The sequence below is a fragment of the Rhipicephalus sanguineus genome, chromosome 3 (assembly GCF_013339695.2).
Source record: "Rhipicephalus sanguineus isolate Rsan-2018 chromosome 3, BIME_Rsan_1.4, whole genome shotgun sequence".
NCBI lineage: Eukaryota > Metazoa > Arthropoda > Arachnida > Ixodida > Ixodidae > Rhipicephalus > Rhipicephalus sanguineus.
In genome coordinates, this window is record NC_051178.1 from 66862262 (window position 1) to 67093812 (window position 231551).

The 231551-nt window shown below is 46.8% G+C and overlaps 5 protein-coding genes and 1 long non-coding RNA gene across 6 annotated transcripts; 2 read left to right on the forward strand and 4 right to left on the reverse strand.

The window, feature by feature from the left end:
• Nucleotides 1–48966: 48966 nt before the first annotated feature.
• Nucleotides 48967–64148, reverse strand: LOC119385531 (putative nuclease HARBI1). The gene is made up of 3 exons (XM_037652949.2): nucleotides 63503–64148; nucleotides 62797–62938; nucleotides 48967–53650 (listed from the first exon to the last, which is right to left on the reverse strand). Exons 1-3 carry the CDS (start codon nucleotides 64052–64054, stop codon nucleotides 53157–53159), a joined length of 1188 nt encoding a protein of 395 aa, XP_037508877.2. The 5' UTR covers nucleotides 64055–64148; the 3' UTR covers nucleotides 48967–53156.
• Nucleotides 64149–76516: 12368 nt separating this feature from the next.
• LOC119386706 (progranulin) lies at nucleotides 76517–89950 on the forward strand. Its single transcript, XM_037653998.2, has 5 exons — nucleotides 76517–76574; nucleotides 78902–79207; nucleotides 80542–80844; nucleotides 81435–81725; nucleotides 89746–89950. The coding sequence occupies exons 1-5, from the start codon at nucleotides 76517–76519 to the stop codon at nucleotides 89898–89900; spliced, it is 1113 nt and encodes a 370-aa protein (XP_037509926.1). The 3' UTR covers nucleotides 89901–89950.
• Nucleotides 89951–102503: 12553 nt separating this feature from the next.
• Nucleotides 102504–110296, forward strand: LOC119386707 (putative nuclease HARBI1). Its single transcript, XM_037653999.2, has 3 exons — nucleotides 102504–103111; nucleotides 104201–104342; nucleotides 107131–110296. Exons 1-3 carry the CDS (start codon nucleotides 102587–102589, stop codon nucleotides 107595–107597), a joined length of 1134 nt encoding a protein of 377 aa, XP_037509927.1. The 5' UTR covers nucleotides 102504–102586; the 3' UTR covers nucleotides 107598–110296.
• An 8262-nt stretch (nucleotides 110297–118558) lies between these two features.
• LOC125757610 (MIF4G domain-containing protein-like) lies at nucleotides 118559–130379 on the reverse strand. The gene is made up of 2 exons (XM_049413222.1): nucleotides 129859–130379; nucleotides 118559–119972 (listed from the first exon to the last, which is right to left on the reverse strand). The coding sequence occupies exons 1-2, from the start codon at nucleotides 130165–130167 to the stop codon at nucleotides 119736–119738; spliced, it is 546 nt and encodes a 181-aa protein (XP_049269179.1). The 5' UTR covers nucleotides 130168–130379; the 3' UTR covers nucleotides 118559–119735.
• Nucleotides 130380–141443: 11064 nt separating this feature from the next.
• On the reverse strand, nucleotides 141444–154823 carry LOC119386708 (uncharacterized). Its single transcript, XM_037654000.2, has 3 exons — nucleotides 154695–154823; nucleotides 149580–149730; nucleotides 141444–141574 (listed from the first exon to the last, which is right to left on the reverse strand). Exons 1-3 carry the CDS (start codon nucleotides 154821–154823, stop codon nucleotides 141444–141446), a joined length of 411 nt encoding a protein of 136 aa, XP_037509928.2.
• A 9477-nt stretch (nucleotides 154824–164300) lies between these two features.
• Nucleotides 164301–182318, reverse strand: LOC125757947 (uncharacterized). Its single transcript, XR_007415586.1, has 3 exons — nucleotides 182238–182318; nucleotides 169193–169381; nucleotides 164301–164400 (listed from the first exon to the last, which is right to left on the reverse strand). It is a non-coding gene; the product is annotated as an uncharacterized LOC125757947 (long non-coding RNA).
• Between the last annotated feature and the right edge of the window lie 49233 nt (nucleotides 182319–231551).

Consider the following 231551-nt stretch of genomic DNA (forward strand, 5'->3'; position numbering starts at 1 on the left):
GCATTTGTCATTGAGCGTTATAATTTTCCTATCGAAAACCTTGCGACTACTCTCCTGGCTCATGCAAGTGAGGGCTGGTCGTGGAACTCATGCCTGGTGATATGAACGTTATCCTTCCGGACCTCCTCGTTTGTTTCGTCGCATAACTTCAAGCCCGGCCGTGCTTCAAGTTAGTGGGATGACTAGGCAGGCGTACATGTGCATGGAATGAGTAGCGATGTGCTTTTTTATGCCTTCTGCAATCAAAACAGTAAGCATGCAGACGATCCGGCTCGCTGTTCTTCGATATTAATTGTGCAAGCTCAGGCGACGCAGAAGCAGCTTTATTTATTGCAATAATGCATCCAAATGTGTTGAAGTGTTTTAGTCTTCCCAATATCTTTAGCTTCAATGTTGTTATGTGACCACCTTACTCAAAAACTGCAGGAAGTTTCGTACTGCAGATTTAAATTTCGCGCACAGGGCATGCCGTTCGATCGTCACGCCCTTCTGGAGGCGTCATCGCAAAAGTGACCACCGTTCTCCCATTGGTTTGCCTCATAGAGTTTCATTGTAAGAAACCCTATGGTTTGCCTCGAAATGGCCTCGAAGACGGCACACTACCCCGTTCTAGTACAAATAGCGCACCTTCCGCGCCAATCGGACATCGCAACTGCAACTACGGTACTGCAACTGTCGACAGCGCCACAGCACCGCTGCAGCCGATGGCACTGACTACGGTGACGGGGCCCGTCAGCGCAGTACCGTCGTAAAAGTGACGGGGCCCGTCACCTTAGTGTAAATTGTAATAGTGACGGGGCCCGTCATAATAGCGACGTATTTATAGCGACGGGCCCCGTCATCGTAAAGCAGTGACTACGGTGACGGGGCCCGTCAGCACAGTACCATCGTAAAAGGGACGGGGCCCCTTTACCGTCCTCATCGTGTGGCGTTCGGGGCGTAGTAGTTACTTGTGTGAGGCAATAAAGAAAAAAAAAAAAGCGTTCATGGCGTAGTTGGTGGGCGCGCTCTCCATGAAGTGTTAGGGCTGCAGGTCGTCAGTTCGATTCCTCCCGTTTTTTCTTCCTTTTTTTTTCAGGTTATGCGTCAACATCAACGTTACTGCTCTCACGGAGTCGTAACTTTTTCGTTCATGTCTGCGGCGGTTAGACAGCCCTAGCGTTCGGATGATGCGTTGTTCCTATTTGTGCGAATATTCGAGCAATTCGAATATTCGAACGAATATTACAGTATTCGAATTCGCTTCGAAACGAATTTAAATTCTAGGAAATTTCAAAGTATTCGAAATGAACGAATAGACATATATAAACCGCATGTAAATCCCTGTAAAGGTGGTTTTACTGCACTAAAGGTGTGCTATACCGTGAACACACCTTTCCATGAGAAATCCGCACTGCCGCGAAGCCCTGTAAGTAAAATGGTTTTAATTCAGAGCCAGGACTAACAGGTGGCGGTGCTATACCGTGAAAACCTTTCCAAAGAAAAAAGCAAACATGCAGTAAAACCTTGTTAATTCAGAGCCACTGGGGACTGCTGACAAATTTAATTAGGCGGGTTTTCGAATAACAAACATACAAAAGGCGGGATGCACCTGTCTGGAAGTAAGCAGAGGTGGTCGTTTGCTGTGCCTGCTAGCGTCAGTGCGTCATGATGCGGCCATTCGCCCATTCTTTCTGGTAAAATAAAGAATGTAACAATGACCAGTGTGACGGAATTCGCGATGTGTTCTGGGGGCAAAAAGAGGATCATTGAAGCTTTCGACTGAGAAAAAAAAAGAAAGAGGAAAAAAACGGTTTTCTCGTGGTCAAGTAGGCGTTGCGGGCAAGTACTCCGCCTGTGAGCAAAAGTGCGTGCTTCGCTGCAAGTGTGCACAGTTGCCGGAACAACCGCCAATCACCTGCTCCTCGTTCACAGTGCGTCACATCACGATGCGGCCATTCCGTCATTCTTTCTGACCGCCCTTTATTAATAAAGAATGTAACAATTGACCAGACGGAATGGGTAAATCATGCCGCACTGAGGTTGAGAGAATTCGTCATGAAGCTGCCCGCGTGTCACCGCTGTGAGTTTTCAGTAGGCGTTGCAGGCGCTCCGCCAGCAGTTGTGCAAATTGCCGGAACAGCGAGGCTGGGATGCTTCACTTGTCACATCACGAATTCCGTCAGACCGCCCTTTATTAATTGCTCTATTTTCCTGAAAAATGGGTAAATCATGCTCGCACTTTGGAGAAGCATTCGTCATGTGGCTGTCACCGCTGTGTTGCAGGGAGCACGTACTCATCAATTTACATTGCAAAATACAGGGCATATTTCAAATCCTTCTAATTATGTTGACCACGAGACCGCCTTTTGTTTTGTTTTTTCGAAATAAAGTTCGAATTAATGAGTTTTAACGAGGCTGTATTACCCTCACATCGGATTCGTTCATTGTCACTTTAAGTTTATCGCTAAAGCATTGTTATGCCGGCTAATGCTCTAATTATAGTAATTTTAATTAACATTTTTATATGTTATCGGATTTGCGGCAAATCCGGGAAAGGCACATCACCCAAAGTTTTTAATTAACCGGGCTGTATGGTACCACCGCCGCTTCGCAAAATACAGGGCCATAGAAATCCTTCTAATTATGCGGGATTTCGAAATAAAAGTTCGAATTAATGAGGTTTAACTGTATTACCCTCACATCGATTCATAAGTTTAAAAGCTTGTTATGCCGGCTTATATGCTCTAATTATAGTTACTCATTCGTGGTAGCACTTGCATTCAACCGAAAGTCAACTCCTGCGTACTACTCAAAGGGAGAGCGAATTCGAGCCCGTTAATCCTAAAATTTACTATTCGCACAAACCTATCGCTGCGCCGCTGACCTATGGACCTCGGTTCTGCGCAGCCAGTCGCGCTGAAGGACGATGGGCGCAGCGAGGACAGCCAGTCAAATATATGTTTCCATTTTTTTTTCTTTTTTCAGTATTGTTTCATACCGTTCCCTCTTCCGGTAGTACATGGACTCATTCGTGGTAGCCAGCGTGGGAAGACTTCAGCCCGTTAATCAGCCTGCGCTGCGCCGCTGACGGTCATGCGCTGCGCAGCCAGTTACAGGGACGATGGGCGCAGCGAGGACAGCCAGTCAAATCAGCAATAGGTGGGGGGGGGGGGGGGGGGGGGAGCCCTCCGAGATCTATTTCGCGACCATGGACTCTAGAAAAAATCCAGGAAGACTGATATGCAGGCGCAGGTGGCTGTTTTGGTCGGTGGTGCACGTCAGTACGAAAACATTTCGGAGGTGGGGGGGGGGGGGGGGGGGGGGGGGGAGGGGGAGCAGCGACGCATTGGCGGCATGCTGATATGCAGCGTCAGCGGCGCAGCGACATATGCTGATTAACGGGCTCCGCTCTCCCACACTGAGCCGTGCCACCACGAATGAGTAACTATTGTTGACTAGCCGGAAGCTCGGGACGGTATTGTGAAACAATAATGAAAAAAGTAAAAAAAAACGGAAAATTTTTTTATTTAGCGCGATTAGAACCGAGGTCGCATAGGAAAAAACACACAACCGCCGCAGACATGAACGAAAAAGTTACGACTCCGCCAGAGCAGGAACGTTGACGTTGACGCATAACCTGACAAAAAAAAAAAAACGGGAGGAATCGAACTGACGACCTGCATGCTGATGAACTACGCCACGAACACCACACGACGTGGGCTAAAACTACGCAAAACGACCAAAAATCTGCGGTAAGGGGGCCCCGTCACCGTAGTCACCGCTTTACGACGACGGGGCCCGTCACTATAAAGACGTCGCTATTATGACGGGCCCCGTCACTATTACAATTTGCACTACGGTGACGGGCCCCGTCACTTTTACGAGGGTACTGCGCTGACGGGCCCCGTCACCGTAGTCAGTGCCGCAGCCGATACATCTTCAGATTGTCAACAACACCTCTCTCACAGAAACGCGAATAAACTTATGTGTACGCAAGTACTTCTTCATTAATGTATACATATAATCACAACTAAAAGAAATAGCGAAAAAGAAACGCTTACGCAAAAAACATCGCTAAAACATTTAGCGCTACCTGGCGGCAGTCTTAGACCGCCACACTTGAAATTACTTTTGTGGTTCAACGTCCCACTGTTTCATATCCAGACCTTAACTTTTGTTTTTGTTTGACGCGCCGGTGTTGGTTGCACGCGGTGTCGGTGTGCCGGTGTGCCGGACTGTGCCGGGCCTGCGCCGAAACCCTTTCTTGTCTGTGGTTGTGCGCGGTGACGGGCGCACGTTGTTGCTGTTGTGTCCGTGCGGTTTTCCATTCGCCGGCAGCCGGGACGCCGTTCGTACTTTTACTCGTGCCGAATGAAATCTGCAAGCTGACGCCACAGCGACGTGAGGGTACCGTCTACTAGCCACACACACCTCAGACTAGCGTTAGTAGTAGTGCCTGGTAGTAGTGCAAGCCCATCTCTGCCTCGCTTTGTCGAACATTTGTTACGCTAAACGGGTCGTCCGATGGAGTGGCAGTACAACGGAAAAATGTTTGCCGTCCATGCGCTCTTGGTCGCCCTGGCAACGACGGCCGCAATCGCCAGTCCAGTGTCGCCGAGAATGCGAATATTCCCGGAGAGGCTGTGTTCGGACCGGCGCCGATCAGCGACGAAGATCATCACGCATGGAGAAGTGACTCGCCGAGCCTTACGGTACGTTTAACGCGAGTGGCCCGTGGGCTGACCTCGTGCCTCGCGTGGCGCCCGACGTGAACGTGACATTTCGGTGGTGGCTTCCCGGTAGTAGTGACGACCGCTCGCCGCTCGTTCTACCTGTCCATTACGACTCGCCGGGAAGGCGTCTCGGCGACCGCTAACCTCACGGTCCTGTGCCACGGTCTCCGCGGAGGTTTGCGGCCGGCGCCGACGCTCTGGTGTCCTCGCTTCGCCGGCACCGACCGTCCGCACGCCCGTTCTCGAAGTCGTATGGAACCGTCGGTTGTGATGACGGTGTTTCTACCAGCCGTGCAGCCGACGTCTACTACTGTCCGTCGCATGCAACACCGTCCGCCAGTGCCGTTACCAGCGAGCCGCCGGCGACAGTCGCCTGGTCGCGCGTGCCGTGTGCGCGCACTCTCGTCGGTCTCGTCAGCGACCACGGCTACGAGCTCGCCCGGTCCACCTGGTGGGGTTCGGCGTGGGCGCCCACTTCGTCGGGTTCGTCGCGGACGAGCTGAAATTACTTCGACGACTACGACAAGTTGGGGCGGCTCACGCTGCTGGATCCCGCGGCGCCGCTGTTCGTCGCCAAGCTGGGCCTGTCTCACCTCAGCGGTCGCGGCAGGGGCCCGCCTTTACCGACGCCGTCCACACGAGCAGCGTCCGATAGCGCGGTTACGGCATCGCCGACAGGTTGGCCGACCTCGACATTTATGTGAACGGAGGGGAGCGGCAGCCCAAGTGCCGTTCTAGCGCCATGTGCTCGCACGTCGCCGCCCTTGTGTACTACGCGCACAGCGTGGAGCGATGCGCGACCCGCGCGCATCCGCTGCCGGGCTGTTGGACGCTCGAAAGACGAGGCATTGTCCAAGTCGCAGACGTAAGCAAAGTAAGCTCGGTAAGCAAAGCATCGGCGCCCTCGGAAGGCCCCGAGCAGAGCTCGAGTGCTTCGAATGTGCGTAAGCCATCTGCCTCTGTATGGTGCTTAGCTGTTGTAGTAATGTTCCTGGTGGCTAACAGACCACTGGCAGTCCGGCACTGACCGCAAGGCGACGTGCTTTTTTCTTTCTTGTTTTATGTGACTGAGCTGTGCGGGCTTTGTGCCTGCTATCCACATGTGATAGTAAAAGCGAGAACAGCTTACGCCTAGCTGTTGGTAGGCGTGAATGATGTAAACTTTGCTGGTCACTATTTCATGCGTTTTTCGCCCCATAGCCGCTTCTCCCATCATTAACTTTGCAGTTGTTTTTTACATGCGACAGATTTCGGTGTTACTCGTACTTGGGCACTTTGTGGTTCCTGTGTTTAAAGCAGTCAGCGTCACTGTCAGGTGAGCTCAGTTGCCCACTAGAATTTCCCATTTTTCTTGCTTGTCTAGTATTGTACGTTTATTTCTCCATTAGTGTATTTTTGCACAACAGTGAGCAGCTGATTCTTTTTGGGTCCTTCAACGTGTTGCGCAGAGTTAGTAAATAATAACCTGCAGCTTTATGTTTTAAAGTATTTACTAGAATGTTGACGTTAATGTGGTATGCCATCAACAAATTCGCTCGTGAACTTAGCGTAAATGTCAGTGAAACAATAGCTCGCAGGAGGCAGCTGCCTGCTTGTGCAAGAGAGATAACCAAGAGGGGGGGGGGGGGTTGCGATTAGCTCCCAACTTATCACTCTGCAGTATAGACAATTTTATGTAAGACACATGGGCACCACCACCTTGGGCCGTTAAACGAATGTTTTCTTATTTTGCATGTTGCGACTTGAATTAATAAGGTTATGAAACACTGAATGCACCAACCCAACCATTTTCATGCATATGCATTTACAATATCACTGTTCGTTTAGTAGTTAACGTTACAAAATGTCAAGGCTACAGCCCAATATGGCGACATCGGAACCCATCCATAAAATCGTCTGTATTGTAGCACAACTTGTCTTTATATCATTTTGTGTATACATGAGTCAGTATCTGCTTTTATGCTGTTATGCGTATTATAGGCTGGGTTCATGTGCAGTGCTTACAGCAGCAAACAAGTCCCCATGTCATTGCACTGCAGAATTCCACATCCAAAGGTTTCTGGCCAACAGCAACCTCGTTTTGGTGCGGGGCAAAATGCCACGACACCTGTGTTCACTGATACCTATGGGGGTACATTTCATTGTGTATTATATAATCTTGTGTAGCGAAAAAACTAATACAAAATACACCACTCTTGATTGTAATCACACCTGATACTTATGTATGGCTTTGGCGTGCTAAAGTCATAATTTATCTGCTAAACCGGGCCTTAAGGCTATTTACTATTTTCAAAATTAGCACTGCTATCACCCTCCAAACCCCACCTGAAAGTAATTCCTTGGTACAGCCCTGGTTAGCACAACGGCTTTATTTTCACACCTCGTGCACCGCTGTTGCAATGTTTGCTTGGCAGATACGCTTGCTTTGTCGTTATTGTATTTGGAAACAGTGTTACCAAGCAATGGTTCTTTGATACTGATGAGCAAACTACATGACCGCATCAGCGGTCATGTAGGTAGGCATTCCTAGATACTTCCTCAAAAGCGAGTCCCCGTGAAAAACATTGCTTTGTTTATGCTTTTCAGAGGACCAGCAAATTATCAGGTGAAGCTTGTCACACTTCCCTTACTTGACCAGTGTGTATCTAAACGTGGTGCCACCTATCGCAGTGGCTGTAGGGAATACACTTGTGCTTGGACACCTGCATTTAAGGTGTTAAAGTGAGGCCAGGTAGTGGCCAGGGCCACTATACTCTCTTACAACCTTAGAAAAAAAAAGTTTTAGCTCCGCCCACAGCCAGCGCTGTCCCTCCCGCAGAGATTGAGTGCTCCGTTCAATAGCACAATAGCACTCGTGACGTCAAGCGCTCTTTGAGCAGTTCAAATAGTGGACTTTCCCATACAGACCCACATTTGTGTTACTAGCTTTATATCGTAAACTTGAACTTCCTGGTAAATTTTGTCAGTGATTCTGGCATCACTGCTCAGCCAAATGTAATGTATTATGTAGTAACGATGAACTTTTAATTCTCAATATGCTTAATACTTACATTAGCCAAGAAAAAGTACTTGCAGTTCGAGCAGAAACCAGCTAGCATGACTGTCTTTCAAGGCCGCAGTTTTGTGGGTGAAGCTGCCATTTTTTCTTAGGTTGTAGCCGAGTATAGTTATGGTTTGCTTATAGCTCTGTATTGTTTTAGTTTCGGTAACACTGTTGTCGATCTTAATTCTTACTGAACAATTAAGCACCTCAGAGGGAAAAGTTTACATCCACAGGCTCGTAGCATGATGCTACAGGCTAAACCCCTGTGGGTTTCCCTGGAAGAAAGCTTCCTAGTTGGTGAAAAATTTTATCCTAGGTAGGGATTCTAACGGAACACCAGTGCCTTTCCAGTTCAGTTGCTCCTCCATCCAAGCTAACCAGGAGGCCAGCAGGTCACGTTGCTAAGACAACTTAACATTTCAAAGCACATGGGCCTGAAACATGGCTAATTGATTCTGTGGAAGCCCACTAGGTCAACAAAAACTTCGTGGAATTCAACTAGGGAGCGTTGTTCCAGAAAAACATACATGGGTTTCTTTCTTTAACTTCATGCTACGAATGGCCGAATGACATTTTTGCTATTTTGAAAGCGTGTCAGCTTACACAAGAGAGATTCTCCACAAATAAGCATTTGAATGGAAACCTCATCAATACGTTCCTATTTCATATGATTTCCTGTTGCCAATGTTCACAATGTCATGATAAAGTTAAACTGCATAATGTTTTAGTTAATATGGATTTTACGTTCTCCTAAACAGTATGTTTTTTTTTACACTTCTTTTTTTTCCAGAAATGTATCAAGGAGGTTTTAATGTGTATGTAAAGCAAGTGTGGAGGTTACCGTAAAACAGATCAGTGAAGTCAAAACTGAAGTTACTTTAGTGCATGCAACTAAGTCGCATCAGCGGCTTTAGTGTGTGCAGATTTGGTACTAGACATTCAAACAACGTGCATAAAGTTTTGTTCTTCATGTCAGAAGCTGTACTGTGCTTCGTGCTCGTTTTAGTTGGTTTGCATAAAAAGTGATGTGCTTGTTTCCTGCATACTCGAAGAATTCTGGCAATATCTCGCAACTGTTAGAAAATCGCTTGACAGCGGTTGCGGTTGAAAGCCGGCACTCCTCCATCTCTTATTTGTGTACAGACTGTTTGTTTTTGCACTGTAAGTTCACTTGCCCAGGATTAGTATTGCTCGCACAACAGTCTCTCATTCTGCCAATATTTTGGAAATGTGCACCCATGGGAAACTATTTTTGTCAACCGTATACTTTCCTGTCCATAGCCAAGCTAAACTGCCCTGCGTATGCCTTTTTTATATCAATTCATTTGCATATCAGGTCACAGGTGTAATTACAGCCAGATGCATTTATGACGAAGCACATAGGGATTCCAAATATCCATCATTATACAGATCATCTCATCGTTATCATGCACCACACCATTTGCAGTAGAGGATCTTAAGCAAGTTCAACATGAGAGAAGCTATGATTAACATCGATTACGGAGGTAATTTGTGAAATGTCACTACCTTTTTTCTGTGCACTTCATATAAACATGTGCAACTGCAGCCAACTTCATGGCACTGGGGCTCAGGTGTGCATTGTAGGAGCTGTGCAAGGTGCAGCTGCACATCATGGCTGGAAGGTGTTACTATCCATCTTGCCAGAATTCGCAATTCGACTGCAGCCTAAGTAAGCTCTATGTTGCAAATGCTGGATTCAGGGCCCATTCCTAATGACGCTCATCTCGATCTGGGCTTGCACACCTGCTTTCTCATTGTGCAGACATTAGAGCAGACCCGTGGCAAATCCTCCATTTGCAGCACTGCTTTATTTCTAAATGCACACGTCAAGACTAACTGTGAGTGACAGAACTCTAGTGTCCCTACTTTCTGTACTCTTCGTAAATGTGCTTTTGAAAAATTTTATTCCAAAAAATCAGATTTCTCTGCAACTCACCACTCTGAGTCTGAGTGACTCCTAGTCACAGATGGGTTTACAAGCTTGCTACTATAATATGAACCATTGTTAAAAGCAGTGCTGTTTTTGTTTTTTTTTTTACTTATTAACTTCAAGAGGACATTCACGAATTGAGGCATTTGTCCATTCCCCGAGATGCCACGATATAACAGTCAGTGTTAGAGCAGGGCTACGTAGTGTCTTGCGGGAAACTTACAGTTGCCTCTGTGAGGGCTAACTAACTAAATACGATGGCTGGGGGACCATCAAACAACAGGTGACATTTTGTTGGCCTTTTCTTCTGCAGAAAAGTTAAGGCAGTGTGCAAAAGTTGTGCTGTACCAGATATCGTGATTTTTGCGCACCGGGGGCCATGGGTGTCAGCAGGATATTGTCTTGAGGGGGGGCAAACTTGTGTTGCATTGTGGTGGAGGAAGGGCAGGAGCGCTGGTGTTGCTTGGGTGGGGGGGAGAGGGGTGCAAGTAAGTGCCCCTTCTGCACTCACGCTGCCAACGCCTATGCAAGGGGCTGACTGCAATTGCCGCAACAATGACTTTGAGTGGCACTATCATCTCACCTGAGGGCATGCATACTTTCTCAGCCTGTTAGCTTATGAAAACATTTCTCTGAAGGATAAGCAGAGAGGTGTAGGGTGGAGTGTGCGATCGATTACTAATAAGAATACGAGAGCACTGTTATGGGCCTTGGAATGTAAATAATATTCTCCAGATTAAGATGATGTGGCCTTGTCAAAGTGCCTGTCCTTGTTGATGACTTTGACCTATTAGTTCCTCAGTTAGTGTTATCAGAATAACATGACTGTGATATGGGGTCGAATCTGATGGCATTACAACTTTCTCAGTGGTATTGAAAGTTGCTGTTTTTATAGCAACATTTTTCTTCTTTTTTCATTGTGTTCGGAACAGGGTCAGCGTAATGTAAGGATGCCTTTCACTATATCCCCTGCCCCTATATTCATTTATCTATCTATATCCAATCCAGCTTGTAAGATTGCCTCTTAGACCAAGGACGAAGCACTATCAGAAAAAACATTAGTGCTGAATCATTGCATCATCCTGGCCCTGAGCTCTTCTATTTATTTATGTTGCCTGTCTGCATGTTATGTGTAAGAATTCAGTTCTTGATAAGTTTAGTGTATATCCAATACTTTCTCCATGGCATGCTTTTTTTATTTTGCAAACCATGTGACCTAGTTTCGTGTGTGCCTTTTCTGTTGTAATGTAGCCCCGTTGATATTTTACAGTGTGGTTATAGCATAGTGCTGCGTCAAATATGACAATATCTATCCGCTAGGTTTAGTCTTCTGCTTTGCATATGTATCTAGTAAGTGAACTAGTCTTCCTCCGTTGCCTATTAATGACCAAACTGAACTCATTGTTCCATTCTTTGTAGTACACAGCCTTTGTTGTGCTCTTTTTAGAAGTGCACGTGTTTTAGCTTTGTGTTGTTAAGACAACGGAGGGGTAACTCTACCAAAGCTCCACTGCAAAACCTGTTTGTTTGTGCATAATTGTTGCTCATTATGTGTCTTGCCCCTCTCCCCATAGGCTAGACGAGCACAACTCAAAACGCTTTGCCATCCAACAGAAGAGGGTTCTTTTTGCTACCCCACAGCGAAAATCAGGTCGCATAAAAATTGTTTCTTGACCAGAAATATGTACTATCCGTGTCAAATGAAACCCGAACAGAGGCAAGCCTTCGCATGGTATAGTGCGCGCCGTCCTGTGATCACCATTGACAGGCGCGCACATCCGGTTTAACCGCACTGCGCGCCTGTCCATGGTGATAACTGGACGGCGCGCACTATACCACTGCGAATGCTTGCCTCTGTTCGGGTTTCATTTGACACGGATAGTACATCCATCCTTCTAGCTTCCTTTCCACCACCTGTTACTTAGAAATTTACAAGCATTCACCTTACAGCAAAGCCTACATTTTTCTTTTTGTTACTCTTGCCTACTTTCACAAAGAAGGCTAGGTGTAATGCTTGAATTTTTTACATTAATGTGCGTCACTCGAAGACAGTTGAAAAGTTAGAAATGTTGGAAAAGTCCTTTGATACTCAGCAAAGTTGAGTGCTGCAGTCACAATCGCGTTGCCACTCAGGGAATATTTTTTGGCAAATATCGCAACTGCTATTGCCGCACCCTGCATTGTATGAGCTGTTGTGTTTCACTGCTCGACAGGTTGTACAACGCAACTGTGATATGTGAAGCCTAATTTCTAAGTCCACAGCTCTGCTAAATATTGATTGTTGATTGCTGTGCTTAATGCACCGTCTATGGTCTCATATGAGAACGTTGAATATTCCCCTCAAGTGTTTTCAACAGATGCGCTTTCGTTTTGTTTTGTAAGTGTCACACAGGGTTATTTGAAAAGATGTAACGTCGCTTAAGGCGCTTGCGTCATCTCTGTTCGTCTGCTGCAAGAACACATCGTCACTGATTTGCCTTCTGTTGTGAGCATGCTTTTGATGCATTCTGCAATTAATGGTGTCCATTCATTCACCTTTCCATCTGTGTACATGAGCCTGCAGCATACGGCTAAATGGACAATGTTAAGAGACGCCAAGTCGAATGCCAATGATTGTGCTTGTTGTGTCCTTTAGGGCGCTATTCTTGGGACACTGAAAAGGAAAAGCATTACATTCAGCTGTGCTACTTGGAAGACAGACATAGAAAGACAGATGCTGGTAGCCCACAACAAAAACACCATTCTACTTCTGTCCACGTTATTGTGCATTTCTTCTATGCTCTGACTTCATGCTTCATCACTCTTCTTATCATTACGCTTCGTGTAAACCAACTGGCCCAATTTTTCGTTCTGTTTTGTTTCCACGCCTGGTAAGTTATACATCTAGGAAACCAGTATTGATAGTCATACCACACAAGGAAACTGATTCAGCCCATAGGGATGCAGAAATAAAACAAAATGTGTGGTGTTAAAACACACTGTATATTTAGTGCCAGTCGCCCGTAAAGTTGTGGATTTCGGTTCCTTCGTCAACACACATTGCATGAATTTTGCTACTATACAGTGCATCCAAGTTTTCATCGCAATTTCTGAAGGCTGATTCCTGCATCTTCTGCAGTCTCTGCGGAAGTCGAACAGGAATATCAGGCAACTGAACTATGAATTGACGCAAGCATTGCCTGTTGTTGTGGGATCCTCTTCAGGTTGTCAAATATCCTCATCAATTTATTCCTATTTTCAAAGCACTGTATTACTCAAGGAACTCAGGTCATCAGCTCATACATTCCTGCTGTAAGGCTTGTTGAAGCATTTCCCATGTTTCATTCGCAATTTTTCTGAGATCGAAGCACGCACAGTTGTTTTTTTTTTTCATTTTGAGTGCATTGAGAAACTGCAAGCCAGTCGCTGTAGATATAGATTTCTGTAGCTGTGGCTCTCTTTGAGGCATTAACAGAGTGATACGAAAAGCATTGCGTTACCAAAGACTGATGTTAATCATAGCTTGCATTGTTTTCTGGTTTCAGTGCTTGGCACTCTTTATGATCTGTCTTTGATCACACACCTCATAGGTTCAAGACAAGTGCACTAGTGGTAAAATCCCATGATGCTGCGTTCAGCCACATGAGCTCAGAAAATAGCTGTGTCTTGTGACTCTTATAATAGCTATGTTTGAGGTGATTTGTTTGCATCATCATGAAACTAAGGCCCAAGTTTCATAAGGAATTCTGCATCGTTTGGTTTCGTATTTCCAGCACTGCTCCCATCTTATGTTTCCCAGTGTGTGTGCATGCCACACAAATAAAACACTGGTAAATTTGTCTGCACTGAAGATGCCTTTCCGACTAAAGTAAGCAAGCACCAATTTAAAATTGAGTGTTTTCAGTGGCACAATGCGGTCATGTTATCAACAACTGTAACTGGCATCGACATGTTAATTTGAAGGGCTGCTGCATTGCTGATTCACTGCAGCAGAATGCGTTCTTGAATGTGAGAATAAAATGCCACCTTCTACTCTTTCGGTACTTGTGCACATGAGCGACTATTAAAATTCATGGGCCTTCTTCGCACTAAATTCAACTGCTGTCACTAATACGTTTTTCCACTTGACATTCTACTTGCAGTAGGACTGAAAGCTGAGCAACTATTTATGTTACTATCTTAGTATCCACAAAAGATTAAAGTTTCAGCACTTGTTTGTCCCCTTTGCTGTGGTTGTGTTCCTCACACTAAGTTATTAACGTAACATCCTTATTGTTGCAACACACTATTTCAAATCTCTATTGTGCGGTATTTTCTAGAATTCACTCGGATGCATAGCATTTATAACAAACATTCTGTAGGTTTTTGTTTTCTTTTCTTCATTGGCACTCATTCACCTGCCAAACAAAACTTTGGAATGAACTGACTTGCATAGAGCTCTCTTTAGTATGAATTATTTGCTTAGCGAATGCACCAAGTGGTGTACTGCTACATTTTGTCAGCTATGTCAACAATTGTGGGCAGGTGTGGATGATTGCCAAGTGCATCCTGAGACTGTTTTCTGCATTTACAAAATATATTTAGTGTTAAGTTTGCATAAATAGCCACATTCTTAAGCATTTATTTATCTTCATTGATATAATAATCCTGTTTCTTTTGTTATTGAACTGTGACGTCTCCTTTTCATTCAGCGTCATTCTCAGCTACTACTGCATTCATTCTCAAAACAAGGTGACTTTATTTACTGAACAGAAAGGTGGAGTTTTCGTGAATCTGTTAAACAGTGAAAGTATGTTGCCAAACATTAAGAGCTGTACCAAACCATGTGTTTGGTTGTCTGACCATGTGTTTGTTTTACTTGCACACGCAGATTATTGTGAAACACATTACAATTGTAATCTCACTTTTTGCACTCTTTGAGCAAAGCACGTGCTTTTATGTTGTGTGGTTGTGACCTTTATCTTCTACAATGTGAACACGCATGTTATTTTATAAATGAGTCACAGGTTTGGGTTACATGCATAGACGTCCCTACAATGGACATTTTTAGACTAACAGGGAAAACATGAAGTTGGACATCAGAGTAAAGAAGGGAGAGACAACTGAACATTCAACTGCTTTATCGCTGTCAAAACAGATGCACTGCCACAGTGCTACAGTGGTTGCGGCGCTTGGCTGCTCATCCGAAGTTGCAGGTCCGATCCCAGCTGCAGCAATGACATTTCAATGGAGGCAAAATGCTATACTTCGATTTAAGTGCATGTTAAAAAACCCCGGGTGGTCGAAATTTCCTAAGCCCTCCGCTACAGCATGCCTCATAATCATATTGTGGTATTGGCACGTAAAACCCCGGATATTATTATTTCTTATTCAAAACAGATGCTCTACTATGATTCGTTAGGAAACACTAAGTATGGCAATAGAACAGAAAATGAAGAATTAGAAAAGTAAAGTGATGCGAACGCTAAACATGCTGAGACAGTTCTTTGTTCTAGGTTTAAAATTTTCATTTCTTTCTGAGAGTAATAGACGGAATTCTGAAACATCTGGGGTCACTCTCTGTCATCAATGATGCTTCAGTTGGTTTCCTTTATTGTTCTGTTTCTATTCTTGCGCACAAATGTGCATTCCTCAAATTAGCATATGTGCCCACATTTCTGATAGTGTATAGGCAAATGCCCTCCTTGGCCACACTCTATGCATTATCGTGACCATGCAGATGTTTGATGACACATACTTGAAATCATCATGTTGATGATTTCTCAACTCTCAATTGTTAGAGGTGAATAGCACAGGCAGGTACAATTAATTTAGGTTCTTTTTTTTAAGCCTCAGCATAACTTTTTTAGAGGGGTGTGGTCCATTATCAAGTATTTAGTGTAGGCAGTTCCCAACAGTGCCTGAATGCTCTGTCAATGAGCCATTACATGAGTAAGTTTGTTGAACTAAGTATTCAACTTATCAGCAACTAGGTATGTTGTAAATTCGAACCATGGGAAAATAAGGCAATCTTGTGGCTCCTTTGCATTTGGCAAAGCGGAGATTACTAAAATTGCTCCTTGGAAACCCACTCCCCCACATGAAAAACAAGTGTGTCAGAGAACAGGCCCTTCACGTGATTTCATATGAATGCACGCAGCAGGGTATACATTGACAGCTATGGCTGAAGGTATCTTGAGAAACTGTGAACTGCTAGATTGAAGCAGTGCAGTCTAGCCAGCAAACAAGCTCCAAAGCAGAAGGCAACACTTGTTCCATACATTCACTGTGTTGCATAACCTAAGGAAGACTGGCCAGCAAATAAATTTGTGTGTAGTGTTGTCTGCCCTCATAGAGATACTAAGCTTATGCACAACGAAAAAACAGCTGGTGCCTAGCAACCAAACAGCTGCGAAACCAAACATTGTAAGCTGTTCGTTACATGGATGTGGAACACTGTATAAATTCCCACTTGTGCGGGTGCTGCTAGGTTGACAAGAGGCGACAACTTGTCATTAATTTACTGCTTGGGCATAATAATAATGGAAAGTGTGGCTTCGAATGGCATTTGGCTATGCTAATGTGAAGAATGAGGGTGCACACACAAGTTTGGAGAATGTGTACTTGTAAAGAAAAACCAGAAATAGAAGAACAAGGCAAATCATTGAAGCATCGGAGATGCACATTCTGGTGGCAGATGTGTTATGTCCGTTGCTCTAGCTGAGAAAGAGTTGGAATGTTTAAACTTAGAATGGAGGTATGCTAAACACAGCATGCATGTCGCGTTTTGTTTGGCAAACTTTAATGCAGATGACGTTAATACTGCTTTCATTTTTTCAAGTTTACTTTTCTGTTCATTAGTTACATGTTGTCAGTTTTCCATGAATCGTGTGGAAGCGTGTCTCAAAAATAATCAGCCAGTAAGAAGTGCCACCCTGTTTGTCCTTTCTTTTCTCTGGTGCCCATGTTTGTTGTCTTAAATACGTCCACAAAGAACATGCCTGATAGCTCACAGTTGTCTGATTGCATTTGAAAATTTAATGTGCAGATGGACACACTCACTCACTTCTCCACCTGTGTCCAGCTTAATCCTTGAGAGTGCTGATAACTAGTATCACGTACAGTTGTCTCAACTTGGTTCTAATAATGTCATATCACTGCATCCTTCATAGTATATCTTACACAAAACAATTTTTCTTACTGGCACATGGGAAATACAAAAATAGCAGAGTGTAAAAGCAAAACTGCGCATATAAAGTTAACCTCCAGCATGATGTAACATTCCACAATGACTTCTTGTTCCAAGTGTGATCTGAAATTCTTTCGGTTATTAGTCAGCAAAGTGCCTTGGTTTTATGCATACAATGGCAATGGCCAGTAAGGATATTAACTGTTTTAGAAATACCACATGTTGATGTGCAAACGAGTTTTCAAACTTTTATTAATGTGACCACTTGTATAAAGTTAAATCTTCGTGCATTACACTGTGAAACACTTTTTGTGTAGTAGCTAGGTAATGCATTTTGTTGTGAGTGCATCGCTGATCGGCATTTGTGGATATTTTATGTGTATCGTTCTAATTCGTAGCTTTTTTGCACTGAGCACAATGTGATGTGGTGTGTTTGTGAGCTCCATGGAACAGAAATGTGTGCGCTCAGATATATTGTGTTCTTGAGAGTCTACCAATACATTTTGTCCATTTCTTACAGTTTGAATTTAAAAATTGATGTACTCACATGCCACTTCTTTTTCTTCATCTTTTTAGTAATATTGGAAAATGTATCTAGTAGATGACTTTGGTCTGGAAGAATGTATGGCTGGAGGAAACATGCTGGCAATAACTTAGATTAGGGCAGCATAGTGACACAAATGCTCACCAATCATCTGATTGAATTCTCACTTGCATCATCCTGTGCGAGCAAATGCATTTCTTTGCAACGCAGGTACCAGCTAGCTCGCATCAATTCGCTCATAAGTTAACTTGCAACACAGGTTTGTACTGGCTACATGCGATAATGGCAGCACCCAGCAAGAGCTAGCGACATTGCATCTAATGATTATGAATTGTGTATGGAGTTGGGAAAGTTGTGCTATGTTAATATTGATAGCACATGAAGAAGCAGAAATGCTATTATCACAGGACACAAGCGACTAGCTTTGTCTCTTAATATACTGAAGTTGCTGTTTTAAAAGTTGTAGTATACAAGTAGTGCTTTTTCTTTAATAATAATAAATGCGTAGTTCGCACAGGCTGCTGAACTACTTTTCACACCTTGATGCATGAAAATTCACTGCTTTATGCTGAGCCAGGATAGGCACCAGCAGAAGGAAGCATCAAGGCTCGTAGGCAGCTTTAAGGCACAATGCAGGTTCCTAGACCTATCATTTTCACTATTTATTGCAATGGAGCATTATTAGGGAGACTATTATGTGTTGTCATTCTGGCGTTCCATGTTTGAAAAAATATCCTGCATTAATTTTTTTGTCATTCCCATAAATGTTCCTAATAAAATGTGCGTATTTGAGCCTGTTGGTCGTCTGTGCTGTTGACAATACTTGCAATGTCTTTTTTGTTGTTTAGAGAAGCTATTCAGAACAACCGTTGGTTCATCCAGGTCAAAAAGAGAGACAGGGAAAGGTAAAGGAAAGACAGGCAAGAAATCTCCGGTTGGCTACCCTGTACTTTGGAAGGGGAAAGGGGTTGAGAAAGAATGAAGGAGGTGAAGAGTCTGTGAGAACACTACAAATTTGTGACATCCAAAAGCAGTACACCAGCACAATCAGTGAACTGTCACAACATACTGTTCAATCCGGTTTCTCTAAGGAACTGCAGCAACATACTCGTAGCTTGCTAGAGTTAATGCTTAATTAAGGGTGCACTCGCAGAATATTACATCAACACTTGGCAGTAAAAGCTCATTAATTCAAACTCGAAGGGGACTATAAAATTGTTTGAAATAAACGGAGTTCCAGTTAGCGGGCGGGCGCTAGAATGAACAGACATTGCGCCACACTGCGCAGGCAGAACCCAAAGAAGCCACCTCTTGAATCGTTATCGAGAATTAGGTGATACTACATGTTTGTGGCAGGTGATTTCGTAAATTAAGCTTATGAAGCTGTAACAGCAAGCAGAATTGGTCAGTGATGCTGCCAGAAACAAGCAGCGACATGCATTTATGTGAGAAGTGAGCCTTAATGTCGAAATATATGGCGCTAATTATGCTCCAAAACACGTTCATTTGCGTGGCAGAGCTAACGCAATCAAAATGAAAAGTAATCAGTAATTTTAATTTGCTTGCGCTTCTGTCCCAACTCTATGAGCATCGTTTGCAGCTTGCCCAAGATCTCGTCAGTTCGAATTCACCGAGTTCAAATTAACGAGATTTTACTGTGTGTTGAAAGTGTAACAGCCTACACACATAGAGGTACGTATGCAATTCTGCGGTTGCCTTCACAAGACGTTTTGTTCCGTTAGCAGCCTGTCGTCAGGCAACCTTGGATGGCTCATAGAAAAGCTCTCTCTGCATGTCATCAAGGGAACGGTGGCAAAAAAAGAGTACCATGATTTCTCTGAAACACCTAGTATTAATTGTGCACAACATTGTTGGTTCTTCTTAAGGAAGAAATAAGCATAGGTGAAAAAGGGCAGCCTATAGCTACGACCCATGCATTATAATTGTTTTACATCATTGACAGAAAGCACATTTTTGAGCTGTAAGAAGATGAAGCGTGTGCCATCATAAATAAGTGAAGTGCGTTGAATTTTGCTATCATTGTCATGTATCTCCATGGCAGCTCCTGAGGCCATTTAATGGAAATGCCTTTTACGGGGTAATTTCAATAAAATGTGTGGTTGAGACCGGATATCGAGCATTGTGAAGGGAATAAAGGAAATCACTTCGTTGAAGTGGACAATAAAAGGCCAGATACCATTATTGTGCGAAATAAGAGAATCATCCAGTGGATGGACAAGGAAGTAAGCCAGGGGCATCTGGTGCAATTGACTGCAACCAAAAGGGACAGAGCTTGTGATTAGCTTTTAAGAAGGATGGAGGTAGAAACAAACAGAAGTTGGAAATAACAGGTCACAAATACTAAACTAAAGCGCGTCTAAGATATGTGTTGTGCTCTGAGCTCGTTGACATTGGTTCGCCACAGCGGCCACATTTCAATTAGATGCTTAGCCAAATTTATTAAAGGGGTACCGACACAAATTTCGCCGCCGAGATAGCCTGCGGGATCGATCCCCGTGAACATGCGTATATCATCTGCAAAATATTAACAGCGAATGTAGCTTGCAAGGTACTTTATATGAATTTTGAAGTTCGCGTGCGCAATCCAGCGCTATACGCCGGACCCTACGACATTGACACCTTTGAAAGTGACTCGATGGTGCACCCCCTACTTCCTCGACGTCACCGCGCTGCAGCCGTTACAAGTTATGATGACGTCATAGTCGCCATTTCTCTTTTGCCGCGCTTGCGCCAGCAAACTACTTTTCGGCGGCTGCTCGTGAGTCCGTGGTCACGGCGCACGCGTTGAAAGTTTTGTGTTTGACGACTCTCCCGTATATTGTTCGAAAGGACTTCTTGATTTCCTTGTGCTGTTTGGGTTGTGAACCGCACGGAAGTGCACCAAGTTCTGTGTGTTGACGCGGTCGAACGTTGCACACGCTGGATGGTGATAGTCGTTGCACCCGGCGGCTTGTCATTTTTGGAGTTCTCTCAAACCGAAACTGAGACTGGTCGGGAGACTGGTCAGTAATGTGGAGCGTGTAATTAATTATCTGTCGCGCGCTGCAGCAAACGATGTGCCGTCTTATGACTAACAGGCCCCCAGCAACACATTGCAGCAAAAAAACGCGAGGCCAAAATTTTTGTGTCAGTACCCCTTTAAGGCCTTGGATGCCTCATCAAATGCGAGAACGGGCCATCGGCGTCCCACATCGGCGACGTACGTCAACACAAGTGATGCAAAAAATTATGACGACACACACCGCCAAATTGTGACGTCATCATGTTATCACATCATGACTCGTCACATGCCATTGACGCTTGGTCAAAGGTGGGCTGATCACGGAGGCAGTGCAAAACCACCTAAGTGAGGTGCACAAAGCTTGCAATGTCTCTGATCCTGGAGGCAGTGCAAAACCACGTTAGGTGCACAACTAGGTTTCGGAAGGGGGGAGGGGAAGGACCAATACATCGACTGAGAAGAAAAAGAAGATGGCTTTCGCCTTCGAGTTGTCTTAGACGAGTTCATAAGGGACCCTGTGAGTTTTTTGGGAGGAGAGGGGGAGAGTGTGCCCCTTTTGTGTATGTGTCCTCGCGTAGGCCTATATACAGGTTGTCCCAGCTATCTTTAGCCAAGGGTTAAGAAATACAATATGAGAGGCAGGCGAGCGAAATCAGTTGCAAATTGCTGACAGCCGCCTTGCGCACTACAGACAATCTTTTGTATTGTATTAACTAGTTTGCTCATTAGGATTATTAAACCAAATTGCTAAATATTGACTTTAGGCAAGAAATGCGGCTTGCAAAGTTCGAGATCGTCTTCAGAAACCCGAATTGCATTATTTGCGATGAAGAAGTCTCACGTATACCATTTTTTCCAAGCTGCAAGAGCCCGCGAAATACAAAAAGAACCACGTGACTAGCTCATTCGCGCGCAGCGAGAATGCTGCCCTCAGCCGTGGTTTGAGCAAACGAAATCAGCTGCGGCCGCGACTCGCCAACTCCGTTGCAGCTGTAGGCCGATAAAATACGGTGGTTTCTTGGCCCTGCGCTCGCTGCAACTTGCACCGTCACGCGCGCCAACTGGCAGACACGGGCCAAGAAACCACCGCCCACTTATCAGCCTACCGCTGCAATGGAGCCGGCAAGTCCCGGCCGCAGCTGATTTCGTTCGTTCAAACCACGGCTGAGGGTAGCATTTTCGCTGCGCGCGAATGAGCTAGTCACGTGGTTCTTTTTGTATTTCGCTGGTTTACTTTGCAGCTTGGAACAAATGGCGTACGTGAGACTTTCTTTATCGCAAATAATGGAATGGGGTTTCTGAAGACGCTCTCGAACTTTGCAAGCCGCATTTCTGCCTAAAGTCAGTGTTTAGCAATTCAGGTCCATCATCATCATCAGCCTGTCTACGCCCACTGCAGGGCAAAGGCCTCTCCATGTTCCGCCAATGAACCCGGTCCTGTGCTTTCTGCTGCCAAGTTATACCTACAAACTTCTTAATCTCAATCTACCCACCTAATTTTCTGTCTCCCCCTCACGCGTTTGCCATCTCTTGGAATCCAGTCAGAGTTGCAGCGATGGCGTAGCGTAGAGCATCAGCTTCGCATGCAAGAGGTCCGTAGTTCGAATCCCGGTACCGGATAATTTCCAACCGGATTTAAAAAAAAATCCGCGTGATGATGGAATTGTGTAAAAAGGCCTGGGGTACAGCCTCACTGGCGACCACAGCCAGCAATGCACTCCCTCACCAGAGCAGGATTCGCCACCCTGGTGTAGTACTTGGCCACTACATCCCACATGAATACACCAATTAAGCATCAGGTGAATAATCCTAATTAACAAATTAGTTATTGTCTGTAGTGCGTAAGGGGACTGTCGTAACTTGCAACTGATGCACTCGCCGCCTCCAATATTGTATTTTTTAACCCTTGGCTAAAAATAACTGGGCACCCGGTATATAGTATATATTATATATAGTGATAAATTTGTACTACAATATAGGAAACAAAACAATATTTAATTTCTCCTCACAGTTTCGGCTGACGGTCCAGCCTTCTTCGTATATACAGTTTTGGTTGTGTGTGTGTGTGTGTGGGTTTGTGTGTGTGTGGTTGTATAGATAGACACAAAATTTTAACAAATTCTTTTTGGACGGAGGGTGTTAAACACCCAAGGCCCCCCCCCCCCCCCCCCCTCTGGCTGCGGCACTGATTTTATGGGGGCCAAATTGCAAAAATGTCGGTGCATGTCAACTAAACCCAGGTGGTCCAGAAGTAATCTAACTCATGATCCTATCGTAGTTTTCGTCAGCCACAGCCCCAGAATTTAATATTTCAGTAAGAAATATACAGTGGAGCAGTATAATCTACAGAACAAAGACAAACACACAGCTAGAAGTTCTGCAACTATGAATATATGTTTGTTGGTTTAATTTACCCACAGCGCTGTTTTGCAACACATAGAACCGGGAAAGACGCAGGCAGGCATATCACGCGCCTCCTTGTCTGATTTCCTCTATGTTTTTTTTTTCTTCTTTTTGCAAGCGAGCGAGATGGAGATAAATGTAATGCGGAAAGGTAGGGATGTTCACCGGAAAATAAATATCCGGTTTGCTACCCTGCACTGGGGAAGGGGTAAGGGAAACAGAAAATTGGTGGACAACTCAATCAATGGATTGAGTCTGAATGAAGATAATGATGTTATACGAATGGGTAGCAAATATCGCCATCATTCAGCCACCATTGACCCGCGCTTGTAACATAGCCTCCGCGATCGGTTGCCGTTGCGCGCGCTGGTGGAGCTGACCATGGAGGCCACGCTTGTAATGCATGCGAGTACATATACAGGGTGTTTTTTTTTTTTTTTTTTTGACATACAGGTTTTTTTATAAAAATCCTATGACAGTAAGAGTCCAGTCGTTTTCGCACACGAACTCCACTTCGAGGCGGAAATACTTTTGCCATAATTAAATAGACACTGTTGCGACTAATTAAACAAAACTCGTTAATTAACTTTCTAATTAACTTTTTAAGGACATTGAGGGCAGGTGCTTATATTACAAAATTGTAGTGCGTGTCAATTTATGGCATACCTATTTTTTAGAAATCCCAAAGTTACACGTATTTCGAGATATTCGTCATCAAATTTGAAGGGTGAAATCGAAACTATTCGCGCAATAAACAGCTTCACAGGAAACAGAATGAACAGAGCGCGTGCCGGTTGATGACGATGAGAGGTTGCACCAACTGGCCCAACTTGCCATCTTGCTGCATGAGATGCGGCGCCTCTGATAGCGCCCGCTTTCCCGTCACAGCGGACCATCGGCTGCGAGCTCCACCATCTTGCGATAGCGATAATTTGTGCGCGAAATCCACGCCCTAAGCAACCGCGGTGCTCAATGTTGTATGTCTGCCGCGTAAGACGATAGCAATTCGCCACTTCCAGGAAACGCGAGAACGTTGTGACCCGCGCACGAGAAAATTCTTGCTGCGCATTGCACAACGATATCGCCAAAATCTTTGGAGGGAAGAACCGGAAAACACATACACGATGATCCAAAGGGTTAATCATTCCCAAAATGCACAGTGAGTTTCGAGGGATGCTTAGTAAACCCTGCTGTCCTTCCCTTTTATATAGGCGCTAAATATTAATAATATCTGGGGTCTAACGTCCCAAAACCACGATATGATTATAAGAGACGCCGTAGTGGAGGGCTGCAGAAATTTCGACCACCTGGGGCTCTTTAACGTGCACCTAAACTCTAAGTACACGGCCTCAAACATTTTCGCCTCCAACGAAAATGCAGCCACCGTGGCCGGGATACGATCCCGCGACCTTCGGGTCAGCAGTCGAGCGCCATAATCATTAAACCACCGTGGCGGGGCGCGCTAAATATTGTGTTCGCGTAAACTAAAAAAATTACACCATTCCCGCTAAAGGGGACGCGCCGTCGTGTAACGCGAAGAGGAACGCTACGCGCGTCTTGTCTTTTCTGGCAGGGTGAGCGGGTGAATGTGGTCGACAGGCGCGCGAGGAGGGGAAGCGTAGGAGAGGAGAGAGAGGGGGAGGGGACGCGCATGCGCTGGTGCTCATCACGGATTTGCGCAGAATAGAATTTCGGCTTGTCTATCCCGCGTTTCAGAGGAGGAGAGGGGGAGGGGGAGCGGGAAAGCGGAGACGGGGACGTGTAGAGAGGATGTGGAAGAGGGGAGGTGAGTAGAGAGGGAAAGAGATCAGGAGGAATGGTGAGGGGAGTGGAGAGGAGGTGTGTGGAGAGGGTAATGCGCATGAGCAGTAAGGGTGGTCACGCCGCACACCACCACCACCGCATTGAACTCCGCCATAAGATACTTCGCATCTAATATTGTATTCGCGGCCTGCTAGATGTGAATGTATTGAGCATTCTTTTCATGCTGCTGCTTGCGCATCACGGAGAGGTGGGACTAGTCGAGCTGCCATTATGCAGCTTCTATCCTACCATCCTCTTTGTATGTATACTGTGTACTTGTGGTGATAATAAATAAATTCAAATAAATTCATTTGTTTCTCAGGTGTTTTAGGCGACCTTGACATTGCATGTATATATCTGTGGGAGACACCTTATGTCTGACTAAATACGTTCAATGTTCACAGAATCCGCAGCTTAATAACAAGCTTTACAAAAGTTGCATTATACTGTGTGCATGCCTGCAAGTATTCGACAGTGCTTTAGAAATGTGCAGTTGAAGGTAAACTGAAGTTTAAAAGTTTACAGAGTGTCTTGAAAGAGCTAGAGCCTAGATAAGGCTGAATTTGGTTTGTTATGTGCGGGAAACAAATTATAGTAATGCTCATACGCCAAGTGCTCAAAGGCGTCATGTACAGTTATCATATGCTTGTCAGCATATTGCCACGTGCGTTTCTTTATACTTTTGCTGATATTCGGTTTTTCGGGGCACAAAGACTGTCAGCAACGCTCAGCGCGAACCGCGCCCTCATTGGTTCGGAGACCTTCGCGATCATTGCAGATCGTTTGTAAGATTGCGCGCAAGAGCGCACACTCGAGCTTATTCTAGAACTGCACGACAGCCAGCGATAACGCTGGAATATTCGACGGCACACGTTTAAATGCCGACGCGCTTCAGCGCTGGTCAGTTGATCGACGGTCGACGATCTGTACGCCGCTATCAGTGCATACCGTGTGTATTGCTGTAAATTAACTTTCCGTTGTACCGGCCACAAGTTCGGCCAAATAAACAGTTTCATCTTGACAACGCCGACTGCTGTCTTCGTCGACGTCACGACCACGTGACCACGAACAGAATGTGGCACCGACTTGTATTATTGAGTAAAAATGAGGGGTATATATACATCGTGGGGATGTGCACTCCGAAATTTACAGTCTTGAATGTGAATAGCATGCCTTGACTGGAAATTATGTACTTCATCGCTCGAAAAACGTTGTGAAAGTTCTATACGGGTGTTCCCCCACGGTGTCCGTCGATGATGAAATCTGACATGTTAAATTTATAGGAGATAGGGAGACATCATGGAGCACGTACGGCCAATGTTGAAGTGCGTAGTTTATGTCCTTAAATTAATTCCCGTTGAACTTAAGGAAAGGAGCGGCTTAGCCGGAACTGAGCTGTAATTCTGCACTTTCGGGAAGGTCTGTTGGCTTTTCGTTGTTACGCGTGGATGCCAGAGCGTGAAAGGAGCGTATCTCCTCGAAAGCTTATTCTGCAAGATGGACGCAACGTTGGTCCTTCTGAGTCCTCTTATCATGCGCTTCCTCTCCCAACGCTGACAAGTATGTGGAGGCAGATACTGATATAGTGCACGCGGTCATAGGCGGTAAGTAATCGGATATCGCCTGATATGGTTTTTCTCTTCTTCGGTCTTCTTTCTGTGTTGTGTTCGTGTCTCATCAAAAGCATTGTGTCGGTGATGCCAGGGGCTTAGCCGTAAATATTTGGAGGTTCAACCATACTTTATGTACGTTCGTGGGTGCGTTAATGTGTGCGTGTGTATATACACATGCAAAAATGAAAAATGGGGGGGGGGGGGTTGAAACCCTCCAACCCCCCAACCACCCCACTCTTGGCCACACCCCCGGTAGAGGCACAGAAAGAATTCTCCTCGGCGCGAGTTCGGCAGGCCGCTTCTCCTTTCACCCGTATTGCGTTGCACTTGTACGATAGATCACACGCGTCGGTTTCACACATGTGCTCCCTCCAAGTGCGCGCTTCCGGTGCTTGAAAACATCCTGTCGGTTGTATTGCTCGCACGGGATGTCGAGGAGGTGCAATCCTGTACGAAACCATCTAACACGTGGAAGGAAAAAAAACTCAGTTCAATAAAAAAAAAAAATTATGGCAGCTTCGCATTGGTGGTGCCAAGCCTGAAGGAAGAGCGAAGCTAGCTGGCCTTCCTTGTTACTATTTATTTTTCTCTCTCTCTCTTTCTTTCTTTCTTTCTGTTTCATTTATCTCTTTTTTGTTTATCTTTCTCTCTTTATTTCTTTCTCTTTCTGTGTTTCTTGCTCTTTCTTCCCTTTATCTCTCTCTCTCTCTATTTATCGCTTCCTCTTTCTTTCTACCTCTTTCTCTTTCTGCTTCTTGCTCTCTCTTTCTTTCTCTTTCTTGCCCTTTGTTTTTTCTATCTCTTTTTCGTGCCTGTTTCTATCTCTTTCTCTCTCCTTGTTTGTCTTTCTCTGTCTTTCTATCTTTTTATGTGTTCATTCCCTTCATTTCTTGCTAGTTTTCCCTTTCTCTCCTTATTTCTCTCTCTCTCTCTCTTTTTTTCTCTTTCTTTCTCTCTTTCTCTCTCTTTCCACGTGTTTCACGTGCTCCATTTCGCCGAGCAGAGTTTTCGTTTAACGCTCGAGCCTGTTGTACTCGGTAGTGGGCTGTCCTAGTGCGGGAAGACACAAGGGCAAAGAAGAAGTACGAGACGAACACAAGCGTTTGTGTACTTCTTCTTTGTCCTTGTGTCTTCCCGCGCATGCTACTCGCCAGTTTACGATGAACCAACAAGCCCATATTGGTACCCTTGTCGGTAGTGGGGCTTGCCCAATTACTGTGGCGCATACCTACCACTATGGTCCCTTGAGTACTGGCTAGTCTACCGTCCGCATGGCGCACCGTATGGGGAGGGGTTGACGCTTTCAACTAAATGACCCCGCGAGAGAGGGCGCTGCGCGCTTTCGGAATGTCACCCGCTGCATTGCTCATCTCTCGCCTGCTTGTTCGTTGTGTTGTGTTGTGGTGCTGCGGATTGTCCGTTGTGTCACTACGACCACAACTGCAACGGCGTGTTTGCTGGACTACGTGGACCTCACCTGATCAATCTGGGGCCGGGAACGAATGACAATCCAACTGCAGCAGAATTTTTAGTGATAGTTCGCTAGCATTTTATAACATTGCAAAGCCACATAAATCAGGAAATTGTGCCTCAGAAGTTATCACTGCTCCGGCTTCTCTTCCTGAGGTACAAACGGAAAGCAAGATGCTGTACTGGATAATTTGATTGATGGAGGAATGTTTGGTGATGCTCAACATGCACTGCAAGCGCTTTGCGCAATATCAGTTCGTCGGACCACGCGTCTTCTGTGACGGCAAAAAGCCATGAAATGCTTATTTATGGTGAGGCAGGGTACACTGCAGTAAGAAAGATCCTGAGGAAGGCTTCCTGTAATGAGTGTACGTTGCTGCTCTCTGTGGAAAAGCGCGGTGCTGTGGATCATTCTTCTGAATCCACACCAAATTTCTACAATTGAGGTTTAGATGTACCCTTCGGGCTCTCTCTAAGGATATTAGTAACCGTCCTTGAGAACAGCTCACGACATTTTTCAGCGTAAATAAGCTACACGAGCAAAGAAGATGACTCGCATCTTAAGGGCTCGTTTTTTGTGTGTGAAACACACTATTTAATGAGAATTCTAACAAGACATAATGCCATGGCAAGTGTACGGGATGTTGTTTGTAGTAATTAGGATATAAATGTGAAAGAAAGTAAAGTGGACGAAAAGATAACTTGCCGCCGGCAGGGCTTTTCTTCACATTTATATCCTAATTACTACAATAACATCCCGTATAGTTTCCCCGGCATTATTGTCTGTAGTTCTCATTAAATAGTGTGCTACACGAGCCAAAGCATTATCGACTTTGCCGATTTCATTACGCGGGTACAGCTGCCTGCACTAACATGCACAGAGCATGGCACAGCAAATTACTTGCCAAATAGTGAAGTTTTACATTATTCTACGGCTGCGCTTTTTTGGAAGGCCCACGAACAATGAGAGAACAACAAAAAAAGAGCAGCTGAAGCATTTGAAAAATGAGAGGATGTAAATAATTTCCCTACCTGTGCAACTCCTCATATTTATTTGCTTTCATAACCACTTTCGTTCCCTGTTTTAATTTTTTTTTGATGCTCATGCCAATAAAATATTTGGGGAAAAAAGTAAACTGGTTCATTCAATGTCAGTTGGTGCCGTTCCACCTGAGAAACAACCTACACACGTACTACCATGCATTCTATTGATACATGTGCCTCGGCAAAGAAGCCTTTGCGCACGAAAGCACGTGAGAACTTTTAATCGAACCGGTTAGTATTTGCCATGGGCACAATTACGCTGCAGCAACAAAAAAAATATTGCAAGAAATGGTCTAGCTGAACTATGCTGAACGTGTGCCCGCGCTTCGGCGATACGCAGCTGGTCGGCGGAGCGCCGCTCCCCAGCATGAGGACTGCTCGAAGCGCCACCACCCGCATCATTCGGTAAGCGTGCTCGCTCTCCTCCGCGGACGGCAGACTAAGCCAATATTCTAGGGAACCCTACTACCACGAGGAGTTTTGCACGCGGAGACACAAGTTTTAACGATAGCTTAACAGCTTGACTGTAAAGAGACTGAAGAGAGCGCGTGCCCGTTGGTGATGATGATAGTTTTTTTTTACGACAGAGCACAATTACCGACATCTGAAACTAGCCCATTCGCTGTTTCGCAAAAATATCTGCATATAGTGTCTATTGTGCGGTGCAATATATATAGCCTGTTTCATGCATGTAGGCTAAATTACACATTTCAATCATAATAAAAAACAACACGCAATTAGGCTACAGGCGGCTTAGTTTGTGCGTTTTCAAGTGTATTGTACGAATTATGATAGACATGTGAAAGAACTGACCGCGGACGAAAAGACTACTTTGCTGTCTGGCAGTGGACCGGCAACCCTACCAACCTTCGGATAAGGCGTGCTGATGTTCCTACCAATTCAGGCCGACCCAGGAATTTGTTTTTCGAGGGGGGGTTTGCGTGTAGAACGGCTGCTCAGTGTTCATAAATATTTATACTGGGCTTATTTTCGTGAATAAATACCCAAGTACATCGCCTTACTTGTATAATTCGATGGTACCTTTGTCAAGTATTTGTACCCAATAAAGAACACTTGGTATGTCTAAACCCACCCCAAATCTGGTTGCAAAGCTATGAAATAAGTGTTGACAATAGCACCACCAAAGCTGGGGGACACAGCGGACCAACGGCTCATGATGAAAGTATACACAATGTAAACCGCGTTACAAAACGGTATGTATGTGTTACAAGCTGCCACTCTAAGCGGCGCCAGCGCAAAAGTCGGCGACGGGAATGGCAGCAGGTAGGTCAGTCCCGTAACGTAAGGCAGAGACACGTAAGAGATCAGAGAACGTGTGAGGGGAGGGGACCCAGAATGTGTAGGTGCACCCCATGCATCAGCCTCTCCTCTACTTTGGGCATTGCCCAGTGGTAAAGGCGGTCGTCACTGTGCCCAGCGTTTGAAGTAGAACAAGGTCACTTGGAGTTGCACTGCGGCCACCATCATTTCCCGGCGGCGCATGGGTGTCCTGCTTGTGTTCGTTCTCAGGTGATTCATATAAACCGGTGCATTCTCCTGAGTCGCTACAGAAGTTCGGACGCGCTTGGCTTTCCACCAGTGCTGAGGAGGGCGAAGTTTTATCCTTCGAAGGAGGCGGTTCTTCTCCGTCCGCTTCATCGGTTCGAACTTTCTTGAAGTAAGACGCAAGACTCCTTTGCTTCGTTGTTGCAGAGTGTCCTTTTCATTTTGCTGCCGCAATCCTGTGCACGCACACAGAAGTGGCCAGTGGCTCCAAAAAGACGTTGCGACTGCTTCGACTGCCTGGCGTGAACGGCGGGCGATGTTTTCTTCCTCTCTTATCCACTTTGCAGTGGCTAGAATGTAGAAGTGTGATGAACGCGCCGGCTCCCGCGTGGCGCATGTGTTTTCTGAACGCCGCTACAGCTGGTGTGCATGCAGGCCCATTATTGTACTCCAGCTGCAGCAAACTGGTGTTAACGCTACTTAAAGACCTTTTCACAGAAGACTCCACGGGCACTGCATACTCCCCTTAATATACGTGAACCCCCAAGAATGCACTGCCGAAACATTTGCACTCCCCTGGTACAGTCCAGAAAGGAGGTGTTGCTCCGTTCCTGTGAAAAGTCACCTTTTCACAGACGGCTCCTGGGGCGCCTGCATAATTCTCTCTGGGCTGCGCTAATTAAATAGCCGTGACCCCCCAAAAAATGCACTTTGTAGGCTGTGACGTCAGCCTCTGTACTCCCGCGCGCAGCCCAGCTTGGCGGCGTTTTTTCCTCTCCTGTGAAAGTTGACCGCTGGTGCCGGATTGTGTGCCGGCTGTATCCTCGCTTTGTGCGCTTTGTAGGGAGGCGCATATACCTTCTGTGTACAGAAGAGGTAGATGTCCTTGCGTGTGGTTAAAGTTGTTCGAAGTTGCTCGGATATGCCAGTCTTTCAGTAGATGTCATCTTCGATGATTCGTTTCGGTGGCGAGGACTACAGTTTGAGAAAAGTTTACCCTGTAGCCTGCGTCCTCGGAATGCGCCGCTGAGTTTTTCCGCTTAGGGGTTTCGTTCCCTGGCAAATTTGCGCACGTCGTGTTGGTGTTGCCGTTGCTGTCGAACTGTTTACCTTCACAGAAGGAGACGCGCTTTTCGTAGGAACCCAAAGCCGACACGTGCGGTCCACACAGACGGATAACTTCTCCAGCGGCAATGCACAAGGAAAGCATCTGGAATCAATAAAGGAGCTGCTACGGGGTGAAAGACGAAAAAAAAAAAAAAAAGACTCGAAGGAACGCGAGGGCGAAGTGCAAAGCTGTACAAATAGGGCAGGTGCGCGTGCGGGGGAGGGAGCGCTGAGGTGTTCTGGTAAAAGGGTAGGTTTGAAGAAAGGAAGAAGAGGGAAGCAATGCCAGGAAAGTTGCAGTGTAACTTTGGCAGCTGGTGGTCGCTGTGAAGGCGTGTAAATATTTTAGTATCACCCGAAAAGTTAAAGCATCAAAAAAATTTCGGGGGGGGTCAGAACCCCCTCAACCCCCCCCCTAGTTACGGGCCTGTACCAATTGAACTACGGCGGCGGTCGTCCTTCTGCCCAATTTATTGGGTGTTTCTCTGCACGCAAACCAGGGTGTGTTATAACAAGATTGAAACTTGGGCTAGTTGGTTGTACTTCATGATGGACCGGCAGTGCAAAAGGCGTACACGGCGATTCAGATCGATCTCGATCTGCACCTCCCGTACGACTACTGCATGGTCTCAGTGCTCCCTCAGCGGAGGGGGCAACCATCGATCCATATTCTGAACGTGTACTGCCCCCCTCATCTCTCGAGGGTGTCTTTCACGCAACTCTTCCATCAGGCCCTGTGTACGGCGGCCCGTCAACCCCTTGTGATAGTTGGAGACTTCAATGCACCCAGCCCTCACTGGGGCTACCACTATGAAAAGACCCGGGGCCGACAGCTTAAAGAGCTCATCTCCTCGCTCAGTCTCACGTTGCTCACTGATCCGGCACATCCCACACGTTCCGGTAATTCAGTGTCGCGTGACACTTGTCCCGACCTTTCCCTCACCCGTAACATACGCGATGCTACGTGGAGAATCTCGATGAAACTCTAGGTAGCGATCATTTTCTGCTCCGTATTGCCTTCACACCGCGTCAGAAAATGCGTCACCACTGGGGCCAGGCCCGTCTTACCGACTGGACTAAATTCAGATCGCAACCCTTCCCCCTGAACCCTAATTCAGGCGAATACGCGGCGTGGGCATCTCATGCCCTTCATACGCAACGAGCGCATACTCAGACACTTGCTACCACTAATGTGACTCCCGCTATCGACCCACACCTCCGGCATCTCTGGGATGCCCGCCGCGGAATAATACGCCGTTGGCGGCGAAACAAGCTGAACCGTAAACTCCGCTCCCGCATCGAGGCCCTCACCGCAGAAGCGGCTGCATATTCTGTGCAGCTTGCTGACTCAAATTGGATCGACACCTGCACGAAGGCAGCAGGCCAGATGAGCTCCAAGAGCACGTGGCGACTTTTCCGGAGCCTTCTGGATCCATCCACCACTCGTGGAGAAACACAGCGTCAACTCCGTCGTGCTTGGCATGCCTATCAGGGCACGACGGACCAACTCGCGCGGGACCTTTGCGACCGATACCTTTGTCGCACGGTCGACCCCGTGGGCCCAGAATACAGGTATTCTGGTTCCCCCAACTCCAAGCTTGACGCTCCATACACGCTCCCCGACCTGCGGGCAGCGCTGGCGAAAATGCGACGGGGCACGGCTCCTGGCCGGGATGGCATCACAGTATCGCTCCTGGCGAATCTCCCCGACCAGGCCCTCTTATCACTGCTCCACCTCATCAACTCCATATGGGATGGCTCGCCGCTTCCATCAGATGGATCACTTCACATTCATCCCCAAATCGGGCAAGCCAGTTAGCACTGAGTCCCTGAGACCCATTTCTCTCACCTCTTGCGCCGGCAAACTCATGGAAACTATCGTCCGCGAACGCCTTTCCGCTTACCTGGAGGCTAGGGGGACCTTTGCCGACACGATGTTTGGCTTTCGCCCGCATCTGTCGGCACAGGACGTCCTGCTCCAGCTCCACCACGATATCATAGAGCCGACTACCATGTGCCACAATGACAAAGCCGTACTAGCTCTCGATCTTCGAGGCGCGTTCGACAATGTCAAACATAGTAGCATTCTTGCCAATCTTTCCACTACAGATTGCGGACAGAAGACCTTCGAATACATTCGCGCCTTTCTTTCCGATCGTGTGGTCTTCCTCCGCATCGACACTGCTGAACACGACCCGTTCCCACTAGGCACACGGGGTACGCCTCAAGGAGCGGTCTTGTCACCCCTCCTGTTTAACTTGGCCATGATGAACCTCCCTTCTCTTTTGCACGAGGTCGAGGGGGTACACCATGCGCTCTATGCCGATGATATAACAATTTGGACCAACACCGGCTCTCCGGCTCAAATCGAGGAACGCCTACAACAGGCTGCCCTTCTGGTGGACACTTACGCCGCCTCTTGCGGCCTGGAGTGTTCCCCAACAAAATCGGCTCTTCTCTCGGTTTCCCGCCTACCATCACCCCAGATATTCCTCCCTTCCGGACCTGTTCCTGTAGTCCAAGACCTTCGTATTCTCGGGCTGTACCTCTCGTCCTCACTGGACCCTCAGGGCACCATATCCTCTCTCCGACGCACCAGCGAACAAGTGACTCGTATGATCCGGCGGGTCTCTACCAAGCGTGGCGGCCTCCGAGGGAGCCAGTCCCTCCGGTTGGCCCAAGCGTTTGTGACAAGTCGGGTCCTCTATGCCCCACCCTACCTTCGCCTGCGTCGTCACCACGAACACCAACTAGATACTCTTCTCCGCTCCGTGTATAAGCGCGCGCTGGACCTTCCCATTGCCACTTCCAATAGCCGCTTTGCGGCCTTGGGGTGCACAACTCCTTCGCGGAGCTGCGGGAAGCCCACCGCGTCAACCAACTTAATCGTCTTTCGCAGACGCCTTGCGGGCGCCGCCTGCTACACAGACCTGGCCTCAACACAATCTCCGACCCGGTACCTCCATCCCCAGTACCGGAAATGTGGCGCCAGAAGTTATGGGTGGAGCCACTCCCCCGCAGCATGGACCCCGAACAACACTCCGGTCGAAGGCACGCGCGCACTGCTGCCCTTGAGGCGCGTCACTCCGATCGCCCCGGCGTATTTTATGTAGACATTTCGGGCCCTTCCCCCTCGGGTCACTACACGGCCCCTGTGATCACAGAAGGTCACCACGTCGACGGCCTCTCATTTAGAGCCGATAGTGCAACTCATGCAGAGGAGGTTGCCATCGCTTTGGCCGCCTCCCACCCCACCACTCACACTATCTTGACAGACTCGCGCTCAGCCTGTTCCCGATATATCCAGGGTTCCATCACCCCATTGGCTGCTCGTCTCCTTCAAGCCGCCTCCTGGCGCTTTAGCCCTCACTCCGTAAGAATAGTCTGGACTCCAGGCCACACAGGACTTCCCGGCAACGAGGCGGCGAATGCCGCTGCCCGCGCTTCTCTCTTCCGGGCCGCTGCCCTTCCATGTCCTGAGTCGGATCCTGGAAACTCGAGACTCACACGCTACCGTGACATTCTGGATTATTATCGCACTTCGCGTCGACTTTACCCTGGCCCTGCTCGCGGTCTGGCGAAAGCAGACGAACGAATACTACGCCGCCTTCAGACTAATACTTTCCTTAGTCCGGCGGTCGCCCGGCACTTCATCCCGGAAATCTCTGGCACGTGCCCGACTTGTCAGGTCCTCGCCGACACCTTTCACGTTGTGGCTTCGTGTCCTGCAACTCCACTTTCTTTCTCATCCCCCTTCCCCATCCCAACTAGAGAGGCTTGGGAGGAGTACCTGCTCGGCTGCTCCACCTTGGATGCGCAACGCTCCTTGGTGTCACGCGCCCGGGCAGCGGCCATCTCCAATGGCGTCCCGGACTAGGGACTGCCACTCAGGCACACAGCAGTTCTCTTGTGAATTTCTTGAATAAAATGTTTACCACCACCACCACCGCACACAGACAGAGAACAGAAGGACCACGAAAACACAGCGCTGACTCAGAAATAAATTTTTATTTCAGAAACAACAATTATATAAAGAAACAAACCCTCTATGTTCCCCGCACGCGCAAACTGAAGGAAAGCTAAAAGCATTGCGTACCAGCGAAAAAACAAAGGGACGCAGAAAAACAAAAACAAAATGTAGATCAAAGTCACATGTACTGATCTAAAATTTCGTACTCGCAATCACGCAACGTCAGCGATGGTTCACTGACCCATGAGCCAGATTTTTTCCTGTTGTAGTACGCCTCGCTTAACTGTCTAACAAACTGGTGTTTCTTCAAAACAATTACCCCATTGAATATCGGTGCGCACCCACAACTGTTAACATGCGAAGCCAAGTACCCTCTAGTGTTCAATGAGTGCTCGTGTTATTTCCACCTAATGTTCAGACACCTACCCGTTTGTTCGACAAGTAAAACGTATTCCCGAACCACATTCCCGGAACAATTTCAAGACGACAGTCACTTGGCGGCACAACTCACCTGTTTTCATAATAACCAAGAAATCATCAACCTACCGAAATATTGTTGTAATCCAAAAGAAATCATACTAAGGTGCAAGTTACGGTCGAGTTTCGAAAGGATAAGGTCGGGAATCGTGCAAAGGTCGGTAATCTGCATTGGTTCCAGAGTGGCGCCTATTCTAAGCAGCATTTTTCTTTCGAAACTCGACCGTGTTATCAAAGCTTCGATTACAATTAGAACAAGAAGTTTATTTTACAGAATTTACAACAACAACTGTCTTGAGACGTGATTCCTGGTTCGTGGCTCGAAAGTCTCTGCTCCTGCTGGTCTCCGAATTTTCCCCGCGGTGGCCACTCTGTCCCCTTGTGGTATATTTCTGTTTTATTTCCGTTTGTACTTGTTGAACGTCACGTGCGCAGTCCAGATGCCTTTCCAGGAAAGCCCCCCAACCCCATCGCGCCGTTTGTGCCGCGCCTGTGAGGGTGGCGTGGTGTACGGTTACGTCGACAGGAGGGGAGGACCGCGTGCCTGCGTGGGGGTTGGGGAGAGACGCCTAGACCCTGTAGAAAGCAGACGTGCGTCCCAACGCTGAGACGTTTCGTGTTTGTGGTTGGGACCTCTTAACAGACCGTAACTTGCACCTTAGTTTGATTTATTTGGGGATTACAAAAATATTTCGGTATGTTGATAATTTCTTGGTTGTTATGAAAAGAGGTGATTTGTGCCGCCAAATTACCGATGTCTTGAAATTGTTCCGGGAATGGCTTTCGGGATTACATTTTACTTGCGAAGCGCCAGAAAAAGGTGAACTTCTGTTTTTGGATATCAAGTCGAGGCTTATGAAACAGCATGTTTGTTGGATATATTCACCAAGATCCTCTAAACCGCTTCTGGATACTCGTTCAGGTCACTCAAAGATTGTAAAAAACGGCATCATCACGTTATGTTTGAAATTAGCCATTTCTAGGTCTTGCCTCCATGCACTACAAGAAAGTTTTAACAAACAGATTGAAACGCAAATATCTGCTGGTTATGACACTCTCCATCATATGCGTAGCCATGATGGAGAGTATGGAACACTCTTTTTTTTTTTTTGCCAGATATAGCGTCACGTAGCAAGTAATCTCCTAACGACATGACAGCTAACCAATAAGCCCTCGCATACTACCTGACGGCATCAGGTCATCCGGAAAGAGACCCTCGCTTTGAATGAACGAAAGAAGGGGAATTAAATAACGTCCCTTATACCTTCCTAGGTCTCATGGTCTGTTGGTTTTCACTAAGGTTGTGTCTAACAAAGGAAGACGAGCCCTTAAATTCCGCTTCGTTAGATTTCAATCACGCATCACGTATACGAGGGGTTCCCCAAGATAACCGGAATAGCGCTTCACTGTAGCTGGGCCGAGCGAGCGTAATGCGATTCTCCCGTTAAAGCGAGAGTCGTGCAACTCCTTTCGAGTAAACTGCATCCGGTGCCTTCTCCCAGGACCGCTTTCCCTGCGTACAGCGATTTTTTTTGGTGAAATCAGTTTCGCACGCTCGTCATTTTCTTTCTTTTTTTTTCCGTGATCGCCGATTGGAACAGTAGGCGGCTGCGGAATTTTGTTTCTTGCTCCGACAAAATACCTCAGAAACTATTGCGATATTGAACACCCACAAGGACGCTGCGATGGGAAGAACTTAAGGATGTTAGTGAATATTCTATCTTTTCAAGAAATGAGAAGATGTTGATTCACGACAAACATCGTTCCGGACGTCCGTCAACTTCACGAACGGACGAAAATATAAAAAAAAAATTGTGCACTTGTGCTTGATGACCGACGACGGACCACCGAAGATGTTGGAGAAGCTATCTGGAATAGCTTAGAACTCGGCTCAGCACATTTTAACAGATGGTTTGGGGGCGAGAAGGGTCGTTGAGACATTTCTGCCTCGAATTTCGACAAGCGAGCAAAGAGATGATCGAGTGAAAACAGGCCGTGTTTTGAAAGCACACCTCCAAAGCGACCTAGACGTTCGCTCCAAGGTCATGACCAGTCGTAGTGCTATTCTTACTACCCCGAAACAAAATTTCACTTCTGCAGCCCCTAAAATCTGCCATCACGCACAAAAAAAAACGGATACAAATTACTTGCATTTCGTTGTATTAAGACACACGTTATGAATGACACAGGCGAGGTCGGGGCAAAATGAGACGCGGGGCAAAACGCGACATTTTGACTTTGCCACCTTCTATAGCTAATACAAAAAGTACCTTTTCTTTGTTTCTCTATTTCAGCGATAGGTGCCGGTAGTTTTCGGCATTTTATGTGTAAAAGTTGATGATTGCTCACGGCGTTCGCGCGGGAAAAATTGCGCGGCTGATGCCAGTGTGTTCGTGACCCGCCAAAAAGGGGCGAAATTCTGCTCGGCCAAATTTTCGGATCCGTGCATGCAGCTACTCCGGCATCAGTACAACAATGTAATAATTTATGTTGTTACTTTATACTACTAGCTACATGCCACCAAAAGTTTAGCTCATTTGGTGCCGTGGGCCAAAGGGGAAACTTTTTTTGAATTCGGGCATATGAGAGGGGCAAAATGCGATAAAAAGCCATTGAATTGCCTTAGAGAGTGTCTTATTAAGTGAACCATTTATTTACGCTCATTATATATGATATGGTTTTGTTGAGGATGGTGCGGACGTACAAGAGAATATCATCTAGAATTTTCTGAGAGGAAAACGACATGAAAAAAGCACTGAATGCTTTTCAGGAGTTTCGCAGCAGCACAGCGCCGGGTTCTGTGTGGATTCAATGCGTGGAGTGCAAAGACTGGGCGCATGAAGACTGCGTGGCGGCCCACGGAGTCAATTTGAAGTGCTTCTACTCCAAGAACTGAAAGGATAAATTTTTTTCACGCTGTGACGTGTTGCCTGACGCAGCGTCTCGTTTTGCCCCGCAGGTTGGGGCAAAATGAGACATGTGGCGCATTTTTTTGTTTCTTTTTAAAATAATATTTTGAACCGTCACAGCATGGCCATGTTTACGTAGCACATGCCTTGTACGCAATAGAAAGTTCCTGCGTTGATATTTTATGGTAACGAGTGAAATAAAACAAGATATTCACTATTTTCAAATGTTCGTCGAATTTTGCCCCGCCTTACCCTAATCTGTGCGGAAAAATTGCAGCCTTTGTGGCATTCACTTCTCCGACCGTTCCAGAACGTTTCGTCATGCACAGTGTTTCCCGCAGTTGTAAAACACATGTACAAGACACGAGGTGCACGCGCGTATCCGGTTTGTACATGGTGTATTGAATTTAAATATCGGGTGACAGCCCTTAAGGTTAGTGCGTTAATTAGAGGAGTTACATAGTACTGTTCCATCAATTATTTATACATTTATAGCTGTCATGCACGATTCCTAGCTAACACCAAACAAGTCCCCTTATTTACAGATATACTACAAGGACCGCATTGCGAGTATAGTGTGGAAGCAGTGTTCAAAGTTCATGGGATAACTATAGTAATTACAACCCTTTCCACTAAATTTCATATAAGGGATGAGGTAAACATGCAAATGTCTTGAAACCCATCCCAACAGAACTCTACGAGACATATGCAGGGTCTATCCTTTTTACTGGCGGCACCTCTCCTTTCCTCGCCTATTGTTGGAAAATTGAGGGAGGGAGGGAGGGAGGGAGGGCCGCGGGTGGTCCGCTTATTATAATCTGAAATTGCGTAGGTGACGGGTGAAGGCTGCTCAGTGCAATACGTCGGCTTGCTTTCCGGTGTCGCACTTCAAAAAGTAGTTTGCAGGTGTCTCTGGTCCGGACACGTCTGCAAACCCACCAGTTTAGAAAAGACTGCCAGTCTCGCAGGTGTAAGGGCCGCGCCTTATGCTCTTAAATTGTTCTTTTTAACTGCGGAGCAGTTTAACGGACCGCCCTGTCGTCGTCTCATGTCTCGCGTTGGGGTCACGCAGTTCCCCCCACGTTTAATACACATCAGCTGAGCAGGCTGCACGTTTGGAATTCCAGCGTCGCCGAAAGGCTGATTCGTCTGTGCAAGCCAGCGAAGCGACATCGAAACGCCAGCGTCGGAAGTTAGGCACAGATTTACGGAAGAGAGAAGCGGAGTGGAAACGCCAACGTCGGGAGTTAGACGCATCGCGCTCAGAGCTGCAAATACAGATTGATACCATAGAACAGAAAATACATAATCCCAAAACAAATCAGATAATCGCAAGAAAAGAACATAAAAGGATAGAAAATATCACACAATCACACGAAAAGAACATAAGAGAGAATAAAAGAGTGCATAAACACAAGAAAAGAACAGAAAATAGCAGATAAACACAACATAAACATAAAGGAAACACCGGCGAATCAATGCTCCGCAGTTCCTACAGCTCTTACTTGGCGTGGAAGTGGCTTAGATTTTTTTTTCTTTTTGCTCATTCGTAAGCATTTTTGTGGAATATCATCTGGGTTTTCTAGGAGTAAGTTCTTTAGTGCGGCCTTTCAGGGTTGCCGTTGGTGGCTAGATTGCGCCAAATTGGCTACTTTGCGACCCCGTTTGGCGACAAAAAATTTCAGGTTGGCTACATGAATATTTTCTGGCTACTTTCCAACTTCAGTCTTGGCGCATTTAGTAGACATTTTTCTTGTTATTTTCATACAAAATACACTGTTTCCAAGATTTTCTCTCGTGATAGCCTATGAGCGCGCGCGTCGTCTCTTCACCAGCAGGCTGCATGGTGCACATCGAGGCACCCCAGAGCAAGGCGCGGTGCGCATGCAAATACGGAGTGGCGAAGTTGCGTGCTGCGTGCATGTTGGCTGACGCGTGACTAGCACGCTGCTCACGGTGCCCGCCATCCATGATGATTCTGCGCGCAAGTTTCAATTTCTGATGCGCAGCGCGCGTTCTAGAGTGAACTTGCCAAAAACGGAGATCATAAACAAAATAAAGGTGGGCTGTTAATTCATCTTCAATCACATCTTACTATGCAAAACTGGACTGGTGTTATGTAAACTCTACTGATCAAATTCGGTCTGTGGCTTCAAGGAAAAACTACTTCAACGTTTAATGTTCCCACTGACTTGTTGAGGGCAATGTTTCAAGGTTACTGTGTATCTAGCGCGAACTCTCTTTTCCACATAAACTACACGTAGGCGCACTGAATTTATTGTAATTCATTTATTTGAAACTTATCTTTGGCCTGTATGACCAGGCAAGAGGGGAGAAAAATTGTACTCTTATTTCTATTCTTTATTCATCAATGACCCCTCAACATCAAAAGCGTTAAGATTGGAGGAGGGGGCGGTTACAACATGAAATAAAATATATAAAATACATTGGTATTCAGCCAGCGTATTCCACAGGTGAATTGTTCGTACAAAAAATGAGTTGGCATGTATACATATTTGTCTTGGCAGGATACTTGAGGATTTTGCAATCATATTACGCTTTGAGATGTAATGAGGTTTCTTTAGATAACGTTCCTTGTTAATTCCAGTTTTAGCATAGTAAATTGAATATAAAAAATTTAATGTTTATTACGACGCGTAGAAAGGAATTTCCGCCCAAGTTCAGCCATCATTGCAGAGCGGCTCTCTCTCCTTTCATACCGTCCCAAGACGAAGCTGGCAGCTCGGTTTGGTATTCGCTCTGGAGCGTCAATGAAGCTTACTTCGATTCACTAGAGCCATATATTCCAAAATTGTGTGAACACAGGTAACATATATGCCACAAGTTTTAAATTTGCATGCGAACATGCCAGATCTCTTTGAATGACCTTGCTTATTCAAAATGGTATTGTGCATTGTTCAATAATAACAACTCTGCTTATAATACAGCTTCCATTATATTTAGCTAAAAATTAGGCGATAAAGTTAAATGGGATGGCTACTTTGGCTACATTTAGCTTGAGTTCTGGCTCCTTTTCAAATCCAGCCAACGGCAACCCTGCTGCCTTTCTACGACGTTTTTCACGACCTGCACTGGCCACGAGGACTTGCTAAGAGCTCCGGCATAGCACTTTCGAAGCGAAGCGCTGTCTGTCGGTCGACGGTTGCAGATCTTCACTATTTTTAATGCCCCTCAGTTGTGAAATAATTTTTAAGCGGCTTACGTACTGTTAAGTTCAGCGTCATCGCAGCGTGATAGACGTTTCATGCTGCTTCATGAAAACTCCTCCATCACGTGCTCGCTCTTGAAGGCTGAGGCGTGCTCGTTCCGCATCCATTAAACCTTATGATGGCAAGTACACCAGCTATAGTCGGCGACTACCGCAACCTACAGACGCGTTCGTACCGCTGCTGCACAACCAAAAGTGAACATTCTGCATTGATGCGGCAGCAGCCGATTGCGTTCGCTAATTTTTGTAACAAACATTTATTTTTCCAGCGAACCTAGCATTTACATCAGCCGAGACAAAGAAAGTAAAAAAAAAAAAAAGCTCGGAGTGGACTCACCACGGCTTCCTGTGTGCAGATGGGAAACCTTGTGCGCAAAAACCAGACAATTCACATCTCGTCTTGTGAATGTGCACAAAGTTTCTCATCAGCTATACAGCATCTCGCCGAATTTCAAGTTTTGTTATTCCTGTGTGCAGTTTGCCCTGAATAAGCACTTTGGCCCCGAGTGCATGAATAGGGTGGAACGTGTGCATAGACACGGCTCATATACAGGAATATTGAATGCAGATTTCTTCCCCATTTATGATCTTAGTTCACAAATCAAGTCATATTCATTATTCATCCAGGCCCGTAGCCAGGGGGGGGGGGGGAGGGGGGCTAGGGCCCCTGTCACGACTCGGGGCCGAAGCACAAGCTTCTCCCAAGATGTGGCATGGGGGTTGGGCCTCTGGTGTATGGCTTGCGCCAATCGCCGGTATGAAAGAGTCAAGTGCCTTCTCCAATCAAAGAACAACAAGCTTTAATAATGCGTTTAAACAAAGATAAAGATATTTCCACAATAACCTAACATTTATCTTGAACACAAAGGTGAATTAGTTATACATTCCACAATTACTCCGAATACGTGCCGCAAGCATGAAAGTTGAAATATGTAGCGACAATGAGCAATATCGGATAGATGACCACACAGCAAGAGTTGAACCAACAATTAGAATTCGCAGTCCACTAAGTCAAGCGATTGACATACGTAACCGGGCGCAGCAGAGTCCTTCAACACCGGCGCCGTTCATGAGCGACCGTCGAAGCTGGCGAGATGGGTCAGCGGCGGCTCGACGATGACCGGGGGTGCTGGGTGGCTGCGTGGTGTCCCGGGAGTTGCCCAGCGTCGATCTCTTCTCCGGCGCAGAGCAGACTGATGAAGCATAGGATGGGGCCGTATTTTATACGTTTCTCCGGCCGCCGGTCCCAGCTTTTAGTGTAGTGTCGATGCATCCTTGAAACGGTGACGTAGGCACTGGTTGCTACCGGGCATGGTTCACACTTCACTTTCGGTGTCCTTCACGGGCGAACCAGTAGCTCACAGACAAAACGCGGTCGCGTAGGCACACGGTCTAAGACGTAGCTCGGATACAACGTCCCGTGATTCAGATTCCGCTGTCGGTGACTTGTACGGCAAGCCGTTTAACAATAGACAAAACAAAAGCACATGATCTGCAACGTGGCTCCGACACAACGTCCGGTGGTTCAGACACAACACAAACAAAGCACATGATCTTACACCGTAATTCGGATGCACGTCTTACGGCCCACGCTAACACACACTAAGCGGTGCGCGTACGCTTATACGGCACACCATTCTTAGAGCAGAATTACAGCGCTTTTCGCCTTGGGCGCGTAAGAAAAAAAAAAAACCCTTTTTATGGCGTACCTTAGGACATTATGCGCAGGCCATGTTAAGCATATGCGACTTTTGTGACAGCCCCCCTTCCCGAAATTTTGGTGAAGTACGTGTTTTTACCAAAAATAAATAATAAAAATAAGGTTTTTTCTCAAATAGTCAAGGTTTTAAGCAAGTGCCCTCTTCCGTCCCCCCCCTACCCCCCCCCCCCCCCAACCCTTGAAAAAAATTCCTGGCTACGGGCGTGCATTCATCGTATCCTTCCCTACCGCGTGCGCCATATTGCGTCCCGGTTGAAATTCAGCATCTTCATTCTGCTTCATCTGTTGCGAAGGGTTGCAGTCTTTATACCGCCCCTGACAAACGCTTTTGCGAGTCTGTCTTCACCTGCCGCCTGCAGCTTCCTAATAACCGTTCCCTCCCCTCATCCTACTTCATTTCTCCTTGTGACAGACTAGGAAAGTCATTTGTCAGGTGCCGTAAAAACTGAAACCCGTCACAATAAATGAAGAGAAGAAAAATGACGAGGTTGGATTTTAACAAGGACACAGTAGGGTAGACGACGTAGCGAAATACCTTCGCGTAAGAGAGGTGCCGTAGACAGCTGTATTCTTACGCGCCATTTTTTTCTGACCCATACCTCGTGACTCTTTTTTCTCTATCATTTTCCTCTCGGTAAAAAGCAGCAGGCCAGAGTATGAAAACTCAGGCCGACGTGCCTTTCTGCCTGCCTCAATTAAATACATATCGCTTTCTTTCTTGCCTGTAGTGTCTGTTATCGTATATTCCAATTCCGAACATGTCCGTTTTGATAAGGAAAGGTCTTATCAGTGCGCGAGCAGTTTTGGAAGGATGCCTCTATTTCGCTCATATAGAACAAAGCGATGCGTTTACACCATTATCGCACCAATGAGAGCTTGTAGTTGATAGCAGATTTGCCGGCCGTTACCGACACCGCTCTGTGTCCTCCGTCTCGAATGCTCACTTGGGGCATTTGCCACGCTGTTCAGAAAGCGGCACTCGTGCTATATAGTCAAGGTTTCCTACTTCACGCGACGACTGCGGAATGGTAAGTCCGCGCATTCAATACAACTCATTTAAGGGAAAAAGAAAGCCAATGAGAAAATGTTGTTTGAGCCGTTATGGGGAGCACAAGTAACTCTTCTGCTGTACCAGCAAGGCCGACAGTGGCGTACCAACTTGTGTGCGCGTGTGTGTGCGGGGTGGGGTGGGGGGGGGGGGCAAGCCTCTTTCAGATCATCGGCCGTATCGAAATAGTAAGTAGTGTAAAAATACTGGGCGTTACCTTCACACAAAATATGATTTGGGATGTACACATCGAATCGGTTTTAGGGAAGTTATCTCGTGTGGTCGGTATGATGGCGCGTCACAGATTTATATTACCTTTTAAAATAAAGCTTCTTGTTTACAATGCACTCTTTTTTTCCTCCTTATATTATTGTTTTTTGGTATGGGGTACGACGACACATACCAATCTTGAAAGACTTCATATACTGCAGAAAAAGTTTCTACGAGCACTTTTCAATGTACCCTATAATTCCCATACCTCAGATTTATTTTTGAAAGGAAATATCATCCCTGTGTTTAACCTTTACAATTATAAGTTAAGTCTAGCGTTTAAGCGAGAAATAAAGGAAAACTTAAAGATTTTCCATGAGTTATCTAATCTTGCTGAAAACACTCATTCATACGGCACTCGTCACATGCTGCGACTTTTTTTTTACACCCGCCAAACAAGCTCGCTAATCCGTACAGTAGACCGCGGCGATCACGTTTTCCGAATATTACAGCGCTGCGCGCCGCGCAGACCCTTCATTTCGAAAAACAATTCCCGCGCTTCTTTCCTACGCCTGACCAATCCTCCTCGTACGCGCAGTGACGTCAACTCGGCGATCGCCGAGTTGACGTAGCACTGAGCTCGTCGATTGGTCTAAACCAGGTCTCAACAAACAATTGTCAAGTTAACGTCAGTTCCTGTTCCCACCCACCGCTACGAAACTGCGCCTTGTTTTTTGGCACTGCGGTGATGTGGTTTCGGCCACGCAGTTGTAGCGCGTATATTCCTCGCACTGCATAGCACCTGCACGCGCTTCTTCGACGTGAGGCGAAGCGTTGTTCAGTTGCCGGCTGCAAATCGAGCGGGGAGAGGGGAATCTCCAGTAGCTCGGACGGGGCAAGCGGGGTTCTCCAGGCTTTTCTCTCGCGCCCCTTCGACGTCTCGGAAAGCAAGCACGCATTCCTGCTTCATTGTGAACTGTCACAAAGGTTTAAAAATAGCGAAGAGCCGAAAACTGCCCGTCCAGTTACGGAGCACGTGCGACAATATAAACAATAAACAACCAGGAGCCGCAGCAAGCGGAAGTGCATCGCGACTGATCGAGCTCGCCCATGACGTCAATTGTTGACGTCGTGTCACGTTGCCGAAGTGGGCGGAGTCACGACGACGGGCTACGCCTTTTCCTCCATGTGGTGGAGAAGGGTAGTGAGGCCGCGCGAAAATTTGAAACCAGCTGAGACGGATGTTCTAACCCCTGTAACTTCGTTATTATAGCACGTACTCGCAAAATTCTTGCGGCAGCATGTTCACATAGCAAAAGTGCGCATATTTCTTTTAGTTACAATTTTTGGACATCGGTGTTGTTTACGGGCCCTTTAAGTGGCATTTATTCTTTTCATAACAAAACCGAAGACGCGAGAGTCGCCGCGATATCGTCTGTAGCGAAAAAAGTATTTGGTTCGTGCGAGGCTCAAAACTAGAATGGTAGCATAGTAAAACAAATAAATTTTTGAAACACAATTAACAACCACAATTTTTAAAAATGTGGTTGTGACATTTAAAATACGGTTAAAAACTTAGCTGCACAAATTTTGGTCATCCAGCACAAAAAAAGCCCACGTGATTGGTTGCGCCCCCTAAAACGTACGAACAAAGCGGAAAAACATTGGAAGCTCATGCGATGACGAAGGGTACGTGGCGCCGCTTGTCCAGCGTTGAAGAAAAGCAAGCACAGCAACAGACCGATTTCGGTTACTTCTCTGTTTTCTGGCAGCGTTCGAAATGGCAGAGTGCTGATTTGTTAGAGCCAATATTTATCTCTACTGTTACAATTCGATTATAGGATGCAGCAACACACGTTTGTACTCCCGACGCTACTTCGTTATAACGAGGTTCACCGTATGTGATCTTTTATATTGCGCAACATTACCACGGATGTGCTAAGCACACATGCACTGCCACTACATTTCTATAGCATTCTGTCATAACATGAAAAAGATTCCATGGAATAACTATCAAGACTATTCTTATGCGATGATTTTTTGCATCATGACATCGTTAATGGCCTCGGTAGTGACAAGTGTATATACATGCAAGAATGTTTTCTAACAGGCACACCACATGAGCACAAAAAATGACAGTCGGTCACAAATGGCCCAAGTTCCTTAATTACATTTTTTTACCGCAAATCAAAACATAAAGACATTCTAAACAATGATGTCGATATCAGTGTCTTCCGTAGTGAACAATTTTAGTGTAATAACAAAAAGTAAACATTTACAGATTTAATCCCAAGACTACACTGAAACGTAGAACTAAACTCATTGGCTTCAGTTCGTTGCTGCCTTTTACAGTGTTGCCACCAACCATATCAACATTTCCCGTTGCATGATTAATCCAAAGCCCAGAGGCAACAGGGTGCCTCTAATGTCACAGCCATTGGAATGCCAATGTGAAAAAATTTGTAAAGTACAGCTCTTGACATGATAGTTGTTCCAAGCCACACAAAATGTTTTCGTATTTATTAGATACTACTTCAAAATTTTCAAATATGCACCACTGCACAAGCTATGGAATTAGCACGCATTTCTTAATCGAATGAGTTGTGGTGAATAGATTAACAAGCGAAAAACGTTAAGGCAAACAATCTGCTCGTGTGGGCACGAGTAAAAATCAGCAAGCATTTGTTACTAGCGATATCTGACATCTGTTTGCATAATTGCAGCTAATATTAGCAGTGACAGCAATGTGCTTGCGAGATTTATGACACCATGATTTATGACATGCCTCACTAAGCCAATACATGTGGGCAAACTTAAGACATTCGCTGTCATAATGCTGTTATTACAGGCACTGCGGCACGAAAGGTCATCAAAGTCCTAAGGTTTTTAAATAAACTGACAACCGATTTTTCTCGACCCGTTTTTTTGGGTGCAGCGAAGAGCTCCCCCTCAGTAGTGGTTAAATCTGTAGCGGTTCATTCCAAAAGCGCTGGAATATTTTGTAAGAAGAATTTTTCGGTCTGAGAAGCCACTAAAAAGTACGACTGCTTCCTCCAGCAACGCTGAGAATCGATAGCGGTGCCTATAGCCCTCCTCGCGAACTGTTCATTACGCTCAACGTTCAGATTTCACAGGAGTGAGTGCAACTGTGGTTAACCACCTTCATTTTGCTATTTTCAACCGTTCTTTAATATAAAAAGCTAGTGAAATCAGTTATCCGAACGCTCGTAGTCACGTGAAATCCCTTTACCCCTCGCGGGCCAGGCGCTCGCGAGGTACTTGTCTACAAGTGCCGCTAGTCCCCCAGCTAACTTTCATGCTGCCCGTGGCCTCCGCGATTAGCGCCGTTGCCGGAATCAACCGCAGAGGCCACGTGCTGCCGTTCATGAGCATCAGATCATACATCAAGCGAAGGCGGCGTTCTGCTCACTACAAACTAAGGTGTAACAGCACCATTTTACCTTAGAAAAGATTATAAGAAAGAAAGTGTGCTGTATTTCCAGACTGATATAGAGATCATTAACCGCGTGCACCAGTAAAAGGTCACGGGATCACAATCATATGTTCCTTCGCTTTTCTGCCACGTTAGGCGCCAAATGTGACATTAATGAAGAAACAAAAATATAAATCCGCGCCTAATGAGAAAAACAGGGCTCGTTTTAGCCGATACGATATACAATCTTTCCATTAGTGGGGTTATCTAAATTAGGGTTCTGAGCGGTTGTCTGTCCCCCTTTAACGGTTGCATAGTTCACTAAAACAATGCGCCTATAATTTTATGCTACTCGAATTAACATGACACAAGTTACTGAAAAACAAGATTGTACTTTACACAACAAACGTGTTGAATACATAATGGTTCTATCGTATTGGTTCCATCGTAAAAGATAAATAAATAAAAATGTACCCAGCACTACTATAATACATCAAAATCCACGTATTGTGATAGATAGTGCATTGCGATTTTGTCAGCATGAATTCGGTCTGTGCAAGCCACGTGTACTTGCAGCTGTTCATCAGAACAAGCAGCAGTTATGTTTTGAAAAAATACTGCTTCTGTTGGTTTATATGCTTTTATTAACAACAAAAAGCATATGCCATCGTTGCACTGCTGTGAACAAGACCGAATGAACATTTTCAATGTCACTTGAACTCGAAATGACTAGTATTCACAAGTGAATCGTTCACTACTTACAAATAATAAATATCTGAGCCTGCAAAAACTTGAAATCACAACTTGCAAGTGCAATCCTTCACTATTTACAAACAATTCTGAGGCAGCCAAAATTTGAAACAACTATTCACAAGTGAATCCTTCACTACTTACAAATAATACACCTCTGAAATGGCAAAAACTTGACATGAGTATTTACAAGTGAATCCTTCGCTATTTACATATCAATACCCTTCTGAAGAAATCAAATGTGTTTGGCATGCCACACAGTATCTTTCAGCATTATTCACCTTTTAAAAAACTGCGCAGTGGCTGCAGACAAAACGATGCAGAGCTCAGAAGGTGAGTGATTAACAGTAATAAATGTGGTGGAGCAAGAGATGGTGTGCATTGCCAAGGCAGGAAAAGAAGCACGGAGACGAATAATACCCAGCATGTTGAGCAAATTGCCACAAGTGTGAAAAGTGAAACCACTTTGCCAAGTTCTGCAGACAAACGCCTGATGTACCAACCATTGATGTTATAGGCATGCCTGCAAGCATGCACGAAGCAAAAAATAAGCATGGAGGAATGTCATCGGTGAGACATCATGGCGAAATCACCTACAGAAAATGCAGCTAGAGCACAGAACCACAATGCTGGTACCATATGGAGTAAGTCAATAAATTCCTTTCCTGGGAAAGTTCTTTCCAACATTCTGTGCTCAAGGCCAGGTCATTGAAGCCACAGTACACATCCTAAAAGGAACACACCAATAGTTTCTGAGCTATAAAACAGCATCGAACCTAAAGCTTATCATGATACTTCAGCTGCTTATTGAACACAGTAGTCTCAATGCAACGAAAAAGTTCCCAGAACTTTTTGGCAAGGTCGCTAAGCACAAGAACTTTTCATTCAAGCAGAACACCTTGAAAGACGTCAAACTAGTTGCCTGACAGCCCCACTGAATCCATTTAAAACTAAAAAGAGCACTGGAGACAGCTCACACGCCTGGAGAAGCTAGACATTACAAAAGTAACCGGACCCACGTCTTAGTGTGACCGATCGCCATTGTCATGAAGCCAATGGAGTCAGAGAGTGTGCCAACATCCGAGACGCCAACATCGCCATTGCTCGAGAAAGACACGTCATGCCCACTGTAGAAGATGTCATTGGCATTCTCAATAATGCTGCTTACTTTTCAAAGTTCGTTCTGAAAGAGAGCCACCATCAAGTCGAACTGGCTGAAGAATCCTGTAATATCACCTTGTTCTCTACCCATTGTGGTTTGGAGAGATATAAGAGGCTGTTGTTTGGTGTCAACGCAGTCACAGAAATTTTTGGACACCACAAGACACGCATTTCGAGATGAGGATAAAATGATCAATGTCATGATGACAGCCTCACCTGTTGACATAACAGGACATGACCAAAGACTTCACCTGGTGTTAGAACACCTAAATGATGCCAGGCTGACTGAACAAAAAAAAGTGTGTCCTAAGTGGTAGCAAGCTGAAATCCTTTGGGCATGCATTTTCCTCAGTGGGAGTCTACGTAGATGCAGAAAAGGACAAAGCAGTAGCCACACTGACACCACCCAAAAACCCAACGAAGGTAAGAAGGCTCCCCGGCATGCTATACAACAGCAGCTAATCCATTCCTTGCCCAACCGAGATAGTGGTTTCATTTGGAAAGCTAACACACGCGAGTGCAGAATTTTGTTGGAACAAAGAGCACCAGAAGGCCCTGGATGACATAAATAAAGAAATATCTCAAATGCATACCCTAGCAACCCCAATGACACTAAAGAAACCCACATCATCACTGATGCTGGAACAGAAAAATTAGCAAGAGTTCTGAGTCAAGAAGATTCAAGAGACCAAAGCTACAGCATTCTTGCATAATTCAGCAGAGCGTTTACACTAACAGAGGGAAGATACGCCCCACAGGCCGTGAAATGTTGAGCACTTTTGGATGTACCTTGTAGGAGGCATTTTCACAAGGAAGAGACACCACCTGCCTTTGGTGTCTATCATCTGAAAGCCAAGCAGCAAGCTCTCAGCAGGGCTTGAACATTTGAGCCTCAAACTGCAGCACTATTTCAATAGTGAACACATTGCAGACCAGGCCAACCCTGCCACCTATTTGTCAAGGCAAGCACTGCCCACCAACATTATTGGTCCCAGTCCTGAAACAAGTGTGACAGAAGAGTATGTCTCCTTCATCGAGGAATCTGCTATTCCAAAGGCACTGACTGTGCAAGAAATCGAAAGAATGCACGCTGAAGATGTTCCTATGAACCTTCTGATCAAAGCACTGCAGACAAACAACCCCAAATACTTGCCAAGACGTGAAATAGTAACAAGCTGGAACAATTTGTGCAAATCAAGGACGACCTCGCAGTTCCTGAAAATGACATTGTGCTTAGAGGAATGAGACTGATAATTCCCGAAGGAGCACAAGCCCAAATCGCTTGTAGCACACACAGAGGTAACCAATGCAGACTAAACAACTCATAAGAGAGAAAGAGTGGTTTCCAGGGCGTGTCAGACAGAAAGTGGAAGAGGGAATACAGGAATTTCAAGCGCACCAGAGAACTATGATCGAGAAGACATCACCGTTAGTCATGACACAACTTCCACATGGATCGTGGCAGTCCCAAGTGCGACCTAGTGGTCATTCATAAATGGGTACTCACATTCTCCGGTGACAGAAACACTCCCCTTGCTAAGTTCAAAAGCTGTGATGGATAGACTAAGTGACATGTTCACAGTGCAAGGAATGCCACAGGCACTAAAGACAGACAGTGGACCTCCACTGCTTTGGAAGGACTTCGCAGAGTTCATCAAATCTTGTGAAACTCAACATCACTGCGTCACTCCTCCGTGGCCTCAAGACAACGGACAGGTCGAAATGCCCATGAGAAACATGAAAAAGCCAGTGAAGAGTGCCAGTGTTAAGCAGAGAGACTGGCAAGTGAAGCTAAACGAAATGCTCTTAAATTACAGGGTGAAATTTCACTCAACTAAAAATCTGACACCTGCAGAACTTCTATTTGGATGGAAAATCGTAACAAAACTTCCTGACGCTCCTGAGAGGTGCATGCATGCACAGCAGGCAGAAATAGACCTAAAAAAAACGAGCAACAAATAGGAAAACACTGAAGAGAGAAGACATGCTGCACCACACACAATTAAAAAAGGAGTGCAGCAAAGCGACAGTCAGCTCACTTCTATAAGTCAGCCTATGGGGCAGTTCCCTCTATAGTTACAATAGTACAAGGGACGGCAGTGACTGCAGATCGAGATGGCAGGTGGGTTCTGAGAAATGCATCATTCTTCAAGCACATCAAAGAAGGTCGGCAACGCAGCCCAGTCCCTGAAGACTGGGATGATCGGATCACCCTAACGAGTACAACACAGAGTGGCAACATCCAAGCCAGCTTCCCCCCTCCCCAAGATCATCATCACCTGCAAAACATGACACTGCAGCGAAATACAGAGAACAACAGTGAAGACTGAATGAAAGTTTAGGGGGATGTAACATAGCTATACAACAAGAACCCCCTATGCGTAGTACAGAAGAAGCCCGGCACAGCTAGCAGGCCTGGACGGAGAGAATCACAGCGGGCATGGTGTCCGGCAGATACGAATAAACAGTCCTTTAAGTATCTTTTGCAATCCAGTCTCCTCTATTCAGAAAAGACATAACTCCTCTGTAGGGTGGAGACACTGCTGTGGAGCAGTGTTGGTGTTGACCACAGCAATAGAAATGCTCCCACTCTTGCTTGCCAGGGAAATCGCTATGCGTTCTGATGCTGCACATGTGTTCTATCCACAGCTTGTAAATGAGAGACTCTCATGTAACATCACAGTGAAATGGTGTAGTCATGTATCAACAATAACGACAGCCCACAGTCAAAGGCTATGCAAAAAATCTTGGGGATATTATAGTGCCACGTGATGAAATGCAGCAGTCGTGCATCAGTTGCTCAAATTTCTTCATTATGCTTCCTCGCTTCTAATACGCATGTGTGTTCCAAGGCTGATGCTGCACAGGCATGTACCTAGCTTTACTGTTGATGCTGCTGCCGATGATGCTGCTGGCGCAGTCGCTTCCGCACCCTTCTTAGATACGACTGGTGCTGCCGCCGTGTCGTGCCGAACAGGCCAACAACACCATCACGGACGGCTAGTCCGCGATAGTAGAATGAACGTGGTGACCACCGACGTGGCACTCCCTGTGAGTAGGGGTCACCACGGTCGTCATCATCAATGGTGCTGTTGCTGCTCTCATCAATGTACAGGCTCTCATCTTCGTCATCAAGAGACAGATTGTGCAACGCTGCACACGCTGCAACGATGTCGGCTGCAGGTTCTGGTTCATACTGGAGTGCATGGCATCGCTGAAGACAGTGAAAGCGGCTCTTCAGGAGCTTGATGCAATATCGCACAACATTCCACACGCCAGCGTGAGCAGCATTGTACCTGCCTTCTGCAGTGTGTGCGGGAGGATGGCCTGGGATTGGCGTAAGAAGCCAGGGTTCCAGGGGGTAGCTGCTGTCTCCTGCACAAAATTAGTCGTACATTTATTTTTACTTAAAAAAAGAAGAAAGAAACAGCATTGTCAGAGATCTCTGTGAACAAAGCTAAGTAAGTTCCCAAATTGTAGCTGCACTTCAGTGGTTTGTCCCAGACTTTCAGCCTTCTTTTATAGCATGAGCAAGCTTTTTCTTATGTTAATGAAAACATAATATTACGCACAGGTGTCTCCAACGTGAATGTGGCCTGGCAAGCGCCCCACTTGAACTGAAAGCTTAACATTCTGGAAAGTGAGAATAACTTATTTACGCAAATGTAATATCTACCCGATTCTGTAGAGTTCTAGTGAAAGTGTAATGTAACTAGATTTACAAAATCCTGAGGGTGCTTGAGCTTCGCCTTCAAGAGTAAAACGCGATAGCGTTACCGGACCCTGTTAGCATCGTCTTCTCATTAGCTTGACAAGCTTTGCTTCTCAGTGGACACCTCAGCCATGCCTTGAGCAATGGTACATCTGTGCATGTAACATTGGCCATCTGAAACTCCTAACATGTGTGCCTACTGCAAGTGCAGTTGTAAACTGCCCGCTATGCCATAATTCATCATATTATAAATCAGCGAAGCACGCAATATGTGCACCTGCACACTTTGTCGATGTCGTTGCTGCTGATTATGATTAATTATGCTTGAGCACTTTGTAATGGGTCGGCCTTTAAACCACCCACTTGTTGCATGATTCTCATGGCATGACACCTGGTGAAATTCAACCATTCTGCCATGCAATATCACATGTGTGAATGGGACTCCTCGACCAACATGACGCCCTGTATACGGTTCTTTTCTGAAGCACATTGAAGTACCGTCTTGGCTCTTTGGTAAAACACTCGACTTCTAGGCAGAAGGCCTGGTTTATTGCCACTCAAACCCAACATTTTTGCTTTTTATTTATTTGCATCCGTCCCGATTTTCCGCTCACAACCAACACCGCTGGCCCCAGAATTTCTGCAACACATGCTCTTTAACATTACCTCGTTAAACTATCACATGCCCCCATGTTGACTATCAGCAAAATGGTCAAGCGCAATGTGCCTCCACAAAAAGGAAAATTAATTCTCCTGGCAGTTCCGTTTGTTCTGTGATACAGTATTTCAGGTTCTAAGATATTTCTGGATACACCTTAATCACAGGCCAGTTCAAAGGCTGTTACTGGGCAAGCTCAGTCTACATGGAATTGCTTAAGAAAGCCTGCAAGCTTCAAGGCCAGATAAGTTCCTGCTTTTGAACTGTAGAAACATTTCCTGGTCGGCATGCGTCTCAAGATCTCCTCAGTTTGCTTGCACCACTCATGGACACAGGTCTCAGGCACACAAAAAACAAAAAATGCAAGTATCTTCATGTGCCAAATGTCTTTCTTTTGACATAAGCTTTCATAATGAAAGTGGCATTTCCCAGTATGCACTTCATGGGAACAGGTACGACACATGCAAGACGCATTCAAGCATGAAATGAATACATGCAAGCTTTCAAAAAGAAGGTATTCTGTCGCTAAGTGTAGACAGCTGGGTTTTGGTTATGGCTAAGTAACATCATACTGGAGAACACCACACGGAGGAGTTGAGACCAGCAACAACAACGGCGTTGTTTCCGCCTCTCTACTCGTACGTGTCCAGTTCACCAGTATCACGCTACACATCCTGTCGCCCTTTTCTCTTGTCATGGCGATTACACTGCTTCTGCACCTCTTACAGTAGGCAGTTGCCAAGGCTAGGAATGTGGGTTCATTTTGTACTTGACTAACTCGCATGCTATTTTCGGGCTTGTTTTATCAGAACAGTGATGGCTGCTAAATATCAAACTGCTGTACAAGTTCACTAAACATATTTATAAATATTAAAATTTTTACAATGGCAACTGAGGTGAAGTATGGACAGAAGATAGTTTATCAAAAGATAAAACTGGAATATGTAAGCAACACCAATGACTCATCCGGGGTAACGTTAGAAAAGATCCATTGCCTGCAGGCACCTAGCTGTTAAATATTTCATACGAACAATAAAAGTATGTATCAAGTTAGAATGGTACTGTTAAATCTGTGTTCTATGAAAACATATGGTGTTCTCCCCGATATCTCAGCGGTAGCCTTTGGCACACTAAATCTATTCTTGTAAAGGCAGGTTGTTTTCTGCAGGCTCAATCTAAAACCATTTTCATCAGCCCATTTAGCCACTGCGTTTAAGCTAAGCTGCACGTGTCATTCACAGATAGCTAGGTTACATGACTCGAAACCGATGTGAACATTGTCTATTCATACTCATTAAAACATATTGCAGGGAATGACACTATGTATAGAAGTCATATTAACAATAAAAAGTGTACAACTAGGCATGCCGTCTTGCACAACGCCTGCCTCTTGAATGAAAGGTTTGGAGAGTGTCTGACCAACTTTGACACTGAAGGTGCAGTTGGAGAGGTAAATATTTAGCGTATTGCCACACACACCAACAGCTAAAAAGTCAAAGAGGATTCTGGAACACCATGTCGTGTCACATGCATTCTCCAAGCCGAAAAACACAGATAGTAAGAAGCGTTTGTGTACGAAAGCATCCTCAATACATGTCTCAATTCAAGCTAGGTGGTCTTTTGTAGACCTGCTTTTCCCAAATACATCTTGAAGTGGGTCTAGTAGCTGGTTAGATTTGAGAATGTAGATCAGGCACCGGTTTATATTTTTTTAAAGAAAACATGCAAAGGCAGCTTATTCACACAATTCGCCTGTAGGTGCTCACTAAGGATACGTCCTTACCTTGCTTAAAGACACACTAAAGCGAAGCTATGAATTGTTTTTATCTGATATAATGTTGTTTGAAAACTATACTGTCGTTAATTTCCCCATCACTGGTTAATTAATGGATGACAAAATGAAGGCCACTATCTCTTTTTTAGGTTTCGTGCCAAAGTCTTCGCACATGAGTCAGAGTCGTGTCAGGCCCCGGAAACTTTGCAACAGTTTCGGTTTCAAAAAAAGATGCGTGCGCGTAGCGGTTGCCGGGCATCCTAAGATCTGGTTGAACGTGGTGAGGTTGATGTGGATGTTCGCATTTATTCTCTTTCACGAGTTGTTACAAATAAAGAACTTTCATTGAACTGTAGAGGACTCTTCTTTGTTTATTTGTCTATTTTTATTTCTTATTTTGTGAATTTTAAATCAAGCGAAGCGCGGGAACTGGTTGACATGTTCGTAGCGCTTGCCTCCTCTCACCCTTGCCACTCGCTCAGCGATATCACAAGTTGGATTGCGCTCGGTTATCTCGCTCGGTTGACGTACCAAGCATGTACCAAGTATGAATACAGGAAAGATAAGACATTTGATGGGGCGTGCAGCGAACGGAAGCTGCAGGGAGCCACGTCGAGGAGGCCAACCGAGCATTAGACGAAGATGGCTAAATCGGGGATCACATGTTTTGCGCGACTCTGTAGTGTGTTAACCCAGGGATTTCCAGTTACGCGAAGGTTTTTAACGTTTCCTAGAGACAATGGGTGAGCACAAGTATTTGAGTTCATTATTTGAGCAGGTATTCATTTTGCATGAGTACATGAGTAAATCCAGTTCTTTGCAAGCCTGACTGGTCTGACACAAGCGCTGTCATCATCAGCCTGTCTACGCCCATTGCAAGGCAAAGGCCTCTCCCGTGTTCTGCCAATCAACCCGGTCCTGTGCTTTCTGCTGCCACGTTATACCTACAAACTTCTTAATCTCATCTACCCACCCAATTTTCTGTCTCCTCCTCACGCGTTTGCCATCTCTTGGAATCCAGTCAATTACCCTTAATGACCACCTGTTATCCTGCTGACATGCTACGTGCCCGGCCCATATCCATTTCTTCTTCTTGATTTCAACTATGATATCCTTAACCCCCGTTTGTTCCCTGACCCACTCTGCTCTCTTCCTGTCTCTTAAGGTTACACCTATCATTTTCCTTTCCATCGATCGCTGCGTCGTCCTCAATTTAAGTTGAACCCGCTTTGTAAGTCTCCAGGTTTTTGCTCCGTAGGTAAGTACCGGTAAGATGCAGCTGTTATATACCTTCCTCTTGAGGGATAGTGGTAGACTACCATTCATGATTTGATAATGCTTGCCGGATGAGCCCCATCCCATCCTTATTGTTCTAGTTATTTCACTCTCATGGTTCGGCTCCGCGGTTACTACCTGTCCTAAGTTGACGTGCTCCTTTACATCTTCCAGTGTCTCGCCACCTATCACAAAGCGCTGTTCTCTGCCAAGATTGTTCCACATTACTTTAGTTTTATGCATATTAATTTTCAGACCTACTCTTCTTCTTTCCGTATCCAGTTCAGTAATCATGAGCTGTAATTCGTCCCCCGCGTTACTCATCAATGCAATGTCATCAGCGAATCGCAGGTTACTGAGATACTCTCCATGAACTCTTATTCCTAATTCTTCCCAAACTAGGGCCCTGAAAACCTCCTGTAAACACGCGGTGAATAACATTGGAGAGATCGTGTCTCCCTGCCGTACGCCCTTCTTTATTGGGATTCTGTCGCTGTCTTTATGGAGGACTATAGTGGCTCTGGATCCGCTGTAGATTTCTTCCATTATGCTTATATAGGCTTCGTGGATGCCCTGATTCCGCAGTTCCTGCATGACTGCTGATGTCTCCACCGAATCAAATGCCTTCTCGTAATCTATGAAGACTGTGTACAGGGGTTGGTTGTATTCCGCTCATTTCTCTATCACCTGATTGATAGTATGAATATGGTCTATTGTCGAGAAGCCTGTACGAAATCCTACGTGGTCCTTTGGTTGATTGAACTCTAATGTCGTATTAATTCTGTTAGCAATTACTTTTGTAAATAGCTTGTAGACAACGGACAGTAAGCTGATGGGCCTGTAATTTTTCAGGTCCTTGACGTCCCCTTTCTTATAGATCAAGATGATGTTGGCATTCTTCCAAGGTTCTGGTAACCTGTGTCGCTAGATTAATTCGTCATGACGACAGCTTACCTGTTGCCGGCAAAATACGGTTAATGAAAGGCTTGAGTGCGTGTTGGCTCGGCGACAAAGTACGTTCATCGTTTACTTTTGCCATGTAGTTCAAATGATGTGAAGCAATTATACGCACCTTCCTGTTCATGGAAATGCATGTAGCCAGTGTGAAACATTGTGGGCCTTCACTTCTAATACTGTCACTGAAATACATGTAATGAACTCACAGATGCTTCGAGAAATCGTTTAACAGGGAATGTCGTTGGAGCCAACGTTTCGACACGTGGTCTTTTCTTCATCAAGGCAACGCTGCTGCCCTAACGAAGATAAGTCAACTTGTCAAAACATTGCCTCCAGCGGCATTCCCTGTTCCAACGATTTCTCATTGCGTCACGCCACCATCTTCCCCTGAACTTCTGTCTTGTTTGGTACTCAAGGTCTGTAAGAAAAATATGTGCGCCGTCATAAGAGACGTGAATGAGTCAAGCACGACGCGGCCTGCTCGTGATTGTTAATAATTTGCGCATTGGTTCGGAAATTCTGGGTTCAGTGTTTGCTCGTTATGTGCATAGTTCAGCTGTGAATTAAAGGTGCTTTTGCATATTGACACTTTCACACTACGTGTATATCTCTGTTTTTGAGCACAAAACATGTGATTAAAAAAAATAAGATTTAAATTTTACTTGTGTGATCGAGGTTTCTCTTGAGAAATCAGTCAGCTTTCGTTTGTCCAATTCAAAACAAACGAACAAAATTAAAAAGATGGTTAACTAAATATAACGAATGGCCGCGTCGCCCGAATGGCAGACCTGCACGATAGCACATACACATTCCGCTTGCATGCGGAGTGGGAAAGGAGGGCTTCGGCGGCAACCCTCTTCTCTCGGTTTTGCACCCTTTCCCTCTATTTGCTGACCTCACCAGTGACGTCATGAAAGAAACTTTTTGTTCGTGAATCATTTCTAGTAGATACCCGACAGCCGCGAGCGGTGGAAGCGGTGCTGCCGTAGCGTATCAGCATGCGAGAGCGGGTCCTATGGCAGGTACAGGGAGTTTCCGCCTCCTTGTCGTGTCGCAGATTTCGAGAAGTTTTTCCATATTTTGACCACATCCACTCAACACATTTTTAAACTTGGTAAGTTAAGTCTCTGGCCCTCTCAGAGGACAATGTACTTTGTTTTTACCGACTGAGAACTATGTAGGCCCTAGTAGATGCTGTCAAAATCTACAACATCACAGTGAGTTGGTGTGGGAACTTGAAGGCGATGTCGCCACCTGCATTTTATTCTTGCGTGTTTTTTTACGCTTACCAGGCATGCTCATGCGGCAAGAGTTATGCTTTGGGTGTTGTGAAAGGGAAGTTTACTAACGTGAGGAAAATGTCACAGGTCGACTGGCAAGCTAAACAGCACTTGTGTTTGTCTGTTCCTCAGCGTCAAACATGTTGCAGTGTGCGCTAGCACACACCATCGTGACTAACCAACGCCCACCAGTAAACCTTAAGCAAAAAAGTTTGTTGTGAACCACTCTGAGCGTAGCTGGTGGAAACATTAAAGAGACACTAAAGGCGAATAACAATTCATGTCAGAGTGAAAGGTCAATGCTTTAGAACATCTGAAATGTCAATAAAAGCTCGTTAATTCGAACTCGGTTAATTCAAACTTAGAGTTAATTTGAACTGATGCCCTGGTCCCGGCACAGCCCTGTGTATTTCTATGAGGGAAAGCTCCCTATAATTCAAATGCATCGGTATCCACAATGGTTAATTCGAACTGGGAACCCCTGGTTTTCATCGCTCCTCGCAGAAGTCGGCCCAAAGTGAAGACAACGCATTGCAAAACCAAACCAAACCAAATCTACTAGGGGTGCGAAACAACGAAACAGCAGCATTTCTCAGGCGATGAGAATTGAGACGCTGCGCTGCAGCTCTTGAGCAAGTTGCAAACGATGCTCATGGAGTCATGACAGAAGGAACGCAAGCAAACGCAAATTACTGGTTAAATTTAATTTGGATTGCGTTAACTCTGTCATGTAAATAAATGTGTTTTGAAGCATGAATAGCGTAATATATTTCGACATTAAGGCTCACTGCTCGGTGCTTGTTTCTGGCGCATCACTCACTGATCAATTAATTCTGTTCGCTGTTGGAGCTCCATGCACTTAATTTACGAAGTCACCTGCCACAAACATATAGCAGCACCTAATTCGTGATAACAAGTCTAGAGGTGGTTTCTTTGGGTGCTGCCTGCCCAGTGTGGCGCGATGTCCACTCATTAAAGCGCTGTCCCACTAAGAACTGCCGCTTAATTCGAACAATTTTATAGTCCCCTTCGAGTTCGAATTAACGAGCTTTTGCTGTATTATACACAGCAGCACTTTAGCAATCCAGAAACTGAGGGAAATATAGGGACATGATTTGCGCCACGAGTGGGACATTCTGGGACACAAGCCCAATGACATTGTAGGGCCTCAGTACAATTAATCACGAGTACTCAAGCTACCCCTGAAAACAAAGAACATTTCAGTGCATTACAAGGGGGAATAAATGCAAATAGTGCATTTCAGTCTGATTCATGCAAAGAACAACTTCTTGACGTTCACCATTGAAAACAATGCAAGTTCTGATTTCGCGCAGCTGTGCTCCGCTAAAGCCCCTTACTCTATTGCACCAGCTGTGTAATATAATAATAATAATAGTGGGGTTTAAAATCCCAAAACCACGATATGATTATGAGGCACAGCGTAGTGGAGAGCTCCAGGAATTTCGACCACCTGGGGTTCTTTAACGTGCACCTAAATCTAAGTACACGGGCCTCAAGCATTTTCGCCTCCATCGAAGATGTAGCTGCTGCAGCTGGGATTCAATCCTGCAACCTTCGGGTCAGCAGTCTAGCACCAAAACCACTACAACACCATGGCGGTATGCGCCGGCTGTCAGGTAGTAAAGTGGGTACGGGGCGAGCATGGCTACGTCAAAAGGCGGTTCTCGGAGGCGGGCTGTTTGTATTGTGCAAAGGGTATTTTTTCTTTCAAATTAAGCATTTCCTTAAAACGAAACAAGTACTACGAGGTTTCTGTACGGCTAGTTAAACAATAGACATCAACATTATATTTGTCTTTAGTGCTAAGCTCGGGCATTGCTGGGACTGGTGTTGGCATAGTGGATTTCAGGGTTCTGACATTGGTTTGTGAGACAGCATTCACTTTTCACAAAGCCATTCCCCAGTGATAAATGTTGTTTCCTTCTCCTGTCCTGCTTTCGACCTTTTGCCACTGGCGTTACTCAATTCCTTTCCCATTGCGCTAGTTTATAAGTGAGAATCAGCGGTGCAAACAGGCTGTCCAAACACAGTAATCTTTCTCTCACATAGCAATAGATCAAATCATCACACTTAAGGCTACGACTGCTACTGATCCAAATGATTGAATATGCCTGAACCACTACACATTTAGTTTTCTTCATTTGTGAGTGCATAAAGGACTTAATTCCTGCAAAGGACATCATCAAATATCAGAAAAACTAGGGCACTGAGCTGAGTGCGTAAAGGACTTAATTCCTGCAAAGGACACTATCGAATATTAAAGCAACTAGAGTAGTGAGCTTCGTACAGCTGTGGCTTTAACACGCACACTTGTGCACCGCAGTTTATGTAAACAACATCCCCACGAGGTCACAATAAATCCAGTGTCCCAACCATGACATGCTGAATGACATTAAGTTCTGATTTTAACTACTATACAAATTAATGCAACAATATTCTACTTATCACACATACATGTACGTATATACAAGAAAGCACCCTCTAGATAGTGAGATGGGTGGTGCAGGAGCTTGGCGGCAGGTGTTTATCAAGGATTTTAATTTAGGAAGGAACCCACCATGATGGCCTAGTGGTTATGGTGCTCGACTGCTGACCCGAAGGTCACAAGACCAAATCCCAGCCGTGGCGGCCGCATTTCGATGGAGGTGAAATGCTAGAGGCCTGTGTAGTGCTTAGATATTGGTGCACGTTAAATAACATCAGGTAGTTAAATTTCCAGAACCCTCCACTACGGCACCTCTCGTAATCATATTGTGGTTTTGGGACGTAAAACGTCTAGCAATTATTACTATCATTATTTTTGGAAGGGGACTGAATGCCCGTGACATAGTAACTTTTCCTCACCAAGGAGAAACTCGCCGGGCTTGATAATGAGACCGTCCAGGAACCGACGACGCAACCAGTTGGCGATCCAAACATGAGAATCAGGGTCCGATCCTGGTCGGGATGGGTCGATGGCTAGAATCCTTGCCTCTGCGTTACAGATCTGACGACGAAAGCATGGACAAAATGAGATATGCGTTGCTACGTGTAAGTACTTGACAATAGGGAAATTTTAAAAATGTAGTTGTGTAAGTCTTGGCGTAGTTCTAAATCCCGCGCTAAATCCTGTGCTAATGTTGTGTTTGTGTAGGCCCCGGTGTAGTTCTAATTCTCGCGCTACTGTCGATATTGTGTCGGTCTTGCTTTAGTTGTAAATCCTGTGCTCCACAACCGCGAAACCTAAAGAAGTGCGTAGCATGGGCAACCCAGCGAATCCCTTGGCAAGCAAGCGCTTGCCGAGGCGGTGGCGCCCTCTCTTCAGACGTTTTTCGCAAATTCAATAAGTTGTTGCAATTGATTCTTGGTTATTTCTGTAGTTTACGTTATCTTGGACCTTGTTAGTTTATTCTGCACTGGTTTTGAGCCTTGTTAACCTTGTTTTAGGGCTGTATTGACTGCTGCGTGACCATGCGACATGAACAGTGGATGGACGACAAGCCGGGCCCCTGAAGTGCTGCGCACTTAGAAAAAGAAAGAAAGAAAGCAAGGTGGTGGAAGCGAAACTCACAAGCATGACGTTGAGGGCATAGTATCCCACGTCGTAAGCCATGAACCATGCCTCGTCATCGCATTCCGGTTCTTTGATGGCGACAAGAGTGGAGTCCACACACCCGATAACACCTGGAATGCCGCCGTGCATACGGAACACATCCTTCACGACCGCCTTGTCCTGCGGCGTCCGCGGGAACTCGACCCACTTGTCGCGGGTCCCGACGTGGACGATTGCTTTCGCCACACGCAGCACGCACTCGCTGACAGCGGCCTGGGCGACGCCAAACGTTCCGTCGTTTTCCACCGTCGAGAAACTCCCCGTCGCGAAAAATCGCAGAGCACACAACACTTGTTGTTCTACTGACAGCGTTCGCACGCTTTCGAGTTCTTCGGCCAACTCTTCGCACAGGAAACACACTGTTGGTTTGATCATGTGAAAGTGCTGCTGAAACACGTCGTCTGGCATGTCGAATGCAGCGTCGGTAGCGCCGGTCTTTCTTCTCCTGCGCTCGTCCTCCTCAGCCGCCATCAAATACTCAAAAGACGCTGATAGCGCTGACACCGTCATTTTTTTCTATTCCGTCTCAAATCGAAGCAACGCTGATCGAAGCATGATCGAAGACACCGAAGCAGAGAACATCTATGACCGAAGTCACGCTGGCTGTACCGTGAACTGCCGTGAACAGCCGCGGATACTCGATTTTGTCTGCGTACTCGCCATCCTTCTTTTACGGCTTGTGATCGTAAGTGTCGTGAGATAAAACGGGGAACAGCGCTCCGTTATCAGGGAAGGTGGTAGATGTTCTCTGGAGGGAGCGTTTTTTTATTTCCCACTACATTTGCGCAGGAGGCCGATTGCGCATGCGCGGCTTTGGTTCGGCATCGGCGGGTGATTTGAATTCAGTTTTGGCAGCACGTTCCTCGGTTCGGTTTTTCGTAGTGGCTTCCTCGTTTCCTCTCTTCACCCCTTCACTGTTGCGCACTCGTGCGAAGGCGCAACTTCGAAACGCCGACAGCCAAGGGGGAAGGGGAGTTCAAACCACCGAAATTTTCCAATTTTGCTTGTTCCCAGTGCTACCGTTAGTACCAGAGTACCAGTGCTCGTAGGCACAGGCGGCCGCCATGTTTGGCCGACCGAGGCGCCGCGGTGCGAGCATTTGATTGGGGGTGCTGAACAAGGAGGATACATAGAACTATGTATGCTGAACGGCTGAACTCTAGCTGAAACCATCGTTCATAGATACAATAAACGATGGCTGAAGCGTGCTGGCGCACAACACGGTGCACCCCGTTTGTGGCTCTCAGTAGCGGGCGATGGCAGATTCGCAAGAGCTGCAGCCGCTCAGCCTGCTCTGAATGTCGGAACGTGCATCTTCTTTTATGTGACTACATTTTCGATCGGTGGAATAGTGCCAGGGAGCTTGTCAAAATTCGCGAGAAGGCTCAGCAACATCGTCACGAAGGTTTGAATAGTTGCAACACCGTTGAGTTGACCACTCTTTTTTTTTTTTTAAGAACTGTATCATATCAAAAAACGCCTTAAATTTACGCACGTAAATGACCAAATTAAATCTAGTGCGCTTTACCTTTCTTCTTTTTCTTTTTCTGAAGGCAGCAGCGACAGATATTTTCGTGCCGCGCTACTGTCTGACATTGCGCTGCACGATGGCTGTTTTGTGTTCTCTCGCAAAATGCAACGGGATGAGTTGAATTAGGCGATTATGTCAGTTTTTAACGCTGTAGCTGAGAATACGTGCGGTTTTTAATTGATATTACTGCGAAAGCATGGCCTGGCGTAGTGTCCGAAGCCTCTTGTAGCAAATCTAGACGCAGCGCGGATGCCGGCCCCCAACTGTCGCACAGGTGCTTTGGATTCATAGGTCGGTAAACCCACTCATGAGTTGACTCACTCAGACTCAGATCGAGCCGTGAGTCTGCGTGAGTCCGGGTGAGTAATATTTTGGTGAGCTTGAGTCCGAGTGAGTCCGGTTGAGAAAATGTTTAGTGAGTCTGAGTCCGAGAGAGTCCTGTTGAGGAAAACTTTGGTGAATCTGAGTGAGCCCTAAGCGCAAAATATATTCCTTGACTGAGTCTGAGTGAGCTCTAGACTTTTTTGCCGACCGATGGTTTTATCTACACAACTTCAACATTACTACCTGCCTTATGTCGACTCACGTTTATACTCCCGTCGACGCACACATACTTGAAAGCACTAGCGTTCATACTCCAGCTCAATATTCATTAATCAGATGCCTGAGTTACGGAGAGGGGCAGGGGAGCAGGTTGACCTCACCCCCCCCTCCCCCGCAATCTCTTTACCAGGAAGTTCGTGATAAAAATATCTCGTATGAGTCACCCCTTTCAATAAAAATGTCCTTACTAGATTGCAACCACTGACAACTCATATTTGAAAGTGCGAGATCAAAAGACGCCAAGCAGAGCATCAATTATACGAGATCTTGGTATTAAAGACGATTGACACCATGGTCGAAAAAGCCAATTATACGCTAACGGACTCATGAGTTGACTCACTCAGACTCAGAGAGAGCTGTGAGTCTGAGTCTGAACGAGTCCGAGTGGGTAATATTTTGGTGAGCTTGACGAGTGAGTCCAGTTGAGAAATATTTTCGTGAGTCTGAGTCCGAGTGAGCTGTATAAGGGCGAAATATATTTCATGAGTGAGTCTGAGTGAGCTCTACATTTTTTACCGACCTATGTTTGGATCACGATCAAAACCGAAGAAGATTACGTTTCAGTCCGATATTAAGTTCGATCCTGACCGAGCAGCGCACACGCGTGCACTTTATCGCGACATGCCTCAGTCAGGATATACTTAACTGCAATTGAAGGACCGCGCCTGCAACGACTAGACCCCTGTCACATGGGCACTTTCGATCGCGATTTAGCCGGATCAGGATTTATCGCCTGGCCTTTCTTTGCTGTCACAGTAAAACTTCGTTCTTATCAAAACCACAGGTAGACATGCCTCGAGGCTGTGTGGTTCAAAATATATATAAATATGTTCTATGGACATGAACTTGTAAAAAGTGAGACATGTCATTACATCGGAGTCTACCTGTGCCTTTTTGAACAAATTGATAGCCAAGGCGGCCGCATTTTGGATGTGGCGTGTTAAAATTTCCGTGCATGTTAATAACTGAAGCTTGCCTCCAGTCTGCTGCCGTGGCGCCTGTAAGATTTCAGGCAAAATTGAGAAACATTTGTTAGTTGGCTTCGCAGTTTGAGAAAATATGTGGTGCATGAAGACTGTCTTCCTCATTTCAAAATTCTTCGTTGCCGTTCTAATATTCCGTTTAATTTTTTGTCCAGCAGGTGGCCTTTGACGTGGCGGATTGGGTGCAGTTACCGTGCTGTGTGTGCTCCACCGTCGGATCTTAGCGAGCGCAATGCATAAGTAAGCGGTTCGTGGTCGGTGAGGACGAAAAACTCTACACCTTCCAGGAAATGGCGAAAATGTGGGATACAAGCACACGGCCAGCAGTTCTCTTCCGGGGATAGCGGCGCTCGGTGGGGCTTAACTTTCTCGAGAAGGACGAAATCGGGTGCCAACGAGCTGCTGTAATGCAGCCCCGATAGCTGTGTAGGAGGCATCCACTTTTACACGCTGCGGGACGCCGGGCCTTTTGCCAAGGCGTCCTTGACCTTGCGCAAGGCTTCCATTGTGTCTTGGGACCAGGAGAGGGTGTCTGAGCCGTTTCGTAAAGTGGCCAGCAGGTGGAGAGGCTGAAGGATTTGGGCGCAGCGGGGGATGAAACGACGGTAGAAGTTTACCAAACCGAGATATTCTCGAAGCTGGCGCTTTGCAGTCGGCTGCGGTAGAGTTACTGTATATGATTCCTTTAGGTAGCATATACAGTAACCATAGGCTGCGGAAATCCTTGTATGGCTTCAACCTTGTTGGGCTGAGGCAGAACTCCTGAGGCAGAGATGACGTGTCCCAGGAACGATAGCTGGCGCACGCCAAGCTCGCATTTGGCCATGTTCACGACCACCCCGTGCTCCACTAAGCGCTGGGAGACGATGCGCAGATGATTCTCGTGCTCTTCCAGAGTGCTGCTTGCGACTAGCAAGTCACCAAGATAGGCATGGCAGAATCTGAGGCCGCGTATAGTACCGTCCATGAACCACTGGAATGTCTGACCCGCGTTTCGGAGGCCGAATGGCATTCGAAGAAATTCGAAAAGTCCGAAGGGCGTTGCGATGGCAGTATTCGGGACATCCTTCGGGGCAACGGGATTGGTACCAGGTCGATCTTCGAAAAGATAGCGGCACTGTGAAGTCTCGCCGTGATGTAGTGTATGTGCGGTACCGGGTACCTGTCTGGTGTAGTAACCAGGTTCAGCACCCTGTAGTCCCCGCATGGTCGCCAGTCTCCCGGTGTTGACTTTAGCACCATATGGAGTGGAGATGCCCAGGCGCTCGACGAGGGCCTGATGATCCCTAGTTCCAACATGCGGTCAAATTCTTGTCGGACGACTTTTAACTTCGCCGGAGACAAACGGCGAGGCCGCGCGTGTACGGGCGGGCCGCTGGTGCCGATGTAGTGGCGCACCTCGTGCTTCACTGCGGAGCCGGCTGGCGGCTGCCTCAACTCGGGAAGCTCGTGGAGAATGCGAGCAAAGCGTTCGGCGCCAGTCGGCCCGAGCAAAGTGGGACTCAGCGGAGGGTGTTTCGAGGGGTTGCCTTGCACCGTCGCCTGCGACACGGGATCGTGGAGGCGCCTAGCTGTTACACACATCGACGAGAAGGCCGAAATGTCGAAGGAAGTCCGCACCCATGGTGGCAACTTCACCTCTGCCACGATGAAAATCCATCGGAACGTTCTGTTTAAGACTAAATTCAGTGGCAGCGAGCGATGTCTGTAGGTGGCAATAGTTGTGTTATTAACCGCTTGAAGGGGGGACGCAGTGGGGACACGGCGATCTTTTGACCGAACAGGCAACACGCTCACCTCAGCGCCGGTGTGCACGAGGAATCGTAGGCCACTGTCGCGGTCGGTGAGGAAAAACACTGATGGACGACGTTCCGGGGTGTCCGGGACACTGGTCGCCTTCAGTGCCGGCAGCGGTCGTTTCTCGCATGATCGCAAGGAGGAATGCATTTGCGAGCAGCGTTGCCATGCTTCCTGTGGTACTAACAGGTTCTTTGTTGCGCTGGAGAACGCCGGTACTCTTTGGGTGTGCTGCGGGCCTGTATCGCTGCGACTGTGCCGGCGAGGCGGGATATCGGCTCCCGGATGTCCTGCAGCTCGTTGGTAGGCGCGCAAGGGGGGCGTCTGCCTGCAGTGCCGCGATTGACGGCGGAGCGACCGCCACCACTATAGGTCCGCGAGCTGAGAAAGGTCTTTGTTGGCAGACGAGGCGAGGACCATGCGCACGTTGGTGGGAAGTCGCTGCATGCAAGAAGAGCTCGCGAAGCAGTCTGCTGTCAGCGTCGGTGGTTGCAGCGTCGGCCGTATGCGGTATAGCTGCCTCATGGGGCGCAATAGTTGACTGGGGGTCCGGTCGGCGAGTTCCCTGGCGCGCAGTAGCTGTTGCAGTCGCTGAGGCTCTGATGGCGTGAGAGGGCGGATGAGCAGGTGCTTGAACTTTGTGCATGCGTCCTCTGCAGGTGGAGCGATCAGCAAACAGTGTATTTCGCTCGCTGTTGTTAGGTCGGCAGTAATGCTACGAGCGGCGAATTGGGACCAAAGCTGCGGGTCCGCTGTCCAAAACGGCGGGAACTTGATGTCGACGATGGCAATGACTGGTGCGTCAGTTGCGGTTTGCATGGCGTCGATATGTTGAAACGGCGGTAAGCCTTGTCCGGGTCACCACGGTTGGGACGCTTGTGCTTAACTGACTCGACGTATTCTTGTCTCTTCGCTCCCCTCGCCTTTTCCTTCACCGCGTGGTAAAGGAGTTGAGTAGGCGAGCGGAGAACCGGTTATGGAGAGGAGGACTGCCGCGTCTTCCTTGCTTGCTTTGTCGGTTGCCACCACAAGTACGTACACATCATTTTTGACGTCTCGAATTTTAGCGGTTTTGTCACGTCGCGTGACATGAATATTACTTTAGCGTAGACAAAAGATCTCTGACCGTTGGCTAAGGACTAATGGCGAGAAAGATGCAGAATCACAAATAATTATTTGTCGCATGCTGTACCTAATCGTGCATGGTTATCACTCGTGTAGGCGGTTTTCGCGCCTTTCGTTGCATCGCGTTACGAACAGGCGCTACCCACTACCCAGGTGGAGGGTAGGGGATGTTGCCGGCGGCTTGCAAACCCTTAAGTCATGGCACAAGGAAGCGTTACAGAAACAGTTTCTTGTTGGTTATGCTATACATGGTTCTGCCTGCGTGACGCCATACATGGCTATGCCATGCTTTACCCTCTCCCCTCCTTCTTTTCCTCCTCCTCACCCTCACTTCCATTTCCCGCACTCTTACTATACATACTATACATGGCTAGGCTATATATGGTTTTGGCTGGGCTGCGTGACGCCGTACATAGCTATGCCATGCTTTGCCCTCTCCCATTCTCCTCCCCGTCCTCCTCACCCTGACGTCACTCCCCTCATCCTCGGTTCCCTTTCCCGCCCGCTTGCTTGCGTGACGCCAAGCGATGACATGAGATGACAGCATACGATGTCAGCATATCCCTCCCTCCTCTCCCTCCCTCCCTTCCTCCTCTCCCTCACTTCCATTTCTCGCCTCCTTGCTACGCATGGCTATGCTATACGATGTTTTGCCGGCGTGACGCCAAGCGACATGAGACGACTACTGCAGCATACGATGCCAGCATACGACAGCACGGACCCCAAAGTGATCCGCACTTAAGAGGAGAACGATAACAGTGATTGTGCGAGCCGGATGGCAAGCGCGAATGTTGGGAGGAGACCATCAGTACCGTCTTTCTCATAAGCGATAGAATAACTAAGGTAACCAACATATTCCTGTAGGAGCCCTTACAGGGACAATAAAGCACCGCCACCCTTAGCACCATCTGCTACGAAGAGCGCTATCGACTGTTAGGTTTACTGCATGGGCACGGCGTGCAGTCTCGCCAAACTGAAACTATGACTAGGGCGACTATGCATTTTAACTCGACAGCATTAGAGCGCACGCTCGAAGAAAAACCCGCCTGTGTCAGAATTGGAAAAAAATCGCCCCATTTTCGCGAGCTTACTTCAGGAAAAAGTTTCGTTAAATCGCGTTTACAGCCAAGTCAGTTTCGTTAATTCGGGTTGATGACAACTACATTGAACCCTATGGGCGTCTGGCGGAAAATAGAAATTTTTTTTCGTTAGACCGGGAACTTCGTGATATCGCGTTACGTTAGATCGAGTATTGAATGTATATAGTTGGCGTTACATAGTAAGGCTGCATGCTTATGTATGCTGGGTGATGTGACGGATTATCCCAGACCCTGGCGCAGGAAAAGCCGGAGATCGGGCATGGAAGTCGCGAGCCGGGCCATCTCTGTCTAACCGGCAACAGGTAGGACGGGCTGTCACATGCTCGGTCCCTGCAGTAGCGAAAGTAGGAGCGGGGTTGAGCTTCTCTTGACACTTAGAAGTGACGACGCAATGATTCTGGCAGAACATATGAACCTGGCAATATTTAATTGGGAAATGTATACGCTGGCTTACAAACAACAAACTTCGCATGTTCCTGTGCGGCGAGAGGTGTGGCGGTGTGTCAGTAGGACCCAGTCCACATTTGACGCTCTCATAGGAACACCAAGTGGGCAGACTGCGCGCCTAACGCAGGGCTACGGACGGATATCTATTCACGGTTTCACTGTTTACTAACACAGGCCCTGGACCGCTTCCGGTTTCCTGCGCTGGCGTAGGCTAGCAGGATTGGCGGGGAACAAAAGCCTTGGCGAGGAGCCCGTAGAGTTTCAACACTTTTCTCCCTGTGTCTAGCAAAATATTTGAATTAAATATTCTTCTAAGCGACACACAACATTAAAAGAGTTAGTCTTTAACTATAAGCGCCTTTCCTTTATGTGAACGTGGAAAAAGAGTATTCCCTTACTCTGACAAATCTTAAAAAAACGCTTTACGCTTCGGTGTTGCAGAATAATAAATGAGGTGACCGGAAGTTTCTTAGGGTACACCACGTGCTCCTGCTATCGCAATCTTGAAACAGTCTATACACAACTGCCGGCCAGCTTTGCCTGATCCGCCACCGATTTCCGGAGCATTCATATGGCTTTGCCCACCGTCCTCGTTACATGGGCTTAACAGTTGATGAAAACGTAAAACTTATCGCAGGAACATTCGTGCTTGTCATGTAATGCCAACCTGCAACGTCGTTTACGACATTGGTGCAATTTTCCTGAATGACTGGTAAAAGGCACGGCGTTGTACTTGTCGGGACGGTGGGACAGCTATCACTTCGTAAGCCCGTCATCACATTCGATGAAGCCATATTGCGCTGAAAACAAAAGGAAGAAGACAGGACGTGCGCTGTGGTCAGGACATTACCAGGATTTGGGGACATATGCACGTACTGCCATCTCTCGTCGATGACTGCAGTGGCCTGCCGTAACTGAATGGGAAATATGCGAAAAAATTTCTACCTGACGAAAAAAGTTTGTCGTCAAAAACCACTCCCGGTTCTCTACAGTAGAGACCACGGTGTTAGAGGTAGAGACTTATTTGAACATTCTGTTAAAATTACAATGTCGCACCACAAACCGCGTGGTTTCCCGGAGTGTTTAAAATTTTACAATGAGGCCCCATGTTTTTCTAATGGGTGGTGTTCAATTGTTTTTGGAAGCCACATGCTTTGTAGTGCAATACTGTAATTTTACCAAAAAGTTCCAGTAGGTCTCTACTGTATGAAACCCCGAGTCATTTTTGATAGCTTGCTTTTTTCAAGCGATATGATTTTTTTTCGCCGATTTTCCATTCAGCTATGGCAGGACGCCATTGCTACCACCAAGAGATGGCGCCACGCACAAATGTCCCCAAATCATGGGAATGCGTGCGCTGGCTGCTGTAATGGTCCCTGTGTTTTCAGCGCTATACGGCTTCATTGAATGTACCAAACCAACTAGCCCAAAACTCTGTTCTCTTGGTCATCATCACAGTATACATGACCAGGCGCATTGAAAAATCTTCTTGTGTTTTGCGCCCCAAAACAACTCTGTGCACCACATGCAACACTGGGGAAGACTTAAAACACGCCCTGCGTGACTGTTCCCGTTACAACGCAGAGTGACAGATTCTGAAGGCAGCACTACATTTGCAACGCATTTTGAGCTTGGAGTTTCGGCACCTCTTTTTGCCCGTGGCAAAGCAGCGCAGGCAACACGAAAGCGCTGTTGGTGTTTTTAATGACTTTAATGAAAAATTAATATTTACTTTTTTTGTGTATAAAGATGTGTGTGTGTGTGTGTGTGTGTGTGTGTGTGTGTGTGTGTGTGTGTGTGTGTGTGTGTGTGTGTGTGTGTGTGTGTGTGTGTGTGTGTGCGTGCGTGCGTGCGTGCGTGTGTGTGTGTGTGTGGTGTGTGTGTTGTGTGTGTGTGTGTGTGTGTGTGTGTGTTGTGAGCAGGCTAACCTGTATAAGATTATCATGGAAAGGGTTATCTTATATTATCAACGATATGATATTTTAACTACAATTTCTTGGGTTTTGCTTCTCAAGACCACGGAGGGCTCCGGACAGTTTCAACCACCTGGAGTTCTTTAACGTGCCCTCACATCGCAGAAAACACGGACCTCTAGCATTTCGCGTTCATCGAAACGATATAATATTGAGGCACACCGTGGGCCTCTAGCGTTTCAAGTTGATCCAAGCGATATAGTATTGAGGCCATAGGCGTATCTACCGGGGGGGGGGGGGGGGGCAAGGGTCAAGGGGGCGCTGGTCCCCAACTCGCAAAGGTCGGGGGGCTGAGCACCCCTCCTCCACTTTTGTGAGCTTTCACTGCCGGCAGCGCAGTGACAAACCAACAACTATGGCGATGTTTTTGTTCGACACAACTGTCAAAATTAAATTACGAAATTTAAATGTATCCCCAGCTTCTGCAGTGAATATCGTCTTCCGCGCCTCACACGACGCACCGTAGGTTCTCTGCGGTGCGAGTCGCCTGTGCAACGCTTTCATGCCTTGCGCTTCTGCACTGCGGGGGAGGCTACAGCTGAGCTCTCAGGAGTCAGTGTACCGTCCTGTGTTTATGCCGTTCTACCTGACATCATATTTACATCACTGGCGACGCAAGCTAGGGCGGGAACCAGTAGCACTTATGAAGATTTCAGTCAATTAACGTTACTGCAGTTTACAGGAGATGCATCTGCTTTTTCTTCGAAACGTAAAGCATTGCTTGCCCTATTCCCTTGGCTCAAGTGAGTCGATGAGCGCGCAGATGCGCTGAGTGTTATACTCGGGCAGAGCTGACGCGGAACGGCGGTGGATGAAGATTCCGCCTGTGTTTCTGAAATAATTTTATTCGACTGGCTGATCATACTGTAGCTTCCAAGGACCTTAGCAGCTTGGATTAAGGCGATAAAAAAAACGCGTTATCAACGAAGAAGAGTTTACATAGCGATGTCGTATACGCGCACGAACGGTTCAACGACGTTGTACTAGCCCTGAAACGATTTATTATACGCAAATAAGTCCTTTTTGCCGCCTGCTGCGACTAGCCTCTGCCAAACCGTCGTCGCGATGCCATCTTCTCTTTCGTTCGGAACAAGACGAAACGATTTAGGTATTGTTCGACATATCAGCACTAATGCGCGGTTTAGTGCGTACACGTAATTCTAACGACGTAAGTTTCGCGGTTTGGTGACGTTGCGTGACAGGCAAGCTATTTTAGCGCCGACCAACAAATAATAGCCAATACCGAAGAACCAATGGCGAGCAAAGGCAGTATCAGAAATAATTTAGTACGTAGATGTTCTACCTAACGCCGAAGGTACCATACGTTGACCTTTATGATCTCAATACTTTCGTAAAATCATTTCGACGAAGCTTGCTGTTGTTGCTCGTGAGGTTACAGTGCAAAACTCAGTGTCACAAAGTGGCACTCGGCCTATTTTTAGACCTCTCCAAAGCCGTTCACTTCGTCAACCACAACGCTTTGTTAAGAAAGTAGGAATTTTATGGTACTGGAGGCATAGCAAGTTTTTGAACCTAATCGTACCTATAACGTGGAACTCAGATTGTAATATTTGCAGGTGAATTGTCAGATGCACTACCTCACGGGGAAGCGCTTTGTGACCTTTTCTGTTTACACTCTCTATTTACCATATCCCAAACATTGACAGCAAAGCTAAATTTGTAGTCTCTGCAGATGGCGCGACTTTATCTTTTCTGAGAAATTAAGATGCAGAGCTAGTAACAAGGGTTAACAGACCCATACTGGTATAAATCTACCTTGACGAACACATGATATGTGATGAACACGCTACGAGTATGATGAGTAAATTCTGTAAAACGACTGGTATTATACGTAAAAATTTCATTTGTGTACCCTGCATCTGTCGGCACGCCTGTGTACGAGGCACGTATTTACAAAATAAATATTTCGCATTGCTCGTTCGAGCAATAACCACCAATAAAAATATTACCAAGAGGTGCCGTTTCAAAACCGCGTAGTTTATGCAACATGAAATATCTCGTACCTATTTCAGTGGCCTTTTTATAATAAACGCTGCACTATCTAGGTTAATCCCATATACACCGACAATGCTCCAGAAAATACAGTTGGACCAGTTGATAATGTTACTGAATATACTAACAGGAATTATAGCATAGCAGAATCACTAGCTAGACTAACAGCAAACAAAACAAAATATACAGGCAAACATCTAGGCTGGCAAGTAAAGTATGTCGGTACTAATTGGGGAAAACCTACGCTGCATTTTTTTCTATAACTCTGTTAATAAACACAATTAACGATAACAACTTATTGATATAAAAGAAAAGTCACTAATGTATCTACGAAATGTACTGCTGGGAGCGACACAAGTAACATATGCTCATAAATATTTCTTCTTATAGTCACTTCTTTAAAATGCGTTGCTAGGCTAGTTAAATTCTGATAAATTCTAGGAAAGCGGCGCATCAAAAGACAAGGACGAGAGAGGACGCAACACGGTCAAGTGCACTCGTTGCCTGATCTCCCGTGCTATAGTCTTTTCCTGTGCTGCTCTCCAAGCATTTATCACTTTTTTGAAAATCTGAATAGTTAACGTATAAACAATCGTGGCTGCAAATGCTACTTATCTTTGCTTTTAAGGCGCGAAGGAACACAATCACAATAAATGACACGGGACAGAGTGCCTCCCGTGTCAAATATGAACGTACACCAACTCGTCCAACAAAAAGTTTCTCTAAAAAATACTGCTTACTTGTATAATACGGATGTGCAATTATGCTGCTGGAGTCTCCACACACCACACACACACACACACACACACACACACAACACAACATAATATATATATATATATATATATATATATATAGTGTGTGTGTGTGTGTGTGTGTGTGTGTGTGTGTGTGTGTGTGTGTGTGTGTGTGCGTGTGTGTGTGTGTGTGTGTGTGTGTGTGTGTGTGTGCGCGCGCTTCGAGGGCCGCCTAATCAAGAACAAGTTGGTACGCCACTGATTGAGGCACGTCGTAGTGTGGGACTTCCTTTTAATATTGACCACTTGGGGTACACACAAACATAAACATTCCCACAGACGTGAGCGCGCAGGTGTTCATGCAATTTGCCCTCATCGCAATGGGGTCACCGAGGCCGGAAATCGAACCCGCGCCCTCAAGCTCAACGGTGCAGCACCTCAGCCACTAAGTCACAGCGGCGTGGTCATGTGCGCAAGGGTGGTCACGTGTCATTCACTCGGCTATATTTAGCGTCGATTTTCGCCATTTGTTTTTTTTTTAAACTGGGCTTTAAACATGCCCGTGATTTTGTAGTTCACAATCATACGAAGAGGTAATATAGTTACCACCCCATCTTTATAAAACTATTCTTTTATTTTGTGTTTCATTTCTTCCAGAAAAGCATGCAGTACGCTGCTTTGTGGTTCTGTGCCACTTTTTCAAGCACGGTATTCCTAGAAGGTAAGACTGAATAGCCTCAGTTCGATATTTTTCCCGATATAGCCCGATATTTTTCAGTCGTAGCAAAGCAGTGTTCAATACCTCACACTAAACGAAGGTAGAAAGACTCATTGATAGAAGAAAAAGAAGAGAAATTTGAAGGAAGAAAACTTTAGGTGTGGACTCTTTCAACTCGAAAATATGTACCGTCCTTTGTAGCATGTTGTAAGTAAAGTTTTTGATGGTTCTTCGTCGTTGATCACGGAGATCTTGGACGGTGATCGGCAGCGATGATGAACTCACACGCAGGCAGCAGCGGAAGTCAGGTGGAATTATGATAACGCGAAATGATACATACAACTGAGCTTAGATAGATACAAAGATTAAAACAGGACAAATATACAGTCTCACTCTTCTACTTGTTTAAAAAGTTAGAGCCCAGACTGTCCTAACTGGCAATTGCCACTAGCCTCATTGATCTATCAGCGCTCTGATTACAGCCCAGGCTAGTTTATGTACATTGTACGGAGCCTTACCAATCTATCAGCAACGCTGATTACAGCCCAGACTGACGTGCCACTCACGTGCAGGTCAATATCTACTGCAACAAACAAAAAAAAAGGGGCGGTGGCATCCCTTTATTCCTCCCTTGACTATGGCGGCCAACCAGCGCGTAAGTACTCGTAGGCCACAGCCCACCGGGCAGGGCCTAAAGGGAAAACCAAGATATTACGAAAAACAACGGCTTTCCTTCTTTCTCGTCGACACGTGGTCACGCAAAGCGTCATTCGCCGGCGCCACATGTGCGCAATTTATTGCTCACACATTCCGCGCTGCAGCGGCATCGTCGGCCAGCAAAAGGACCGTCGCCTCCAACTTGGCGCGAAATAGGCTACTGGGGTTTCGCCTCTGCAGCGTGTTCCCGTCGCTGGCCGGTTTCATCGAACAGCGCCGCCTGCGCTTCAGATCCACGCAGTGTGGTCTGTCTCCTGCCCGGAAGCGGCGCCTTCCCGGAGTTCAAAAACAAGACCGCAGCGGCCGTGGCCCACCAGAGGGGAGGCGGCGCACAACTGCCTGCGTGGCGCCATCGCAGCCGGCACAACTGTCCACATTGCACTCCAAACACAGGGGGAGGTGTACGGCACTGGTCCCCGCTCCGAAATCCGACCCCTCTCAGCATTCCTGCGATCTCGTGGTTCACCCCTTGGCGCGAAACAGCTCTCGCCCTGAGCACTCAACACATAAAGAAAAGCTCAGCGCCCGCCGTCGGCGAGCGAAAGAGACACGGTCTTCTCCCCTGAAATCGTAAACACGTCGGCATCCTTAGGGCGCACCACCATATGCGGCCTTACACTAACGATATTTTTTTCGAGGCACGGGTTGTTTAAATCCATTTTCGAGCTATTAATGTGTGCACTAAGCATTCTTTAGAATAACCAGCACCGTGGCCTCTGAGATCAGTTCCGGCCGAGCGCCTTACATCATCGCGGCAGTCATGGTCGGCCTGTACGTTCTATCGCGCAGCTCGGCCGGCGCGCGCCCTCTTCGTCGTCTTCATCGTGTGCCAGCTCCCCGAGCATGTGCTCCCGGCTGATTAGCTAATTGGCTGGGCGGTATACCTAGGTAATTAAGTCAGGACATGCTGTGACCAAGCCAATTAAGCCAAGCGAAAGAACGAGGTAATTAGGCCACATCTTAATAAGACCATGCTTAATAAGGCCAGCACCCCAGGGCGGTGCACTAGGGAAATCTTCACACTCGGCACAAGGAAGTGTTTGCCAATAATCCTGCACAATGCTCAAGGTAGTTCACATTCGTCCTGCTGCTCAGTCCGTTGACACGTGCTATATGATGTCTCGAATGCAAAAAAAAAAAAAAAATGTAACAACGTCCAATGTGGCAAGTAATATACGTGCTTCAGAAGACAACGTCATCTTATGTTTCGTCTAATTTTTGTAACTCTATGTGATGACTACCATAATTTAGACGATAATTTCTTACCAAATTCAACTTGTCCCTCACAGAAAGAGGCCTTCCTTATATAGCTAGGCTGTAACAGTAAGCGAAGTGTATACCAAAATGAGGTAAAGTACAGACAAGAAGTGGGTAAACCACAAACGGAAGTTCTCAGCGAGAGTGAAAACAAAAGTGGTAACTGGAAGTCACCTGAGGCCTTGAGAGTGGGAAAACGGAAGTTAGGCGTGACAAGGCAGTCACGTGGTGGAAGCTGGAAGTGATGTGACGGTTGAGAGAAAGGTGAGACTTGACTTATAAATGCTGCGTCTACTTCGTCTGATCGCAGTCCAGTGACCGAGGTGTCTGCCAACACTTTTTTTTTATCTCTCCAGGTGCTGCCCACGGATCTGGTGTTCGAAAGTGCCCCGACGGCGGCAAATGCGTCCTCGGCACCAGCTGCATGAACATTTCACCCGGTTTGGACAGCTATGGCTGCTGTCCTTACGACAGAGGCGTGCCTTGCCTTTACAAAAGCGACACAGGCAGCTCCAGTGAGAAACATGGCTGCTGTCCGCGTGGACACCGTTGCCAGCAAGGAGCGTGCTTCTACGACGAAGGCGGTGTCACCTTGTCGTACGCACCAGCCGCTCTTCTGCCTCCTCTGCGCAGGAGCCTGCGCAGCTCGTCTTGCAGTCCGAGTGAGTGGCAGTCTCTGACCGTACAGATAGTGAAAATTTCTTGGAGATGACTGAAATTTACCCGGACAACAATAAGTACCTTCACCTTGTTTTGATAGCACGGTCCAACACGAAATCATCTATTGCACTTAAACTGGCACCCCAAACCTACATAGTTTTCGAGATGTACCGTATAGTATGCGGCGTAAGCATCATGAAGGCACGGTTTTGGAACTAGTCTTCCGACTGCCTTTCTCACTATTAAGAATATTGCTTAAGGTTTAAGTATATTGAGATGGAGTGGAGATCGAATCAAGCTTTCATAAGACATGTATTAAATATCGACAAATTCGAATCTACAAGTTACAATAGACATATAAAAAAGCTTGGAACCCTCGGGCAGATTATCATATCGTAATCGAACGAGAGGACCGCTTTCGCATAAATGTGCGCGGCTGTGCATCGCTCAATTTGGCGCACTTACTCGCAATGCGTCACTTGCTGCAGCGTAGCTATAGGGGATGTGGTTTTAGGGTGTTCAACCGCGCCCCCTTCCGAAATTCTTACATTTTTATATGTACGCATATGCGCACGTATAGAAACACACGCACGAGCATTCGTAAAGAAGGGTCGGATCTCACGAAAAATACTTCTGGTTACGCCACTGGTCGCTTGCGGCGTCGTGCGCACTTATAGACATCTTATGCCACCAAGGCAGCGCGCCATTCACACGACGGACCAAATCGCGATTCGAGCGCGCGGATTGCGTACAAAGTCGCCATACGCAACCCGTTCCTGCGGTCCTCCTTCGGTCCGCGCAGGGCGATTCGAAAAACGACGGAGGCCCAAATGACAGTTGGGATCCTTGGAAAGAACCACCGAAATCCTCGCTTGTGGCGTGAATTCTCCTCTGTCGTGTGAATGCTGGCTGCGGGGAGATCCGAATCACGTCACGTGTCACGTGATTGATTCCTCCGCGATCACGTCCGTCGTGTGAACACAGCTTTAAGCGGAGCCGAGACCATGGGGCTGCGTCTCGGCCCGCGCGATGTATTCGCTCGTGGTGTACAGTGACCGGTGCCGCACTGGACTTACGCTGTACAGGTACGCCGCCAGCGTGAGGCCAGATTTCACCGCCGTTCGTGTGGCGCCATATGCAAAGAACACATGCGTGCTCATATTTAGGCGCATGCTGAACAACCGCTCGTGGTGAAAATTAATCCGAAGTCCCCCACTACAGCGTGCATCATAGTCATATCGTTGTTCTGAGACGTTAAACCCCAGATATTATTGCTCAGCGCTGAGCAATATCTGTTTGCGGTGCGTATACAAATGTCATGTTCGCGGGCGCCCAGAGGAGACGGTTCAGTGCCAAGACCACACCACGTGCCCTGCTGGCAACAGCTGCTGCCACACGCCCGAGTACCCGGTGGGAACGTACTCCTGCTGCCCGTACGAGTACGGACAGGTGTGCTGCCCGGACGGCTCCTGCTGCGCCGCGGGATACCGCTGCGAGCCACGATGGGGCATCTGCACGCCCACGCTGGCAGGGAGCGCACTCAACGGTACGAGAGCAGCCACCAGACGGTTGCTGATGCCCGTTCCTGCAAAGAGGGGGCCAAGGGCGAAGCCTCCCCCCGCTAGGAGTACATCTGGCGGTGAGTTATAAAAGCCGGAGAACGAGGCGCTGTCGCCGCTGTGATGGATTGTCGAGAATTGAAGACGAGGCATGGCTGCCAAAGCTGCTGTAGGTGTGGTAAACAATGAAGTAGATCCTCCACGAGAACAGAACCAACGGAAGTCTTTGTTTACATTATTTTTATAATGAACGAACGCGAATGACTAAGACAGATGGCGAGTGGCAATGCTAAAACTAATTATGAAACTGTCAATTACGGTTCTTTTCGTTGTAGAAGGCATTCCAAAACGATCGATACAATTTTTTGTGGCAATGTACATGCTGCGTGGTGATTATTTCCTGTGTTTAAAGAAAGCCCGCGAAATATGAAACAACAAGTGACAGCGGTTATGCGCTACCGTATTGCAGCGCTCTCAACCATAGGCGTGCGGAGGGTTCCCCTCCAGGGGGGGGGGGGGGGTTGCAGCTTCGACGCAGCGCCCGCCCTCCTCCTTTCCCGTTGATCGAGTTTGAAAGAAAACAAGCTTCGCAGTGGTTGCCAAAAGGAAAATGAAGCGATGACGTGCTTTTCGGACGCGATGTTTGCTTGTGTTATTTGCTCATTCGCAGCACCGTGGATTGAGTGTCCGGACGGCACCTACTGCCACCGGAACTCGACGTGCTGCTTCGCCCATTCCTCGTCCTCGGCGCGTTCTTCAGCTTCCCTCCAATACGCCTGCTGTCCTCACGAGCACGCCCAGTGCTGCGACGACGGAGAGCACTGTTGTCCACGCGGCACACAGTGCGAGCACTTCGACCAGTCAAAAGGTCATATGTGCCATTCGCTGAATGAAGAACCCGGACAGACTGTCCTCGCCTCCAAGAAGTACCCCAGCCTGAAAAGCGTGCCCGGGGCCACGTGTGAGTGGTGTTCCGTTCAGTAAATTTTTAATAAGTGTTGCATCGATGTAACGGTATCAAAACAACCTTTAGAAGGAGGAGGAGGAATAAACTTTATTATCAACCAGCAATTTAAGTGCCTTGGCCTAGGCCTCCCACGTGGGGACGTCGAGGTCTTGCCTCTTCGCCACCTCGCGGGCTTGCTGGATGGCCCATAGCTGATCGTCGAGGTGGGAGCTGCGCAGAGCAGCGCACCATCTCGACGAGAGGGTCTCGGCAGTAACATTCTGGTACTGGACGGGACATTCCCACAGCATGTGAGGGAGCGATGCTACCTGTGTCTTGCTTGTAAGATATGCAAGACCTTTAGAATGCTTTGCGAAGTTTGAAATTTGAAAAGAGACTAATATAGGTTAACTACAGGCTTAATTGTTGTTATCGTAGACATGCACACAAACGAGCTTGCGTATTTAATGGATCATCTGCACGTCTCAAAGCATAAACCGCCAAAGGAGCTCGTATTTTGAGCGCATAGATAAAAGTATTAGAACACCAGTAAATAAAACTGCGAGCAAGAAATGACACGGAATTGGAAAGCGGAGGGAGTAAGTTATGAGAAAGGGTGAACAATTATGTAACTACTAAAACAATGTTCTGCAAATAATTTAGCAATAAACAATGAGGAACATAAGTCTGTTGTAATGAACAAAAGTGTTTACGCTTCGAAGCATGCTACTTAGAAGAGGAAAAAAAACAACTTATTTACCGAAACATGTACAAATTGTGAACGAGTTTTACTAGAATAACATTATACCAGAATAAAAAAGGGGAGAAATGTGGTAATTATGGAAATGTGTTTATGAAAGGTGGAAACCTTTTTCATTTGCTTAAAAAATGTACTGAAAAATATGGCTTAATATTAACAGGGATGCGATTGCAAACTGCATTTATATAGTTAAGCAAAGTGTTGGAGGGACACTGAACTGAAAAAATAATTTAGTTTAGGCTAATATATTGTGCTCCGAAAACTCTAGTGTCATTCATTTCACCACCATAGCTTCATTATTTGATGAGAAACCCAATGTCAAAAGTTTAACTTTTAAAGATAGCTAGCCGAAATCTCCGATGGTGACGTCAAGGATTTCAAAGCGTTTTTTCGTATTTTGGCCACATTGCCTTAACGAAATTTCCTGAAACTTGGTATATTAAGTCTCTGGCTCCCTCAGAAGATAGAATGCTTCGTTTTTACCATTTAAGAACTACGTAGGCCCTAGTAGACGCCGCGTCAAAATCTATGACGTCACGGCGACTGGTGCGGGAACTTCAAGGTGGCGTCGCCACCCTCACTTTCTTCTGCGCGTTTTGTCGCTTACCAAGCGTCTTCTCGCAGCAGGCGCGGTGTTTTTGGTATCGCGAAGATACGAGAAAAATGGTTTTTCTCTTTAGTGCCCTTTAACTTCGTATTTTTGGAACGGAATTAAGGTTAAGAGAACGCTATCGCGCTCACAGAACGTGGCATTATTTCTGTTAACGAGGTTATCAAAAGAAAGGCTGCCTAGAAATATCTTACGATGAAGGAGAAGAAACGTGATGAGTGACGGCTGAAGATCCGCTGCTGAATGGGCAGGATGGCATTGGATTGAACTGTAATCATTCATCTGATATAATGGTTTTCCAAACGCTCAAGTCGTTTTACATGTATTGCGTATTTATTGCCCCATGGAGCTTAACAGTATGATAAATGCATATATTAATTTAAGCCATGAGCGGATCCAAATTTTCTTTTTCGAAGGGTATGGGGGTATCCGACTGTAGATGTTATTGATGATGATAATGATTATGCCAATACTTACGATCAATAATAACAACCATAGGTTTATTGGAATACTAATACAGTGACCTATCCAAGCAGTAGCAGCAAGGAAGAACTTGGAGGACTCTTGAGCTTCGCCTTCAAGAGTAGAACGCGACAGCGATTACTAATAGCGCCTTGTTGGCATCGCCTTCTCAATCACTAGCTTGGCTTCGCTTCTCGGTGGGCAGCTCGACCATGCAGCAAGGAAAAGAACGCGTGTAAATTGGCCGACTATTCTAGAATGCCTACTGCACGTACAGTTGCGAAGTGCTATACGACATAATTATTCCGAATTGGCGAAGTATCCACGACGCGTCCAAAAAGGCAACACGCGCACCTGAGCAGCTGCACACGTCGTTGATGCTGTCGCCGGTAATGATAATTAAGTATGCCTGTGTGCTTTGTAATTGGTGGGCCTTTAAACCAACCACTCGTTGCGCCATTGACATGTGTTGACGCCTCTTGTGATTTTACGCTTCTGCCACGTAATATCACGTGTGTTAATGACATTCCTCGCACCACATGACATTCATGTAGTATTTTGTTTTTCCCGAAGCAATTACAAGCACAGGCGTGGCTCTGTGGTGCAACAACTGCTTGCCACGCAGAAGTCTTGGGTTCGATTCTCACTCGAACCAGAGATTTTTTTATTATTTCTTTATTTGCATCTATCTCGAACTTTCGCTCACGGACAACCCTAATTTTTAGCTCACAACCAAAGACACCGACAGCGGAATTTCTGCGAAACGAGCTCTCTGACGCTATCGCGTTAAAATGACTTCGTAGGTATGTCATTATAGCCATTCGCGTGCGCTGCACACAGAAAATACTAGGGATGTGGAGGGGGGTGCGCGGGCGGGTGGACGTGCGGACATATCCCCTGTATCCGTGCATGATCTAGGCAGGATAGAGCGAGTTAATCGACACGTTCGTCCCTCATAAAGGTGGCTCAATTAACGCAGTACGTTACGGCATTATCATAATAACCAGCCAGTCTGAATTCCTGCCCCGGTAAGAAGACCATATTAAAGGGCCCCTAAACCACCCAGAGGTCGAAATTTAGTTGTAGTGTGACAGTTGTGCACGAGTGTACAACGACACGTAGTCGTGAGAATTTTTTGAAACGGTGCCGTAATAGCGCAGTTACACGCGTTGGAAGATCGAAACGCTGCGATCGCTCGTTTCACTCTTTCCTTCGCTACCCTCCGCTCGTCCGCTGGTCTCCTCTCCCAAAGCCGCTTTGCCCTTCTTGCCGAGTGCCCCTCCCAATCTCACGTGACATACCGTCATCGCTGACGCGCTCTTCGAAACAGCGGGCACTTCCGGTTGCCGCGACTCCGCGAACTCCGAGCTTCTCGGCTAGCCGCTGTTGTAGCCGTGCCGGCCCGTACTCGTACGAATTGTGCCGGTATGGACCCTGTGTTGCGCGATCATGTTGTCGATCCTTTGAAGGATCGCCAACATGATGGACCCGCACGGTAACACGTGTCGCGTCTTTTCGTTTTCGCAGTCGGCGCTGTTGCAGCCAAGCACTGATGCGTGAAAGCCATCGCAAAACACTGTCGGATTCAGTACGCGCAGCTTATCAGACCGCTAGGCGTGACTGCTGGTACGCTAGCGATTTGGCAGTTGCGTTACGGGCCGCAGTTGCCGATTCACACGCGGGCAACACGACAAAGAACTGCAAGGAGCGCAGGCAGCTGCCTGCAGACTAACCGGAAGTCGTAGGTTACTGTTCGACCAATCGCAGTATCGCCTGCATAGCGCATCACAGATTCAACACGCTGGCGTCACACACGTCACTAGGAAGACCGGAAGGGCCCGGAGAGGAGAAGAAATTGTTTCTTGGAATTTGTGGCGCGCCCGCGGCTTCTAGCGATGTCTCGCGTGGCATCGCTGATCGTGACGGCATTCTGCACGCGATACGCTTGTTTACTTGAAATGTATGAAAAAATATCGGAGGTGCTTTGGGGCCCTTTAATTGTCAAAAGAAATGACGTCGCGATATGCATATGCCCGAACTCAACGGCGGTGCCGTGGTGGCGCCGCTTGTAATCGTGTCTTTAGCTTGCGCGTCTTTTCTTGCTGGCCACGCCTCATTTCAAGCTACAAGCCGTTACTTAATTCGCTATCGCAGCAGCTTAATTTGTTAGGATTGGATATCTTTATCTCCCTTTTAACCTCTTCTAGTTAGGTGTCACGTTTAAATCGGAACAAATCTCCATTTTAATATAGCGTTCTAGCATCTTGTATATTACGGTGTACCTTGCGCCTCCTGGAAAATCATTGTAGATGAAGACGACGAAGGCATTGCGAACATATTTAACGACGACATATTTACTAAGGCGGCTGTAGGCTAATGGTGATGCCGTGCTCCGGACAAGTCCAACTGACAGACTTTGATGTCGTGTCTGTGCTCTCTCTCTCTCCTTCTTAACCAGGGGCGTAGCCAGAGGGGGGGAGGGGGCCATATAGAGGGGGGGGGGGGCATTTTGCATGTGCATATATACACGCGCACATACAAACGCGCGCACGAACATACAAAATGGGTGGTTGACCCCCCCCCCCCCCCCCCGAAAAAATATTTCTGGCTACGCTTCTGTTCTTAACTATTCTAACTTTCAAACTGCACGATCTCTTTCCAGTTTTTCTGGTTAGCAATCCTGCCTCTCCGCTCTCTGCTGTTTCCTTGCTTTTTTCCTTGCACCTCCTGCTTGGGCTTTGGCCACAAGGCCCGGAGTTTGATGTAACAAACTAAATAAATAATAACATGCGACGCGCTGCGCTGTCGGCAGCTTTACATTTTCCACTTCTTTTCAAAGAGCCCCTGAAGAATAAAACGCCAACAAACTTGTTGCCGCAGTTGTCATGAGAGGGTTAAACTGAAGGTCAACGGTTCGCTTTCTCAAGTTACATCTGATGAGAAACGACGTGGTAGTCGAAACTACGAATTTCTTTGCTTTAAATTAGGCGATTAGTACAGTAGGAAGAAATCAAATCATAATCGCAGAAAAGTCTGCGTCCAGGGTACAACTTTTCCTGTCGAAACCAGGAACATTTGATTGCGCAGATACTATAGCGCGAACGAAACTACGACGCCAAACGCAGGCAAGCAAGACCAGCAGTTAGCGCTTGTGAGCAGCGTTTCTACATGATTTGTTCATCGCATAACGGACCAATAATCCGCCGAATTTATGTCGAAATCACCGAACAAACCATCGTCGTGTTTCATTTCAGCGCACTGTTTTGTTTGGCATGGGCATACGCCTGCCGCACGCTGTTGCCCACATAGCGGGCAACAGCGGAGCATGCTGGTACATGTGCGCATTCGGTGTACCTAAAGTCCCTAGATTTTTCTAGGGACTTTAGGGACTTTATGTGTACCTTGTTCCCTTCGTGCTTGTGTGCGCGGATATGGCGGAAAAGAGCTTACGCGTCTTTTCATCCATGAACAGCGTCGAGTGCACTTCATTTTCCTCGCTAGTGTCTTCCGAATGATTTCACGACCATTTGTTGTTGTTGCGTGCGGATCCTGCCGTCTGAACGATGGCGGAGGATCAGGTGCTTCGGAAGTTTCGTCGGAATGAGTAAGGCTCAGTGGTGTGCATTACATTGCGCGCCCGCCGCAGAGAATAGGCTCATTCGTCGCTCGATTGCCTGGGCACGATGTCGCTTGATATCTTTCCACAAACGACTGCTTTCAGATAGAATGAAGAATGCAAACTACGCTAGCGTACTGCGCTTTCTATAGGGTGTGTTCAGATGAGAACGTCGGTGCATGTTCGCCGACCCCGTTTAATTTCGCTGAAAAAAAGTACATTTTTTTTTGTCCGAGACCCCAGGGCCACGAAACCAGTCTTTGTTTCGCGAAAAAAAATTTTGCCTTAGTCCAAGAAGTTCGAAAGTCTCCACTGAGTCAGAACCACTTTTCGCGAATTGCGCGAAAATGGGATTTTGACGATATCCTACAGAATAACTGTTGTAGCGGTGAGTCCCAAATTTTTCTTAACATACTATGAGTAACGTGAGTTTGAAAATCTTATCTTGTAGCCTTGTTGCCAGTACATTAAGAAAAAAATCGCGAATATGGAATATTGTTCAATAATGCCCCGATTTCAGATTCTTTTGCTCAGCGCCTATACTATAGTTAGTATTTCCAAAATTTCCATGAGTGTTGCCACATACTAGATTAACAATTGTGCCAAATACCACTGCCGACAATAACGTCAAACGCAAACTAAAAATACATAAGTGAAGGAATGTCACAAAAGATGCAATATTTTGAAGTTCCATTAAAAACAGACGTCACCTTCGATTTTTTTTTAACTCCCCAGAAGTATAAAGCCAAGCGCGTGTTCTAACTTAATATGTAAAAATATGTTGCATTAATTCGCGTGTTCTAACTTAATATGTAAAAATATGTTGCATTATTTTTGTGAGATCGGAGTTACAACGCCACCAAAGTGGCCAAAATTGACGTTCACGCGCAACCACTTAAATGAGCGAGCATGTAGTTATAGTCGCCATTGTCATGATTTTTAGGTCTTAACTATGTTCTCTCGAGTTCACAAAACAACAGATTAACTGAAAAAAGACGGAGAGTTGCTTTAAAGTGCAAATTCGTACGTATGCGTGTTTGTACTCGCCGTAGTATTGTTCCTGGCGAAAGAAATTATTGAAAAGAGGTAGTCTAGATGCGCACTCGAGTCGGGTTTTCGCGTGCCACAGTTTCTTCAGCCCTAATGCACACAGGACGTGAGACAGGCATTGAAGGAAGAGTGGGTCCACGCAGAAAGCGTCCTGGAGTCAGCACCCACTATCTCCGCCTCCTTGCGCGCCTGACGTAGGACGCCGACAATGACGTTTCACCTTCACCGCCATCTTCAGAGGAGAAACTTCTGTTGAGCAAATGGATAAGTTTAGCACCTCAGCAGCGTTTTCCTCAGGAACAAAATTTTTGACTGATACAGACGCATCTGGACAATTTACGGCAATCTGTTTGAAGAGGCTGAAGCAGTTTCTCGGACGGAGAGAGCTTCTTTTGTCATAAGGACCATGAAGGAGGCGTTATCCAAACCTCTCGTACTCGGAAAGTTCCGCTTATAGCTGATCTTTTTCTTGTGCTTGTTCATCGTTCAACGCTCGTTTTGAGCTGTGCAATTCGGCCATGAATCCCAGGGGATTACAAAAAGCGCATGCATACTCACATAGGCTGCTCAGTAGAATGTAACAACATAATGCATTATTCTTGTGAGATCGGAGTTAAAAAGCTAACAAAGTGGCCAAATTGACGTTAACGCGCAACCAGGGGCGTAGCCAAGGGGGGGGGGTTGGGGAGGTTCAAACCCCCCCCCCGATATTTTTCAGTTTTGCTTGCGTATATATACACGCACACATACAAACGCACGCACGAACATACATAATGTATGGTTGAACCCCCCCCCCCCCCCCCCGAAAAAAATTTCTGGCTACGCCCCTGCGCGCAACCACGTAAATGGACGGACGTGAAAGCTGATGCGCTATATGGCGACTCGAACCTTTCTGAAGCGTATTGAGCTGTTTATTGTTTGTGTTTATTTGTTCTCTTTTTATTCTTCAGCGCGTTGGCGCTGCAAGAGCACCGCCTGTATCGCCGCTCGCCGTCTGCGTCATCAAATTATCGCCACGCGATGAGCAGCGATAAAGATCCGGTGGCTGATCTCCGGCTTCCTCTTTTATGTAGCGTACGCAGGCTCACATATGCTCAAGATGTTATAATAATAATAGTTGTTGGTGTTTAACGTCCCAAAACCACGATATGATTATGAGAGACGCCGTAGTGGAAGGCTCCGGAAATTTCGACCACCTGGGGTTCTTTAACGTGCTCCTAAATCTACGTACACGGGCCTCAAGCACTTTCGCCTCCATCGAAAATGCAACCGCCGCGGTCGGGATTCGATCCCGCGACCTTCGGGTCAGCAGTCGAGCGCCATAACCACTACACCACCGTGGCGGGGCTATGCTCAAAATGTTGGAACAAATCAATCAGCGATACAGTAGGTCCGTCGTTTAGTTTGTACAGTGTGCAAACAACAACATTCTGATGAATGGTTGTGGATGATAACGGTGATGAAAAATGTTTAGTGGCTGAAAAGACGACGGTAGTGGGATCCATACTTAGTGCGTATACATTATTTCTCCCCACAGACCCTTCGGTGCCGTGTCCTACGTGGATGGTGTGCAGCTCGGGCTCCTGCTGCCGCAACGAGTACGGGGCCTATCGATGCAGTCCGTACGCAGGAGGAGTGTGCTGCGCCTCGGGCATCTCCGGATGTCCGCCTAACACGGAGTGCGTCGACTGAGCCTCTGCGCGAGGACAAGCATTCCACGAATGCGCTATGTAATAAATACCTTCCCACTATAGCTATATAGGTGGAAATGTTCAAAAGTATTGCCGGCTTATCTATCGAAGCGGCGTCCCACGTACAATCACAAAATACACTGAACGATTGAATTTCGTTTCTACTTTTGTATTACTCAAAGGAATAAGTACGCCTAGCTGCATCTGTGACGTAGTCACTTTTATCTGGAACAGTGCTTGCCCCTTTGTCACTTACGAAAGAGAAGGGGTGCATCCCCTTCCAATCACGTCAAGCTCGCAGCTCGCATCGCGGTGTTTTGTTGTATTACTATTCGCCTCGTGCCAGAGGCGTAGCCAGAATTTTTTTCCGGCAGGGGAGGGCGGGGGGGTGGGGGGGTTTCAACCATCCTTTTTGCATGTTCGTGCGTCCGTTTGTATGCGTGCGTGTATGCAAAATCAAAAAATTCCCCCTCCCCCCCCCCCCCCCAACCACCCTGGCTACGCCCCTGCCTCGTGCGCCACCAATGGCGGCACTGCGACCGGCGCTCCGGTGACGCAAATAGGGGGGTTCGGCTTTTGTCGTCTACTAGGCTCTGCCTAGAACAACTGCATTTTCATTATAGTTCGCTCGCGGTGCGCGGCGCTCCTCGACTACTAGCTCTATTTTCTTCTAGTGATAGTTCTGTAGATGGCTGCCAGTATTACAGGAGGTTAAGAAACGTTTACATTTAACGTATCTTCTAATACCCACAGGCATCGTGGTCAGGACCATGTCCCCGAGTTAGTAGCGTAACTCACTGGGGCGGATGGCGTTGAAATAGCTTACACGAAAGCGCGAACGTCTCGCCAAGCGAGTTAACGAGAGTGTATACGCTGCTTTGGAAGCGAAGCGCGATAATTTTTAGAGCTTATTCGCAAAAGTTGGCGTTGCGTAAACAGCACTTGAACGAAAATTCACACTTCTCTCCGAATTGTAGTCATCTGGACCCGTGTACACAAAACCTTTACCGACAAAATAAAATTGACAAGTTCACCGAGCAGCGGGTTATTGCGGAAAACTAGCGTGGTTTGGGCGAGTTGTATGCACATTAAAACTTGTTACACGCACTATATATACGCTCCGGATGAAACGCCAGCTATGGTGCACGGGGTGCAGTTCACACCCTAATGATTACAGATAGATACGCCCATGCGGTTTGCCGCTCGTGAGCCACATTCATGCTTTTGATCGCGCAGTGCTGCCTAATCCGGTGTGCGCGCCTGTCAACGGGGATGACAGGACGGCGCGCACTATACAGTTCCTAATGCTTATGCAGCGCGCTCCGCTGTCGGTGTTTCATTTGACGCTGATAGTACAGCTTGGTAAGCAGTAGGAAAAATCGGCGAAAGGTGTCAGCGCTCTTTCCCACCATTCTTTTGGCCCTTTTGGCTGAATATTGCTATTCTTCACCGCACTGTAACGAGACTGAAAATTATTTAGTACAATGATCGCACCACGCCCTATCAGCAGTCGACTGTTGACAGTTATTTTCATTACTTTATTTCAAATACATGTTCTTGCGACTTTCCGATGCAAAAGCTTTGTGTTTGTTTACGTAAGTACGATTACACTTCTCTTCAGTATACTTTCAGATGATCGGGAACGAGTCAGAAAACGTCGATTTATTAAGGCGAAAGCCTTAGATACTTCATCAAACGGAAGAAATGACGCCGCCATATGACGTCATCATGACGTCATAGATCGCCAAAATTTGTGACGTCATCACATGACATCATCGCTTTGCACTGCCTCTGTGATTGGTGGGCCGATAACGGAGACAGTGCAAAACCAGGTGAGGTGCAGAAAGCTTGCAATGCCTCTGATCCTGGAGGCAGTGCAAAACTACGTTAGGTCCAGAAAGCTTTAGAAGGAGGGCGGTGGAGGAACATGCCCTGCAGGGAAAGTAGTGCCAGTGTCACACGGCCACCTTTATCGCGATCAGGGCCGATGCGGATCAGGTTCTGCTACATGGTCGCTCTTAACAGTGATGAGGCCCAATCGGAATCCCGACGTTTGTGGTCTACGCATCTCGGTCTGGTTGACACCTGTGCCAAACTCGATTCGGATAACTTTGGACCTTGCAGCAGCGACCACTGTTTATCTATATCGAGAAATCATATCGGTATCGGCCTTGATCGCAATCAAAAATACCTTTATCAAGTTGTTCGGATGCAGTTTTCGGGCTCTGCCAACCCCTTACTTCACATTGTTAAGGCCTTAGATGCTGTTGTGTCGTGCGACCCCTGGTGACATGCTGAGACACCAGTGCTGTTGTGCTCTCTATTCATGCTACTGGGGGGAGCTGGGTCTCTGCCATGCCTCGTTGCTACCACCAATCCGGCGTGGTCATGCCGGTCATGTGACCCGTGCCCCGCTGACCAATAGCCTTTCTTCCTCCTTAAAACCGCCTGCAATAAACGCGGGAGAGCAGTCTCCCGTCAGTCTCGCCGAAGCTTGGTCTCTGCGTCGTCACTCCGCGCGCCCTCCCGTCGTTCGGCCTCTCCGTCGGCCCGCCGCGGGTTACGCCGCGCTCCTGCCTACACAACAGATGCCTCATCAAACTCGAAAATTGGTCGTCGGCGGCGTCAACACGAGTCATGGAAAAAAATATGATCACGAGATGACGTCACCACGCGACGTCACAGATAGCCAAATTTTATGAAGCCATAGTAACGCCATCGATGATATCGCCGCTTTGCACTGCCTCCGTGATCGGCGACCGATCACGGAGGCAGTGCAAAACCAGGTGAGCTGCAGAAAACTTCCAATCACACGGCGTCATCATGACGTCGCACAGCGGCGAATTTCGTGACGTCACTATAAGATCACATGACTAACGTTTAGTGACGTCACTATAAGTCACATGACGTGACGTCATACGATGATGTCATCACAGCATCGCCGCTTTGCACTGCCTCCGTGATCGGCTGACCGATCACGGAGGCAGTGCTAAACCAGGTGAGGTGCAGAAGGCTTTCGCTGGATGGGGGGAGGATTAAGTGCAGAAAAAAAGAACATCACTTTTTCCTTCGAGTCGTCTTAGTCGAATGCATAAAGGTCCGACTGCGTCCATTCTGCCAGCGTTTTTGCAATTCGAAACATTCGTTTCCCTAACTATCAAAATTCGTAATCATATCGATGCCTATTTCCTACTAAGAAAAGCTGCCCCCGCTTTCCAGTCGTTATACATAAGAAAGACCACCCTCCAACGACTGCTCAAGAAATTGTCAATAACTGCGGCGCTACATATTTTCTCTGTCAGACATATAGAATTAATATTGTGCGCACCAGTTAAAAAAGGCCCTTTCGTGCTGTAATAACGCCGGACACACTGAAACAAGAACTGTAAATGTGCTGATAAATACAAATCAGTTTCTCAGTTTCTCGGTTTCAGTTTATTGATATCAAAAGGTAATACAAGATTGGCGAATATACAGGCGAGGGTCCCAAAGTAAAAGAACTGTAGTGGGACCCTCGGTTCATTATACAAGCATTGTGGCAATAACTAACAGCAGCAAATGAACAGAATTATTAGAAAAAAATCAAAACATATAGGTGAAACATTTCAATACAAATCAGTTAAACATGAAAAAAGCACAACAAAAGAAATTCAAAGTACAAGCAAAAAAAATCTTTTAGACAGCAGCCATGACGTGGGTACACTTAGTACAGATAGTGATGTCTAAGGTCATTTTTAAAGACTGGAAGGGAAACACAAGATTTGATAGATGTAGGTGAATCATTCCAGAGTGAAATAGCAGTGAATGCAGATGTTTTTTTGCCGTAATTAGTGTGAACTGTTGGTAACAAAAAATTCTTATTAGCTGCAAATCTCGTCAGGTTTTTATTCAGCAGTAAATCACGTGACACGAGTGGATGCATGAGGTTATTATGAAGCATTTCGTGAAATAAGACGACTATGTTGTACTGGAACAAACTACTGACAGGCAAGATATTGAAGGAGTGGAGTAACACAGAAGCATTAGATTGCATGGAACTAGAAGTGATAATGCGTATTGACTGATTTTGGATATGTTGTACTGATGACAAGTGACTAGCGTACGTGTTCCCCCATGAAACGATGCCATAGTTAATGTGACTATGAATGAAAGCGAAGTACAACGCTAGAAGAGCGTCACGAGAAAAGAAGGGGCGAGCTTTGATTAGTGCGCGGATGCCAAACGAAGTTTTATGCTTGAGATGGTGGAAATGACAGCGGAATGTAAGTTTAGGGTCAAGATGTATGCCAAGAAATGTGACGTCTTCGCAAGCGGGTATAGAATGAGTCCCAAGTGTTAAGTCGGGAATAATTGTTAAGGGCCTTTGAGCAGTCTTAAACACCATATATTTTGTTTTTGAAGGATTAAGAACTAAGTAATTATTGCTGCACCAGTTCATGATGTTACTCAATGCAGTATTTAGCCGTGAAGTGAGAACAGTAATGGATTTATCAGATGAAGATATGGTAGTGTCATCGGCGTATAAAATGCAATGATCGTTGTCGGATGAATTGAGAAAATCCGGAAGATCGTTAATATATAAAATGAACAGCAAAGGACCTATGACTGAGCCCTGTGGTACACCTTGGTTAATGCATTTAGTTGCAGAGAATGTTTCCGCTACGCGTACCGTATACTGTCGGTCAAGTAAATAGTTTTTTAAGAATATTAGCGCAGGACCAGTTATACCGTAACACTCAAGTTTATTAAACAGTACTTGATGGTTAATTGTGTCAAAAGCTTTAGTGAAGTCTAAAAACACAGATCCTACGAAATTTCCTGAGTCCATGCATTTTTTAATGTAGTCAGTTAGAGACAGCACAGCAAGATTGATGGAACTTCCAGGGCGGAAACCAAATTGGTTATTCTTTAATAAATGGAACTTGGCTAGATAGTTATTAAGACGTTTCACGAATAATTTCTCAATGAGTTTACTAAGGCAGGAAATAATAGCAATTGGACGATAGTTAGTAACTAATTGTTTGTCACCTTTTTTAAAAATAGGAACAATCTTGGCATTTTTCAAGAATGAAGGAAATAATCCGTGTTTAAACATCAGGTTAATAATATTACACAATGTGGCTGAAATAAAATGTGCAACTAGTTTTAAATGTCTCACAGAGATGCTATCTAAACCAGGTCCGGTATTTTTAAGACTGTTAATAGTGGAAAACACTTCATCTGGTGTAACTGGTAACAAAAAGAACGACTGTGGTGTGCGGCGTAATGTGCTATGCAACTGCGCACGCCGGTTTTTACTAGAATAAACGGAAGAAAAGTAGTCCGAGAAAGCATTCGCAATTTCATTCGGCTCCGAGAGACTTAGACCATTATAATTTATTTTTGTAATGGGGGCATCACCAGACGACCTATTAAGAAAAGAGTTTAGCAGCTGCCACTGGTTTTTGGGGTTGTTTTTATTCTGTACAAATTTACTTTCGTAGTAAGCTTTTTTTGTCCGTTTAAGCAAAATGTTCAATAATTTACAGTAACATCTATATCGTCTAGCAAGTGCAGTGTTAAAGGGCTGACGTTTTGTTTTCTTGTACATGTTTTCCTTCGTCCTTAGACTTTTTAGAAGACCAACCGTCATCCATGGGTTGTGCGGGTATTTATATTTTTTCCTACATTTCACAGTACGCGTGTTACTCGAGACTGCCATCAAAAATAAAGAGCAAAATTTATTTAGTGCTGCTTCAGGATCATGCATGGAATTTATTGGCGACCAATCAGTTTTACTTATGCATTCCACAAAGGAATCCGCATTAAACACTGAAGTGTAGTAGTTGCTGTCGTTTACGGGCATGTCAGTAGGAAATGTAAGACAGATTGGGAAGTGATCGGTTATGTCAGTATCAACAACCGCGGAACAAGGCGATGGTGATAAGTTTGACAATACGTGATCAATGTAAAAAATAATCCGACCTAACGGTATACTTTCATCGCTCAGCAGCATCTTCACACAGAATTGAAGCAAGCAGTGTTCTCCTTCATTACGGGCCATACCTCCGTCGTCTCGGCCAACCAGTTTGGTCCGTTCCACCACAGCCTACTTTCACGCAGGGAACCCGCCTTCATGCCCGTTGTCACGCAGTCAGCAGGGTTATCTTTTCCTGGACAATGCCTCCATTGCTCCGGACACGGCCGGTCTAGAGGCGCGCGCTCGCAGCGAGTGCGCGCCTCCAGACCGGCCGTGCTCCGGACTGCTCAAGCTTTGTACTTCCCTCACGCGGTTCTCTACAAATGGCTCCCATTCCTTGGCTGTGCTCTTTATACAAAATACTGTTATGGTGGAGTCTGACCACAGGCACACTGGCATGGGCCGGCCTGTTACGCTCTGAAGGTAAGCAGCCATTCGAGCCCCAATTAATGCCGCCATCAGCTCAAGTCGCGGCAGGGAGATTGTCTTCAGGGGAGCCACACGGGACTTGGCAAAAATGAGGTCTGCGCTCACCTCTTCGGTGTTAATCTCTCTTCGCAGCAGTGACGTAACTAGGGGGGGGGGAGAGGGGGGCAGGGGGGTACAAGTGCCCCGGGTGCCATTTGGGAGGGGGCGGCGAGCCGAGTCCGCCCGACATGCGCTCGGGGACTTCCTGAGGACACAGTCGGGCCGCTAGCGGCCCGCGTCTCGTGGAAAGGTCGCCCCTACAGGTTCGAAACCAGTGGGGGCATGCCCTCACACTGTTCCAATCCCCCCTTTCTCGCCTTCGTCTCCCCTAGTACCACCCGTGAGGCTGGAGACTCCACTGACTAGTTAAATGGTGCTCATTTCCTTCAACAAACGAAACAGAATCTTCTGGAAGCCTGTGGCTTCCGACACTCAGTTTGTCGGCGCTTTGTTTGGGTAAACAGCACTGCCTTTTTTCGCCATGGTCCAGCGTGTCTTCTGTCTTGAAATCTTTCTCGAGGAGGTGAAGGCTTGCGCTATATTCTGTAGCCCTTGCATGAGCACGTCTCTGCGCCACGACTTCGGAATGCCTCTCGTTCTCTCCTTTTCTTTTTTTTTTTGCTCATATCCAAGCCCATGATAAGCAATAAGACAAAAAGCTCGGTGTAAGCCCGTTTCCACATAAGCATGAATTTAACCATGAACGTACCTCGTAGACAAAAGCTTTTTTTTTCTGGGGTTCTGACTTCCCTTTACATGTGATATGGCATGTTTTTGTATGTGTGTGCATATACATTCATCTACGAAATGTAATAATAGCGGGGCGGTGGGAGGTTGAACGTCCCAAACCTCCTCCTAGCTTCGCCACGGAACTTATCGCTTGAAATATTCGTTTTCTTCTGGTTCGGCCTAAACCACCTTGGTCCTTCCCCACGTAATAACCGTAGTGAAAATCGGTAAGGGAAAGCGCTGCCCACGGTCTTGTTGCTTAAGGGTTGCGATCGAGCAGCCCTTTACCAACTCATCAGACATGTCAACCTCCAATCTTAAGGCGAGCTTTCATGAGCAGACGTCGATCGGGATGAAAAAACGAAACGAAAAAAAAAAAAAACTAAATATGGGCTTTCCTGTAAGGTTTCTTTCTCGTCTTTTTCAAATCAGAAACTCGTTCACACACTGCTTTCTGCCATCAAATTGCGTCACCCCTCCTCATTTTGATGTGTGTATCGGTACCTTCCCCACGACATTTTCCCCGATCAGCGTGCGTAAGATGGGGTTGACTATGAGGAATGACGTCCCCAAAGTAATTTTTGAGAAGACTCAAAATCCCAGCTGCTTCCATGAAGAGACCTTCGCTGCGTGGTTCTAAGTCTGCAACCACATCTATCGCGGCAATCATGAAAGCCGCGGCTTAACTGCGCTGCGGCCAAGCAGCGGCCAATCGCACGCGTGTAATCAGATTCGTGATGACATCGCTTCATTACTGAGTCTGGGGCGAGAGAAATTGAGTAAGAGACCCTTAAAAAATATTTACCGCTTACGCCACACGGTATTCGTTATTTAGCTAAAGGTCAATGGGCTACATGTTCTTCCCCTCGGCCTTCATAGCATCTGGTGTGATAAAATCCGAGACCAGTGAACTCTTGCTTTGCCGAGCCGGCGGAAGACGCACTACGCAAAGTGTTTCGGAAATTGGGAATATTACGAAGAAGTGTTGGTATTAGGGGTGTGCGAATATTCGAAAATTTCGAATATTCGTCGAATATTACATTCAAAATATTCGTATTCGATTCGAAAATCGTGTATTCGAAAAGTTTCGAATATTCGATAACTTCGAATATTCGAAAAATTCGAATATGCGATTCGATTATCATGCATAAAATAACTCGTCTTCCACATTTCTGCTGCGTTCGTATAGCTAAAAACGTTGCCGAGAGGAGCGATACACATCGTAAGTACACGGAGGCACGATATCTGCCTGCGACGAGCGCCCCAATACGTATGATTTATTGCTGGTGCATCTCCGACGTGCAGCGCTGTTGGCGATCATGTAACCGTACATCTTCAATATTATGCGGCCGTAACGTTCCGAACTACCACTGGTTCACTATACGGGACCACTTCTGAAGAAAGACAGTGACCCATGTGACTGGTGGTGGACTGTAGGCACCTTCAGATACCCCAGCCTGGCAAAGCTTTGCCCCATGTACGTCCCTATACCAGCCACTTCTGTTCTAAGCGAGCGTGCCTTTTCAGTGGCAGGGGGGGGGGTGTCTCTGTTAGAAGGGAGCGCCTGCTGCCTGATCATGTGGAGCAACTCATATTTCTTCATGATAACATCTAGTCATTACTTTCATTGTGCCGTGATATTTGCTTTTGTTGTGATGTGCATTGTGCTAGCCTGGACATTGTGTTCTGGAAATAGCAGTGTATGTTGTGTTGCCAGTCAGGCTGTTTGTCACAAATTAGCGTTTAATAAAGCACGCGCGCGGCCGCTTTCAAACGGCTACGCGACAGAACGGCGCGAGTCGCGCGCCCAAGAAGCGCGAACGACGAAAAAACAAGCATCAAAAGACGCCGGCGCGCCGCATCCTCCTCACCCAATCGAGCCAGGCGCAGACGACGCGATCAAACGCCCGGCAAATCCTCGATGGTTCTAGAAGGAAGGGGGGACGCATCCCCGAGCGATGCCGCCAGATGCCGCCGCGACTCGAACCTACGAGAAAGCTCTCGCCCTTTCTCTAGCCTCAGCTGTACTGCACGCCGAAGAACGCTCCCGGCGCTTCTAGAAACCGGGGGAGAAGGAATAAAAGCGTGCAAACGCAGTCGAGAAGAAGTGAAAGTCAGTGAAGAAGTGAAGGAATGAGTAAGTCGGCCCGGTGATGGTGAAGTTGTGCTAAGTGTGGCTCCGTTAGCCGAAGAAGACGTGTTTATGATGGTGTGCGGTCAGTCGATCGTCGATCTGGAAGAATCCGATGACGACACCGTGTAGCCGTGACAAGTCACGACGACGGTTGAGCTACGACGATCAACGCTGGAGCTGGCGTGAGTGTTTCCTTGAAGAGAAGCATTCGATTACCGTCCAAGTATTGTGGACTGCTCCAAAGAACGGAAGAAGCCTCAAAGCTACGAAGACAAAACTGTGCATAGGCAAAAATCAGATGTATGCATTAAGGGACAAGGAAGGCAAGGTCACAACCAATATGGATAGAATAGTTGAGGTAGCGGAAGAGTTCTACAGAGATCTGTACAGCAGCCAAGACAGTCAGGATGATAACGTAAGAAGCAGTAATATCCCAGAGGAATCTGACATCCCACCAGTATTGACAGGAGAAGTAAAGAAAGCCCTAAAAGGAATGCAAAGAGGCAAAGCCGCTGGTGAGGATCAGGTATCATCAGACCTGTTGAAAGACGGTGGAGAGATTATGTTAGAAAAACTGGCCACCCTGTATACGAAGTGTCTCTCGACGGGGAGGATACCACAATCTTGGAAGAATGCCAACATCATCTTGATCTATAAGAAAGGGGACGTCAAGGACCTGAAAAATTACAGGCCCATCAGCTTACTGTCCGTTGTCTACAAGCTATTTACAAAAGTAATTGCTAACAGAATTATTACGACATTAGAGTTCAATCAACCAAGGCACCAGGCAGGATTTCGTACAGGCTTCTCAACAATAGACCATATTCATACTTTAAATCAGGTGATAGAGAAATGCGCGGAATACAACCAACCCCTATACATAGCCTTCATAGATTACGAGAAGGCATTTGATTCGGTGGAGACATCAGCAGTCATGCAGGCACTGCGGAATCAGGGCATCGACGAAGCCTATATAAACATAATGGAAGAAATCTACAGCGCATCCACAGCCACTATAGTCCTTCATAAAGAAAGCGACCGAATCCCAATAAAGAAGGGCGTACGGCAGGGAGACACGATCTCTCCAATGCTATTCACCGCGTGTTTACAGGAGGTTTTTAGGGCCCTAGATTGGGAAGAATTAGGGATAAGAGTTAATGGAGAGTATCTCAGTAACCTGCGATTCGCTGATGACATTGCATTGATGAGTAACGCGGGAGACGAATTACAGCTCATGATTACTGAACTGGATACGGACAGTAGAAGAGTAGGTCTGAAAATTAATATGCATAAAACTAAAGTAATGTGGAACAATCTTGGCAGAGAACAGCGCTTTGCGATAGGTGGCGAGACACTGGAAGTTGTAAAGGAGTACGTCTACTTAGGACGGGTAGTAACCGCGGAGCCGAACCATGAGAGTGAAATAACTAGAAGAATAAGGATGGGATGGGGCTCATTCGGCAAGCATTATCAAATCATGAATGGTAGTCTACCACTATCCCTCAAGAGGAAGGTATATAACAGCTGCATCTTGCCTGTACTTACCTACGGAGCAGAAACCTGGAGACTTACAAAGAGGGTTCAACTTAAACTGAGGACGACGCAGCGAGCGATGGAAAGGAAAATGATAGGTGTAACCTTAAGAGACAGGAAGAGAGCAGAGTGGGTCAGGGAACAAACGGGGGTTAAGGATATCATAGTTGAAATCAAGCAGATGAAATGGAGATGGGCCGGGCACGTAGCACGTCGGCAGGATAACCGGTGGTCATTAAGGGTAACTGACTGGATTCCAAGAGATGACAAACGCGTGAGGGGGAGACAGAAAATGAGGTGGGTAGATGAGATTAAGAAGTTTGTAGGTGTAACGTGGCAGCAGAAAGCACAGGACCGGGTTGATTGGCGGAACATGGGAGAGGCCTTTGCCCTGCAGTGGGCGTGGACAGGCTGATGATGATGATGATGATGATGATTGTGGACTGGATACGCCATTATCTATTCAGGACTTTAACTGTCGTTGAATAGTTGTAATGCATGCGATTGCATTCGTAGCGTGCGATCTGTTTGTTTAGCTCCTGTTGTGTAAACACCACCTGAATTATATTGTGAAGTTGTAACTGGTACCAGCCGAGTGTGCATGTGTTTGTGATATTTGTATTGCCTTAACCCAGAATATATTTCGTTTTCGTTTGTGTTATCGACTCTCGGCTCTGACTCGGTCTTTGGACCACAACCGGCGTTCGCTGGCGCACCAAAGGACCAACTCTAAATTGTCCGCGCTTTCGTGGTGCGTTTTCGGAGGGCTGTGACGCCAGCCCTTAGAAGCCGCCCGGCGATTGCCAACCCGATTAACGGGACAAGTGACACTGTTAATGTTTTTTTTTTAAATAGCTACACGTTAAATAAAATATTGTTACTGGGGAGGCATCTTTTCTTTGATATTCGATATTCGATTCGATATTCGAAGGTGGATATTCGTATTCGATTCGTATTCGAAAAATTTGATATTCGCACACCCCTAGTTGGTATATGATATGGATGCTCTTGTCAACATGAAAGTTCTGTAATCTCAACCGCATGCTGAATTGCGCTGCGGTGGGAAAATGTGTCCAATGTCTGGAAGCAAAGAAAAAGGAAGTGGGCGCGTAGCCTACTGGTCACGGCACTCGCTTTCGAACTGTGCGGACACAGGTTCACCCAAACCCAACTCAAACCGCAACCCACAAATTAAAATTTATTTAGTTTTATTTAGCATTTCTTTGGTGCGCGCCAGCTATGGGTGAGCACCAGGAGCGTAGTCAAGGGTGGGGGGTTCAAACTTCCCCGAAATGTTTCCATTTTGCTTGCGCATATATACACGCACGAACATACTAATTAAAGTATGGTTGAACACTGCCCCCCCCCCCCCCCCCCCCCCGAACGATATTTCTGGCTACGCCCCTGGTGAGCACGTCACGTTTTTTTTTTTTTTTTTTTTTTTTTTTTTTTTTGCGCGGCGGTTGGTTATTCGGAACACCACCAGCTTCGCAGGAAAAAATCTCATGCGACTTGCACGTAGACTGGCAGACTGCTCCACGTGGACTGAGAGCGCAGTTGCATGCACAGAACAACTATTTCCTCTATTTTGTCACAGAAATCCTTCATCGGCATGCGATGCGCAAGTACACACGGCAGCAAGATCGGCCAGGTCGACAGCAAGCACCGACGAAACACTAAAGCTGTACGAGACACTGTGATTTAGCGCCGAAAAAAAAAAAGTTCAGCACAGCGCCAACAGCTTTGTTTATTTGAAATGAGCGGTGTTCAACCTAAAAAGCAGCAGCTCGATATGGCTCCTTTTGAGTCACCGGCGGCTTTTTATTGACACCGTCTGACAACCATAACACGGACGGAATACAAAATGGAGGTGTCGGCGGCAATGGAGCAGCGCGGTCTTGAAAGAAAGGAGCCCGACGCCGCGTTTGACCTGCCTGACGACGTCTTTCGGCAACGCTATCGCCTGAAGAAAGAAACTGTGTGGTTGCTGTGCGACGAGTTGGCCGAGGAACTCGGAGATGCGCGAACGACGACGCTGTCGGTGGAGCAACAAGTGCTGCGCGCCCTGCGATTCTTCGCGACGGGGAGCTGTCAGGTCTCCTCGGTGGAAAGCGACGATCCGACTGGCGTCACCCAGCCCACGGACAGCAAGTGCGTGCGACGTGTAGCCGAGGCGATCATCCACGCCGGCACCTGCAACCGGTGGCTGCACTTCCCGCGGACGGCGGAGGACAAGGCGCCCATCAAGGAAGCCTTCCGTCGGCGCGGTGCCTTTCCCGGCGTCATCGGATGTGTGGACGCCAGCCTTATCGCCATCATCGCACCTAAGGGCGACCGCAAGACGTGGTTCATGTCCCCCGAGGGATACTACGCCCTCAACGTCATGTTCGTAAGTATCAGATCTTCCTCTCGAGCCGTGCTTTTTCTGCGTAGTTTCAGCGCAGGCGAAAGCGACGACACACGGACAGGTTTGGCAGCGCACGTGTGCTGCTTGTTGTCAGGTTTGTCGTTTTGACGGTGCAGCTGTGTATGACTCGTTGGTGGACTATGCTCGAGGGCGCGGGTTCGATTTCCGGCCACGGCGGCCGTATTTCGATGGGGGCGAGATGCAAAGAACACTCCTGTGCTTAGATATAGGTGCACGTTAATGAACCCCAGGTGGTCGAAATTAATCCGTAGTCCCCTACCACGGCGTGCCTGATAATCATACCGTGGTTTCGGCTCGTAAAACCCCAGCATTTGTTATTACGACTTGTTGGTCGGATCACGTCGTGTCCAGAGTCAGGAAATCTCGGAAAGAAATTAATAAAAGCTTTCCTGGCGGGGCTAGGTATGAGCCCCCCCCCTCTCCTCCCCGTTCCGAAGACGAATATCCACGGGATTACACACTCACGCTTGCAGAAAGTAAATATATCTGAACGCATATGAATGCGTTTTATCCGCAGTGTAAAGCAAGCGTGGAAAGGGAGCGCTTTGCACATAAACTTCGATGACTTTTGTGGTAGTGGTATAAAAGCCCCCAGCAGGACAAGATGTAAACCCGACGTGGACGATCGAACACATCAAGGAAAATTCTGGCTTTGCAAAAAATTAATGTCAAACATATCTTTCGGTGCTTCCGCAATCCGCCTTTTAAGGGGCTGCTAAGGTGCTGATGAATGCGAGAAAGAACATGCCATGCCACTCGGGGCCATCACAGATATTAAAAGAGTTTTGTCAGTTGTTCAAAATTCTGTGTAACCTCTGTGTCGCTTGTTAACAGCTTTCCTGGTCATCCACCTTAGAAAGCATAACGGCTCCTCAATTCTTTCCTGTGCGTCTTCTTTTGTGTGCACAGCGCCAAAGTATAAGATATCATATTAACGGCCAAGCACACATTTAGCCACACTTGTCGGACCGTGCTTTATTTTTACTGTTGTCACGATGCTGTGCATTGGCATCAACGCATGTCTCATTTTGTGCACGCATTTGTCATCAGATCTGTGATTCAGACATGAGGATTCTGGCTGTTGACCCACTGCGACCGGGGTCGGACTACGACGCCCGCGTGTGGAGGACCAACTGGTTGCGGCGTCGGTTCCAGGAAGGATGCATTGCCGAGGCCGGCGAGTACCTCCTCGGTGAGGAACAGTTGCAATAACATAGACCTTGAGTTTTCATGTCCTCAAGGGATGCAAGGGCACGGAGAGCTTTTCCAAAGCCGTCTCCCTCCCCCCTCTGTGTCTGTGTGTTTGTATCTGATATATACATGTGCGCATGCACACACAAACACACACAGGGAGAAATCTTTAATCTGGCGGCCTGTGTGTGAAGCTGCTCTGTGCCCTCTTTTTTTTCCTTCGTCCTTTCGATATATGCTATGCACCATGCTTCTCCTGATGCTTGACCCCATAGCATCTCGATGAGGGGGGAGGAGGGGACGGATACACTTTAATTGACCTCTCACGCATCAGCAGAAAAATATGCTTCATATTCAACACTTGTTCAGGGAACACATGCAGCAAACCTTGGTGTCTCTACTCAAGTAAGTAATATTGGCCTCGAGGCCCACCACTGGAAATGCCGGCGCCACCGTCGGCGTGACGTACTTGGCAGGATCACGTGGTCTCCGCGGCCGCGTCGGCTGCTTGTGGCGCACTGCCGCGTGCTTTGAAAATGAGTTTCAAGTCCCACATGCGCTGCGGTCTGTTCAAATTCGGAAGTGTTCTCTCATTTTCTACTCAACTGAAACCATTGTAATAGAGTGGCTGCCTCCGAAGGCGACGAACATGGGGCTCTACCGCTCGGTGCCGCAGCGCCGCGCTTACGCAAAGGAGCCCAGTGTCAGCCTGCACTGGTAACCGCGGGACAAGAAACAGCGTGAAGCATGGGTTGTAGAGCTAAGAACCGGCAAGTAGCCATCCGCTGCGAGTCTTGTGTGCAACAAGCACTTCCGCGACGAAGACTTTTGTTACTGCGTCGGGCCTGCGATGTTCGGTGAGTAGCAGACAGCGCGCACTGAGACGATGGCTCGCGCGCGCTTCCCGCCGGCAAATGATGCTTATCTGCCACAGGATGGTAAAAGCGATACATTTTACCACGTGCGATGCCATCTCAGAACCCTCCAATGCGACCTCTTGATCGTCGGCCCCGTGCTCAGCGTCCACAAAATCGGCTGCAGATGCGCAAGTCATTGTTTAGATACGTTGAATTAAAAAACGCACAGGGTCCCTTATGCATTCGTTAAAGATGACTAGAAGGCGAAAGCCATCTTATTCTTGTCAGTCGATGTACTGATTCTCCCGCGTTACTGTATTTTCTTTCTTTTCCTAGGCGTCGCATGCTACTACATGCTCGGTCTCGTAGACTGGTTCTCCTTCCACCAGCAATCTCGAAGTGGTGAAGCTTTGGTCTATGAATTTGATGATCACAGAGAGCGGCAAGTTCACTGGAATGCAAATGGAACGATAATAAGGAGCATTAAAAAAAGGCGTCGCATTTGCTCACGTTTTGTGTGAGCACCAAACGAAACGAATGCGCTGAATAAAGAAACAGAAGCAGCGGCATTTGCCCGCTGAGAATACCGACCAATACGCAGTGCGAGACAACTTGTCAAATGACATTGAAACGTACCCGAATTTAGACCGAAAAAAAAAAAAAAAACACTGAATCGTCGGGACGGCAGATCACAAAGTTGTCATGCGCACCGAAGCCGCAGTTGTAAGGAAATTGTTTTTGAACTGCTCTGATATGGTCCGCGCAACAGTAGTTGTTTGTTTACTCACAAATTCTCATATATTGCGGCCTAAAGTTCACAGCGCGGTGCCAAAATGCGCTCGTAGCAAAAGCGAAACCATCAGTACGAACATACATGCAGACGCTCATACATGCAGAGGCACCGTCAGTCGTCGCGAACCCGTGCGATCGCTGGCTTGAGGCTTCTTTCTGTTATGCTCCGTTTGGTTATACAGGCAGTCTACCCTAACGAGATATTTCACATAGTTTGCACTCAGCGAGTGACTACCTTTCACGCAAGAAACCGGTTCAGGGGTCTGCAACGCGGTGACAGCGTGAAGCGGGTGCTCGGTTTTCTGCAGAGACAGCGACTGTAGACTATCTTGTGCTTTCAGTTCGTCGAAAATGATTATTTTGACATTAAAGAACACAGTTCATTTCGAAAGTACTTACAGAAATGCCCTGGAGGGCTTCCGCGAGGTGTTTTTGTAGAGCGCCGACAGCAAAACCTATGGGGAGCGCGCCGGCGGTATCCTGCCTAGCACGCAATCGAGGCGCGTCCGATAGAGGGCGACTCCGTAACTCCTCGAGGCCAATATCATGGATGTATGATCACTTCTAGAGCACCGGCAGGGGTTACATTACATCTATTTTTGCCTGCACTAGTTCAAATGTTATTTACATGCTCGAATGTTCACTTTGTCACAGAAGGTAGATTGGCGGAACAGGACAACCAACTAATGTTCGATTTAAATGGGCATCATTCTGACACATTGACAAAATTACCGAAAGCATTGGCGCAGCATTTTCGTTTTGCAGGCCATAAGTATGATGAACTCAATCTTTATATAGTTCAGTCAAACTTCCTGTCCCCAAGAGACAGAAAATATAGGGAGTCGTATCTGATTCACAAGTTTAATACAATCCCTAAATTTTCAAGATGAAAGTGTGTTTATTTTTATTTTCCCCGCATAATGCTCATGGTCCGAACTTGTGAAACAAAAGCACGATCCTTATGCGAGTGAATGTGGTTTGTTTAAATGCCGAGCGCTTTGGCAATAAGCGGTAAGACATTGCTGTCTGCAATATATTATAAATTGTGGGGCTGAAACATTACTATGTAGCTGGGATAAGCCACTGAAGCTTACTTGTGTGCAGGCAGACCCTGGCAATGCCATTTCTAATTTTGTGCAGGTGACAGCAACTACCCCTTGGAACCGTGGCTGTTAACTCCAATTCCAGGCCATCCTCCTGCACACAGCGCCGAGGGTAGGTACAACGCTGCACATGCTGCCACATGGACTGTTGTCGAACGTTGCATCAGGCTGCTGAAGAGCCGCTTTCGCTGCCTTCAGCAGTGCCACCCCCTCCACTATGATCCAGAAAGTGCGGCCAACGTCGTCGCAGCATGTACGGTGTTGCACAATCTGTGCCTTGACGAAGGCGACAGCACGTTTGACGATGACTGCAGCAACGGTGCCGCTGACAGTAGTAGTGTTCCCCACCCACTGGGAATTCCACGACGGTGGTCGTCACTCGCAACCTATCATCGTGGACAAGCTTTCCGTGATGGTGTTGTTGGCCTATTTGGCACAACGCGGATGCAGCATCAGTTGTTTGTGAGAAGGATACGGAGGCGGCTGCGCCGGCAGCAGTCATAGGTATGTGCCTGTGCTGCTTCAGCATTGGAACACACATGCCCAATAGAAAGGAAGGAACAGTGTGAAGAAGTGTCAGTGAATAACGCACAGCTGCTGCTTTTTATCACACAATGCTAATGTATCGGCGGGTTTTTCACGCAGCCTTTAACAATGAGTAGTGCTTATTACAGACACCCGTGCCGTTCCACTCTGAAAATTATGCCTTTGTTATCCATTTAGGGGCTGTAGCTAGACCATGTTATATGCTCAGTGGTGGAATGCCAAAGCCACTTCACTGGCAAGCAACACCGTGCCAGAGTTTCTGCTGCTGCTGTCATCATCACTGACACTGACACAACCAATTCACTTTGCATAACAGGACATTCATTTTCATCTCCTTGTGTCCTTTCCTGACCAGGCTATGCACACCGCCTTCCGACCAGGCTATGCACACCACCACATTAACTGTTCTGTGCACACCTTTCACGGCCTGAGCTGTTTTGTCACACATCTGCCATGCTTTTTTGTTTTAGAAAGGCCAAGTGACGCTGAAAAAAAATTACACCATCTCCCACTAAAGGGAACCATGTGAGGATGCGAAGCAGCGCATGGGTCGACTTAAAGTTCCGTTCATCACGGGCACTTTGCCCAATGTTAATGCGTCCTTGCAAGTGGAGCACACCATGAATTCACTGTAGTTGCTGTTACTCGTCCTGAACTCTTGTTGGAGCACGCCACTCGGGAGCACGTGTGTTCATCGCGTGTCTGCAGAATATCATTTCCTGACGCCATCACGTGATTGCTGAGAGAGTGTAAGGGGGAGAAGCCACAGCGTCTTACAGTAAAAGCTCGTTAATTCGAATTCCACGGGGACGATGAGCAATTTCAAATTAAACAAAATTCGAAATAATGAAAGTGAGAAAAAATAGATGGATTTCGCGGGTGGGGGCATGAAAAATATTTATTGGTCAAAAAAAGTCGGTAATGACAGTCTTCTTCTTCTTTTCTCTGAATGCCACAGCTGCGCCTCTCTGTTCCAGCGCGCAGATGCGGCGTAGGGAATCCTCTTCACCCTCTTCAAAGCTGAAGAAGAGATGCGTCACATTAAGCGCCTCCATCACCTCAGAAGCTGACGGGCGCACAGGCACTTCGTCATCTTCGTCTTCCTCACCGTCTGGCTCTTCAGCAACAGGCTGCACACCAGCTACTCGAGCGATAATGTCCTCATCAGTCAGGGCACCACACACCGATGCACAGGTGTCAACTTCAACATAATCGGCAAAACTTACGCCCTGAAGAGTGCCGCGCAATGCCACTGGCATGAGCTCCTCAGCCCCGTCCACCTCGACGTCACAACTATCCTGCACACTTCCAGCTGCAAATCCACTGTGGCGGAAACAGTTTGCGATTGTGGTCGCCGTCACCTGTTCCCATGCGTGCACCAACATGTACGTGGCAGTGAGCAGTGTAATGCCAAAGTGCTTCCTGTCGCCCGCGCACAAAATCATTCTCTCCAGCATGTGACGCCTATAAAAGCACTTGATATTCCTTATCACACCCTGGTCCATTGGCCGTAGGGCTGCAGTCGTGTTTGCTGGAAGGAACGCTAACTTTGTTGCTCTCAGCTCAACGTCGACTTTGTGCGCCGAACAGTTGTCGACGACAAGAAGAACGTGTCTGCCGCCCAGTTCCATTCGCCTGTCGAATTTCAATAGCCACTTCCTGAATAGGTCACCTGTCATCCAGGCTTTCTTGTTTGCGGTGTACTCTGTTGGGAGTGACCGAATGTTTTTGAAGCACCGTGGCTTGTGCGCTTTGCCAATCACAAAAAGGGGGACCTTTTTCGTACGGGTCATATTTGCGGCGACCAGAACAGTGACACGCTCTTTGCTGCGCTTGCCGCTGGCACAGCTGTCTCCCTTGTAGGTGATCGTCTTGTCTGGCTGCAACTTGAAAGTAACGCTGTCTCGTCAGTGTTGAACACATCCTGTGCCGAGTAGCTCTCCAAGTACTGCTGCAGGGTGTCGCTTCTCCAAGTAGCGCATGTTTCGCCGTCCACTTCTTTTGCCTCGCTGGATAACGTGCAGAATATGAGATTGTGCCGCTCCCTGAAACGATGAAACCATCCCTCGGAGGCGACAAAGTCGATGTCCAAGCGCAGGGCGAAATCGGCTGCCTTGGCCATGATGATAGGGCCGCTCAATGCGATACTCTGGGCTCTCATTTCTTTAACCCAGATAATGAAAGCTGACTCCAGTTCCGGGAATTTCGCTGTCCTTAGCCTTTTCCGACTGGCGCCAAAATCCTCGGCTTCACAGGCATTTTCAATGGCCGTCCTGTTCCGTATGTATGTTGACAATGTGCTCGGAGGTATGCCGTGCTTCCTTGCAATTTCATATTTGCTCGACTTCCCTTGGTCTACCTCTCGCAAAATCTCCACCTTCTCCTTGACAGTCTTCGCACAGTACTTGCCCCGCGGCATCTTGCAACTTTGATGCGGAATAAGACGGCATTGACGGCGTGAACAAACAACCTGCTCGAAGAACAAAGTGACGCCGCTGGGTGCGGCCTAGGACTATCTGCCACTCCGCTGCCTCAGCATCCCGTGTATAACAAGTTGCGCCAGGCGCTGAGATAGTGGGAGGGCGACGGAACAAAATTGCTCCCATGATTTCGGAGGCCATACTTTGCTCGCCCTTTGCTCGGAGGCCACCTGAAGCAACAAGCATCAAAGCTTGAAAAAAACCAATCGTGCCACCTATCGTTCGGCCGTAAAAGCTTCCGCTGGTGTTTGACGACGATGACGCTCGGTGGCGCACGCTTCGAATTATCCGTAGAGGTGGCAATTTCTGTTCGAATTAACGAGTTATCTTACACATGGTCTCCCATGCACTGCGGACCGGACTGCGGCGACCATTTCAAGTTATCCAAAATTTCGAATTAATGAGGTGTGAATTACCGAGCTTTCACTGTACCCAGCCCCTTACACAGGCCCGAACGCGCTAGCGCGTGCCAGCGCATTCTGACTAGGATACAACGCGTTGGTTCATCGCGCGTCTGCAAAATTTCGTTCCCCGAGGCCATCACATGATTGCTGAGAGAGTGTAAGGGGGAGAGGCCACAGCGTCTTACGCAGCCCCTTACACAGGCTCGAACGCCCTAGTGCGTGCCAGCACACATGGTTCCCAAGCGGACGGTCGCCATTGGAAGGACGGACACAGCTCCGACCAAAAGCTGCTTCGCATCTAAAACATTAGCGCAGCGTGCACAGAGTCGCGAAAGGCTGGGTCACAGCAGAGCTGGTGGGCACGTTTCAGCTTCTCTTGTTAACTGCATGAGAATTGAAACTTGAGCTAGTTGGTACGGATTCATCATGATTTAAGTAGCGCACTGACGGACGAGGACAGAGAAAACACGCTGCGTGTTGTGCACCTTCTTTTTCTCTGCCCTCGTCCGTCAGTGCGCTACTTAAATCATGATCTCTTGTTAACCATCTGTACCGAGTGCTTGGCCGGTCATTGAGCATGTGCCAGTTCACGATGATGAAAATTTTGTATCTACGACACACGGCAAACCTCCACCATAACGGCTCTGCTGCAAAATTTTCTGGGGCTGCGACATTTATACGGGGACGGATTACCAGCCAAGCTGTATTCATTTTTCTGCTGTAAACGCCTGTTCGCCTGTTTCTTCTGCGTGAGCGGGTGCAGACAGTGACATTCTTCCTCAGACTCATAGTCTTTGGACGCAGTCTCTGCCTTTGTTGCATGGTCCTGCTTTCACTGTTCGTGTTCGCGTTGCTGCTGTCAATGCCTCTCCACTTTGTTAGCTTTTTTGTCGGTATGAATATGAATGCGCTGCGCCATCCTGGCGTCTCGCCTTCTCCAGTTTCTTGCAGTGCTCTACCCTATGCTGCAACAGCACCACAACACAATTCAAAGGCAACTGCCACTGCGCGAGTGCTGCACTATCTCCTTTTTTTTGTCTACACACAGTGCCTATGTATTGACATGAGCTGGCCAAAATACCCCCTGGGAGCGCACAGGCTAGAGGTAAACAGCTTTGCTGTAGAAGATATAGTCTGGCATATAATACACACTTTGCTTCCTCACAAGTGTGAATTGATTTGTATCATGAAAGGTTTATGATAAAGTTGAAGGGAGAGTGTGTTACTTCCATATATCCATTTTGTTGTACAAATTGTATTGCCCTTTTCTGCTATATCTGCCAATAATGTGCAACTGTTAAAACATGCAATTAAGATGGCTTTGTAGGCCGCGGTAATGCTTCTTGGAGCCACATATGTGATGGAATTTTGTCAAAGCAGCAAAAAATCAATGGCGTCGGCATTGTCGGAACTTGGCACTTAGTGTGACAGCTTTTACGATAGGTGCGTTCTTTTCCATCACGATGTTGTTGCAACTCTGGTTTGCACTTGTCTCGTCCACATCGCGACGAAATGAGCAAAACAGTTCCGCTGTCGCGCAGCACACAACACAGTGCACTGAATTCACCACCAGTTCAGCCCGCTACAATGCACACGAGGCGTAGGTCAATGGGCTCTGCTCTACCGGCTTGGCTTGGCCAGCTTGCAGCCTCCGGGGTCAATCCATTGCAGTCTTGGAGGCCACAAATCAGCCATTCAGCAGCATTCTTAAGAGGTTGTAATGAGAGGACTGGATGCGCTAGTTTTTTCTTGTCATTTCTTACCACTGTGTGAAACAATGGCTCACCAAAGCGTTTTACATCTCATCTCTACTGGACAGTTGGGTCAGACTTCCGAGATTGCTGCAGCGTTAACTCAAAGGCCACGCTTTCACCATCAACAATCGTGGAGGCCATGCCTGGCCCACACTCAGCTGCGCCAGCCTGTGAGGCAAGCCACAGCAAAAGAGCTTTGGGGAGGCGACTATGACAGTATGAAAGAACGCTTTTATGTGTGCATGCATGGCAGCACGCTGCAGTGTTGTTGGGAATCGGGAGCTTTAAACCGCCGCGCCGAATGACCACCAAACAATGCGGAAAGCGATATGGCCGGTGTCAACGTGTGCGGATTTTTTGGTTTTGGAGACAATTTTGGTTCATTATATCCACTGACAGGTCAATTCTACTTCGTTAAAAGGCGGTTTCAAATCTATGCATCTCACTGGGGTTTTCAAGCGAAATTCGACTTCATTATATGCATTTTTGTTGTATTTTGTTTCATTAAAGTGAGGTTCGAATGTAATCATGTCAAGTTATGTTGGCTTAGTGGGTCCCAATTCTCAGAACAAGGTGTCCGCTATCCGGCTAGTCGACAGTTGAACGCTTTCAACATTTAAGCAAACTTTAGTCCGCCTTTTTCACGATGCCACGGTGCATGCGCACTTCCCCTAGTGGAAAAGTCGCAAGACACCTCTTAATTTCGGAGGCTTTCGTTCTGACGATACCAGCTGTCCCAGTCCTACCGAAGGGCCAGAGGGCAGCACAGGAAATTGAAACAGGTGGACTAAAAGATGATTGCAAGATATTCCACCATTGAAAAACGCTCATTTAAACCATGTACAAAAGTGGTGCTGTCCCTCGATCTGATGTGGTGAGACTGCCATCATGTACCTTTTCGTTTGTCGATTTGGTCACCAGTATGTCTTCTCTGATCTCCTAGGAAGAATCGCTCCTCCACTTCCAAGAACCGACAGGTTTGAGGAAGTAGTGTTCTGTTCGCAGGCAGAATTTCACGCAGTAAAGAACAAACAGGGATCAAAATGGGGTCACCTCTCTATCCCTCGAGGGCAAACATGGTCACACATTTTAAGGTGGTGACAAACACAAGTCTTTTTCTCTCTCAGAAATTTTCTGATTTCATAGTGCTTTTCTAGCGCTAAGCGACACCAGAAGACGGGACAAAGCGCTACGTAAATAGTCAAGGATTCGCTTGTAAATAGTCATTTCAAGTTCAAGTAACATTGGAGGACACTTGAACTCTGCCTCTAAGAGCAGAATGCGGTAGCATCATCAGGCCCTGTTAGCATTGCTTTCTCAGTTGCTTAGTGGGCACCTGAACCTAGCCATGAGGGAAGGAACGTCTGTGCAAATGACATTGGTCATTGTAAATATTCCTAGGGTGTTATGAAACTGTTAAGCGCACGAAGACGGGAACAAGAAGGCGACACACAGAGCGCTACTTCCAACTGATATTTATTGCGACACAAAAACGCCATACGTGTAGTCTCTTCACTCATGAAATGGTTACTGCGCATGTTTGAGAAGTGGGCTGTCAGTTTCTCTCTTATTTCTACGCTCTCCTAAGAGAGAAACTGATAGCCCACTTCTCAAACATGCGCAGTAACCATTTCATGAGTGAAGAGACTACATGTATGGCGTTTTTGTGTCGCAATAAATATCAGTTGGAAGTAGCGCTCTGTGTCATCTTCTTGTTCCAGTCTTCGTGCGCTTAACAGTTTCATAATGTCAATGTACCAAGTAGCTCGGACCCAGCCTCTGATCCTAGAGTGCCTACTGCAAGTACAGTGGTGAAGTACCCACTACAACATAATTCACCATTTTGGAAAGTAGCAATGTGTCTGTAAGGCAACATGCACACCTATGTAGCTGCACTGTGTTTATGCAGTGGCTGATGACGACGTATTATGGACGAACCCTTTGTAAATGGGTGGGCAGCTTTAGACAACCCACTTGTGATGCAATTCAGAGGTGTAACACCTGGTGTGATTCTACACTTTTCCTATGCAACATTACATCTGTTAACATGACTCCGTGCCAGGCATGGTGCCCGTTTAGGGTCTTCTTCAGAAGCAGTCTTAAGCGCTGGCGTTATTGTCATTGTTGTGTCAAGTTTTCTGGTGCAAAAGCAACAAGGGCCATGCTGCACCAAACAAAACGCGTTTTTATCAAACTTGGAGTTTATTAACATGGAGTTTATTACTAGTTATATTTTTGTCCTACCTTAATTGCCGTTTTTTTTTTCATGCTCGTCGGAACATGCATTTTATAGACTGCATTTCTAGGTGTTCGATGGATTTTTTTCTTGCCATATATAGTATACCCTTGTCTTCCCTTTCATTTCTGCTTATCCCGATATGGCCTGGAGCCCAACAGAATATTATATCTTTCTTAGTTTTGCTTGCTTCTGTAATAGTTTATGGTGTGTCTCCTACATTTGGAAGCCTGAACTTTTTAGATGACGATGCTTGAAGTGCTCTCAAAGAATCTCTGTATATAACTGTGTTGTGGCTGTCATTTTCTATTGCTTTTCTACCGCTGTGTATAATGTGAAAAGTTCAGTGGTAAAGATTGAAGTATGATTTGGCAAGTGTTCGCCATTTTCCCTCTCGAGTCCAATAACCCTGCAAGACAAGGCGTCGTGTGTTTTTGATCCATCAGTAGCCACCACGGTGGTGCAGTGGTTACAGTGCTCGAATGCAGATCGCGGGTTTGATTCCAGCCGTTGCATTTCAATGGAGACGAAATGTTAGAGGCCTGTGTACTTAGGTTTATGTGCACGTTTAAGAACCTTTAGTTATCTAAATTTCTGGAGCCCTCCACTACGGTGAGCCTCAATCATATCGTGGTTTTGGGACGTAAAACCCTAGATATTGTTATCATTGCCATACCATCTGTGTAGAATTCCATGAAGTCTCAGTATCTTTCTTGCATAGTGTGGCTATGTGGTAGAATACTTGACTAGTACCATGCGGAATGCCTGGGCTCAAACCCAGATTTTTATTAGCTGCATCGATCGGCGCTTTTTTGCTCACTGATAACGCTGCCAACACCGGACATCTGTGACACTGGCTCCTTATTGTTATCCTGTCAGTAGTCATTTGTAGTTGAAGTAGCATTGTAAAAAATTCATTCCTTCATGTACGCAGCAATGCACAATGGCACATAAGTTTTGTAAATAAAGCACGTAATGCAACTGCGGTGTCATTTATTTCATAAACGTAACTGAGTCGTATTGACGCATAGTTGTAAGTGCACATGACTTAAAAGTCACTGTCAAAGCTACAATACGATATCACACTACATGGAATTCAGTGCACTGTGATGGGCAATTGGCAAATACCAACGCACATATGTAGCTTACATAAGGTGTAATGAATATTTTGCAGAACCATTCCACCTTAAAGGGATGCTAAAGTAAAGCAGTGAATCGGTTTAGGTTGGTAAATTTTACTCTCAAAACACTAATGTCATTAATTTCACCATCTTAGCTCTAATAACAAGGGAAGAAATCTCCGAGCTTCATGTCACAGATTCCAAAGCGTATTTTTCATATTTTGGCGGCATTGGTTCAATAAAATTTCCTGAAACTTGGTACGCTATCAGGCCTCCTCAAAGGACAATGTACCTCATTCTTACCCATGTAGGCCCTAGTAGATGGCGTCAATATCTAGGACATCATGGGGATTGGTGCAGCAATTTCAAGGTGGTGTCGCCACCCGCATTTTCTCGCTTGCCACACATCTCGTGGCAAGCGTAGTGATTTTGGTAGAGTGAGAGAGTAATTTCCTAATACGAGAAAAATCACTTGTTTCTTTAGTGTCCCTTTAACCTAGCAACACCACAGGACAAAAGTTGTCAAGTACCCGTAGAATCGTTATGCATTCAACGTGTTGGTAGTGCAAAATTAAATTTTTGTTCAAGAACTAGTGCGATGTTAAGCACCAGCAATCTAATAGTGGGCACATCCATTTTAGAGGAAAAAAAGCATGGAAGAAAACTCTGCACTTTGACGATCTTTCGTGCCACAGTGCCCGGATGACAACATCCTGGTAGTGAATGTTTTAAATATTGCCACCATGGTGTGGCTGCTGGAGGAATAACAAATTGGCAAATATAATACGAGACCAGGATGTGCTGCTACTGTTGTTAAAGGGGCCTTGCAACTCCTTTTGAGCATGGTTTGAAAACACTGTTGATCTGCAGTCAAGAATCCGGTGAACACGAGTGTGAAATATTGTATTGGATGCAGCAAGGAATTTACAGTTTCGTGTTTAAGACGGCGGAAAATTGCATGTTCTTCCCTCGACAACTACACTGCAGGCAAAACTGACACGCACACCGATTTTCATGATTATGGAAACATTCTCAGCAATGCAACTATTGTTTGTTTCAAGTTCCACAAATTTATACGTCTGCATTAGTATACATCTGAACACGGATATATCGAATCTGAAGGCAGATCACAAAAATGTTCTCTATGTAGGTAATTTGATATATACAATATTTTATATATAAAAAATATTTCAGGAGGAGTTTACAACTGTTCAATATATGCAATAATTTGTTATATGTGGGTTTGATATATGCAGGTTCAACTATATACATTCATATATATAAATTAAACACCACATTAGATTAAGAAGAAATGGGCATCAAGAAAGATTAACAGAGAAGACTCACGGTTTGCAGATGACATCGTGCTTTTCAGCAATGACAGCAACAAATTGCAAAAAATGTTTGAAGACCACAACCAATGTGTAAAAGACAGAACATGTTGGAAGGCCCAGTGAAAGAACGATAGTTTGCATTTGGCAGCGAGACCCTAAAGCCATACAAGAGTATGCACACTATCTAGGTAAATTACCAACAGGGTACGTTGCCGAGCTAATTGGTTGGTAATCGTAATACACATGGCATAGCGCACCACGACAGGGACAGAGAAAAGGGACACACACACAGCACTGTGTGTTTGCATCCCTCCTCTCTGTCCCTGTCGTGGTGTGCTACGCCGTATGTATTACAATTACCAGCAGGGGAGCCTACCCATGAAAAAAATTCGCCCATGAATTTATCACTGTCCTTAAAGCAGAAAGCTACAACCACTGCATTTTACGAGTACCAACAGACAGGTTGGAAACTTGGAGAATAACAAGGAAACTGGAGAAGTTGAGAACCACGTGGCATGCGATGTCACAAAATATGGTGCATGCAAATTTTGTTTCTTGCTCTGGAAAAATGCTTCGGAAGTTGTTGAGATGTTAAACACTGCTCACAAGGCTGCTATGGGAAAAACTTAAGGGTACAAGTGCTTTTCTCATCTTAAAAAAAAAATGGGAAATGTCGATTTACGACAAACCTCGTTCTAGGCGGCCGTCAGCTTCAAGTGATGAAAATGTCGGAAAATTTTGTGCGCTTGAGATTGAAGACTGACGACAGACCAGCGAAGAGTTAAAAAAACTATATGTTATATTTCGGAGCTCAGTTCAGCTAATTTTAACCAAAGACCTGGGACCGAGATGGGTTGCTAAGAAATTTGTGCCCTGAATTTCAACAAACGAGCAAAAGGATCGAGTGGAAGCATGCCATGCTTTGAAAGAACAGCTCTAAAACGACCCAGACATTTTTCCAAGTTTGCTAGTGGCAATGAGACCAGGCACGTAGCCAGGATATTTTTTTCGGGGAGGCCCAAGGCCCAATTGTTCGAAAGAAAGTCTTTCCATGGCAAAAAGAAAAAAAAGTTGCCCGGGAATATGGAAGGCTGGACGAATTTCAGGGGGGGGGGGGGGCTTGCCTACATGCCTGGATGAGACATAGCGTTATTTTTACAACCCCTGAAACAAAATTTCACAGCCGCATGCTGTTCACTTAAAGTGGCCATCAGAAAAAATGAGGTGCGCGTGAAATTGATTTCACACAAAAAAAATCACCATACCCGGGGAAAACGTTCCCGAGAGAAGAAGAGCTATGTACTGCAGTTACGTAATTAAGCCACCTTAATGCTGAAATGAAAAAATCTGTAAACAGAGTGTGTGTTTACAAAAGAGCGCCTCTTATCACGTTCATCAAAGCTCATGTTGATTCGGCACTGATATTCCAAAGAATTTAAAGTTTTTTTTTTTTATATCCCATTATATTCAGTCTCTGCACGGTCATTGTATGAAGGCTTGACAGCATATAAAATGCACGGACATAGGAACATCTGTGCATAGAAAAAATGCTTGTGACAAAGAACACTAAAATTAAGCACACTAGCAAAGTCTGCATGGAAAATACTTTATTCAACAGTAAAACAAAAATGGCAGACCTAAATAGCATGCCTTCTTTTGGCATACTGTCAAGCTGCAAAAGCTTACAATGCTTCACGGAGCCTACACCCATGCGTGCCATCCTTTGCACTTGTAATTCATCTTGCTACTGTCAAAAGGAGTCAAATTTAAATCTAATAAAACCTGGGTCGTTAAGAAAGGTTAGTTTTATGCAGTAAAAGAAGAAAAGACACAAACTGGTCAGTTATAACCGAAAATGACAAAAATGAGAAGCCTTGCTCAAGCTCCGAGACGAATAAAGTGAGACTACCACAACATACCATGGACCGGGACACCTTCCGCTATGAAAACATAAGCATGTGAACAACATAAAAACAAATAAATTTATATTATATAGGGCTGCTAACGTTGGAGCTGTAGTTGTCAATGAAAGCGAGATACTGAAAGAGTTTTAGCAATTGTTTCAGAGAAAGTCCTGCACATAAAACTTTGATGGAACATTTCACATACAAATAAAATGTCTGTTTATGGTTACATTAAAGTGACTAGACTTTTGGTTTTAGTACAATACTGCATGCATGTAAGCATGCCAACAGTGAGCAGTTGAATATAATGTATGCTTGAGCATTCGATCACATTAAGGATGATGTAAAGCCATGTTACCAGCTTTCATTGTACTATCTGGTTTATAACTAGCTTTCACACTAATAACTCTTGGCTTCAATGACACAGTTAACTGGACTGCTCCATTTAAGCATATCAGCTGTGACTAGAAGTAACACTGCAGCATAGAGCCGTGACAAGAGACAGCCTAGGCATCAAGCTGCAGCAGCTTGTATTTAATGAAATGTAACATAAAGCGAACTGTTGAGACGGAACATCTTATTTCCAGTTCCCAAGGCTATCCCCACCCCCCTGCATATCTCTCTTGGTTTGCCACTATTTGCTGCAGTGCACTCCCCAAGTGTATAAGTAGCCGAGAACGGCAATCTTGATTCAACCCTCAGTTGCCAAAAAAGGAGTTTAGATATTGCACTGCAACTGAGAATGAGATGTGTGCAAAATAAATGAAGTGTTTTCCATGAATCATAAAGCCCATTCTGTGCAGCGATGCTTTCACACAAATGACTGGCTCTGATGAAAATCTCCTAATGCAATGACTGGGTGTTCATTCGCGACGCTGGAATGACCTGGCGGGATCGTAGTACATCTGCTGGGCGGGTGTCAGCTGCCACCCTGAACCGTGCAGGTCAATCAGTTCCAGCAGGATCTTGCGCATGCGCACCGACGTGCCAGCTTCAAGGAAGGCGTCGCGCATTCGAGCCATCAGCATGCGCATCAGGTGGGGCTCCATACGTTGCACGGCTTTGCCAGTGGCTGCCATGGCCGATTTCAGACACTCCATCTGCGGGTAGAGATTAACTACATGAAAACAGAGGGGGCGGGCATCAAAAGGACACAGAGAGTGGTACCACGATGAAGCAAGAATCGAGTTGTGAATCGCTCTTCATGGAGATAAAAAGACTAGAGCTGTATTCTTGAAATATTGTTGCAATAGGTATAAAATTATTAGGAAACTTTACCTTAAAAAGATTTTTTTTATGTTCAAATGCATGATCACATACTAAACGCAGTTAGGTTTGAGTAAGTAAAATCAGCAATTCACTTTGTTATACTGAAACCCAACCTTTTATGCAATGCACGTAGTTGACAAATTCTTTTTTCGCACAGATCGTGCCACACGTAAGAAGTACAACAATGCCATGCCAGCAAAGTCCTCTTCACAGTGGCCGCATGTCACACCTAAAGCCGACAGAAATGCAATTCCAATGCACAGTGGTTATGTGTGTAAGACAAACCATCGCACATGCTCTGCGACTATGGCTTACCATCAGAGCCTCGAGTGTCCAACCAGAGTGGTACAATACTGCTCTCCAGTTGGTTCAGTGAACATGCAACACCCAGAATCATTGCACACTGCAACAACACACGTGCTTCTATCTAAAATAACCTAAATGCAAGTCTAGAACATGAATTTCGGCACCTTCGTTCATGGTGGGGGTTTTCTGCTTTGTAACATTACACGTATTAGGCCAGAGCAATCAAGCATGGCGAATTTCGGTCACCGCTATGCATAGCATCAACAGAAGTCTCGCGAGTTGGTCTTATCACGGAACACCTACATAATTTTACACTGTTAATGGTGGTGCAGAGGGTAATTGCAAGCAGCTCCAAAAAATCACCCAGCTGCCCAAAGCTGCTTCTGCTCTCACTCAATGGCAAAACATTCTTTGTGGTATGAGCACCTCTTACTGAATTCCCATTACCTCAACTGGCAATTTAAAGGGACACTATGGTGAAACAATAAATTGGTTTATTTAGACTGATAAATTATACTCTGAAAACTCTAGTATCATGTCACTAATTTCACCACCATAGGTTTATTAATGAATGAGAAGATTAATGTCAAAAGTTTCACTTTGAACTTTCCTGCTGAAATCTCCGATGGTGACGTCATGGATATCAAAGTGCTTTGTTTGTAATTTGGCCAAATTGACTCAACGAAGTTCCTTGAAACTTGGTACGTTGAGTCTCTGTCTCCTCCAAAAGACAATGTACTTAATTGATGCTTACCAAGTAGGAGCTATGTAGGCCCTACTAGAGGCCGCCAAAGTCTATGACATCACGAGGGCGGTGCAGGAATTCCAACGTGGTGTTACCACCTGCATTTTATTTGATGTGTTTTCTCACTTGCCAAGAGTCTTGTCACAGCAAGCATGGTGTTTTCAGTATCGTGAAAGAGTAATTTACCAATATGAGAAAAATCGTTTTTCTCTTTGGCGTCCCTTTAAATATTCTTCACAGAGGACAGAATAGCCATGTTCAACATCAGGATCAAGGGAGTAATCTCTGTGACATTCTGAAACAAGCAACGGTGTTTTCTTTCTGATCAATCGAGATTGCTTTAAATATGCTGTCCTTATTGGTGACACCCATTTCATGAACTATCAATTATCGCTTGCAAGATAAACGAGAGGTAATTGTGTTTAGCACTAGTACTGCCTTCACTCTTACACCTGCTTATCACTTGATACATAGCAATAAGAAAAAGAGCAAATTGGGCACTAATGCAAAGCACAGGCGCCACTAAATATGAAGCTACACCAGTTGTAGAGAGCGCAGCTCAATGGGCTGGAATATTCACATTCACATTCTCCATTTCCTGTGATCCAGAGGCGAGGAGAAGTGTGTTCAGGCTTCCCCTTGCCTTCCAACTGCTGCTGGAAAGGACGCTGCGCCGCTTTGATGGCTGCTTTCTATTGTGCAGTGTGCGATTTTAAAGAATGCATTGACAAAAGCCACAAGTAACTCAACCAATCCACCCCTGGTGGCAGCAGAAGTTTAAATTCATTGCTGCAGCTTTCCTTTATGGCAGCAGCGAGACTTCATTATATATTCAAATCGCAGATAAAAAAACTTTATTATAATCCGAGGTAAAAAATATAGTACAGCTTGTTAATTCAAAGTCAAAGGGACCATAAAATTGTTCGAATTAGGTGGAGTTCGAAATAGCGGGCGGGTGCTAGAACGAATGGACATTGCACCACACAGCACTGGCAGAACCGAAAAAAGCCACCTTTGTACTCATTATCGTGAATTAGGTGCTGCTACACGTTTGTGGCAGCTGATTTTGTAATACCCGTGTCACACGGACACTAAAAAGTCTTTTAAGCAAGAAGACTTTTTCCGAAAAAGAGTTCCACGCGCTGTCACACGACAGAGAGCGATCTCTTTTTCAGAAGCGGTCTTTTCTGGAAACAGCGCTCGACAAACTCTTTCACGGCGGTAAAAGAGTAGCCTCGAAACCAGTGGGCGCCAGCATTTATGAAGTGGTGAAAAAAATCGGCAACTCTTTATGTGTCGCTTGGGCTCACCATAAAAATCAATTTCATTTGTCGTAAGCAGCGTAAGAAAACCACTTAAACTTTATTTTTTGTGTATACTCTCGTAAACAGGGCGAACGGGTTGTGGTTATGGTTGCCCGCATAGACGTGAGCATGGACGCAAGTGAGCGCGGAAAGGCGAACGCTGGTGTGCAATCAGCCCAAGCAAAAAAAAGAAGCCCCGAGTACAGCAGTCTGAGAGGGACACCTGGACATTAATTACGCTATGGGAGGATAACCTGCACGCGTCTCGTCGCGTCTGCCTCGTTTTCCAAGAGAGATGGTACGCCACAAGACTTGCAATTGTCACTTTTTCCTCCGTACGATCATCCATCGCGAGGCAGACAAGAGCGCTAACAAGCAAAAGTGACGCCCACTGTTGCCACAATAATATATAAAGGCCGCCAGTTGTGCAAACGCTTCTTAAGATACTACTGCGTGAACCTTTCTTTTTAACTGGAGTTGTTAAATTCATGTCAACAAGCGTGCCATACAATAAATTTGGACATCTTCTATCGAGATACATGATTTTCTTTTCGCTGGTTCTGTTTTGAAAGCGAGTGCCACTGTTTCGGTAGTGCATTTGGAAGGAATCTCTAAAAAGAGATCATCGGTGCCGTGTGACCGCGAGGAAACGCCTCTTCGTAAATAGTCTTTGAACACAGTAAAAGACCGCTTAAGTAAAAGACTTTTAGCACGCCCGTGTGACACGGGTATAAATTAAGTTCATGGGGCCCAAACAGTGAACAGAGTGAATTGATCAGTCAGTTATACGCCAGAAACAAGCACCGACATGCATTCATGTGAGCAGCAAGCCTTAATGTCGAAATATATGATGCTGTTTATGCTCCAAAACACATTTATTTGCATTTACAGGGTTAACGCAATAAAAATGAAATGTAATGGGTAACGTGCATTTGCTTGCGTTTCTTCTGTCACAACTCCATGAGCATCGCTTGCAGCTTGTCCAAGATCTCTAGTGCAGTGTCAGAATTCTCATCTGCTGAGAAATAAAGTGCTGCAACATTCAGCGCCAACGCTGTTACGCATGCACTTGGGGGTTGCACTGATTCGTTGCCTTTGGGGTGATTGAACTTTCCAGTCTGCGACGTCACTTATGCTACGGCAAACTGGCTGTTGACTTGGGCAATCCAAAGTATTGGGTCTGCTGGCCAGTACTGGGGTAAACGCAGTGAAATTGCAGCCAGGTTGTCCTATGGTGCTGGGGTCGTTTGATCGCTGCCATCCGTGGTGGTGGCTCCAGGCCGATCGCTGGAAACGGTGCAGTTGTTGTCAGCCATCCACGGTTGCCAATTCTGTGGCGTGCGAAGGAAGTGAGAAGGACGAGCCACAGTAAAGAGGAGTATTTACTAGAGAGAAAGCTCTTGATGACAGTCTGTCTTGTCGGCGGAAAAAGAACCCGAAAGAGCGTTGCACGGGCTGCTCGTGTCAACTGAGCCACGTGCTCGCTTCCTTTTCTTCAGGCCGTGGTCAGTTTCCCACGAGCCACTGTAATTGTCTTCCTTTTGGATGGCGATGCTGCTACACCTTCGTCAGACTCATCACCGCTGTCGGCCGTGTTCGGCACACGAGAGCCCTGCGACATCTGCTCACAGCACACAGGCTCTAATATGTCAGCATCACTCAAAGGCCCTGATGTCTCCACACTGCTGTCCATGCCAACATAACTCTTAAAATCAATGCCCTCTGAGAGAGCAGCCTAGCCAGGGTCGAGCATGACGGAGTCATCTTCACACAACGCTTCCATGTTGCAGGCTTCTGGAGATTCGCCGAAGCCACACTTGTGGAAACAATTCACATAGGCCTCCTGCTTCATGGAATTCCACAATGTTGACAGCCTGTGAACGGCCCCGAGCAGATTGACATAGTAAGACTAGCCACTGTCCAAAGAAAGAAGAATTTGTTTTTTGGCAAAACTGCCAGGCAGATTACCTTCAACCCGCCGAAACTGCAGTGCACTGAACAGTTGTCTATTAACTAAACATTCCTGTTCTATGATATAATTTCTTGTCAAGTGTGCGCAACCAGTCAGAGAAGAACTCCTGTCATCCACGACTTCTTGTTTGAAGTATAATCGACAGTGAGCGCCTTGATGCCTTTAAAGCAGTGAGGCTTTGCTGTCTTGCCAATTACAAGCAAGCGGTACCATTCAGTGCCCGTTGCACTTGCGCACGTCATCACGGTTATCCTTTCTTTATTTCTCTTGCCACCTGCACAAGCATCGCCTTTGTAACTTAAGGTCTTGTTTGGGAGCAGTTTGAAGTAAAGTGCCGCCTCATCGGCATTAAACACATCGCTGAAGGAGTGACCAGCGATGCGCTCCTTAAGGTCGCCGGAGACCCACTGTTCACACGTTTCTTGGCCAACCTCGGTAGCTTACCCACACACATTTCAGAACGTAAGCCTGTGATATGCCCTGAATTGCGACAGCCAGCCTTCTGACGCACTGAAGTTGCTGATGCTCACTTGGTCGGCAAAGTCTGCTGCCTTTGCATCAGTTGTGGTGCCCACTAAATGGAATGTTACGGCTTCAAACTTCCTTAATCCGCATTACTACAGCATTTTTCATCGCGGGACGAGCCTATGTACGTAGCCTCTTATGCGAGGGCTCCATATTCTCCTTTTGAAATAACTCCACGGTTCGTTCTTCGTTTTTTCAAGGAGGTTGACAGCGTGCTCTTCCTGACATTATACTTCTTTGCGATTTCAGTCTTGGGTATGAGACCGCGTTCCACTTCCTACATAACCTCCGTCTACGTTTTCAAGCCCTTTGCCGAGTATTTTCCCCGATTCGCCATCACTGGCACAGTTGATGAGGCGTCGCTGATGAAACGCCGAGGAAACGAAATAAGCGACAAAAAATACTGGCTTCCTGCTGCGGCACAAACAAAAGCAGGACTACGACGACCAACACACACAACAGCCGAGCTCGACGACTGCAGTGCTTTGTCTTTTCGGTTGCCTTGGTTGCTTGTTGCGCATGTCACAAGATCACGGGCCCAGCCCAGCGACCGGGACACAATGAAAACCTGCAACAGCTTGCACCAGAGCACTGGCAGCGGCAGCGCCTGCTGCACGCATGCACCCAGGAAACAGCTAGAGCGTGGCAACATGCGAGCTTTGCCTCGTGCGCACTGGTTTGTTTTTGTGTTTAATCGTTTTGCATATCTCCAGTAAGTTTGGTTTGGTTTTGCAGCACATTTTGATCACTCATGGCTGTGCTGGGACCAGGATATCAGTTTGAACTAACCGAGTTCGAATTAATGAGCTTTTACCATAGACAGTGATGCTACCGAGGATTTCTGATTTGGAGCAATTTTTGGAGCAGCAAAATTTCCGTTTTGGAGCTCTTTGGAGCAGCAAGATTTTCATCTTGGAGCACTTTGGAGCAGATAATTTTGCATCTGGGAGCACTTTGGAGCAGCGAATTTTACATCCTGGAGTGCAATACAGAAGCATATTGCATTAACATTCAAGCACCCGAGTATTATTATGGGGCTCTTATAAAGGCTAGAAATATTTCGATTCATTGCAAATCTCATGGAAAAAGTCATCTCAGGAGCATAGGCGTGCGCACAGAGGGGGGGGGGCGCCCCCTAATCACCTAAAGGGGGGGGGGGGGCGCAAAATCTGCCCCGTACATTGACCCTTGCGATAGCAATTATATGGACACTCTCGGCGGAGTTTTGCCGTCGCCGTTGCCGTAATTTTCCGTTAAAAGTCCAAATTAACAACATCACCACAAGCATTCTAGCCGCGGGTAAAAGCTCGCGAGCGCTGGCGACAAACGCGGCTGAAGCGGAGATTAAACTAGCCGGCCGTCTGTCTTCGCCGCACGGACAGCGCATGAGATAACATCTTCCCGCGTGCGGGCCTGCCGTCGATTGCTCATCAAACAGAGAGGGAATGCCCCGCCCGTCTTTCGTAAGGAGCATGAAGGGACGCCAGGGGAGCGGAAGGGGGGGGGGGGACCGCATCGCTCGAAGGACGCAGTCGCTTGCGCGCGCGCTATCTCGAAGCATCAGGAGACGGCTCGTAAACTTGCTGTGCTCTCAACGCTTACTTCGCGTTTAGAAAACTCAGAGCAAGAAAACGCTTCGGTTCCTGGAGGGGCCATATTCCCTTAAACCAGCGTTTTGTTCAGTTACGCGAGATCGGATCCAAAAGAGTTAGCTGCTAGTCTTACTTCGTTTCACAATACAATTTTTTGGTATCGCATTCATTGCTTCGCTCTTAAGCGAAACTGAGTTTTTTTAACCGTCAGCTATTGACCCTCGAAAGCGAGGGGCGGACGTGTAACAAGGCGTAGCCGCTTCACTGCGGGCCGTCAGCGACGGGCCCGCTACTGACAGCTGCGCATTTGCGGCTGCTCCGACCAGGATATATGCTGTTATTAATGAGATGACATTTTAAAAAAAAGCAAGCAAAAAATTCGAATTGGAACCCTAGCACGTGAGCTCGAAAGGGCAGGGCCTTTTAGGGGGTATTTACCGCAGAGTGATTACAAACTCGGACGTGCTGGCGGAAGGAATTACGAAAAAGCACTTCTGGATGAAGATCCATGGATAAAGTATATTTGAGGAAAACTGTCAACGCGTTTCCACCGTTCGCGTGCTCTTCCATAAACGCGAAGCAAGGAAAATTCGATATTGTCCCATATACCTACTGCGAGCGATCCCAGATTTCAGAAGTGACAGACATTTTAGCGGCACGCATGTAGTTATTACTGAACATTGCTTTCCTTACGTGCCGTGCGACGCTTGAAACGAGCTATCAGCAGCGTTTCTGCAACAGACGACGTCCGCCGATGAATCGCCGTCGCACTTTCTCGCTACCGATAGGCCTAGACGTCACGAGCCTCTGCGGAGAGCGCGTTTTGATGTCGAGCCGACTTGCAGAACAGAAGCTGCGTCGGCACCGTGCATGGCATCGTGGCTTACTCGGAACGCACGCGCGAGCGCTATTTATTCAGCGGAATAATTCTTGGTCCATGATTGCGACTTTATTGGCAGCCCCAAGATCAAGCTGCACATGTTCTGACGCGCCGGCGGTGCGATTGCCGGTGATAGACGCCCCCAAATCCGAGACTTTGGCGCAGTTTGGCGCAAATTTCGTCGATATTATCAGGATGGCGCAGTAAATACAATTTGGCGCACTTTGGCGCAGTTGGCGCAGGAGTGGAATCACTGCAGAATATGTTCTATGAACATGAACAATTAAAAAGTTAAATACCTCGCTATATCGAGAAATTCATTATAATAATCCCAAGTTCCTTTTTTTTTTGCCAAAGTGCACTGCGGAATGAAACAAGTTGCCTGAAGAGCAAGTATATCAATATGAAGAGTCGTTAATATGCATGCTATAACCTATTCTGCGTTCACTCCCATTGGACATGTAAGGCCATTAAAAAAAAAAGGAAGAAGCACCAACGAGGAAATGTGTTTGTTTACATTCAACATTAATTGTAAGGACATGCTATCAACAGCAACAAACATGTTAGTTGACATAGCTGTATCCAATGACTACAGTTACACCATTTTATGGACCCTTCCAAATTCTGTGCCAGCCTCTGTGGACAACTAAATTGCACGATTTTCATCATCAAACCGAGAGTGATAAACTAAACTGACATGTTGTAATGTGAATAGTTCTTACTGATGTTTGTTTTTAGAAAAAATGGACATTTTAAGCCAGTCTTACTGCTGTACCGACAGTGACAATAAAAAATAGATGTGCTACACATTTCAAGGGCCCCAAGGTAAAGTGGCATATTTGTAATTAGTGAAGGTGGGTAACTGCAGCATGTTGTTAAACCCAAATCCATGCATTACAAAAGGAAAAGAATACGCTTTTGATATCTGAGCGAACTGTAGAAGTGGACCCTATGCATTAGTAGTATGCAGGTACTGATGCCAGTGCATATCTGCGCAATCTACTAATCAAGCGAGTGCATTTTTGGAATCCGTGATGATTCCCGAGGTCCTGTCAACTGCTGGTCACAACTCATCAACACATGGAGTATGTTACATGATGCTGCAATGGTGACAGGATAAACACACCAAGGGTGTAAACAGACCAATCCAATCGTCACTTAGTGCTGTGCACATCATACAGCATGGGAGGGAGTGGGCAAACATTGCATAAGCGGTGGGAGACCTGTAAACAAGAGGCTCCTATTGAAATGCTGCTACAGTGCCACTCAGCTGCTAAACTACCAGGGCGGCTGAATTTGGCAGCGTGCGCTTTGTGTGGTTGAATGCCAGAAGGTGATACAAGTCTACGACTTCCTTAAAGGGACACTAAAGTGAAAGAATGAATTGGTTTCGATTAATAAATTGGACTTTTAAAAAATTCGGCAGATCCCAGGCATTGTGGGAATCAATTTCATGCGAATCAGTCAGCGAGTACTTCTATGCTAGATTTTATGGCTTTGAGCCAAACGTTACGAAGTGGATCAACGTGTTTTTGTAAGTGTAACAGCAGTGTGCAGACTGAGGGCTCACCGGGCACGTTGACTACACTTTGTCTGTTGGGCTGCAGAAGATGGTGGTGGCTCTCTATTTGTTGAACTGCCACCATCTTCTGCAGCCCTTTGAGATAGCTAGACTCGCCGCCCTTCTGCCGCTTTTCCAAGTTTCTTTCATGCTCCGCTCTTTTCTTCGTCGTTCCTTTGGCGGCTCTCGCTTTGTTGAACCGCCCCTCCCCCCCTCCCTTTTCTTTTCCTTCTCTTTTTCTTTTTTTGCAGCTCCCCTTATCTCCGAGATGAGATGCACCGGAGCAAACTTTCTTGAGATGTGGCAAGGGCTACACTCTTCTGCTTTCTAGTTTTTTTCTTTCCAGGCAGCAATTACCAACAGTGACACGCTCCACCGCTGGACATGACGTCAACACTAACCCCTTAAAACTAACACGCCAGGGATGACAAGGCGCTTTTGACAGAGATAGGTCCTCCTATCAAAACGTCGGCTGGCCTGTCTGAGGCACTTTTTCCTGTTCGTTCAACCTATCCCACTAAGTGTATTTTTTGTATTTTAGCACCGTTGGCTCAACGAAATTTCCTGAAATTTGGTATGTTGAGTCTCTGGGCCCCTCAATGGACAATGCAATTCATTTTCGCTGATTCGGAATTACCAAGGCCTGTCAATAGCCGTGACATCATGGTGATTGGTGCGGGAATTTCAAGGTGGCGTTGCCACCCGCATTTTCTCCTGGCGCGTTTTCTTGCTTGCCAAGCGTCTTCTCGCGGCAAGAGTAGCGGTTTCGGTATTCTGAAAGAGTAATTTAGTTGAACGAGAAAAATCGTTTTTCTCTTCAAACTGAACTTGCCTCAGCGACGCTGCCCAGTGATGGAGGGCGCAAGATGGTCTGGAAGCAGCTGCTCAGCAGAAAGGCCAGCTGGCGTGCCGCACTCCTCCCGGATCCGTCCGGCATCTCGTCATCGCCGTCAACGATGGTGTCACCGGCGCCAGAAGCGTCAAACGCCTGCAGGAGCTTGGCCACGAAAGTGACGTAGGGCGTCCAGCGCATCGGCATGTTCTCCGCTTTCTCGAGGGGGCCCATCAGCTCGGCCCGATTCCCGAACAACTCGTTGCAGCTGCTCAGCAGGCCCTTGATGAAGGCCCCACTGTCCGCCATCTGCTGTAGGTGTCAAATGACAGGGTGCAATGTTGAGCAAGCCGGTACACGTGCGTAACGGAATGGCGCAAATGACAACAAACAAGTTTTAAACGCTTCAAACAGGGCTCCTGCTTTCGAGCCTTTCACCTTGCCTGTGCCATTCTATGTTGTATGGAGACAGCAAGGTCGCATTATTTTTTTTAACGCTAGCATAATTGTGATTACGATAACGTTTTAACTGTAAAAGAACAGTGAACAGCGAAGAAGCTGGTGTTGGCTCAAGGTTAATGCAGTTCAAGTTAAGAAGAGAATAGGGAAGAAACAAGCAGCACTTTGTCTTGCCGCTTTGTTTCTCCCCTGCTGTCTTCTAGCTTGCACTGCATCAACTGCGATACATTTTATCACAAAGAGCCTGCCCCTGGGTAAGCTACTGATGCCCTTCCAGTTGCGTGCAATTTGTAGGTGAAACGGTGACCAACGTTTTTAGAACCAGTGACCTTTTATTCTGATGTCTGGTGGTCCCACACCACCAATTTACCATGGGGTGGGTGTTTTCTCGAGTGACAGGATAAGTCTATTCTGCCAAGCACCTGGCCCAAAAATGCGTGTTTTCACCTACTTACCGGTAGCTAGGTACTTGGCAGCAGTAATTTTCTACCTCTTACAGCAGTTCAACCACTTACCCAGTGGTGTTGGTCAAGATGCACATTAACCATTGCAGATCTTTGTGGGGCTGAGACGAGCGAGTGCCCATAATTTTAAATGGGTACTTCACCACGGTCCATTCATGTTGGGGAAAAAAGAGAGTGGCAGACCCTATTGCTAAGACTACTGAGAAGTAATAATTGTGCTAGAAATTGCAATCAGTCGGCACATGTTTTTTCAAGGAGGCAAACACCAGATGTTACCAGAGAATTTCATATCAGAATACCCTTCCCACCACACCAGAATTCTAGGCCAGTCACTTAGGCTTCTGAATTGTGGTTTGTTCATTTGATAGTTAGGTGGTATGTGTAGAAAGCAAATAGCGATTGAATTGCTGAAAACTTGTGCAAATACATGGCCTCGAGCAACATCTGAAGTGTAAAGGGTTCAATAGCAACAGATGTGTTGGCAATAACTGCCACCCCATCGGACAAGGTAACGCCACTGTCGTGGCTTTTTCTGAAGAGAGCATGTTGTTGGCAGAAATTCAAATGTATTGGGTATAGATGTGTTGCCTGGACACGGAACACATTGCACTCATGTTGGGGTAATAGTTTAGCAATACGATCAAAATGAAAAATGAGTCCTTATTTGGCATATTTTAGTTGGCATTTTAATATCATAAGAGCTAGTGCACTGTGTCAGGGAATTTAATATTTTAATGGTCGAGCAGCTTGGTCTGGGATGAACACCTGCCTCATATCGAGGATGTGGGCTCGATTCCCGGCCACAGTGGCCACACTACAATGGGGCCAAGAAGCAAGAACACACATGTACCGACAATTTAGGTGCACATAAAAGAACTTCAGGTGGTCAAAATTAATCCGTAGTCCCCACTACAGCATGCATCATTGTTTTATGCATGGGCATCCGGAGGGGGTGCAAGGGGGGGGCAGCCGCCCCTCCTTGGAATTTCGGATATACTTTTCTATGCAGTAGCTTCAGGATTTCCAGCCAACTTTGCAAGTTACACACTACTATTGACTAATCTTGCCGGTGATGTCACGGCAGTGAAAGAAGAGCTGCTTGTGTTGAATCAGAGCCCTCTCCCCCCCTCCCCCCTGCTGATGCAACCACCTGCAAAGTTCTGCGGACGCCCTTGGTCGTATGGTGGCTTTGGCATGAAAAGCCGCAGAAATTATTATTATTAATAGCTTTAGCATTGGAACTTCTTTCGTGGATTTAGAATGTACAACATCTTATAGCTACCTTTGTACATCCTGTTTCAATGCTTCGTGGCAGAATACAAGGTCCGTTGGTTAGTATCACATGTTTTGTGGGAATTTCCTTGTTGTCTCATTGAACAATGATGCGATGGTTATGTTTCACTCTGTCCAGTCTTTCAACAGTTTGGTTTCGCACAAGCCAATGAGATCTGCTTCAGCTACTACTCTGCATGCTGCATAGATGAACTGATGTGACGAAACAGTAACCAGAATGTCTCCAAATGTCACAGGCCTGTTTAGTTTACTGTATTACCGTTTACCCCAAACCTAAACAGGAGGTCCCCTCTTGGCATTTTGCTAGTCTTTGGCTCCAGGGTGTCAGTCAAACCTTCTTTACGGTTCCAGCTCTTTTTTGTTTTGTTTTCACCATGTAGCATTCAGAATTGTGGGAAAGTCGCCTATGATTTTGTGAATAACAATTCATAGGCGCTCCCTCTTCTGAGGTTCGACAATCTACTTAAGTAGGCCAGAAAAGGCAGGTGTTCCAATAGCAATATGGTTTCTTTCGGCAATGACAGCCACCCACTGGGGAGCCCAACTAGGGGATGCTGCAGCACCTCACTTGCAAGTCTGTAGGTGCCAGCTCTGTATTGCTGCTGAAAACCAATATATTACGCCGAAGAGATGGCATGCAGACAAGGTTAACCTGAGCAGCCTATGAATATTACCGTATTTACTCGAATCTAAGCCGATGTTTTTTTCGAAAAAACGATGTGCGAAAGTGGGGGGGTCGGCTTAGATTCGAGTACAATGAATAGGTTTTTTTACTTTTCTGGCCTTGCGAATTTCGGGGGTCGGCTTAGAATCGGGGCCGGCCTAGATTCGAGTAAATACGGTAAGAAGTTACAGAAGAGAAGAAAGGAGAGCAAAGAAAGGGTATTGGACAGAAAAAGACGGGCGAGGAGGATAAGAAAATGCGACAGCCAATTTTCCCTGGGTGGGTTCAACACAGGGTTACCATCCGTGTGAAGCCAGGGTCTAAGGGCCCCTCACCAGGTCTGGCCATTTTGAGCTGACCAGTGCAATGCTTACATTGCGAGCTCACGATCTTGTCTGCCAAGAGCTACATCGCTACATGCTGCAGAAAAAGCTCAAATTTCAAACTGAATGTCGTCTACTCCACGCTCCAAGATGGGGTGATGATATGCAACACCGAGTGTTATGTAGTTAAAGGTGCTATGCTGCGCACCAAAGAGAGCCTCCATGTCGAAGCAGCAGGCGAGAAGGACACCGAGGCACTCCAGCGCAGCACAAACTGCAGAGAAAGGAGGAGGGTGCGTCTCGCCCACGCATCATGACGTGCGCATGACATGGTGATCATTGCGCGTCACGTGATCCTCTGGCATGGGAGAACGCAGGGAAGGTGGACGAAGGAAACACAGCGCCGACCAAAAGTAAAAATATGTTCTTAAAAAGACGTTTCAGCCCCCACACGGGAGCAGGGAAAGTGTTTGGCCTGCAAAGGCTTGGAAGGGTAAATGGCAAGAGTGCAAAGCGTGCCTCCTCACATCATCATTGCGCGCCGCTTCCAAAATATTTTTGATCTCAACTTCTAATGAAACAATTAGAAAAATTCTTGCGGCAGAATGCTCTCTATTGGGCACGTAACAACTTCCAATGCATAACTATAATTTGCCATGTGGCCTGGTGAGGGGTCCTTTAAGTCAAACATCCAGTGTCGCTTCCACCCTTAGGGTCTCTTTTCCCTGGATATGGCTCCACTGTGCACGGTTACACATGGAAGGGCTAACCGAACACGAGCTAACGTCACCACTCCCCCCACCCCCCATCACCTGTTAGCTCGGGTTCATGGTGCCCCTATTCACCCAACACAGTGATGCTACCGAGGACTTCTGATTTGGAGCAATTTTTGGAGCAGCAAAATTTCCGTTTTGGAGCACTTTGGAGCAGCAAAATTTTCATCTTGGAGCACTTTGGAGCAGATAATTTTGCATCTGGGAGCACTCTGGAGCAGTGAATTTTACATCCTGGAGTGCACTACAGAAGCATATTTGAATACCATTGAAGCACTGGAATATTACTATGGGGCTCTTATGAAGGCTAGAAATATTTCGATTCATTGCAAATCTCATGAAAAAAATCATCTCAGGAGAACTCCATATTTCACTCGCTAAAAAAAAAAGAAATAAGGGCTCATGCACTTGAGTGTTCTGGATTAACCTCTTCGGCGATTATTTTCGACACTAGCAAATAAACAGAATACCGGATCAATAAAATTGCACTTCATGAAATAACACTCTAAATACATCTATGTGGGCATCAGCAGATATTGTAGACAAACGCCGTGATGTACAGCAGTGCCTCAATGCCAAAGAGCCAAACTATCCCTAATGCATTCCCCTAAGAAAACTCCAAGGCGAAAGCCAGGTTCTTTTTCTTCTCGATCGACGGGTTGATCCTCCCCCTCCTTCTCTGCAAGCTATCTGCACCTCACCTGGTTTTGCGCTAGCTCCATGATTGGCGGACCAATTACGGAAGCAGTGTAAAGCGACGATGTCATGCGATGGCGTCATCACGTGACATCACGATATATGACGCCATGATGACGTCACAAGTTTTGACGATCTATGACGTGATCATGACGCCATCACATGATGATTATTTTTTGCATCAATCGACTGACGCCGCCGACGGTCAATTTACGTGTTTGATGCATTAATGCGCATTAATGTTTGATGCATTAATGCGCATTAATTACGCATTAATGTTGCGTATTGAACGTTAACAACCTGGCCTTACATACCAAACTGTCCTCCACCATGTCACCTCTTTGCCATGCGCGAAACAGCTTCGCTTATCATCCACTTCACAGAGTGAAATGGCTCCTCGACTTTTTTTAAATGTTTATCGTGATAACAATTACATGGACGCTCTCCGCGGATTTTTGCCGTCGCCATTGCCGTAATTTTCTGTATAAAGACCAAATTAATAACATCACCTTGCGCATTCTAGCCGCGGGTAAAAGCTCGCGACCGCTGGCGACGAACGCGGCTGAAGCGGAGATTAAACTAGCCGGCCGTCTGTCTCCGTCGCACGGACAGCGCATGAGATAACATCTTCCCGCGTGCGGGCCTGCCGTCGATTGCTCATCAAACAGAGAGGAAACGCCCCGCGCGTCTTTCGTTAGGAGCATGAAAGGACACCAGGGGAGCAGAAGGGGGGGGGGGGGAGGGGACCGCATCGTTCGAAGGGCGCAGTCGCTTGCGCACGCGCTATCTCGAGGCATCGGGAGACGGCTCGTAAACCTGCTGCGCTCTCAACGCTTACTTCGTGTTTAGAGAACTCACAGCAAGAAAACGCTTCGGTTCCTGGAGCGGCCATAGTCCCTTAAACCAGTGTTTTGTTAAGTTACGCGAGATCGGATCCAAAAGAGTTAGCTGCTAGCCTTACTTCGTTGAACAATACAATTTGTTGGTATCGCATTTATTGCTTCGCCCTTAAGCGAAACTGAGTTCTTTTAACCGTCAGCTCTTGACCCCCGAAAGCGAGGGGCGGACGTGTAACATGGGGTAGCCGCTTCACTGTGGGCCGTCAGCGACGGGCCTGCTACTGACAGCTGCGCACTTGCAGCTGCTCCGACCAGGAGATATGCTTTTATTAATGAGATGTCAGTTTTAAAAAGCAAGCAAAAAATTCGAATTGGAACCCTAGCACGTGAGCTCGAAAGGGCAGGGCCTTTTAGGGGGTATTTACCGCAGAGTGATTACAAACTCGGACGTGCTGGTATAAGCAATTACGAAAAAGCTCTTCCGAATGAAGATCCATGGATAAAGTATATCTGAGGAAAAGTGTGAATGTGTTTCCACCGTTCGCGTGCTCTTCCATAGACGCGAACAAGGAAAATTCGATATTGTCCCATATATCTACTGCTAGCGATCCCAGACTTCATTCCGCGATGTCCGGAAACAGAAGATGACAGACATTTTAGCAGCACACGTGTAGTTATTACTGAACATTGCTTTCATTACGTGCCGTGCGACGCTTGAAACGAGCTATCAGCAGCGTTTCTAGAACAGACGACGTCCGCCGATGAATCGCCGTCGCACTTCCTTGCTACCGATAGGCCTAGACGTCACGAGCCTCTGCGGAGAGCGCGTTTTGCTGTCGAGCCGACTTGCAGAACAGAAGCTGCGTCGGCACCGTGCATGGCATCGTGGCTTACTCGAGACGCATGCGCGAGCGCTATTTATTCAGCGGAATAATTCTTGGTCCATGGTTGCGACTTTGGCAGCCCCCAAGATCAAGCTGCACATGTTCTGACGCGCCGGCCGTGCGATTGTCGGTGATAGACGCCCCCAAACCCGAGGCTTTGGCGCAGTTTGGCGCAATTTTCGTCGATATTATCAGGATGGCGCAGTAAATACAATTTGGCGCACTTTGGCGCAGGAGTGGAATCACTGCCCAACACAATTGCTTACACAGATGCCACTGTGGTAAACTATTTTTCCTTAAGTGCTTGAGCAGCCATTAATGAATCACTTGCACATATGTAAAAGTTGGTTAATTTTTGTTAAAAAAAGTCGCGCACTAGACAGACTTAATTACTGTCTATACAATTATAAACATTAACTTGTCGCAATTTTCTGCAACAGATGCTGAGTAAACCGATTTCTCCACGTTCACATTTATATTTAGACAGAATGCTGTGAGAAACAAAATGACTCATCCTCTCAAATACCGATCCGGGAAAATTAAAAACGGTGAATCCGCGGCTGCAGCTTTCAGCACAGAATGCCACCAAATGCAGTAATGAACATAGAAACTAGGACAAAAATTAAAGAAAGATAGGCAGGCATTGTCCAAGTTTTGTGTGACTTGAGCTAGTTGGTAGGGCTTCATCATAGAAAAGTTAGGCATGAAGGGCAGCCACGGGCATTTTACCAGCAAAACAATACAGTTAGGGTTACCTGGCAGAGAAAAGGTAACCCTACAGTTACAAGTTCCAACAATGTAGCCTGTTATTGCTGCAGTTATGGCAAACGAGTTAACATCATTATTTTTCTGTTACTGCAAAAAGAGTAATTAAGGTGTCCAATAAATGAACAAGATATATTATTTCAATTTAGCTTCATGGTGAGGAGACACCGCCTTTCTGTGACAAATATTCCCGTCATCGTTATTTGCCTGCTTTTCTATTTCTGCCTTTACTTGCATCTCAAAGTGTAATCATTGGTTAAGGCTCCAACACATGCATTTTATTAACTAAAGGATTAATGAGGCCATCACCACATACCGTATTTACTCGCATAATGATCGCACTTTTTTTTTTTTTTAATTGACGCAAATTTCGGGGTGCGATCATTACGCGGGGTAAATTTTCCGCGAAATATTTTGAGCACCGAAAACGCAAACAAGTCGCATATCAGAATTCTTACGATAGCTATCATGAACATAACCAAAAATAAAAGTAGAGTCTTTGTAATAAATGCACACATTACGCAGGAACTACATGCATTGCATATTGCCCTTTATTTTTTTTTATTCACTGACCCCCTAACTTTCATTCAGAGTTTGAAGCGTCACTGGCCTCAGTGTCGTCGCTGCTCGATTCCCTGTCGGAACCGGCAGTGTCATCACAGTCGCACAGAAGGTTATCTTCCGTTCTGTCGAGCACGTTAGATACGCCTGTCTTCTTGAAGCTGTTGGCGACAGTTTTGCTCTTGCCAGTTTTGGTTTCGCGGAAAGCCCGGCGCGTGCTGTTGGTAGCCATGAGCTTCTCACGCTGATTTTTCCAATACCTAATTCTGATTTCGTCGACACCGAAATGCCTGCCGGCAGCGCGGTTGCCGCGCTCGAGCGCGCAATCAACCGCCTTCAACTTAAACACGGCAGTGAAACTCGCGTATCGCCCCATCGTGAACCGGCGCTCAAACAAGCCCACGAGGCACATCTCGACAACGTTTCCTCTTGCTGTCATGAAACGTTTAAGCCGCAGCGCCTCACATCGCTGCTTCACAAGGAGAAGGGCTACCTCACACGACGACGATGTTGACATTGCAGCAAGCTACCACAAATGCAGCAAGCTACCACCAAAACATCAAAACGAACCGTCGATCAAAATTAACGACAAAATACGGCCGCTGCCTCGCTCTCCGCGTGAGATGGGGCTGTAAAGAAGGTAGTCTATAACTTGCATTCCTTGTTGAAGTACGCGCCGATTGGAAGCATCAAGAGCAAATTGCAACCGAGACGAGGATCGGTGATGCTGCCATGTTGCCGGAAATCGTCACACTCACTTCCGGGCGACAAGCGATTTTTTTGGTTTCCCAAAAACCTGCGATGCGACAAGCGACGGCGATGGATGGCCCTCCGCGACAGCAAATCCCTGTCACTCGTCTCCGTCGCTCGAAAATCGCGTGCATGCGGTTGGGCCTTAACACTCAAACATGGCGGCTGGCGGAGCTAAGCGAACGCCTTTTTTCTCGTAAGTCATGGAGGTCGCGAGTGCGTCATGCGCGCCAAAACAGTTTCTTCCGTCGAAATAATGAATTATTTCGTTTAAATCGGTAAATTTGCGGCAACAGCATAGCCATGTTTAAAGGACAGAAACAGAGATGGGCGCGTTCAACTGCCACAGACGTAGAAACACATGGTGGGCATGTGGTGAAAACTACGGCATTTGTCTTTACTGCTATCCTAATACCGCACGCTTCCGCCAAGGGTGGGCGAAAATTAGGAATCTGTTTGGTGCATGCAGTTCACTTGGTGAGTCTTGAAGAGCCACTTACGTAACGTTCGACAGATGGTAAACATGATGATCATCAGCTAGACTTTGCACACGACATATCGCTGCGGCAAGTTCGGGGTGCGATCATTACGCGGGGAAAAAAAATCGAATTTTGACGACAAAATTTAGGGGCGCGATCATTACGCGAGTGCGATCATTATGCGAGTAAATACGGTAAAGAGTCAAAGTATTGCGACGCAGTAGCAGGTAGGTCGAGCCTGGCACCATGGTGGATAGTAAGGCTGATTATGTGCGTTGGTAGATATCGAAGCCAAGTGGGTTGGTGTCTGCTTTGGAGGCATCGATAGAACTACGGCTGGGGTTACTGCGTTGACTTGTGCGTATGTTGGCGGGGGCCTAGGGACGAGAGGGTCTGTATACGCAGTACCAGTCATAACCGCCAATTCCTCCTTCACAACGTCACGCAAATTGGCACTGGAGGCGTCAGAAGGAAGTGGACCCGTTGAAAAGCCAAGTGACTGCAGTTCTTCTGATATGATTGCGTGGACCATTGCGTGCAACAAGGGATCGATGGTAGGCTTGTTATCAGGGGTGTCCGGCTGCAATCGTACAGATTTGAGCTCGTCAAGGCACTGGCACATAGCCACAATATCAGCGAAAGTAGCCGGCTCCTTTATGGCCAAAGCATTGATGCTAACAGACCCGGTGCCTTTGAGTACATGACGTACCTTGTCTGATTTTGTCATAGAAGTGTTGACGTGTCGACAAAAAGAGAGGACATCCTCTATATACGAGGTATAGGACTTGCCGAATCACTGCTTTTTAGTGTCAAGTGTCCTCTTCACGATGGTGGATCAAACTGCCGGAGTGCCAAACACTTGACAGAGCTGCTCTTTAAAAGTGCTCCAGTTGACGAAGTCGATCTGGTGGTTGAAAAACCAAGTCTATGCCATGCCCGTGAGGTAGACATGGCGGAGCTTGTGCAGATCGGCCCAGTGGTTAGCAGCACTCACTCTGTCATATTGGTCAAGCCAATCCTCCACATCTTCACTGTGAAGTCCAGCAAACAGACGGGGATCGCGATGGGGCCCGCTTACAATCCAAGATGGAGGAGCTGTAGCAGTCGGAGCCGAGGTGGTAGATTAAAGGCCTGAGGGTTCGTCCTGCGGCATGTTGGTGGAGAGCTGGCACAAACGGTGACCTGGGTGAAGCGGCTGAGTACAGGACGGGGAACCGAGGAGTAACCTCCGCCACTTGTGACGTAACAGTTGACACGCCTTTAATACGCCCTGAAGACGTGGCGAACCGATCACATGCAAGGCATAGAACAATCTCAAGATGTGCACCCAAAAGTGATCATGACGAAGAAACCCATGTGGATGATGGTCATGTACAGATGATGAAGAAGTGCCTGATAAATGCCCGCAGTATTACAGTTCAAAGTTACTTGAATTCAAAGGCAAGTTACATTTAAATGTTACCCCCAAAAAAAGCAACAGCAGCAATGCATTACTAGCAACTGGTTATTGGCCTAGGAGTGGTGTAGACCAGGGCAGACGAGGAGTGAAACATAAGTGAAGTGTGGTGGCTGTCCACATCAATACGGTGTTTGCAAGAAAATGAAATGACAAATCAGCACTTGAGTCCTGCAGTTCACAAAATTTTCTCAGTTTTATGACTTTGGAAAATATATAACAAAATTTTGACCGCCGCACTCATCGCCGACTCCAAAGGACTTCCGCATGGAACTCCATTAAGCAAACAAATAAGCTAAGTAAGTTTTCGGTCAGAGCCTGACTTTTTCTTTTTGAGGACTGTCACGTTTGTGATGACAAACGTTACAGCTTGAATGTTTCAAATAATGAGTCTACTCCAATCAGAAAGTGCTTTTCCAACTGGAATGCACTACTGCAATGGTTCTCCAAATGGAATGTGCGCAACCAACTGGACAAAAAAGCATTCCAGTTGGGAGATCAAATGGCAAATGGTGGACCAATTGCCATGACCAATGGAACCATTGCCATGACCAATGGTTTCTAATTCCTTCCATTTGGGACCAATTGCTAAAAAGTGGTATGACCACTAGGACCTTTTTACTTTTTTTTACTGGGGTCAGTTACCTTCTGTAGTGTCTGTGCCTGTACAGTCAATTTTAATGTGAGTGTTTCTTGTCTCGGTTTGCAAAAGTGCACAGCCGACTGATATCTGCAAAAGGTGTCCAGAAAAGCCATGTCCAGAAGTCATGTGACCTCTACCAGTGAAAGTGATGCCAGCACAGCAACGCTCGGCGCATGCTCCACTATACAGCCACAACGTAGGGGAGGGGAATCCCAGCAGCAGACATTGCAGCACGCCTCCCTAAGAACAACCTAGCCAAAATAAATGTTTTTGTGTTCTCATATATTATAAGGATGTGCTTAGTAATCCCCTGCAACTTTTCTTCTGTGATGTGCAAGTTTTTCTGGTGCTTCTTTCTTTAATTGTTTTCATGTTCACAGTATAATTCTGTGCATAGGTGTATCATGGATTGTGCCTACAGCTAACACGAAGGACTGAGCTTTGCACGGAAAAAAGGAAGTCTGAAGAAATCCCCCCTCCCCCATTCAAGCTCATAGAGGAGCTGAAATTGCTGCTGCTGCAAGAGGTAAATAAAGCTAGATAATTACCGAAGCAATCCGCTGGCAGAAATTTGCGGCCATCTCTGCGTGCTCGACGCTCCTCGATGCCGTCTGACAGATGCCACGCGCGAGCCACTGAAGCTCCTCTGTGTTGAGTGTGTTAGGGTCTGCGCAAGAGGAAAAAAAACCCAGGTCACGAACCAAGTCATTGCAAGAATTCTGTGGGCAGAAATATCGTGCATACAGGGGCATGCATACAAAATTATTTGCAGTTCAAATTCTCGTACAATGCACTTAATTTCTTGGGCTTGCAGTGAGGCTCTCAAAAACAGTAACCTAACAAAAAAGAGAGAGAGAAGTACTAGTGGGGTCGATTTCAGGTCCACCACAAAGGTTCGCTAAGCCTGCAAGAAAAAGAAAATTATGGTAGCGTTACACAAGTGGTACCAAGCTTGAAGAAAGAGCAGAGCTGGGTGGCCTTTTTTGTTTCTCTTCTCTCCGTTCCTTGCATCTTTTTTTGTATGTTTCTTTTTATTCTTTCTTGCTCTTTCTATCTTTCTTCTCTTTCTCTCTATCTCTATTGCTTCCTCTTTCTTGTCTTTTTTTATGTCTTTATTCCCTTTATTTCTCTCCAACTTTCTCTCTCTTTCTCTCTATGTCTTTCACGTGTTTGTTTTCGTTTAATGCTCGCATCGTGTGTACTTGGTAGTGGGGCTTGTCTAATTCCTGTGGTGCATACCCACCCGAGGGTTTTTTGTTCACGTTGGACAGATTACGTCTGGCTTACACAGCTCTGCTGTTAAAATAATACAGTAGACTCTCAGTGAATGGAAATCAGTTAAACGGAATTGCTGCTTTAATGGAACAACTGCCTCTAATAAGATTGGCTTCATACTTGGATTCAACACCCCTGTTGATCTCTCAGTAAGCGGAGCTCCAGTTAAACGGAACACATTTTTTTGGTCCCTTCAGGTTCCGTTTAATGAGAGCCTACTGTACGCTGTTCCCATGCACTGTAGGAATCAATCTTATGTGGCACGCATTATGTAATGTTTATTTCGCATATTATTCTAGGTCCAACTGCACTGCAAAGAATCATTGAGCCTCAAATAATGACATTAATGTCATGCAATACATATATTACACCTAGCCTCCTTAGGGGTACTGTCATGCATTTTCACATTCTGCCATATGTTCATGTTAAAAGTATGGCACAGTAAGACGACAGCAAGCAATGAGGCGGACTATATTCCACTGGCGTTGCCCTCGTCTTGTTCCACCATACTCGTTAGGAATCATTTAGCCCTTACATGATGTAAAGTCCACGTAAGGCGGCCAGTTATGCGACCATGATGAGACAATTTGTTGAATAGAGGCTTGACAGTGGCAGCGCCAAAATGATGGCACTGTGTTGGCAGCGGTGTGAAAGATATGGCAATCTGGTCGCACCTTCACGACGATGACAACAGTGGAAATGAAAGTGGTGTACATGCACGATGATGATGTTTTGGGCAAACTACGTAGGCCAACTGTGTGACAGCGGTGTTGCAGAGCTTGTCGATCCGATGAGAGTAGTGGAACATTTCCAGTTCTTTGAAGCACACCCAGGAGCTGGGGTGAGTGATCTACCGGAATGTAGCTATTTTGTTTCAAGTATCCCGTGCAATATCTAGGAGATTCTCGTATGAGTGTGTCTTACGTATGTTACTCTAAGTGGGGACAGTGCACGATGACCAAAGGATTGACAAGCTCTGGGAAAGGGAAGGCTAAACATGGAAAAAACAAAAAAAGAAGATGCTAATATCAAAGGATGAAAATAAATTGCCCAACGTAGCAGTCATGTACGATGCAATGTAAAAATGAAATGCAGAAGCACGTGCATGACTTGCTGGGAAAACAACAGAATGAACTAGGACACAAGATCGAGAGGCACACTACGTCACGTGTCTCTTCTTGTGTCCTTGTTTGTGCTGCCCTTCTAGGAACTAAAGATTATGTTTTATGTTATTCTTGAAGAAAGCACGAGCTAACATTCCTATATATTAAAGGGTAGCCCGGGGTTGCCTAGATAAAACAGTATAGAGGTGCACAACAATACAGCCGAATGCGGATATATAACAAATCCATAAAGTTTGATGCATCGCCAACTCAATAAAAAATAAGTAGGTGCCAGGTGGCGCACCTCTCCACATGGCAGGGTTGCATTGCAGCAGCACCAAAGCTTACTAAAGCAAGTCCAATATTGTGCAGTACGTAAAAGAGCACTGCACAAGCTATTTGTATCTTGTGTCACAGACTTCCAAGAAATTACAGATGCTATTACACGTGTACCTTGCACCAAGTAACGACTCAGTAATAGTGATAATCTGGTGAAAATGAACCCTGGAATATGCAGAAATGTGCAGAAATGCAATATGAAGAAATGTATGCAGCTGAAATGGATGCTTAAGTCAGTTGGTACGACATACCAGAATCTAAAACAGTGTGATAGATGGAAGACCATGTAAAAAAAAGGACACAAACAATGGTACTGGCTCACATGGTTTACTTGGCACAACTGCACAATATATGCTTACGCAGTCTATAACAAATGAAAAAAAAAAGAACGAGAAAAACGATAAGATAGTCATAAAATAACCAGCTCATCAAGCACCATCACCGTGAACCGTACATGTTGCATGTGAAAATGTACGAAAGGAAATAAATTTCTTTGCTAAAATGATCAAAGGCCTCGGAACACGTTTCGCCTAGCCTAGCCATTTTCAGAGCCTTTCTTATGCAAGCTGGTCCCAATGACGTTTTACAACATGCACAACACTGAAAGTTGGGCATGCAGCCACAGTCATGGCAGTGCATACCAGAGTGGCCAGATTCCACCAAAGAAATGCTGTAGGTGTGCTCTTCCAGCCACTTATTCAAACTGTGACCTGTTTGGACAATACGCTTCTTGCCACAAGAGATGGGTGGAAATACGCCACCCCTTCAGTGCAAGGAACAAGCTCATTCCGATGTTTAATCTAGCGAGCTCAGTTTTCTTGAGCACCTCATGTGTTGACGTCCCTACACAATGCAGCCATCTCTCTGGGGCAGAAAAAAAAAACCCATCTACATGGCATCTGCCGGCTATGGTGGACAAGGTCGATGATGGCCTGCAACATTGAAAACTGTCGCATGTCGCAAAAACAAAACAGCTTCAGTCTAGAATCGCATGAACGCAAGGGAGAAACCTGAATTGTGGCACTTTTCTCCGTGAAGCCGTGTTTTCTCTTTAACGACATCGCATGCATTTTATGTCCGAAGAACCAAACAAGAGCCACATGATACCAAAAGGTTCAGTTGCAGCTATGCACTAACTCAACAGAACTAAGTGGGCTTTATCACAGAACACCCACATAACTTTATAGAGTTAACAGCAGTGTGGCGGTAACTGTGAGCGACTACCAAAAAATTGGTCAGCTGCTGCAGCAGTGTATTCATCGAAATAACTTTCATATATGTGCTGCAAAAGCACCAGTTCCAACTTTTTGCAAGAAACTTATCCTGTTCAGAGAGTCCAGAATAGCCTTTTTTGATTCTAAAATCGTGGAAGGTGAGCTCTGCCACCACATCCTATGGTGGCTTGTACATCGGTCAGATGAGCCGGTGTGTGAATGACCGCCTCTGTGAACACGCCAGCAATCTTGGAGCAAAGACCGGCAGCAATTTGGCAATCCATCGCGCTTGGTGCGGTTGCAGCCCCATTTCCACCAAACACGCATTGCTCGCAACTACCGGCCGTGATTCCCGAACTCAAGCGATCGATCTATGAAGCCTTCGTTATGAACAGCGTTGGGTCAGCTTGTCTCGGTTCACCGTCAATAGTGTTAACCGACAAAGAGACTAACTATCTGCACTAAGCTCCTCATGTTGTAGATGCATGGGGTAGGATGCATGCACGTTTTCAAGAACCCCCTTTCCTCCTCTCCTGTGACAAGCGTTTATATATTCGTGTTTGCACAAATAAACACATTGTTGGTAGTCAGCACTTGGCCCTGTCTGTTCTTCCTAGCTGTGTCTTCGTTTTTCGCGCTGTTTTGCAGTCATGAAACCATACCAACAGACTTTTGCGACTGCTCATAAGCTTTCTTGGCAACATCCGTTTCCTGTACGATTGTGCTCATTCGCAAGATAAGTGAGAGCTCACTGTATTTATTGCTGCCACTTCTACAGCTACTGATGCTTGTCATTCTCATCGTGATGCTTGTCAAGGTGACAACAAAAATTGTAAATTGGATGCCTATGCAAGGCAAGTGCAGCACGAGATGCGGAAGTACATGCCAGCTGTAGAGCACACACTGTGCAATACAGTAACGATGCAGAAGGATGGAGAGTTGGGCTAGTTGGTATGCTTGCATTACAAAAAGAAACAGCACAAAATAACGAAGCAAAAGTGGGAGGAACTCGTCTCATGTTCTATGTTCCTCCCACTTCGTCTTTGTTATTTCGTGCCGTTTCATAATGCAGCAATGATGTGTTAGAGTGCTTGCGTGAATGCTCGCCATCTCCACACAGATAAAGAAGGAGAGCATCTTGTGTTGCCCCTTTCTTCCCAGCCACTGCTTCCTCCACTTTGGCGGTTGCTCTCAGACAACGGGCTAGCGATTTAAAAAATTCATTTGTAAAAACCGTGCTTAACTCAACCTTCTGGTGACTCCAAAATACAAAATTTATTGTCTCAGTGTTCCCTTGCAGCAGCAGTGAATACTCATTATAGTATACTGAAATCACAGATCGCGCACTTTGTTATATGCAGGTTAAAGATACGTGGTGTTCTATAGACACAAAGTTATAGTATAAAGGTAAATACTTCTTTATATCAAGAAATTCGTTGCATTAATGTTTGTTTAGCGAGGTTCTGTAATTTTGTTTTTAATCTACTCTAGATCCGGTGCTAAAGAATTTTGACCTGCTTCAAATTAATACTTCTTTACCACAGAATGCACACCAGGCCCACTGTAAACAGCCATGCTAAGGTGGTTTTAAAACATTCAACTAAGCTGTTCCCTATTCCAATACACAAAGCAGGAGGCTACGCTTGTGAAACTGCCGAGAGGCCATTCATGGGATGAAATTTTAATAAAACAAGAGCGTAAGAATCTCCAGAGGCATGGGCTACGTGCATCTGTTTAGCATCCGATATCTCAACATTTACAATGAATCCCTGTTCTACTCTTTACACTGCCACTTTGTGCTAGGCCCCTCAACATTTTTTGTTTAATGAGCAAAAGCATTGATGTGGTCTAGGAGAAGAGTTGGCATGCTGCAACAAGAAGTGAAATTCTCTTGTGCTCAAGTGGAATCGGCACACAATGTGGCACAGCAACTTGGCTTTGCTGGTTTGTGGCCATGGTATGTTGAACATTCACGATCTGAGTTGATGTCAAGCTCGGATCTCGCTTATGAATGTTCAACGGACCATAATTTTTGTTCCATTGTGTTTAGAACATCGATCTTCATTTTAATGCATACATTTCTCATTTCAGATTATCATGATATGCCGATTTACTTTGTACATCTCTAAGTTTAGGAAAAAAAAGACCTAGTTTCTAAAAAGGCACATGAAATGTTTGATATTTTAAAAGCTACATAGTGTAAAAGAAAAATAATTGCATGTTTCAAACCAGCATATAAATATCCATTAACTCAGCCAGTTTCATGAAAGTCAATGAACCGTTAAAAATAAAAAGTTGCCAAGCAAAGTGTCCCCTTAAAGGGCCCCTCACCAGGCCACATAGCAAATTTTAGTTAGATGCTGGAAGTTGTTGTGAGCTGAATGAAGAGCAGTATGCCGCAAGAATTTTTCAAATCGGTTCATTACGAGCTGAGAAAAACAATAATTTGTAGCAGCTCAAAACCATGATGCGAGGAGGCGAATTTCAAACCCTTGCCACTCGCCCCGTGTAGCCTTCGTAAGCCAAATCCCTTCCCTGCCCTCTTCACTTGACACATACGTATGAACACGTCATGCGCAGGCATGGTCACGTGTGCATGATGTGCCCGAGCCAGCCCGAGCACGCGAGCGGCGTTGCACGGCCGCTACTTTTTTTTTATGTAGCGGCCGTGGGCGTTGTGTCGGCGTTCTCTGTGGTGTACTGCCTGTTTCTGCGGGACGGGCATGAAAGTTGCGACATTTGCACGGGCACGAGAGTGGCGGTATCATGAGCCAGTGCCGCATTAACGTTTACTTGGACACGGTAAAATAAATGAGCATAATGAGTGCTCGAATGCACCAGAACATTACTTTCGTTTCCAGGGCTGGCGTCTGCTCGATGCACTAACCACGGGGACACGAACGCATGGGAAACGGAGGCATATTAGCCCTGCATCTCGCTGCAATTCACGAAAAAAAAAATGAAAAAGACGCACACATTCCCTTTGTGTGTCACATTATTTCTCTCAGGTCTTATTAATCTATTCAAGCAACTAATTACACAAACTACACATGTCGTGTCAAATAATTATCGCAGTGTCACGTGCTACTGTTGGCGACGTCAGAGCACAGTCGTCTACGTCGAGGAGCGACGTCACAGCACTACCATCTACGTAGGGCCATTTTCTCATGTACGTCATCCCCTCATTCTCTAAAGCGCGCGCCCACGAGAGGAAGGGCAAGCAGCGTTCACCTTGAAATTTGACCCATTTCCGCGGCGTGTAGCGTTGCAAATTTTGGCAGACGTGATCGTGAACACCCTGTGTATGCATTGCGCTCGTTAGCTCAAAATTGTCAAACCTGGTGAGGGGCCCTTTAAACGGGCCATGATATGGTCACCAAACAATTTACGGTTTTCAGCAAAAGATAGAAGTAGAGGGTCTACTGTGCCTCTACATATAGGAAAAATGGACTGTGAATGAATATTTCAGTGGAACATAAGCCATAGAAACCGCCGGCTATAGAGCCCACCCACCGCCAGCGACCGCCATTTTACCATGGCGTGTGACGCGATGGAGCAGGGCCGTCGCCTTCTACCAAAGTTTCAGCCGCTGCAGAGCATTCAATTTCGATGCCAAGCTGAAGAAAGCTCAAATAGCTTGACAGCACACTTAGCTGAGCATGGAACAAAATCGTCCGCCGGAATGCAGACGCTAGCGCAGCAAGCAGCTTGTAACGTCGCGGCTCGCGAGTGCGTCAGTATTGCCCGACTCTTTGGGCCGCTCACGTGTTCATAAAAATATTCAATGATAGATTAAGTGCTCGACCAAATGCGCTAAAATCTCACCAGCTGTTTGTGAACGCACAAGAATTAACCCACATAACACAGATTACGACTGAAAATTGGGTGTCATGGCCCATTTAAGAGACAGAAAGACGCTCATGTGGATTAGAAAGCAAACCGCAGCGGCTGACATTTTAGTTACTTTAGGAGGAAGGCCACTTGTGTAGTGTTATAGACACAATAAGCAGTGACCACAGAATGAGTGCCAAGGGAAGGAGCAGAAGATTAAGGCACACGTGGTAAAATGAGGGAATTCACATGTGTTAAAGGGACACTAAAGAGCAAAACGATTTTTCTCATATTAGTAAAGTACTCATTCACGATGCCAAAACGCCACGCTTGCTGCGAGAAGATGCTTAGTAAGCGAGAAAACACTTATTAAGCGAAAAAACGCGCAAAACCAAAATGTGGATGGTGATGCCACCTTGAAGTTTCCGCAGCATTTGCCATGACGTCGCATGTTTTGACGGCGCCTACTAGGGACTACGTAGTTCCTAATCGGTAAAAATGAAGTACACTGTCCTCTGAGGGGGCCATAGACTTAACATACAAAGTTTGGGGTAATTTTGTTTAGCCAATGGCGCCAAAATACGATAAATAAACTTTAAAATCCGTGACGCCACGCAGGGAGATTTCGGTGCGAAATTTAAAAATAAAACTTTGAACTTGATTTTCTCCTATATTAATAAACCTATGATGGCGAAATTAACCACATTACAGTTCCCAGAGCACAATTTATCGATCTAGGCAGATTCATTGTTTCTCTTTAGTGTCCCTTTAAAGATCCGCTAGCACATACAAGACACGAGTAACAGAACATTTCTGGGAGTGATCTCCTGGTGTTGCTATGCAACATAATTAAACTAGGCTGCGTTTGATGATAAACTGAGACTCTGCTCAAGATCATTCATTCACTCACCCTGCATTGCCTGCTTGACCAGGCTGTCGTACGTCAAAACACTGTCCTCATCGTCCCCATAACGACTGTTCACCTGCGAGCTGTGGGCCGGAGGCTCTGGTTCGTCACGTGCTGATGACGATGCCTGTGGAGCTTGCACCGAATCCTGGACCTGTGCAAAGAAGTCATTCGCTGAAGCGGTTGATTAACGCACAGAAGAGAGATGCCCCTCACCAGTACTCCACTTGCGGGCAATAACCAGAATAAACAGAACAGGCGAGTGCATCTCTGTTCACAGCCAGCCTCACATGCTGGCTGGCATAGTCGTGGCAGTTCGATTTCTTTTTAGCTCCTCCAATTCGAAAAATCATTTCAGTTACAAGGTTTCCCAGGCGTTGCCTTACTACTACCAGTGTGTAACGAAAAAATTAAGGCAGCTTTCGCTCGAGTGGTGCCAAGCCTGAAGAAAGAGTGCAGCTGGGTGGGCTTGTTTCTTTCTTTCTTTCTCTCTCTTTCTTCCCTTTCTTTCTCTTTTTATTTCTCTTTTGATTTTGCACTCTGTTTCTTCCATTTCTTTTTCATGTCACTTTCCTTCTTTCTTCCTCTTTCGATGTATTTCCTGTTTTTCTATATTTTTGTCTTTATTCCTTTCATTTCTCTTTATTTTTCTCTTTCTCTTTCTTTCTATCGCTTTATTTTCTATCTCTGTTTTCTCTTTCTGTTTTCTTTCTCTCTCTCTCTTTTACGTGCTCCACTTCAGCGAGCAGAATTTTTGTTTAACACTCGCACCTGCTGTACTTGTCAGCGGGGCTTGCCCAATTCCTGTGGCGCATACCCACCTGTGGTCTTCTGCGGACACCGATATTTTTACGGCCCGGCTTAAACAACTCAGCTGTTAAAATTTAAACTTGAGCCTGGTAAGGGGACCCTTTGACAGAACAAATTGAAAAATCCAGAAACTTCACTGATATTAGTAAATTCGTATACCCTCGTAACAATACAAAAAAAAAGCTACCTTTATCACACGAGCAGAGGCTTTATAAGATATATAACAAAGGGTAATGACTAGTGACCACACCACGTCGACATTGCCACACTGGATCGATATGTCCTATAGTCTTTAACCAGACCACATCAGCTTGGAGGTTACTAATGCACTCGTCACAAGCGCTAACTAGTCAGTTGCAATTTAAACAAGCGCATTATGGAGCCAGTGTCATTTGCTGCTGTAAGGGGGGGAACACTTTATGATGCTTGCTGCATAACAGACTTGCTAGCAAGTGTGTTCGGCAACTCGCTTCAGTGTGTTAAAGCGAGGGGCCTCGGTAGCAGTGAAGTAAAAATGAAGTGGCATTGAAAGCCGAGTTGGTAGTATCTTCACTTTTGTGAGAAGGAATATGGTTATGTATTAAAACATACTACCATATTACAAACAATCTAGTTTACCATTTTTCCTGTTGGGCAGTTTATAGCAATGGCTGCAAGAGGCATGCCATTGATCATACCATGTAATGGTGCACCGTTCTACGCCTGAGGAGCCGCCATCATTTGAATCACAGCTCACGGTGATGGATGATGTTAATGCGACTGCAGTCATTTAGTCATTTACACATAAGTTTAAACAGTATTTATAGCTAGAGTGGACTACTATCTGAACTGAACTGAACTGACTGATTGACCGATTGAATTTATTGGTCTATCACAAAACACGTGTTGGGAGGCAAAGAGAAAATCAAGGATGCTTTTTCCTTTCTATTCCTGTTCTTTAGCAAACACTGCCTAAATAACACTTTTTTCCTTCTCGCGTACCAGCCCTCTTAGTGACACTCGGTGTGCTAAAGTGCACTCGCTTGAAACGCGAGCACACCTCCGAGCATGCCTTGTGTCAGTGCTCCAGTTGGAGTTTTTGTTGCCACAATATGGCAAGTGACAAGCATGAGATGCCTGTGTGGTCTGTTTCTGCATCAATTGTTTAGCATTTTTTCTTTGACAATCATTTAGTTTTCAGCAATTTTTGTATCCAAAACATCTGTTTTTACGGGCTTATTTCGATGCATTTCCTCGTACGCATTTCAAATGGTAAGTTCTGCATGTGGGCTGTGCTGCAGTCTCCGAAGCTAGGCTGTTTTACTTATACGAGGTGCAAGATTTCACTGAAGTAGGCATTTAAAATGTAAGCGCTTGCACATTATTTCTTGTAGTACTTCCAAAAAGCAATTCAAATTCCTAAGGGTGTTGTAACATGAACAAAAGAAGAAAAAGAAAAATCCGGCAGATCCCACATAATGTGGGAATCGATGTAATGCGAAGCAGCCAGCAAAGAGCTACATACAACACCCGGTTGGCCTTTAAGGCAAATGAAATCATTTATGTCATGATATACAGTTCACTGCATATCACATGTTTGTCATACATTCATGCATGTATAATCGTTAATATAACGAAACGTATATTGCGGTATATGCAATGCACGACCTGTCGTTTATGTTCGTGTCGCACTCATAACATGCCATACCAATTTTGGTGCATATCCAGTTAACGAAAAATGCCTGGAAACGCACCAAAACAGTGTCAGGTAAAGCATGCCGTACATGACGCGCATGTTATGATTTGCGTGCTAGGTGATCGTCATACAGTCCCGTCACGCAGTACAAGTTTTGGTGTACATCAAGCTAGGGAAACAGATGCGAGCAGACCATGAGCATGATATTTAAATCATACTGTACATAAAATGCATGTCATGATTGTCATGCTAGTTCATCATACAGTCATGTCATGCAATACCGATTTTCGTTTATATCAACCTAGTAAAACGGCCGTGAGCGCACCATGAGCTTGACATGTAAATGATGCCCTACACGACATGCATGTCACGATTTTCATGTTACTGCCTGTCATATTTGTCGTACAGTCACATCACCAAATACCAGTTTTGGGGTATACCAAGCTAGCAAACCAGCCACGAGCACACCATGAGCGTGACATGTAAATCATGCTGCACATGAAATGCATGTCATTATTGTAATGTTACCACCTGTCATTTATGCTCCTCGTACAGTCACGTCATTCAATACCAATTTTGGTGTTTATCAAACTAGCGAAACGGTCGCGAGCGCACCATGAGCATAGCATGTAAATCATGTTCGACATGACAGGCATGTCATGATTTCATGTTACCACCGGTCATTTATGCTCGCCATACAGAAATGCTTCGTCGTACCAATTTTGGTGTATGTTTATACAATGAAACGGTTGAGAGCAGCCCAAGACCATGTCATGTAAATCATGCTGTACATGACATGCGTGTCATGATTTGCACGATAGTACCAGTCACTTATGTTTGTCAGACAATCTTGTCACGCCATACCATATTTGGTATATATCAAGCTAATGAAACGACTGCAAGAGCACCAAGGCCGTGGCATCTAAATCATGCCGTTCATGACATGCATGTGATGATTTTCGTGTTATGTCCTATCATTCATATTAGAGCTGTGCGAATAGCAAAATTTTGGGTGCAAAGCAAATTCGAATACTGAAGTGTGAGTGCGAATCGAATCGAATATTTTTCGATTATTTCTCGAATACTTCGAAGCGAAATTGCAGAAAAAAAAGTTAGAGAGGATTCCTAAGCATATTCTTATGAGATAGCAACATGAAAGTGTTTCTTTTTGCTAGGTTGATGAAGCACTGGTGGGGCGGTGTTTCATAGTTGTCTTATCAAGAATGAGGCAATGTAGAGGCTGAATTGTATTTATGTACATGATTTGGTGGAACGAAAGTGTTGCTGACAACACTTTACACGTGATAGGCAAAGATGCCATTTCATCAGCCTCTCCTCCTCTTTCAACTTCTGTGGAAGCCCAACTGATGTGGCGGACAAGGGTGTGCTCCCTTCAAGTCCAGAGTTCCAAATATGCCTCGTAGACGTCAATATATAACATCTGAAATTTTGGATGCTAAAAAGCTTCGGCTTCCGATTTTTAGGACTTCCTGCCCGAATTTCAGGTCCAAAACAGCATAAATTGAGCCCCCTACTCTGTCACATCTTTCATCTCCATGTTGGAACCAGCGTTTTCTTGAGTTAGTACATTTGCGACCACAGCGCAACTTGAAAGGCAGCTTTGCCGCAATACGGGGATGTGATGAGGTGAAGCATACTAAAAATCTAGGGACCACTTTCAATCTGACGTCGACTCTCTCTTGGCTAAGTTCGACCGTAACGGAGCTTGAAAGACAGCTTTTTCGCAATACCGGGGTGTGATGAGGTGAAGCATATTGAAAACCTGAAGGGGTCACTTCCAATCGGACGTTGACTGTCTCTTGCAAAGATCGACAGTAACGGAGCTTGAAAGGCAGCTTTGCCGCAATACTGGGGTGTAATGAGGTGAAGCATATTAAAAATCTGAAGGGGTCACTTTCAATGAGACATTGACTGTACTTGTTTTTGAGAAGTTCGAATAGTAAAATTCCAGTGCGAATCGAATCGAATAGCAAACACTATTTGAAAAATATTCGAAATTTCGAATATTCGCACACCCCTAATTTATATTCGTCATACAGTCATGCTGTGCCATGCCAATTTTGGTATACGTCCCATTAACGAAACGGCCAGGAGCGCAAGAAGTCATAGGCGGCTAGATAGATAGATAGATAGATACGCTCAAAGTCGTAGAAGTTCGCTAAGAAATGCTTCGCATTTAAAACACTCCATTTGAGCCGCAATAAATGCAGTCTTTTTGCACTTTCCTATGGATACAAGCATGCACTGTCAGAGACGAGTAATAAACTGTCTCTGCTGGACTAAGAACAGACAGAGAGAGAGAAAAAGAAAGGTACACTCACCTAGTCCAGGTACAGATAATGTTAGAAAAAATAAAATAAAATAAAGTAACGAGACAAGTTACCTTACTCCATAATGCCTCTTTCCAAAAAGAGGCATTATGGAAAGTTTCTCAGTGTGCGCCATGAACAAAGACGCGAGCGAAAGAAACTTGCGCGTGTTCTTTCCCCACATCTTTGTTGTGTACGTGCTGCAAAACTTTCCATAATGAATTCCTACAAACTTGCCCAGTTTTCTATACTTTTACATGAAAAATAGGCGATTCCAGAAATTGCAAGAACTACACAACTAACCTCCTCGCAATTGTCCAGTCTTGGCTTTGGGTGTGGCACCGGGTTGCAGGCAGTTGCGCCATTCGTGGGCCGCCAATGGATGTCATCGGTGTTGGATGCCCTGAAGTCCTCATTTTGTTGGCGCTGCATCTCTGAAAAGCAACAGTGTACGACAACAGCTACAAGCTCTCCATTTTGGCTATGGCTTGCTTTCAATACTGGCCCAAATGTTTTTCTTAAGCACTACCATAGAGATCGAACAAATAATTACATGTGCCATGAGCCTGGTCGTGCAAAACAGAAAAGAGCTCGCGAACCGATTCCTGTTCTTTCCTTCAGTGCTTAGCACTAGCTAGCATGCAATAAAGAGCCACACAGAAACTAACGAAAAAAACTAACAGAAAATGACCAGCATGGGACGTCAATACTGTGGCGTCACAGGCATGAAGGTGATATTTGATGTCAGTCGAGGGAAGAGTAACAAGGAGAAATGTGCGCAAATAGAAGCACTACAATGCAGAACACAGAGGTAACGTTCTGTCCATTTCATTCCTGTGTCTTTGGCATAATAGTTGTAACAGAGCATTGTTTTGGCAGGAAAACACCCTCTTACAGCCTTTATTAGTGGAAAGCCAGTCTGTTATTTCCTTTAGGTTTCTTTCTTTAACTTTCGAAATTTATACATGCCAGCCTCGTTCATTATGCATGGTCGCTTGGCCATGCACGGTACATTCAAGATGTGTGTTCAGAACATAATGCAACTGGTAAATGGAGCTGCCTCAGGATTGCAATCCAGTAGGGGTGACATTTCCCTGTGGGAAAGTTCAAGGGGGGGGGGGGGGGTAAGATTGTGTCCCTTGCCCCAGCCCCACTCTCGTCAATAACACCTCTGATGGTGATTATACCCTCCAATGAACAAAAGTATGAAAGTATGATTGAAATTTTAAGCTAGGCATGTTGAACAAACTATATACAGCACGTTGTTCATTTCCAATGTTATGACAGAAAGAAAAAAGACAAGCTATTATTCCCATCAGGCAGAAAAATATAGCGTGCAAAGCAAAACAGTTTTTTTTCTTCTCACGATTACATTTTAGAGCTTTTATTGAGAGCATCATAAGTGAGAGAATTTATCTATAGTCGGTGACAAGCTAAGAATAAAAAGTAAACTGTACCGCTGTCCATTTGTATTATGCGCGTCCAACTACGGCCGATCTTTACATTGACGTAACGGTTAAGACGAACCAATGAAAAATGCAACATGGCGCCGTTCGCGACGAGAGGCGAGGTACCGCTGCCCCGAGACCGAAATCCGTCATTTCGAATTTCCTGCGGTGTTTGTTTCTTCCAGAAGAAGCTCTTTCCTAATGTTATTCGCACGTACCCAGCATCGTCTCGCCAGTCGTCATCCGATGCAGTAGAAGCTTGTGACTGTGCCGCGTTTGAAGTGCACCGAAGCGGCATCAGCTCGAAGTGTTTTACAACGCTTTAGCGCGTTCCGTCGTTTCGGCAGCGTCAAGTTGCAACACGGCGTGTGTTCCCTCCATCGCTCGGATACATCAAGCATGTCGCCTGAGGGTCACCACATCGGCGATTGTCTTCGCGTTCATTCGTGTGCAGTGAGGTGAAAGTGAAGTCGGAATGTGCGCGTCTGTGTTCAATTTACCGCCCGCAAAAGCGATGGCATTATGTGTGCGTGTGTGTGTTGCTTGGAGCTCGCGACATGGTAATCTTGGTGATCTATTGTGATATGCGCCGTGCTGTGCGCCTATATAAGCGACGTATGTGCGGACGGAGCGTGAGAGAAATAGAGCGACCAACATAGCCCGTTAGCGCAACACATTGCGAAAGTAAACAAACCAGGTGTGGAGAATATGCAGTGGTGTGTGTATTATACGAAGATAATTGTGGTCATCTGGTGCGTTTGTGATTATGTGACGTGTGCCTATTGGCGCAGTTGCGTCGTATCAACGGAATTTAGTTCCACCAGCCCAGAATGATGTGCTAGGTTGAAGTGCCCGTCGCGTAAGTATCGCGCTCGATGCACGAACGCCTTGCAATGAGAAACGCCGTGCGAGGTAATCGTTGTCTACAAACCGTGAAATGACGATCTCGCTGTGACACGTCGATTGCATAGATCGTGATCGTAACTGAAGTGACGCCACTAAAACTATTATTGAGTGAAAAAAAAAGCATTTGTTTTTAATGGCGTTGCATCATACTTCACGATATCATACTTGGAATCCTTGTTTTTGTCTAACGTGCGTTTTTAGCATTTCGCGTGTATTGTGTTCATGTATTACGCAGTGATCATTTGTTTATATTAAACTCGTGAAGCTTACACTGCATAGACCCTTTTTTTAAGCGCTTATCCCTTCTTGTGAAGCCTCACTCCCTCACTATGCTTCACGAACGAATGAGGAGGGAGGAGCCGGACAGCTGGGGCTTGACAATGTACGAAAGGAATGCACTTACTGATTGTGTCCACCGAGGTTATCTATGTGGACATCTATATGTTTTCCTTTTTTTTTTCTTCGAGGATGCACGTGCTTTTTCTATGTCCGAGTGTATATTTGTTGTCTTTTGGCTCCTAATTTTTTCATTCCTACATTTTTTCCTATTTATTCTTTTTGTCGTTCTAGGCCTGCATGGAGGATGATGCTATAAAAGCGCATCGAAGCCTCGTAAATTTTCATTTGATAAAGATCGGTCTCCGATCGAAACGTTGACAAATAAACTCTTTTGAGAAGCGTGTATCCTTTTCCTATTTGTCTTACGGCAACCGATGACAGCCTCTTCACAATCTACGTATAGATATATATGTACCTTCGCACAGATACACACATATATAGAAGGTAGGGGCCCCCCTTCTAGCAAAAGTGGGCCACCCTGCTGTAATTCCCACTGGGGTGACGCAGTTATGTAATAAATAAATAATAAATTAACTAAAAACTTGAACGTTCAAGGGCTTAAGGGGTAATGGCAGTGCCAGTGCAAGTTGTCGAAGCGAGAAACAATCCCACGTAAAGCTTTCAGTCAATGTCAATTTAGCCGCGTTCACCTCGGCGTGAACGGCAACGCACGCAATGGCCCCCACAGTTAAACGCCATGTGTGCAACACGCTTTTATTTCGTTGAAACAAGACGTCAAATGAAGCCTTGGCGTCTTCCTCAAACACGATGACAAGCACGGCGACTAGAGACGCAAGTGCGGTATTTGCGGCAACACAAGAGTCGAAATTCACAAAGGCAATCTCAGACCACTTCGTCATACTTCGCTTTGAGTCACAGTTGCCATAGTTACAGCAGACAGTGAAGAAAACTGGCGGCGAGAGTTTCGCAAGAAAATTACAAACGACCTTATTACATTTGATTAATGTCCCTGTTTTATTGTGTGAAACCGTAAAATAACGATTCGTTTATTTTAAGTTTTATGTTAAATCTGGCACTCTTTGTTTTAATACCATATTAGGTGCTGCTCAGAAACATCGCCTTTGAGATGTACATTACTTCTTCGTATAGACTCCGAGATGAACGCGGCGGGGGGTGCGATTTAAATAACGCATATATTGTTATGCTGACGCTGAACTCCGTGCCTTCACAATTTATTTTATCTAGCTTTGCTTTCTTTATTTCAATATCAGTGCAGTATTGCAAAATAAGGTTTATATGAGTAAAAATTATTTCCATTGTTTAGGAACTACTTCGTTCGTAGCGCGGAGGCATGCAAAATATGAGCAATGCGGCCTCGTGGGCGGAGCTTATATTTATTCTTAGGTTGTCACCGACTATAAGTTTTATTATTATTGGCAGGAATATAGCATGACTGAGTCTCACGGCACATTTCTACTTCAGGGTGCCACAGTTATCTCGCAGGAGCTGACTGCAAAAGGCACTTACCAGCAAGCCTAGCACCTGTGACCAGCGATACAACAGGCAGGCAGAGCATGGAGGTTCGTTGCAATCATGGAAAGAACGAAACACGAAGAAAATTGTTTAAATGGTTCAGATATGCATCTTAGTCCTCTTTTCTTCATTCGTGCTTTTTTAATACTAAAGCTAAAAATACAGGATAAAGAATGAGGAACAACAGCACAGAACTGAGTCCCTGATCCCTAGCAGTATGCCTGTGAGCGATGTATGATCGACAACAACATAATATATTTCAAATATTTCAAGATATGGTATTTCAACGTAATCGATCCACAGCTATGTAAATTGCAATAAAAAGCGAGAAGCGAGTCGCACAGCAGAAACGAAGTGTTTAGGAGGGAACATTGCGTGACAAAATGCTCAAAGAATTACAAGGTCAAAACAGGATGCCCCCCCCCCCCCCCCACACACACACCGCATTTAAGAAACAGCATAAAGAGTGATGAATAATGAGGTGTTTCTAAGAAGCAATGCCGTTATTATTTATATAAAAACCTGGGAAAGGTGACAATGATTCGCACATTGTAAACAGCTTATTTGCATACCAGGACCTATTAGTGAGTGCAAATGACTGCAATTTTGTAGGTAAAGTCAGTCTTCTGCAGTGAAACAATGTGTCCACCAGTACTACATCTCATGTTTTACGTCTACTATTGCTAACAGAGTGACACATACAATGTAAGCCACTTATAATGATACCAGATATAATGATATATCGCGGCTGACCACCCGTCCCGCGACTCACAGGAATGTCCCACATTGAGGGCTATTACTCTGCATCGTGCAATAAATATGAAAATCTTTAAAAATGTCCACCATTTCGCACGTTACTATAATTGTTCAGCCGCTCCTCGAGTTCAGCTGCATATGACCACCCTCACTGAAGATGTGTTAGCTGCAAGTATTTTAAGCTTCCGGAAAAAAAAAAAAAACACCAGGCCCGCACGGAACACGCAGCACGGTCACAGCGATAACTAGACAAGCTTCCTTTCTAGAGATAGTTGTCAACTCCTTCGGGGCGACAACTACAACTACAGTTGCAACATACCCGCTATGCCATAAATCGCGATAAATTTTCGCAGTAGGGAAGTGCCGACTATGCCATTACTCATAATTCTGCGGAGAAGCAAGGCACCCTGTAAGGCGCATTATGTTCGCTTTGTTGATGCTATGGCTGATGACAAATTATTATGGCTGATCCCATTGTAATGAGTGACAAGCTTTAAACCACCCACTTGTTACGCTATTCACATTGTGGGACACTAGGTCTTATTTTGCTCTTTTGCCATGCTATATTACATCTAGCTGTTAACATGATTTCTTGCCCAACATAATGCCTGTATAGGGTCTTTTTGCAAAAGAGTTTCAAGCACCGGCGGGGCTCTGTGATGGAATACTCGACTGCCAATACTCGAGTGTCTGGGTTCAAATCCCTCTCAAACCCTCTTTTTTTATTCTCAATGTGTGCCATAGCTGTTACGGACACCGGCGACGGCGGTGGTGGACAACTATGCCAACAAACAACTATCGCTGTATAAGTCAGCTAGTCACGTGTTTCACAGCGGTGAAAAATGCCTCTGCTGGGCGCTGTGAAAAGCCTTCTAGCCTCTCTAGGCCTGCTGTTCACCCAACGTGGGCAATTCACCCCCCGACAGGTTGAACATGTGTGCACCGTCGCATCTTACCACCAGTGTGCAGAGGCACACCGATAGGCCACACCATATTAGAGGTGGCCCGATCAGACAAATACAACTCCATTAAAGTAAAACAAGCGACGTTGAGTACTTCTCAGGCTTTAGTAACGTGTGGAAACTAAGCCACAGCTCTTTTGTAATTGTTTTTGAGCTGTCAAATTTTTACAGAAGCACATCAAAATGTAGCCGCCATGGCTATGAATCGAAGCTACGCCCTCGAGCTTAGCACTGCGGCACTCTGCCTGCTAAGATGGGTGACATGTTGAAATTAATAGCTTTGTTTCGTGACTGAGCATATTACAGTGATGCACAAAAGGGTGTTTCCTTGCACATGTCTGTATGTGAACTGCAACTTGTATCAGTAACTCTATCTCCATTTTTCAGAGATGAGAAATTATTGCAGAAGTAAATTTCACACCAAAAGTTATGAAATACATTACTTTGCATGATATGTTGCCTCAGATAACCACAACGATGAAGAGCGCACACGGATGCACTTGCGCTTTTGGCATGAGCGTGGCACACGTGTAACGCTAGCCAGTGCTTGCTGCATCGCCTAAGCTACAATGCCAAGCTACAACACCTCGCGGGGGGGGGAGTGGGGGGGGGGGGCGCTTGTTTGGTAGTGAAAGAAAACTCGAATTCCTCAGATCATGAGAGGGGGGAGCTTGCACAGCTGGGGGCACTTGACTGGCATTTTATGGTGATTTTTTGTAAAAAAAAGTCACAGTTTCGCCACAAGGGCGAAGCAATGAATGCGATAGCAAGGAACTAATGCTATACGAAGTGAGGCTCGCCAATGCATGGATACTCTCAGTTTGAACAGCGCTTCTGTTGCAAAGGCGGCCGAAGCAGCGAAGGAAACTAGCGTGCTTCAAGTGTCGAGCTGTGACACTTGATAGTTCGCGCTCATCTTCTGTTTGTTCGTTTGGCGGCGTCCCTGAGCTCGAGTGACATTCGTACGCGCCGTAACATGAGCGCGGACATCACGGTGAAAGCGTGAAACATTCCTCTACCCCGCGCCACGAGAAAACCGCGCGAGCAGACAGCGGAAGGGCAAGCTTCTCCCATGCGCAAATATAAGAAGCGAGCGAGCTCGCCGACGACTTTTAAATGCGCCCGTCGGGCTCCTAGCGCCACCTCGCTGGTAATGAAGAAACGCTTATTATCGCCTTCTGTCTCTGAGTCCGTCCAGCGCTAAATGGTGTGTATATAACGCTCGCCGTTAGCTACGTGGAGGATCTGCATTTCGTGGCGTAGTGGATAGCGCCGCTCGCTGCGGAGCAAGAAGTCCCTGGTTCGATTCCGCGCTTCGGAAGCATTTTTCTGAGTTATTTTTCTTCGGGGCCTTTATATATATATACATACTTATACATATACGGTGCATGACGGCGGCGACGGCAACGGCAAAATCCAGCCGAGACTGTCCATATAATTGCTATCGCAATAAAAAGTGTACTGATGGCACGCTAACACAAGCTGCTCTCCTTTTGTGAATCATGTGCACTTCACAAATTTCAAGCTCATTTCGATTCCAATATTTCTTGAGAACTTGTGCATTGTCAAACAAAGGGAAGCGCCACATGAGGTGCAATGACTAGCCAGGCTGCTGCCAGTTGTTCCTTTAAAAGACTTGGCACGCTCTAGCATCCTGTAATTCATGCAATGTCTGGTTTGCCCTACATATGATTTTTCCGGATGATAATGGAATCTCGTAAACCATGTTTGTCACGCAGTCAGTGAAGTGGTTCTCATGCTTCTTGTCACCGAAAGAGCCGAGTGCTTCTTTCCTGTTCCCCTGCCTGCATAGGGAGGCCAGGCAGTTTTGAATGGAAAGCAAAACTCTTATGCGTACTCTGCCTGTTGCCTTTGTTAGCTAGCCTATGAGAAAACCTGTGAATGTAGAAAAAGACAGCTAGGTGATGGAGGGTGTGTGCTGTTTTGATCTGCTGTGACTGGTTGTTCTAAGAATGAAGAGCACTTTTAGCAGCAAAGCTGTTTAGTAAATCAGTCCTTGTGAGTCGATCGCAGAAAACTATGATCATCTTAACGGGTATGTGCCACTGTGTGGCTACCCGAGAACGAGTACAGAGAGAGAGGGAAAGAAAGAGAAAAACGAACAGAGACGGAAAGAAAGATATAAGGAAAGAGAAAAATTCTTGGCGAAAAAAGTTCTTCACAAGGCGGGATTTGAACCCACGTATTCTCGATCTGAAGGCGTGCATCCTAACCACTCAGCTATCCAGGCACGCTAGCAGAGCAATGCATAGCCTTGTGTAGTATTGTGTAGGAAGCAGTGGTGTAGGCAGAAAATTTTTTCAGGGGGGTGGGGGTGGCATGCCCTTGATCGGACATGGGGTGTGGGCAGTTATGTGTGGTTGAGTGTCATTGTGTGGTCTGTATCCCATGGTAGAAAAAAAATTTCAACGGCAGGGTGGGGGGCACGGGCCCTGTGTGCCACCCCTTAGCTATGCCACAGGTAGAAAGGGGGTGGAAAAGGGAAGTGAGCGTGAAGAGAGATGTGATGAGGAGGAGGAGGGAAAGGAGGAGGGGAGAGAGTAAGGCGTAGCACAGAAAGAACAAGAAAGAGAGAAGTAGAGAGAAAAATGCAGAAAGCAAAAGAGAGAGAGAGAGAGAAATAAAGAGGAAGCAAGCATTGTGTCGTCCAGTGACCAGATACTGCACCATCCGGCCAAGCTGCGCATGCACAGCAGCTAAGCCACACCCATCGCCGAAGACATTGCACGCAACCTCCACTCTCTAGTGCACAGCCTGGCTGTGTACTCCAAAGAAGGAAGCCGCGCATATCGAAGCTAGATGTGTCGGTCGACAGGGAGTACGAGCGGCGACAGGCCAGTGCTTCGCTGTGCGAAGCTTTGCATGACTTAGTGCAAGCTTCCCGTTTCGTCTAGGCTGCCTAAAGTTCGCTAGAGCAACCAGCATTTGTGAAGCATTCCACTGATCATGAAACTCAATTTTCTCTGGCGAGGGCACAAACGGACGAGAGTGTTTCTCAAGGCAGTGTTCGCTATTCCTCGTTTGAAAGTAGGTTAGAGTGTGCTGAAGACTAAGGAAGTCACAGTGAGAAGTGCCCTCATCTGATCATGGTGTAAGACTGCTGAAGGCCTTGGTGGAAACAGATGGGCTAATCCAACACGACAGACATCTAAAACAAGTGCATGGAGGTTCATTGTAAAGTCGGCACGAGCTTGGATGTCGTGCCGCTGATCCCTTGAGCGTGCACACCTTCTTTCCTCTGTGCGGTCCTCATGGTCCTGGGGAGCCAGTTTACTGGAATGACATCTGCGACCAGCTCCGTGTGGGACTCCACTGCCGGATAAGTCTTGTGGACATGTCACTGGTGCAGTCATAACTATAGGCATACAGTCATGGAATGCTAGACTATCACATATGACAATGCACAGGGGGGATGGAAAGAAACGCAAACAGCACAGCGCACTGCTTTCATCACGCTCTGACTTTGGTGGCAATAAAAAGATGCCAGATAGTACTTGACTGTATAATAAATGACTCTAGTGGCTTTTGAACACCATCCAGGCTACAACCACTTGAAAATAAATGCGAAACAGCAGAGAATGTAGATGCCGCATGCTTGAGTTTCTTTCCACTCCCCCTGTACATGAAGACACATTGGATAGGACCACACTTCAACACCGATGATCACGTTGAAACTTTAGCAGCCTCCGAACAACGAACGAACATTGCATATAGTTGGGCGAGTTGGTTCATATTCATCAAAAAATTTCAGTGTGCACAATGCTCAGTGAAGATTGCTGATGCTTATATATGTCCTGTTTTTCCAAAAATAAACAGGTGAGAGTTAAGCGCTTGTTTGTCCCTTCCACTGTGTCCTTGTTTTTTGTAACGGAGCGCCCACATGCCTGTGAAACGACTGAATACGTTCCAACATGCCATGTGTGCATGCCCATTGTGAACACTGATGCATAACAGTGGGGCAGCCAAACGGGGGTGAACTAACTCACCGGGTGGCCTGTATATCTGCAAGGTCGGCTTGGTTGACCTTTGGGAACCTGCGGCCCGGAGTGCAGCACTCGCACTAGCAGCGTTCTTTAGTGCAAGCTACACAGTGTAAACAAGTCATCCAGTTAGCACTCACTCAAACAACATATTGAAATCTATTTCAAGAATGCAAATTATCAGACGCATGTCTCATACCCACATTTGCCAAGGTGCATGCGCGTGACAGCGTGAACTTATTCAGTTGGGTCTCTCACAGAGTGCTCATCTTATTTTGTGCCTCAACCTCCTCATAGCTATCCAACAACTAGACAGACAGTAGACGCTACCAAGGCTTAATTAATCACACATGGACACCTCCAGAGCAGGAATGTACTTATTTGCCACAAACACCACATCTCATATCATGTTCGCAAGAAACCAATTTGCACTGATTTTTTTCCTGCCTGGGTTTCACTGCACAAACAACTACATTCCCAGGCAGCCATTAAGACTAACATGACACTGACAGCTGCACTTATAATTAATGCAACCAGGTTTCACAAATTAAAACTTACATGTGTTATCACTTGGTGCAAGGTGCTCATGAAAGTATTGAAATGTTCTCACATGTTTTACATTGTTCTAATCGGACTGTGCCGACAACATGAAGAGTGGAACACGTTCTTGAAATTATGCGGGCAGCAGCAATTGTGCTGGAATATACAAGAGTCGTGTACGTAAAAACAAGCCAACAAGTTAAATCTCTACATCAGGTTCTTGACAGCCATGCTGCCACTATCACGTACTGAGTGCATTTTGCTTTTGCTGCGCACCAATTCACCCAATCTGTACTGGCTTGGCTGTTGCACTTATCGTCACAACCACATGACAATATGTGGACAGAGCAGGTACATGATAGGTGCGTCAATGTCAGTGGTAGCATTCTAAATTTACATCTGTTAGGGTACCAACCATGCCTCCGAAGTAAAAAAAATAATAATTATAAGAAGGGGAAAGAAGAGCCGGTTGCCGTCATGCAAGCTATACATGAGTGCTGTGTCAATGTGTATGCAGTTATATTCACATACCCCTGAGCAAAACTATAGTATGGAGCAAGAATTGTGCGAAAATAAGTCAACTTTTTCATCTTACAAAGGTATACAGTCTGTATTTCACACTACAAACTTTCCAGTGGCCCTATTAATTTAATGAACATAATGTCACAGAGCCTGAGCATCAGGACCTGCCATTTTGGCAACAATGTCTAATTCACATCCTGAAAACTCAATTGAGCATTTGTGGGTACTCTAAGCTATGTAAAATATCCTAAAAGTAATGTTTGCCACTTATACCTGGTCAGCAATGCATATGTATACAGGAGAATCAAACAACCCAAACATCTCTCACTTGAACGTTTGGCGTAGTTGCTCATCATTTAATATTCAGAAATAGCTTTCTTCAAGTGTAGGACTGCTAACATTGGAAACACACTGTCAGTGGTGGCGGCCATGTAGGGATGTGCGATACGAGGCAATTAGTTGCTGGCTGTGAAGAATTAAGTTCTCAACGTAATTGGAAAGTTGAAGCAAGCTCCCTGAAAACGCTACATCAGATTTTGCATCTGAAAAAAAAAAAACGTGAGTACTAGCAGAACTGCGGCACAAATGGATATGAGCTCTCAGAGACTGCGAAACTAGAGCTGGAAGGCATGTGGCCACACCCCTAAAGGCAACGTTCTCACTGACATCACTGAACGGCAGGTGATTGGTGCACAGTGGCTCAATCACTGTCACCTAACTTAGTCATCGACAGCGTGGTACAGCGAAAGTTGGCTACCTGCTACTTGGTGACATATGAACTAAAGTTGTTGCCTCCACACACACAATGAAAGATGAAAAAAAAAAGAATTATGTAACTTGATGCTTCTAAAACTGCATGGACTGAAGTGCATGCAACTGCCTCCATAGCCCCATCATCTGGTGAAAATAGCAAAACTAATTTTCTTTCTCCTTTCAGCAGAAACTATTTTTCATTCACATATATCCTTCATTCATTTGTCCTCCAAGTCTTTCAAAGAAAAGATAAGAATTTTGCATTATAATGCAATGTATTATTCACTACCGGATGTAGACTGCTCCCGCCGCTTGAAGTGGCCACGTTCCTTAAAAGACACTCAACTACAGTGTCTTGACACAGGAAAAGTTGTTGCGTGGCTTATATCGGAGAGCCTCAAGCAGACTGCATGACGTCAGCGCTACTATTTTGATCCCAAACTGCCATTCACTAATAATTTATGCCGCAAAGTGTCGCAGTGAAAGAAGTTTGTGCACATCAGATAATGAATACTGTTGCTGCTGTGCAGCTTGCAAAGATTTCACAAACAAAATAAAGAAGCACTCCTACAAAAAAATCTGGAGAGACATATTATGACATATTATATCAGGCAGCTAGGAGGCCATGAGACCCAGTGAGAGAGACCAAAACAAAAGCATGCGTTGTGGAGAAACTTGCTTAAAGATGCATGTAGTCTCTCTCAAATGTCTAAATTACCTGTTCCTGGTGAAACTATAGGGACTACATTCTCGACATTTCGTCAATATTGGCTACAGAACGGTGGTCTAGTGGTTATGGCGCTCGGCTGCTGACCCGAAGGTCGCGGGATCAAATCCCGGCCGCGGCGGCTGCATTTTCGATGGAGGCGAAAATGTCTGAGGCCCGTGTACTTAGATTTAGGTGCACGTTAAAGAACCCCAGGTGGTCTAAATTTCCGGAGCCCTCCACTACGGCGTCTCTCATAATCATATCTTGGTTTTGGGACGTTAAACCCCAGATATTATTATTAATATTGGCTACAGAAAGCTTGAATGCGCTCCGACCGACTCAGAATGGTGAAAACCAAAGAAACACTCTCAAAGAAGTAAAAAATTAAATCAGCCTTTTTTTTTTACTTCTTGGAGGGTGTTTGCTTCTTTTTCACCATGTTCTTTCATTCGGGTTTCCGTTGAACTCAACAACTGGCTCAGAAAAGTAAACTCGGTGGCAGGTAACAGCAGCAAAATGTCCAGGTAACCTTTCTGCAAATACAGCACTGCAGAAAGGTTACCTCGTAATGCTGAAAAGAAACAAATCCTAACGGGTTAAGAAAGGAAAACGCACAACCACCCATTTGCAGCACGAAGACACAAGGAAATCCATATAGGTTTCTCAGAAAGAAAGCTTCTTAGTTGCCAAAAAATTTGTCCTGGTCCGGGGCATCGAACCCAGGACCAATGCTTTTCAAGGGCGGTCGCTCCACCAACTGAGCTAACCAGGAAGCTAGCAAGGATAGCAGGAATGGCAGGAAGCTAGGTTAGCTCAAGTGGTAGAGCGACTGCCCTGGAAAGGCATTGGTCCCGAGCTCAATCCCCGAAGCAGGATAAATTTTTTTGGCAACTAAGAAGCTTTCTTTCTGAGAAATCCATATGAATTTCCTTGTGCCTTTGTGCTACAAATGGGTGGTTGTCAATCTCCTTTTCTTAACCCTTCAGCCACTTTGTGGGATTCCGCAGAACTGATTTGCGAAGTGCTGAAGGGTGCCACCATCAAATCCCCTCACATTTGGCATATTTGAAGCAGCATTGTAGAATTGGTGATGAGGTTAATTGTTAACATCATGCCCCAACTCATTCACGAAAGAACGTGAGCTTGGGCATGTAGGTATTCCATCTTAACACCCACAGTGCACAAAAGGAACAAGACACAGAGGTAGGATGCAGACACAGCACTAACTCCTCAAAAATGATTTATTTTACCAAAGCAGTACAAGTAAATATAGAAACCAGGTAGCAACACACGCAGGTGTAAATGTACAATATTAGAACATTTAAAACATGGACAACAAATGTTAATGACATGAAGATGAAGATAACATAAAAGCATAACGAAAGAAATATTTACAAGATTACCAGGGCATCCTGAAAAACCATCCTCGTCAAGTCACACATGGTATAACATTTAAAAAAACAAATTCTATTTTGACAGCTTAAGTGAAGGTGCGCTAACAGACGTGTCCCCCAAGCTAGCAATCTTCGCCGCCTCGATAATTTCCCGTGTTGTCTGCGCTGAGCTTCGTCCCATATTACACTGCACTGTGAATACATAGGGACACACTCACAGTTCCTGTAGTGAACAGCGAGATGGCCCCTGCTTTCAATCTGCACATTATTTGCATGCTCACAGCTTATCATTTGCACACGTTCCCATTTGTCCAATGTATTTTTTTGTCCCAACACATTCGTGTCTTCCCCCTTTTGTGCGCTATAGGCGCTAAAGAAATGGCTGTGCACACACTGTATATACTTCAACCTCTAATCTAGTTGTGTCTGTGTGCTGTGCATCATCACTGTGTTCATCTATTGAAACAGTGCAGGTATAGCTCTCCTGCATTGATTTCCCATTGCTAGAAAACTCACAGAATCCCTTATACACAACCTAAAATGACTGGAAGGCGAAAGCCATTTTCTTTTTCTTCTCAGTTGATGTATTGATCCTGCCCCGCCACCCTCCAAAAGTTTTCTGCCCCTAATGTGGTTTTCCACTGCCTCCAGGATCGGAGGAACCTCACCTGGTTTTGCACTGCCTCCAAGATCGGCCCACCTTTGACCACGCGACAATGTCATGTGGTGACGTCATCATATGACACTGCATCACTGTGACGTTACAGTGATGTCATGATGATGTCATATGGTGACGCCATCACATGATAATGTTTTTCGCATGACTCGTGTTGATGCCGCCGACGGAAGACCTCAACGTGGGATGCCAGTCAATTTTCGTATTTGATGAGGCATCTAAGGCTTTCCACCTTAAAGAAATCATTCACGCATACGGGGAAATGCACTGAACACAATCAACACTGCAGCACTCTACGCACCTGTCGTCGTTGCTCCATCTGCAGCCGCTGGATTTTCTTCATGAATCCATGGCTCAGGTCGAGTCCCGGCGAATGCCGCTGTCCGACCGAAGTGCTCTGCATGCCCAGTCTCTGGATGGCGGCTAATTTCGCGTCTCCTACTCTGGCCTGCATGACTGGTCTGTTGACTCTCCGGATAGTCCCCAAATACTGCATGGGCGAGACAGAGACACTGAATCAACGCAGTAATTAAATTGGATGAGCTGGTAGGTTAAACTTTTCATTGTATATGCGTAGCGGGACACAGACGAGGGACAAAGAATGGACGACACGAGCGCTCTTGTCGTCCAATCATTGTCCCTCATCTGCACATATACGACGAAAAATAAGAAGCGCGGTTCAAGAACAAAATGGTATATGGGGGTTCTCTCCCCAATCACCACGTGAATGTCAGTGAGCATACGCTGAGAAAAAACAAAGATCAATAAAATCAACAATCAGCGCAGAGTCTGCAACAAATTCGCAGTCAGACCACACTCGAATATCGTCACCTGCCAAACCAAGTTTTCAAGCATCTTCATCACTTCAACATGAACCTTAATAATAATAACTGTTGGCATTTTATGTCCCAAAATCATCATCATCAACCTGACTATGCCCACAGCAGGGCAAAGGCCTCTTCCATGTTCCACCAATCAACCCGGTCCTGTGCTTGCTGCTGCCACGTTATACCTGAAAACTGCTTAATCTGATCTGCTCACCTAACTTTCTGTCTCCCCCTCACGCGTTTGCCTTCTCTTGGAATCCAGTCAGTTACTCTTAATGACCAGCAGTTATCTTGCCCACACGCTACATGCCCTGCCCATGTCTTCTTCTTGATTTCAATGAAGATGTCCTTAACACCTGTCTGTTCCCTGACCCACTCTGTTCTCTTTTTGTCCCTTCAGGTTACACCTATCATTTTCCTTTCCATCGCTCGCTGCGTCGTCCTCAATTTAAGTTGAACCCTCTTTGTAAGCCTCCAGGTTTCTGCTCCGTAGGTAAGTACCGGTAAGATGCAGCTGTTTTCCTCTTGAATGATAGTGGTAAACTACCGTTCATTATTTGAGAATGCTTGCTGAATTTGCTCCATACCATCCTTATTCTTCTAGTTACTTCAGTCTCATGGTTCAGCTCCGGGGTCACTACCTGTCCTAAGTAGACCCAAAATAACGATCTGTGTCCCAAAATCACAATATGAATATGAGGGATACTGTAGTAGAGGGCTCCGGAGATTTCAACCACCTGGGGTTCTTTAATGTGGCCCTAAATAAGTACGCGACCTTCCAGCATTTCACGTTCATCGAAATGCAGCCGCCCCAGCCAGGACTCAATCCTGCAATCTTCGGGTCAGCAGTCGAACACCATAACCACTAGACCAGCATAGCAGGTTTCAACATGGTCCTTGGGCTCAGGATCAAAACTGTATGTATACAAGCTACATGCATCACAGCTATTTCTATATAACAGCAAAGGCACACATGTAATTACTATCATATCATTTAACAAACTGAGGCAATATCAAAGTGTGCCAGAGGTGTGCTAATTAACCTGCCTTTCATTTACGAGATATGAGATATTGTGAAAGACAGCAGACATATGTCAAGTAAACGAGGCAAATTGGACATTTGAAGGGACACTGAACCACCTTCCATGCTAGACAGGAGACCACATTCTAGCAGTAGAAGACGGAACTGTAAACGTGTCATCCAAATGTTGCAGTTGTGCATGATGCAGGAGTACCCCAACAGAGCACAAATTCTTTTAGGCATGAGCGAAAATTCGAACGCTTAGAATATTCGAACGAATACTGCAGTATCCGAATTCGCTTTGACACGAATTTAAAATTTCGAAATATTTGAAACGAACGAATCAACCTGCGCTGCATGTAACCTCCCTGAAAAGGTGGTTTCACTGCAGCGCGGGACTGCTATGCCATGAAACCACGTATCTAGTAAATCAGCCTTGCTGCGAGGCCACACTGCCATAGCAATACATGGGATAGTGGCCTGGGAACTTTTGACCACCAGTGGCGTAGCCAGAGGGGGGGAGGGGCACACCGGGCCCGTGCTCCGCCCCCCCCCCCCGATTTTTTTTTTTGCCATAGCGTATACAGAGCTCAAAATTACACTCGATCACATTTGTCGGCCCTTTCCGCACTTCAGATAGGTGCCCCCCCCCCCCCCCCCCCCGAAAGAGATTGCTGCTACGCATATGTATTGAAGGCCTCCGCCTCCGCTCACGGGGGGGGGGGGGGGTGCGTGAGCCGCAATCCGTACAACAAAGAGCCGGCAACGCTAGGAATAAGGACCGGTTTAATTCACGACTCAAGCCAATCTCACAAAGCCTTCAACAACACGGCACAAACGAACAGACAATCATCGCAGACTGGCGGTCAATTAACCACGGAACATACGACGCGAAACATAAAGGCCGGTATGCAAACGCTCACACTCAACTGGAAATCGAAGACGAGCCAACGACTCGCTTTAGCGGACGCTCCAACAGGCGCGGCCCCCGCTCTGCTGCACCCACGGAGGATACGGCCTACGCGTCGCGCAACCATCTTCGCATACATACCCCGCAGCCCCCTGGCCAAAAAGCCCCCAGGCTCGTCTCTCCTGCCTTCTTATCGGTAAGCGTTCATCTGCCCCGCCCCCCTGTGGCTTTTTCCAACGCTGCCATGCTTCACACGCATGGCCAATGCAGCGTGTTATCCTGGTGCCTGCTTCAACGGGTTTTCAGCGTGCGCGCTGCAGATAAGGGCCCAAAGGCCCGACAATATAGACCGTTTTCACGGAGAGGAGGAGCGTAGCCTCGAACCGGTACATTTTCACCGCTTTCTCCCTCTCCACCGCGTGTCCGGCCGCCCGGGCCCTGCCGTTGGTGTGTGCGGATTCCCGCGTTTTGCATTGCATGGCGCGTGAGAGGTCAGTGTGTTTATATTTTTCGACGCGCTGAAGCAATTGTGCTGCCGAAAATCGAAATGTCGGACGATAACAGGTCGACAGGGCAACCACTGCGCTGTGTTTGGCTGCGACAACAGTTATCGGAATCGTAAAAGATTGGCAGCCGAGGCATGCGAAGTGCACCATTCTTTTAAGCGACTTCGCTTCTCTTAGGTCGCACGCCTTCTTCTCCAACAACTAGTATACCATACGCGGTGTCTGCACTTATGGCTATTTCTTCAAGTCATCACACAAGCTTGTGATTGTGCTTGGGTGCTGGTAAACTTTATCATCTGCACCAAACAGAACCAATGTCAAAGCTGACGATTAATACACAAAATGTTTTGCCAAGAGTTGTTCTCTCATAACATCATCTCTGATTTTTATGCTACAGCACATGATTTACGGCACCTGCGGCTAGAAAATGTTCTATCTTATATAGTGCGTGTAATTTCGAGATGATCAAATTAGCACTTTCCAAACGACATGACAGAAAGGCCCGCATGACATAAGTTTTCTTTGGCGCAGGTACGCACCTCTAACGTTTCGTCGAGAGTACGTTCTTTCTCGACTTGTCAATTTTGTGACGATAACCAGGGTAGCGTTACGACAACCGCACTTTTTTTTTCCGCGCGGCAACCGGGGTGTCGTGTATTTCGACCCACGTTCGTTAAAGCCAGGTCGTCACCTGAACACGTGTGCTCGTCGTAATTCTTCTCAAATGCTCGCCAAAACTGACAATTATGTTACCAAAAATAGGAGCCCTTTCGTCTAGTGGCGGCTGTTCTAGCCGAAGCGAACTTACGCCATGCCGTGCTTCCAGATGTGCAACAGACTTGTTTTCATTTTATCGTCGTGTTGTTTCTACGCCGAATTTTGAGCTCACTCGCCGTACATCTGTTTCTTATCCTGCGCAACCCTCAGAGGCCACAAGCTTTGAACTACGATGACGACACGAATCAACACAGGCATCGGTGTGCTCCCTTCGTTCCATGAACTTTGTATTGCAATGTGCCAAGCGGAACCAAATGGTCTTCTAGGTATTAGAGTTACGTTGAACTTGAATAATAACGGCAAAGAAACCCGAGAGTCACCTTAAATACTAATGCGCGCACCTTGCATGCAGCCAGAAAATGATTTACGTGTTCGCTCCTCATTTACATTTCACCGATTACTTCGAGAGTTATTGTCCTAGAAGTTAACGCTATTTATAGTGCATATTCCAAGAACCCCACAAGGCCAGCTATAACAAAACACATAGAGCAATTTACCAATTTACACGTGCTGCTTAAGAACTGCATTATCATTCTACTCATCGTCAGCGCTGCTGGGGGAGCGTCTCGTGGGCCGCCGCTGCTTGCTGTTTTCAGCCCCTCATTTTGAAGCTGACAGCTTAGCGATTACTTACTGGCGCCTTTACACTCGCTAAGCACTGCTGTGTTTTGCCCGTGTACCGCGAAGAACAGCAATCCCGCGTGAACTGAGCGTATACGCTGCATAAACCGCCGCGGAACCCCACACACCGGAAGGGCGGCGAAACATCGCACACGCTAGACGGCGCTGCGGCGGGGAAGTGCTTTAAAAATGGCAGCCCCCTTGTGAAATTGGTGTATATATTATCACAATGAACGTCTATGTTTCATATTTGAATTTCGCTCCGAAATCATATGGTACCCGAAAGTCAGTGCGACACCAGATTTCAGTCCTTTCTTTTTTGTATTTTGGCCACAATGGCTCAGTGAAATTTCCTGAAAATTGATTTCTTGAGTCTATGGCACCTTTAGTACATAAGTCACTTTACTGCGATAACAATTATACGGACACTCCCGGTGCATATTTTGCCGTATCTATCGGCGGCGCCGTCATGTTCCGTATAAAGTCCAAATAACATCGCCCCGCGCGTCGTATGTTCTATGTGCGGGTGAAAGCGCGCGAGCGCTTCCGACAAACACCGCTCACGAAGAGATGAAACGAAATGGCCGCCTCCATCGCACGAAAGGCGCATGGAGATAGGAGCAGGAGGAGGTGCTGCGCGAGTCCGGCAGGAAATGCGTACCAACTGACCTACCCGGCGTGGTCGCACGGCACCTTATCCCGTACATTTAAAGGGGATCAGTCGATGGCTCATAGCTTCGTGTTGTGCCCTTACCGCAATGTTTGCGTTAGGGCCATAGACAAAGGCCGCTCCGCTCGATGCAGAGGCCGTGTTTGCGAAAGGAGTGAGCTCCTGGCTTTACTTCGTACGAGGGTGTTTCAGCAGTGACGGTAATCATAGGCGTGCCCACGGGGGAGGGGGGCAGGGAGGCGCCCCCCCCCCCTAGTCATCTATGAAGAGGGGGGCGCAGACTGCCCCATACATTTAATAGGGAGGGGGGGGCACAGCGATGAACCCTAGCCTAAAGCCCCTAGGGGCTTTACCCTCGCCCCCTCTGGAACCCTGGGCACGCATATGACGGCAATAACGTACCGTACGCGCTACGGTACTGCCGTTCCGTATTTGAATAACACAGTCCCGAAAACGTTTTAGCTGCCCTAGTTGCTCGATGCGTACGGTAACATGACGATATTGGCTAACACAGGCATTGTAGACTGCTACGTGTCGGTCACGAAATAATCGTTTCGCCGAGTGTCCTTGTTAAAGTTTTAAAGCAAGTGCATTCAGAATTAAGCCGCTGCCGTAAAATTACACTAACAGTGAAGCTGAGCACGACTGTTTAGATAATGTACTTGCCTGGTTGATCTATCTACCGCCAGATGGCACAAGTTGTCCAGGCCGCTTCAGTTTGTGACTACGGTAACGAGGCAAAATGAAGTTGGAGGACAAAATTATAACAAGCCAAGTACAGCCGCCTTTTGCACAGTGCGCAGCTTGTATACCGAACGTATCCCTACCAAACTTAACCTGTCTATCATAAAAAGAAACGGCGCAAAATGAGCCAGACAGAAGCGGAAGGAAGCACTGGCGCAGCCAGGGGGAGGGGTGGGGGGTGGGGGTCTGAGCTCCCACCCCCGAAAATTTTCAATCGCACATGTGTATATATAGACGCACATATACAAACACACGCACGAACATGCATAAAGGAGGGTTGGACGTCCCCCCCCCCCCCGAAAAAGATTTCTAGCTACGCCCCTGGAAGGAACATAAAACACGGGAGAAGCGCTTTCCTGTGAGCGCATATACTATCTCGGCCAACTTTCCATTTTTCGCATAGCATTCCAATTTTGTTGCTAACGCATTCACTGCTTCGCCCTGGCGGCGAAACTGACTTTTATTATTTTTTCCCGATATATATGTATTGTGTTCTACACTACAAAAACAGCAGCCATTGGTGTTTCAATCCAGCGGTCGCACGGTTTCTCAACGAGTGGCTGCGAGTGCGCGTGCATGTGTGCAATATTTCCATTTCGCTGCGGGTACACAAAATTGGCTGTGAAGTACAACGTATTTCGGCCTGTTTGAGACGAATACATAAGACATGGTCATAAGTTGCATGATAAACTCGAACGACCATTTATAAGTACACTGAAACTTCGATATAACGAACACGGATATAACGAAATATCGGTTATAACGAATTAAATGAAGAATAGTCTTGCAATACATACAGTGTTAGGGATATATGTTTATAACGAATTTTAGGATATAACGAAGTTATTTTCGTGCAGGATGCAACTTTGTTATAAAGAGGTTTGGATGAAAGTCACGCAGTAAGAGTTATCAGCCAGTACACGCTGACTGGAAGATTACGCTCTAGTCGTACCTTGACAGAACGTAGGCTTACACATGTTGGTAATCCATTTTACTATGCTTAAGCGCACTTGTTAACAAAACCGAGGACAAAAGAACGCCACGGTTCAGCGATGTGTCCGTGTCGTTTTTGTCCTCTGTTTTCTTAACAGGTGCGCTAAAATAGTAAAATCTAGTCGTACCGAAGTCCTATTTGCCCAGCAGAAATCTTGAAACAATACAGGATCTATTTCATAAAGTATCCGCCCGAAAAATGCGCTAAACTATGCATTTGTCAACGTTGCAGTTGTTACCGTTCTAACTCTCGGAGCCAATAATACTTTTTTTAATTGATGAGAGGGACGCCAATTTTTGTTCTTAGAGCCAATAATCATTTTAAAGCGAAAATTATACTACGCCGTGTCTCCCAAGGTCATTCATCGCGTCACCATGACCTTGTGCCGCCGAAGCGCGAACCACCGGAGCGCAAATGAGGCGGACGTGACGTCAGTAACGTGGTCAGCTGCGGAGGGGCGTCGCAGCTGCGCTCGCTCGGAGCCTCGCCGCTGTGGTACCGCGTGACAAGGCGAAGGCAAACCATCAAAAGACGCTCCCGTGCTCCTGTTCGTGCGCTTCCGCCATCCCCAGCGGCCGTCGTGACGTCCCCGGTCCGAACAGGTGACGTCACGAGCAACAGACGCTGTCGAGTGGACGAACCAGTACTGGGGTACAAGTCAAGAAAAAAGCGGCTTTTCGCCGTCAAAGAACCCCCCCTCTAGCCAATGGCGTCGCCGTGTCATCGTGACGTCGCGGCCTACCGCATTGCGCCTACAGGCAGCGCTTGAACCCAAGCTTCTATGAGTGCGTCCGCGCCGTAAAGTAGTTCCTCTGGAAGCCATTTTGCGCAAAGATAATATTTTAGTTCAATTTCTTTTATTTTCCCGTTAGAATAATACAACCCGTGAAAGAGTTTATTGGTCAGCTGGAGTAGTGAATTGCAACCACAACGGCATCGTTTGTGTGAGTCAGCGCCTGCATAGAAACAGGCGTAACTAATCGCGCCCCGGCGAGCAATAAACGAGAGAGTAACGAAGCGGTCACCCTTTGAGAGATTCTAAACCAGACAGCCATCAGTTTTGAGGGCGCAATAAGCGGGAGCCGCCCGCTAACGCCGTTCGCTATGCACAACCGTGATATTAACAACTTGCTGGCGTAATCAATGAGAAATAAACAAGCAGTTATGGCCACGTCGCTGGTCTAAGAACAGGCGTGTGAAGTAAAGTACACCACAGACGCAAGAGCGACAAAACGGCAGAACGCGCAACACTTCACGCTCAAAACACCCGCAGAGGGTGACGACGACCGCTTTGTATCGCACAAGGCGCAAAAATCAGCTGTTTCCAGGCGGCGCCGATCGCTTATGCATCAAACGAAACACCACGGATTCACAGCGAGTCTCCCCTGGCGTTGCTAGAAGTTTCATTCTCAGCCCGCTCCATTATTTTACAAGCAAACGACGCGTTCGATGTGTTCACGTGATCTCTTATGTTACGTCACGCAGACTGCAGCGCCAGTCGTTCCAGTGGTGGAGCTGGCTGCCAATATTTGACTTACTTTAGGTCTTCAGACTTTTTACTTAACCTATACTTCTGGCATCAAGTTCATTTCCGACAAGACGCGAATTAATGCAGGCAATCATAGATAATTAGCATTGATAAGCATTAATTACTGTCGATTCTTTTAATTGCCTTTCAAATTACCGAAATTAACCTAAGGTCTTACTTCCTTTCAATTAACCCTTAACGGCGTCTCATCGCTTGTAGATGCATATTCACCTCTACATTCCAATTTCTTGCTAGAATTGCCTCTTAAGCTTTCATGTGCTTCGGTAATGTTCTATAGCGCAAACAAATTCCATTTATCTTCATCAGCAGTTAACCCTACGCTCTACGTATACCTCTTCTACACATCACCTCTACGCCACGGACTGGCTTCGCCGTCTATCACGCACACACAGCTTTTTCCACCTTGACACTCCCGATGCTAACGCATCAATACGGTGGGAGGCCACACCCAGCTACAGGAGTCTGAGCAAGTGGCTTCCTAGCCCGGGAGGCAGTTAATATCGCAAGTTCACGACAAAATGTTTGCGCTCTGGTTGGTTCATCACATAACGAGTAACGAACCGCGTCACACTTGTTGAAAGGGTTGAGTATTCGTTATATCGAGAACCTCAAAATTATTCTCGCCATTGCACACCACCACCTAGATCTATCGCTATACAGTTAGGAAATAATTCGCCTCAGCGAATTCCTCCGCATCCTGAGCTGTGGCCTATAGTTTCTCGTATCACTGACACATCCAAGGGGCTACTACGTATATAAGTATCTTACCGCCGACACCTTTTTGATGACCGCTAGTGCAACGTAGAACGCTGATGTGGACAAAGCTTGTTCCCAACACGCTGGCCCGCACCCACTACGGGGAAATGGCATAAAAGGGGACGAGACAGCGCAAAAGAGCGACGAGGGAAAGGGAACAGCCAGATGAGCGCTCCGTTGAGGCGCGTCGCCAGGATTTTTTTTTCTTTTTTTTTTTATAGCAGAGCTGTTAAGGTCGAGGTTGGCCGTGTGTCGTAGAATATATAGTACAGTACAGTACAGCAAGTATACTTTGCCGTGTGCTATAGAAAAACTATCATCTTCATGAACCGGCACGCACACTCTTCCGTCATCTTTTTCATCTCCGTTATCTTCTTCATCTTCTGCTTCGCTCTCAGTACACGTGCACCGATTCGTGCACCACCAGTCCACCAGCCCAGCCTTGCCCGACTTTGTGCAAGCTGCGCTATATATATTTTTTTCTTACTGGGGGGAGGGGGGGGGTACCCACAAGCAAGTTCCTTTACGGGGGAGGTGAGGTGTGCTGGGAGGCGGGAAACTTAGTACATGCTTTTAGTTATGGTTGCTCTTGGGAGGGCGCGGGAGGGGGGGCGGCGAAAACGTTACGGTAGGGGGCGCCTGGATGTGTGCGCCCCCCTTAGGGTGTTGCCATTCTTTGAAGGGGCTGATGCCGCCACGACGCCATTTTTTGCCCCGCGTCTCGTGCCTCTCAGCGCAGCTGCCGTAGAGGGGTGAGACGCCGGTAAGAAGCCGTGGGCTAAAATATGGCAGCCGCGCCGCAGCGCATCAAGCGGACAAAACGCGCATCAAGGCACCCTACCCCCGTCGAGGCCTCCACCTGGCGTGCCCCTGCTCTGTTTGCATCCCATTTCACTGGGGGCAAGCTCTGCACACGCATTGAAGGTCATACAGAAGCCCTGCTTCAAGTCAAGTGGGAAGTGCACATCGGGACCTCACCGTAGGGCGCTAAACTGGAAAACAGAGCGGACTCGCATTAAAAAAAGAAAAAAAAAGGTGACAACTAGGCTACGGGCGCATATTTGAAGTTATAGATCAGAAAGGAGGAACTAATAAAAAGTGATTGTTTTACGTTGTATTATATAAAAAAAATCTATTATTTTCTCTACAAAAAACATTCGATATTTCGAACGTGTACCGAATCGAAAAGAACGTTATTCGAAGTCTTCGAATATTCGCACACCCGTACCTGCTAGTGATCAGATTTAATTGAGACGTTCGCAAAGCAGCAACCTTCAAATGGCATCGTTATCGGAAGCTCCTAAAATCACCATGTTTTCTTTACCCTTTAGCAGGAAAATATTGCCGTAAAGAAGACTAAGAAATATTGCCGTAAAGAAGAAGTTTACCATAAAAGTTTTTTTACACTGTAACTAGAGTGGGCTTTACTGCGCGCAAGTGCGCTCGCCACTGTCGCCCGAGGACAGTTTGAAATCCCTAGTCTCTCGTTCACAGTTGAAACACAACGAGGCTCAGCTCTCAGATACAACACGTTTCGTTCTATTTTCAGCACGACTTAAAGTGCCCACTCGTACAATACGAAGAATGACATTTTAAAGTAGACGGCTAGCAACAAAACAACGAGCATGAGCTCTCAACTTTCCTATTCAGCAGCTCCTTGTGATATGTGACGTTATACATACAAATTAGCACAAAATACATGCGTACATAGGCGTGCGCACAGGGGGGGGCGGCCCCCCTAGTAACCTAAGAGGGGGGGGGGGGCGCAAAAACTCCCTCGTGCATGACTGCGATGGACCTTCGCTCCCCCCTCCCCCCCCCCCATGCGCACGTCTATGCATGCGTACGATCTCGAAGTAATGTGGAGCTGCATAGGAGCTCAATCAAATCGTCGTCAGTACTGCATTAAAAAAATGGCTGAGGTTTAAATCTAGTTACCACGAGCGAAACACATGCTTGGCTTGGTTTTGCAAAGACTATCCACAGAGTGTTTCATTAAAGTTAGGCTACTTCTTCTTGTTCTTGTTGAACGGCGGCGGTGGCTGCAGTAGTTTCGACTTTGGCAGGCTTCCGTGCTTGGTATAGGCTTCTCTATAAGGTGTTACTTTGGCCTCTCTTTGCTCCGGTGTTTCAGCAGGCAACCTTGCCTTTGCTTGAGAGTTCGCAGCCTGCCGTCTCTAAACCTACTGGGTGACTGGATTCAGCCTGTCGCTTAGCGCACGCGCAGACGAGCCGACGAGCATAGCGTAGCGAAGGAAAGAGCGAAACGAGCAAGGGTCGCGTTTCGATGAACTAACGCGTGTAACTGCTAGCGTTCGCTGTAGAATCGTGCACAACTGCAATGCCGCAGCTATAGTTCGACCTCTGGGTGGTTCGGGGGCCCTTCTCAACTTTTGCCTGGTCACGTGGTATCGCAGCTGCGACGCCTCTTCGTAGCGGATCGCGTGAGGTGACGCCACACCTGCCACGCTAAAGCGCGAGACAGACGGTACAATTTTCCATGCGATGTGACGGCCGACGCGGCGGTGGGGGAGCGGGAATGGTGGCTGTCCGATGCTATGAAAGGTCACCATTCCGGTTTGCCCACCACAGTGTCGGACGTCGCATCGCATGGAAAACTGTACCGTCTGTCTCGGCCTTTACGTTAAGGCTTCTCAAGGTCATTGCGACGCGATGAATGACATTTGGAGACATGGAGTAGGAGAGCTCTCGCTCTAAAACGAAAGCGCGGGACGAGCTGGTTCGGGATCTCGGGGTCACGTGACCTGAGCGGAAACGTCACGTATGACGTGATTGGCAGAGCGGCACGTCGACCCCTGTCGACTCTGGTTCTGGCAGTAGCAATGCTGACATTGACAAAATAACGATACTAATACAGAACCTTTTTCTTCCATTCGATTTCTGGCGCTGACATAGCGTCATACGTGATGTTTCTGCTCAGGTCGCATGACCCCGAGCTACTGAGGTACTGACGTACGAACAGAGTCTCGCCCTTAAGGGATTAAAGGATAAACCGTACAGAGGTTTGCTCCCCATCATTCTGTAATTGGTTAGTTGCCCGTGTGTTTTGGCAAGTCAGTATGAAGAATGAACGCAGGGTGTAGCGCAATCATCGTCTTCTTGGTAACCTTCTACATGCACCACTATCATGCAGCTTACAAATGCAGTACGAATGATTTACATATTATGCATGTAACAGGGAATCTCGTGCCAAGACTGACAGGCACGCACTATGCGCGCGTCACCTGCCAGTATGCAAACCTTAAAACGAATCTTCGAGAAGATTCATATCTCGCATAACTTACGCTACAGCGTCAGTGAATTCGCGCAGCCACACCATAGGAAGTTCTCATAATTGGCAATATGAATACGCGTCGCTTCCATGTAAAATGTCGATAGCTGGAAAGAGTTATTACTTTTTCAGCTAATAACATGAAGTCTCACGAAGAGGTGTTCCTGGGGACTATATGAGCAATACATCAGCGTGGTGGACTTTTAGATCTCTGCTTGCAGCCGAAATCCAAGTGTGTCGGGGAAAATCTAATTTTCTTTCCGAATCGATGGGCTGCAACAGCGCTTTTTATTTGGTGGCAAGACGCACCAGACAGCGTTTACAAATTATGTCTACCTATTTAGCTTCGTTTTGCACTACAGGTCTACTTACATACGACATGTGACCCCGTCAACGACGCGGTACTTCGGATTCGTTAGCCACAAATGAGTTTGCACTACTAGTGTTTTATGATGATATAGAGCTGCAAACGAGGGTATCGCAAGCAAACGCACACGTGTGTGCAACTACTGCAGCTCTCACGGCGCTAGAAGAGACATGATAACCTGTAGCACTGGAACGCTACAAAAAGTGATTGCGTTCGTGCGCCGGTCGATTAGAATTACGATCAACGTAAGCTGTTTCCTTCATTCCGAAGTTACGTGCACAAAAAAAAAACGTTCATGCATTTGGTACGAACCTTGAATATCTTCGGATCCGTAAATCCTTCAGTGCGACATCGAGCTTCGATACGCCTTTCCGCAAAGTACGCAGGACGACGGTATGACGCGCCAAGCACACGACACAAAAAAGCACGAACGCCTTCGTAGTTGAAACCCAGCGCAGCACAGATGTCAGCGATGTGTAAACGACGCATCAAGTAAACAACTGATCCGTTGTAATCGTAACACGTATACAACACAGATCACCTAAAAAAGAAAAGACTACTTGGACAACAACCACAACGCCAAGACAGCCAAGATACCGGACATACCTTCGAAATAACCGACGGCCACTACACTGGGCTTCGGGTAACAGACAATTCAAGGCTCATCGGCTGCGGTGGGATTCCATTCCTAATTGGTCAAAAAGGTGTCACGTGATATTGTGATGCTCAGAAACAAAGAGGCAGAAAACCTCGCCACTCGCGTCTTCGCGATTAAGAAGGAAAAGTTGTCGTTGCTCTTCAATATCTATAGTTTTTCCTATCATAGGGATACTGCGGCTTCGGCACGTAAAATGTCAGCAATTCTTATTAGCTATTCGCGTCGTGCTCGATATTCGAAAACATTCAAGCGCGGCTTGCGCAAAGCGATAATACGTTTAGGTTTTAGCCGGTCAAACCCAGAAGGCGTGGAGAGAAAAAAGTACCCGCGTTATTATGCAGAACGTTCACCCTCGGTGTAAATGAAATTCCTGCGTTTGTCAAGAATTCCGGGTAAGCTAGGGCCGAATGCCCCAGTTCACCCATTCGTCAGGTGGCTCCGCTAATGCTATGTCCCGCATCGTGATTGGTCGAAATATTAGGGAGTTTTCGAATAGGAGTGAAATAGCGTCGCGGCCACTGCGCATGCGCGAGACCCAAACAGCGTTCGGGTTTTGCGTTGGGGACGCTATTTCTCGAATTTAGCGGGACCCCAAAACCTGCCCCAAAAGCTTTGTGTCAAAGATGATGGCACCAACTGAAGCGACGGCTCCTGGCCAAGACTAGAGTGAACTAGAATAGGGGGAGTGTCCGAAGCGTCGCAGGCCCAGTGGCGTAGCCAGAAATTTTTTCGGGGGGGGGGGGAGGGGCTGGCCTGTCAACACACCACACACACACACACACACACACACACACACACACACACACACACACACACACACACACACACACACACACACACACACACACACACACACACGCGCGCGCGCGCGCACACACACACACACACACACACACACACATATATATATATATATATATATATATATATATATGTATATATATATATAGAGAGAGAGAGAGAGAGAGAGAGAGAATGTGTGTATGTGTGTTTGATGTGTGTGTGTGTGTGTGTAAGAGCTCGAATCGCAATTGGCTAACAGTTCAAAAGCATATGCTTAACAGTGGCTAACTATACCACAAGGTCAAAAGTAAACAAACGCTAGCGTGTGACAAGCCAAGGAGTCGAGCAGTCTGCAAGATTGCTGGCGAGTCTTCTTTCGTCGGATGGATCGCAGAGCAGTTTTTCTCGAGAGTCTAGTTTCGCCACCTATGCAGGTGGCATTCTCAGTATATATATGGTGGCTAGAGGGGGAAGTGTGACGGGCGAGAGCGGAGGGCTGTACGAATTCCCAATGAAAGATGGCGGTCACACCAGGTGGCGCTACCTGCGCCGTAGGTGCTTGCGGCCATGCTTGCGGCGGCATTTGCCTGCTTTGCGCATGGCCGCTAGACGTTAGTTTCACTTCTTTCTAATAATCGCTTATACCCCGCGCCCGTGTTGTTAAAGGCGCTACGTGTTTGTTTCGCTAAGAAGCATGTGTTGCAAGTTATTAGCGGTGTTAAGCAAGAGGAAAAAAAAGAAAACCGAGAATGCTTTTAAACCAGACGGAACTGGCGTGCCTCCATGTTTTCATATTTAAATGTTTCTTAATATCGGTTTGCTTCGACATGTTTAATCTGCTACAGTGTGCAAAAACTGGGCTAGTTGGTTGATTTTCATGGTAAAAGCGTGGCAAAAAGACGACAACACGAGAAGAACGACACAGGACAGGCGCTGAACTGTTCAGCGCTGGTTCTGTGTCATTCTTATTATCATATTCCTTTTGCGCTGCTTTTACCATATTTATAGTCTGTTTCAATTGAACTAAACCACATGCTCGGCTGCATAGCTCAGCTGACTTTAAAGTCTTCTTTCCTCTTGGTCAAGTGTAAACTGTTTACAATCGTTCATAGCTAGTATACTGGCTGCAGTGCAGCGCGTTTTTTTTTTTCTCTCTTAGTCCGCACCCACCTCCCCCCCTCCATTTTCTCTGTATTGTAGGGGGTTCTCTTGAGCGCGAAATGTTCAAAGCATTTACATTTTCCGGCTACTTTTCCTTGAGAAAATTGAAGTGCTCTTGAGCGCGAAATGTTCAAGGCATTTACAATTTCCGGCTCCTTTTCCTTGAGAAAATTGAAGTGGAGATCGGAATGCTGCAGCTGGAGGCTCTTTGATACTGAGCATTTTATTTTATTATTTTAGCGATAGTTCTATCTATGCAAGGACCAATGATTTCTGTTAAATTACGGCTTTAGATGCATACTGAATACATGCAAGGACATGTTTATTTATCACACATTTGTCATCCCATAATTATGTCAGACATTTGTTATCACATACTCCCCTATCACGTTAAGAGGTCAAATTACTTGACCCTCCTCAACTTCAAGTTTTTGGCGCTCCCTTATTTTTGGACACTCCTGTCTGCTTTTCTTTTTTTGGTAAAGTACTTTGGTGCGTCCGGAAACACCGTAGGCGCAGCGTCTTCTGACAAACGCGGGGTATCTCAACAACCTCACCGTTTATAATGTGTTGGTATGTCCTTCCGATGAAACTCACGTCGAAGTGCCGCTCGCAAACAACGCTGTCCCTCATCAGCTCTTTGTCAGTCCGCTTAATATTTCGAGCTCATTGCTCTCGCCTCGAGAGATCCTTCGGGGCTTTAAAGACCGAAAGCTTCTCCGAGCACGATCTATACCCGCCTTTACAGCCAGGGACGAAGCATGTACTTGCGCGATTTGACGGCATGGTTCGCAGAACACGTGGGTACAGTGGCGGGTAAACAAACGACGACAGCGAAGGCAAGGCATCCGAACAAGGTGACAGCACAGCACAGAGAGAACGAACGAGTCCAGACGAGCCAAAGCAAGCGCGGCGAGCGCGAGCACCTACTGCTACACCAGCGCCCCTTGCGGCGGCCAGAACTTTCATTGCGTTCCGCGCATCGCTCTCCCACGGCGGGGATACAGCGCCCGTCACACTTCCCCCTCTAGCCACCATAGTATATATACACTGTAACACTGGCAACAAATGAACGGAGATCGACCAGTGTCGCATATACGTCCTTGTAAACGTCCAGTAGGGAACCGCGGCTGTTGTTGCAAGCCGATGGTTTAACACGAATGAACCACGATTCCAGTAGTTCTCTTTTGCCCCACTTTCGTTCCCGTGCCAACGTCGTCGCATCGTTTAAGTCGAAGTTATGTCCTGTGCAGGGGTGTGCATGGGTGGCGAAACGTCTATGTCATTTTGTTAATAATTGTTTTGTTAAATGAACTAAACCTTTTACAATCATGAATTTAACCGTCTTGTAGAACATTTTTGCATCCAAAGAGATGTGTACATCTTGCACTTGCGATTTTCACATGGAAACAGAGCGGTTTCTTCGTTCTTAGCCCGCGCGGCACACGGTCATTCCATCGTTTTATAGCCTGACACAAGGGCACTCTAAAGTCTTTTATGTGAGGGGACATCTTCCGGAAAGGCGTTAATGCGCAGTGACACTGTTACAAGTTGCCACCCTAGCGTCGCCAGCGCGAAGTCGGCGACGGGAATGACAGCATGCAGGTTAGGTCGTTCCGTACGCAAGCAAACACAGCGAAGAGATCAGAGACGTGTTTCGAAAACAAAACAACCACTTTAATCTAGCGGTATCGCAGCTCAAGGAATCTCAGCAGTACAACACTCAAAGCAAACTAACATATACGTATTTTTGAGCCATATAACCCAACATAACTAATATACGTATAAAAATAGATCAATCAGCTTACGAGAGGACGGTATCACACAATTAACGAACAGTAGTGGATATCAACACAGGCTGTACACCTAGGTTAACAGCGGACGTTAATCGAGTTAACAGTGGGGCTCTTCGATTTTCGGACTTCTGGCAGTTCTCTGGCTGCCAGAGGGTCAGCCAGCAAGTTCCGGTCGGGACAGGAAGCAGCGTCTTGTTCACGTGTGTGGGAAGCCCGAGACAACCCGAAGCTGCCCCAAGATTACAAAATCGAACGCTGGGACAGCCAGCGTAAACGTAAACAAACGCCACCGCCGTGGCAGCAAACGAAACTTTGCGCCGCGTGCGCGTTGGTTTTTCTGCATTGCCCGCTTGAAAATATGTGGCTAGGTTTGCTGAAGAGCTGAAGTGATATTCTCGAGCATACGGATTTGGGATACGATCACGTACGTTCGCAAAATCGTGCGCAACTTGCCCCGTCCGCGAACAAAACAGCCAGCTGGCGCACGGCGCCACGAAAGCGATGCAAGGTGAGCTACCGCGCCGCTAACGGCTTAACCAGCTCACGTCTGCTTAGTACGTGTAACAGTCGCTGCACAACACGACGCGAAAATCTTGCGAAAGTGATCGTGTGCCCAAAAGAGCTCGAGGATCTACCGCGTACTACGTCGCACACACGCGTTGACCAGCTTGCGTTTTGTCATAACTTGAGACATGCGGCGGTATGGGTACCACGAGTGCACGTTATATCTAAAATAAACTTCTGTGTGACGCGTCTTCGACTCGTTTTGGCAGATGTTGCCTGAGCCTCTTTTCCAGTCCTAAGTGGCACTCCAAAAATCTCATGTACTAACTCAGCTTTTATTTGAGCTACTAGGTGATAACCGCGTACATACTGCATGGAATTATTACTAAGAGGTGGAAAAAGACAAAGCCGACGATGAAATAAGCAACAAAAGGATGTATACATTTCTGAATTCATCTCCGTTTTTTCACATCGACGCGTCGTGGCATAACATAATACTATACCTCATATACTGTCCCGTAGATCGAAGTACGCTCGCACGCCGTTCGCGACCAACGAGGATCACACAAAAAACAATGTCGCGATCGCTTTTATTCGATCAGTGCATTTTTATCAACATCGAAGACCTAGTTGAAATAGTTAAGTTCTGACGGGGTTCACGCACGCAAACATACGACGGAGCGAAATAGGTAGTTCGATCACAATCGTCTCAGCTAAATGCACATAAAGCACACACGACACCACAATCGAATATTACTACGAAAAAATAAACTCGAAAGGGGTCTCCATGCGTTCGTACGAACGTGTACATAACTTTTGGAACATGTGCACGACGCAGTTAGAATGGTTAGAACGCGACAGTTCGCCGCGTTGTTCACGGAAGGAAACTTCACGGGACACATAAGAAAAGCAATAAACATTAGCTCCAAATGCTCGCCGCCACTCGTAATCGCGCCATCTCGCACGGCGGAACGGCGCCGAGCGGCCCGAGCGTAAGGACAAGCAAAGGTGTAGTCCGCAAGCGCCCGCATGCCAATCCGTCGAGTCCTCACAAAGATGGCGGCGAGCGCGTATCGTCTCTTTTCGGCGTCTGCTAGCCCGAAACCTTCCAGAGAGCTTCCACGACTAAATTGTCCTGGAAGGTTCTGGCGACCCTCGGGCTCCCCGCGGGTCGCCAGAACCGTCCAACCCGAGAAAAAAATCACAGCATATCCACGGAGTGAATGATGATGAGTGGGCGAAGCTGCGGAGGTTCATCGGTAAACCGTGAATCTTCCGTGAATTCTGCCCAGTACATCATCACCGACGTGAGATCGGGCGCGTTTATACTAAAGGTTCGATGAGTTATGACGACTTGCAGAACACTTTAATTTTACATGTACGCTGTGAATTTTCATTGTTTAGAAAACCATTGCTTAGAAAACATCTGGCGTCTTTCGTTAAGCAGCTGGCGTCTTTTCGTTTTGCTTTAGAAACATCTGGCGTTCTTTCGTTTTGCTTTTACAAAACATCTGGCGTCTTTTGTTGGTTTATTTCATCAATCAACGGCGTTTTGAACAAAATTTTTATTGTTTAATCACGCACAGGAGAAATCTCACCAGGCACTACCTTGGAGGTAAAGAATGGCTGCTAATGGGAATGAGAGACAGAAGAAGTCGGCTTTTAGCTAACGCTGCGAATTTTTTATTGTTCAACAACGCACAGGAAAAATCTCCCACCGGCACCACCTTGCAGGTCAAAGCGTAAGACTGGTTAGATACTACGCTACGAGGGACGAACGGGTGCCGCTATAAGGAGCTTCGCCCCTAAAACGAACGCCAACCGGAAGTGCACCGCGGGGGGGTCGGAGCAGCCCGAGAAAAACGAGCGCGCTCTGGCTGGCTCTAGCAGCCCGCGAGTAGCCAGAAGTGGAAAATCGAAGAGCCCCAGTAGTTAAAGATGTGAAAATACGAAAGTATAAGCAGATGAAGGCATACGTGCATTGACCGGAAACGTTGATTTCCCGATGATCGGATGAGAGTAGTCACAGAGAGGTCTGGCACGACTGCGATGTCGGCAGAGTTTCAACGTTGATCTTTCCGGAGGCTAGTGCTTGAAGGCGATATCAGGCAGGTTGAGGTAACTTGATATTGAAGTTCCGATGCCTACGTTGCAGGTATTAATTACGCGTCTCATCTAGACGAACGGCTAAGTTTAGGTGGCCAGCCGATACAGAGCCACACTAAAAACTTCCAGAAGGGATATTTGCTGATCTGCTTCTTCACCAAGTTAGAAAAGCAACTAGACTGATTAGCAGCGCGATATTCCTTCGTGTCCCCCGCTTCTCTTCTCGGGGGAAAAGGGAAACTCCACATGGGTACAGTTAAAGCCCCTCCATCGCGTCTACTGCCGGGCGGAAAACGCATGGAGGGGCTTTAGGTACAGTCATACACGTTTCATTATTACCAACTCGGCCCTAAAGATATAGTGGCCACGCCCCTTTTTAATTCTGGGAAGGTACTCAACTGAGCGAGAGTGACAACCTGTTAAGGCGATCGCATGCAGCTTGCCCACCTGCAGTTTTCAACGCGTGAGAATGGTCCGTTTCCTTGGCTCTCAGCCGGTGTGTCTTGCAGTCTATACCTGGCTCGGACTACATCGCGGCCTTCAACGACCCTGCCGTCGCCGCCGGTACAGGTACAAAGGATCAAACGTCAGCGGCGAACGTTCGAAGAATACCCCTTCGGCTCTAAAGACAACCCTCTCATGGTCCAGCGGTCCCGCCGGTCAGCTGGGGAGCGCGGCGCCCGTTAAACGGCATGGCGTCGGGTCGCAAAAATGGTGGCGGTAGTGATTCGAAAGGAGTAGGAAAAAGGCACCTAATTTCTGCAGCCCAATAGGGAGCACGGCGTGACAGACACACGCCAGAGGAGTATCTCCTTCCCGGCAATGTTCCTTTCCGGGAAAGCAGAACCCGCATCGACTTTTCCAACGTAAAGGGTGATCTCGCACGCAACGTGCACAACTGAACAGTGCAACCTTTCAGCGAAGGCTTCGTGGGTGCCGCCTAATCCCCTCTGTGATGTTGTAAATATGCGCGACGCCCCGAAATTGCACTGCCGAGGCAGTGAAGTAACTCTTACGCCCGCATCAAGTCGCTAGCGCCGTCATGTAATTCTGGCGCGGTGTCATTTGCTTTGTACAAAGTGTGGTGCGTCGTAGTCTTCACAGTGGACGCCGTCAACAAAAGCCGCAACTACAACAGCGTGTTTCTTTTAAACGTTTTCTCTCCTGTTGATCTAACGAGCAGAGCCTCTTTTTCTCTTTTCTCGCGCACTCTTTTTTTTTGTTACGCTCATCTGAGAAACCGCAACTAATCGCTGAGGCACAGCCGCTCTGAGGTCACGAACCACCTCAGGAACTTAGTGCGGTGCCGTGTGTTATCGGCGCAACTTTTCTGCAAAGTGCCCTTCAGAGCAACGAAATGGGCTGACTGTGAGGTACTGTACTTTTCGCCCGCGTTTGAGGGGCAGTATAGTTAAAGAGACGAAGAAGACTGTTGAAAACGACTCCCCGCTCTCCGTACAGGGGCAAGAAAACGAAACGTCCCTGGACAGCTGTCAGATATGACCACCCCCTTTTTGGGCCCTCCGCTAGCACAATATATCCTTTCAGTTCAAGACGTCCCCGCCGCAACGGTGCATTCACAGTACCTTCTCAATCCCGAGCGTCCGGCTAGTCAACAATAGTTGCTCATTTGCGGTAGCACGGCTCAGCGTGGGAGCGGAGCCCGTTAATCAGCGTGTCGCAAAATGGCAATCCATGGCACTACGACTCTGTTTGCTGGGTACTTCTGACGGTCATTCTTTAACTTTTCGGGTGACACTAAAATACTTGCACGACCTCACAGTGAACACCAGTTACCAATGTTAGCCGTTCTCTACAGAAACACCCCCCAAAAAAAATTCCTGGGTACGGCCCTGTCGTAATACAATTATAGAAGAAAATTGGTGGCATATGGTAAGTGACAGACAAGTTGTTTATAGCATCCCACTTTTCTGCGGGCGTATCGGAATGAGGAGTCCTTCGTGCGCGACGTTGAGATGGCCCGGTGGCCTTTATGCCTTGACGTCAGCGACCAAGACAGCCGTCCTTTTTGCCGGTCTTTCCCTCGGCTGGTCACCTAAGACGAGTAGCGAAGCCTGCAGGGCAGCTTTCCTGCAGTACAGAAGCTCACGCCCAATGGCGTCTCGTCTCGTCCTCGCGCAGTGGCGTAAATCCAGGAATATCACAAGGGGAGATACACATCTTGCCATGGTGGCCATTTTGTTTTTACAAATATGAGTTTTATTTTTAATTATGTAAAAATGAAAACTATGCTTTGAAATAAAATCTGGAAAGGGAGAATGGGCCTCAGCGCCGTGTCAGGGAGCTTAACCTAACAGCCCTGAGACGCCAATAGTAGAAACGTCGTGAAGTTAGTTTCTAATTGTAGCTCGTAGGTGTACTCTAGCATACGTATAATTAACATGTCATTAGGATTAAACTATCAAATTAGTATTCAAGCATTGTTTGTTATAACGCGCATAGGTACAGCATTTATATAACGTGACCTCCGTTCCCCGTCGTGCATGCCTGTTACAAATAACCTCCCAGGATAACTTGCTTGTAAAACATGTTTATGTTCCCCGGTGTTATTTTTTCTGAATTATAAGGCAGCCATAGTCGAGCAATCGGATTCATACTTGGTCGTCAATGGCTTTCACCAAACCATCGACGTAATGACATATGATCGGTGATTCTTTCTTTATTTTGCCTTTTAAAGTCAAGCATAACACATTATAAACATTTGCAGCGCGTCGAAAGTAACCCGTAACTTCTCGGAAAGTTCGTTCTCTGCAGTGTCTCTTGAAACGGAAAGCAGCTTTCACTTTTATACTTCGCTTCTGCTCTTAGGAAGGGCTTCAGATTGAGAGTTGGTTTTAAGTTGAGTACGTTATATTTAGCCGTCAACCAATTGAAATGCAATATTCGAAAGCTAAACCTCAAGGGGCGGGGAGCACGTGCAAAGGTTGCCCCCCAGCATGCACACAAGGGGCGTCCGGACACCCCCACGCCGCACTTCTGACTCCCGCATGATTTACTCCACTAATTCAGCGTTTCGCGTGCTTGGTCACGGCCACGGTGGCTCTTCTGAACATTGTCAAATTCTACCATTGGTCAACTCTGATTGGCCAAGAGGACTGCTACGGCCTATCTTATTTGCTTAAAATGCAGCCATCACGAAACATGACAATATGGTGGAATTTCACAGTGCGTAAAATGGACCCCCGAGGGAGGGGAGACGCGACCAGCGTTCTCATTCGTGCATTTACGTGATGGAGAACTGTATATATGTTCCCCTTGGAGAACACGTAGCTGCTCTATACATGTTCCCCAAGGGGAACATATTCAGTAACTCTGAGCTGAGTCGTAAACGGTAACTCTAATATGACTCACGCGTTTTGACCTGACTATAAACGAAGTAAATAGAAGTTCAACAAAGCTGTTAACGGAACATATGCCATTGTCACTGAGCCAGACAATCTTGTTGTTGGGGTAGTCGTATCGTACTTTCTTCAACCAATCTGCGACACCGACAGGACAGATGGAATGTTGTTTCAAAATTGGCAACACGAGTCAACCCACAAATGGTCCTTACTACTCGCAAAGAAAAGTTCAACTGGCAATCATGAAAGAAAGTAGCGCCACAGGCTAGAAGCGGCATATCGGGCGATGGGGACAGTCTAGGCACTAGCACATGCTCGTTGGCTGCCTTGATTAGCGCAAAGTGAAGAGGCCATTGTGTCTTGCATGGGCTGTTCGTAAAAGCAAGCAGCCCACATAAGACAATATGGCATTGTCACTTCTTCGACGGGGGTGGAGGGGGGTTTCAGAGGACAGGCGCCCCCCCCCCCCTTAAATTTTCGCCATCTCCCCCCCCCCCCCCCCTCCCCCAAGAGCATAGCCAAATACAACGCATGCATAAGTACTCCGTCTCCCTGGCTCCCCAATGCAATTCACTTAAAGGGACACTAAATTCAAATAACAATTTATGTCAGAGTGAAAGCTCAATGTATGAAAACTTCTAAAACGGCTATATTATCCACAGCAGTGCCCTACTTACCGAGAAATTAAGCTAAATTTATCTCATGATGAGCGCCACGAGTGGGACATTTTTGAAGTGATCCCGATGACGTATGAGAGTCTGCCTACAATAAATCACTAGTAATCAAACTAGCAGCAATAAAAAAGAACCTTCCGTGCATCAAGCGACGCAATCAAATGCTGTTTGTTCGTTTCCGTTTGATTCATGGAAAAAAGAACCTTCTGTGGCGTTTCCATGGGGAACTGCGCTTCGCCCGGCGCCCTGCTTCGCTTACGCGGTCGCGTCTCAGTGGTAGTTTCGGGATCGCGTACTGCCGCGTGTGTTTTGCGCGCTCGTGAAAGTCGCTCTGATAGAAAGTTCGACAAAATGCCGCATGCAACGGCGCCGGCACTGCGAGCCCTCAGCAGCATACCGCGTTCATCGGGGCTCAAGTCGCTGAATTGGAGCCTAGCGTCGCGAGCCAATGTCTCGTTGTCAATTGTTGTTCGTCCACATCCACTGCGGCGATTGCGGCAAGCTCCGATGGCTTCGATGGCCGTTGTTGCTGCTGTGGGTCCCGCTACTTTCGCTCTGCTGCTACTAGTGTCGGCGGCCGCGCACTAAAGGCGGGCAACGTTGGGCACGGCAGCAGTGACGTATGAAAGTCTGATTTCAGGCGGGTGAGTTGAAGTGCGCCAACGCGATGCGGACCACTAAAACGTGATTTTATTTCAAAATAAGCACTTACTTGGCATAAAAGTAGCACTACGAGGTTTCTGGACCGCTATTTAAACAATCAACGTCGACTTAATATTTGCCTTTAGTGTCCCGGCCTTTAATGTGGGTGCGCCCCCCCCCCCCCCTCCCCCAGTACAAGAATCTTGGCTCCGCACCTGTTCTCCTCGCCAATTATTAAGGCAGCTAGCCAAGCGAACAGTGCTGGTTCCTTGCAAACGCTATCGAGCATACTGCTGAAGCACCCCCCCCCCCTCTTTATTCGCCTTTTGCGCCACAAGTTTGAAACGCGGAAATGGTAGTTACATGAATAATGCATTTGGCCAAACATTTCCGAGCACGGCGTTTTCGAATACGATACGGAATTAGACGGTCGAGTTTTCGCAGTTATTCAACTGCTTCATTATTTAGGCTATTTCAGAAGGACAGCGGTTGCTCTACCGCTAATTAACGTTCCATCAAACAAGCTTGAAGAGAGGTATCTTTCATAAGTCGTTAAATAAAAAACTGGGGAACGATTAAGCTTCGCACTTAAGAGTTGAACGCGATATCCTGCCCCTAGTGCGTACTTCGACCACTGCGTGTTTAACGGAATGCGCGCACAAAGGTGTGTGCCTTATATAATGGGTAGCATGGTTTTAACCAGGAGCGATTATGCGCGAGAAACTTTTTCGAAGTTGCGAAGCACCCACTACGTTGCCTTTTGTAATGGGTGGCTGGCTTTAAACCACCAAGTCGTTATGATTTTCACATTGTGTGACGCCTAATGGCAATGTACGCTTTTACCACGCAATATTACTGCGATATTACGTCTCGCACTGTGACACCTGTATACACGACGCGTATGTTTGTGAAGCATCCAAGTTACTTTCAGTGCAGTTCCAAGCGGATGCGTGGCTGTGTGGTAGAACATCTGCTTGCCATACAGACGACCAGGGTTCGATTCTCACTCGGGCCCGAAATTGTATTACTAATTTTATTTGCAGCTTTCTTGAATACACGACGCGTATGTTTGTGAAGCATCCAAGTTACTTTCAGTGCAGTTCCAAGCGGATGCGTGGCTGTGTGGTAGAACATCTGCTTGCCATACAGACGACCAGGGTTCGATTCTCACTCGGGCCCGAAATTGTATTACTAATTTTATTTGCAGCTTTCTTGAATACACGACGCGTATGTTTGTGAAGCATCCAAGTTACTTTCAGTGCAGTTCCAAGCGGATGCGTGGCTGTGTGGTAGAACATCTGCTTGCCATACAGACGACCAGCGTTCGATTCTCACTCGGGCCCGAAATTGTATTACTCATTTTATTTGCAGCTTTCTTGAATACACGACGCGTATGTTTGTGAAGCATCCAAGTTACTTTCAGTGCAGTTCCAAGCGGATGCGTGGCTGTGTGGTAGAACATCTGCTTGCCATACAGACGACCAGGGTTAGATTCTCACTCGGGCCCGAAATTGTATTACTAATTTTATTTGCAGCTTTCTTGAATACACGACGCGTATGTTTGTGAAGCATCCAAGTTACTTTCAGTGCAGTTCCAAGCGGATGCGTGGCTGTGTGGTAGAACATCTGCTTGCCATACAGACGACCAGGGTTCGATTCTCACTCGGGCCCGAAATTGTATTACTCATTTTATTTGCAGCTTTCTTGAATACACGACGCGTATGTTTGTGAAGCATCCAAGTTACTTTCAGTGCAGTTCCAAGCGGATGCGTGGCTGTGTGGTAGAACATCTGCTTGCCATACAGACGACCAGGGTTAGATTCTCACTCGGGCCCGAAATTGTATTACTAATTTTATTTGCAGCTTTCTTGAATACACGACGCGTATGTTTGTGAAGCATCCAAGTTACTTTCAGTGCAGTTCCAAGCGGATGCGTGGCTGTGTGGTAGAACATCTGCTTGCCATACAGACGACCAGGGTTCGATTCTCACTCGGGCCCGAAATTGTATTACTCATTTTATTTGCAGCTTTCTTGAATACACGACGCGTATGTTTGTGAAGCATCCAAGTTACTTTCAGTGCAGTTCCAAGCGGATGCGTGGCTGTGTGGTAGAACATCTGCTTGACATACAGACGACCAGGGTTAGATTCTCACTCGGGCCCGAAATTGTATTACTAATTTTATTTGCAGCTTTCTTGAATTTTCTGTCACAGAAAAGATGATGATTTTTTGCTCACAACCAACAACACCGACGCCGACACCGGAATTTCTGCGCAACGAGCTCTTTAACGCTATCGCGTTAATAATGGGACGCATTAGCAAGCAGCCGGGCAACAAATTGAAATTCGGTGTTGCCGTGGTGCAAGCTCATACAAACACAAACACCGAAGTTCAGTGCGTATAAGAAGATACGTTTATTGCACAGATCATCATAATGCCCAAAAAAATAGATGTACTGACAAGGTCATGTATACTGACACTAGAGCGTACGCACTTCGAGTTGTAGGGTACTGGCTTACGCAACGCATTGCAGTGATTTGACACATTCCTATTTCTATGAGGGGACGGTAACATCTGACTTGGTTTCACAGACGATTGCTTGTACAGTAAAAAATAAATAAATAATGTAAGCATGCACTTAAATATCACCATAGAGCGTAGCAAAAGATTTAGGACTTTTAAGTAAAGAGTCAATAAACAAATTACCATTTAAGCACATTAAAATGTTTTCCGTTGCCTGCGCTTGCATACATGTTACAAAAGCACCTAACCACTTGTCGCAGGAAATTGCCGTACAGAAGCAGCTGAATTTACTAAACATTCGAAACGATCGTGTATAAATAAGATTTACACGTTGCCCCGTTAGGCAAAATGTCACAGACGATTACCGATAGACGACCATTGCGGAATGTTGTCTACATAATGATGAACGAACTTTATTTAATTAGCAGAAAGATCCCCCTCCCCCTTTCAGAATGGGGGATCCAACCTAGACGTCGGCCATGATCCCGTGGGCCCTGGCAGCGTCTTCGGCCTGCCGCACTAAACGTGCTTGTAATTGTGAGTCGGAGCTGAGGAGCGCGGCCTTCCACCTACGGCCGTCTGGGAATTCATCCCTCATGGGAGCCTCCGGGCACGCCCAGAGCATGTGGCTCAAGTCCGCCCTGTTATTGCAAAATTTACACTTGTCCGAATAAAGTTCCGGCGCGCAGTGGTTCGTCGTTACCGGACTAGGGAACGTATGTGTCTGAAGTAGGCGCCACGCCGCTTGAAAAATATCACAGACAAAATGAAGCGTTGTCACGGGGATCGCATACGAAGCGGAGTATAGCATGTATAGCACACTTTAAAAACAAACTGTCATCATTAAGCACATTTAAATGTTTATATCGCACGTACACTTATTGCAAGAATGCCTATCTATCCCCAGAAATAGTCGTGCCGCAGGAGCAGAATATTTTAAGGGTTTGAGAAGATGGCGAACAATTAGGAATTGTAATGAAATTGCATCGTTGCGGCTTTCGGAAAAATATCACAGATGATTATCGACACTCGAACGTCGCATGATAGCGTCTACAATTTGAAAGATATCGCAGACAAAATGAAGTCTTTCTCACGGGGTTGGATGGACGACGCCTCAGTAACGGTTTCTGGGCCGGACTAGTCCGATAAACGTAGACACGCTGCAGAGGCGGCCAAGGCAGGGGCTCTCGTGGAGGAAGGCGCCTTCCGACGACCTCCATTTCGCCAAGGTCGGCGCGGTGTAGTCGGGCCTCCACTGACGCAACCAAGTCCGTACCTGGACCGTCCCGCGGACGTCCAAGTAGTGCGCGTGAAGCGACCGCAACTGCGGCAAGGAGCCCTCCAGGATCATAAAGAAGTCCTCGGCATCCCTCTCGGGGCTCCGGGTCGAAGTTAGCACGCACAAGTGCTGCAGGCTACGGACAGCGCTCAGGTTCTCGGCGAAGCGCACTCCCAGGGTCTCCCTGCCGGCCACGAGCGTCAACGAAGTCAGCAGCTCGTTGAAGCGTAGGAGCTCGCCCAGAGTCCACGTGCAGTCTCTCAGTTTCGCGGCGTCCTCGCAGTCCATGCTGAGGCGTAGTTCCACGACCCGGCACAGCTGGAGGAAGGTCAAGTCGGCGACCGTAGTCGTCTCGCCGATGCTGAGCCGGCGCAGCCTGGTGGTCTCGTGCAACTTCCAGAAACGGCGCGCCGTGAAGAGCAGCGGACGATGGCACGCCTCGCACGACAGTGCACCGTCGCTTCCGACGCCAAGATGCTCCAGGAAGAGGCAGCCGCAAGCGAGAGATTCCAGGGAGTATACGTGGTTGACGCCGCACGGCGCGAGCGCCAGGGAACGAAGGTTGGGCAGCGTCGAGGAGACCACCAGGCAGCAGTCGGCTTCTTCGGTGAAATGGAAGGCGGTCATGTTAAGTTCCACTAAACGGGAGACGCACGCGTCGAAGAACTGCATCATTGGGTTCATGTAGCCTCGGTGCGCTGTCGGTGAGGTCGGAACTTCGAATCCCCTGGGTGGCATCAGGGCTAGGGACAGGTGTGTGTTGTCTTTCCACGAATCGGCTTGCCCGGCGGCGTGTTCGAACAGGCAGGTGGACCTCGCGTCGCCCTCGACGACGACCACGGCTTGCTTGATGCCGCGCAGGATTACTTTCCTTTCGATCACGTCCGCAAAGGTGAACAGGTTAGTGGCTTCTTCGGGTTGAACCGGCAGTCGACGTTGCCCCAGACCGCGTCTTCGGCGCTGAAAGTACGACGACGCATGGCCCGCTCTATCATCCGAGTTCCCAGGTTCACGGGTGTCAGCAGCTCTTCGTGGCTGTACTTGAACGTCTCGAAATGACGCTTGCGTTTCGTCAGCTCTCGGCGGCAGGCTTCGGAGCCCGGCACGTCGGGGTCCTCCTTGCGGACGGCGTGCACGTGCAGGTGACGCAGTCGGCGACACCGGGCCACGAAGTTGTCCAAGAAGTAAACAGTCTCGTCTGTGACGGCCAGCTCCACGTACATGGTGTTCAACCTCGGGCCCTGCAATCTGGGAAAGGTGCGAAGGTGGGTAACGGTGCGCTTGTCCAGCCACGTTTTGTAGTGGCTGTCTTCGTACAGCGACCACTCGAGCTTCGTGACGCCGGTCAGCTTGAGCGCCAGGAGGTCGAATAGAGCGATCGGCTCGATGACACAATTGACACAACACAACTCCTGAAGGTTGTGACAGTAGCGGGCGATGTCCAGAATCGACGCCGAAGGGAATGCGAGGCAGTTGTTCAAGCGAAGCCGTAGGACGTGCGGAGCGAGAGGCACGCCTTGTACCGGTCGCCGTCGACGAGTTGCTCGCACGTTGCCAGCACGAACTTTTTGACGATTCGCTCGTCCGTCTCCGGATCGAAGGTCAGTCTTCCCAGGATCTTCGAGCAGAACGCGAACGGCTTCAGTTTGTGCGATGCGTCGGCCACAGCCAAGAGGGACGCGGCGTCCAGGTAAGTGAATATTGTTAGTGAATCCATCATTCGTTCGAATGTGGCTGGGGCATTACATAGGCCGAAAGGCATGACCTTGAACTGGTAAAGGCCGTCGGGTGTTACAAAGGCCGTCTTCTCTCAGTCCACGGGATCCACAGCGATCTGCCAATATCCGGAACGGAGGTCGATGGAAGAAAAGTACGCGGCACCATGCAGACAATCAAGGGCGTCGTCAATTCGAGGTAGAGGGTAGGCGTCTTTCCTTGTGATGTTGTTGAGATGGCGATAGTCCACACAAAAGCGCCACGATCCGTCCTTCTTTTTAACTAACACGACCGGAGACGCCCAGGGACTGGAGGACGGCTCTATAATGTCCTTCGCTAGCATCTTATTTACTTCCTGTTGGATGACGCTCCGCTCAGTCGCAGACACTCTGTAGGGGCGGCGGTGAACAGGGTTGGCATCACCTGTGTGTATGCGATGCTGGACAACGGACGTCTGCCCTAGAGGTCGGTCACCGAAATCAAAAATGTCCTGGTAGGACCCGAGAACGCGCTGGAGGGCTTCAACGTGTTCAGGCGGAAGGTCAGCGGCGATCATGTTAAAAATTTGACGGCTGCCACAATTGGTTGTCGGTGGCGTCCGCTGCGTAGGAACAGCGGCATCCAAGGCGAAAGCTTCGACCGGTGAATCTAGTAGCGAACAAAGGTGGGCTACGGAAATGCCTTGTGGAAGCACTTGATTTGCGAAGCCGAAATTTACCACCGGTAGCCAGGTTCTGTTAGCCGTGACGCTGAGAACCGTATAGGGAACAGCAACACAATGCGTGAGCAGCAAGTCGGGAAGAGGCGCAGCGTAGTAGTCACCGTCTGGCACAGCTGGTGAGCACAACATATCGACGTACGTAACAGATTGCTGGGGCAGGTGAATAAAGTCGCTGCAATGTAATCGGCACGAAGGTTGGGACGGGGGGTCACTGAGTTGCGGCAGTTCAAGTCGCAGCACACCGGCGGAGCAATCAATAAGCGCAGAGTTGGTTGCCAGAAAATCCAGCCCAAGTATGAGGTCGTGGGGACATGTGGCAAGGACAGTAAAAAGGACGACCACCTGATAACCGGCAACGGTAAGCTGAGCTGTACACATCCCAACGACAAGAACGGTGCCGCCATCCGCGACTTGTACCACATTGGTCAAGGGTGGCGTCAGAATCTTCTTCATGCGACGACGAAAATCCGCACTCATGACAGAGACGTGAGCGCCTGTGTCGATCAAAGCTTGAACAGGAGTGCCATCAACATGTACTTCAAGTGTGTTCTGGTGTAGACGTAAGGGCAACAGAGGATTTTTGGTTAACGTCGACAGGGCAGCTTCACCTCCAGAAGCTGCGCAGCCTAGTTTTCCGGAGACATGCGGCGGCTAAATGACGGCGAGGGCGAGCGGCGGCGCGTTGGTGAGCGAGAGGAACGGCTTGGAGGCGGCGACGATGGGAAGGTGCGGCTAGAGTTACTGTAAGGTAGCATATACAGTAACTCTAGGTGCGGCCATAGTCCTCAGGGGCGGCGAATGCTGAAGACTCAGTGCGGTTCGGATAACGGCGATTCATTGTGCGGAAGGGGCCGTTGTAAGCGGGATACTGGCTAGGAGGAGTAGAGGGCCACTGACTGCGACAGTAACGAGCAACGTGGCCTGCACGACCACAGCGGAAGCAGATCGGCTTATCATCTGCTGTTCGCCATTCAGAAGGGTTCCTGGAACGAACAGGGTACTGACGGCGGCGTGTTGTCTCAGAGGCTACGGAGGTGTCAGTATTGTTCATGGCACATACAGTGGAACACAGACCCAGATTGGCGAATTCCTGGCGGACAACGGCCTGGATCAGGGCGACAGCCGGGGCCGGTGTCTCGGACAACGTCGGTTTATGGGCAGCCGGGCACACAGCCTCGAGTTCGCGTCGGACGATGCGTGTCACATCGTCAGTTGTGGACGGCTGAAAAGAGGTTCCTTCGCAAGACGATGTTGCAGCGGTGTTGGGGAGACGATGGAACTGGTGCGGAATGCGCCGACTCTTCGCTTGTTCCAGGCGGCGACACTCCTTAATTACGGCGTCGATGGTCGTGACGTTGGTAAAAACGAGCAGATTGAACGCATCGTCTGCGATACCCTTCAAAATGTGTGAAATCTTGTCAGCCTCGGGCATGTTGTGGTCAACCTTTTGACACAAGGCTAACACTTCTTGAATATAGGTCAAGTAGGGCTCGGTTGACGTTTGAGTACGTACAGCCAATTCTTTCCGTGCAGCAAGCTGTTGACCAAATGGGTTGCCGAAAAGGTCACGGAGCTGTTGTTTAAACATGTCCCAGCTTGTGACTTCGTGCTCGTGGGTCTCAAACCAGACGCGAGGGGTTTTGTCGAGGTAAAAGATGACATTTGCCAGCATAACGGTTGGATCCCAGCCATACTGCTTGCTGATGCGCTCGTACATGCTGAGCCACTTGTCCACATCGATGTTGTTCTCCCCGGTAAAGGTGCCGGGGTCACGGGGTTGCGTTAAAGCGACGTACTGGGTTGTTGTCGGAGATGTTGCCGACGTAGCTGGCGAAGGCGTGTCTTCACCCGGAGCCATGGTTGCAGACTTAAGGAGGCGTCCACTGCGGAGCTCCGTCGTCAAAAAAAAAGTACCCCGCACCTCCACCAAAAATGTTACGGGGAAAAATACAATACTGAATCAGTATCAAGGCACAGCACAGCTCACAGCACAACGTCGACTTCTTCACCCCTTTTTCAGCCCCCTTTTCAGGGTATATCCCACTATGCCCTCTTAGCGTAGGTAAAACCACGCAACACAATCCTCCTCCATAGGTCGAGCGGGAAAAGTCCGACGAAGTCCGAGGCTTGTCGGGAAGGTACCGGGACCGTCGCCGCCGCAGTAGTTGATGCCATGGCTCACCGTACGTGAATTCAGGTGGTTAGACTATCGGTAAACCGCAGCTGCAACCGACGGTAAGTTCACGAGGAATGGAAGACTGTCGGGATTGAGCACGTCGAGATGGAGAACTTAGTACACGCCGACTGGTCTCGTGGACGAAAGTTCTCGTGGACTGCTTGCGAACGAGTCTCGTAGCGAAATGTGCAATGATGCCTTTTTTTTCTCTCTCTCCCGTTTACTTTATTGTGGAGAGCTATTTGCGAAAAGTATGCGAGGGTCTGCATGTCGCTCTGAGAAAGGGGGAGGGGAAAGAAAAGCTCTGCGCGAAGAGAAACCATTCTATGGTGCCGTGCGCTCGCGCAGGGGGTTACAGGAAATAGAGCTCACCCTTTTTCAAGAGGCACTTGACACCAAAGCGTGTCGAATTTTGGTTCCATACTGAGGAAAGACGGTCACCTCCCCACTCTGCCCTTAGCACACTCTGTTTGAAAACATTGCTTTGTTCCCAAAGGCAGGGTTGGAGAGTGGTATTCCTAAGCCTTTCTGTTCCTGATTGTCCGCTTTACCAAATGCATGGTGACCCTCCCCCACCAATTTTCAACACTTCCAGTCCAGTGCAGTCAGGTGCGTAGGCAGAAATTTGCTTCGGGAGTGAGGGGGGGCCCTATCTCAAGTGGGGGTCGGGCAGACAAGCGTGGTCGAGTATCATTTTGTGCTGTGTATCCCATGGCAGCAAAAAAATTCCAGGTAAGGGGGGGGGGTGTTTGGCACGTGCCTGGTGGGCCACCCCCTGGCTACGCCACTGAGTGCAGTCATGCATCATGTACGCATATAAATAGTTCCCTTCTATCCTCTCCCTAACCATTATTCCTCCCTCCTCCTCTGATGCCCGCCGTTCAGGTGTCAGCTACTCGATATAGAGTTAGAACTCACAGCTGTCGTCATTACTCTTTTTCCTCCCCCCCCCCTTTTTTTCTGTGAAATATTTCCTGCAATAATCGACCACTTCCTACTACGCATTGCGCTTTCTCCTTGTTCACACTAGCATGCATAGCCACGGAGAATCACCGTTGGACAATGGGATCCTTTGACTCTCTGGAGAGACCCGTGAAAGCTAGGGATATTTGTGTACATCTGAGTGTGGGTATGCGTGTTTTCTCCTCCGTGCAAAAATAACTAAAAAGAAAATGGTGGTAGCCTGCACCAACGTTTATAGGCCTGCACCACCCATAGGTCGGCAAACTCGCTCATGAGCCGACTCACTCAGACTCAGATCGAGTCATGAGTGTGAGTAGTAAGCCTGGGTTAGCGATATCTTGGTGATCTTGAGTCCGAGTGAGCCCGGTTGAGAAACGTTTCAGTGAGTCTGAGTCCGAATGATTCCGGTTGATGAAAATTTTGGTGAGCCTGAGTGAGCCCTAAGCGCAAAATATATTTCTTGAGTGAGTCTCAGTGAGCTCCACATCTTTTGCCGACCTATGGTCCTATCTACTGAGCTTCAGCATTACTATCAGCCTTATGTCGGCTCAAGTTTATACTCACGTCTACTCAGACATACTTTTACTCACTGGTGTCCATACGCCAGATTAATATTTACTGATTAGAGGCAAGAGTTACGAAGGGAAGGGGAAGGTGTGCGGGGGGGGGGGGGGTGGTCCTTGACTTCCGCACGCAAACTCTTTCGCGGGAAGTTCTTCATAAAAATATCTCGTGTGAGTCATTTCTTTCAATGAAAATGTCCTCACTGAATTGCAACCACTGATAAATCGCATTTAAAATCACGAGATTAAAGGGTGCCAAGTAGAGCACCGATTACGCGAGATATTGGTGTTAAAGAGCATCGACACCATGGCCGAAAAAGCTAATTATACGCTAAAGGACTCATGGGTCGACTCACTCAGACTCGGATCGAGCCGTGAGTCTGAGTGAGTAATATTTTGGTAAGTTTGAGTCCGAGTGAGTCTGGTTGAGAAAGATTTTAGTGAGCTTGAGTCCGAGTGAGCCCAAAGCACAATATATATTTCATGAGTGAGTCTGAGTGAGCTCCACATTTTTTGCCGATTCGTGGCCCCACCATGAGGTATACGGGCTTAAAGGGGTACTGAATAAAAATCCGAAAAAAATGACGAGAACATCGAAATTGTAGTCGGTAGATACAACTGTTCCGATAAACAAAGTTTTTTTTTTCACATATTTTTGAACAGTTGGCTGAATTTTTTAAAGTATTGTCGGCGTGCGGAGGCTGCACGCCTCCGCGAACCATGACGTCACTCCTCACCGTGGCGTATGAAGGGTGCACGTGTACCTGACCGGTACTTCCCTTTCTCCACCTTTCCTTTACATCCCACTCTCTCCTTTCCACAAAGGCGCTGAGACGTGCACTCATCTTTATGGGCTTCATCCATTGTTCGCTTCAGCATTGTTCGCTGTCGGTGCCGTTCCTAGTCGTTTTAGGAACCCTGGTGGGGGTTGAGCTGGTTGAGAGACGCTGGCGACGGCTGGAATTAGTCTTTTTGGCAAGTTACGGAAATACGGTACGCAAATACGCTACCGTATGACGGTACTGCTCCTCCTTTCCAGGTCGTCGACCTTTTGCCGGTGAAGGCACCCCAACACCACAAAAGCTTTTTCAAAAATTACTGTGGGGTTGTCCCGCTTCATTGATGCCCGTCAGCCGACGCATTGTTGACGAGACACCTGTCGTTTGGGGTACGCATTGTCACTGGAACGGGGAGCGGGAAAAACTCCCCGTTCTGGAAAGGACGCTTCGTCCCCTCGATGCACAAAGACCGCAGACACTACGGGACTCGACCAATCCTCCTCTAGACCTTGGACCAAGCGATGATCAATGATATCGGCCGTCTCTTATGGAGTGTTTCCGGGAACCGGAGGGGCTTGGCCAGCACTTCGCCGAAAGGACGACAAGGCCAACAGACATCGATGAAGACTGTGGTCCTCCTCCCCAACCACCTTAATCCCTATTCCTTAAATTTCGGCAGCAAGACTTAAGCCTACTTAAGGCATAGGTAAAGGCGTATTAAAAAAAAATTAGAGGACCCCTGACAGCGAAATTTTTGTTTGCGACATTTTTGCTGAAATTTGTAAATTTGTCTGGTAATGCCGAAATTGATTCATAAATGCTCTAAGGTATCGGATAATTAATGCTAGCGTCGTTAATTGCGACCAATTTCACGTCATTTCAAAACGCCTGCCTAAAACCATAAGTTCGGCCAGTACTGGCCGAACGTCACACCGAACTCGGACATGAACCAAGTGGGCCGCCCCCGTACACATACTACCACTTTTTCAGGTTCTTTCTTTTTCCGCACAGCCACAGATTAGAACAGCCTGCCCCACGAAATCGCCGCCCTAACCAGCGCACCCGCATTCATACCAAAACTATGCGATCATTTTTCAGAACAAGAACTACTGGATCTCATTTTCATCCTTTCGGCTGCTTGTATACATTGCAGAATCATGTACCCATATTACTCATACCGTGTTTAATAATGCTTATACACATGTCATTTCCAACTAATGTATAATGAACATGTGTAAACCAACCCCTTGTGAGGGTGGCCGAGAGAGGGCGCTACGTGATGGCACCATCATCATCATCGGGACTGGGAGAAGAGAGGAGGGAGTAAAGTGTGAGGGGTTAGGCTTGAGGTTGGAAATAAAGGGGTAGTTCGGTGTGGTCGTTCGGATCGATGTGTGTGTGTGATTTAGGCTTAGTTCGTGACAAGTGGGGGCTCGTCCGGGATGGCTTCAGGCTCGACAACAGCAGCGGAAGACACGCCTGGGCTCCAAGGTGTCGTTGAGGAGCTGTTGCTGCACACCGACGGCTCCGCGATGGAGCGCGAACGAGTCGCGGCGGTCGTGTGCGATCGAATGATGGCGACGCCGCTGCCCACAGCTCCGCACGTGGGAGCATGGGCTGTGACAGCGAACACTGGCGCGGTTCCTCGGGCCACCGACGACTCTGCGCCTCGACTCGCCGCTACGCACCTCCCCCGCTACTCAGGTGTTAGAGACTTACAGTCGCCGGAGGAGTTTCTGGAACGCCTGGAAAACTTCTGCCTCGTGACGGGGGTCGCCGCCGATAAGCGACTGACCCACGTGGTACCGGCCGCCCTCGAGGGCGGCGCGAAGTTGTGGTGGCGGTTCGTGCGCGGGTTCGACTCGTGGGAGCAATTCACCACCGCCTTCCGCTCCGAGTTCTCGTCGATTGACGCGAAGCGTCGCCTGAAGGCGGAGCTCGAGCAGCGCACGCAGCACCCAGAAGAGAATTTGAAGGAATTTATTTATGCGATCGCTACGTTTTACGACCGCATTGGGGAAGATGTCACCGAAGCCGAGAAGGTGCAGCGCGTGCTGCGGCAGATGCACCCTCAGCTGCAGGATTTGGCGGAGGGGCATGTCTACAACGACCTCGCCGAGTTGGTGAAGGCAGCCGACGGCTTAATGGAGCGGGCTTGGCGTCGCCTCCAGTACAGACCACCGCCACTTCCGAGTAACCAAGTAGCCAGAGATCTGGCGTTTAGCCCTAGCCCTGCCCTCGACCATCGCTCACTGCCGCAGCCGACCACTATGGCGACGGCGTCGTTCGCCTCGTTCGCTGCTGCCCCACCGGCGCCGCCGACTTATCACTGGCCACTGCATCCAGCTGCGCTGGACCCGTCGTACTGCCGGGACCGGCAGTACTCGTGCGACACAGTGCCTCCGTTCTCACCCTACGGGCCGGGACCGACGCCGCGGCAGGAGCCTACAAGTGGAGCAATGCGTGTGCAGTGCCATCGCTGTGGTGGATTCGGCCACATTTCTCGTAACTGTGCCACGGGTCGACGAATGGGGCCGCCCGTTTGCTTCCGGTGCCAGCAACCGGGTCACCTGCAAGCACAGTGCCCGGGAAACCAGAGGCGGTAGGTGCTGCCCCGGCGGGCACCTACGGCAGTGCGCACCAAGTAGCGACCACAGCCGGCGGCAAAGAGCCCCTTATGGACGTTCGTATCGGGTCGTCGACGTTCAAGGCCCTGCTAGACACAGGCTCAAGTGTAAGCTTCTTCGGACCGCCCGCCGCGGCGGCGGCCCAGGCTTCTGGGGCCAAACACAAGGCGGACGTACGCGTGCTGCGCTTGGCATCAGGCTGGTCGCGGTCGACCACGTCTCTGAAGTGTCAGATCGAGTGGGCTGCCGGTTGCCGCAGACAGCAGTTTTTGTGCGTTGCCGACCTGTGCCGCGACGTTGTCCTTGGTAGGGATTTCCTGACGGTGAGCGGCATCTCTCTGCACGTGTCACTTGGTGGTTGGACTGTTGGCACAGAACCACAGAGAATTGTGCCCTTTGTCAAGGCCGTTAGGGAACAGCCAGAGGAAGTGGATGATTTTGCAGACAGTTTGCGCTGCATTTTTGCTGAGGGCAATGCCAGCGTGTCTGCCAGTGTGCCGGACGCGACTGCAGCTTGCAATGTGGTCATTCCCGGCCACTCACCGGACCTAGACCCACGCATGAAACACGTTTTAGAAGAGTTTAGTGAAATCTTCACCACCACTCCGGGCTGCACAACCCTGGCAGAGCATCGTATAGACACGGGAGACAACACACCTGTTCGATGCAAGCTGCGACCAGTGAATGCCAAGAAGCAGGCCATCATGGACAACTGCATTCACGACCTGCTGGCACAGAACCTCATCCGCCCTAGCCAAAGTCAGCATGCCAGTGCTCCAGTTCTGGTTGAGAAGAAGTCTGGGGGCTACCGCATGGCTGTGAATTACCGCCAGCTGAATGCACGCACTAAGGTGCCAGTCTACCCCATGCCCAGAACTGATTGGTTGCTGTCACAGCTGGGACGAGCCAGGTGGTTCTCAAGTTTTGACCTTTCACAGGGTTTTTTTCAAATCCCTGTTCAAGAGCAGGATATTCCAAAGACAGCATTCATTTGCCATCAGGGAACCTTCGAGTTCATGAGGATGCCCTTTGGAGTTGCCGGAGGTCCTGCCACGTTCCAGACCCTGATGGACCGAGTACTGGAGGGAATGAACCACAAGTTTGCCATGGCGTTTCTCGATGATGTCCTGGTGTATTCGGAGACCCTGGAGGACCATCTCGAGCATGTTCGGGAGGTGTTGAAACGGATAAGTTCGGCACAGCTGACCATCAACCCAGAGAAGGTGCACGTGTGCTGTCAAACCCTGAAGTTCCTTGGCCATGAAATATCGCCAGGGCAGTGTAGGCCGGACAAGGAAAAAGTGCGTGCGGTGCTGGACTATCCTCAACCAACAACAGTCAAACAGCTGCAGGCCTTCCTGGGACTAGCCGGCTATTACAGAGGGTTCATACCTCAGTTTTCCATCACTGCACGTCCACTCACAGAACTCCTTAAGAAAAAGCAACGTTGGCGGTGGGAGCCGCAGCAAGAGGAAGCCTTTAGGGCACTTAAGCAGTCCCTGGCCCACGATGTCTTTGTAAACCTGCCGGACCACAACAGACCATTTGTGGTGGAAACGGACGCCAGTGGAGTCGGTATCGCAGCGGTGCTTCTGCAGGCAGCCGAGAATGATGCTCAACTGCGACCAATTAGCTTCATTAGCAGGGTCCTCACTGAGGCAGAGCAGCGCTATACAGTGCAAGAATGGGAGTGTCTGGCTGTGGTGTGGGCAGTGGACAAGATCCGACCATACCTTGAGTTCACCGAGTTTGAGATCCACTGCGATCACTCCTCACTTTCCTGGATGTTCACCACAGACCAGACCCCACCACGTGTCAAGCGTTGGGTTTTGCGGCTGCGAGGTTTCCACTGCAGGATCAAGCACAGGCGGCGTCTTGCAAATGTGCCAGCCGACGCTTTGAGCAGAGCTCCCCTTCAGCACCAGGAAGTTCCAGGCCCGAGTCTACACGAGACGCTGTTCCCTATGGCTGTTCCAGAGCCCAGCCCACAAATCAGCTTTGAGGCAGCTGCTGCAGCATCTGAAATGGACGACACTACTGTCTTGAACGACGCAGGGCTCCTCGCCCAGGAACAAGAGCAGGACCCCATACTGTCAAAACTACGAACTGTGATGAAGGGCGGGAAGCTTCTGCCCACTGACAGTGATCAACCTTTGATCAAAGACCTGGCGGAGACGACAGAGATGGAAGACAGTGGGTTGCTTGTACAGCACCGAGGGAACAGGAAAGTACCTTGGCTACCAAACCATCTCCGCAATTTGGTCCTGCGACTGTCGCATGACCACCCGACTAGCGGCCACTCCGGCTTTTTTAAGACCCTCAAACGCATTTCTCAGAATTTCGTGTTGCTGGGTATGCGCTTGGACATATCCAAGTATGTGCGATGCTGCCAGGTTTGTCAGCGCACCAAAGCCCACCGCCGAAAGCCACAAGGGCTGATGAGCAGCCAATGGGCAACTGCCCCCATGGAACAGCTCAGCGTGGACATAATTGGACCCTTGCCTATGACACCTCGACGCCACAGGTACCTTCTCGTGGTGATTGACATGTTCACCAAGTTCATCGAACTCTTCCCATTACGGGCAGCAACCAGCAAGAGTGTGGTGGACTGCATGATCCAGGTTTTTTGCAGGCATGGCACACCTGTCTCCATTTCGAGTGACAATGGAAAGCCCTTTGTAAGCAGGTTGTGGAAGGGCCTCCTTGAACGCTGGGGCATCCAAGACCGGCACACAGTTCCGTACCGCCCTGCCGGGCAAATGGTGGAGCGCCACAATGGCACTATCAAACAGTGCCTTAGGGCCTATTGTTCCAACCATAAAGACTGGGACCAGCACATCCCAGAAATTGCCCTGGCCATGCGCACAGCTGAAAGCGTGGTCACGGGCTACACGCCTGCCTTCCTTTGTTATGGCCGGGAGCTGAGAACTCCATAGACGCAGGCTGAAGCCAAAGACGACGCGGAGCCTCCTGCGACAGCGTACCGTGCATTTGCTACTGAGGTCTCCAAGTGTCTACAGGAGGTGCTTGACTTCTCCAGGGCACACCAGGACCACATGTGGCGCGCCCAGAAGACCCGCTACGACCGGCACAGGCGTCCACTGACAATACAGGAGGGTGATCTCGTTCTGCTCGAAAGTCACTCCCTCAGCGATGCCGCCAAAGGTTTCTCCTCGAAGCTCGCACCCCGGCGTTCCGCTCCCTTGCGCGCAGTCAAACGTGTAGGACAGAATGACTTCGTCCTAGTGGACCCCAAAACGGGGCGTCGCCGCGGTGTGGGACACGCAGATCAACTGACACTCTACCATGACGCTGCAGATGATGTGTAGTGGGGGCTTCACGTTTCGAGGGGGGGGGGAGACCTGTGAGGGTGGCCGAGAGAGGGCGCTACGTGATGGCACCATCATCATCATCGGGACTGGGAGAAGAGAGGAGGGAGTAAAGTGTGAGGGGTTAGGCTTGAGGTTGGAAATAAAGGGGTAGTTCGGTGTGGTTGTTCGGATTGGTGTGTGTGTGTGTGTGTGTGATTTAGGCTTAGTTCGTGACACCCTTATGTAATGCCCATGTTGGGCTCTTAAGGTAATGAAATGAAATGGAAACTAGCACCCCACAGCGGGGGAGCAATTAAGATCACGAGCACTCAAGCTTTGGTGTCGTTGCAAATTCAATTTTCATATGAATCACTGCCGCTCGATCTTCCCCCAAAAGGGAGAGATTGGGGGGGGGGGGGGGGGAGATCGAGCGGCTGTAGAAGGTTGAAACGGTGTGGGTGCTTCGGTATGTTAAGCCTGTTAAGGGGTATTCACAGGAGGGAGAAATCCGCGGGGCACACAGGGGGATTGCGGATCACGTGTCCGTGACGTCACGGATTAGTGAGTGGGCGCGTCTCCCCCCCCCCCCCCGCGGCACCTCGGAGGACACGGGGACCTTTTCCCCGACAGGACAAACGATCCCCCGATGGTGGGGGATATAGCGGAATTTCGGGCTCTTGTTTGGCCACATTGTTGCACTTTCTCCTGCAAAGTATGCAAAGAGCGGCAGTGGGTGTCCAGTCAGCAGCTGTTGAAACGGGCGGTACGAGCCACTAGAGTAGTCTGGTAACACTGGTCCCCCCCTCCGTTCGCCTCGTCCGCGTGAGTAGGGGACATTTGTGGGGAATCCTCCTCGCGAGCTGACGTCAAGAATGAAGTAGGAAACGAATAGACAAATAACGGCAAACACATACAAAAGTGGAGTAGGAACGCAAATAACTGTCTACAAACGCGAGGCCAAGCCAGGAAAGTTAGCAAGACACAGTAATGGTTGTTGCTGGGCGAGTCGGTCGTACATAATTAAAACAAAGTGCTGCGCAAAAAAGACACGGACAAGAAGGGAAAGAGGACGGGCGCCCGTCCTCGTTCTTTTCATGTCCGTGTCTTTTTTGCGCAGCACCTTGTTTTAATTAGCCAGACGCAATGGGCCTGCTCACTTCGAGCAGCCCACCCTCCGAAAACAGGCGGTCGTCCAAGTGTCGTACGTGCATATTTAGTCAAAAAAGACTATACTCCTTTATTATCGATGAACAGGCGCGCTCAACATGACTTTCAACACGGGAGTGCGTGGCGTGACGAGATCCAAGATCGCCCATGACATTCATTAGCCCTTAGCTCCACAACTAAAAGCTGTCGCATCACTTCGATCGGAATGATCTCAAATGAGAAAATGTCGTTTAGTTGCATAATTGAGGGCAAGATGGAGCCATGTGCGATCTTTGAGCTCGTGAGGCCACGCGCTCCCATGTTGCAAGTCATGTTGAGCTCGACTGTACGCTCTATAAGGAATCTGGGAGTCACCTCGATTTTGCTGCATTATCTGCACTATATAGTTCACAAAAGTGCCGCGCCTGTGCCACACCAGTGTTTGCAGCGTGAGTGTAGTCCGACACTGGCGCTTTCGGTGCAGCGCTCAAATCGAGGTCAACGGTGCAGCAGATACGTGCATGCATTCGTCTGCTGCGGCCCCTGTTTTGGGTTTTAGAATTAGTCGCGTACGTTCACTTGTGCGCGGTATTGGAACCGTAGTATTTTACTAGCTGAACATTGTATTCGTGCATGTGACAACTGCGCTCGTCTGTCACGGGAAACGCTGCCGTTTGGCCACGGAGCCGTCTGCTACAAAGCGCACCAAGTACCTTGCGCTACTTCCACCAGAAGGGAACTGGCAGGGAAGCTAGAGCTGAATCTAGTGCAGGCGGACTCGTGCACCAAGACGTACAATCGAGTGCCGAAGTGCAGGTGGCGCTAGCTGCACTGGCAAATACAGTAAGAGCTCGGTAATTCGACGCCCGTTCATTCGAAAAATCGGATCATTCGGACGAGTTCTCCGGTCCCGACAAGCATATATGTATTGTTTAATATCAACAAACTCTCGTAAATTCGGTCATATTTGGCCGGAAAACCGGCTATTTCGTACGATCCTCGGTGCGTGCCAAGCACGGAGCGCCACAAATGTGCGACGTAAAGGAGAGAAAACGGCGTTCTCGAACAACCGAAACAGCCGCGGGCATTCAGAGAGGGATGGTCGCCATCCACAATCTTGTCACGATCGTGCTGTTCGAGACCAGGGCTTCAGCGGCTGCGACAAACTTGTTTTATTTACACTTTTACTAAGCGCACGCGAACTGCGTGGGCTTATATTATATACGATCGCGTCGATATCAACTGGGGTCAAAGCTACGACAAACAGTAGATTCGTTTTCACCGCCTGCTTTGGGAACTGCGTAGTCGTGATCCATGATTGTGCATTAGCGAGGCAGCGGCGTTCACTCGGAGCAGACCGTGCTAAGGACTTCTTTTTGTACACGCAGTCCCCAGCAACTGAACCGCGTCGCGGATACGGGAGGATTTCCTACCTGCCATAACCCTGGTCTGTCACGGCGTGCGGTTATTCCGTCTGCCGAACACCTCTGCGTTGCCCGGTGGAACATCTTTTTCAAGCCACTACCGCAAGCACCACTGCGCAGCCATTTGGCGCAACTGATATCATCCGGCAAAAAACACGCCCCCGTGCTCCATTGCTTCACATCGGCAGCGGCGGTCACTCGGAGCAGACCGTGCTAAGGACTTCTTTTTGTACACGCAGGTTGGTGCCTGTTACCTTCCCCTTAGTAGCGATTTTAGCTCTTGCCGCTGCCGAGTCAGTGTATTTATGCATTTTTCTTGCCTGTCTTGTATTCTTTCGCTATCTTTTTGATTGCACTATGACTAGCTGTGATTTGTGTGCAAAACCACTTCCCAACCTCAGTCGCTTTTGAGCATGTTGCGAATGCAATAAGTCCTATCACTTACGAAAGTGCTCGGGACTTTCTGAAGCACAAGCTAAGAACAAATCTGAAACGTTTTTCGGCTCATGGAAATGCACAAATTGCTATTCGCAGCGCCTGAGGGGGCAGGGAAGTGGTAAAGAAGGGAGTGACCAGGATGTACGTGCTGTACTAAATACAATTCTAGAGCGGCTCGAAAAGCTTGATAACCTTCCGGCGCAAGTTGGCAGCATTGATAAAGCCATCTCTCACCTATCTGACAAGTACGATGAGATTCTAAAAACTATGAATCAGCAAGACGCAGAAATAAAACACCTATGCAAGCGCGTGGACGTGCTCGAAGTCCAGGACAACACCGAGCAGATTCAAGAGCTTAAGTTTGCTGTGCATAATCTTGAATGGAGAAGCCGTAGACAGAACCTAATTTTCCATGGAATAGCTCAGTCTGACAAGGAAGATTTGCTCTCTAAGATTAACGCTGTTGGGCAATCCTTAAGTCTTCCTGTCCTTGAGAAAAGTGACGTGGAAGCCTTGCACAGGTTACCGTCAAACACTGGGAGGGTTCCAGGAGTCATTGTTCGCTTTGTCAAATTGGAAACAAAATGTGAATGGCTGCAGGGGAATAAAAGGCTGAGAGAAGGGCGGTCTAAAGTGTCAATCACCGAGAACATGACACAACACAGCCGGATTTTGCTGCAGTCTACGAAGCAATGGGCAGATCGCAATGACTTTAAATATGCATGGCACCGCGATGGCAAAATTTATGTGCAGAAAGCTGACCGGGAACGGGCTCATGTTATCCAACCTGCAGAGGATTTGACGCGACTGGCCGTGTAACGACGCGACTAGCCGTGTAATGCTATAATTTCATTTGTACACTTCCTAATCCACGATGGATTCCCCGTATGTTGCCCCTAATAACATTTGCAAACTTGTTATAAATCTACATTATCACTGCTGCACATTAACATTCAATCGATCCGCGGTAAAGAAGATCTGTTAGATATGTTTCTTTGTGAATTCAATTTCAAACTTAATGCAATAATGTTGACCGAAACTTGGATGTTAGAGAATGATTCTCGTGTAAACTATGATTCTTTTTATTTGCATCGCGTTGGTAAACGTGGTGGAGGTATATGTTTGCTGTTGCTAAAGCACATGCACTCGGATAGGATTGAACATTTATGCGCTGGTACACCTGATTATGAAGTTCTATCTGTGCTTTCGTTGTTGTCTATCGGCCCCCGTGTGGTCGCATTGATGATTTCTTTGCGTATACTGAAAATGTTTTTGAATTTGCGTGTCAGTGCCAATATACTATTTTCCTTGGTAGTGATCTGAATATTAATATTCTTGAGAATTCTCCAGGACGCACACAGTTGTTGCTTCTGACTGAGTCTTATTTGCTTCGAAATGTGTTCACTGTACCGACCCGTGTTACCTCGTCGTCTGCAACTGCACTTCACTTGATAATCACTAATGAATTTACTGAATGTGTTTCTGCAGGGGGTTATTAACAGAGCATTGAGTGATCACCTCCCCGTGTTTCTGTTGAGCAACGTCTCTTTGGTTTCTAACAAAATTACTCATGACCCGTTATTTCGGACACAAAATATTAACGCCAGCTCATTAGAAGAATTTCGTTGCATGATATTAAATTTTGATTGGACGCCACTGTATAGCCACATGACTGCAGACGAGGCATTTAACTTTTTTTTAAAACACTTCACAATGTTTTACAGCAAGGCATTCCCATACAGGGTTACGAAAAAACCGAAGAAGGCCCGTAAGCCTTGGATGACGTCTCGCATCCTTAAAATGATTTCCAAGAAAAACAACTTATATCAGAAGTTTTTACAGAGTCGCGAACACCCCGATTTCGTAGCTTTTAAAAAAATTCGCAATAATTTGAATGGCACAATAAGAAAATCTAAAAAAGAGTATCACATTCGCTTATTTTCAGGCATTAGTGACGAAAAGGTTCTCTGGAATAGATTAAACTTGTTGCTAAAATCTGAACGAACGTGCTCACCTGCTTCTTTTATATTGATGGTATCAGCTATGTTGGGAAAGACCTAACTGACGAGTTCAATGACTATGTTGTATTCCTTGTTCAAAGTGAGCATGACCCTAGCACTCTCGATTACGTGAAAAACCGAGCACAGGACACCATGGCACTTATCGAGTGCGATAGCGATCAAGTATTAGCCGCTTTCAGACGTATGAAAATCAGCAAATGCGCGGACGCTTTTGGTTTGACAATGAGACCTGTGTTACATGTCCTTGATGTCATTTGTCCCTTCCTAACTCATATTTATAACTTGTCCCTCAGCACTGGTACATTTCCATCAGAAATGAAAAAGGCGAAAGTGATTATTCTCCATAAGGGAGGTGCTAAAGAAATCCTTGGTAATTATAGGCCCATATCCATTCTACCAATTTTTTCCAAGGGATTAGAGCGAATTATTTATGTGCGTATTTCAAAATTTTTCGAAAAATACGGGCTAATAACCAGTACACAGTTTGGTTTCAGGGAAAGATCATCTACGGAAGTTGCGTTGTTCAAACAAAAAGAACTTATTCTTCATATTATAGAAATTAAACTAATGATTTTAGGGATATTTATAGATTTTTCAAGAGCGTTCGATAGAATTAATCATAAAACCATTCTTTTAAAACCTTCAGCTTATGGTGTCCGAGGGATTTCTTTGGATTTAATATCGAGTTATTTGCGTAATCGTACTCAGTATGTGGCTATCGACAACCACCACTCGTCCTGTAATAAAATAGAACACTGTGTCCCTCAGGGTAGCCTGCTTGGTCCTTTGCTGTTTATTATTTATGTTAATGATTTGATAGAAATAGACACTAGTGTCCAATATATTATATACGCAGATGACACGAGCTTATTCTTATCGGATTCAAATGCAGATGATTTAGTAAATCGGCCAATATCGTCCTAAATAAGTTACATACTTGGTCTCTTAAAAATTTCCTTCTTATTAACTCTAATAAAACTAAAGCAACATTTTTCAGAGCAAAAAATTAAGCTATTTCTGTCAGAGCCACACTTACCTTAGGAGGGAATACCATAGAAATTAGTAACACATTTAGAACGCTTGGAGTCTACTTTAATGAATTCATGCTCTGGGATAGTCACATAGAACATCTTCAAAGTAAGCTTGCACGTGTAGTTGACGTTTTGAGAAAATTCCAGCATCTATTGCCAGAAAAGGGAAAGCTTACGTTGTACCACGCCCTGTTTGAATCACAGTTAAAATACTGCGTATTGGTATAGGGAAGTTGTACAAAAACAAATATTAGTAAACTAAATCTCAATGCAGAAAAATGCGCTTAGAGCGATTGCTGACGTGCCTTACAAAACGCACTCTGAACCATTGTTTACCACCTACCATATCATGCACTTAACCAACATGTACCATCATCGTCTTTTACAGCTCTACAAATCACAGACGGAACACGGCATATTGTTCTTATGTGAAGTCGCTAACCTCCGCACCAACATTCTTTACTACCTTACAAGGCACCACGAGTACTGCGCCTCACCCACGTACTAACTACGGCTTTCAAACCCTAGGCTATACATTGCCTTCTTTGCTTAACAAGTTTGGATTTTCTAACACCTCGATACACGAACGTTCCTTTAACTCTCTTCGAAACTTATTTCGTTAATGTGTGCATTTACCCACCACCTTAATTATATTTTGTGTACACAACTTTATTTGAATATATCTGCAGATATAATGTATTTGTAGCATTACCCATTTTATTGTGCACCGTGGTTGTTCTGCTTTTGAGTTTTTGTTTTTTATGCTACAACATTATCCTGTGCTATTTCTGTTTTCGTGCATACCGCAGTACCGATGTATACGGGGGGAAGGGAGCAACGTCAAGCCGCGACTGCGCGGCTTTTTTCCCCTCCTCCTCAGCCATATATTTTTTGTATGCATGTCTGAAATAAAGACTCAGGCTCAGGTTTATTCAACAGCAGATGCGGTGCTCAGCAGTGTCCGTTCGACCCTAGACTTATAGACGCGCTCGTAGCATCAGAACTGCGCCGACACTATGATCGTGTCTTTAGCGACCACGGTTTCGTCCACAGCAGATGCGGCACTCTGTAACTTCGTTCTGACTTCAGGCAATTCGCGCGCAATGTTACAAAACTCGAACATTGCGGAAGCTGTTGAAGATAAAGAGCTTCAGCCGCGGTCTGCATATTGGCATAAAACTCACTTGCTTCATTGTGTTGGACGAACGATCAGTTGCCGGTTATTTTCCCGAAAAAATATATATATATATATATATATATATATATATATATATATATATATATATATATATCGTCAGGTGCGCGTGGTATTCTTAGTGGTGGGAATACGTAATATGGGATGGGTTCAGAGCACGTTTCGGCTTAACACAGGGGGGGGGGGGGTCTAGAGCCGCGGTGCCGCTGTCAACGAAGTCGCGAATGACGAAAATTGCGGCTTTTACACTGGTCTTATGCAAAATAAGTACTGGATTTACGTATTCACCAAGAAAATGAAAATGCGTTCATTTTATAGGCACTTGTAATTGTTTTCTGAATATTTTCGATAATTCGTCATTCGATTAATTCGGACCTTTTTTTCCGGTCCCGTGAAATCCGAAATAACGAGCTTTTACTGTAGTGCGAGTGTGCTGCGCGGTGCAGAAAGTGCAGCAAGAGCGAGGAGACCTTGGGGCACTGCAAGGTAAGATCATTTTAAGTGCTTCACAGAAGCCGCAAGACGCACACGACGGACTGCCCTCACGTCCTTATGCGTATACAAATGCGTATACGAATGCGTATACGAATGCGCACGTATACGCATTCGTGCGCAAATACAAAGGAGACCCTTGGCTTATGCAAGAAGGCTCCATAGCACGACGACGATGAGTAGAAAATACTCCATGTAACACGCTGATTCGGATTCGGCTTTAAAGGGACCGACAACTGGCCAGAACGGGTGATTAGATCCTGGTGGAAATGAAAAGGCCGTGAATTATAGTGACAGATTCCAGAATACTTTTCGCGATCTGAGTAGGATTTATATTTTTAAATCGCGTTTAAAAGTAACAAAAACCGGCATGTCGCGCAGCCTAGCGCGAGCGCCATGAACTAGACGTATGCAGTCTTAAGCACTTTGTTGTACGTAGTCCAATGCTTTTACACGCACCAGAACGAGGGCTGAAATGTTGAATATGTATGTTATTGTCAAATCCCATTTGTTTCTAAGGTAAAAGAAGTAAAACATGAGATGCGGCGCTGCTTTCGTGGCTTTCAGTGAAACGGAGGCTGCGGCGCATGCGCGAGGCGTCCGGCGGCGTTTCCCGCGTAGCTCGACTCTCGTGTGCTCTCGTCGTATCGGACTTTTCAATTGAAGAGTAGCACGCGAGTTTGCGCTGCTGCTCGCAAAATGCCATCGACTTACTGTTCTGTGGAGGATTGCTACCACTTCATGAACAACACTGCTGGTGTATCCTACCACTTGTTTCGTTTTCGAAGGCTTGGCTTGGCTTGACTAAAATGTGATAAAGCGACCTGTGTACGGCCAAAGTACGTCTACAAGAAGCCCCAGAAAAACGCTATAACTATTGTAAAATAATTTAATGGGCTAGAAAGCAGTAGTCGCGGCGCCGCAGGCTTTGCAAACGTGACATTGCCTTTTTATACTTAGGGCATAACTTGTCACCACTGCTGGCGTATAATCGCTATCGCGCTCACCTCTCACTGTTTTCAGCATGTGATATTAAGACTGCATAATCGCTGCAGATCGAAAAACTCTGATTACAAATGTTTTACGGCGTTCTCCGCGTTACCACTCCGTGATTAGAAGCTCTGATCGGTAAGCTTCCCGTTGCACTCAAGAAAACGGGTACCGCAAAATTTGGTTGTCGGTCCCTTTAAGAGGTATCGCTGGATTAACCGATGAGCGTTGCGCAACATACGCGAAATTTGTGGGCAATCACACTCGTCGTGGGCACAAGTTGAATCGAGGAGATCAGCCATAGGCCCGGTTAAAACCGCTTCGAGGTGAAGTTCGTAAGTGAAGTGATCACGAAATATGTCCTTGCCACTAAGGGCAATTTGCGTGCAAGCCCCCACCGATTACAGACAATGCGACAATTGATCTTCATCATCAGCAGCATGGTCATAGCTGTCTTTATGGCCTGGATAGAGCGGGCACTATAATAACCCCGATATCAGTGCGCAGACACAAGGCTTAGACTACCATGACCCTTGTTTGCCATGGTCTTACTTGAGCTCTATTTATAAGCAACAATGTGTTCGCAGTCTCAAACTGAAAATCCTTCGCAGCATACTTTTCGGAGAACAAAGTGCACCTGACAGTATTTCGATAAACGTGTGCCCAATAAATCATTACTTTCAACTACTCGTACATGTGGTAAGATCCCTAAATGAGTTTACGACGGCCTTTATAGGAAGGCGATTCTACAGCTTACGCTGTCTGTGCTGCGTGTTGTGCGCAAGCCTGGATTTTTTATTTATTTATTCCTTTTTTTGCCCACCATTCGACAGAATTGGCAAAAAAAAAAGTGTTTGCACAAATGTGGATGCCACACGTGAAGGGGTTCATGCCAGGCCGCCGCCATGCAGTGTTACTGCCCTCTGCTGCCTGAAGGAAGGGTGGGTGACACAAATCACGCTGGGCGATAAGGCACGTCTACGCTCCGCGTCTCGGCGACTGCTGAGGCTCGTCTCTCGTGCACAAGCCGGCACGTGCCATCACGTGGAGAAGATGAAGCAAGTTGTTGCTTTGTATTTTAAGAAAGAGCAGGAAGGTTAACTGAGGACGTGCCAGACTCGCTCCCATGGACGACGGGATTTCTTGAAACATTTCTTGAAACACCCAGTATAATGATACAGACGTAATTTTATTCGCAACAACGGGTTACGGGCAACCGAGAAAAAAAACCCGCGAAGATAGGTTGAGAGGGTTTTTCCACTCCACACCAGTGTTGCGGAGTTGCCACTCCAGAATTGGAATGACTCCGGAATCATTCCATATTTTCGCGACACCGGAATGGAATGAGGACAACGCTTGGAGGAACAAAATGGGAATGAAATTAAGCGCCTTTTGCACGGAATGGAATTACGTTTTAACGCGATAGCGTTAGAGGGCTCGTGTCGCAGAAATTCCGCCGTCGGCGTCGGCACCGTTGGTTGTGAGCGAAAAATCGCCCGTGAGCGAAAAATCGAGAAAACAAATAAAATAAAGAATAACATTTTCGGTCCCATTGAAGATCGAACCCGGGCCGTTCGCGTGGCAAGCAGGTGTCCTACCACAAAGCCACGACGTTACTTGCAGCTGGTTCGGAAAAAAACACTATATAAATGCCATGTAGTGGAAGCTGTCTCCTTAACGCATTTTGTTCGACAGGTGTCACGGCGAAAACGAGCCCATTAAGCGATTTGTAGGCGCACTTGGGAGGCCATCAAACTACGTCGAAAAAGGCCGGGATAGTGCAGCCATCGCCGCTAAAAACACACACGAACTTTCAAACAGCTCTAAAAATGGACAACTATGTCCATCTAGCGGAAAATATCAAGCCAACGCCGGCTTTCCAGAGGCGGCGTTGATCAAGCAAACAGCAAACGCTAGATAATGTGCTGCCATCTGTGAGGCATCATGCGGCGCGTGCTGCGGTTATGCGGCGCGTGCAACAGGTGCAACAGGTAAGCGTAATATGCGCTGGTGATCGCGATATACGTGTGCGAATTACGGGAAAAGTGTTACGTTAGGCAGGGTAGCCTCCGTGGGATTACATACAACGGCGTCGACTGGTGCTGACCGGGCAACGAGTCGACACGAACGCATGTGTAGGCCAACACGTGTGTGTGCGCGCGCCTGAGCCATGTGCGCTTTGTGATCGTGCTACGGAGACAGTGCCGTGACTGACCTGACTCGCAGCGACCGCGACCAGTCGAATTTGGGCAGCTGCTTGTCTTCTGACATACGAGGTTGGTAGTAGCGCCACGGTGCTACCCGCGGTTTATGAAAGTTGCACGGAGTGAAGCCCCGACAACGGACCTTCCGTACGACACCCGCTGAGCGGGGTATATCGGAGAACAACCAAACAAGACAACAAACACACTTTTATTACAACAACAACAAAAAAAAGGAGAAGAAAAAGAAGAATATACATCTCTTGGTCAATATGGCTAAATCCCGCACCCGCACGACGAAAAAGTCGACCACTCCAGCGGAAGACGAGGAAAGTATGGTACAGTGCAGCAGCTGCGAAGGATGGACATACCTGGAAGAAACGCCTTTCGAAAATTTGGAAGAGGCAAAGGACAAGACATACACATGCAAACACTGCACCAAGATATCCACACTGTACGCAAGCTTAGCATTACAGGAAAAAACAATGAGGGCAGAATTTAACTTGCAAGTGGATACAATGAAGGAGCAATGGAAAGCATCAGAAACTGCTCATAAGACAGCGATGAAAGAACTCTTACAGGAGTTGAGCACTGAGCGCACCCTACGCGAAGAACTCTCTACAAAAGTAGCAGCTCTACAGGCCGAAGTTGACAAACTCAGACCCTCGAAAGGCCACCTGGCCACTGATGACACCGATGTACACACAGGTGATGCTCTGTTCACTGAGCGAAAAAATGAACTCCAGCCTCGTGACTCAGAGCAACAAAACACTGCCAAAGTACTAAGCAACTCTATGGCAAAAGATGAAACTGAGGAGGACAGAGAAGCAGGTCCATGGCTGAAGGTGGGAAAAAACAACCGCGTAGAAAACCCCACAAAGGAGAAAGCAACAACACAAAGAAGCAATGAGCAATCAGTTCCAAAGAAGTGGAACCAACCCAAGCAACAACTGAGGTACACACAGTCGCAATACAGACGCTCAGTGGTGCTCGGAGACTCAAATGCTCACCGCCTGAAACGGCAGCTCCACAAAGACGTTAGCGACTGGAGACTCCGCGTCACAACGAAACCGGGAGCAACAATGGAGGAGACTCTGCTTCGAGCTGAGAAAGAGATAGAGCAGGCAAATTCAGCTGAAACTAAGCTCCAACTAATCCTGCATGTTGGTTCTACCGACATACTGAATGAAAAAGAGCCACACAGATCTATCGAACAGTTAAAACAGAAACTGACAGCTTGGAGTCAAGCTGATCCCCAACACCACTATATTCTATGTGCCACACCAGAACTGACACCACGAGGTCCACACGTGGTAACCGCCTGCCGAGAGTGGAACAAACAAGCTAACGAACTATGCACCATGCTTGGCCCCCAGGTAGAATTCTTCTCAACTACAAACCAAATGGACGGAGACTACCTCGAGGACATACACTACACTGAAGCAACAGGCACCCATGTTGGGCACCTCCTGGCTATGAAAATAGCCAATTTTTTAGGAGTATACAGGGAACATCACGACAGCCCCCCACAAGCTCGTCGACGTCTACCAAAACAAGACCACACAATGCGAGCCTTCCTGAAAGCTATGACAACAGCATTCACACAAATGAGCCAACCGAACCGTCGCAGGTGAAAGAGAGGCAAAATGCCCCGACCAGCCCACACGAAGAAAGAAAAAACAACCCAAAAACACAAGCGCAAGTAAACCGCAAGCAGAGACGTATAAGGCAAAAAACAATAAGAAAGGAAAAAGAATGCAAAATCTGCCTACTAAACATACAAGGTGGCAGTAAACTCAAGTGGGCAGAACTACAGAACCAGATAGACAAAGAATACATCAACATATATGCACTTACAGAGACCCACCTTCGAGACGAGGAAAAACCACTCTTACACACAGGGCTTAGTTGGCTTGGCCAAAACAGGAGAAAAGGACATAAACGAGGAGGGGGAGTTGGGTTCATAACAAAAGACCAGACCACACAAGAGGGAAAGGATGCCTGCCAAGAACACATGTGGATTACTGCGAAACTCGATAAATGTCACCTCAACATATGTGTTGCCTATATGGCTACCGGCTCAGAACAACAAACTTGGAATGAAGAAATCTATAACTGCATAAAAAAAGACATAGAACAAACATATAAGAACAAGCCAATCCTCCTTATAGGTGACTTCAACTGCCACATAACTGAATTGGAAGGCTATGAGAAACATACAGCCGACTTTCGCAAGCTGGTCAAGCAATGTAACCTACACATAGCCAACCTGGACCCTACATGCAAGGGAACATACACATGGTCACGCAGATTGAGCAAGTCTGCTATTGACTACGTCCTATACAACGACAAGGTCTCGCAGAACCTACATATAACATCCATACACATAGACGAAGACAAATCCAACAACTGTGGAAGTGACCACAACCGAATTACAGTAACCCTAAAACAAAAACAAGACCAAACGAACTCTGCAACTGTGCATACCAAACCACACTGGAGAGTAAGAGATGAAGACCGCCTCAAAACCTTCGCAGAAGAATTGGACCAATCGATGGAGGACTCTCTCACATATAAAGAATTCATTGAGAAATGTCTATCCGTGGCAAATAAAACCATTGGGAAAACAAATGGAAAAAACAGAACACGGACGACACCATGGTTCGACAAAGAACTAAAAGAGGAGATACAAGAACGAAAGAAACTCTCCAGACAACACCGACACACACCAGCTGAAAACACTAGCTTAAAAGATGCCATCTGGGAAAAATACCTAGCTCAAAAGGGAAAAGTGAAGGTGATGGTTACACAAAAGATAGACAAAGCATTCAAGCAACAAGAAGAACAAATAAGAAAGGAACGTCAACATTACAGCCAGAAGTTCTGGAGATATATTCAGACCATGGAACCACGAAATGCCCGGCCCAAGATGGTTTCTCTCCAGACAGGAGATGGCGGCAGTATTCACGAAAAAGGAGAAATAGAACAATACATGACACACCATTTTAGAACTGTACAAGCAAACTACGACATACCAATACACCAACTCACAAATATCACAACAGAAAGCCGATCTAAAGAACAGAAAGAAGCTGAAACTCTGACCTGGGAGATCTCGAAAGGAGAATTAAAACGACGCATCGGTGCCATAAAAAACCAGAAAGCATCTGGCCTTGACGATATTCCAAATGAATTTCTGAAAGCTCTACGTACAAATGCCCGAAAAACGCTACTCAACTGCTTCAATGACATCCTAAAAACAGGTGACATTCCAGAAACATGGAAAGAAACTCGTATACAACTTATCCACAAAGGCAAAGGGAAAGCAGAAAATGACATCAATGCCTACCGTCCAATAGCAGTGCTTAGCAACGCCCTGAAACTCTTCAGTACAATTTTAAATCACAGGCTACAAACCTATTGCGAAAAAAACGATATACTCTGTGAATCACAAAATGGCTTCCGACCCTGGAGACGCACAAGTGACCATATATTCACTCTCACTCAAGCGATAGAGATGAAGCACAAAGAAAAAGCACAACTCTATCTCGCCTTCCTAGACCTGGAAAAAGCCTACGACTCGGTCTCTCATGCCAAACTATGGCAAAAGCTTGAGGATGTACCCCTAGATAAAGAATTTATTGAACTACTGAAGGCACTCTATGCAGATTGCACAGCAGTATATGATCTCCATGGACATAAATCCCAAAAAGTGAACCTAAAAGTGGGCCTGAAACAGGGGTGCCCATTATCATCAACCCTATTTAATCTATTCATAAATAATCTTTTAAGAACACTTATCGACAAGGGACCTGGGCTGAGACTCTCGACGATAACAACAGACAACCGAGAAGTATACACAAAAATATCATGTTTGGCATTTGCTGATGACATCGTACTTCTAGCTGAATCGGCAACAGACCTCCAAGACCTTTTGGATATCTGCTCCCAAGGTGCGACCGAAGACCACCTCAAATTCAACACCGAAAAGACTCAATGGATGAGCCTAAACACAGACTCTGACGAAGCTACTTTCACACTGCAAGGAAAACATATAAAAAAGACGGCAACCTATAGATACCTCGGAATCGAAATAACCGACAAAAAAGACTACCTGGAAAAACAAGCAGAGTTAGTTACAAAGAAATCAAACCGCCTAAAAGGCAGAGTGTGGCATCTCTCCCGCCACTCGTACAACCCATACTCAGTGGGTCGTATTTTGTGGAAAACGCTCGCTGTCCCAGCGGCAACGTATGCGCTTGATGCACTTACGTACCCAACTGGAACAATGAAGTGTCTAAACAGACACCAAAATGAACTGGGACGGTGGTTGTTGGGCGGAAACTTCTGTACATCGAATGCTGCCATAACAGGTGAAATGGGGTGGTCACCTTTCGAAATTAGGGAGGCAAGATCTAAATTCCAATACATGGGCAGACTGAAATTCCTGCCAGAAACTAACTTCAGCAGGCGAATATACCTGCATCTACGGTACAAAGGTATTAAAACCCTCTGGATGCAACGACTTGCAACTTTAGAGTCAAAATTCGGCCCGAACCCGAAACTCCAACAAACCAAAAAAGAAAGTGAATGGCGTCAGGAAGTGAACGAATGGATCACCCAGATCAGCACGGACATCTGGCGTAAAGCGGTCACCAAGAAACACAGCCTATCGTGTTATGCAACACATAAATTGGCGCCGGGCTGTGAACCATATTACAGAGGAGACAAATCAAGCGCACTACTATTCCAGGCTCGCACGGGGTCTCTGGCGACTCAACAACGACGTCATGAACTCTTTGACTCCGAACCGTCGTGCCGCCTATGTGGAGCAGCCGAAGAAACTGTCACCCACGTTCTACAGGACTGCCCGCGCCTGCACGATAAACCCCGCACCTCACCAAGCCTGCCGGAACTCCTGGGCCTGTCGGGCCAAACAGAAGAAAACCATTTCGATAGGGTCAATTACACCAAGGATCTCCTGCTACGCTGGGATCGTCTTAACAGAGAGGTCGCGACCACATCTGCCAGGGAAACGCCCCACACACCCTCTTCTGCGGCCCCGCGCACCGACACTCCGCCGCCTTGTGGCAATGGGTCAAAGCAGACTGACGAGAAGCTGGCAGGGCCAGTCATGCTTCAAGACCCAAGTCGAGAACAGTGGTTGAGACAAAGTACTAGCATCACGGAACTCCCAAACACGGCCGCTGGATAGGTGACCCCCTACAACGGTAAACATCCGCCATGTTTAAACGGCCACGGAGGTGCAGAACACGGCATGGCTTGGCTCGACTCTTGACTCGACTTCCACCAAGCCAATCGTGTGTGTGTGCAGCGCCTCCTCTGTGTGTGTGCGTGTGTGCATTAAGCGACACCGTGACCCGTGACACTAGTGACACTCTGCTTATGCACGAACAAAAGAACGAAAACACTTGACATTTGTTTACATTTTTTTTTCTTCCTGTGGCACTTAAACTGCCTGCCCTGTGTTAAAAGGGAATAGGAACACCTTACTTACTTACTTACTTACTTACTTACTTACTCTTCATGGCCTTCGAGATGGCAAGCACGCGGCTTATATCTTGGAGGCCATGCGACTCTTGCTTTTGATCAAAAATCTGTACCATTCGCGCGCGCGCGCGTGTGTATGTCTGTGTACAGTATGCGTGTGTGTGTAACAATACACATTAATAAGTAGGCACTTAGTGGTTGAAGTGCGCACTAGACACCGGATTTCGCTATTGCGTTCAACTCTTAAAGGCGAAGCTTAAGGGTCCCCCAATTTTTTTTTTCCTAAAATAGAGCACGTTTTTGTCTACGAGTTGTTTTTTAAACTTCAAACACTAGTAAGTCAGTGCCTCGAATTTAACAATAAAGCAGTATTTTTAAATTGGCTTGGCTGATTACAAGCGCGGTGCATTTATAAGCAACGCGCCTACTACAATTCTGTCCTTATTCCGTATTCGATGGAAATGGCACAAGGTGCCCGAGAGGTGCACTGCTCCAACTAATACCAGCAGATCCAGAGGGTTTTGTTCCCCATTAACCAAATCTTGGTTTTCTCCATATTCACGACCGCTCCAGACGCGTGGCAAAATTGCTTAGCCTTCTTGAACACTACTTTAGTCAGCATAAAAATAAGCTATGTCGTCATTTTAGCATTAACACATTAGGCTTAAACAATATTAAAACATCACCATTCGTTCAAACATGCTGACCATGCAAACACTATAGGTAGCGGGAGAGCTACCCCTATGGGAATTAGTAGGGTGGTTGTACTGCACGAGATACGTCACCAAGCTACTATCCCTCGGTTTTGGTAGCGTCTTTTGCGTACTTTTGCATCTTGCGTACTTTTGCGTAGTTTTGAGTTCTTATCGCATCTGATGACATCAGCTTATGGGGCGTTCATTCTTAACTGGATAAATCTACCAAGATGCCTTTCCTACGTTGAGGAATTACAGGAATTGAATTGAACTGCCCGGCCATTCCCGGAGTGGGAATGGGCTAAGTTTTTTCATTCCGAGGAATTAAAAAGAATGGAATTGCGGCTAGTTCTAAATCCCCGGAATGGAAAAGGAATGGAATGGAGGCGCCCATTCCGCAACACTGCTCCACACCCACAATGTCAAAATACAGCAGCATGATAAAGAAAACATAATGCGTTTTATATGCCATAAACCGAGATAAACATACTTAAGCAGATGATACATGTAATTAGCACATACAAACAATGCTTTTAACACATCAGCTATTAAATATTAGAAGAAAGGTTGGCATAAATATTATTAAATATAAGCTTGTGATAGTGGCGTCTCTTGAAGTAGTACATTTCGTAAATCATGCAATTATATTTCTTTATTATCAGAAAGTTGTTCCCCACTAATTGTGTTCAGTGCTGGAGTAACAAAAAGTGTAGCGTTTTCCACAATTAATAATGTTTGTTACTTTTCCGGTTTGCATGTAATAATTATTTTTTGCCTTGTATGCTTTTAGTGCAGCTGGTGTATCTGACACGTTACTATTATTACTGTTATCATTAACTATCCCAAGCTTGTATTTTCTGCACAAATTGTTGTTGTACAACTAATTAGATTGAAAAATGCTACGCTCGTTATAAAAATGGTCACTGATGTTAAATAAATATGAGACTTTACATTGTATACGCGAACAACGCGCTTTTTCAACAGTGCCAGCTTAATATTTTTATTGGAGCTAATCCCTCAAACGAAGAAAACGAAATTTATAGTTGGCCAAAAACGTGATTTGTAAATAAGCGCCTTGAAATTTGCATGGAAAACGTATTTAAAACATTGCGTATGATATAAATCGTTTTAGAGAGTTCACTAATTATACTGATGACTTGTTCATCCTATGCCATGTGTTCTCCAAGGCATATCTATCCTATTTTCTTGATTGATGGTACTACCTTTCCCACGTCATTTAGCTTAACTGACTCAGAAATTTTGTTTCGGGGTCTAAATATTACCGCCTTCGTTTTCTTGATATTGATTTTTAAGTGGTTTTGATAAACACAATAATTTACAGTACTTAGGGCTTGATTAGCTATTCTTAGTAAGTCTCTACCTAAGTTTGCCAAAACAAAGACACTGGTGTCATCTGCATAGATTACAAATTTATCTTCGTTATCATTGTTCTGGATCTGGCTAATGTAAAGTACAAAACAAAAAGGTCACAAAATTCTCCCCTGGGGGAAGCCGTGGGAGCGGCGCACAACGTGCTAAAACGCGTTCCGAGGAACCATAATAAAGTTTTTCCGTCCATCCATGCATCCATCAATCCATTTACAATCACTATCATCTGAGTTTAATGATGTGAATACGACGAGATTAAGGAACTAGGTATACCTCAAACACCATAAAATTCTAACTTTCGTAAAGATACATTGTGGCTGACAAAGTCTGGAGGAGTCTAAAAAAAAAAAAAGCCGAGTACGACGTTCAAAGTTTTCTTCATTCCTCCAAAGTGAGAACAGAAAAGTCCAGTCGTTATATTTTTACGGGAACCGTAATGAACGGGCTGTGTCAGATTGCAAACGTCTACGAATAACACCCTCGGTGTTAACACTCTGACTCTGGCCTCCTACTTTTGAACTCGGAGGAAGCAGGTCAAATGTGCCCTTGCCATTCCCCATTTCAAGTATAAGTATGCCTACGAGAGCGGCAGAATCTTGGAACTGTGTTCGGGAAATCTGGGCTGACTAAAAAAAAACGTCCTCCGTTTTAAGGCGAAAGCCTTGCATGTCTGATCAGACGAAAAATCCGGTGTGATCACGAAAGAGTACAATAAAATACAACGCGTCACCTCTCAAGCGCGAGCTGTGCGTTCACTTCGACTTTTCGGCGTTCGCGTGATATAAAAAACAAGGTAAGATAGCAATACTGGATGGCTTTCTCCTTCGAGGACCCTGTTACTTTTTGTTTCGGTAAGCTTTCCCATTGGGTTTGTTAGTTTTCCATTTGAACGTGTAACGTTGCGTGTAAGCGACACAGACAAGGATGGAAAACAGTGACACGCGTTGCACTCAGTGGGTGTCACCGTGTTCCTTCTTGCTTGTCTGTGTCCTTTACGCGCAACAATACAATAAGTTTTCATTTCTATTCTGTATCGGCGATTCTCAACTATTCACGCAATTATACGACATCGCTCTGTGCCTGTGAGCTCTGCTTTCCTGAGGATGCTTTTTTATTTTCTGAACGCCTTGGTGAAAGTTGCCGCAGTCGTTGCAAGCCACAGCAAGACAAAACACGCGCAGCAGATTAATTGGAGGCGAAACGGAATCCTCATTCACCGGCATTTTGCTTTAGCCCGGCCCAACGTAACCACTGAACACTTCTCCGCCCTCATTGACTCCCAGCAGCTAAGGATCTAGGCCGGCAGTGCTGTACGCTTTAGAAGATAAAGAAAATTATTTTCTGTAAATTGCAGTAGCGGCAATTGATTGACACCTTCATAAAATTTTCCGATTGTTTCCCGCGCTAGGATCGCCAGGGACGTAAATTTAACATGAGGTAGAACGGAATGAACACAGGACGCAATAGTCTGACATCCAGGAGCCCCTCCTCGCGGTAGCCTTGTCTGTAATGCTAAAGCGCATGCAGGGTGCAGTGTTGGCGGTAACGCGTTACAAGTAACGCCGTTACCGGTAACGCGTTACTTTTTGCGGTAACTTAGTAACGTACTCGTTACCATTTGGTATTTGTAACGGGTAACGTACTTATTTACGCTAACATTTTTCGGTAACGTGAGGTTTCACGTTACTCTTTACTTTTTGTTGCAGTTACGCCGGGTGTCCCAAACAGAACTCCTTTGTCTCGCAGGCGCCACATTCCGAGAGCTATCCTTTCTGCCGCAGCGGCCGACCGCTATCGGCCTGCCAGGCGCTGACAATAGGAGTGTCATGTAATGCGTCCGTCGAGCACCTATATTTATCGCAGGTGCGGACGTATTCACTAAGAAGCGAGCAAACTGTCCGACGACGGCTTTGAAACAGAGCTGTTGCTTAAATTCTTCAAGCTGTTGTAGTTGTCAGCAATTTGTCCCTTCAATACTATAGCGCAGTTTATCAGTTTTTTTTAAAATAAAATTTGTTTCAAACTGCGGGTATACGTTTTTGGTTGTTGAATTCCTGAGCGAGCAATGCTGACATTGAACGCCTTCGCATAAACCCTACCGATTTTCGTCGCAATTATATAAGTCAAAGGGGCAATAATGATTTAAGCTGCAAATATTTTTTTCCTGGACTTTCAGTAACGCATACAACACTGAAGGTGTCAAAGCATCGCATAGGCGGCGCTCACCGCGCAGAGCATGTACCACACGACGTGACATCGCTGCAGAAGCTGGAGATAAGGTATAAAATTCAGTTATGTAACTATGTGGCACCTACGTGGAAAGGAAACTACGGCTTAGCTGTTTGACCAGTGTGCCGCCGACAGTGACCGGTCTCGAAAGCGGGGGGAGGGAGGCTTAGCCCTCCCTATTTTTGACAGCGGGGGTGGGGCAGTGCCTCTTGCCCCCCCCCCCCTCCGGTAGATACGCCGATGGCAAAAGCACCGGGCACAATTGGCGCCCCTTTACATGATTAGGGACCGGGGGGCGAGGGGTTCTGCCCGCCCTTGTGCGTACGGCAATGATTCTTGAAGCTATAACAGCTTCGGTCTTTCGAAAATCTGACGCGGCCCTTTAATGGTGCGCGGGAACTTTGTGTCTTCATTGTTATAGAAGCAGCTATCCTCATTTGTGTGCTGTCACTTCTCTGCGTAACAGAGCGTGAACTCCGTCTGGTGAACGCTTTGTTTTTTAATTTGTCCTTGCTCTGC

What these genes read in the sequence shown, in the direction of transcription:
- LOC119385531 (XM_037652949.2), bottom strand. Translation starts at nt 64,054, where the DNA reads ATGACGGTGTCAGCGCTATCAGCGTCTTTTGAGTATTTGATGGCGGCT. An exon ending in ATGCCCTCAACGTCATGCTT is followed by an intron (nt 62,939 to 63,502) that starts GTGAGTTTCGCT and finishes TTTCGTCGTCAG; the next exon opens with ATCTGTAACGCAGAGGCAAG. An exon ending in GCCCGGCGAGTTTCTCCTTG is followed by an intron (nt 53,651 to 62,796) that starts GTGAGGAAAAGT and finishes AATTTTGTGCAG; the next exon opens with GAGACAGCAGCTACCCCCTG.
- LOC119386708 (XM_037654000.2), bottom strand. Translation starts at nt 154,823, where the DNA reads ATGCAGCGCCAACAAAATGAGGACTTCAGGGCATCCAACACCGATGAC. An exon ending in GACTGGACAATTGCGAGGAG is followed by an intron (nt 149,731 to 154,694) that starts GTTAGTTGTGTA and finishes TTCTTTGCACAG; the next exon opens with GTCCAGGATTCGGTGCAAGC. An exon ending in GGTCAAGCAGGCAATGCAGG is followed by an intron (nt 141,575 to 149,579) that starts GTGAGTGAATGA and finishes CCTCTTGCGCAG; the next exon opens with ACCCTAACACACTCAACACA.
- LOC125757610 (XM_049413222.1), bottom strand. Translation starts at nt 130,167, where the DNA reads ATGGCGGACAGTGGGGCCTTCATCAAGGGCCTGCTGAGCAGCTGCAAC. An exon ending in CACTGGGCAGCGTCGCTGAG is followed by an intron (nt 119,973 to 129,858) that starts GCAAGTTCAGTT and finishes CTCTACCCGCAG; the next exon opens with ATGGAGTGTCTGAAATCGGC.
- LOC119386706 (XM_037653998.2), top strand. Translation starts at nt 76,517, where the DNA reads ATGCAGTACGCTGCTTTGTGGTTCTGTGCCACTTTTTCAAGCACGGTA. An exon ending in CGCTAGGAGTACATCTGGCG is followed by an intron (nt 80,845 to 81,434) that starts GTGAGTTATAAA and finishes GCTCATTCGCAG; the next exon opens with CACCGTGGATTGAGTGTCCG. An exon ending in AAGCGTGCCCGGGGCCACGT is followed by an intron (nt 81,726 to 89,745) that starts GTGAGTGGTGTT and finishes TTCTCCCCACAG; the next exon opens with ACCCTTCGGTGCCGTGTCCT.
- LOC119386707 (XM_037653999.2), top strand. Translation starts at nt 102,587, where the DNA reads ATGGAGGTGTCGGCGGCAATGGAGCAGCGCGGTCTTGAAAGAAAGGAG. An exon ending in ACGCCCTCAACGTCATGTTC is followed by an intron (nt 103,112 to 104,200) that starts GTAAGTATCAGA and finishes ATTTGTCATCAG; the next exon opens with ATCTGTGATTCAGACATGAG. An exon ending in GGCCGGCGAGTACCTCCTCG is followed by an intron (nt 104,343 to 107,130) that starts GTGAGGAACAGT and finishes AATTTTGTGCAG; the next exon opens with GTGACAGCAACTACCCCTTG.